At 33.1% G+C, this 236,462-nt stretch overlaps 21 protein-coding genes, 3 long non-coding RNA genes, 6 other non-coding genes and 2 pseudogenes across 37 annotated transcripts; 13 read left to right on the forward strand and 19 right to left on the reverse strand.

Moving 5' to 3' along the window:
• The first annotated feature begins 2,185 nt into the window (after positions 1 to 2,185).
• LOC129882165 (auxin-induced protein 15A-like) lies at positions 2,186 to 3,115 on the forward strand. The gene has a single exon (XM_055956343.1). The coding sequence runs from the start codon at positions 2,312 to 2,314 to the stop codon at positions 2,732 to 2,734; it is 423 nt and encodes a 140-aa protein (XP_055812318.1). The 5' UTR covers positions 2,186 to 2,311; the 3' UTR covers positions 2,735 to 3,115.
• A 967-nt stretch (positions 3,116 to 4,082) lies between these two features.
• Positions 4,083 to 7,748, reverse strand: LOC129882158 (uncharacterized). The gene is made up of 3 exons (XM_055956334.1): positions 6,883 to 7,748; positions 5,507 to 5,675; positions 4,083 to 4,646 (listed from the first exon to the last, which is right to left on the reverse strand). The coding sequence occupies exons 1-3, from the start codon at positions 7,681 to 7,683 to the stop codon at positions 4,204 to 4,206; spliced, it is 1,413 nt and encodes a 470-aa protein (XP_055812309.1). The 5' UTR covers positions 7,684 to 7,748; the 3' UTR covers positions 4,083 to 4,203.
• A 2,163-nt stretch (positions 7,749 to 9,911) lies between these two features.
• Positions 9,912 to 12,267, reverse strand: LOC129882159 (1-aminocyclopropane-1-carboxylate oxidase homolog 1-like; annotated as a pseudogene).
• On the forward strand, positions 10,604 to 19,896 carry LOC129882166 (uncharacterized). Its single transcript, XR_008765716.1, has 3 exons — positions 10,604 to 10,749; positions 11,415 to 11,490; positions 19,821 to 19,896. It is a non-coding gene; the product is annotated as an uncharacterized LOC129882166 (long non-coding RNA).
• Positions 15,178 to 16,772, reverse strand: LOC129882160 (1-aminocyclopropane-1-carboxylate oxidase homolog 1-like). The gene is made up of 3 exons (XM_055956336.1): positions 16,165 to 16,772; positions 15,696 to 16,017; positions 15,178 to 15,611 (listed from the first exon to the last, which is right to left on the reverse strand). The coding sequence occupies exons 1-3, from the start codon at positions 16,683 to 16,685 to the stop codon at positions 15,360 to 15,362; spliced, it is 1,095 nt and encodes a 364-aa protein (XP_055812311.1). The 5' UTR covers positions 16,686 to 16,772; the 3' UTR covers positions 15,178 to 15,359.
• On the reverse strand, positions 18,311 to 21,264 carry LOC129882161 (1-aminocyclopropane-1-carboxylate oxidase homolog 1-like). Its single transcript, XM_055956337.1, is given in 4 exon segments — positions 18,311 to 18,705; positions 19,839 to 20,160; positions 20,498 to 20,659; positions 20,661 to 21,264. Coding segments are annotated over 4 exon segments (1,089 nt in total). The 5' UTR covers positions 21,014 to 21,264; the 3' UTR covers positions 18,311 to 18,453.
• A 1,036-nt stretch (positions 21,265 to 22,300) lies between these two features.
• Positions 22,301 to 29,775, forward strand: LOC129882163 (uncharacterized). Of its 4 annotated transcripts, none has more exons than XM_055956340.1 (4): positions 22,301 to 22,456; positions 23,975 to 24,074; positions 25,730 to 25,833; positions 28,660 to 29,775. In XM_055956340.1, exon 4 carries the CDS (start codon positions 28,802 to 28,804, stop codon positions 29,384 to 29,386), a length of 585 nt encoding a protein of 194 aa, XP_055812315.1. In that variant the 5' UTR covers positions 22,301 to 22,456; positions 23,975 to 24,074; positions 25,730 to 25,833; positions 28,660 to 28,801; the 3' UTR covers positions 29,387 to 29,775. The 4 variants fall into 4 exon arrangements, with proteins under 4 accessions (XP_055812315.1, XP_055812316.1, XP_055812314.1 ...); XM_055956341.1 differs by having other exon boundaries at positions 25,733 to 25,833; XM_055956339.1 differs by lacking the exon at positions 25,730 to 25,833.
• Positions 29,776 to 31,289: 1,514 nt separating this feature from the next.
• Positions 31,290 to 39,296, forward strand: LOC129882153 (kinesin-like protein KIN-5C). The gene is made up of 23 exons (XM_055956330.1): positions 31,290 to 31,631; positions 31,752 to 31,881; positions 32,308 to 32,466; positions 32,554 to 32,903; positions 32,984 to 33,122; positions 33,280 to 33,377; positions 33,459 to 33,615; positions 34,309 to 34,378; positions 34,481 to 34,557; positions 34,799 to 34,852; positions 34,947 to 35,027; positions 35,109 to 35,220; positions 35,295 to 35,381; positions 35,458 to 35,633; positions 35,780 to 35,941; positions 36,057 to 36,164; positions 36,313 to 36,471; positions 36,544 to 36,627; positions 36,714 to 36,919; positions 37,121 to 37,222; positions 37,622 to 37,731; positions 38,141 to 38,292; positions 38,863 to 39,296. Exons 1-23 carry the CDS (start codon positions 31,582 to 31,584, stop codon positions 39,061 to 39,063), a joined length of 3,024 nt encoding a protein of 1,007 aa, XP_055812305.1. The 5' UTR covers positions 31,290 to 31,581; the 3' UTR covers positions 39,064 to 39,296.
• Positions 39,297 to 53,535: 14,239 nt separating this feature from the next.
• Positions 53,536 to 56,175, forward strand: LOC129882156 (pentatricopeptide repeat-containing protein At2g33760-like). Its single transcript, XM_055956332.1, has one exon. The coding sequence runs from the start codon at positions 53,735 to 53,737 to the stop codon at positions 55,592 to 55,594; it is 1,860 nt and encodes a 619-aa protein (XP_055812307.1). The 5' UTR covers positions 53,536 to 53,734; the 3' UTR covers positions 55,595 to 56,175.
• Positions 56,176 to 64,324: 8,149 nt separating this feature from the next.
• Positions 64,325 to 68,899, forward strand: LOC129881442 (beta-fructofuranosidase, insoluble isoenzyme 1-like). Of its 2 annotated transcripts, none has more exons than XM_055955649.1 (5): positions 64,325 to 64,538; positions 65,712 to 66,733; positions 66,935 to 67,179; positions 67,399 to 67,495; positions 68,429 to 68,899. In XM_055955649.1, exons 1-5 carry the CDS (start codon positions 64,337 to 64,339, stop codon positions 68,606 to 68,608), a joined length of 1,746 nt encoding a protein of 581 aa, XP_055811624.1. In that variant the 5' UTR covers positions 64,325 to 64,336; the 3' UTR covers positions 68,609 to 68,899. The 2 variants fall into 2 exon arrangements, with proteins under 2 accessions (XP_055811624.1, XP_055811623.1); XM_055955648.1 differs by lacking the exon at positions 64,325 to 64,538 and adding an exon at positions 65,433 to 65,621.
• An 805-nt stretch (positions 68,900 to 69,704) lies between these two features.
• Positions 69,705 to 72,833, forward strand: LOC129882167 (beta-fructofuranosidase, insoluble isoenzyme 1-like). The gene is made up of 6 exons (XM_055956344.1): positions 69,705 to 69,965; positions 70,640 to 70,648; positions 70,749 to 71,764; positions 71,853 to 72,097; positions 72,223 to 72,319; positions 72,464 to 72,833. Exons 1-6 carry the CDS (start codon positions 69,779 to 69,781, stop codon positions 72,644 to 72,646), a joined length of 1,737 nt encoding a protein of 578 aa, XP_055812319.1. The 5' UTR covers positions 69,705 to 69,778; the 3' UTR covers positions 72,647 to 72,833.
• Positions 72,834 to 73,766: 933 nt separating this feature from the next.
• LOC129882168 (uncharacterized) lies at positions 73,767 to 77,318 on the reverse strand. Of its 2 annotated transcripts, none has more exons than XR_008765717.1 (2): positions 77,060 to 77,318; positions 73,767 to 74,647 (listed from the first exon to the last, which is right to left on the reverse strand). It is a non-coding gene; the product is annotated as an uncharacterized LOC129882168 (long non-coding RNA). The 2 variants fall into 2 exon arrangements; XR_008765718.1 differs by having other exon boundaries at positions 76,978 to 77,318.
• Positions 74,822 to 74,916, reverse strand: LOC129883789 (small nucleolar RNA Z266). The gene has a single exon (XR_008765938.1). It is a non-coding gene; the product is annotated as a small nucleolar RNA Z266 (small nucleolar RNA).
• LOC129883792 (small nucleolar RNA Z266) lies at positions 75,299 to 75,394 on the reverse strand. The gene has a single exon (XR_008765941.1). It is a non-coding gene; the product is annotated as a small nucleolar RNA Z266 (small nucleolar RNA).
• On the reverse strand, positions 75,633 to 75,729 carry LOC129883790 (small nucleolar RNA Z266). Its single transcript, XR_008765939.1, has one exon. It is a non-coding gene; the product is annotated as a small nucleolar RNA Z266 (small nucleolar RNA).
• On the reverse strand, positions 76,016 to 76,112 carry LOC129883791 (small nucleolar RNA Z266). Its single transcript, XR_008765940.1, has one exon. It is a non-coding gene; the product is annotated as a small nucleolar RNA Z266 (small nucleolar RNA).
• On the reverse strand, positions 76,395 to 76,495 carry LOC129883793 (small nucleolar RNA Z266). Its single transcript, XR_008765942.1, has one exon. It is a non-coding gene; the product is annotated as a small nucleolar RNA Z266 (small nucleolar RNA).
• Positions 77,319 to 78,286: 968 nt separating the features above from the next.
• LOC129882169 (40S ribosomal protein S14-2-like) lies at positions 78,287 to 80,870 on the reverse strand. Its single transcript, XM_055956346.1, has 6 exons — positions 80,761 to 80,870; positions 80,511 to 80,630; positions 80,371 to 80,416; positions 79,912 to 79,997; positions 78,770 to 78,899; positions 78,287 to 78,621 (listed from the first exon to the last, which is right to left on the reverse strand). Exons 1-6 carry the CDS (start codon positions 80,761 to 80,763, stop codon positions 78,554 to 78,556), a joined length of 453 nt encoding a protein of 150 aa, XP_055812321.1. The 5' UTR covers positions 80,764 to 80,870; the 3' UTR covers positions 78,287 to 78,553.
• Positions 80,871 to 82,879: 2,009 nt separating this feature from the next.
• TRNAL-UAG (transfer RNA leucine (anticodon UAG)) lies at positions 82,880 to 82,959 on the reverse strand. The gene has a single exon. It is a non-coding gene; the product is annotated as a tRNA-Leu (tRNA).
• A 229-nt stretch (positions 82,960 to 83,188) lies between these two features.
• On the reverse strand, positions 83,189 to 88,410 carry LOC129882170 (protein ORANGE-LIKE, chloroplastic). Its single transcript, XM_055956347.1, has 8 exons — positions 88,101 to 88,410; positions 85,907 to 86,024; positions 85,680 to 85,796; positions 85,054 to 85,140; positions 84,830 to 84,906; positions 84,501 to 84,628; positions 84,213 to 84,346; positions 83,189 to 83,394 (listed from the first exon to the last, which is right to left on the reverse strand). The coding sequence occupies exons 1-8, from the start codon at positions 88,298 to 88,300 to the stop codon at positions 83,317 to 83,319; spliced, it is 939 nt and encodes a 312-aa protein (XP_055812322.1). The 5' UTR covers positions 88,301 to 88,410; the 3' UTR covers positions 83,189 to 83,316.
• Positions 88,411 to 90,275: 1,865 nt separating this feature from the next.
• Positions 90,276 to 92,793, reverse strand: LOC129882171 (uncharacterized). The gene is made up of 3 exons (XM_055956348.1): positions 92,351 to 92,793; positions 90,950 to 91,003; positions 90,276 to 90,623 (listed from the first exon to the last, which is right to left on the reverse strand). The coding sequence occupies exons 1-3, from the start codon at positions 92,654 to 92,656 to the stop codon at positions 90,390 to 90,392; spliced, it is 594 nt and encodes a 197-aa protein (XP_055812323.1). The 5' UTR covers positions 92,657 to 92,793; the 3' UTR covers positions 90,276 to 90,389.
• Positions 92,794 to 93,321: 528 nt separating this feature from the next.
• LOC129882172 (sorting nexin 1) lies at positions 93,322 to 101,531 on the reverse strand. Its single transcript, XM_055956349.1, has 11 exons — positions 101,406 to 101,531; positions 101,161 to 101,298; positions 99,334 to 99,469; positions 98,816 to 98,949; positions 97,675 to 97,749; positions 97,186 to 97,345; positions 95,978 to 96,111; positions 95,829 to 95,897; positions 95,050 to 95,129; positions 93,957 to 94,017; positions 93,322 to 93,868 (listed from the first exon to the last, which is right to left on the reverse strand). Exons 1-11 carry the CDS (start codon positions 101,415 to 101,417, stop codon positions 93,662 to 93,664), a joined length of 1,206 nt encoding a protein of 401 aa, XP_055812324.1. The 5' UTR covers positions 101,418 to 101,531; the 3' UTR covers positions 93,322 to 93,661.
• Positions 101,532 to 113,057: 11,526 nt separating this feature from the next.
• Positions 113,058 to 114,169, forward strand: LOC129881443 (protein S40-7-like). The gene has a single exon (XM_055955650.1). The coding sequence runs from the start codon at positions 113,074 to 113,076 to the stop codon at positions 113,803 to 113,805; it is 732 nt and encodes a 243-aa protein (XP_055811625.1). The 5' UTR covers positions 113,058 to 113,073; the 3' UTR covers positions 113,806 to 114,169.
• Positions 114,170 to 115,825: 1,656 nt separating this feature from the next.
• Positions 115,826 to 117,522, forward strand: LOC129881445 (uncharacterized). Its single transcript, XR_008765579.1, has 3 exons — positions 115,826 to 116,053; positions 116,180 to 116,221; positions 117,434 to 117,522. It is a non-coding gene; the product is annotated as an uncharacterized LOC129881445 (long non-coding RNA).
• On the reverse strand, positions 116,238 to 119,719 carry LOC129881444 (beta-fructofuranosidase, insoluble isoenzyme 1-like; annotated as a pseudogene).
• A 12,089-nt stretch (positions 119,720 to 131,808) lies between these two features.
• LOC129882173 (short-chain dehydrogenase TIC 32, chloroplastic) lies at positions 131,809 to 142,051 on the forward strand. Its single transcript, XM_055956350.1, has 9 exons — positions 131,809 to 132,182; positions 133,182 to 133,248; positions 134,414 to 134,442; positions 134,523 to 134,731; positions 135,254 to 135,372; positions 136,239 to 136,334; positions 136,419 to 136,494; positions 137,491 to 137,644; positions 141,701 to 142,051. The coding sequence occupies exons 1-9, from the start codon at positions 131,979 to 131,981 to the stop codon at positions 141,848 to 141,850; spliced, it is 1,104 nt and encodes a 367-aa protein (XP_055812325.1). The 5' UTR covers positions 131,809 to 131,978; the 3' UTR covers positions 141,851 to 142,051.
• A 12,768-nt stretch (positions 142,052 to 154,819) lies between these two features.
• Positions 154,820 to 159,463, forward strand: LOC129881447 (NAC domain-containing protein 90-like). The gene is made up of 3 exons (XM_055955652.1): positions 154,820 to 155,030; positions 156,350 to 156,651; positions 159,042 to 159,463. Exons 1-3 carry the CDS (start codon positions 154,856 to 154,858, stop codon positions 159,330 to 159,332), a joined length of 768 nt encoding a protein of 255 aa, XP_055811627.1. The 5' UTR covers positions 154,820 to 154,855; the 3' UTR covers positions 159,333 to 159,463.
• Positions 159,464 to 167,956: 8,493 nt separating this feature from the next.
• LOC129882174 (vacuolar protein sorting-associated protein 55 homolog) lies at positions 167,957 to 172,508 on the reverse strand. The gene is made up of 5 exons (XM_055956351.1): positions 170,723 to 172,508; positions 170,596 to 170,647; positions 170,248 to 170,287; positions 170,059 to 170,143; positions 167,957 to 168,470 (listed from the first exon to the last, which is right to left on the reverse strand). Exons 2-5 carry the CDS (start codon positions 170,626 to 170,628, stop codon positions 168,287 to 168,289), a joined length of 342 nt encoding a protein of 113 aa, XP_055812326.1. The 5' UTR covers positions 170,629 to 170,647; positions 170,723 to 172,508; the 3' UTR covers positions 167,957 to 168,286.
• Positions 172,509 to 177,742: 5,234 nt separating this feature from the next.
• Positions 177,743 to 194,225, forward strand: LOC129882175 (probable UDP-N-acetylglucosamine--peptide N-acetylglucosaminyltransferase SPINDLY). 2 transcript variants are annotated; one of them, XM_055956353.1, is made up of 18 exons: positions 177,743 to 177,933; positions 179,438 to 179,876; positions 184,104 to 184,265; positions 184,361 to 184,536; positions 184,654 to 184,729; positions 185,427 to 185,555; positions 186,169 to 186,288; positions 186,376 to 186,444; positions 186,528 to 186,609; positions 187,162 to 187,256; positions 187,691 to 187,755; positions 190,212 to 190,410; positions 190,729 to 190,923; positions 191,850 to 191,944; positions 192,023 to 192,158; positions 192,303 to 192,520; positions 193,056 to 193,183; positions 193,395 to 194,225. In XM_055956353.1, exons 2-18 carry the CDS (start codon positions 179,466 to 179,468, stop codon positions 193,823 to 193,825), a joined length of 2,787 nt encoding a protein of 928 aa, XP_055812328.1. In that variant the 5' UTR covers positions 177,743 to 177,933; positions 179,438 to 179,465; the 3' UTR covers positions 193,826 to 194,225. The 2 variants fall into 2 exon arrangements, with proteins under 2 accessions (XP_055812328.1, XP_055812329.1); XM_055956354.1 differs by having other exon boundaries at positions 179,456 to 179,876.
• A 13,313-nt stretch (positions 194,226 to 207,538) lies between these two features.
• LOC129882176 (peptidyl-prolyl cis-trans isomerase CYP18-2) lies at positions 207,539 to 218,514 on the reverse strand. 2 transcript variants are annotated; one of them, XR_008765719.1, is made up of 7 exons: positions 218,352 to 218,514; positions 218,171 to 218,266; positions 217,941 to 218,002; positions 209,108 to 209,241; positions 208,327 to 208,411; positions 208,012 to 208,110; positions 207,539 to 207,641 (listed from the first exon to the last, which is right to left on the reverse strand). XR_008765719.1 is itself a non-coding variant. In XM_055956355.1 (6 exons), exons 1-6 carry the CDS (start codon positions 218,421 to 218,423, stop codon positions 208,065 to 208,067), a joined length of 495 nt encoding a protein of 164 aa, XP_055812330.1. In that variant the 5' UTR covers positions 218,424 to 218,514; the 3' UTR covers positions 207,878 to 208,064. The 2 variants fall into 2 exon arrangements, 1 of the variants encoding a protein (XP_055812330.1); XM_055956355.1 differs by lacking the exon at positions 207,539 to 207,641 and having other exon boundaries at positions 207,878 to 208,110.
• A 2,630-nt stretch (positions 218,515 to 221,144) lies between these two features.
• Positions 221,145 to 222,494, reverse strand: LOC129881448 (casparian strip membrane protein 1-like). Its single transcript, XM_055955653.1, has 3 exons — positions 222,107 to 222,494; positions 221,762 to 221,885; positions 221,145 to 221,532 (listed from the first exon to the last, which is right to left on the reverse strand). The coding sequence occupies exons 1-3, from the start codon at positions 222,406 to 222,408 to the stop codon at positions 221,317 to 221,319; spliced, it is 642 nt and encodes a 213-aa protein (XP_055811628.1). The 5' UTR covers positions 222,409 to 222,494; the 3' UTR covers positions 221,145 to 221,316.
• A 5,848-nt stretch (positions 222,495 to 228,342) lies between these two features.
• LOC129882177 (endoglucanase 8-like) lies at positions 228,343 to 233,330 on the forward strand. The gene is made up of 7 exons (XM_055956356.1): positions 228,343 to 228,584; positions 228,680 to 229,087; positions 230,372 to 230,464; positions 230,587 to 230,748; positions 232,041 to 232,152; positions 232,280 to 232,443; positions 232,816 to 233,330. Exons 1-7 carry the CDS (start codon positions 228,381 to 228,383, stop codon positions 233,140 to 233,142), a joined length of 1,470 nt encoding a protein of 489 aa, XP_055812331.1. The 5' UTR covers positions 228,343 to 228,380; the 3' UTR covers positions 233,143 to 233,330.
• Positions 233,331 to 236,462: the final 3,132 nt, after the last annotated feature.

Genomic DNA, 236,462 nt, shown 5'->3' on the forward strand with positions numbered 1-236,462 from the left:
ATAGACCTGAATAAGTCAAGTGCGCTCCGAAATGAATGCCAAACAGGAAAAAAGAACAAGTATGAAACTTGGTTTGTTATGACGAATATAATTATTTAGATATTTCATTTCTTCTTTCATAACAAACGCAAAAACAATTGAAGAATAATGAGATGATTAGGATTCCTCCATTTTTAACTAGAGATCTGAATTACGTTTTATCATCTTTCTTATCAAGTTTTTCAGTCAAATGAATTCAGATTAATCAGGTAGATAAACTTCATCATATCATATGGTTAAATTGATTGTGATCCCTCTGTTATTAAATTAAGATATTTACTTAGGAGTTGAATTTTATGAAGGAGATAACTTTATTGGAAGCTTCTAATATTTTTTTTCTGATTTTATTTTTTCTCCTTTGAATAAGGCACACATTTTAGTGCTGAAATTTTATTAAAGTTATAATATGTTAGGCAAAAATAATTTTCTTTTTCTAATCATGAAATCTTCCAGAGTTTGACTCGTAAGGTTTGAAACATTACAAAAATATCAAGAATTAAAGACGGAAAATTTCTATTGCTGAACAATATTTTTTTTTTCATTAGGCCTATTTAATGACGAAGTAGCAATGAATTATAAAAATAATAATTATATGAGCTATAGGTTATTTAGTGATTAATTAACAATGAATTTCGCAATTAGTTCTTATATTTCTCTTCTTCTTTTTTTCTAGTGAACTCAATGGATAATCGGTCCATTTTTTGATCTTTTTTTCACTTAAATATTAGATTTCGAAGCCGTCGTGTGTGTTTAACATATATATTATGTGTTGCACTTTTGTCACTAGGTCGAAATCCTCGCTAAATCATCTATTTCCCTATAACTTTTGGGGCAAAATTTTATGTTATGTTAAAAAGTATTATATGATGGGATAAATATGATTCTTTCACTCTTAACTATAGATCTCGAATTCAAAGCCTCACGTTAGGACTTAGGAAGAACTTCTCTTTAATTTGGCCTTAGGCGGCGTGACATATATTTATTTAATCGAAACTTAATTCTGTATCAGATACTTAATAAAATTTTTAAATAAAAGGTATGTCCATTTGTGGATGCAAATATTCCCTTTATTTCAACCATTTATTTTTGACATTTGGCAAGTATTGCCGTCCTTGTTTGCTTATTTCCCCAAAATTCTCTTTGTTTTTTCTTCTATTTTACACAAGTTGTGTGTATCCACTCTTCAACTCTCTTCATTCTTTTTTTATTTTATTTAAAGAAAAATTTGGTAGTTTTGACTAATTTTTAATCACATAAAGTGATAAATATTCCAAGTGTTTATTAATTATTACAATATATACTTTGTAATACTTTATTATTTTTTTAGTTTTATGGGCACCCACCATTTTCAGCCGTCCAATATATTAAAGGGTTGGTGATTAGTCAATTTTTCTAGTTGATTTAGAGTTAATTAAGTTAAAATTTATTCTTAAGTATTCAATTATGCAATGGTTAAAATTATTTTTGTTTGTTATAAAGGAATCTATTGGTTGTAACTAATCCAAAATTCCATTTTAAGTAATAATGGATTATTGGCTAAAATATAGCATGAGCTGTTGCTATTCTATTTAAAGTAAGTGAACTTTTTTTCTTCTTTTTAAAATTTAAAATTGTTTGTAAATATTATTTGATAGAACCAACTCTAGATCCCTACCATCCATTTACCTAATTAATCAAGGTATAATAATTTTTTTTAAAATGATATATATATATATACACACACTAGAAGGATAGAAAAAAAAATAATACTTACTTTCAGAGTTTTTCAAATAATGTAATACGCATATCTTACATGACATGTAATTTCGCTTTACTTTGTAACTTTTTAGGTTAATGACATGATCCGATCGAATTTCTATCAAAAATCCTAAATTTTCAATGGAAACATATGTCGAGAATTTTTATTTTTTAATAGTGTCGGGATGTGATAAAAAATTAAATACGAACGCATAAAATTTAGATCTGGAATCCGCATAAGGTACTCTAGGTCTTCTTTGATTATATAGGCTATAAGTTTGATATGCACTTATTGCTATTATTGATAAGTCAAAAGTGCATAGAGACAACATTTAAGGACAAATAAATTAAACCACTACAATCGTATAGCCGCTCTTCCAATTTTTTAAAAGTCAAAAGCTGGCCCTCTTTGAGAAATTCTCCACACTACAAAAACCAATTGCCACCCACTCTTTTCCATTGCAAAAATATTCAAGAAATTAACTTCTTTCTGTTTAGCTCTCTCTTTTCTCTACATTTTTCTTGTACACAAAAAATGCTAGGCAAGAAGTTTGGTTCAATGAAGAAATTAGTCAAGAAGGCTAAGGTTATTAGATCACCTAGTGCTAACTCTATTCATCATAATCAATCACAACATCTTGAATATTTGCTTGTTAAGGATCATGATTATGATGATGATCAAGGGGCTAGTCCAACAAGTGCTAAATCATCAAAAAAGATGGGGACATTTGCAGTGTATGTAGGGGAAGAAAGAGAACGATTCGCAGTGCCAACGAGCTATCTTTCACATCCATTGTTCAAGATTTTGTTGGAGAAGACATATAATGAGTTTGGTTTTGAGCAAACAAATGGACTTGTGGTGCCATGTAGTGTTGCTGCATTTCAAGAAGTGGTCAATGCTGTGGAGTGTTGCAATGGGAAGTTTGATTTTGGTGGCTTGGTAGAGGAATTTCTTTAATTAGGTTGATATTTTTCAGGGTTGTGTCTGGCCATGATACAAAAGAATCAGATTAGTAAGGACGAATAATGTTACTTTTATACCACTTTCTAGTGCGATGATAAATACTACAACAACTAAGTACAACATTTCAGTCCTGAACAAGTTGAAACCAACTACTTTTCTAGTTAGAGTGAAAAATAGCATTTGGTGAAATAGATTCAAAATCATATATTGAGGAGGTAATTTACATTTTAAGTCTTAGTTTCATTTGTACCAAAGAGCTAGTGTAAATTAAGACACCTTTAATATCCTAGGTAAGCTTCCTTTTTCTTTTCCCATGAGGAGAAAGCAATTGAGAGAAGTAATCTTGTTATTTATATTTCTCTTTAATTAGTGTCAACTAGCTAAATTGTAAATTTTATGTGACAAGAATTGTAAGAGAAATGTAGTTGTGAATTATTTACTCTTTGCCCTTTCAATTACATTAAGACCATTTGAGGATGTTCATCTTAATATAACAATAACTATACCTCAATCATAAACTCAACCAATTTGAACTCGGTCCCAAAATCGGATAAAAAAAAAGAGTTGTGGTAGGCTGTTAGTCAACGTAAAATTAACCAAGGATGCTACATCTTTTATCATTTTAATCCTTCTCTTCACTTTGTTTTTTCTTGTCATTTCACTAAGTCCTTAATTGTCAGTGTATGTAGTAGTCATAGTTATCAAGTCAAAAGGGTTTCTAAATATTCAAAATGGATAATTGGTAGTTTGATTATCATCAAGAGGTGCATGCATGTTATACAATTATTTAATTTTGACTTGGTCAAAAATTAGATACTCAACATTTGTGGTAACCACATTAACCAAAATAAATAAATAAGTATATGTTAGTTGGAGTTGGCAGGATTTTAGTAGTTAGGTGATAAAGTAGAGTCATGAATGACTCATGGAATGTTTTTAATTTTTTTTTTTAATCTTATGTACATATTTTTAAAGATACATTGAATATACTAATAGCTCACCAGAAAAAAAAATTCTTAAGAATATAACTTCTTATTGATCTACCCCACCCCCTGCCCCTAACCCCGCCCTATAGCACTTGTGCTTGTACTCCTTATTGAACTTTTTATGTATAGAAGATTACCAATTGTATTTTAAAAAAAGTTTATGTTATGTGCACCGTCAGTGTACACATTTAAGTTCACCTATTATAAATCTTTAAAGCAAATCTGATATGCTAATGGAGAATAGAAGAGTGACCTGTTAAATTGACATGATGGTGTAAAGATTTCGTTACATCGTCGATGGCCCACATATTTCAACTTGGAGTAGATAAACTCAGCATTTTGAAACAAGCAGAAAAAGAACAAGAATTTGAAACTTTGATGTCAAAAACAAACTGTTTTTCAGGAAACATATTGCATTTTCATTGAACATGATCAGTGGGAAAACATAATGCATCAAAACAAGTCTCCTGTAATTTGCTACCAGTCAATAAGGATTCTTTTCATTTCACCAATGAGCTCCTGCATTTGTTCCCTAGTATGCAAGGGGAAGGGATAAACACATGCACAATCCAACTGTCCGTCCCTAATTGTGTCGAATATGGCAATAGAAGGGCCTACCCCGTGCACGGATGCACACCCGATGAAGTCTTCTAATCCGATTTCTTGATGCACCGTGCTGGAGGTATCGATCACAGGGTCTTCAAACACGGAGATGAGAGAAGTCCTTAGTGAAGAGGATGGAGTTAAGCCAGGATTATCAATGGCCCTGCACATGAGGAAATTCAGGTCTCCCATGTCTGTGAAATGCTTATTGTTGTTCTTGGCGTTGATAAAAGACGTGTAACTTCTCTTTGCTAGCTCCCATAAATCATCTCCTCCCTTAACGTCATGCGTGTTGAGGATTGCAGAATGATAAAAGCCTGAATGATTTAGGTCACCATTTTAATATGCTCTGTTCAGTAAACATCCTTAGGATGCAATAATAGAAATGACCAAAAGGACAAAAGCTGACAGTTTGTGAAATCTAGATCAGCAGGAACATCTTGCCTGAACCAGCTCAAAATGGGAATTTCCGATCAGTTTTGAGTTTAGAAGTCGGAGTTTAAGACTCGGGAAAGGCTGATGGGATACAACAATAGAAATGAAAAGAAAAAGGTGAACATTAGTGAGAGTTTCATCAAATATAAGAACAACCACATGGTATTGAAGTATGGTGTGCTTGCCCAAGAAGTAAGTTAAAAGGGCTAATATGATGTTTCCAACAGACTTAAGGGTAAATAGATGATGTGCAATGAACTAATAAGTCCCATATAGCAAACTTTGTTATTTACTTAAAAAGAGAAATTTGCTGCATACCAATTGACTTCCGATTGAGTATAGGTATGAGTTTATAGATTGACGGGCTCTCCTTCTCCTACTTAATAGTCTATAGCAATTAGTATCAGAGCATATTGACCAATGCTTGATCCCACAAATTGAAGTGGTGGCCTGAGAGTGTCATATGTGATGGTCTGGACTTTGAAACAGGTGCCCGCCATGATTAATTGATAGCATGCCAGGAGTAGTCACCTAGACCAAGGAGGGGTGGCTAACCATGAGCAACTGGTAGGACATTGGGAGGGGTACCATCTGTGACTAACTTGGGTCCAAAAAGAAAGGATAAAGATCGGATGCCAGTAGTGACCAACCGGGTCAGATGGATATCAAGAGTGGTGGCCTAGATGCAGGAGATGTAAACACCCGATATGAGTAAGTTTATACCATGAATGCATTGACGAACCTGGAAAATCAGGGCTAAGCACTGGATCAAGAATTGAGCGGCAGTTAATAAGGGTTGCAATTGCATATTTCTCCCATTGATTCTCATTTAGGCCTTTTGAGGAATGAGCTGCAATTAATCCAGCAGCAGCCAACAGCCCACACAGCTTTATACCTCTTGTTTTGCAGCCCTGCCAAAATTCAGATTTTGTTACTATCTCTTAATGTTCTAAATTCCAAACAATGTACATTTAATTAGGTATTCATAACATGTTACTCGAACTCTTCAAAAATGTTACCACGTGCATGTTGGATCTTCCAAAAGTAGTGTATTTTTGGAGGATTTGACACTGACGAGCAACATTTTTGGAGTGTTGCTCCCACTTATCATAGACAGTACATACAACAAGCTTCTAAATAATGTGATTTTGCACTGTCGACGCATAAAATTTAAACCATTAATCAAGCTAAAAACCTGATCTCAATTGAGCAACGGTTTACAACCAATGAGCCGAATTGGATATTTTGAATTAACACAATATTAGTTTATATCATTCTCGATGGACAAAGTTATTTGGTACTTATGTTGGTGGAAGGTATTGAGGTGTCCACTGGTTGATTCGAACACCACAGTTTTTTTTTATAAAAAAGTTTAGGTTATTCCATTACTCACAAATTGGCCAATTCATATTTTAAATGTGATAAAAGTTGTACATCATGTGAGGAGAATAGTACACTGCATTCAATTCGGGCCACAGATTCTCAACCAACATAACAAGAAAATTGGACCAAGCAAGTTTTGTAGAGTAGCTTTGCCCAACTTCTAAAGAAAATGAAAAAAAAAATGTCAACCTAACTTGGCAATTTAAAAATGACATTCAAAATCTCTGTCGTATCACGGTGATGATCAAGTCAGTTTGTGAACACTATCTCTATCGTATACCTGCTATTTGCCATCTATATAGATATCAGATAACTTTGCCGATCAAAACTCAGACACATGAGAAGAAATTTGAATCATCTAATGTATTTTGTCTCCACTTAAATTTGAACCATAATCTCTCTTTTTTCTTTATATTTTCAAAATAACACTAAAGATATTATAATTAATTTATGATTAAGTGAGAAAAATATATATTTTCAAAATAATACTAAGGAAATTATAATTATTTATGAATATACGTCACCTAAAAAGTTGAAAATAAAGAGCCCGTGAGAAAAAAAAAAGAGTCGTTAAACGAACTAAAAAAAGACATTAAGTCAAACAAATTGAAACCAGAAAATATGTGATTTCTTCTCATCTAACAAAGCCTCGAGGTAGACAGAATCACCGAGTAACATAAAATTAGTCCAGATATACGCAAGCTACCACTATTATGAAAAAAGTGAAGTATTTACCTCAAGAATGCGATTAGTATCTTCTTTATTCAACTGCAATTTCACAACTTGTGATCCTCTTGTTGATTCACTATCCATAAAGTTCAAATTAGAAAATCTCAATGAATTCAATCCATACCCCACCATATCAATCCCACGCGCCCAAAATGGCTTACTCGCTTTTCCAGCTGGAATATACTCTTCAATCTCCAAACCAACCTCCATCTTTTTCAATAATTCCAATTCTGTCCCTTCTCCATCTTCCTTCTCACTACTCACCAGCTCCAGTAACTTCCTCAGCAACGCTAACGACGACGCCCGATCACACGCCGATGTATGAATCCTTAACGCTACCACCGATTTCTCGTTTTCTAATCGATAAATGCTCGCGAAGAAAATATCCGTGTCGGAATCCGATGAGGTGTTAAGCCATGAGTTCCGGTTGATTTCGTGTTCGAGGATGAGATGAAAATCGGAGACGGAGTTGAGATCGGAGGTTTTGAGGCGTCGGAGAATCTGAGCCGTTGACGAGAGATCGAACGGTTGGATTTGAAGATGAGAAGTGGAGGGAATGATGTAGGCGTAAGAGTTTGTAGTTGATTCGTAATGGAGTTGAGCTTTGAGGATAGGATTGGAATTTTGAAGTTTGTGGAGGGCATTTTGGAGAAGTAAAATGTCTGGTGATTTTGATAAGAGGAGAGCTAAGACTGTTATTCCGGTACCAATCGGAACCGCCTTGCACCAGCTGTGCTCAGTGCTTCCGGCCGACCGGGTTTTTAACTCAGACGGAGGAGCTGCGGCGGTGCTTCCTAGCTCAGCCATGATTGAGTGATTAGCTAAAAATATGATTTTGGTAATGGACAAATGGGAGTGAAAGGTACTATAAAGTGGACAAACAAAGCTTAGCCACTCTTATTTTTCATGATTTACAGATTAAATTATCACAAAATTATAATATTTAGATTAATTTATCCATACGAAAGATGAAATGTAATAATTTCAAATTTGCTAAGGTATTCAAGATAAAATTTATATTATATTTGATTAAAAAATATAAATTTATTTTATCATTTAAATATAATATTAAAATTTTATTATAAATTTAATCTTAAAATATCTTACTGTACTAAACGACAAAATATAAGAAAGAAAGGTTGACAAATGAAGAAATTGCAAGTGTTAAAATATGATTGTCTTAAATTACTAAGTGAATTTGTTAATTTATTTTAATATTTTTTTAAAATAAAATTATTTTTAGCATCCTGAGTAGGAAGCAACATAATATATTTGAGCGGTCTTAATAGCAAGTTATAAGATATTGAATATTTTTCTTCTCATAAAACTGAAATTTTGTTTATTGAATACTTAATTTTGAATAAACTTAGTTATCGAGTCATTTCTTGAAAAATATCTTTCTTGCTTAATTTATTTTATACAATATTGTAGAATAGTAGGACGAATATCTATTCTGATAAATTTTTCATGTTTCCTTAATTCATTAATTTTTAAATAATAAATAAAAAAGAAGAGAATTTTGTGTTTTGATTTCTAATTGTGATTTTCTTGATAATTGCGGTGTCTAAGTTAGTATATATGCATATCGACTAATTTTATGAAATACTCAAAAGATAATAGAATTATTTTATTAAAATAAAATTCTTTGGTACCTCATAATTCATATACAAATATATTAAGTAATTTTGTCTACCAATAATTAAACAGATGAAAATATATTAGAATTTTACAAGATTGCTCGGATTGATATATGAAAACCAAATCTTGTAAAATTGAATATCTACTATTTAGGGTTAACTGGGAAAATAGTCATTTTGATTAATAATAGAATTTGTAAATAGGGGTTAAAGACAAATTTATTAATCGAGTTTTTTTTTTTGGTTGAACCAACAAAGTAGAATCGAGTACAAAGATGCAGATTACGCTAAACTTGAGACTGACTATTGATTTGAGTGAGAGTCATTATGAAGGTGCTCTAGCTTTAAAGTGATTTGTTTCCGGGAAGAGGTATTGAAAGCTACCCGGGTATGGAGTGGCTTGGGTTGGTACCGGCCTTCACTACAATAAAAGAGATATTTAATGGTAATAATAAAATTTCTTTTAGAGATAATATTTATTGCCGCAAAAATATTTAGTGACAATTAACTTAATGTTATTGTATTCAGAGTCGCTAAAGATTTTAGCGGCAATTATATAGAATACCGATTATAGATACTCATATTTATTATTAACGCTAAATATAATATAGCGGTAAATTATATTATTGCCACTAAATCATTTCTTAATTTGTTGTAGTGCTTGGTCAAGTTGGGGGCTTGTTGTCCTGGGATTTTCATCGAGCTGAGGTAGGAAGGACCAATGTCTCTCTGATTTCGATTTAGCCATGTATCATGGTCTTGTTCGTTCGTTTACCAAGAGAGAATTTCACCCATACATTTACCAATTTATTCTGTTTTTCTCATAACTTAGTTGATACTATTTTTTTCATTTTGAATTGTTTGTGTTTGATGACTTTTCATTGATAATAATATTCTATACCCCTTTTTCCCCAAATATTGTGAATGGACTTTGGAATCTCCCACCTGAATAGCTAGTTTTTGGGGTGTGGTTCTCTTCTAATGGTATCCAATTATCAATGGTATCAGAGCGACCCACTACCCTTCGTGCCTTGAATAGTGACACCAGCATTGCAGTATTGGCTCGGGGATAGAAATGGTCTAGCACATAGCTATCGAGGATGACAATTGCAGAGGGTGGTGGTTTGTTATGATTCTATTGCAATGTATTGGACTTGAGTCCTACATTGTTTAACGGCGAGCCAATGTGGGCTTATATTGCCTTGGACTCTTCCACCTGAATAACTAACTTTTGGGGTGTGGTTCTCCTAGATTTTACCATAAATATATTAAGAAGATGCTTTGGTATCATGAGAAATATTATTTGCAAAAGCTTTGGACTATTCTATGACTTGTAAATTTTATTGAGTTCTCTAATTCAGACAAATAAATCAAGTTCTTCTAAGCATAATCATGAAAATTACTTGTTTTATTGATTTTTACTGAATAAAAATACATAATTTGACATATATAGTTGTACAAACAACCTTATTTGATACAATATCTGTCATTTCCTTCCAACACACACCTTACCTGTTACATTCGCTCGCGCCAATAATTGCTGAACTATTTCATCTAAAGTCTAAAATGCAACACAGTGGAAGTGCCATCCAGTCCTTTGTTACTGAAATAAGTTGTGAACTCCTTAATCGTCGTTTCCCTGTACTTTGGAGGATTGTGTTCCGATATCAGCTCCTTGATAGGTCCATACAACCTTTGTGTGGGCGCGAAATTTGTCATGAAGAAGCATGCCAACGATACCCTTGGACCAACCTTATTTGCCAGTACTCTATGAGTCAAAAATATCATAATTAGTAATAAGACGACAAGTATGTTTCAGATCCAGGTAAGGGAAATGTAACACTACTTGCCTGTAGAAGATCTCCTATATTGACCACGAGAGCTCCGGGAATAGGGGGAACATCTACCCAATGGTGCTCATGTAGGACTTGGAGACCGCCTATATTGTCTTGGAGAATCAGCATGCTTACTGGTGCCTAGAGTAAGTTCGGGTTGTGGGCATGCTGGATAATATTGGCCTAAAGAAAGAAGCCTCTCTGAAAAACCCATATCCTTGAGGTAGTTTGGTTCGAGGCCAATAGCCTCGGACACTAGTTCAAACAGAGTCTCACCTAATTTCATCACTTGGTTTGTGTACTCAAGGAGAATATCCCTATCACAAATGCACAATAAGCAATAGACAATAGTCATTTGTCTGAATTATTTTGCTGCTAGAGAAAAATGTTGTTATAGAGAGGTATGATGTATATTAAAATTTATGATGTGCGTATATTTGACCATATTACCTGCAGACAGAAGGGAATTGTTCGGGATTTGGAGGTATAGGAGCTATGGTGGCACGAAAAGTGTCCCTCCAGTTGGTTCCTGGTGATCTAAACAGATCAAAATTGCTGTTAAATGTAAACTCTTTTGTCAAGTCTCGCGTATACCATTATTTCTTCACCTCAGTATCTTGCTCAAAGAACCTGGTAACACCGTCTTTCATTTTCTCCAGAACATGAGTAGGAATCCCATGATTGATCACTTGAAAGAAACCCCAAGTCTCGGATGCATGACCAACTTCCTGGACTATCTTCTTTTGTTTGATCGGATCTTCCTTGATGCCATCAAGATCAATTATTGGAAACTTGATGAATTTCTTCTTGTGAATTCTTGAATCTTCAATCTTTATTGGTTGTACAAACATTCTTGGTACTTTGGTGATACCTGCATCAACTAGTCCCTTAACACCGGCTTTCGTCTTATCAAAGGCTTGTAGTTCAGCCATTCTGTCATTCTTTGCTTCATTTGTGTTGATGACTCCCATTTTTCTTATGCTTTTGTCTAAATCTAATTTAGAGGTATTGAATACCTTGTAAAAGTTAAAGATATATATATAATGTTGAGTTGTTAGCCTTACAGGTTGTGAGCTGTACGGGCAAGGAGGTAGAAACTGATTTTCGGCTAACGCTTCTACTCCTATTGCTTTCCACATCAGGTATGTTTTCTGTATAGTCTCTCTATAAGATTATGATGTACGTTAAGTTTAATATTTACACGTGACATTATAGCCTGAAACTTGAATCAATAATCTTCGTAAGATAATATTATATATATGGTTGTGCTATTTTCTGTCGATTTTCGAACATATATGTTAGTAAGAGGCGGATCTAGGGCTTCTTCGACTTCTTATTCATATTTGAGATACTCCCAACCTCCACCAGCAAGCAGCACCGGATTTGTCAATGGAATCATGAAGATTTGTTGTCTAACCTTCTTCATTCGAAGATCAGTTCTGAGTTTAAAAATAAAGCTTCTGCTAGTTTATACTAATACTAAAGCCCGTAGGGTACATATTTTATGTTGAAGAGCCATGTGATATGAATGGGTATAATAATAATTTCAGTCTGTAGCTTTGTCCAATTATGAAGCTTCAATGCAATTATGCAGATACTTGGACAGCTTGTTTTTTATTTAATTAAGTTTAGGCCAAACTTTAGTGTTTAAAATAAGCCAAATCCATCGGAGACCCCTTAAAGTTGACATCAACTTTCACTTAGACATCTAAACAAGGAGATGTTCATTTTAGACACCTAATGTAAAGGTCGAATGTGTCATCTTGACACTTTTTTAACAGTCACCAAAATATATTAAGTGTGTGTAATACACTAGTCTGACGTGTCAAAAGCAGCAAATTAAATAAAGACACATGGCATAAAAAATAATTATCAAATAATATCTTTTGAATAGAAAAAAATGATCAATAATTTAATGACACGTGGTATTTTTTTTATCCAAAAAAAAATAATTAACAATTATTAACCCCCCACCCACCCCGCTGTCATCTTTCCAACCCCACCCACCCCAACCCCACCCTAACGCCAACCCCTCCTCCACCCCGCCGTCATCTTCTCCAACCCACCCACCCCAACCCCAACCCCAACCCCACCCAACGCGATACATACATCCAAGTTAATAAAAAAAAAATAAGAACAAACAAGTTCAATAAAAATTTATCTCTGTATAAATCTTTTTGATTTTGATTAATTCAACAGATAGAAATTATGTCTGCTTCTGATTTTGTGAGGTGTGTTTGCATTTTCCATACTTTTTCAATTTTGTGAACTTTCATATGGAAATTTCATAGGCTCCGAGTAGTTCTCATAATCCCTATGATGAATTCTCACCTGAAACTATGGATGAAAAAAGCAAAAGATTTTTCCAAGTAATTTCAATCGATTATCGGTCACATAAGAAGAGTATATATTTAGTATATTATATAAAAAAGCAGCTACACAGAGAAAAAGAAAGGGAAAAAAAGAAAAAAAAAGAATGAGATTTTTTAGGGGCACTTGCTAGTCTTCTTCTACCGCTAATAATGGAGGTGAAAGGGGACTGTTAAAATGAAGAAGAAGAAGAACAACAAAAAAAAATGTTTTTTAAAGAAAAACAGCTTCTACGCGCCTCAGAGAGGTGGAAAACACGCGAGTTGCCAACTGTCAAAAAAGTGTCAAGATGACACATTCGACCCTTACATTAGGTGTCTAAAATGAACATCTCATGGTTTAGGTGTTTAAATGAAAGTTGGTGCCAACTTTAGGGGGCCATCGATGGGTTTGACCTTTAAAATATTTACATGCATAAAATGTTATGATATTTATATTGTGTGTGCAATTACGTTCATATAGTTTGTTAGGCCTATGAAGGTGTTAATCTTAATCATTAAGTGCGTTTGTTTTTTCTTATTTTACGACCACTTAATGGATCTGAATAAACTTGAATGATTAAGATCTATAACTAAGTAATATTATTAAGATTTCTATTTAAAAATTTCTACAAAGATGACAGTTCACTGCTACTTCATCTACTTTCAACCACCACCACAACCACTATTTCAGTCACAACTACCATCACCGTCAATGACCACCATCTACTGTCCACAAGCACCATCCCCAATTCAACTACAAGCACCATTATCGATAATAATCAAAATCAATCGTCATCACCATTAGCCATCATTTACAATCATCACCACCAACCCTTATTACATCCACTAATTACCATCGATAATTATCATCATTAGTCAACATTATATATCGCTAAATGCCATCATCATTCATCACTACCATTAGTTATTAATATCATTGCTTCACTAATTATCAGCCGTCATCACCACCAACCACGGTTAATCACTATTGCAACCACTATATCATAAGATGCTACCTACAACCACCACCATTAGTCAATACTATCCCAAATTGACATACACAATCACCATCGTTAGTCATTACCATCATCAATTGTCATATAAATTTTAATATATTTTATTGATAATATACTAGATTAATTTATCATTTTTTAAATAAAGACAAATTTTATACATTCAGATATTGAGAAAACAAATAATTTTAACTATTTAGTATTCAAATATTAAAGTAATATCTTAATATTCAGATGTGTATTTAGATTCAAAAATATGATAAGTAAAGCAAATAAAATATCAGGTACTACTAAAATCGATAAGATAGTAAGAGAGTAACAATAACATTACTAAAAATGGAACTAGAGAACGCTTGACCTACTAACCTTCTACTATAATCCTCGATCTATATGTCTTCCTATAGAGGGACACACCCTCGATAAGCTGCAAGTGAGCCATGTCCTACTTAATCTCCTCTCTCCAAAACTTCTTCGGTCTACCTCTACATCTCCGTACATCCACTATAGCCAACCCCTGACTCCTCCTTACTGAGCATCTATGCATCTTGCTTCACATGTCTAAAACATCTCCTCCTCACTCATCTTATTCACCACAGAGGCCACACCTACCTTGTTTACGATAGCTTCATTCCTTATCTCATCCCTCCTAGTAGTCCCACACATCCATCTCAACTTCCTCATTTCCGCAACTCTCATCTTCTAGACATGCACTCTGTCCATACTACATAGCTTCTGACCATCACTTTATAAAGCTTACCTTTAAGGCTTAGTAGAACATTCTTATTACACAAGACACTGGATACGAGCTTTCAGCCACCTCACTCTAATACGATGTTTAACATCATCATCAATCTCCCCATTTTCTTGAATTATTGAACAAATATACTTAAAATTTCCTTTCTTGGGGATGATTTATGTTTCAATCCTTACATCAACATCTGCCACATAAGTTACATCACTGAACTTACACTCCAAATATTTTGTCTTAGTCCTACTCAACCTAAACCCTTTAGACTCCAGAATCTGTCTCCAAACCTCCAACCTATTATTAACTTTGTCGCGTATCTCATTAATCAACACTATGTCATATGCAAATATGATACACCATGAAACCTCTCATTACACCTCTCATTGGATATGCCGCGTCATTGCATCCAAGGCAAATAGAAACAGGCTAAGATCCGATCTCTGGTGACAACCCTATTACGACTGGAAAGTGATTCGAGTCTCCTTCCACTGTCCTTACTCAGGTCTCTGCTCCATCATACATATCCTCAATTACTCTAATGTAAGCTACATATGTACACCTTTAATTAATCTCCTAACACCTCCAAAGAACCCTCTAAGGACATTGTCGTAAGTTTCATCTAGGTCAATGAAAATCATATGTAAATCCCTCTTCCTCAATCCTCCTCAATCCTCTCCTTGTGAGTAATGAATATACTTATTCAAGAAGTGCATCTAATTATTATCATGAAAATCACTTAATCTGAGTAGAATTTATTGATGGTTACATAATGAGCATAGATAGTTTGACATATATAGTTGTACAAACCTTATTTGATAAAATATCTATCATATCCACAACTACTCCAACACACACCTTACCTATTATACTTGCGCCAGTAATTGCTTGAACTATTTAGTCTAAAGTCTAAAATGCAACAGAGTGGAAGTGCCATCCAGCCCTTTGTTATTGAAATAAGTTGTGAACTCCTTAATCGTCGTTTCCCTGTACTTTGGAGGATTGTGTTCCGATATCAGCTCCTTGATAGGTCCATACAACCTTTGTGTTGGCACAAAATTTGTCATGAAGAAGCATGCCAATGATACCCTTGGACCAACCTTATTTGCCAGTACTCTATGATCAACACTTTTGAACTTGTCATTTGATATAAGCTGAAAAATTTGAGTCAAAATATCACAAGTGATAAGATTCCTTTTTTTTATGATACATGTATGCTTAAATGTAACACTACTTGCCTGTAGAATATCTCCTATATTGACCACGAGAGCTCCGGGAGTAGGGGGAACATCTACCCAATGGTTCTGATGTAGGACTTGGAGACCACCTATGTTGTCTTGGAGAAGCACGGTGAGGAAGTCATTGTCAGCATGCTTACCGGTGCCTAGAGTAAGTTCGGGTTGTGGGCATGCTGGATAATAATGGCCTAATGCCATAAGCCCCTCCGCACAACCCATATCCTTTAAGTGGTTTGGTTCGAGGCCAATAGCCTCAGACAGTAGTTCAAATAAAGTGTCACCTAATTTCATCACTTGGTTTGTGTACTCAAGGAGAACATCTCTATAAGCAAATAAAAACATAACACAATATTCAAACCTCTCTATAACGACGTCGTTTGTTTGAATATTTTTTGGATTCTATTGAAAAGTATTGGTATAGAAACATATAATAAAACATTACATGAAAAATCTGTTCCAAATTAAATACCTGCAGACAGAAGGTAATTCTTCAGGATTTTGAGGTATAGGAGCTGTGGTGGCAGTAAAGGTGTCCCTCCAGTTGGTTACTGGTGCTCCAAACAGATCAAAATTGCTGTTAAATGTGAACACTTTTGTCAAGTCTCGCGTATACCACTGCTTCTTCACCTCAGTATCTTGCTCAAAGAACCTGATAACCCCGTCTTTCATTTCCTCCAGAACATGAGTAGGAATCCCATGATTGATCACTTGAAAGAATCCCCAAGTCTCGGATGCTTGACTGACTTCCTGGACTACCTTCTTTCGCTTGATCGGATCTTCCTCGATGCCATCAAGATCAATTATTGGAAACTTGAATTTTCTGTTGCTGTGAATTCTTGAATCTTCAATCTGTGATGGTTGAACAAAAATTCTTGGTACTTTGGTGATACCTGCATCCACTAGTCCCTTAACACCGGCTTTCGTCTCATCAAAGGCTTGTAGTTCGGCCTTTCTGTCATACTTTGTTTCATTTGCGTTGATCTCCTCCATTTTTCTTATTCTTTTGGAACAATCAGACTATTAGCTTTAGTAAAAGTTAAGATATATCCAAATATTAGTCAAAATCCAAGAGAGAGATTAATCAACAAATAATGTAACTAAGAATTGACAGTTGTAATTAAGTCGAAACATTTTTTGTTCAGCTTCAAGACAAATTTGTCATCATCAAAATTTCATTATTTTGTTATGTATCAGCCAGCAAAGAAGACCAGTTCAAAGTTCTGATCCATAAAGCAATGGAGGAAGAGGAAACACATCATCGGCATTACTGGTGCTAATTTAAACTCTTATATCAACCATGCATATCTTCAAAATAAAGAAAATTTGATCTGCCTTACATATACAATATCTATCATCTCAATACAGAAGTTCCATCCAGCCCAGTTTATGTGACAAACTTTTCTTTTTAGTCCATCCCAAAAAGAATGTCATCTTTCTATAATTAGAAACAATTTAACTTCAAAATTCTCATTTTACCTTAATGAAATGATTTATAACTATACGATCAAGGAGTGTTTTAGGCTACAAACTTCAAAAGTGTTTTCTTTTTTCTTAAACTTTATACCAAGTCAAACGATGCCACATAAATTAGGATGTAAGGAGTATAATATAACATAACGTATATTATATAATACTCCTTTCAAAGTTCTGGTCCGTAAAGCAATGGAGGAAGAGGAAACACATCATCGGTAGTACTGGTACTAATCTAAACTCTTACATCAAGAGCCTTTGATCTGTCTTGGTGTTGAATTTCATTTTTTTCTTCCTCTCTAAGCACGGAATTATAATCTACCTTTGATTCTTATTCCTGAACAGATAAGATTGCTTTACTGTAGAGAGTTGAGTTTTGTTACAGAATATTATAAGTAAGGCAAGAAAATATATTTACAATGAACCCGTTTGTATTGACTTTAAGTTGGTCAAAACCAACTTAAAGCCCCTTTTTAGCTTTTGGACGTGTTTGGCTAATGCTAACTTTAAGCCCAAACTGAAAAGTTAGGATTTCTAACTTTTTTTTCCTAGTGCTTAAAGTCATTTTGTTTGACCATGGAAATTACTTTTATATCCCTTATATTTTAACTAAATTCCCAAACTACCCTTTTTATTCTTTTAACCCTAAAATTCAAACACTTATTTTCAACATAAGCACTTTTATCCAAACACTCAACTGCTTATTTATAAAAATAACTTTCACCGCTTCAAAGTTCTAAAAACACTTCATACCTAAAAGTTACTTTTTTTAAGCCCATCCAAACGGGCTCAATATGCAATAATATTCTGTAACACTCCCCTCAAGCTGGAGCATATATATTGATCATGCCTAGCTTGTTACATAGATAATTAACTCGAGCTCCATTCGGCGCTTTTGTGAACAAATTAGCTAGTTGCTCTCCGGTCTTCACATGGCCAGTGGAAATGTATCACCAGTATCTCTTCTCCTCGAGTAAACTTGAACTATATTTTCATTCTTACGTAGTTACTGTTGTTGTTGTCATTGTAAAGCCTAGGATTGAGCCACAATCAACAGTAGTAGTTTCCCTTTTGCCTTCAACTTTGAAAAGAAGGCTGATGAATGATTTTTTCGAGTAGGAGGAAATCCAAAATAACCAAGAAAGTAACTTGAAGATTACAATGCATAAATAGTGATTATCTACATGTATTACAATATAAATACTTATTCACTTTGAATAAGCAGCATGAAAAGACAAATGAAAATATAGTTCATTCATCCATCTGTTTCGTTCTCATTTACGACAATTTAAACTCTAAAATGTTGTAGAGCAGAAGTCCCATCAAGTCCCTTTGCAGTAAAATAAGCAGCATATTCCTGAATTGTTGTTTCTCTGTATTTTGAGGGATTTTCATCTGACAACAACTCCTTAATAGGACCATAAAGTCTAGAAGATGCTAGGAAAAATGTGGAGAAGAAGCATGCTACCGATATCCTTGGACCAACACGATTTGCCAGTACGCGATGTTCAACGCTTTTAAACTTGTCATTTGATATTAGCTGTAACATTTTGATGACAAACAACATTAGTAATGCTCTTTTGTGAATTAACAAGGTAATCAGTATGTATGCTTCAAGTTAAAGTTTCTCTTCCATGGCTAATGAAATGAACCAAGGACAAAAGTTTGGCTAATATTGAAGAAGCTCATAAGCATGATTAACTCAAAGATTATCTTCTAATTTTTTACTAGTTGTGCCAAAAACCATTCCGCCAAACCCAAATGTTTCTATGCATGAACAACCTTCAAGTGTAGTAATATTAGATAATTCGAATAAATCGTTGTACTGTTGTTTAGAGGAACTGATGCTTGCATCAGGATATGATACCTACATTACACCCTCTTAAAGTGTGGCTCTTCCCCGAACCCTGTGTAAACGTAGGATGTTTTATGCACCAGACTGCCCTTTCTTACCGTAGTTATCTCGCTGGACAAGTTGTCAACAGTGACAGACCTAGCCATTTGCTGTTGGTTCATTTTAACATATTGTTTTTGACTTGAATCATACGTGTGTATGTGTGTGTAGAATTAAAGATGATGCATATTATGAAATAGTGACTTCCTATGAGTCCACCACAACAACAACATGCTCAGTGAAATCCCACAAGTAGGGGTTTGGGGAGGGTAAAGTGTAGTAGAGGTAGAGAGACTGTTTTCGAAAGACCCTCGGCTCGAGTGCAGTAAATCCAAGTACAAAGAAGAAGAAAACAGTGTGGAAAACATAGCAACTAACACAAGGAACCAATAAAATAGTGCGATAATCGAAACACAGTAAACAACTGACGATGCGAGATATCAAAAGTAAAAACTACAATAATACCAGGTGATAACAGGTACAAAAAGGCAAAGACTATATGAAAAGGCTAGTAATACAACAACCCCTAACTACCTGCTAACCTTCTACCCTTATCCGCGACCTCCAAACCTTCCTATCTAAGGTCGTGTCCTCGGTAAGCTGAAGATATGATGAGGCCCCTAATGGTCTTGGGGGCTCACCTACTATAGCTGAAAGCCTGAGAGGGATTCGCCGGCTCAAAGTGTAGCCAAAGAGCTACTCACTTTCATTATTCAACTTGCATCAATTTTAATGATCACTACTACTCTTTTTCAATGCAGATTGGATAGAAGACTTACCTGCAGAAGATCTGCAATATTTACAACAAGAGCACCAGGGGTAGGAGGGACATCAACCCAATGATTTTCATGAAGAACTTGCAATCCCCCTATATGGTCTTGAAGAAGTACAGTAAAGAATCCATCATCAGCATGTTTACTAGCACCTAAAGTAAGTTCTGGTTCTGGACAAGCTGGATAATAGTGACATACAACTGATAGTCCTTTATCACAATCCATGTCATTCAGATAGTTTCTATTGAGCCCAAGTGCTTCTGCCAATAGTTCAGACAGACATCTCCCAAGTTTCTTCACTTCCTCAGAGTATTTAACAATGATGTCCCTTTACCCCATCATAAAGAAAAAGACAAAAAAGCATCAGTGGCGGAATCAGGAATTCTAGCACGGGGATTCAAGAAATGATAGTGTGTCATAACTTATATCAGCAGGAGCAAGGCCAATTAGTTAAACACCCTTGATCGAAAAATTATGCTATGTACATATAAGTCATTTTATTTTGTACATATATAAAATCTTGAACACTCTTAACATAATTTCTAGCTTAGCTACTGGTCTTATATAGAGGGGATTCAACGAGTTTCATACATATCAGTATAATTTTTCAACGAAGAGGATTCAATCGAACCCCATTTAGACCATGTATCATACAAATGACATACCTACAGATTGGAGGTAGTTCTTCAGGACTAGGAGGATTAGGAGCCATAATGCAGAAAAAAGTATCCCTCCAATTAGTTGCTGGTGCACTATACAAATCAAAATTACTGTTATAAACTACTCTTTTAGTAAACTCTCGTGTATACCATTGTTTCTTGATCTCTATCTTGTTCGTGAAAACTACAAACACCTCGTATCATTTTTTCCAAGACATCACATGGAATGCCATGATTGATGAGTTGGAAGAAACCCCATGTCTCTGATGCATCACGGACTTTCTCCATGATTTTTTTCCGATTGATTTGATCCTGACTATCAACGCCTTGGAGGTCTATGACTGGAAATATGAACTGTCCTGTAGTGGAATTTGAGTGTTTTGTTGTTGTATCTGGAGGTGAAATGAATATCTGAGGGACTTTACTGACTCCTGCATCAACAAGTCCTTTGACACCAGATTTTGTGTCATCAAAGGCTTTTAATTCACTTTTTCTATCATATTTTGATTCATTTGTATCCATTTTCTTGATTCTCTTGTTCTTCTATATAGTAATTATATCAAGATTTTGAGACTCCCAATCAGCTTGTGCACCTCGATTTATGTCGTCGGGTAGATACAATCTCCTACCAGCACGGACACCAAGTATCTTTGTCTACTAGGCTTAGACCGATGTAAAGATATCACTTAGTGTATTTGATTTTTGATGGGATTTAAACTTGAAACTTTATGATTTTCAATCTATTTTGTTGACTACTAAATCAAAAGATTTTGAGATTTTATTTTAATTATAATGATACAAGATTCCAAATTTGCAGCCATAACTATGTGTGATCCATTTCTGACTGTAGAAAATGCCATAAACAAACAATAAATCCAATCAATGCAAGCTGTGACTTTTGGACCACTCATTGTACATCCAGAATTTTAGGTCAAGTGCAATAAAAATACAAATTGATCAAGTGCAATGAAAATACAAATTGACTTTATTGATAGACAAAAATGACATCAAACTAAATTTAAATTCTTATAATTTATGAAAGTGGTTTATGCTATCAATATGAAGTCATAATACAAATTAGAACAAAAATATTCAATGTAGCAGATATATATTCTGTCCAAAATTGTCCTCCTTAAAGTGGAACTTGAAACCCTGGGATAATGGCTATTTATTAAAGACATAGGCGAAAATGGTCAGTTCATGCTATTTCTACGAATAGCCTTGGAATTGGGCGCTTTTGAACTTTTGACTCCTATTGTTCCATTGATAAAATATTAAGTTTAACAAGTTGTGACTTTTAATATTGAAGATTTATGTCTTGGATCATACCTTTTCAATGTTTGATTATCAAAAATGTTACGCGACCTATATATTTTTGAAAGGCTAAAATATCAACCACTTCGAACTGTTTTTTTGCTATTGGTAGGGCTGTACAGGGCAAACCGATAAACCGCACCAAATCGACAAACCGAACCAAACCGAAAAAAAAACCCGACTAGTGGTTTGGTTTGATTTGGTTTGGTGTTCGGAAAAAAACCCGACCATTATAGGGTTGGTTTGGTTTTAACTAAAAAAAGTCAAACCGAACCCAAACCGACCTGAGTATAGATATATTATTTTTAAATTATATTATACATAAAAATATTTATTAAAATATAATTTATAAATATTATTTTTAAGTTTCTTTCATAATTTCTGTCTAGATTTGGACTTGAGCCCAACTAATTAATATGTAAAACAGGCCCAAAAAAAAAGGTGAAGCCCCAAAATATTTTCAAAAGACCAAAAGGTCCAAAAACCAAAACAATCAGATAAGTCATAAGAGAGGAGAGGCTCCTCTTTCACAAATCAGAACCCTAGCTTCCTTTCCATTTTTCTTTCCTCTCTCAACAATTTTCGCCGCCGACCCTCTCTTGCTTTCCTCTCAAGAGATCTTGTTGTCTCTTTTATGAATGTAGCCTGTAGGTATATATCTCTTCATCTTTTGTCTGCTAAGTTCTTTTGGTTCTTCGTTTAATCGGTCGAATTTATTTCCTTTTTTGTGCATCTTCTGTATGTTTTCATATTTGAGCGAACTGAATTTGGAGGATTTTTGGTTCTTTGGAGGCGCTTATTTATTGGGGCCTAAAGCCACTGCTGATTGGAAGCTAGGGTTTTAGATCGTTCAGTCTCAAATCTCAGAAGCAAAAATGTTTTATGGAATGTTCATGCATAAGCCTCTTTTTTTCAGTTTATCTCGATGAATGGAAGAGGAGCAAATACTTCTTGCTTGTCCTTTCATTACCATATATGTCCGTGCTTTGAAATTTGTTGACATATATTTGGAGAATGGTCCCTTGTTGTTTGAGATGAAACTCACAGTTACTGTGGTGTTGTTATTGCTAAGTTGTTTGCAATCTGGCATGATGAAACCTGCAGCATTCCTTATATACGTTACACAACATTTTTTATATCAACATTGTAAATTGTATTGCAGCATGATATTGGTTTATAGCCACTCATTGTGTCAGCGTGTGTGCTCTTTGGGATAAAAATAATGATTGTTGAGTTCACTCCCTTCACCATTTTCCCTGTTCTAAAGAATTCTAGTACCCCTGCCACTAGGTCAGTGTTAATCGTGTCCCAAGCATCCTTAAAGAACTGGCTATTATACCTATCTGGACCTAGTGCCTTATTCCCTTCAATATTCCACAGTGCTTGTTTCACCTCGTGTATAGTAAATTCCTGGACTAATATTTTTCTATTCTCTACATTTACCAATATTCCCATGTTGATAATGTGACTATTTACAGGTGTTCTTCCTTTTGTTTTTCTCCAAGCAGGCTTGTATAATACTTGGTAAAATTTGTTTCTATTCGCTGCATGTCAGTTTGTTGCTGGCCTGATGTATCTTTGATCAAAAAAATCCAATTGAAATTCCTCCGGGCCCTCATCACACTATGAAAAAACTTCGTGTGTAAATCTCCATCCCTCAGCCATTTAGTTTTGCATTTTTGTCTTAAAAACACTTCACTTGTTTTCTTTTTTTGATAGTCTTCTGCTAGCACTTTCTCAGCCTCGACCAGCATAGTATTATGAGGATCTACCTGAATTTGATTTTGACATTAAATAAGTAAATCCCATGCTTTCTGTGTTTGGACTTCCACATCGCTACAGGTTGCGTTGTTTAACACTCTGTCTGCACCCATTTTTTTATTGTTCCATGTGTAGAATGCCCCTAAATACTTCAAGTCCTTCATCCCACAAGTTTTCTTACACACTTTGAAATCTCTTATTTCAGTCATTTTTACTTTACTGCCAATCCTTTCAGTGGTGTGAAACATACAGTTAAAGTCTTCTATAATTGCCCATGTTTCATTCAGCTCAAGTATGATGTGTTGCCTTATTATCTGTTGTAATATCTTAGAAATAGTTCCATTCATCTATGTTAGTTGTATCTTAAACATCTATTACAAATTATAACCTTTTTTTTGTTATATACAGAAATTGTCTTTCTCGATGGAAGGTACAACTTCTGGAACTAAATCAGTAGTGATTGACAACCACCATCCGATTGTGCCAACAGAATCTCAACAACAAGAAGGTAAGAACATTCCTCATCTACGCACTCCTAAAAAGCAAAAAAGAACCACTCCTCAAGAACCTTCTAAATCTGGGAATAGTGGTAGAGAGACTTCCGAGATTTGGGATCACTTTTCCAAGTTTAAAGCTAAAGGAGGTAAAATTAGGGCAAAATGCAATTACTGTCCAAAAACATTTACTGCCGAAAGCAAGAATGGGACTACTACATTATGGTCACATCTAACAGTTAAATGTAACAAATCTCCCTTTAGAGTCGTTGATAAGAGAAACAATGTTAAAACCTATTAAAGAAGGGTGGACAGAAGGTCTTTTGAATTCTAATAAAAGGGTAGTGTATAATGTGGATGAAATTAGAAGGGCCATTGCTGAATTTGTAATTATTGATGAGCAGCCATTTAGAGTTGTAGAGGGAGAAGGCTTTAGGAAATTAATGACTAAAGCCTTACCAAATTTTGAACTACCTTCTCGTGTTACTGTTGCAAGACATTGCTTGAGGATTTATCAAGAAGAAAAAAATAAGCTTAAATATCTTATCAAGGACCAACGTATTTGCCTTACTAGTGACACGTGGACATCACTCCAAAATTTGAGTTATATGGTTGTCACTGCACATTGGATTGATGACCAATGGAATTTACAAAAGAAAATTCTGAATTTTTTTACGACACTAGATCACAAAGGCGAGACTATTGCTAAGGGAATTGAGGAATGCTTATTGGGTTGGGGCATTGATAACTTGTTTACAGTAACCTTAGACAATGCGACTGCTAATGATGCTCCCATTAAGCATTTGAAGGTGCTAATGGATGATTGGAATGGGGTAATACTTGGAAATGAATTTTTACATGTTAGGTGTAGTGCTCACATATTGAACTTGATTGTAAAAGAAGGGTTAGATGAACAAATTGAACCCATTTCTCGTGTAAGGAATGCGGTAAAATATGTTAGATCTTCTCCTTCAAGATTTGCTTCTTTTAAGTCATTTGTTGAAAAAACTAAGATAGATACTCATGGTCTTGTGAGTCTTGATGTTGAAACTAGATGGAACTCGACATATACAATGTTAGATACAGCTTTAAAATTTGATTAAATGAGTTCATTGGATTTGTTATTGTTATTGTTGTTAGATACAATGTTAGACATGACCCCACTTGTGGAACTTCATTGGATTTGTTATTGTTATTGTTGTTGTAAAATATCAACCACTTTAAACTGTTTAAATAATGCAAAATTGAAAAGCTTAGCTTAATAATTGTAACAATAAATTTTAGATGTTGAATAGTTACAAAATTGACAACAAATTCAAAAAATAATGATGATTCCAATATCTCCTACTTTTGTGTGTAGCAAGTAGTAATTGCACCGTATAGCCAATTTTATCCTGCTATTTATGTTGTATATAGTTATTTAAAATTATTTAAAAATTAATAACCCACAAGTTATGCTCCTCACTCTTAAAAACACTTATATTCCTCTAGATACAAATTTAATTATTAAGGGCAAAAATTAAATGCTAGCCAATCGAAAGGACAAAAATTAAAAATTATCCCGTTTTGGTCAAAAGTGCAACTTTGTCAATGAGTCCAATGCCCAATTGAATGGATATATAACTTTTAGGCCCAATTTGTGGGCCTAAACCGATTCTTATTTTTCTAGCAGCCCTAAATTACAAATTTCCCCCGTCTTCTTCCGCCAGTCGACACCGCACTCCGCCGGAATCTCTCACGGCGGCGATCTCTTTCTCCGGAGGATTTTAAGTTGTAAGTCTCTTCAACATCTCTTGCCTTCTCTGATTTGATCTCCTCAGTGTTCATGAACCATAAACCCTACTCTTTTTTTTTTGATATGGTAAAATGTGACTTTTGAATTGGATCTATGTTCTGCTTGAAAAGCCTCAGGTTCAAATTTTTTTTGCTCTGTTTGAATATTTACGTAGCTGTGCTTCGGCTACCTATAGAAATGATGTTTTAAAATCGAAGGAAAATATCATAAGTTTGGCCTATTCAACTGTTAGATAGACTCCTTTTTTTAATTGAAACACTCTTTTTTAACTCATAAGGTAGGGTAGATTAGTTTTGATGATTCACAGTAGCATGATTTTGCAACCATTGAGGTCTAGCCTTATGTTATGGTGATTTTCTGACTTAGTGAGTCTAGTAGGTATCGGTTGAAGACCTCAAGTTCCGTTCAGGTAATCTATGCAACATATACGATTCTAACATAGTGAGTATAGTAGGTATCGATTGAAGGACTCAAGTCCTGTTCAGGTCTCTGTGGTGATGTTCTAACATAGTGAGTATAGTAGGTATCGATTGAAGGACTCAAGTCCTGTTCGGGTCTCTGTGGTGATGTTCTAACATAGTGATTGTAGTAGGAATCTGTTGAAGGCCTAGTCTTGTTTTAGGTCTCTATGCAACTTGTATGATGGCGATCTTCTAACTCAGTGAGCGTAGTAGGTCTTGTTTTTTAATCGGTTGTTGGTTCATAAATATAGTATTTTTACTCCTGCCTTTTAACCCCTCTCCCCAAGGAAAAGAACAGAAAAATTGTTGCTTACAGTGTTTGACACTGGCACTTTTTTATTGGAATTTGACTCTATAGGTAGGTATCGGCGGGGCTTGCGTAATGTAGTTGTAGTTAAGGCTGAAGTATGTTACTCTACTTTGGAGTATTAATAATATGTTACAAATTTAGAGTTAAGGCTGAAATCACAATCCTGCAGCTAGGTTGATCTTTCCAGTCAATTTAATGTCCGAGCTTTTAAACCTTGTTGTGGAGTAAGAATAAGAGTTTCATTGGTTGGGCACACATATTGACAAAAGAAAGAAACTTTATGACTGGTTTCTTAGAAATGTAAATTCAAATAGAGGATAAATGTGATTCATATACCGACCCAACTAGTTTGGCGTTGAGGCACAGATGCGTTTGTTGTTCTTAGGATTGTGCTGAAAAGTGACATAAAAAAAGATTATTAGCTATTTGCCTTTGCTTTTCAGGTTGCTAATGCTTCCATTGGAAAAACAAAATTAGGGGTGGGCATAAAACCCGAGAAAATATTCAAACCGAAAATTTTGGTTTTCGGTTTCGTTTGATCGTTTCTTGGACGAATTGCGGATTAATATTTTTTAGTTCAGTGTCCTGTTTAATGCTTCAACCGAAAATCAAAGTTTTTTAATATGGGGTTCTGGGATCTTCTCACCTTTTAATTTCTGTAGACTAAATTCTTACCCAGCCCAAAAGTCTTATAAACCCATTTTTCAAAACCAGCCCATATATTACACTGATACAGACATACAGAACACTATCTAGGTCAAGGGTTCCAAATTAAAATTTTCATTTGGGAGAGAGAGAGAGAGAGACCGAGTCGCCATTACTGTCATCTGCCGCTGCTCGTTCGTCTTCATAGTTTCCAATCTCTATCTCTGATTTTCTTGGTTGTATGTGCGTGTAAGTTCTTCCATGTATAAGTAGTTCTTAGGTTTTATAAGTGTTCGTATTTTAGAGTATAAAATTTTGATTCCAAGTCTGTAGACGCTCATCTTTTACATTATAAGGCATGCTATCATTTGCATTTGCTGGATTATTCAGTAATTGGTAAATGCAACAGAGATGTAAATAAGTCATCCCCAGGTTTATATATCTTAGGCTCTAAAGTCTTAGCTACAGCTATGCTCAGCTCTCTGAAAATCATTTCCTTGGTGAAAAGGCAGAGATGTTAGCAGTTAGCACTTTTTTTTTGATAAGGTGTTGGCAATTATATTCCTATTTGCAGTCAGTGTGAGAGCAGCTAATGATAGTTCTGTGTTTCCCTTGATAGGTGAACGAACAGTTCTCCAGTTTCAAGCAATGAAAATATACACTTCTCAACCTTCTTAAGGATATTGTCTAAGCAGAATGTCCTACTTCAGACCTCAGAAGAACTAATTGGATATTAGCTTTATAATTTTAACAGTCAAACATTCATAAAATTAAATTTAGAAACATATTTTTCAGTAGAAAAAACCCAATTTAAAAGTCCAATATGGAAGGCCCAAACAACCTTACTGAATTAGCAAAAACCGAACTAAAAAAACAAAGACTGAACAAACTGAACCGATGCCCACTCCTAGTAAAAAGGACGTAAAAGTTTAATTTGAAAGAAGTTCTCTGAGATGCATTCTTTTGGACCTCTATAGCTAAGAGGAGATTGTCACTTTAGTTTTAGTCTTGGTCATTCTTTGTCGCAGTAGTTGTTATATGTACATCTTTCATAAATTGTTTTCTTGTAAATTAAAATGTTACATTTGCCTTTTTATTATTGAAGATGACAACTGACCTGTTATCCATCTTTGGTGCGTTTGTGTTAATCTAAATTCATATTTTCTCCCCGATTGTAGTAATATCACTGTAGACTTCATTTCAACTTTATAAATTTTAGGAACTTTTATTAGTGGCCCTTCATAAATTAAACCAATGAAAGTTTTAGTTTCTGAGCTATTAATGTGTCTCTGAGTGTTGATAGATAGGGTACATATGGGCATTGACTGGCTTTTACCATTTTTCGTTTCTATTAGATCAGCTGAATGTCTTTTTTTTTTCTTTTCCAGGTTCTAGTGTAAAATACAAGCTTTACCAAGTGGTTGAAGTCCAAATTAGCTGAGTTCTTGTGCATTAGCACAACACGCATATGAAATTCTGATCAAGCTAGCATCATCTGCAATTCATTGATTGGAAAGTGATATCTTAAGCATGAAGCTCATTGCACGGTTAAGACCCATCCAAACCTGTACAGCTCTTCTTGAAATTATAGGGCCTCTGCAGTCCCGTTCATTTCAACCTGATTTTGTTCCCAGAGATCCCAATGCCAAGCCCATAAGGTACAAATATCCTGCTGCCTATGATCCATATGGCCCTAGACCCCCACCATCAGACAAGATAGTTCAGCTTGCTGAACGTATTGCTGCTTTACCCCCAGAAGAACGTAGACAAATTGGTCCTTCATTGAGGGAGATACTAAGGCACCCTAATTTGAAACAAATTTCAGTAGAAGGCATGGATTTGGGTGCAATGGGAGGAGCAGGTGGTGGACCGGCAAAGGCTGAGGAGAAGAAGGCAGAGAAAACAGCATTTGACGTCAAGTTGGAGAAATATGATGCAGCTGCAAAAATCAAGGTGATCAAAGAGGTTCGATCCTTCACGAGTCTAGGTCTGAAGGAAGCCAAGGACCTGGTCGAAAAGGTTCCTGCTATACTTAAGCAAGGAGTAACCAAAGAGGAGGCTAATGAAATAATAGAAAAGATCAAAGCTGTTGGAGGAGTTGCGGTTATGGAGTAATAACTTCTGTTGGATTTAGCAGGTTCCCTTATCCTGCCATACTTCTTTTCATAAGGGAACATGCCAATTAACATAATTTCTGTTTGTTAGATTTTGTTTCTTGGATTAGGACAATTACGTTTTGTTTAGTAGGTTCTGTGGAATTAACTGGCTTTTAACAGCTTAAAACCATTACACCATATGGTCATGGTGATCATAAAATTTTGTATCTGATCTTGCTGCTAGACTGTCAAGAATTCGAAAATAAGTTCTCTCTTATATATATATATATATATATCTGATGACAGGTTACATCTTTCTTGGAATCAAGCAATGAAGTTGTGCCGTTTGCACTGTAAATTTAGAAATTTTGACTTTATAAATAGTGACTATATAAATGTGTTATAGTTTTTCACTTGGAATATGAAGACAATATTCAAAAGGTATATATTTTCATTGTAACATATATGGTCTGGTTAGATCAACGTCTGAAATGGAGCAACACAGAAGTGCCATCGAGCCCTTTTGCTCTTAACACAGGCATGTTGCAATGTTGTTTTCCTGTATTTTGAGGGATTGTCTTATGATAATAACTCCTTAATAGGACCATAAAATCTTGAGGATGCCAAGGTAAATGAAGAGAAGAAGCTTGCAATTGATTTTCTAGGACCAATTTTATTGGCCAGTTGGGATTGTCTTATATGAATCGTCATTGATCATAGATTTGAAAATTGCAAATAACTGTTGAACCGTTATTGTGTCACTAGACCCTTTAATCATAGGCTTAATCAACACGATACATAAATATATCTGTACAATAACCAAACGCCTTATAAATATTAGCATAGGCTGTATCCCATCTTATTTCGCCCAACTTGGGATTATTTTGCGGAGAAACTACCTATTGAGGAAGTTGATATAGATTGATTAGAGAGAGAACTAATTTAAATTTCAAACTTGTAATTAATTGCTAAGATTGTGGAGTGAAAATAGGAAGAATTTGGAGGAGTGGAAAAAGGAAGAGGAAAATTGTGGGTTTGGAGGAGAGAGAAACAATGTATCTAATGGTATTGAGTTTTGAATTAAAAGAAGGAATTTTTGAAATATTTTGAAATGATGGTTTTGTACCAGATTTCAAGTCAGATAGATATATAACTCATTCATATTTCAAGTCAGATACTAGATACATATACCTTTGATATCAAATATATTCTGAAATATAGATACATGGAGAGAGAGAGAGAGACGGACAAGAGAGGATAAAGGTGAGCGAGACAGTCAACATGTATCTTTTGATACTAGATACATTAATCTTTGATACCAGATATATTCTAAAATATAAATACATAGGGAAAGAGACGAGCGAGATAGGAGAGAGGTGTGCGGGAGAGTAATGTATCTAGATACATGCGAATCACTCTTGGATACAATGTATGTGGAACAAATTACACTTAATTTTTTCGCATGTATTCGAAATGCATGTATCTGGCGAGGTAAACGTGGTACAGAAGATAATTTCGAAAACTAAAGTGAAGACATGTAATTATACCCTAAACTAGTGAGATTTGTGTTGTTTGCTCTTATTTTATCCCATCTCCAAGACGGGATAAAATAATCCAAAACTTATAATTCTAGAATAATTTAATCCGAATACAAACAACCCAATATAAATTCACGCTCCGCGAAAAAACTTGTTAGTTATGAGAGGAAATAGAAGCAAAAGTACAAAATGACCCCTATTAATCCCATTAATTACTCTCTAATCACTAATGAATTGGGCTTAACAAAAGCCCATTTAATTGCTCGAAAAATTTGAAAAATTAGCAACAAATCTGAAATTCAGACAATCATAATTCATTTCAACCGTCCGATCAAATCCCCTGCAAAACCAACGGTCCGATCAATTCCCACACGCGCCTCTCTCAAATTTCAAAATTCTTCTTCATCTTCCTCCCGCTTCCATTTTCAGATCTTCCTCAAAACCCAAAACGGCTACTCTCTCTGTCTATCTCTTTCAGTCACTCAAAAACCCACAAAAAAACACTCACAAATACCCAAAACACACAGTCGATCGCACAAATATCATCACAGAGAGAGAAGAATAAGTTCGGTTCATCATTTATCTCTCAAACGCGCACAAACACTTTAAACACACAGTGTCTCAGTTAAGTACACCTAAGAGAAGCGTAGGTTCACCCTGTGTTCAGCGTTTGAAGATGTCGAATAAGGAGAAAGGTGTAAATGTTCAGGTTTTGCTTCGTTGCAGGTAACTTGTGATTTTTTTTTTTTGTGAAGTTTACGATTAGGGTTTTTTAATTTACGGAATTTCGAAATTGGGTTTTCGATTTTCTTGATTTTTTTTTTGGTTGATGGTGGTGATTTTTAGGCCGTTTAGTAACGATGAGCTGCGGAGTAATGCTCCACAGGTGGTGACTTGTAATGAGTTTCAGAGAGAAGTTGCTGTATCACAGAACATTGCTGGAAAACACATCGATAGGATTTTTACTTTCGATAAGGTAATGCTTCGATTGTTTGATTATTTAAATGTTTTTGTTGAGTTGGTTGTGTAAATGGACTAGAACTGGCTATTTTAGAAATTGAACATAAACTTCAAATTAGGAACTTAGTGTGGTTGCTCATGTGATTAAGCATTCTAGCCTTAGTGTGGTTGCTCATGTGATTAAGCATTTTAGCGTAGTTTGGAGCTAATATCTTGCTGTGGAGAAGGAAAGAAAGTTTAGTTTTTTGTTTCATTAAGGCATTTCAGTTAAAAAAAAGAGAGGATAATTTGTGTTTTCATAGTTGGGTATGGAAATTAATTTGATATTATTATGAAATGTCATGTCATTCACAGTGCTAAAATGTGGAAATGTGATACTTTTATGTAATTCAGAAAGTGTTATTCATATTATTGTTATGCTTGCTCTGTTGTTAAAGTACAGGTTTTTGGCCCCTCAGCACAACAAAGGGACCTCTATGATCAAGCAATTATCCCCATTGTCAATGAAGTCTTAGAGGGATTTAATTGTACAATTTTTGCTTATGGGCAAACTGGTACTGGGAAGACTTACACTATGGAAGGTGAATGCAAGAGGTCCAAGGTACTGATAGCAGGCTTTGAGCTTCTGTCCACTTGAAAAGCTTGCTTAGGCACATTGTTTCTTATTTTTGATTGTATGAAATTTCAGAGTGGGCCTAATGGAGAGCTGCCACAAGAAGCAGGTGTCATACCTAGAGCAGTGAAGCAAATTTTTGATACATTGGAGAGTCAAAATGCAGAGTACAGTGTGAAAGTTACTTTCTTAGAGTTGTATAATGAAGAAATCACTGACTTGTTAGCCCCTGACGATTTGTCTAAAGTCGCTTTAGAAGACAGACAGAAGAAACAATTGCCACTCATGGAAGATGGTAAAGGTGGAGTTCTAGTTAGAGGGCTTGAAGAGGAAATTGTGACAAGTGCCAATGAGATATTCACCTTACTTGAAAGGGGTTCATCAAAACGCCGGACCGCAGAAACCTTGCTCAATAAGCAATCAAGGTATATTCTTTTTGCTTATCTTGGTAATCATTATATTATCATTTGCGTACAAGATGACAGAGATAATGGTTTTGTTTCAGTCGGTCACATTCTCTTTTTTCCATAACAATACACATCAAGGAAGCAACCCCTGAAGGTGAAGAACTAATAAAATGTGGCAAGTTGAATTTAGTTGATTTGGCTGGTTCAGAGAATATTTCTCGCTCTGGGGCTAGGGAGGTAACACATTTACTGGTTCATCGATTAACTCATTGGAAATTCATTTCTTGAGCTCATTTAATCAATATACAATTGTTTTATTTTTCTTCTTTCTGTAAGGTACCTCACTCTTAGTTTTTCCTCTTTTTGTTAAATACTTCGCAATTTTAATTCTTAGGGTCGTGCAAGGGAAGCTGGAGAAATAAACAAAAGTCTACTCACACTTGGACGAGTGATTAATGCCCTAGTTGAGCATCTTGGGCATATTCCTTATAGGTATCTATGGTTTTTGGTTGTTCTTTATCCATTCTTGGATCTGTATGCTTATTATGCCATCTTTTATGATGCTAATTCCAGGGATAGCAAACTTACACGTTTGCTGCGTGATTCATTGGGAGGAAGAACCAAAACATGTATCATTGCTACAGTATCACCTGCTGTGCACTGTCTTGAGGAGACCCTGAGCACACTAGACTATGCCCACAGAGCAAAAAACATAAGGAATAAGCCTGAGGTAAATTCGGGAAAAAGCAAAATGGTTTCCTTGGCAGAATCACTTGTGCTGCTCTCTCACTCTTTCAATATACAAATTCTCTGTCTAATGTTCACTTCTCTTTGTATTCAAATATAACAGTTTTCCATTTTCTGTTTGTATGCAATCTATGATCGTTTTAGTGTTTTATACTGCAACATGTGAGCATCCCTCATATTGTTGTCTGGGCAAGTACTGAAGCTTGTATAAGTTTCAAAGTACCATACACCAGCGGTGGTTAGACTATATTCCTTTTGGAGTGGAGAGGCATTGAGTTTGGTTAATCAAGTTATTTAGTATGCTGCTCTACTAACAACAAAATGTTCCAGGTTTACTGCTATAACTGTACGGAGATTATTGTTAAGGCTGTTTGTCAGGAAGTGTTTATACCAGCCAGAAAGAGTTCAGAGACATCGGGGAGAATGAATAACTTAGCTGACATTTTTAAAAGAAAATTTGTTACTGGCAATGAATCTAGTCACTTTGGCTTCTTAGTTGAATTCTATTCGCTTAGACTTAATTTATCGACATTTGTTGTGTGTGCAATACTTGATGCATTATCTAATACACTCTGTTATCCAGATAACTTCATAAGATTACAATAAATTGAACTGTAATAATTGTTTTAGTTCTTCTTTGCTTCAATATCTTACTCCTTTTGATGTTAATCTGTAGGTGAATCAAAAAATGATGAAATCAACTCTCATCAAGGATTTGTATGGAGAAATTGAGCGGCTTAAAGGAGGTCATTGCTTTATAATTAGTCTGGGATATTTTGAAGGCTTCTTTCAACAAGTTCAGAGTAACATTTTACTGATTCCCCTTTGGTCCAACTGTTTTCTTCCAGAGGTGTATGCTGCTCGTGAGAAGAATGGTGTTTATATACCAAAAGAACGATATTATCAGGAAGAGAGCGAGAGAAAGGTTGGGCACTTTTGCTTTGTCCTTTTCTTTATTTCCTTCTTTTGGCTGTTCAAGGAATGAGTAGTAAACATATTTAGTCCATCTAGTATGCCCTCTATCGTCGAATCTTATCTTGATGAGATTCAAGGGTTCATCTGCTTATGCGGCTCTGTTTCCTTTATTTTCTATATTTTTCTTGACTGTATTAGAATTTATTGCAAGAGTTTTCTGACATAGAATCTTGTACCTTTTCTATTTTTAGGCAATGGCAGATCAAATTGAACAAATGGGAGTTAGTATAGAAAACCAACAGAAGGTCTGTACTTGATTGACACCCTCGTAGTTGAATAGTTCTTGTATATTCCACTTCTTATGTGAATAATAACTTTTGTTTTGGTCTGTGATATCAGCAACTCGAGGAGTTACAAAGTAGACATGATTGTCAGGTTCAACAGTGCTCAGATTTGACTTGTAAACTTGATGCAACACAGGTGAATTAGCTAGCAGCCTTTTACTCCTTCGTTGTGTTTTGCAACCTGTTTGGAAGTTCTTATGGTAGAGGGTTCTTGCAGAAACAATTGGACCAAACAAGCAAATTGCTAGCCAACACTGAAGAACAGTTGAGACAAAACCAATACACTCTCAAGGAGCGGGATTTTATCATCTCAGAACAAAAAAAAGCTGGTATAGTTATCTGACCATTCATTTTGAAGTGTGCTTTCCCATTCAGTATTAACTTGGAAATCTGATATTTTCAGAAAATGCCCTGGCTCACCAAGCATGTGTTTTACGGGCTGACTTGGAGAAATCAATTCAAGAGAATGCTTCCTTGTTTCAAAAAATTGGTAAGTAATTTTATCGCTTCTGCTGCATGATTTGTCAGGATTATTCACTTCTTCCTATCTGTTTTATTTTTTCCAGCTAGAGAGGATAAACTGAATACTGATAATCGGTCAGTGGTGGACAACTTTCAAACCGAGCTTGCTAAGCAACTTGGCTCTCTTTCCAGCACAGTGGCAACGTCAGTGTCTCGACAAAGTGAACACCTTCACCGCGTCGAGAAAATCTGTCATAATTTTCTTGAATCACATGACAAGGTGATTACTGGATTCCAATGGCTCTTCTCCTATTTCGCCTTCTGCCTTTCCCTTCTATTTGTTTGGCTTGTTCTGCTAGTGATTTCTGTGCTTCTTTGGTTCTCTGTAGTTGTTTTAAACCTTCAATATCATAACTTTTCTTGTAGGCTGCCTTAGACTTGACGAGTAAAATTAATTCTTCCAAGGCCTTGTACATATCTCACTTTGAGGCTATGCAAAATGTAGTGAAGCTGCATAAAGCCACTTCTAATGCTGCTCTGGAGGAAATTTCAACTTTGGCTTCTTCCACTTCAATTTCCACTAAAGAAGTATGACATGGCAGTTTTGCTTTCAGCTTCTGATGTTTTTGGATTTCTGTCCGTGTAAAATAATAGATGTGTTTGTGGTTTGAATACTTTTTCTTTATTCCTCTCCTTGTTGCAGTTTTTAGATGCAGAGTCTGTTGAAGCAAATTTAATTTTTGATGAACTTCAGAGCACTTTGTCAACCCACCAAGGAGAAATGGCACATTTTGCTAGAGAGCTTCGTCAGGTTTCTATATGAACTCTACTTGTAAATTTTGATTGATAATCAACACTTATTACATCAGTGATTTGGTTGTTAAAGTTCATTTTTGGATATTGTTCTGCATAATTCATCCTTTTCATGTTCATCATTGTTATTTTTTCCAATGGTGTAGAGATTTAATGACAGTACAGAGCATTTGACAAATATCTCTGAGATCATTCAAGGATTTTTTAACAAACTTTTAGACGAATCAAAAAGACTTGAAAGACATTCAACAACAGCTGATGAGATTCAAACAAAGTCTATTGCTGAATTTGAGAAGGCATATGAGGTATGCCTTTGAGACCTGATACAACAATGTTGTTGTTCCTCTAATTCTGATGTTTGTGTTTGTCTACTTCAGGAGCAATCAAGAGCAGATGCAGAAAAGCTTATTGCTGAGGTGACTTCCTTAGTCTCCAATCACATGCGTCGCCAAAAAGAACTGGTTTGTTTTCTACTCTAAGCTCTCCAATCATATGTGATATACATATGATCTTTCTTCTGTTTCCTTTCTCATAGTTTACCTGACAGGTTGGTGCAAGGCTTGGTGATCTTAGAGAAACTGTTTCTGGAAACAAGACATTCTTGGATGGTCACGTATCCTCTATAGAAGGTATTACAACAGATGCAAAAAGAAAATGGCAGGACTTCTATACACAAGCAGAAGGTGAGACCAGAGAAAATGCTGATTTCTCCGCTGCTAAACATTGCCGAATGGAGTTACTCATGCAGAAGTGGTAATTATCTGAATTTTCACCTTATATATGTGATTTTTAAAAATTCTGCCAAGTTGCAGTTGTTATTTGGTTAACTGAACTCTGATCTAAATTTGTTGTCCTTTTTCAATTAATAGTCGTTTCTCCTTTACTCTATTTCATTTTAAATGTTTTTGCTTCTACTTTATCTGTAAGCAATTGTGTGTGCGCTTTTCTATCCAGTGTAAGCACAACTGAAACAGCTCTGAAACGGTGGCAAAGTACACATGAATTGGTTAAAGACATGGGCAATCAACATGTTTCAACAATGCATTCAGTTGTCGGGTAAATTTTCAATTTTACTTGGTATTTTATTCTGCCTGAAGAACAAATAAGTAACACATTAGTTACTTTTAATAAATGAAAAATGTATATTACGTCCTGTTTTGTAAATGTATAAGAACTCATACTCCTTAGTCTGAAAAGTAAATTGCCTGAAGCCATACTAAACATTTTATTTCGTTTATTTATGACAAGAAAAAGAGAATGAATATTGGAGAAGCATTATCAAATTGAAGGTTCTTAATCTCTGCACATGAAATGTTCAATTTAATTCCAGAAGTCCACCAGGATATTTTTCCCGAGATGGAGAACACGAGCTTATTGCTTTCTCTTTGAAGAGAAACTTGAGCACTACATCCGACATCATTATGACATCCCTCTTTTTTTTTTTTTCTGTTACAGGAGCATATGCGATAGCAATGAGCAACATGTAACTGAATTTGATTCCACAAGGGAAGCTGCTGAAGAAGATGTGAAAAGGAATAGTGAAGATATCATTAAATCTATTGACGGTAAGTTTTTCAAATTTGTTTAGTATGTTCTGATTTTGGGTTCTGTGGCTTTTGAGGATTTTTTAACAGAATAAAGGGTAGGTGTGCAGTTCAATACTAAAGAAAATCTTCTATAGATAGGCAATAAGTTAGACATTTTGGAAGTAAAATGTGCTCATAGAAGCAAATTTTTTGTTACATGGTAAAAATGACGTAGTACACTTTATAGCAGATTATCTAATTTTGTCTGTCATGATTAGTTTCATATTTTGGTGGGGTGCTGCTGCCAATATGTATTTCAATTTTTGAAGTAGTTATTTTTGCAAAAAAAGTAGCTTATACAATGGTGTTTATTTTATGGTTGGTGTGCTGTGGTGATGACTTTTGGGTACTGTTTTGTAATGTTTCCTCTGGTTTCATTCTTGTTCAGGCTTATCAGGCGAAGAGAGAGGATCTATATCTGACATTTTGGGTACCGCCAGTGCACACTCGGAGACCCTTGATGAACTTAAGAAAGATCACAGCACACAGTCTACCTCCATTGAACAGAAGGCCCTTGAAACATTTCAGCAGAAGTTTATGGTATGCTGATCAAGAATCTTCACATTAAAATGTTCAGGATCTACCCTGGACATAATTAGCTTCTCTGAATTTCACTTTGTTACTGCCTTTTTTGCTGTTGGTTAGAAGATAAGACAATGCTGCCATATTCCATTTGCCGCATAACTAGTGCAATTCTGTTGGCCGTATCAGAAAAAATAACCTCACATAACTGATATATGTTTGGTTGACGTTATTAGATAATAGCAACATTAAGCTACGGGAGAACTTAGGTGTTATTTTATGCAAGATAGAAATGTGGAATAAGAATTACATGTATTAGCAATATGGAGATAAAGTATTTAAAGAGAAATGTCTTTAAAAGTAGATAATCCCTACATATCATTCCTTGCATTATTGTGAACTGTATGATGGATTGATTGCTACATTATTATTCACGTTACAATAATCCATTCATCATTAAAATATGAACCAAATGAAATGAAACTCTTTATCTTACTTTTGCTTTAGCTATTGGCAGTTTCTAGTTAATAAAAGACATTGTACTATATACTTGTGCTGAACTTTTATTACTTTTCTGATGATGCTCAGGATTATGAGCCAACTGGAACAACACCAATTAGGTCTGAGCCAGATGTACCCAGCAAGGGAACAATTGAGTCATTGCGAGCCATGCCAATGGAGACTCTACTAGAGGAATTTCGAGAGAACAATTCATTCGAGTCCTTCCAAGTAAAGGAACTAAAGCCATCACTTATACCACGATCTCCTCTCTCACTGATTAACAGTTAGTAGATTGGTCTCTTCGTTCCCTCGTGCATATGATCATTTAATCTGTATCGGTATTTTCCTTGTATACTGAGTGAATACTGCAAACTGCAGTATATATTGTAGGTTGATTGATTCAGTCTTGAAAAACAAATCCCACCTTGGGATTTAGAAAAATGGCTGTAAATGAGGAACTTTGGTGTATTTCTTTAGTAAAAGATGGTGCTCTATGTATTGTAAAAGTGCTATTCCTTGAAGAGTTGATATTTCATCTTGAAATACTTACAGTGTCGATCAATGGTGAAAACTAGATAGTAATTTTCATATTTTGTGACTATACTGACCTAAGGATGGTGAATCAACTCAACTAATCTATTCATGAAGTGCACATGTAGTGTGGGCACTTGGTGGCTTACATGGTCAAGCAGTGTTATGTTGCTAGTGTTTGAAAATATACGTTGATCATAACGTTCATTGTGTGCTTGTAGTACGTCTAGTAGTGGCATTTCTCGTCGTGAAGCTGTTGTCTATTGACATGGGACGGTGGTGTTGTGTGTGGTTCCTGTTATTCTACTGTGTTCAAACCAGTAAACCGGAAACAACGCCTCTAGGTCACTAGGTGTTGTGCGGCCGTTGTGGGCAATGTCCCTGCAGGAAACTCATGTGAAGTGTATTTAACATGAACAAGCTTCCTGTACAAATGTTAATATATCTAAATTTAGTGCAAAGTAAATTGATTCGTGTTTAAACATGTTATATATAACAAAAGCTCTAAGTTTTTTAACACAAAAATCAACATGTAATAATACATACAAAAACGATCAAATTCATGAATTCATGTTTCATGATTCCGAAACGTCAAAGTAAATGATGTTAGTCATGGCAAAAGTGATTAGTACTAGTCACCGGACCGGTTTTTAGGGACCACCCCAAATTTTAGGTCAATTGAAGTCCGTCAATCAATTTAAGATAATCAGCCTGCCTAATGTTAGCTCATGAATATTTTAGTGATATGATTTTCGACCAATTTTTTCCCCCAAACCTTTATGCGACCCTCCTTAAGTATCTGGGGGAATAATACATGTAGTCTCGACACGATTCACAACGTATTCATAGCATTTAGGGGTCGCACAAGCGGATTAAACGATTTTTTCATTTTTGTTGTGTGTTAGCCCATTAATATTTTGGTGATATGCCTTTCGAGCATTTTTTTTTTGAAAATGTTATGGGACCCTTCGTAAGCACCCGGGGGGAGCAAAACTTGTAACTTTGGTACGATCCACAGTGTATTCATAACATTTAGGGACCGCAAAAGCGGACTTAAAGATTTTCTCATTTTCATGTGTGTTGGCCCATTAATATTTTGGTAATATGGTTTCAGTCAATTTTATTTCGAAACATTTATGGTACCCTGCGTAAGTACCATTGGAGAAGTACATGTAGTCTCGACATGATCAACGACATATTCATATCATTTTGGGGCTACACAAGCAGAATTAATCGATTTTTTCATTTTTAGTGTGTATTAGTCCATTAATATTTTGGTGATATGAATTTCGATCAATCTTTTTTCAAAACCTTTATGAGACCCTTTGTAAGTAACCGAGGGAGCAGTATGTGTAGAATCGGGACAATTCACATTGTATTCATAGCATTTACAGTATGTAAAAACATAATTAAATGATTTTGTCATTTTTCGTGTGAGATAACCTATGAATATTTTGGTGATATGCCTTACGGGAATTTTTTTTCAAAACCTTTATTAGACCTTCCGTAAGTACTGAGGGAGCAATACATGCATCCTCGACACGATGCAGGACATATTCATAACATTTAGGAGCCGCACAAGCGGAATTAAGCTATTTTCTAATCTTTTGTTTGTGTTAGCTCATGAATATTTTGGTGATATGATTTTTGATCAATTTTTTTTGAAACATTTATGGAACCCTCAGAAAGTACCCAAGGGAGAAGTACGTGTAGCCTCAGTACGATCCACAACATATTCATATCATTTAGGGACCGCACAAATTGAATTAGATGATTTTCTCATTTTCCGTGTGTGTTAGCGGATGAATATTTTGATAATATGACTTTCAGTCAATTTATTTTTGAATCCTTTATGGGACTCTCTGTAAGTATTTGGGGGAAAAGTATGTTTAGTGGCGGCACGATCCATGACGTATTCATAACATTTAAGGGTCGCACAAGCGGAATTAGAAAATTTTCTCATTTTTCGTGTAAGTTAGCCTCTCAATATTTTGGTGATATAGTTTTCAATCCATTTTTTTCCAAAACTCTTATGGACCCTCTGTAAGTATCTAAGGGATTAGTATGTGTAGCCTCGACACGATTCATGACGTATTAATGGCATTTAGGGGCCGCACAAGCGAAATTATGCGATTTTCTCGTTTTTCGTGCGTGTTAGCCCATGAATATTTTGGTGATATGACTTTTAGTTATTTTTTTCTCAAAACTTTTAAGGAACCCTCCGTAAGTAGTCGAGGGAGACATATGCGTGCCTCGACACGATCCACGACATATTAATAGAATTTAGGGGCCGAACAAATAAAATTAGGCGATTTTCTCATTTTTCGTGTGTGCGCATGAATATTTTTATGATATGACCCTCGATCAATCCATGTAGCTTCGGTAAAATCCATGCATATTAGCATTTAGGGTACGCAAAAGCTTATTTAGGCTATTTTCTCGATTTCATGTGTGTTAGCCCATAAATATTTTAGTAATATAACTTTCGGTAAAAACATTTCTGAAACCATTATGGCATCCTCCGTAAGTATCCGAGGAGTAGTAGGTGCAACCTCTACCTGAGCCACGGTGTATTAATAGCAATTAGCCTTCTAACCATTATGGCATCCTCCGTAAGTATCCCATGTTGTGGGATTTCACTGGGTTGTTGTTGTTGTTGTTGTTGTTGTGTGTGTTAGCCCAAATTGTTTTTAATGATATGACTTTCGGTAAAAATATTTCCAAAACCTTTATGAAACCCTTCGTAAGTATTCAAAGAGAAATAGGTGTAGGCTCGCCACGATCCACGGCGTATCAATAGCTTTTAGGGGTCGCATAAGCGGAATTAGATGATTTTTTCATTTTTCATGTATGTTAGCCTATAAATATATTGGTGATATTACTTTTGGTCAATTTTTTTATGAAACCTTTATGGTACCCTCCATAAGTATCAGGGGAGAAATATGTGTAGCCTCGACACGATCCATGACGTATGCATAACATTTAAGGTCCGCACAAGTAAAATTAGGCGACATTTCTCATTTTTCGTGTGTGTTAGCCCATGAATATATTGGTGATATGACTTTCGGTCAATTTTTTTCAAAACCTTTATGGAACCCTTTTTAAGTACTCAACGAAGAAGTACGCGTAGATTCGAATAGATTCACGGTATATTCATAGCTTTTAGGAGCCACACAAGCATAATTAGGTGATTTTTAACTTTTTGTGTATTTTAGCTTATGAATATTTTGGTGATATAGATTTTGATCTATTTTTTCGGAACTTTATGAGACCCTCCATAAGTACCTAGAAATCAGTATGTGTAGCCTCGGCACTATCCACGGTGTATTCATAGCATTTAGGGAATGCACAAGCGGAATTGAGCGATTTTCTCTTTTTTTGATATATTAACCCACGAATATTTTGGTGATATAACATTGGTTAATTTGTTTTTGAAACCTTTATGAGACTCTCCCTAAGTATCTGGAGGAGAAGTATGTATAGCTTCGGCACGTATGATCCGCAGCGTATTTATAGCATTTAGATGTCGTACAAGCAAAATTAGAAAATTTTCTCATTTTTTGTGTATAATTAACCTATGAATATTTTGGTGATATAACTTTCAATCCATTTTTTTTTGAAATCTTTATGGGACCCTCCGTAAGTATACGAAGGAGCAGTATCTGTAGCCTTGACACGATCCACGGTGTATGTATAACATTTAGGGGCAGTACAAACAAAATTAAATAATTTTCTCATTTTACGTAGTGTTAGCAATTGAATATTATGGTGATATGCGCTTCGGTCAAGTTTTCCAATACCGTTATTAGTCCCTCCGTAGACACCCGTGGGTCAGTACGTGTGTGTCTTCGGTACAATATACACCATATTCATAGCATTAGAGGCCATACTAGTGAAATTAAACAATTTTCTCATTTTTTGTGTGTTAATCAATGAATATTTTTATGATATGACTTTGGTCAAATTTTTTAAAAATCTTTATGGGACCCTTCGTAAGTACTCGGTGGAGTAGTACGTGTAGCCTCAACACAATCCACAGAATATTCAAAGTATTTAGGAGCCGCACAAGAGGAATTAGGAGATTTTTTGTAGATTTTTGTGTGTGTTAGCTTATGAATATTTTGGTGATATGACTTTCGATTAATTTTTTTGGAAATCTTTATGGAACTCTCCGTACGTATTAGGAGGAACAGTATTTAAAGCCTCGGCATGATCTACAACATACCCTAGAATGTTGAGACCGCACAAGTGAAATTAGAAAATTTTCTCTTTATTCATGTGTGTTAGCTCATGAATATTTTGGTGATATAGTTTTCGGTTAATTTTTTTCTGAAACCTTTATGTGACCCTCCGTAAGTATCCGAGAGAGCAGTATGTGTAGTCTCATCATGATCCACGGCATATTCATATCATTTAGGAGCCACACAAGCAAAATTAGGCAGTTTTTTTTTATTTTTTGTGTGTGTCAGACCATGAATATTTTGATGATATGACTTTCGGTCAATGTTTTTCAAAAACATTTATAGGGCACACTCTAAGTACCCAAGGGAAGAGTACATTTAGCATCGATATGATGCACAATGTATTCATAACATGTCGGGGCCGCACAAGAGGAATTATGCCATTTTCTCATCTTTTGCATGTGTCAGACCATAAATATTTTGGTGATATAATTTTCGGACAATTTTTTTCCAAAATCTTTAAGGGACCTTTCATAAGTACCCGTCGAAGCAGTACGTTTAGCCTCAGGACGATCCACGACATATTAATAGCATTTAGGAGCCGCACAAGCTGAATTAGGTGATTTTTTCATTTTTCGTGTGTGTTAGCCATGAATATTTTTGTAATATGAATTTCCATTAATTTTTATCTGAATCCTTTATGTGACCCTCGTAAGTACTCTGAGGAGCAGTACGTTTATTCTCTGCACGATCCACGGAATATTTGAAGGATTTAGGGGCCACAAAAGCGGAATTAAGTGATTTTCTCATTTTTTGTGTGTTAACCCATTAATATTTTGGTGATATGACTTTCAATTAATTTTTTAAATAACTTTATTCGACCTACATAAGTACTCGGAGAAGCAGTAACTGTATCCTCGGCACGTCTGTCATATTCATAATATTTAGGTGATGCATAAGCGGAAATAGGCGATTTTTTCATTTTTTCATATGTGTTAGCCAATGAATATTTTGGTGATATAAATTTAAGTCAATTTTTCCAAAACCTTTATGAGATCCTTCATAAGTACCCAGAGTGAATACTTCTAAACTCGGCACGTCCACGACATATTCACGATATTTAAAGGCCGCACAAGCAGAATTAGGTATTTTTTTTATTTTTCGTGTGTGTTAGCTCATTAATATTTTGGTGATATGACTTTTGATTAATTTTTTTCTGAAACATTTATGGAACACTCAATAAGTAACTGGGGGGGGAGTACGTGTAGACTCAACACAATCCACGATATGTTAGCTTATGAATATTTTGGTGATATGACTTTCGATCAATTATTTTCTAAAACCTTTATAAAAATCATAGTAAGTACTCGGGAGAGCAGTATGTGTAGCCTCGACATGATTCACAACTTATTCATAGCATTTAGAGGACGCACAACCGGAATAGGAAATTTTCTAATTTTTCGTGCGTGTTAGCCGATAGATATTTTGATGATATGACTTTCGGTCAATTTTTTCGAAATCTTTATAGAAATTTCCGTAAGTTTAAGGGGAGCAATAAGTGTAGTAAGTGTAGTATCTGCATGATCAACGACATGTTATTGCATTAAGCGGTCACACAAACGAATTTACACTATTTTCTCATTTTTTGTGAGTTAGCCCATTCATATTTTGGTGATATAACTCTCAGTCATTTTTTTTTCTAAAATCATTATAGGACCCTACATAAGTACTCGGAGGAACAGTAAGTGTATCATCAGCACGTCTATGGCATATTCATATCATTTAAGGGCCGCATAAGTGGAATTAGACGATTTTTCTCATTTTTTGTGTGTGTTAGCAAATGAGTATTTTGGTGATATGACTTTTGAATAATTTTTTTCGAAACTTTTATTGGACCCTTCGTAAGTATCCAGAAGAGCATTACGTGTAGCATCGACATAATTCATAGCGTATTTATAGCAGTTAGGAGCCACACAAGCAAAATTATGATTTTTTTTTCATTTTTTATGTGTTACCTAATTAATATTTTAGTGATATGACTTTTAATCAAATTATTTTTGAAATCTTTATGGGACCCTCTGTCAGTATCCGAGGGAGCAGTATTGTACGACCCCAAAATTTAAGAAGTTGGAACAAGGAAAAATTCCAAGGAAAAGGGGTTGTTTATGATATTACGAATGGACCTACGAGTCGTAGGAGTGAGTCGTAGGGTGAATGGTTAGGTTGGAAAATTGTTAAGTTTGAAAGAAAGTTTACGAGTCAGTGTACGACTCGTATAAAGTCTTACAACTTGTAGAAGGGAGTCGTAGGTCAATAGTCTGATTCCTGCAAAATACAAGCCTCGATACTTTTGAAATGACTCAACAGGACGAGTCATAAGATTGTTTACGATTCATAAAGAGGACTCGTATGATGAGTCTTGTGTTCGAATAAGTGAAGGTAGAGGTTGACGAGTTATTTGTACGACTCGTAAGAGAGTCGACGATTTTTAAGGATGAGTCGTAGAAGCCAAAGGTGATTCCAATAGCTATTGTTTCATGTGCTTGGGTTTGAAAATTTGGGTCTACGATCCGTAGAGGAAATGACGACTCATTGAGGGCCATTTGTAAGGTCGTTCTAGGTGATTCTTAAGTGTGCATAGATGTTAAGTTCAATTCTTAAGTGTGTGAATAGATTTGGAGATGCTTTAAGGTCACAAGAATCCTCTATGATGAGTCTTGAGTTTGAATAAGCGAAGGTAGATATTGATGAGTCATTTGTACAACTCGTAAGAGAATCGACGACTTTTAAGGATGAGTCGTAGAAGCCAAAGGTGATTCCAATAGCTATTGTTTCATGTGCTTGGGTTTGAAAAATTGGGTCTACGATCCTTAGAGGAAATGACAACTCGTTGAGGGCCATCTGTAAGGTCGTTCTGGGTGATTCTTAAGTGTGCATAGATGTTAAGTTCAATTCTTAAGTGTGTGAATAGATTTGGAGATTCTTTAAGGTCATAAGAATCCTCTAGCACAAAGTTGAGTTGAAAGCTTCCTTACTGATTGAGTTTCGGCAAAATTTTTTACTTGGGTCAAATTCAAACGATCATATCTTCTAGAATATAGAGAATTAGGTGGCCGTGACCTATCAAATTAAACGTCTTTCAGTCTTCTTTCCAACTCCACCAAGCTTACCTCATTTAAAGTTCAGAATAAAAAGTTATGACTATTTTATTATAGGATGCCAATTCATAAAGAGATTAGGACCAACTCTATGACCCGTAGAGTCTTCTACGAGTCATAGAAGTTAAATTCTCAAAAATATCTTGCACGACTTCTAGGTCTATTTAGTCCTTTTCCAAGACTTTTAAGCCTATCCTAAGTTGTTGTTGGGTGTTTTGAAGGAATATATCATTCCTCTAACTAGTTTTGCCCTCATAATATCATCTCAAGACTCTTTCTCCTACAAGACTCCATTGAAGGATCAACTAGGGTTTGTAATTCTTCTATTAATTTTTAAGCTTCAATCAAGAAATCCATCCAACGTATGTGGGGATTGATTCATGGGTTCCTTTCACCCATGGAGTCCCAACGTTTTCTCAAGGTTTTCTTCAAAAAATCTATTGTCTATTAACCCTAGTTTTGATGAATTGCATTGGGTTATTTCAATTTCATTTTTAGATGTTCTTTATGATCGTTATCAACATGTTTCTATTTGAATTTCATGATTTCAAGTTGAATTATGAATGTCCATGCATAAAGTTACTTTCAATTATGATTATGACATTCAATGAGGATTTACATGAGTTTTGATTATGAGTTCAATGATTTCAAAAGACAGCTTTTATAAACGAAGTTGAGATTATGATTTAATGATAAAAGTTATAATGATGGTCAATTATGATATAAGAAAGTTATTATTGCCTGATAAGTACAATTTTCACACAATCATGTTTAAGATGGTGATAAGGATAATTCGCACCGAAGCTTATGGATTCCTATGAATCACTAAAGTTAAGAAACTACTCTAATGATTATTTTCATGATGAAGTTAATGATGATACTTCTATGTTTTTAATGAATTCAGTTGGGATATTGACTAAGCACCGAGAGGACTTATAGGAGGGGTTCGGTCCGATAATGTAGTTAGTTATCCAAAAAAATTCTAGTAGCAACCTAAAGTCCTAAACTATGTTGCCGACGTAGGTTGCCTTCATGGCTTAGCTAGTGGATCCACATATAGCTATTGAGTTAAAGTTGTTTCTCATAGAGTCTACAATGGCAAGAAGCCTATCTCTTCTCGATGTGGGAGTTGCATCGAATTCTATGTTATAGCTCGTATGGTCTTAAAATGTCGGTTAAAGGTCTTATGCTACACAAGTTGAATGCTAAGATATAAGATTTAATATGAAGTTTTATGATGCATTGACCATAATTATTTTTTATATGTTTTAAATGCTTTTAACTTTTACTCATGTTTATTATGTTGGTCATGCATCTTATGTCATATTGCTCACATTCCTTTTACATGTTGATGTATACCTCACATATTTAGTACCTTCTATGTACTAACACATATTTTGCCTACATTGTCTTATAATGTAGGGACGGACGACACTCACGATCATCCTATTCGTGTCTAAAGTTACTTTAGTTTCCAAGAGTTAGCGAGTCCTCATTCATCGAGGACATGACTTTTCTTTTTACTTGACTTGTTGTCTTATGATTCGGGTGAGCTAGAAGCTTGTCCTAAGCCACCATCAAGGTCTAGATTAGAGGCATGTTTAGATGTTTTAAATTGATATAAGTCTATTTTTGGATATTGGGATTGATTTACTTTCCTCGACTTTTATGATTGAGTTGACCCTTTCGCTTATCGTATTATGTTCTTTACCTTATGTATGTTTAATGATATGTCAAGAGGCTTGGTTGGTGTCCTTCGGGGTTTCGATCGTCGTGTTATAACTAGATCCTAGGTCGGATCGTGACAAGTATGTGTAGCCTTGGAACGATTCATGGCGAATTAATGACATTTAGGATCGCACAAGAAAAATTAAGCGATTTAATGTAAAAAAATTGAAACCTTTATGAGACCCTCTATATGTACCCAGGGAAGGAGTACGTGTAGAGTCAGCACGATTCACGGCGCATTGCATTTTGGGTCCGCACAAAAGTAATTAAGAAATTTTAAAAATTTTCGTGTGTGTTAGCTCATGAATATTTTGGTGATATCACTTTCGGTTAATTTTTTTTTCAAAACCTTTATGAGACCATCCATAAGTATCCGGGAAGTAGTACGTGTAGCCTCGACATTATTCACGACGTATTTATTGCATTTTAGGGGTGCATAAACATAATTAGAAAATTTTCTCATTTTTCGTGTGTTAATGCCTATGAATATTATAGTGTTATGACTTTCGTTCATTTTTTTTCGAAACTTTTATGTTACCTTATGTAAGTATTTGAGGGAGCAGTATGTGTAGACTCGGCATGATCCACGATGTATTAATGACATTTAAGGGCCGCACAAATGAAATTATGCAATTTTTTTATTTTTTGTATGTTAGCCCATAAATATTTTGGTGATATGACTTTCCGTCAATTTTTTTTTAAAATCTTTATTGGACCCTGTAAGTATCCAGAGAAGCAGTACGTGTATCCTGGACACGATCAACCACATATTCATTGCATTTAAGGGCTGCACAAGATGAATTAGGTGATTTTTCATTTTTCGTGTGTTTTAGCTCATGAATATTTTAGTGATAGACCAAAGTTTTTTAGAAAATCTTTATGGGATCCTTCGTAAATATTCGAGGGATCAGCATGTTTAGCTTTGACATGATCCACAACGTATTCATATTATTTAGTGGTTGCACAAGCAAAATTCGTCGATTTTCTCATTTTTCGCATGTGTTAGCCCATGAATATTTTGATGACATTACTTTCGATCAATTTTTTTTGAAACTTTTGTTTGATCCTCAGTAACTATCCGGGGGAGAATTACGTGTAGACTCGCAAATATAACGGCATATTCATAGCATTAAGGGGCCACAAAAGCGAAATTAGGCGATTTTCTCATTTTTCGTGTGTCTTAGCTAATGAATATTTTGGTGATATTGTTTTCGGTTAATTTTTTATGAAATCTTTATGGAACCCTCCAAAATTATCCGAAGGAGCAGTATGTGTAGCCTCGGTATGATCCACATCATATTTATAGCATTTAGGAGTCGTACAATCTGAATTAGGGGATTTTCTCATTTTTCTTGTATGGTAACCCATGAATATTTTGGTAATATAATTTTCGGTCTATTTTTTTTCCAAAAAATTTAAAGGACCCTCCATAAGTACTTGGTGAGCAGAATGTGTAGCTGCGGCATAATACATGGTGTATTCATAGTATTTTGGGGCCACACAAGCGTAATTAGGTGATCTTCTCATTTTTCGTGTGTGTTAGCCCATAAAAATTTTGGTGATATAAATTTCGGTTAATATTTTTTAAAATATTTATATGACCCTTTGTAAGTACACGGGGGAGAAGTACATGTAGTCTCAGCAGGACCCACAGCATATTCATAGCATTTAGAGGCTGCACAAATGGAATTAGGCGATCTTCTCAATTTTCGTGCGTGTTATCCTATTAATATTTAACTGATATGACTTTCGGTCAATGTTTTTTTGAAATCTTTATGGAGACCTCTGTAAGTACCCGAGGGATCAGTATATCTAGCCTCGGCATGATCCATGACGTATTTATAGCAATTAGGTTTCACACAAGCAAAAATAGACAATTTTTTCATTTTTCGTGTGTGTTAGCCCATTAATATTTTGGTAATATTATTTGCGGTCAAATTTTGTCAAAATCTTTGTGGGACCCTCCGTAAGTACCCGAGGAAGAAGTGCGTGTAGCCTCACCACGATCCACATCATATTCATAGCATTTAGGGGTCGTACAAGCGGAATTAAGCAATTTTCTTATTTTTCGCATGTGTTAACCATGAATATTTTTGTCATATGACTTTTGATCATATTTTTTGAAACCTTCATGTGACCTTTCATAAGTTTTGGGGGAGCAGTACGTGTAGTTTCGGCACAATCCGCGGCATATTCATAGTATTTAAAGAAACCTTTATGTAGTTTAGCCCATAAATATTTTGGGGATACAAGTTTTGGTCAATTTTTTTCCAAAATCTTTATGGGATCCTCCTAAAGTACCCGGTGGAATAGTACGTGCAGTGGAGGAGCCAAAATTTTCGTCAAGGATGTTCATACTTTTGGACAGGTAAACAAATAAACTGATATTTTGAACGAAGCTAAAAAAAATTAAACAAAACACCTAAGTCTAAACTTGAATCCAAGCCACTAAGGCAACTTTGAACAACCTTAACCATTTAGGTATCTTTCTTTACTATGTTAAGGGTGTTCAACAAGTAGTATATATTCAAAAATATCGATAGTTAACATATATACTCGCAAAAAATTTCGACAAAATTTTTTCATCTGACCACCCTTGCTAAGGTGTAGCTCCGCCCCTGAGTATGTGTTGGCTCGACACAATCAACGACATATTTATATCATAGATATACACTTATTATATACGACTATTATAATACCCCATAAGTCAAAGGTTGGAAACAAGGAGAAAAGTCTCAAAATTTTGAACCTATTCAGGTGAACGAGTCCCTCTACGGCTCGTAGAGTTGAGTCGTAGAGTGACCCTTCGAGCAAAGTTGAAGTTTCCCTCAGGAGAGGTTCTACGGCTTGTCGGGATGAGTCATCCTCAATATGACGGGTCGTAGAAAGTCCTCTTAAACCAAGTTCAGAGGCCAAGTTTCAAAAATCCCTTAGGGCCAAGTCTGCGAACTTGCAGGACGGTGTCGTAGAAATAAGGGCGGGTCGTAAAGACCACCCGTCACAAAACTTCAAAGACTAGTATATTTGCAGGTTTTCAGCCTGCAGGACGAGCTTTAAGAATGGACCATTTTTGAGATAACGGGTCGTAAACATTGGTTGTTCACAAACTTTAGAGACCATGTTCTCAAGCCCCTTTCTCAGACCTGCCGGACGAGTCGTTTAGAAGAGTCGTTATCTCAAAGACGACTAGTATAAAGGGGTCCGTAGGGTCAACTTTCAGATTTTAATGAAGGGCAATTATGTCTTTTTCAAAGTTTGGTTCAATGAACCTAGACACTTTTATGGCCAAGTTCAAAGTCTATAAATACTCTATTCTTCAAAATCCTCTCCTATTCAATTCATTCTCTCAAAATTCCCAAGGAAAGAACTCAAAAGGTCTCTCAAGATTTCTCTCCAAATTCAAGCTAGGTTTTCCATATTTCTTCAAGGTTTCTTCTCAATTCTAAGTGATTTCAAGCAAAGTATGTGGGGATTAATTCATGGGCCTTTTTCACCCATGAAGCCCCAAGGTTTTCTCAAAGTTTCTTTCAATTTCAATTGATTATGAATCCTAGTTTTGATAAATTGCATTGGGCTGATTGGATTTCATTTTTAAATGTTATCAATTATCTTTATATGCATGTTCTTATATGAATTGCATGATTTCAAGTTGAATTATAGATGCCCATGAATAAAGCTATGATTATGAAGTAAAGATGATTTTATGAGTTAATAATGAGTTAAATGATATATAAAAATAGTTTTCAATGAGTTACAGTTAAGATTATGATTTTAAAGTTAAAGATTGAGATAATGATCAGAGTTAAGATCATTAGATGTTTTGAGATGGTGATAAGGACAATTCTCACCGAAGTTATAGATTCTTATTAATCACCAAGTTAGATGAGCTATTCCTAAATGTTTTGAAGATGGATTGCTAGGCAATTACTATCTTTCCCTACTATGTTATGATCATGTTTTATGAGTTTTCATTGGGATATTGACTAAGCACCGAGATGACTTCTAGGTGGGGTTCGGTCGGATAACGCAGTTGGTTATCCAAGGGAATCATAGTAGCAACCTAAAGTCTCAAACTACGTTGCCTACGCAGGTTGCCTTCACGGCCTACCTAGTGGATCCACATAGCCTAGTTGAGTTGAGTTGAGTTATCTTCGAGTATGCCCTGACAAGGTAGCCTCAGTTGTTTCGATACAAGATTCATCGACCTATCTCAATGCAGGAGTCATTGGATTCCATAAAGTAGCTCGCATAATTTAGTTGTCGGTTAAAAGTCTTATCCCACACAAGTTCAAGTTCAAGTTAAGCTATGAGATGTCAAGTTATGAGTTGAAAGTTGAAGTTTTTTGATATGCATTGACCAAGAGTTTCTTATATTTTAAATTGCTTTTAAGCTATATTCATGTTCATTATGATTGATCATGCATCCTATGGCATATTGATATGTTCTTTTACTTGTTCATGCATACCTCACATACTTAGTACATTCAAACGTACTAATGCATATTTTGCCTACATTGTCTCATAATGTAGGGCCGGACGACATTCACGACTACCCCGCTCGTGGCTAGAATTTTTAGATTTTCAAGGAGTTGGTGAGTCCTCATTCTACCGAGGACAAGACTTTGATTCATGTTACTATTGTTAGACATTTCTTCTATTGTTAGGGTGAGCTAGGAGCTTGTCCTAAGCCCTCGTCAAAGGTTAAACTAGAGGCAAGTTTATACGTTGTATGGTGTAGTCCCTTTGGACATCTATTGTGTCGATTTCCCTAAGTCTCATTCCCTACTTATGATTACTTCCGATTATATTATTTTTTACCTTATGTATGCTAAGATGGCTTATGGTTGAGGTCCTTTGCATGCCGATCGTCGTGTTACGACTAGGCCCTAGGTCGGGTCGTGACAACTATACACATATTATACATAAAGAATGTGATTGAAATGAAGAAAAAAATCATGCCAGGAGAATTTATGTGTAATTTAGCAAAACAATATGAATTTTCGTAGATATAATCTTATAATACATATGAAAAATATCAAATTCATGAATTCGTGTTTCATGAGCCCGAAATGCCAAAATAATCGACTTTAGTTGTTACGAAGCGATGAGTATTAGTCACAAAAAATGATCAAATTCATGAATTCAAATTTCATGATCACAATACACCAAATTTCAAGTCAATCAAAGTTTGTCAATCAAATTCACGAAATCAACATGTACTACGTAGACAAAAAAAAAATAACCAAATTCATGAATTCGCAAGCAATGAGTACTTTCAAGCCACACAGAGTCCATCAACCAAATTCAACTCCATATATGAACTAAAATTTCAAGAAACATTAACCACCATTGCCAAATTCAATGTTCAAATCCAAAACCCCAAAGATTTTTCCTTCCAAATATGCAATACTTTGTTATTCTTCATCCCCATCCAACACTCATCATCATCAATTACTTATTGAACAAACACCAATTTCACAATTTTGTCATTATTTAGATCCAAGATTCTATCTTTCTCAACTTATAAAGTGTAAAAATCTTCATCAAGTAAAACAAGTTCATGCTCAAATAACAACTAATGGGTTTCTTGAAAAAAATCAAATTGTTTCTAACAAACTCTTATACATATATTGTATGCATAAGTCTTTAGATGATTCTTATGCTTTGTTTTGTGGGTTTAGTGAGAAAAATGCTGTTTCTTGGAGTGTTATGGTTGGTGGGTATGCTAAAGCTGGTGACTTTATGAACTGTTTAAGGACTTTTAAGGAGTATTTAAGATCTGAGGTTAAACCAGATAGTTATACTTTGCCTTTTGTGATAAAAGTTTGTAGAGATACAATGGATCTACAAATGGGTAGATTGATTCATAATGTTGTTTACAAATGTGGGTTGCTGTTAGATGATTTTGTTGTTGCAGCACTTATTGATATGTATTCAAAATGTAAGGTAATTGGGGATGCAAAGGAGCTGTTTGATAGAATGCCTAAGAGGGATGTTGTGACTTGGACTGTTATGATTGGGGCGTGTACGGAGTGTGGGGATCCAAATGAGGCTTTAGTTTTGTTTGATCAAATGAGAGAGGAAGGAGTTGTCCCGGATAAAGTCGTTGTGGTAAATGTTGTTAATGCTTGTGCAAAGATAGGGGCAATGCATAAGGCTAAGGTAGTACATGAATATATAGTGAAGAACAAGTTTTCGTTCGATGTTATCTTGGGGACAGCGATGGTTGACATGTATGCTAAATGTGGATCGGTTGATGTTGCAAGGGAAGTGTTTGATGGTTTGAGGGAAAAGAACGTTATAACTTGGAGTGCGATGATAGCAGCTTATGGTTATCATGGCCAAGGAATCAAAGCTGTTGATATGTTCCCTACGATGTTAAGGAAGGGGATATTGCCTAACAAGATCACATTTGTTTCTCTTTTATATGCTTGTAGTCATAGTGGGCTGGTTGAAGAAGGTAAACGACTTTTCAATTCTATGCAGAAAGAGTACGGAGTGAAGCCTGATATCAAACATTTTACTTGTATGGTAGACCTCTTGGGCCGTGCTGGGAAAATTGACGAGTCATTAAAGTTAATAGAGGATATGGCTGATGAAAAAGATGAAGGGCTTTGGGGGGCTTTACTTGGAGCATGTAGAATTCATGGCCATGTAGAGCTTGCCGAAATGGCAGCAAAATCCTTGATTGAATTGCAACCCGATAACGCAGGGCACTATGTCTTGCTATCAAATATATATGCTAAAGCAGGTAAATGGCAGGACATGGCCAAGATCAGGGAATTAATGAGCCATCAGAAATTGAAGAAAATCCCCGGTTGGACATGGATTGAAGTTGATAACAAGATTCACCGATTCAGTGTTGGAGACCACACCCATCCTCGATCGAAAGAGATCTACGAGAAGTTAAAATATCTTATCGAGGAACTAGAGATTTCTGGTTATGTTCCGGATGCAAACTTTGTGTTGCATGATGTTGATGAGGAACTTAAGCTTGGAAACCTATTCTCTCATAGTGAAAAGTTGGCTATTTCATTTGGCCTCATAAGCACACCTGAACAATCCATTATTAGAATTATGAAGAACCTTAGAGTATGTGGAGACTGCCACACATTCTGTAAGTTTGTTTCTCAGGTTACAAGTAGGGTGATCGTTGTCCGTGATGCAAATCGATTTCACCACTTTAAAGAAGGTGCCTGTTCTTGCAAAGATTACTGGTGATTGGCTTTGTTCCAGTCTTATGAGGTGAATGATATGTTGTAATGCTGCTGGGTGTGTGTCAAATAGTGCATTTTTTGGAGGATCCAACGCGGGTGCAACAATATTTTTGGAGAGTCCGAGCAACATAGGATGAGAGAGGGATAAAGAAAGTGGACAAAACAGACTCACATTTCTCATCAAATGTATGCGTGAAAAGAATCATATTGAAAACACTCCTAACCCAACCCCTTCGTTCGTAGATCCTTTGTATTATAAGTGATCTGAGCCTGCCTGCAACGAGCCTCCCAACAAGACAAGTGGAGTTGGTGAGCCGTATGATGGACAACTCTATCCTGCGGTTCAGAGAAGACTCCATTGTTAGTTAGTACCCTCTTGGTTTTGGGTGGACATTTTTCACTCTATTTTATTAGATACACTTAAAGAAAATAATATTTTTTTTATATACCAAAGACTTTGATCTATATGAACCATGGATCGTGATGAGTCGTTATTACTAGCATATGGTCTCTGGGAAAAGTATGTGCTGGATCATTGTTAAACTAAATCTAAGCAGTAATTAATGTCATTGCTCATTGAAATATATGGCCTATTATTTTTACACTGCCTTCTACAACCTTAATTATATCGCCTACATTTTCAGAAAATCAGTTAAAATCTTGATTTTCTATTTCGTGATATTGAAACGTTGAGAAAAGAGATGTTATTAATGAAAATGCAATGAATATTGGTACACAGTTCTTGGCGCTCGGCCTGGCCAAGTTTGGTGTCTAACAATGTCAATTGACTAATTCCAAGAAAACTCAACGAACAAACACACACAAAAAATGCTTAAAATTTTGAATTCCTACTTTGTGACACCAAAACGCTGGAAAAAGCAATGTCATTAATGAAAATGCAACAGGTACTGGTCACCAGGCCCACATGAAAAAGCAGTGGATTAGCACACATGAAAAATGTTTAAAATTTTATTTTGTGACACTGAAATGCTGAAAAAAAGAGACGCCTTTAATTAAATGCAATGAGTACTGGTCATCGGGCTCGTGAGGCCTGGCCCGACCAAGTTAAAGGGCCAACAGAGTCGATCGACTAATTTTCGGCAAATCGGTGCACTAACCCACACAAAAAATGCTTAAAATCTTGAATTTTTATTTTGTAACACTGAAACGGAGAAAAAAAAGTTGTCATCTCCACAAAAAATATTTATAATCTTGAATTTATATTTTGTAACACTAAACGGAGAAAAAAGAATTGTCATTAATGAAAATGCAATGAGTATTGTTCAATAGGCCTGTGAACAAACACAAAAAAAGATCTATAAGTGCTACATGAGGAACAAATTAAACACCAATGCCACAATTTTCTCATTATTTAGATCCAAGATTCTATATATCTTTCTGAACTTATTAAGTGTAAAAATCTTTATTAAGTAAAACAAGTCCATGCTCAAATACTAACTAATGGGTTGTTTGAAGATCAAATTGTTGCACAGAAACTTTTAGACATATATTGTAACATGTATGCATAAGTCTTTAGATGATTCTTATGCTTTGTTTCGTGAAATCCATTTCAGTGGAGCATATAATGTTGATGGCCCGAGGTAGAGCACTCAATGGACTGAAGATTCTGTGGCTGTGATTTGAGTCCTAGTTAGCTCTTACTTAGAATCCTCCCTTCAACTCAAATCTCAATGTCTAAATTTTGGATTCATCACTGTCTATAGACATGATGAGTCATTGAAACTTAATTTTAACAGTATCGTACCATTAAAACATGATGAATTTCTCCAAAGTCTTGAATTATACATTCAAAAAAAATGTATATTGTACAAGAGGCTAAGGAATATTTTACTTTATGGGACACCAAGTGAAAGCTGCAAAAGTAACACTTAATTAGTAGTTCACTTCATACATTGTGCCTTCTTGTTATAATAACCAATTTTTGTGCCCACTATATGAATAAGAGAAACATCTTTTCATTTCAAAGACAAGGCCTTGTCCAATTTTGGCAAAAGAACAACTTGCTTACCCACACTAAATGAATCTTAAGCCTAACTTAATTATAAAAGCTAACTACTAGGTAAGTGTAACTCAAAATCATATAGGCAGACCAAATTACCCGCTTACAATTAATGTGTGACTCTTGAATTTGGTTAAAGAAGTTAAAGTTGCTCCACGTGTGTATTTGATTTTTTTTTTAAAAGTCAAAATTTTAAACTACGAATTAAAAAGTGCTTGGTAACATTCAGTCATATTCCTTTGTTAAACTATCATTAAATAACTTTCGAGAATATCAAAATTATTCAAACCCCTTTTCATTATTCAAATTAGAGTCAAACTTGTTGTTTAATCATTAAATCCAAGAATAAATGTACACATGGTTATAAATATATAAATATGCAATGTTGTTAAATACTAAATTGTTACATCAACATCCACTTATTCTACCCTACATTTTATAATAAGACTCAAAAACAATATATATAAGAAGGAAAGAGTATAAAAAATTTTTATGGTTAAAAATTGAACAATATATTAATTTGATTTTAATAAATTAAAAAATTAATTAAATTGATTTAATTTTAATTTTAATTAAAAATTGATTTAAATCGAACAGTGAACACCTCTCGTTGTTATTATTACATCAATATTCACTCTTTCTCCACCACACTTTAGAATAAGACTTCAAAACAAATGCAAACTCCACTTTCCATTTATGGAGCTATGAATATAAAAATGTGCACTCTAGATTTTCTAATTGACATCCACAAAATTAAAAAAAAAAAAGCATGCCCTTAAACCTAATGCTTAAATCTGAAAATGATGGGGCTACTTCTAGAGTAAAAGGTGAAAAGAATAAATTTATTTATTTATTATATATTAATTTGCATGAACCATGAGAAATAGATTGCACATAAAAAAGTTCCTTGCTTTTCAAGTAAAAAGAAGGAAAAGAAAATAATAACTAAAAAGAATTGGAAGTCTTTTTACTTTCGTTTGGATCATGACGTTCGACGTTACTCTTAAAATTGTAGAAGCAATGCTGCAAAGAAGAAGAAAAATTATTGCTAATATAGTTCCATAAGAATTAAAAATTAAAACACTTGTTCGAGCCTCCAAAATGGAGAAACTTCTCGTAGAGAGCGTTTTCCTATTTTTGAGCCTTACTTGATGCAAATAAGATTAGTTTGGCCAGTAAGTTTTGCATACCAGATAATTACACACAAGAAAATGATTATTTTTATTCAAGATTATGATTTATGATTATTACATCAGGTTAACATGGGAAATAAAATTTTATTTATTTAATTTTTATAAAAATTAGGTATTTATGGTTAAGGGAAACCAACATAAAAGTTTTGATATAGAAGTTGCAACAATTTTGAAGGTGCAACAATTTTGGAGGTGCACATGTTTGCCAATTTTCCAATACCAAATGCATATCTTACACTTGGTTCTTTTTGAGGTATCACCAAATTATGCTAGGATTGTACTTGACTCTTCCAAAGAAGTTATAGCATATTGTGAAAACATGTCATCAAGTTAGATAAACCTTAGTGGAAGTGCATGTAGGAAGCTTGTCAACAATTTTTCTTTGTGATTTAGTAATACTTAAGATAGGGGCGGATTCAAAATCTGAAAATTATTATAGGTTTGAGTTTGAAATTCTTTCATTCATTTGATTTATAGGGCTCAAAGTATATATGTATTATTTGTATTTATTTAATAAATTATTGAATATAGGAAAAAGGGTTAAAAATGCCCTTAAACTATTGAAATGAACAAAAATGTCATCCGTTTATAATTTGATTTAAAAATGTCCTTATCATCAATACTTTGGTCCAAAAATGTCTTATTGTTATTTAATGAGTAAAAATTGCCCCTATTATTATAAAATGAGTCCAAAATGTCCTTTTCTGAATAAATATATTATTTTAAAAAAAAAATCTTGTTTCTTATAAAAATATTTTTTTTGACTCATTTCTACCTATTCTTGATTTACTATAACAACTATACGGGCTAGCCACTTTTTGGGACGATTTTGAAAATATCTGATATTTGAAAATTCTTTGAAGAGTAGCCACTTTTGGTGCAACAGCACCATCATAGTGTCATATATTTGAACTTAAACAAGTGAAAAATCTAGCATATTGCCATGATTTCTGATGAATACAAAAAATTGAATATTTTTCAAATCATTTTGAATTTTAAGCTATTTTTCAATTATAAGTCAAAAAATGGGTATTTTTTGGATTTTACCTTCATGCTCCAAAGATCCAGGTTTTTTTGAGAGAATGTTAGAATCTCACGTTGGTTTAAGGAATAAATAGTTTTCTCCTTATATTATGCTGTGTAATATACCCGACGAGTTAGCTTTTCAGTTCAATTAATTAGTATCTAAGTGTTGTATTTCTTTAAATAAAGAAGAAAAATGTCAAAATTGTGGGCATTTGATTGGTGGAAGTCAAAATATGGTGGCATAAATGTGTTCATAAGCACCAATCATGCCTCTAATTGCCTATAAATAAGCATCTCCACCATGAACACAACATCACCAAAAATTCAATTCTTTGTATAATAGAGGAGAGGTTTAGAGATTATTCTCTTGAAAATCTCCTTGGGAATAGTATTTTAGTTAATGGGGTGTGTAAGAGAAATATTGTGTATAATATGGTTGTAATAATTTTTCATATAGTAAATATTTTTTTGGATAGTTCGTGGTTTTTTCCGCATTGGGTTTCCACGTTAAATTTTATGTTGTTATTATTCTTTTTAAATTTCTCTGTTATTATTTTTTACTTGAGGTGATCCGGAAGGGACGGAAATTAGTCAGTGTTTTTTCCCAACAAGTGGCATCAGAGCCTTAGGTGTGGAATAATTTTTTTGAAATTTTAGTATGCTCTGTGGTTGCAGCTTTGTCTGAGCTTCCACATTAGAAAAAATTTCTGAATTAAAATTATTGTTTTCAAGCAGAAGTTCCGTCTTGGTGGAGTAGCAAGTGGAGTTTGATTCCGGTGGAGTTTTCTATTCTGGTGGAGTTGCTTTGGGGTACTTATATATTTGATAATAGAAGAAATAAGTATAATCTAAAGAGGTTCTGACTAAGGAAAGACTTGGTATTTAAGTGTATTCGTTGTGATCCACCTCACTTTCTTGAAAAGTAATTTAGTGGGTACTTTTTTTTACTGTTATTGTCCATTTATTAGTACTGTTAAGCATGTTGGTTAGAGAATGAGTTTTGGAGCTTGTTGCGTGAGAAAATAAAGTCAAACCTGATGAAAAATTATCCGCAAGTGTTGTCAAAATCTGGTATGCATTAGTTAAGAGATGAAGAAGTTTCAGCAGTGGTTCTCGAACTATGGCGGTTGTGATTTATGACATGTATGATTGCGGTGGGGATGTAATTTTGGGACTTTTGTGGTTCTCTGTTAACGCAAGGAGGGATCAAAAGAGGTGGTCAAAGATTCAAGTATGGTCAAATGGTAAAAATAAAATTGAGGATTTGACTAGTGAAATTTTGGAATCTTTGTGGACTGAAATTTTGATTAATAGCTAGTAAACTCGGACAAGGTAGGATTGTAAGGAGCAATTCGACAAAGGCTCCGACAGTACACTGGGATAGGTATCCTTATGACATGTTGTAATTCTCCAAGGTTTGTCATGATAGAGGATGGTATAATTCTAGCGTGTCCATATTTGCACATGGGCATTGATTGATAGGTGATGCCAAGATGTACGGTAGAAAGGATGTTGATGTCTAATGGACTCTCAGGAAATCAACAAGAGGATTGCACCATAAGTTATTAGCATGTTTTTTTGATATGAGGCAAAACTGAAATTCTTGAAATTGAAAAATGATTTCAAGTGAAAAATCTTGGATTGGTGATATTCAATCTAAGTGGAGGTACTCTTTATGGTGGGGGTATGATAATTTTTGATAGTAGAGTTATGACTGTCGGTAGTAGACAATGTGAAGGTTGCAGTTGCGCATGGTTGGCCAAGTTTTGAGTCAGGTGGAGAACTGATTCTGTTATGTGTAGATGGACAACTGCAAAAGCTAACGAGTTATATTTTTCTTCTTTTTCAAAGGTGGATATTTGTTGTATTTGTTTGAATAAAACAGAAAAATGTCAAAATTGTGGGCAATTGGTTGGTGGAAGTTAAGAAAGAAAGTTAATTGTTTTCACACATTTTGTCAAATATGGTGGCATAAATGTGTTCATAAGCACCAACCATGCCTCTACATTGCCTATAAATAGACATCTCCACCATGAACACAACATCACCAAAAATTCAATTCTTTGTATACTAGAGGAGAGGTTTAGAGATTATTCTCTTGAAGATCTCTTTGGGAATAGTATTTTAGGAATTGGGGTGTGTGAGAGAAATATTATGTATTATATGGTTGTAAAAAATTTTCATATAGTAAATATTTTTTTGGGTGATCCGTAGTTCTTTCCGCATTGGATTTCCACGTTAAATCTTGTGTTATTATTCTCTTTAAATTTCTCTGTTATTATTTTATGTTTGAAGGTGGTCCGAAAGGGGCGGAAATTAATCGGTGCTTTTCCCAAACACTAAGGTCATTTTTTGCATAATTTTTATACATTTTTCTAAATGCAATTCACAAGAATTTACACATATTTTGGCAATGGAATCCACTAAAAACTCAAAGGTGGAAAAGCAATTTGAAGAAAAAAAAGTAGTAGTACTTGTGCAGCCAGCTATTAAGTAACTGCAAATATTCCAAGACATATTTATGCAAATGGAAAGAAAAAAGATAATTTTTTTGCCAAATTCATCAATAAATTTTCCACAAATTAGTATATACTTAAGTAAATGTGATGTGTAATGCACTTGTTCTTGTTATGCATACTCAGCACCTATTCATCTATCCATTTTTGTTACATTTTCAATAATTACTGTGGTCCTATCCAATTTTATTTTGAGACTCAATCATCATGATTACACATTATTTAAGGTTCGAGTTACACTAGAAGACAGATGAGAATACTATTGATCCTCCTTATAAAGCGTGGCTAGAAAAAAAAATACATATTATTTGAATAAAAGAAATTCAAAGGTAATGATTACTCTTGTCTATTGTGTGAGGTGTCATTAATCTAGTCTAAAATCCATTAAAATTTGGTTGATTGATTGTTTATCCAATGGATTTCCGATAGATTTCGTCCGTCGAAATTTGGTTAGTCAGTAATGTTTCTAACAGATTTTTGATTGATTTCGTCATAAAGGAAATTCCCATTTTATTTAGTTGTGTTTTTTTCTTCCAAAGGAAATCTCCATATTTTTTATATCTTGTGTTAAGAGTTTTGAGTTGAATGTTCTTGCGTGGTATATTAAACCAAACTTTGGTTAGTTTATTTTTACAATCTCTACAATTTAAATTTTAATTATAGGTTTTAGATTTGAGGACATCGATTTCAAGTGTTAGTCAGTCCAATCGAGTTTAAAAGTACATAGCTAATCGAGAACATATCCATATCACATTTGAAAAACGTAAATTTTCTATGTGCGTTCTTGTTGGAATACCGACAAAAAAATGGAATTTCTGATGAAAAATTCGTCAAAAATATTTCGACGAGCCAATTTTATTCCATCGGAAATTTACATATTTTTTTTTAGTATTGAATTTATTCATCGAAAAGGATGAATTCCACACGATATTTATTTCATTGTGCTTAACTAGTTTCATGTTTAAAATTCTACATTATATTTGTTTTCATCATATGTTCCATCCACTCACAAACATCCTCAACAATTGTCTCATTTATTTGGTGAATTTGGAGGGGAATAGAATATATGGTCTTTTCAATTATATGTTATATACTTTGTGAACAAAACAAAACATTTTGTTTTTGTTATGCAATGATAAACACTCTTCATCTCCAGACTCTAATTTTAAGATTGTGAATTCGATTTTGGAGTCACCTATAAAAAGGTGAGTTTTTAGAAAGTGGTAAAAAACTTAATATGTGGTGTATAACCAAAAATTCTTCTCAAAGACGGAATCGTGATTTTAAATTTATGAATTCTGAATTTCAAAAAAAAAATAGTTTACTGAATTTGATAAATTATTTTTATTACAAATATACTCACATTTATTCTAAAGTTACTGAATCCTGCAAAATCCGTGCTTATATAATTATATAGTTGCTACTATAATTGGTAACATTAGGCAAATTTTTATAGTTAGGTGTAGGTTGGTATTAGGTTTCATTTTCTCGATCTTTCACATTGCCTAACTTGTATTTTTATTTTAATGTTTTATAACGAGTACATAAAATTACACACACACGTTAGGTTTCATTTTCTAGATTCGATAAAAAATTACACGATATACATAAAATTAAAATTATATTTTATGTATATATAATAAATATTGAATTTTATCAATTTAATTTATATATATATATATATATATATATATATATATATTTTAATCATTTAATGAAAATTTTAATTCCGCTAAATGCTAATGACTAAGCTCTGGGAAGAAAGAGAAGGCTCGAAAAAAACGGCTATACAATTGAAGTTTATCTAAAATATATATATATATATATATATTTACATCCATTTTAATTAAAGAAAATATATAAATCAACCGTTTTTTAATTTCTATCCACTCATCATAGTTGGTTTTCTCTATAAATAATCCAACATTCTTTCTTTTCTTCTTCATTATTTTTAAGTATCTTTCTCCAAATCACACACACACAAAAAAAAAATGAAATTCTTATTTATGAAAAGCTATTCTCTTTGGGCTTTGGAAATTTATTTATTTTGCTTTTCTATAATTTTATCAAACATTTATGGGGTGTTTGCTTCTCATAAGGTTTTTTTGGACTTGCAATCTTCAAGTGCTGTTAGTGTCAAGAATGTTCATAGAACTGGTTTTCATTTTCAACCTCCTAAGCATTGGATCAATGGTATGTTCATCTTTACTTTTGTAGCATACGTAAAATTTCAGGCGAACAGTTTTGGTTTACTGTAACAATTCTGACTTAAGTGTGAGTTTGAATATACGAATTTGCATGTAAACATATATATATTGTCAAAAGTCTTGTGTACAAATATGTGTCATGTATTTATTGATTTGGTGTAAATATGAGTACAGATAAATTTAATTGATGGTGCAATTTTATTAAGATAATTAATTCATCATAGAGGAGAAAAAACTTGAGAAAAAACGAGTATTTTAATAGTTTTAATGAGAAGTTCAAATGTTGCTGTTTCTTTTGTTATATTTTGAAAAATAATTTTTGTTTTACTGATCATTTTTGTTACAATAGGTTAGTTTTGTTTTATTCAGTATTCCGTATTCGTTTTAAAATCCAATTAATTTGAAGTCATAGTAAAATATTCTACTTTAATTCCTAAAATTAGATTAATTATTATGGCAAGACAACTACAAGGATAATATTTTGGATAAAAATATGCAAAAGAGAAAAAGAAACATGAAATATATGAAAAAGCTCTTTTGACCTAAGATTTTGTCCATAGAATTAATTAAGGTGAAAATCAATTTGTTGGAGGCACCCTTTTTATTCCCCATGGCATTTTCTTCTCCCATATACTTTTTCTCCTAAATTATTATTATTATTATTATAAAATTACATGTATCATTCTACATAATGATATATATGTTTTTATAGTAACAATAAATGTCATAACATGTTTCTGACCACAATTTCAAACACTTCTTTTTCTTTATTTTTTTAAATTACATATTAAATCAAACTACACCGCAAAAATTAAAATGATTCATTAATTTGCAGAGAAGACTAATTAGTTATTTTTGTATTTCCTACATATCTGTGTTCTCACCTTTCATTTGTTAATTGCTAGTATTTGATTATTATTTGTTTGCTAGTATTGGATTATTTCTCAGTTATTAATTAATTATGGAATGCATTCAACTGTCTTCACTAATCATTTCTTTTTTAAAATTCTTTTGTTCTTATATGGTCTCACTCCATGGATGCCTTTCAAATATACAATAGACCCTAATGGTAAGTTATATATTCTTCTTTTTATTCTGTTTTCTTAAATACTATATATATTTTTATATATTATTGAGTTTCATGTTTTTCTTTCAACAGCACCAATGTATTACAATGGAGTGTATCATCTTTTCTATCAATACAATCCAAAAGGATCAGTATGGGGCAACATTGTTTGGGCGCATTCAGTTTCAAAAGACTTGATAAATTGGATTCATTTAGAGCCTGCAATTTATCCATCCAAAACATTTGACAAATATGGTGCTTGGTCTGGATCAGCAACTATTCTACCTAATAGAAAGCCTGTTATCTTATACACCGGAGTAGTAGATTCCCATGACACCCAAGTTCAAAACTATGCTATCCCGGCCAACTTGTCTGATCCATATCTTCGTAAATGGATCAAACCCAATAATAACCCCTTGATTGTTCCTGACAATAGCATCAACAAAACCAAATTTCGTGATCCAACAACAGCTTGGATGGGTGAAGATGGGCTTTGGAGAATTGTGATAGGAAGTTTAAGAAAACACAGGGGGTTGGCATTATTGTACAGAAGTAGAGACTTCATGAAATGGGTCAAGGCTCAACACCCACTTCACTCATCACCTCATACTGGAAATTGGGAATGTCCTGATTTTTTTCCTGTATCATTGAAAAATACTAATGGTTTAGATGCATCGTATCGCGGCAAAAATGTTAAATATGTCCTTAAAAATAGCCTTGATGTAACTAGGTTTGAGTACTACACAATTGGCATGTATGACACCAAAAAAGACAGGTACATTCCGAATAACAATTCTATTGATGGTTGGAAGGGATTGAGGCTTGACTATGGGAATTTCTACGCATCTAAATCTTTTTACGACCCTAGCAAGAATCGAAGAATCGTGTGGGGTTGGACTAATGAATCAGATGTTTTACCTGATGATGAAATCAAGAAAGGATGGGCTGGAATTCAAGCTATTCCACGCAAAATATGGCTCGATCCAAGTGGTAAACAATTGGTTCAATGGCCTATTGAAGAATTAGAAATCTTAAGAAAGCAAAAGGTCCAATTGAACAACAAGAAGTTGAGCAAGGGAGAAAAGTTTGAAGTTAGAGGAATCTCATCATCACAGGTTTTAACTTTTTATGGTTAAACTAAAGTACTTTGAATATTCCAACTAAAACAATCCCAATTTTTATACTTTAATTTAAAATTATAATTAGTATGCAATGTATAATCAATATATAATGATTACTAGTTTATAATTTGCGTATGATTAGTCTGTAAATAATTATAGACTTGTTATATATTGGTGATAATTATAGATTTGCAGGCTGATATTGAAGTGTCATTCGCTTTTTCAAATTTAAACAAGGCTGAGCAATTTGATCCTAAATGGGCCGACCTTTATGCCCAAGATGTTTGTGCCATAAAGGATTCAACTATCCAAGGTGGGCTTGGACCATTTGGGCTTGCGACATTAGCTTCTAAAAACTTGGAAGAATACACACCTGTTTTCTTCCGAGTGTTTAAGGCTCAAAAATATTATAAGATTCTCATGTGCTCAGATGCTAGAAGGTTTGTTTTTTCAATCCAATTATTTATAATGATCAAAGTTTACATATAGCATGTTTAGACCTATTGAGCATGAATAATATAATATAGGAGGACAATATTGAGTAAATCAAGAATTATGATGATCTGACTTTGATATCATATACAGATATCTACTTATCAATCATCCATTAGTGTCATTGAAAAACTCTAACCTTATTTACTTTCTTTGTTAATGGGCAGATCTACCATGAGACATAATGAAGCAATGTACAAGCCATCATTTGCTGGATATGTAGATGTTGATTTAGTAGACAAGAAGTTATCTCTTAGATGTTTGGTAAGTTTGCTTTCATCATTTTTTTTTAATTTATAATTTGTTTGATCAAACTTTTAAGATACGGGTATTTTAAAAAGAATTTTTCAAAGAATTTTTTTTTTTTGAAAAGTAACGATTTGTATTTGACTAATCAATTGAAAAATACTTTTATTAATATTAGAGCATCAATTTATATTTGGTCAAGCTTTCAAATAATGCTTATGGGGAGAAGCTACTTTTTGTAAACTACTTAAAATTGTTGGAAAAATAATTTTAATTAGTATCTCAAAAAGAATAAGAATTATATTTTAATTAAGCTAATTTATTCAGCCTTTATGAGAATTATTGGCCATTGATATCCCTTCCTTAAATGGCATTGTTTGACCATTTTTCCTTTTCCAAATTGCTAACGGTAACTATTAATATGGTCATTATTCTTCATGATTAGCAATTACTCTCCTTTATTCCCATTATTAATTTCCTTGCTTTAACCGTTGGAGCAATCAATCATTCTTGTGAGGTGAATCCTTTTTTCCTATATATATTCACATGATATTTTCATAGAAAATATAGAAAAGAAATATGTTCCTTCCTATTGTTTAAGTTGCTGGGTTTTCTATCAATCTAAACTCTTTGTTAGATTCTGGCTCCTAGTTTTAATACTAGAAGAGCTTGTTGAATTCTTGGGGATACAACATCTTAACTGTGAAATATCCTTAAGGACAGTGCCATAGACATGCCTCAAGCTACGAGATTTGCGTGATTTTCAATAATTTTACAACAAAAATCACTTGTAGTTTCCTATAAACTTTAGACAAACACCTTTTAACTCTTTAAATTAAGAATTTTTTGACTTTCCACCAGCTTTGTCAACATGCTATAAATATGTTCAACTCTCTCTATCTCCTCTTGAATTCTTTTTACTAACTCTTTTTTACCATCAATATGTTTTAGATTGATAACTCAGTAGTGGAGAGTTTTGGTGCTGGTGGAAAAACATGCATAACATCAAGGGTCTATCCAACATTAGCAATCCATGATAATGCACATTTATTTGTCTTCAACAATGGTACAGAGACGATCACAATTGAGACTTTGAATGCTTGGAGCATGGATACACCTAAGATGCAATAAACATTTTCAAGAAATGAATTATGTCTACAATTATATGTGTCCTCAATATGTCCAAAAAGACAAAAGTTGTATCAAATTTAATAGTAGATGATGTCCACAAGAATCCTCCATAATTGTCTCTCATTTGTTCTGGTGAATTTAGAAGGCAAAGAGTATATATATGGACTTATCTTTTACCATATATATACTAAGAAATTTGTTAGCTTTCCTTTTTGTTGGTTACAAAATCAAATGTGTGGTCTTATGTAGAACTAATATTTGGTAATATTAGGCAAGTTGTTATGTGACTTATTTTATTAAAATAATTAAGAAGAAGTTTAAAGAGAAGAGTACAAGTAAGCGGAAGGCTAAATTTTACCTTACTAATCCTATTGAGGCACCAAATCCCTATTAACAAGCATGTAAAATATGAGAAGAAGAAAGAACTAAATAAGTTATAATAATTCTATAATTTATAATATACTTTATGATAATATTACAGATAAGAATATATATTACTTAATTAATGACAAACTATAAAAGCAAAGAAGGAAATGGCGTGATCAGCCTCAAAAAAAAAAATCACAAATGAATAACTTAAATACAATAGATGGCCTAAATAGAGTAGCCTGTCTGTTGGAATCTATCCAAAAATACTTGATAATTGATTTTTAGTTTTTAGAGAAGCACCATATTGTTACTTATTATTCTTTGGAGATTTTTTCCCCTAAAGATATCGTATATATATTTGAACAAATTTACCCCTTTATTGTATTTATGTAAATTGGAAAATCCCCAAGCTTTGCATTATTTTTTGAATTCTTTTTTTTTTAACAATATTAAAGAAAGGAAATAGAAAATTAAATGGCAAAAGACCTGTTCTCATGGAAGGAAACAATAACCAACAAAGTATCCAAATTAATCGCAAAAACTTTCGATAAATATTATCCAAACCAATAAAAAAAAATATCCTATCCATTTAATTAATTTTTTTTTAAAAAAATAATCCTAAATCAACTCTCCATCTTTCAATCAAAAACAAACTCTACCCTTTTTTTTCACTATAAATACTCTGCATATTTTCAGTTTTTTCTTCATTCCCCAAGTTTCTTTCTCCCTATCAAAAATTATTTAAATTAAATATTTACTATCTGTCAAAGCCCAATTATTGAAGATTAAAAAAATATAACTATGGAGTATTCATCTCGTTGGGCTTTGCCAATTATCTTAGTTTGTTTTTTTGTAGTTTTATTATCCAATAATGTTGTGTTTGCTTCCCACAAAGTTTTTATTCATTTGCAATCTAAAAGTGCCGTAAATGTTCAAACTGTTCATAAACCTGGTTACCATTTTAGACCAGAAAAACATTGGATCAATGGTATGTATACACGTTTTTTTGCGTGTTATGTTCTTTATATATGTTTCAATTTTATTCTGAATTTTATGGAACGTGTTATGTTTAGTCTAGATTTGATACTAGTAATCCACCATATGTTGTGTTACGCTGTTTATATCTAGATATTCTATTCTTTATATATGTGTCAATTTTTTTTTGAATTCTATAGAATGTATTATGTTTAGTCTAGATTTGATACTAATAATCCATCATATGTTATGTTAAGTTGTAGATGCATGTGATACAACGTACTATGTTTAGTCTAGATTTGTCGCTAATAATCCATTATTCATAGTGTTAAGTTGTCTATATTACCTTCCATCGATGGTTCTATTGCTTATGTATGTGTCAATTTTTTTGAATTTTGTCAGCCATGTTGCGGCTAGTGTAGATTCTCACTAATAATCCTATCATTCGTTGTGTTAAGTTGTCTAAATGTAACAAGTATTTATCATTCGAAATTTCGAATAACTTTCTTTTTTCTAGATTGATGTGTTATTAATCATGTTTACTATGTTAATATTTCTATAGATGCATGACATGTATTAATACGATTTTCTTCTTTTTGTCGTTTCTCATATTTTTTTAACCTATCAATTATCTTACTAATCATTTCTTGTCCTTTTTTTTATGGACTCCCTCGATGCCTTCAATAGATCCCAATGGTGAGTCAAATATTATTATTTTTAACTTGTTTTATTTTTATTACATAATGCCATAAAATAATTTTGCTAATTATGTTATTGTTTTTCATATTTTAAACAGCACCAATGTATTACAATGGAGTCTATCATCTATTCTACCAATACAATCCAAACGGGTCTGTATGGGGCAACATTGTTTGGGCTCATTCAGTCTCAAAGGACTTGATCAATTGGATCGATTTAGAGCCCGCAATTTACCCATCCAAGCCATTTGACCAATTTGGTACATGGTCTGGATCAGCAACTATTCTACCTGGTAACAAGCCCATTATCTTGTACACTGGAATAGTAGATGCCAACAAAACTCAAGTCCAAAATTACGCCGTTCCAGCCAATTTATCTGATCCGTATCTCCGTGAATGGATCAAGCCCGACAATAACCCATTAATCGTACCTGATGTTAGCATCAACAAGACCCAATTCCGTGACCCAACAACAGCTTGGATGGGCAAAGATGGACATTGGAGAATTGTGATGGGAAGTTTGAGAAAAAAGAGGGGATTAGCCATAATGTACAGAAGCAAAGATTTCATGAAATGGGTTAAGGCTAAACACCCACTTCACTCAACTAATGGTACTGGAAATTGGGAATGTCCTGATTTTTTCCCTGTTTCATTGCAAGGAACTAATGGGCTAGATCAATATGGTGAAGAGCATAAGTATGTGCTTAAAAATAGTATGGATCTTACTCGATTCGAGTACTATACTATTGGTAAGTATGATACTAAAAAGGATAGGTACATTCCAGATGTTGGTTCGGTCGATACTTGGAAGGGATTGAGATTAGACTATGGAAATTTCTATGCATCAAAGTCATTCTATGACCCAAGCAAGAACCGAAGGGTTATTTGGGGATGGGCTAATGAATCAGATATATTCCCTGAGGATGATAACGCGAAAGGATGGGCTGGAATTCAGTTGATCCCACGTAAAGTATGGCTCGACCCAAGTGGTAAACAATTGGTTCAATGGCCTGTTGAAGAATTGGACTCCCTAAGAACCCAAAAGGTCCAATTGAGCAACAAGAAGTTGAACAATGGAGAAAAGGTTGAAGTTACAGGAATCACACCCGCACAGGTATAGACTTATTATTATTGTTATTGTTATTATTATCGTTTAATGCCTAGATACGAATTAAGGATTTAAACTTTACAAAAAATGACAGGCTGATGTAGAAGTGACATTCTCTTTCTCAAGTTTGGATAAGGCAGAGCCATTTGATCCTAGTTGGGCTGATCTTTACGCACAAGATGTTTGCTCCCTCAAGGGTGCAGATGTTCAAGGAGGGCTTGGGCCATTTGGTCTTGCTACATTGGCTACTGAAAACTTAGAAGAAAACACACCTGTTTTTTTCCGAGTTTTCAAAGCACAACAAAATTATAAAGTTCTCTTGTGCTCTGATGCTAAAAGGTACATATAAAATTTGGCATGTTGGTAATGTTTTCGATTGATTTTCATATATTAGTAGTGTATTTTTCTCTTTATTAACACCTTTTTAGATCACTTGAGAAATTGACAAACCTTTTGTTTTATAGGTCAACTCTTAAGTACAATGAAACAATGTACAAAGTTTCATTTGCTGGATATGTGGATGTTGATTTGACGGACAAGAAATTGTCACTCAGAAGCTTGGTAACTTTTCTTTTATCCTTAATTAGATATTTCAGATTCCAAATTGAATATTGAATTCTGAATGAAAAATCGAAAAAGATAAACATTTCAATTCTATTTATAGAAACTCTTTTGTTAATTTTTTTTTTGTTTTTTTTTTTGTAGATTGATAATTCAGTTATTGAAAGTTTCGGTGCTGGTGGAAAGACATGCATAACATCAAGAGTTTATCCAACATTGGCAATTGATGACAAGGCACATTTATTTGCCTTCAATAATGGAACTGAGCCAATAACAATTGAGACTTTGGATGCATGGAGTATGAGCAAAGCTAAGATACAATATTGAAAAAAGACTTAGGAGAAGGGAGATGGAAAAGGGGGAAATATGAGATTTTGATGGACATAAGAGTTTATTGTTTTGATATTTCAACTCTATTTTTGTCTGTCAAATTAGATATCCCTTGAGTCAAAAAAAATGTATATATCTATCCTCTATTTTCAATTTATGAGAATAATACTATGTTTTTGCTTTCAAAATAGTTGTTCTTTATCCTTTTGTTCTATCGCACACTTATCTTATTGTTATATCGTTAGATATGTAGAATTGAGGTAAATATTTACTATGGAAACTTGGACATTATAGAGAATGAGAAGAGCTTTTTATATTCGCTAAAGAAGTACATAAAGAGATGTGAGAATATATATAAATATATATCAAAGAAATGGTAAAAAAATGTTATATCGGTAGATTTTCTTGAGACTATAACATCTCTTATCTATCGAAAGAAGGAAAGATTTTATAGACATTTATTACTATCTTCATTTTAATTTGTTTGTCTTATTTTGACTTCAAATGAAGTTTAAGAAAGTAAAAAATACTTTTGAATCTTGTGTAATTGAACTAAATATATGTCAAATGTATTAAAATGTTCTTTAATCTCGTGATCTTAAACACGTCATTTGGAAAATTGAAATTAAATAGTTATAAAAAAAAGACATTCTTTTTTAAACATATTAAAAAATAGATAAACAAATTCAAATAAAAAAATATTAATTAATGTGATACGCACGTGTAAAGCACGTACACTTGATTAGTTTACCATAAATGACTATAGTTTATATCATATGTTCGTTGTATTATAGTATTATTATTTTTTATTTTTTAATTTATACAATAGTACATTCTTCAATGTATGCAATAAATAAGGTAAAAATTTAGGACTATAACTAACATACCTTTATTCACTCCCAAAAACTCTCAATTTCCTATTATTAAATTAATAACTATTAATTACCTATTAAATACATTATTCATAGCCAAAAAGATATCATTGTGTACATTATTTATATAAGTACCTCATTTTTTCAATTGAACTTAAATTTCCTTGGAAAACTTTTACTCCTTATTATACTTGGATACTCATTATAACAAAATAAATCATGATTTTAATACTTAAGTATTCACATTTCTTTTGTTTGGATACAATGAGAAATTTTAAATATCAACAAAATACAATATAAAAACAATTCGTAATAAAAGGTGAGAAGGTAATGTAAATCTCTTAGCACCAGAGGAAGTATGAACAAAGAAAAAGTGTGCTGATTTGATCAATCGATTAATAATGACCTAAATACTATCAACACCTTTGAAAGTATAAGACAACCCCACAATGAAGTTCATGGTGATAAAATAAGCATACAATGCTTCAATCCATTTTAGTTGTCGTATTTACTAAAAATAAATTATCCAAGATATCATCCAAATTCTCTCCATAGTATATACCAGCAGTCAAATCTCTTAACACCATTGAATCATCGTGGTCGTGAAAGAATCATTCTAACGATAAATTGTTACGAGTCATACTTGGTATTCAGGTCCACCTGCTTAGGTGACCAGGACTTGAACTGTAGAGTACTCGAAATGTTTCACGAAACATTAGAAGAAGAACAATGGGCAAACACCTACAAAACATGGTTAAAAATGAATGATTTAAGTTTTGTGAATTTGAACAGCATCCCCAATTTGAGTTCTAGAAAACAAATTAATCCAAAAATGGAAAGAAAAAAAAAGGGAAACAAAAACTTGGAAGAAGTAGGTAAGTCAGAATACATTAGCATAAATATTGGAGCTCACAGAATCATTTGCTGACTCTTGCATATTGTATTTTCCTCCTCCTTACCATTGAAAAGCAAGAAATAAATATCACAAAGAATCGAACAAAAAAAAAGAAACTTTGTGAAGAATGGACACAAAAATCTGATACCAACTTCTAATGTATGTTGCTCAGACAGACTAAACATGTTGCCTCAGCTGTGTATCGAACCCTCCAAACATCCAACACGCAACCTACATATATTTTTATGAGTCCAGCAACATAAGAAACTAACTTTGTGAACAAAAAAACAAGAAGACTTAACCAAGCTAGCAATACACTTTCAATAGCTTCTCACAACAAAGAGATACACAGAAGTTGAACTATGAAGGAAGCAAGATGATGGGGAAACAAAGGTTCTTAGATTGAGTTGGCAAGTCAGAATATCAATAAGCCTCAGAAGTTTTAGCTCATTGGGAATACACCCCTGGCACATCTAATAGACTCATCATTCTTGCCATATAGCAATTGAGTTACAATAGTATAAATGAACAATACAAAAGTAGAGAACCAACACCACCACAATCCCTTCACAAAGAGAAGGTTAAGGTAAAAACAAATACAAATTCTGAATACTCAAGGGTCAAAGTGAAAGGTCAGAATATCAATAAGCGGTTAGTGTAAATATTCAACAGGGAGTTCTCCCTTCACACAATAGATATTCATCATTCCTATATGCTAAAAATGTCAAAAGAACAACTAATTTAATATATTTGAAAATATTTTAACATGAACATTTCATTTTAACCTTTGTGACAAATTTTCACAACCACAAGAATCCATAATTAAGACCACATTTTTAAAAATACTTTCATTTATTCTTAAAGGAAATCAAAAGTACTACAAAAAGGCAGTCAGAATATCAATATGCCTCGATGATTGAGCTCATAGAGGAATCCACCACTCGCACATCTAATTGTTTTTCATCATTCTTGCCATAACAAACAATAAATTAAATAATAGAAATAGAAAGATAATGTACACACCACATCAGCAAAAGCCATTCAGATTCTATTTGGCACTATAATCTCATGCTATAAAGATAGAAGCATGACCCCAAAAATAGGCACAATAATCACATAAGATGACACCTTTATCATTTCAAAACAATTTAACTTCATATCTGAGAACAAAGTCAAAGGACTTCTTTCTTTCCTAAATGAAATAATAAGTACTTAACTAAGGCAAGTCAGAATATCAATATGCCTCGATGATTGAGCTCATAGAGGAATTCACCCCTCGCACATCTAATTGTTTCCAATCATTCTTGCCATAACAAACAAAGTACTTGATACAAAACACTTGCTTGTAATATAATGTACACATCAGCTAAACAAGAGCTATTCAAAGTGTATTTGGTTCTGCAATGCCAAAAGATGGTACATTTCTTAATTCCAGAACAATTCAACTAGCACATTCCATTTTAACCTTGTGACCAACATTTAAAAACACACAAATGATTTAAGCTAATTTGAGACCACAATCTTCAAACTTTACATTACTTTATTAATCTTCACAACTAATCAAACTAAAAGTCCCAAGTTAAACTGGAAAGTAATTCATAAAAGCAAGTCAGAATATCAATATGCCTCGATGTTTGAGCTCACAGAGGAATTCACCCCTCGCACATCTAATTGTTTCCAATCATTCTTGCCATAACAAACAAAGTACTTAATACAAAACACTTGCTTGTAATATAATGTACACATCACCTCAACAAGAGCTATTCAAAGAGTATTTGTTTCTACAATGCCAAAAGATGGTACATTTCTTAATTCCAAACCAATTCTTCTAAAACATTCAATTTTAATGATAGCAACAAACATTTCCAAACACACAAATGATATTAGTTAAGACCACAAACATCAAAAGTTCACCTTCCCTTATTAATCTTCACACCTATCAAACTAGAATTCCTCAATCAAAATGAAAAGTACTACACAAAGGCAAGTCAAAATATCATCAATATGCCTCAATGATTGAGCTCATAGAGGAATTCACCTCTCACACATCTAATTTTGTTTATATCATTCTTGCCATAACAAAGAAGTAAGTTTACTAAAATAAAAAAATTACACTATAATGTACACCCCACCTCAACTAGAGTCATTCAAAGTATCTTTGGTTCTATAATCCCAAATGAGAAACACTGAACCAAAAAAAGGGATATGACTCATACAATTAAGTAAGGCAAAAGGAGACTCACTAAAGGAAAACCCTAAAGAAAATCTCCAGTATATAACAAACCCTTTGTACGTACAATTGTACATACAGAAGACTGTATATATACAGTTACTATAGCGCAGCTATGACTCAAAACGCTTCCATGGAGCATAATGGAAGGCGATCTTAAGGGCTGCGCAAAATAAATCAAATTAATACATACATCATTAACATATATTCCTAAAGTACAATGCTAAGTACCTCTAATCAATAGACACCCAATTACATTTTGGACAATACAAGCAACATATCTATTTCGCATACTAAAAAAATCAAATCTTTTAGAGAAATCTATACATACCCAATTGCATTTTAGACAATCCAACCAACATAAAAAGCAAATTAACCACAATTCATATCAAAGTTTCGTTTTTTTAATTTACCAGTCATGATAATCAACTGTTACAGGAAAAACTCAGCTGACTAAGTTGAGAATGGAAAATAATTATAGGGTAATTTATAACTTCCACTGTAGCAAACTAAAATTGCATAAGAGGCTATAGTTATAAACCCATTAAAACTATGATTACTGAAAAATGAAATTGAAAGGGAAGAAAACATAATGACAATAAGAAATTCATTCAGAAAAATGCAGCAGCAATAGAGAAGAAAGCTCATTTTGATTGGGCTACAATGGGGTGGCTGATCCCCAAAAGTTTGTTGAAATGGAAAATAGAGATTTATAGACTAAGGAATTAGGGTTTTAGCAGAGAACTAATGGGCCTCAAAATTGTGTATTTCTAAGGCCTAACTACTGGAGAATGAAGTTCGTTGGGCCGGATAGATATGTATAGGCCCAAATTAAAGATTCATTTCTTGGAAAAACCAAACTATTTAGGGGTCGTTTGGTACATTGGATAAAGATAATCACAAGATAAAATATAAAGTTAGCTTTATTCCATGATTGATTTAATAAAGTAGGAAAAATTACACGGATAATCAAATATATAATAGTTAATTAGCTAACATAGCTATAGTTTGAATTAATTATGGTTTGCGGCAAACATCTAACTGTAATTACAGTTTGAGTTTTGTATAATTCACGCGATTATACAGTTGAGTTTTTGTATAATTCACGCAATTTATACAAACTCTGCGTGCGGATCGAATTGTATAGCAAAATATACAAACACTACAAATTGTATAGTGAATTATACAAACATATACAAACGTTGCTATAACTCTAGCTACAATTTGTAATTAGCAAACTATAGCTATAAATCATAATTAAGATATTTTTGAGTAGCTATATGTGAAAATTCCCCTTTAAAGTATTTGATAACCCTTGGATTTTTAAGTTAATTCTACGAGTTTGAAGTTGAGCTCTATCAAAGCCTATTAAACCCCAGCTCTATCACGTCTGAAATTGATTCTGAGGCGGATAATTTTTAAGAACATATAAATTTCAACTATTCTTTAAACAGTGTCCTAAAAAAGGTTATTTATGTACTTCAAACTGTTAAGTAGAACCATAATTTATTCCATAAACCAAAGTAATCTTTCAATTAGTGATTAAGTTATATACATGATATCACTAATACGATTACAGTTGCTTTTAGAAGAATCATGAGCATTTTAATGTTGAGAGCAGTTATTTGGGCTCGAAGCACTTGATGAAATAAAGCTTTATCATAACCAACAGATTTTGTAAGATAACCAAAAGAGTATAAATTTATCCAACAATCAGCCTACATAAACCAAATTCAAGAGAACTTCACTATCTCAGAAAAGCTGGCCAACTCAAAATGGTGGTGGTTCGAAACCAAAAGTGCTCAACTACAAAGTGTTCAGAAATCAAATGTAAATAGATACTGAAAGGTGCATCCTCGACAACAATATTCTCCAACTTGCAGCATGCTGCAGAAAAGAAACAGTCTTCACAGCCTCCTTCCCCTTCTACCACCCTTTCTGCGGGTACTATCGGTGGGAATTGGAGTAACATCCTCTGCAAAATTTATAGTAAGAATTACTTGCAAGTGATGACATAAAAATGATGCAACAAAATATATGTAGCATAGTACATCATAATACGATATTTATACAGCAGACAATTATCAGAGTAAAATAATAAAACATTATAACAAATATTGTACCTATACGTCCAATTTTCATGCCAGAACGAGCCAAAGCCCTAAGAGCAGACTGAGCACCAGGACCAGGAGTCTTGGTCTTATTACCTCCTGTAGCCCGAAGCTTAATGTGAAGAGCATTAATTCCAAGTTCCTGTAAATAAAAAATTAATGAATAACATTTTAAAAGATTGGCAAGAGATGACAAGAAAGAGTGAGTAGGGACAATAGACCAAATGGATAAAGATGGAAGGATCCGAGATCTTCAGTCTTAAATTAACTTAGTGTTGCTATATTTGGACTCCAAATAAATGGCATAGCATGGAACCCATTTACAATACTACTGACCACCATTCAAAAGCCTTAAAGCTTAAATAGAATCTGAAGTACACATATTTTCCATAGTTCAAGCATCGCCAACCATTACATAATTATTAGTGGTAGAAGTGTCGGAAAATTGAATGGTGCACATCACATCACTTCAGAATGGAATATTCTACAACAAAGCGTGATAGATTCAAACCACTGACAAAATCTACAGGGCAACAATAATGTTTGATGGGACAATATTTATTCCTATCAATTACATACACAAATTTGATATCATTAAGCAAAATTTAGATGCATCAGGCACAAGGTGGACCCAAAAACAATCTTTCAGACCAACTTCATCCAAGTGAGAGACATTGCGAAGGCTCATCATGTACATTATAAGATATTTGAAATGTTGTCTGCAGAAAAAGGGCATTAGTAATGTCTTCACCTATAAGGGAGACATCAGAAGCTCCAAAAGGTCTTCAGGTTTTAAACTGCTAAATTTTTGTCTACCAAGAAAACACTCTGCACTTATAAAAGAGCTATCTAATTTGGCACCTATTTTACTGGTTAATGCAGGAAAAGGAACATCAATCCCTGCACCGACATGGAATGCAATATCCACAATAACTAAAATTACATCAATCATATTCAGTGAAATTAGTATAGTGAGTCTCTATAATCATATGTCCTTATTTCTCAAATAAAAGCTAATATTCAATCTCTGTAAATCAGCCAGTACCATCTAGGCAAAAGTCCACCTGAACTAGACAACTTCATATCTGATGGGTTTAACTAACAGTTAAGTAGAATTAAAGAAACAGTACTTAATCAAAAAAAGAATACACTACCTTGCATCGCTGTGACACATCCTGAGCTGCAAGCATAGCAGCATATGGAGAAGACTCATCTCTGTCAGCCTTCACCTTCATTCCACCTGCAAACATAATGTACAATAAATTGAGATGAAAACCGTCTCCATATTAATATTACATCAACAACTAAGACTAAACTCCATACTTGATAGGGTTCTATAAGAAACCTCAATACCCATTTTCCTCCACGTAGAACCATTTCATTCTAATTCCTTGACACTAGATATACTCTACATTTTCTACCACTAACATTCACCTATACCGAAAAAATATAAATATGTCTAGCAAATAGGGAAAATAACAAGAGGATACTTGATCCCGAAAAAAACTCATCTACATCTATACATATATAACCAACGTTCATTTCAAAAGCAACACCGCTAAATCATATCGCTACGAGTTAATCATCAACTAAAATGTCACACTAAGGCATACCAGTAATGCGAACCATAGTTTCTCTTCCAGACAAATCAGTAACATGCTGCATTCAACAAATAAACTAACATTCAGCAAAACATTCAAATCACAAAGCTTATTCTACATTTCTACATCCAATTTCGATAACTATAACTCACAATGAATGTATCATTGAACGATGCAAAAATGTGTGCAACACCGAACACCAATTCACCTTCCCTCGTTGCTGGTCCAAGTGTAACAGTCTCTTCCTTTGGCTCCCTGGTCTTTCTCCTCGACTACAAACAAACAATTTCATCAACATACAAATATTCAACGCGAATTTTCGAATCAAGTTAAATATAATCAACATAAACAGCAAATAACTTCGAATCTTCAGTAATAAAATGGAAATTTCAGCAACAGTACCATGGTTTGGGCTGAGTTTGGTAACGAGAAATTTCAGAGATACTCAGCAACTTGCAGAAACCCTAGTTTGCAGTGGAAGCTAAACAAAAGGCTGCCGCTGTTTATATATATTAGGGTTTGGAGATGAGCTTTTTTCTTATAATATCAGTAATTGCCCCTATTGTTTTTATTTTAACTATGAGTGGCCCCTCTAGTTTGGGTGAAGTTTATTTCTGCCCTTCTCATTGTTTTGTAATTTTGTTGTTAAGTTTTATCCTCCGTTGTATTGTCTGATTATTTTTACTCAACTAGACAAATATACCCCTTGTTCAATGGTTTTCTCTAATCAGTCACAATTACCAAATTTCAATTCAAATTATCCTTTATAAATGGATCCTTAATTAAATTTGATGTGCGACCCACCAAATTAAAATCAAATCAAGTTTTGATCATTTTCTCTCTCTAATTTGGATTAAAAAAAATCTCGCATCATACTAAGAGCCCGTTTGGATGGGCTTAAAAAAAGTAATTTTTATGTATGAAGTATTTTTAGAACTTTGAAGTGCTGAAAGTTATTTTTATAAATAAGCAGTTGAGTGTTCGGATAAAAGTGCTTAAATGAGAAAAATGATGTGAATTTTAGGGTTAAAAGAATAAAAAGGATAGTTTGGAATTTAGTTAAAATATAAGGGATATAAAAGTAATTTTTATGGTCAAAGAAAATGACTTCAAGCGCTTAGAAAAAAAAAGTTAGGAATCCTAACTTTTCATTTTTGACTGACTTTAAGAACTTTATGACTTAAAATTAGCATTAGGCAAACACGTCCAAAAGCTAATGACATGTATCTTTACGTACATTATTGTTGTTGTTATTAGTATAACTAATGAATATATTTCTAATAAATGTTGAACCCGCTTTAATTTTTTGTGAGTTTTTTCTCGATAATATTAATAATTCGGTCTAGTTCGGGTGAAGTTTATTCCTACCAACCCCTCTTATTAATTTTTTAATGTGTTTATCCTCTGTTATACTATTTGATTATTTTTACTCTTGTTGCTAATAAACTCAACAAATATACTTCTTGGTCATCGGTTTCCTCCCATCGGATTTCAATTGAAATTACTCATTTCAAATGGATCCTTAATTAAACTTGATGTGTGACCCATCAAGTTAAAATCAAATTAGGTTTTGGTCGTTTTCTCTCTTTAACTCGGATAAAAACTTTTCCGCATCCAATGCTTACATGATATTAATGAGTACATAACACGTGACTTTACGTACATTGTTATTATTATAATTAATTAATGTACTTCTCTTTTTAATGCTTATATGATATTAATGAGTACATAACACGTGACTTTACGTACATTGTTATTATTATAATTCATTAATGTACTTCTCTTTTTGTCATTGTAAATGTCAAGGACGGGTAAGATTTATTGTGGATATTTGTCTTGGTTTTGTTACTACCTAAAAAGAAACTAAATTTGTTATGTGATTTCCTAAATATACTTTCTCTATTCTAATTTATGTGACGTAGTTTAAATTAACATAGAATGTAAGAATAAACAAAGACTTTGGGTTTTAAATATGTCAGATTACTATTTTTGAAGTTATAAATTTTTTAAAATTTGTAACGTTAAACCTATCATAATATGTGTATGACTATAAAAATTGAGAAAAATTGAAAATGTAATGTTAATTATTCTCAAATATAGAAATATGTCATTAATTTGTCAAATCCTTGCTGAACATATATAACAAAAGGGGATGGACATTTTTTATCCTCTTTTCCTCTCATCCTCCCTCGTTTCTGGTTCATAAAAGGATTGTGGTTGTTTTGAGACAACTTTTGCTTCCTCTTGCTTTTTTTTCTTCCTAAAATAACTATAGCGTTCGGACAAATTTATGTACATCTTAATTAATTTTGTAAAGTACTTGCTATTTCTTATCTATATAAATATCGAATTATTTTGTCTATCAAAACTTAGATGGAAAAGAAATCACTAACATATTTGTTTACTCTTGTTATGGCAAGTCTAGTGTTTAAACATTTAAACAAGAAAAGTTATAGTATGCTGTATAGGGGGGGAAAAATAAGATTAGAATTTAAGTTTTTTAAAATGAAACTAAAAATAATGACAGCTGTGGGATTTGAACCCACGCCCTTTCGGACCAGAGCCTAAATCTGGCGCCTTAGACCACTCGGCCAAACTGTCATATATTTAAATCTGTACAAAATTTATTACTAATTATTGTAAAGTTATCCTCACTAAATGAATTGGACACTCCTGAGTCCTAGTCTCTTCACGAGTTTCAACTAAACATATTGTTTTCAATATCATAATTCTTCAAATCCAACAATTACTCATAAAAAGATCGGCATGAGTTTAATCAGATTAAACGTAGAATTATTAGTTACTCATAAAAGGATGAGAAGTTATCATCTTCATAACCAAAGGTCTGGGGCCTTTAATAAGGATATTTTATATGTCACTATGCTTATAACAAAGGAAAATGACCAATTGTTTTTTTGTCTGAATATATATGTAAATGTTACAAAATGAGAATTTGTTCTAATCAAATGGATCTATACGAAGGTCATGTTCACTTGCCATCACCATCCCAGTGCACAAACATGTAGGGCACATTACCTATACAAAAATCATAATATGGAAAAAATAAATTCATTAGCATATATGTACGATAACGCAAGCCGAAAACTCGAAATACGCGATGAGAGATGCATGAGCACATTATCAGTTGTGTCAACTTCTCTAGTGCATGAAAGAGGAACTCGTTTCGTAGATAGCAAGGATATGAAGAAGGGGTTCTATGAAGATTGTTGTTTCCAGGAACATTTGGAACAGTTCGTTTTGGAACAGAAGAGCCGTTTTCAAGTAGTGTTAGTAGTGTTCGATTGATTAAGTATTAATCAATATTGAGGTTTTAATACCAACTAGCAAGGAAAGGCCTCGTTTTGGTCCTGCATTTTGACAGAATTCATTAACGTGGATGAATATGACTGTTTTATTCTTTGATCACAAAATTTTGTGATGCTCGAATATGTGATGTATTGTGGCAGATTCTTCAGACACATTATTGTTTTATCTTGGAGAGTAAGCTGGATGATATGAAGCATCAAGTTTGTGATATAACAGAAGAGATTTAATGAAGGTTGTTGAGGTTGTTATTCCAACTAGTGAGAAAAGGAAAGGCCTTGTTTTGGTCCTGTATTATGACGGAATTCATTGATGTGGATGAATATGAAGGTCTTATTCTTCGGTCACAAAATTTGGCGATGCTTGAATATGTGACCGATTCTTCCAGTCACATTTTTTTTTGGTAGTATATATAAACTGGATGATATGACGGGAAAGTTTATGATGTAACCGAATAGTTAGTACTTTCAGATTTGTAAGCTAAGATGACTATCAGCTGCATGAAGTAAGGAGATGATCATATTTCATACCTTTCCTGTCCCGGAACAATTTGCACATCTTCTAAGAGATGGTACACGCAATGATTGATAAGAACCATTCACTGAAATCGGTTCAGTAGAAAGGCATTTACCGCTTGCTGAACAGCGTGCACATGCCAAGTACCCTACCAAATGACAATGAAATGAGATTATGGTCACGTTTGAAGATTAATCTAGTACCATGAACTCAAATAATAAAAAAAGATACCGACTATTAGCCAAGAGTTCAATAGCGTAGACATTATGAGATGATATGTAACAAGTTTCATATGGACATACCACTTCCATGGCAATATTTGCACATCTTCTTCTCTTGTTGGACTGCATTGTTAGCTTCTATTAGCATGAGGGCTGAGATGACTCCCACTGCCCCACCTGAAAAGGACGCCACTATGGGGTCGACCTGGCTGAGAAGAAGAGAAAAAGAAGTTGATTCCCAAAGTCACAACAACATAAGTGGTCTTTTGTTATCATTTAGTGATGCTCCTTTTCTTGGAAGGTAAAGATCAATGCAGTAAACAACTTTGTAAAATTCAATGATGTTTCTAAGGAACAATTCAGCAACCTTTTCTATACCTGAAATGTAGTTTAGGTTTCAGTCTACGTACCTAAATTGCATAGGCAAATGCATGTTCCGTATGAAATCTTCGTATGAGGTGCCTCCTAAACCTAATTTCAGCTCAAGCTGCAATGTCAAAGAGTTTCAGTAGTCCAAAGGCTTCATAACTCAAGAATAAGTAAATAAATAATGTCATAGTTCCGTTATGCATAATTCAGAACCAGAACAAGGATAAGGAAAAGTGCAAGGAAAGAATTGAGTTAATGAGCTTACTATCGGGGCAAGTAATCCACCAAAGACCATAATCCCAGCTATAAATGAAAAGCTTGTTAGATAAAGCTGCTTCAGTGTCTTTGGAGTCTGATACAAACAAAAAATGCACTGAGTTACCGCTAAAGGAGTAAACTTGAAGTAACAAGCTAAAGGATAAGTGTCACAAAATGCCGATTGACAAACAAAACCGAATATGTCGGTTTCATATATATATATATATATATATATATATATAAGTCAGTTAGACAAGCTTCCAGATATCTCAACTCAAAAGTGTTGCAGCGGTGACAAAGCTTGTCAAGCTTTACATCTATTTGTTCTCAATGCTAAGCTCGCTAAAAAAATACGTCTCCTTCCAAAGTAAGAAAGGCTGCTAATCATAACAAACATTTGACTGTGAACGCAGTTATTATTGTACATTAACTTGAGGTCGGTGTAAGAACTCATACTCTTTGAATCCTCGATCCGCCTTTGTAATTGTCAAGTAGTGTACTTTGACAAACCATAACATCTATGGATAACTATACCGAAACAGACAAATATTTTTAACAGGATGTATATAACCTCCAAAACTAATTGAATCCGTAGTATACTTCAGTTGTTTACTAGAGGAGTCGGCAAATTACCATGTTAGGAAGAAACGGTATAGTTGATGGGATATCTGGCATCTCATTTTCATCTTCACCAGTCTCACCTCTAGTGTTAGAATTCTTTAACCTTTGTTGTATTCTTAGTCTACGTACCTGAAAATTCATCCAAAATTTAAGAAGCTATTTGACGGTACAACCTTTAGGAAATTATAAGTTATTCCTTCCAGCTTTATTCTAGTACAATTGAACTTGAGAAAACTCACTTCTTCCATGAGGAGGAAGATTTTATTGCGCCTGCTCCTTATGTTATCTTGGATTTCTTGAAACTGCATCTGACCAAAATCTTGAACGGTCTCCGGTCCTTCAATGATGCAGAAATTACTATAACAAACATGGACCAACATTAGTTAACTTCAAAAGTGCAAGCCTATAGATTATGAGTCGAAAAACTACATGAGTCATATATATACATTCCGCTCTATTCAGGTCCAACATCCAAATTAGTCTTCACTATTTCGAGAATTCATCATCATAGTTAGAAACTAATCTTTCCTGGTCTTCAACCCTCCTCCTTTACCCCAACTTGAGACGACTATGCTTTACGGAATTCACATACACCCGAGTTATGAGTCCAAAAACATCATTCTCTAAAAACATATGTAGCAAAATACTTCATATTGATCTTTTTCGCTCACCTATAACCATCAGATCTTCAAGCAGAACCATGAAAAAGTAAAAGATACTAAAGTTACAAACTTCTTTTTCGATAAGGTAAAATTTTATTAATGAAGGTACATAATAGCACAATTAAAAGCAGACAGCCCCTAAAAGATCTTCAAAATACATAAAAGTTAGAAACTTTTTTTAACATATATACAGTTCCAATATCAAATCTTCAGCCATACACATGAACAAATCAAACTTTTTAAACAAGGATTATTCTACATTAATCGAACAACACAAATTTCAAATTTCTAAAGCCAAAGCCTCCAAGAGAGAAGACCAAAGAATTCATCTTTACAAAACTCAACAAACTAAATATTACCCACTATCTCACACCAAGCATAATCATCAAGCAACAATCAGCATCAAATACCACCACCAACAACATACCTAGTGAAATCTCACAAAGTGGGGTCTGAGAGGCCCGGGAAGGTAGAGTGTACGCTGGTACGCAGTCCTTACGACTACCTCTCCAAGGTAGAGAGGTTGTTTCTGAAAGACCCTCGACTCAAGCAATCAAAGCAGTAACAAAAGGAAAAAAAGGTAGTGGGGAGAAACATGACAACTAATAGCAACACCAAAATACCAAATTAAAATAAAGGGGAAAAAATTGGAGAATCAACAAGAAATTTGATAACCCAAAGAATTTTCCTTCACCAAACTCAACAAGCTAAAAATTACCCAATATCTCACACCAAGTGTACTCGTTAAGGGAAAATCACCACCAAAAATACCAAACTCAAATAAAGGGGTAGAGAGGTTGTTTCTGAAAGACCCTCGACTCAAGCAATCAAAGCAGTAACAAAAGGAAAAAAAGGTAGTGGGGAGAAACATGACAACTAATAGCAACACCAAAATACCAAATTAAAATAAAGGGGAAAAAATTGGAGAATCAACAAGAAATTTGATAACCCAAAGAATTTTCCTTCACCAAACTCAACAAGCTAAAAATTACCCAATATCTCACACCAAGTGTACTCGTTAAGGGAAAATCACCACCAAAAATACCAAACTCAAATAAAGGGAAAAAATTGGAGAGTCAACAAAAATTTTGGAAACCAAAACCTTTGGATTATTATCTCCAGACAATTGGACAAAATTGTCAGGAGATAGAACCTAAACAAGAGTGTGTGAAAACAAAAAGAACACGTAAAGTTGAAATTCTAGCTCCAACTTTCAGAAAAGGTAAAAAGAAACTAAATCTCCAATAAGAACCAAAAAGGATGTTAATCAGATGCTAAAGTTACAAACTTTATCAACATAACTACAGTTCCAATATCAATATGTCATGCATATACATGGTAATATTAAACTGTCAAATGAGGATTATTCTACCTAAAAATCCAACAGACAAAATTTCCAATTTCTAAAGCTTAGAGACCAAAAAATTCCCCTTTACCAAACTCAACAACAACATACCCAATGTAATCCCACAAAGTGGTGGTCTAGGGAGCATAGATTGTACCCAGACCTTACCCCTACCTCATAGGTAGAAAGGTTGTTCTAAAGTTACAAACTTTGTCAACATATATCAATATTTCATCCATATACATGGTAATATTAAACTGTCAAATGAGGATTATTCTACCTTAAAATCCAACAGACAAAATTTCCAATTTCTAAAGCTTAGGAAACCAAAAAATTCAACTTTACTTAACTCAACAAACTAGAAATTACCAAGAGCAAATCAGCACCAAAATACTAAATTCAAAATAATGGAGAATCAAACCCAACCTTGGATTATCATCTCCAGATGATTCAGAGCCATCTTTAGAAGTAGAAGAACAGACAAGCTGAGTTCTTGATGTGTATTTCAAGAAAGATTGGTTCTTTGGAGTTGAACTCAAAGAGGAGCTAAAGAAAACATGGGTCTTTGAGAAATCAAGCTTTGTAGTTTGTATTAATGGATGAAAGCAAAAAAAGATAGAACCCATCTTCACCCTTTTGAGAAACAAAATTAAAGGATAGTAAATGGAGCAAAAAGAAAAGAATAGAACAAGGTTTTTTTTTTTTTTTGGAGGATTATAGTTAGAACCAAAGTTTTTATAAGAGACAAACTTGTTTACGGTTCTATGATGAGATTGTTAACAATTACTTAAAAATTTTAAATTTGAGTTTTGAATATAAAGAAAACCTTATTGAGAAAGTTACTTTCAAATAAACTCTACAATACACAATTCAAATTTAATAGAAACTCTAATATTGACTTTAAATATTGAGCAAAAAACAAAAATTATATAAGAGGATGATGCAAAAGTTAAAAATGCTCACCTAAGCCAACTTGTTTTAAATAGTTTATTTCATTTTGGAACCAACCGTAAATACATCCAAAACTTCTACCCAATTCCAAAACCTTCCCCGCTTTGATACGAAATAAGATGAGATATCATAAACTAATTATGATATAAATTTAATCGTGAATTTATATTTTATTCTATTATTTTATCTTATTTTTTAAGTGGAATAAATTAATTCAAAAATTATAATTTTAAAATAATTTAATTTGTGTATCAAGAGACCTCATAAGTATGATACATTTTATTTTTATACAACTTTTAAGAATTTGAAGTCATTAAGTTTTGAGCTAAAACAAAAAAGTGAAATTCATGTAATTGATGCTATTTGAGATTGAGGTATTACTTCATGTTTATCTTAGCATACCTTTTAATTTTTAATATAATGTATAAATAAACATAAACTAATGAAAGATTATTATATCCTAATTAACTACCAAATTTGTAAGAGATTGAATTTAACTTCTACATGTTATCATGGTTTGTATAAAATATTATAATATCAAATTATCTAAAAGATAATTATAATTAGTTGTTTATAATGTGATAATAATAATTTTAAAACAAGATAGATAATATATTATAAATTACAGTACATATTCTTTACGTAATCAATAATATATAATATGCCATTCCATAATCTAAGCCACATATTTCAAATTAGTGTTCAATTTGCACTTCTAATAAGAGTTGGGTCAAAAAAAATTGGTCATTGAAAATAATCTTTGGTATATATGACATTGTTTTTTTTTTGCATTTTTGGTGATTCTAAAATTTTGGTATTGCATCTTATTTTTTTACTTCCTCCGTTTTAATTTATTTATTCTATTTTTTTCTTTTTTGGTTGGGTTTGAAAAAAATATTTATTTCTTTGTTAGTAACTCTTTAATTTTATTTTTTTCACATGACATGTTTAAAACTAAAAAATTAAAAGATATTTTGACACATTTAACATATTTTAAATTTAATATCACAAGAGTCAAAAAATTTCTTTTACTTTCTTAAATTCTGTGTCAAATCAAAATGAAACAAACAAATTGAAACCGAGGGAGTACAACTTTAACAACGTCTAGGAATTTGAAGTCATTGAACTTTGATATGGTTTTTTCTCTATTAAACTATTTTTTTAATAATCCAGTCATGTTCAATAGCTCGCAAATTATAAGGAAATGTAAATCGTACTAGACTAGCTTGGTCCGACAAGCTCTACTGAGAAGACATTGACAGGAGAATCCATCTCTTGTATCCCTTATAGTATACAAATGTTGCACCAATTCAATAATTAAATTAGCACTTTAGTGATTTGTTATATTATCATTAGTATAATATTAACAAATAGAGCTTATTCAATAAAATGTGCCAACTACATGATTACAATTTTTAGCCAAAATGCAAATTTGAAGAGTTTTGCATAGAAATAGTCTCCATTCTCATGTGGGGGGCCTCAATGTGAGAACCGGACATCTGGTGAGAAACTAGAAGAAAAGAAAAAAAAAAGAACCACAAGAGGTTTCGAGTTCGAATCTTAGGTATGAAAAAATTCTGGCGCGCGCACTTCTTCCCTCTTATGCCGCGAATTTAGATTCTTCAACTTGAAGCTTATAAGTATGTATGCTTTACACTCGTGATGAAGTTTCATTGAATTTGAAGATGTGAAATGTTTTTTATACACATAAAAGAGTGTTGAAAGAAAGAACTTTTGTCAATAGACAAAAAGTGTTACCAACTTTCAAACACTAGCTATCTCAACAGACTTCTGAAGGGCCCCTAATAGGCTTCTCATGATTCTTGGCTCCCCTGGGGGTGCCTTATCTTTCGAGGGTCCATTTCGTATGGCTCGAAATATTGGAGGTGAAGTCTCAGTAGCAGGGAAGACCATACAGTCTATATATGCAAGAACTTCAGTTTGAGCATCGTCAACTGCAATAAAACAAACTCTGGCTCCGCGAGGTATTTTATCAACCTGTATACAAAAAGTTTTAAGTAGTAAGTCTCATCTTGATGAACATTATACAAACAAACACGAACAATTCGAGTATTTAGTCTGTGAATGTATGCATTAAGTTGAAAGACAGGAAAAAGTAAGCAGAATCTGCCTATTTTTTTGTTATAAGGACAATTGATATTTACTTCTTTATATTTTGACTCACGATTGATTGGTTATAATGTTCACGAGGTTGTACATAATCCGATGTTCAGTGATATGACTTTCCTGCTGACTGAATTGCTTGAATGGATTTTTAGTTAATTTGACAGCATATCGAGGTTAGAAATGAGGACGAAAATTACCTTTAGAGGCACGGGTAGTGGCAGCATAGCTCCTTGACAAAGGCTGTTAGCCCACTGCAAGTCACAAAACAAAACACCCTTAACATTAACATACTAAGGTTGTTAACAATAAATGACAAAAATTATGCCTCAATCCCAAGCAAGTTGGATTCTGCTATATGAAACCTCATTATTCCAGTTTATTGACAAAGATACTAGTAGAAAATGTTAAGGATCAGTGCTTAAAACGACGTCTTTCCTTTCTATGTGAACACTTATACAGAAAATTTGCATGTTAAATGAGGCACCAAGAATAAACAAAGAGTCCAAGCATGAACAAATGTCATCTGCAAATCCTCCATCTTTCTGTTCTTGGTCTCGAGGTGATGATACAGAAATGAGATTCTGTTAGAGAGTGCATGTATAAGGAGTAAACTAGTCCTTCTATTATAAAGTTTGCTGCTAAATGAATCGAAATGTGACTAAAGCATCTCTCATTCGGATATTCTAGCTTCATATGAAGCTATAGCCTGTGTTGAAGATTCTTTATGGATCCTCATCCAGTGAGTCTCTGAAAAACTAGAGGATACTCCCTAGTTCCTATCTCATAAGCAGAGTTCCAATTTTGGGAGATTTAGCTACAACAACATACCCAGCGTAGTTCTGCAAGTGGAGTCTGGGTAGGGGTGGTGTATACGCAGCCTTAGCTAATGTCTCTAAATTAAATCTCTATGCCTAAGGAGGCAAATTGTTTTTGCATTAATCTTTCTCTTGAACCCCTTTGAAAGTCTTTGGGTTCACCATCTGATATCCGGAACCCACTCCTCTATTAATTCAGATTTAGGGCTCCCTATCTAGGTTTGACTATATTCTCAAGGCTCAAACCCGAGAACTCTAGTTAAAGATAGAAGAACCTTTACCAATAACCATTCCACAACACCTCTTGGTGGTTGTTGAGGTTTTCTTAAAAAACAAATAAATACAACAAAAGTTCACTTTTCTTTATTTATGGTTTCAAGGCCACTAGGGATTCAAGAACTAGCATACTCTTCTTACCACTTATAATTAACTGAATTTAAAATACTAATTGCAATCAAATGACTTTTGTAGGTTCTTATTCCTTCTTATCTGTTACTATCTATTGTCTCTTGTAATTCGTTTATCGTATTATTTCGTTGTAGTTTCTTCACTCATGTTGCTTTCTTGAGTTGATGATCTATTGAAAACAATTTCTCTACTTCCCAAGGTAGAAGTAACGTCTGCGTACACACTATCTCTCTAGATTCCACTTGTGGGACGAGACTGAGTATGTTATTGTTGTTGTTTATGAAATCAAATGACTTTTATACAAATAAAAGTAAAAGACATTTCAACATGAAAATAACTACTATCTAGAAACAAATTGACAATCAAAAGTTTTACCTGAAAAAGTAGAGTTTCAAATCTTGCAAGATCAATATCTAGAGGCAATTTCATTGTTCCAAGAGAAACCCCATCTTCATAATCTTGATCTTTAGGTGAAATGCTTCCATCCCCACCACTTGCTTTCACCACAACATGAGTCAAATTCTGGTAACTTGAAAACTCACTGAGGTTAAAGAACCTTTTGTTAATGTTGTTGTTCTTGTTGGTGATGAACATAGTTGAAGGAGGAATAGACCTAGGACAAATTTGCACTTGTGAATTATGTGTTTTGTGAAAAAATTGTCTGGTTGTTAAGGAAGACATGGCTACTTGTCTTCCTTTTTTTTCAATTTGTTGTTTTAGTTTTGATTATCTGTTTGCTGTTAGAAGTCGTTATTTTGTGAACATGTTGATGAGATAGGATAAGGCCTTTTAGCAAATCAGTGGTGGACAGTCTAACCTCCATCTCTAGCACTAGATGTTTTATACACTTTTTCCAGACTTAGAAATTTTTTACTGTGATCTGACTCTTCCTCGGACCCGGATGTTGCAATAGCTTAGTACACCATACCGGGTCATTAATCTATATTGTGAAAAATTCTTAACAGTGATTTGACCCTTCTTCAGACCTTATACATAGTAAAAGTTTAGTGCACAAATCTCTTATTGACCAGTCAATGACAATGTCGTGTCAACATTGGTCCGATCCTTCCTCACCCTACACACACGATGATGCCTCATCATCAGTCTGTATTTGAGTTTAAATAATATTAAATTTTATATACAATCAAATTAAATCGACCTCAACAACATATTACTCTAGCTACCTGATTGTACTAGTCTCGTAGCCATCTCTTTAGCATCCCACCATTCCTTCTTGTTAAGACAAAAAATCTAACTCATTATAAGGTAGAAGTGGGGAATCATAGTTATACATTTTCTAAAAAATGATATACCAGAAATGCATCAATGCTGTTGCAAACAAAAGCTTAGCTAATAGTGTGCAGAAACACAGCACACCATGTAAATTCGGATCATCTAAAAGGATGAGGAAGATAATTAAAAAAAATTTAAGGATTAAACAAGTTTATTCAGCATTTGGAACTTTGCCTGTCAGATGAAAAAATAAATTACTTTTAAGCTTTTTTCATTTTTCTCTTTGCCGCTGTACAAGATACACAAGTATCTAACTAAAAATTCATACAACCACCAAGCTGCAGCAACGAAACCAATTCTCGAATTTGCAAACTGAATGCAACAATTTCCATGTATGCTCTCACGTCGAGAGCATATTGAGCTGAAGTCCGTCTTCATTTTGTTGTAAAACTATTATGAAGAGTGAGCTTCAAGCTTGGGAAGAAGACTTCGCCATGCATCTGCTATACCATTAGATAGCCGTGCCTGTCCCTTGGCAAATTCATGGAAAGCAAGTCCCATATCCGATGTCTTCTGTTCTTGAAATCGGACAATCTCTTCGTTCATAAGCCTCACTATCGTATCAAATCTTCTTGAAGCTTCTTCCCCTTCAGCCTTTAGCTGTATTCCAGAGAAAGACAATGTCAGTAACCACCTGGGCAGTTCCAAGACTAGCCAACTGAAAAAGAACAAGTTAAACCACACTGACCATTTCATATTCGCGCTCAGCCTCAGCCAACTTCTCTGATCGTGTCAGCCTGTATTTATTTCTGCAATAAAAAGGCAAGAGACGAATTTTATTTCAGAACAGAGACTCTGAGATGCTCCATGTAATGACTAAAGAAGATTAGTAATAGGATTGCATTTTCCCGGTCTTACATATAGTAACAAACACATGTTTCGACTCTTTACTTTGCAGATTTACAGGATAGGAAAGATACAACAGACGTCATTGTTTATAATGGTAACTTTTCACCCACGAGATGCATATTCCATATGCAAGAACGACGTCAGCTATTTTTTAAGACAAAAGGAGGACGTTATATTAAATAGTTACAGTTCGACACCTGATGCTAAAAGGCCTTTCGTTGATGTCCCATCTATCCACGTTTGTATACAAAACATATACTGTTTGTCATCCTAATAGTATGCAACAGCATATACCACTGGCAGAGTAAAAGTACCTATATGACTATTGCTCACAAAAGAAATAGGAGAGAGGCTGGGTCGGGAGGAGGGGTGGAAATAAGAGGGGGACCCATGTAAACCTATGTATATCAAGGACCCAACATGATGGCTAATAAACCCAATCATAAAATTGAGCTCAATGTAGGTGAAATCCACAATTAAGTTGTGTTTATATACAACATGCAGGACAATGATAAACTAATTAAATGCACTAAATTTCATACTGCCAAATTTGAAAGATTTAGTAGCCGATTTAAAAAAATTGCAACTTCTCCGGTAGAACAAGACCTCGAAAATAATTACATCAACATCAAACCACGTCTCATACTAAACATGCCTGGGTGATAGGGTAGCAGATTAGACCATACTAATGGAAAAACAGAATGAAGCCTTGTTTATCAGATTTAAGATATCATAGTGCATACTTAACCCTCCCCACGCCCCTGGAATGAAGAAGGGTCATAGACCAGGTCAGTTTATAAATGAGACATAGTTGAAGGAAAAGTTTGCATCAATTCAACGGAACAACCACCAAATGCAAATTAAGATCAGATTCAGGAAACCACCAAAAGAAACAAAACAGGAGAAAGAGCAGTATAGGTGTTGAGACATACAAATCTATTTCCTTAAACTTAATTGTCTCGGCCAGTTCACACTGCTTCTTGAACGCGGTTGCTCTCTCCACTATCGTAGCCTGTTCAAAGTTAGCACAGCTATTAGTGTAGGACAGCAACAGAACATTAGGTCACTCTTAGCAAATGCTACAGTTGTTTATCTTTGAGGATGCAGTATTTGTCAATTGTGCACTTAAATCCTGAAGCAAGGCTCAAGGCAGGCTCAGCGCTTCACATTGTTTAAGTTGAACCTTATTGCCTTAAAAGTCATGCTTGAGTCCTGAAGCGAAGCTCAAACCAGGGTTGGAAAATGATATATTATTGTTACCCAAATGTTACATATAGATATACTAACGATCAAAAACAGAAAATTAGAAATTTTGTATGAAAAATATATGATCTTAGATCTTAAGAAGAAACTTAAAATTGCACCATTGCATATTAATTAGAAAATTGAGATGGCATCTGAACGTGGTTGATATGGATTTACTTCAAATAATGCACATGACAACAATTATTGCAATTTCTCTACCCATATAATTACCCGTTGTATTTATAGTTATTTTTCCAGCGTGTGTATGTAACTTCATCATGTGCTTATAGTTAACTTCATCATGTGCCTTTCTTCACTAATGCACCCACATTTTTTCCTTTTAGCCTTTGATGACACTGAACTGAAAAACTCCTTCCATTTGTTGAGTAAATAACACCTTTTCTTTCCTTTTCTTTTTTTGATTGGTAAATAACACCTTTTCTTACAAGCAAAGTTGACTGCTCACCTTAATAGATTGCACAGCTCGAACATAATCCTTCAAAGGTTCTTCGAAGTTCATTAAAAGGTGGTGGGCCTGAATGACAGAGTACTGTCTGTTATCATTACCTAACTTTCAATAAGAGAAGACCATTGATTATTCTTTGTTGAAAATACCTCTTTCTGCAGCTTAATTGATATTATCTCTGACTTTGCCCCTAGTTCTGAAAATGCTTTTCCAAGGGCATCGTCATCACAAGTACCAAGAAGCTTGACTGCCTTTCCAAATTCTGAGAGAGACTCGCCCAACTCTGAGTTAACAAGAAAAACCATAAGTCAGCTGCTTAGAATGACTGTCATATACATAAGGAGGGGAAAGGAAATTAAAGCACACACAATATGTTAAAAAAACAAACACATGATGAGATAAGAAAAGTCATATGCCATCTTCGGATTGAACACTGAGCAAAGAGAAGGAGATCAAAAGAAATGTCAAATATGGAGACGGCCCTTGACCAAACAGTTCACATTTGAAATTCCTCATATTGCATCTGGGTTATACTGTCTCAGTCCGAAGTTTTACACTGAGTAATATCTTCTCTGCATCCTCATTATATGCCCAATCACAGATCTGAAAAAAATGTGCCTGTCTCCCCTGAAATTGAATTTTCTTACGGCCAGTATGGCCATAAGCAAAAGGAAAAAACATTGAGCCATGCCCGTTGTTCCCTTTCTTTTCTTCATGATAGGGAAATAGGAGAGGCTTTTCATTAGTTCATTTCGAGTTTCTCTCGTACATATTCTTAATAATGGCTTAATCATTATTATCTAATTTAGGTCCCCCACTCTCTTCCCTGACAGAATTACAGATGGATCTTAGCTTCACACAATAACACTTCTACTTTAATCTTCTCCAATCCATTATTTGGATTTACAAATGTGAACTTCCCCATTAAAGAGAAAAAAATTGATGATGAACCGAAGGTCGTGAGTTCGAGCCCTGTGGGGACCAATGTCTTGGTTGACCTTGTTTTCTTTCAGAAAAATTGATGATGAACTCATTTCACTATTACCCGGGCAAAAAAATGAGGATCAAACTACTGATATGAATTTTAACATTAGTTAACAAATTAGCCCACTTGGCTAAGGGACAAAGGTATGGGATCACTCCTCCCAGAAGCATAGTTATAGGCAAGGAAGGGGGTGCGAGCAAGGTAGAGAGAAGGCAATGGCACCTGAATCACCATGTCTCTCACTGTTTGAGAATGGGATAGATATCTCCGTAAGAGAGTGAAATAGAAAGTTCTGCAATGCTGCATTAAATATCTGAAGTGCAAATACACTTGCGCGAAGTACTCAATGCCTTTAAACTAGATTTTTCCTACCTCTGTGCCTCTTGACAAGACGATATGCATGCTTTTGAGCCTCAGCTAAATGGTCCTCAAGCTCAAAGATGTAGCTCTTCATCTTCTCATATTCTGGGGTTGATTCTTCAACTGGCTTTTCCTTTCCAAGAACGACATCACTCACTTTAGACTGGACATCCTGCCATTTACGACTTACTGTTAGTTTTAGAATAATCCTGTGGACAAGCCACTGTAATATTCCTCACTCAGTGGCGTTAGCTAAATGTGGTTTGAAGTCCATTAATATACCTAAAAGTTCAAGAAAAGAAACACACTATATGCACCACAGGCCCACATTAAATTATGAACAATTACATAACAGTAAATCACATCAATAGAGATGTTATCAAAGAAGAAGCATAGAAGGGGGAATTTATCTCAATAAGTGTGATCAAATTTTTAAATGTGTGGAATTGGAAGTATAATTATACGGAAATTGTAATACTATTCTATATAACTGTCAGATACCTTAAAGATTTGGATCAAATCTGCAGGCTTTTTCTTGAAAATACCAGTTTCCTGGAACCTTGCTCTGTCCATTGTCTGAAGAAAAGGCAACATACGTAAACCACTTTTAAGAAAAAGATGAAACTGAGCAAAATTAGGAAAAATATAAAGCTGATATGATAAATGCATGATACATAGTTCAACATATGTTTCATATCTCAAGTACAATGTCATGTTACCTCTTCCTACAGATTTTGAAATCTAAAGCATTTAATAATTGAAGTGTCCTCAAATACCAATCTGAAAGAAATCAATAAAAATAAGTTCTCCAATGTACGGAAGATCTGTTTTGGTTGGTGTAGTAAGGAAAGTTTAATCTCCATATAAAATCCAACATTATTTTTTTTGAAAATGGTAAGTAATAATTATATTAAATAAGAAATCTGGCACTCAGTGAAAATCCAACATTATTATATACAATTCTTTTATACAACCAAGAAATCCCTGAAAGCCAACTGGTGCAAGGTTCTAAACTCGGTGCTTATTTGTGCAATGTTCCGTTGCCACTTTTGTCCACCTCATAAATAATGCAAGCAGAAGCTCTGCAGGAACCTATGTAATTTTTTTTGCACGGAATAGAACGTGGAATAAGAATGCGGATATTAATAACACCGTATATGAATTAAAAACACTGAAATCACAAAACTAACCTTATAAAAGTAAACAAACTTTTATTTTGCTTAAAAAGTAAATACATTTTAAACTAACTTGTAGTATATCATACCAATCCTCCAGCAAGAGATAATCTCTGATCATAATCCCTGATTTACTAATCTTTGCATTACTAATCCTTGCTTAACTTGTCTCTAAACCGAATGACCCCTAAATTCTTCAAAGATAGTGCTCAATTAGTTAATAGAAATAAAGAGTTGGGGGCAATTACAGTAGTTGTTCCCTACAATTGTGTGTGTTCAAGGTTAAGTAACACAAATTAAAGAGACCACAAAACCAGTACAAGATAAAGATGAGAGAAGTTCAATGATATGTCTTACTAACAATCAGAATCACAGACACCAGACAAACAAGTATACCTCCACAAAAGCTTAAGATAACATATGAACTCAAACTAAATATTCCAACCAAGTGAATTAACATTCATTACCTGCTCATCAGCCTGCAAGAAGATTCGCAAATCATCACTTTGCCGAAGTTCATGATGTGAAGCTATTCTGTTTACAAACACATCCAGAGCTTGGCGCCTCATTTCAATAAATTCTGCACTAAATCTGAACTTTTCTGCAAGAAGGTAGATAATAATAATCTCAAAATGCTTTCTGAAAAGAAGATCATTTTATTGGTGCAAAAGCTAGTGGCTCCCCTTCATAGATTTCAATACTTAATCTTCATAACCAATACTTCTCCCAAAAAAAATGGGATTGATGCCCCCAAACACAGACATCCTTACACATGTTTGACACGGTTAAATATGTCAATCTCTAACAACTTCCACCTACATGACTCCCAATTCTGGTCCCTCTCCTATAGTCATTACCAATAGCAACGATAAATCAACATATTTACGGATTGAACATATTGGACACCTATTGGTTTTAGCATCGCTTAGAGTTAGAGAAAAGTCAAAGAGATAACCAGTACATGCGGAAGAAGTGTAGCAAGTACCTACTGTGCTCTTCTCTGGAAGTGGCGGAATAAAAATACCCTTGTATTTCTCAAAAAGACGATCGTGTAACCATACAAAATCACTATAACGTCGAATCACAATCTTTTCGTTCCCTTGGTACTCTGGCAAATTTGTCTGTCTTACAAAAAAATGGTGAATAAGAACTCGAGAAGAATCAAGAGAAGTATATACTATATTCTGCTGATAGAAAGCATATGAATGCTTGTTCCAGGTACAGGATAGAAGAGAAAAAAACAACCACAACAAGAAGCAGAAGAAGCAGAATATTATTTTGAATCTTAAGACCAGTAAAATAACTTCCATTTGATGCAGGGATTGGGATGCATGGGCTCTGGACCCAAAAAGAGCCTTTGGACATTGGTCGCAAACGTTCTTAAGTAGTTGTTTCATTGCTGTTTCAGCCTATTAGAAAAATGGACTTTCGCCTAACACAACCTCAAAAAGCTAACTCATGAAGTAAGGATTGTTCAGGACTATAGCCTATACCCTCAATCAATCTTGGACTCTAACACAAACTAAGTTCACATTTCAGGCCTCAAGTTCCAAACTAAAACCACCCCAACTAAATGTCAAAAAACTTTTCCTTACAACATGACCAAGAGACCAACATATTAAATATGTTGTGTGTATAAAGCATACTTCTAAAGGAAAAGATCTTTAGAATTGAACGAGAGAAACGAAAGTAGAAATACTCTAGATGGTAAAAGTTTCTATAAAGGACTTTTTCCTAAGAACATTAAAGAAGGTTTCAGCGCAAAAAGAGCAAGTGACTTTAAAATTTTTGTTAATGCAAATGATGATGTGATTGTAGCGGGCATAAAGTGAAAAAAACAGAAGTATAACTCAAAATATAAATAAGCAGTTCGCACTTCACACTATTCAATATAGTCTTACAGAAGATGTCCTAACTCTGCATGAATGAGTTCGTTTACATTGCCGATCCCAATCATAGATAAAGAGGGAGGACTGAGGTAGGTTAATCCGTTAATAACTAGCGCACAACTAGCAATCTATGATGAGTTCTCACAACAAAAACAAGTTGATGTTGATCATTGAACTAAGATGAGCTTAAATTGCACGACCCACACTGTAAGGATTCATAGATTGATTTGTAGTTGATGTATCAGAATTTAGATCAGAGGCCTTGATTTCAAGTCTCACCATCTCCATCAAAAAAAGAATTCAAAACTTCCTTTGCAGTTAGATGTATAAGACAACCCTTGCTTTAAAGACATTCACGGAACTCATAGCAGGATTAAACAATGAAATGCAAGTAGAATCAAGATATAAACAGGAAATAACTAAGGCACAGATCTATCCATGTGTAACGTTCGACCCTCCAATTTCCTAGCGTCTCTTCAACACGCCACCCTAATATCTAGTTTCTCTTTCTATGATGATATACTTTGAACTACAAAATTTATATCACCATGAGAACAAACTGTCTAATGTCAATCGTATCAAATCAATACGTTTTTCTCCTCAAAGTCATGTAAATTATGTCAAGCTCAAGGTTGCATCTTTCATACATCCAACGAGATGTCCTTTCATTTGTTTACTCAGATACTATCTAGTCAGAATATTATTCTTAGCCTTATCAGGTGTTTTGGATCGAACTTAACGCAATTAGCTACTTTAATGCACGGGAAACCCCAACGCGAGATCCAAATAGGGGTTTCTTAGAAAATATGAATTTAATGTTGCCCTAATCCAGCAGCTCCAGCATAATACTACCACTAACTATACAATTACACATGTATAAACATAAATAGTAAATGAAAAAGAGAAGGCAATGAATAAAAGACCTGGGTGATGACTTTGTATGATATATAAGCTTGAACTCCATTACCCATTTTAGCTGGATCCGTAACTGATACTGATAGAAACGGTGCTTGTGAAGATGGAGATCTAGGGCTCTGTAACGAACCTGATCCACTTCGTTGCTGCACCATTTTACAAAATTCAAAATCAAACAACACAAATATTCATCCTTCGAATTTCAAAAAATAGACAAGTAAGATTCTGTGATTATGGCGGAAAACACAATTACCATGGTGTTCATTGCTGTTCGGTGATTTGATTCAACAGGAGAACGGTTGCGATGGATTGCTGGGTTTTGTTCAAAGGTCTACTGCTAACTCGTGACTTTGGGCTTTTAATGGAGGAGTCGTGTAGTGCACACATGTGAAACATGCGAGATCTACTACATTAGGGGGTAGTTTGGTAGGTTTTTTTGGCGGATCCCACCGATGGCCTAAAGTTGGCATCAATTTTCACTTAGACATTTCAATTAAGTTTTGTTCATTTTAGACACCTTAAGTAAGGTTTCGATGTGTCATTTTGACACTTTTTTTACAATCACTCAAATATCTAAAGTGTGTGTAATACACTTGCTGATGATATGTCAAAGTGACCAATTAAATGATGACACGTGGCATATATATCAAAAATAATTTTAAAATAATGACTTTTGAGTAGAAAAAAATGGTCATTAACTTGATGACATATGTCATTTTTTACCCAAATAATAATTAAAAAAAAATAAGAAATTCATCTTCTAAAAAAAAAGTGATTTTCGAAAAGAAAAAAAAACACCCCCACCTAGTTGTCTTCTTTACCCACCCCACCCAGTCGTTGTCGTCTTCTCCACCTCCACCCACCCCAACCCCAACTCCTTCCCCACCCATATTGTCTTATCAAGAAACACTATCAAAATAAACTATTTTGAAAAATTTATTTTACAAAGATATAATTGTTTTACTTTACTTTTAAAAAATCAATTACTAATTAACAATAGAAGGAAAACAAGAACTAGATCTAGACAATGACAATGAGATTACAAAATCAAGGTCCAAAGTTATGGAGGAAAACATCGAGAAAATGGAGAAGAAGAAGAAAAAGAAAAAAAAAAGAAAAAGTGGTCTTCACGCGCTCAAAATGGGTGCAGCACACGCAATATGTCAAGTCAGCACAAAGTGTCAAAATGACACATCGGAACCTTACTTGAGGTGTCTAAAATGAACAAAGTTTAGTTGAGGTGTCTAAGTAAAAGTTGGTGCCAACTTTAGGGGGTTACCGATGGATTCCGCCTTTTTTTTTTGTAATAATGTATAAGCACCACACTCAATTATAATTAAAATTTCAGCGACACATTTAACTAGATCTTATTATTCCTGAACTGTTTTAAAATGTAATAAATACACCATAAAAGCTGACGTGGCACAAAGAGTGTGCACACTAGCACAGAGAGTGTGCACACTAGCACAAAGGTGCATGAAAATGCAAAAAAAATGAGTTCGGAGGTAATAGGACCCTAATCGTTTGGTAGTTTTTTTCATATTTTCTCATTCTTCAATTTCTATTAATATCTGTCGTCTTTGTATTTCGATTATTACATTAGTTTATTTGACTGTAGTTGTTGTTTCTTGTTCTAAAGGATTTTTATAGTATTTGTCATGAATTATTCACTTTCGTTGTTACTTTTCGATCTATTTAGATATGTCTTCTCTTTAAGCTGAAGGTCGATCGCAAATAGTTTTTCTGCCTTTCAAGACAAGAGTAAGTTCTATATACACTTTACCCTCCTCGAATCCTACTTATTGGTCTATTCGTTTTTATATATCGCATTAGTTTGGTTCATCAATTTTCGATATTTAAATAAATTTAATAACCAAACTAATTAAGATATTTTTTATCGGGTTTTGTTCCTTAACTATTCAATTTTTTATTAATCAATAAGAAAATGCTCATAAAATAGTTATATGATTTCTCCAACATCTTGATGCGACAAGACAATAATGTAACTTTATGGAATGCTCATAAAATAGAAAATAGTAATAACTAACATAAAAAGAGCTATACAAGTACAACACAAATAAAAGAACCAGTAATGTGAATTGAAGACTAAAGGGTAAAATAGTAACCAAAAAGATATTGATATTAATATTTAATATTAAATAATTATTTAGTATTTATCGAACCAATAACCCGGTAATTTTATTTTATAAAATCATTAAAAATTCATTAACCCACTAGCAATAACCTAATAACATTTTTTTTCGATTTTTGCACACCTCTAATTTCACTTATGAAATTATTGTTGTTATTGTTGTTTGGTTGTTGACGGAGAATTAAGTTATGTTGAATTATTTTATTTCGAGCTTGGTTTTGAGTATTAATTAGTTACTCGAATTATTGAGTGATTGTTACATATTATTTCATAATATATCATGTTGTATTGTATTGTATTTTGTCGCACTATAATATTTTGCTGAATAAAACGTTTGAATAGATTATATCGTTAAAGTTAATATGAAAATGTAGGATAAAGTATACATTATGTTTATTAGATAGTAAGTAAATACAAAATGAGAATTAAGCGTAAGGTAACGATGTGATCACACCAAATATCGTTACATAATATGAGATTTTTCGTTATCATCCAACAATGAATTTAACGATATGGTACAATAAATTTAAATAAAAATTAAAACAAACATTATATTCAAACAAACAATATTCTCAAACTAACAACACAATAAGTAACAACCATCCAAACAAGCTACAAATGACTCGTTCATGTAATTAAAAATGACATAATTATTTTACCTTTTTTTCATTTCATATTATATGAAAAGGCGGATCTAGAATTTTGAATTTATGGTACCACACTGTTTTGAACAGTAACCACCTATGGCAAAAACTCCAGCTTAGAGCAATATAATACTTAATATTTATTAGCAAATTTGCATACAAAATTTAGACTTCTTCTTTTAAGATTTTACTTACAAGAGGTCTATGGTTAAATACAGCCCACTCTAGGGCTCAAACTTGCATCTCTATAGTAGTAAACCTAAGCTTTAACCACTGACACCATAAGACTCATTATTTCTATGAGTGCCACGTTTGATAGCTATACTTTGTATATAGATAGATAGATAGATTTTCAATTGAGACCATATGATAGAGTGGCATAGCACCCCCTCCGATCAACATAGATCCGCCCCTGATTATATAGTAATTTTAATTTGAACATATTTCTTTAGAAATTCACTCATTGTTACAGAGTAAACGACATTGTTGATAAATTACTTTTCATTAAGCAATATCTATTTAATATAGAAAACTCACTTATTATCTAAGGATAAGTTTGAACGTAAGCCAATTGGTGTTTCCTTAATTATGTAAAAAGAATATGTATTGCTCTATATCAAATTTAGCATTGTTGTAAAATGAGACTAAATTAACAATTTAATAATGAAAGAGAGAGTAAATAGGAGAACAGAAGAAGAAGCAAAGCAGAAAAATTGCAGTGTATCTATATTTTTGTTCTTCACGATCATCTATTGCCAATTCATGGCAATATATATATAGAAGATTAGTGTTAGTAAATGATTAGTGGGCTGCCCACTTTTAGTGGGCCCCACTTTAATATAATATGTGGTGGACATTCCACTTATATGTGGACACTCCACTTAACACTCCCCCTTGGATGTCCACGTGTAATGTGTTTACATAAAAACACTTTACAAGAAATAATATATTAAGTTATTCTGATGTTGTGTCTACATATCTGATAATACGCTTTGATTGCTGCCTCATTAAAAACCTTACCAGGAAAATCCAATGGGACAAAACCTTGGTGAAGGAAAAAAGAGTGCAGCGCGTATTTACTCCCCCTGATGAAAGCTTCATTTGATATTTTGGAGACGGCGCATTCCAACCTTATGCCTTAGCTTCTCAAAAGTTGATGTTGGTAATGCCTTTGTGAATAAATCTGCAAGATTATCACTTGAACGAACTTGTTGTACATCAATTTCACCATTCTTCTGAAGATCATGTGTGAAGAATAATTTTGGTGAAATGTGTTTCGTTCTGTCTTCTTTTATGAAGCCACCTTTCAATTGAGATATACACTCGGCATTGTCTTCGAATATAATTGTGGGTATTTTAACATTATTTTCTAGACCACATCTTTCTTTGATGAACTGTATCATCGATCTCAACCACACACATTCTCTACTTGCTTCATGAATTGCTATTATTTCAGCATGATTTGAAGAAGTAGCAACAATGGACTGTTTTGTAGATCGCCATGATATAGCAGTCCCTCCGTGTGTAAACAGATAACCTGTCTGAGATCGAGCTTTATGTGGGTCTGATAAATAACCTGCATCTGCATAACCAATAAGGTCTGCGCAACCTTTGTTAGTTTAAAACAAACCCATATCAATAGTACCCTTCAGGTATCGCAAAATATGTTTGATACCGTTCCAATGCCTTCGCGTTGGGGATGAACTATACCTTGCTAGCAAATTGACAGAAAATATTATATCAGGCCTAGTTGCGTTAGCAAGGTACATAAGTGCGCCAATAGCACTGAGATATGGTACTTCAGGACCAAGAATTTCTTCATCCTCTTCTGGAGGTCGAAACTGATCCTTTTTCACTTCAAGTGATCGAACAACCATTGGAGTACTTAATGGATGTACTTTGTCCATGTAAAATCTTTTTAAGATTTTCTTAGTGTAGGCAGATTGATGGACAAAAACTCTGTCTGCTAAATGTTCAATTTGCAGACCTAGACAAAGTTTTGTCTTTCCAAGGTCTTTCATTTCAAATTCTTTCTTTAGATATTCAATTGCCTTTTGGACCTCTTCAGGGGTTCCAATGAGATTTATGTCATCAACATAAACAGCGAGTATAACAAACTCTGATTCCGTTTTCTTAATAAAAACACATGGACAAATAACATCATTAATATAACCTTCATTTATTAAGTACTCACTTAGGCGATTATATCACATGCGCCCTGATTGTTTCAGACCATATAATGATCTTTGGAGTTTTATTGAGTATACTTCCCGAGACTTTTTACATGCTTCAGGCAATTTTAATCCTTCTGGGATTTTCATGTAAATTTCATTATCAAGTGAACCATAAAGGTAAGCTGTAACTACATCCATTAGGTATATTTCAAGTTTTTATGTACAGCTAAACTGATGAGATATCGAAATGTTATTCCATCCATAACCGGTGAATATGTTTCTTCATAGTTGACTCCGGGTCTTTGAGAGAATCTTTGTGCAACGAGGCGTGCCTTATATCTTACAATTTCATTTCTCTTATTTCGTTTTCTAACAAAAACCCATTTATAACCAACTGGTTTTACACCTTCAGGGGTTTGGACTACAGGTCCAAAAACCTCACGTTTAGCAAGTGAGTCTAATTCTGATTGAATTGCCTTTTGCCATTCTGGCCAATCACATCTACGTCGACAATCTTCGACGGATTTAGGTTCAAGACTTTCACTATCTTGCATGAGGTTAATTGCAACATTATGTGCAAAAACATTATCCACCGTAATTTTTGATCGATCTAAATTTATCTCATCACCGGTAGAACTTATTGAAAGTTCTTCATTCACTCGAGTCTCGGGTTCACTGATTTCTTCAGGAATATCAGGATTACTCAAACCTTGACCTTCTTCAGGAAGTTCGTGTGTAGTATTATCTTTATTATTTCTTACGCTTCTTTTTCTAGGATTTTTATCCTTTGAACCCAACGGTCTACCACGCTTCTGGCGTGTTTGGGATTCAGAAGCTATGATACTTGTAGATGATCCTTTTGGGACATCAATTCGGATAGGTACATTCACTGCAGGGATATGTGACTTAGTTATCCGTTTCAAATCAGTAAATGCATCTGGCATTTGATTTACTATTTTCTGTAAGTGGATGATCTTCTGGACCTCCTGCTCACATGTACGGGTGCGTGGATCAAAATGTGATAGTGATAAAACTTTCCACGCAATTTCTTTTTCTTTTTCTTTTTCAGGTTCCTTTTTCTTTCCTCCTAATGGCGGGAAAATTGTTTCATCAAATCGACAATCTGCAAATCGAGCAGTGAATAAATCTCCAGTCAACGGTTTAAGGTATCGAATTATGGAGGGTGAGTCAAACCCAACATATATGCCCAACCTTCGTTGAGGGCCCATTTTTATACGTTGTGGTGGTGCTACAGGCACGTATACCGCACAACCAAAAATTCTTAAATGGGCTATATTTGGTTCATGACCAAATACTAATTGTGACGGAGAGTATTTATTATAATGTGTCGGTCTGAGACGTACAAGTGCTGCTGCATGTAAGATAGCATGACCCCAAACTGTAATAGGCAATTTTGTTTTCATTAGTAGAGGTCTTGCTATTAATTGTAGGCGCTTTATAAATGACTCTGCAAGGCCATTTTGAGTATGAACATGAGCAACAGGATGTTCAATTTTTATCCCAATTGATAAGCAATAATCATTAAATGCTTGGGATGTAAATTCTCCAGCATTATCAAGGCGAATGGCCTTAATTGGATAATCTGGGAATTGCGCCCTTAATCTTATTATTTGTGCTAACAACTTTGCAAACGCTAGGTTGCGAGATGATAATAAGCACACATGAGACCATCTAGATGATGCATCTATTAGGACCATAAAATATCTAAACAATCCACTAGGTGGATGAATAGGTCCACATATATCTCCATGTATACGCTCTAAAAAGCCAGGAGATTCGATGCCAACCTTCAGGGTCGATGGTCTGGCAATTAATTTGCCTTGATAACAAGCAACACATGAAAATTCATCATTTGTAAGAATCTTCTGGTTCTTTAACAGATGTCCAGTTGAATTTTCAAGAATTCGTCTCATCATTATTGATCCAGGATGACCTATTCGATCATGCCATAGTACAAATATATTTGGATCAGTAAACTTCTGGTTTACGATCATATTTGCTTCAATTGCACTAATTTTTGCATAATATAGGCCAGATGACAGAGTTGGTAATTTTTCCAAAATATATTTCTGGCCTGAGACACTCTTGGTTATACCAAGATATTCAATATTCATTTCATTTAATGTCTCAACATGATATCCATTTCTGCGGATATCTTTAAAACTTAATAAGTTTCTTGGAGATTTAGAAGAAAATAATGCATCTTCTATAACAATTTTTGTCCCTTTAGGCAGAATTATAGTAGCTCTTCCGGAGCCTTCAATCATTTTGGAATTGCCAGATATCGTAGTAACATTAGCTTTTCTTCTAAGCAAGTTGGAAAAATATTTCTCGTCTTTAAAAATAGCATGAGTTGTTCCACTATCAATTACACAAATATCTTCTTGATTGATCATTGATCCAAACAAGATTTGAGGCATTTCCATATTTTATTCACAAAGAAAGAAAGTAAATATTATAATTAATACATAATTTATTATACAAAATTTTATTTTATTACATGGATCTAGAAAAATACAAACATAATATTTAATACATACAACAACAAAGAGAATTATTTAAATATTATCGGGCTTATCAACATTCATATTTACTTCTGGAAAATTAAAGAAATCAGCTACATCCAGATGCATGGGCTCAATATTGTCCCCAGAGATAAAATTTGTCTCTGGATTATTTTCCGCCCTCTTTAACGATGCCTGATATAGCTGAACCAAGCGTTTTGATGACCGGCAAATCCGCGACCAGTGCCCTACATCTCCACATCTATGACATATTGTTTCTGAATTATTCTTCGGTAAAGCTTTTGGCTTTTTACCCTGCCTTTTATATTGCTGGTTATTTCTCGGTGCCAGCCGAGCATCATGATTAAAATTTCTTCTTTGACTACGATCACGACCACGACCACGACTGGGGCCATGGCCTCTTTCTCGTTGGTTAGAATTTGCCTGATTCACTTCAGGGAGTGGCAAAGAACCAACTGGCCGACTATCATGATTTTTCATTAATAGTTCATTATGTCTTTCAGCAATAAGAAGGTGAGAAAGTAATTCAGAATATTTTTTAAAGACTTTTTCGCGATATTGCTGCTGCAGGAGCATATTCGCGGGTGGAAATGTGGAGTATGTTTTTTCAAGTTTATCTTATTCCGTGATTTCATTTCCGCATAAAGTTAACTGAGCTATAATTCTAAATAAAGCAGAATTATATTCAGTTATATTTTTAAAGTCCATCAGTCTCAAATTTAACCAGTCATAACATGCTTGTGGAAGCATGACCAACTTCAGGTGGTCATACCTTTCTTTTAAATTTTTCCACAATTTCAAGGGATCTTTTAATGTAAGATATTGTAATTTAAGACCCTCGTCAAGATGGTGGCGGAGGAAAATCATAGCTTTTGCACGGTTTTGACTAGATGCCGTGTTATCATCTTTGATGGTGTCTGCCAGACCCACCAATTCAAGATGAATTTCGGCATCTAGTGCCCATGAGGAGTAATCTTTTCCAGAGATATCCAAAGCAACAAATTCAATTTTTGAAATATTTGCCATTATATGAAAAGAAAATTAAATAAAATTCTTACCACTTTTTGTTACCTTCAAAAACAAATAGTCGGAGCCTCGTGCTGATAACGTGTTGTAAAATGAGACTAAATTAACAATTTAATAATGAAAGAGAGAGTAAATAGGAGAACAGAAGAAGAAGCAAAGCAGAGAAATTGCAGTGTATCTATATTTTTGTTCTTCACGATCATCTATTGCCAATTCATGGCAATATATATATAGAAGATTAGTGTTAGTAAATGATTAGTGGGCTGCCCACTTTTAGTGGGCCCCACTTTAATATAATATGTGGTGGACATTCCACTTATATGTGGACACTCCACTTAACAAGCATACCAAATATGATACTTGATAATCATGTTACAAGTCTACAATATGAGATAAGTAAAATCATAGTTAATTTATGTAAGTATTTATTTCAAAATAAGATGAAACGGTTATATAAAAATTAATAATATATGTAACGAAATCAAACATTTTTACCATACACTGTGAAGAAATATTAATAGATGATATGTATGAATTAATTTCGAATGCAAGGAAATCAAACATTCAAATAAATAATTCATGGACAACAAAAACCCACATGTTATGATGACTTGTCGATGGATGAAAGAAAAAAAAGAAATAATTCATGCATTACAATTATTATATAATTAGATTCTGTAAAATTGATTTATACATTATTTATATATGCATAATTTTAATCAACAAACAAATAATCTCTAGTCATAATATTATATTTTATTAAAATAAATTTATGGACCACATTCAAATCATAGGTTTCAGATTCGAGTTTTGGGTATGAAAACAAATTCTATTGAGACCCTCCCCCAACAAATGAGCCCTGCAATATGTGATCAAATTTAATTAGGGCTCAAATGTAGACTCCAAACATCAGGTAGGAATTTTATTTTTAAAAAATGTGGCTTCGCAATGTCTTACCCTTCTAATTCAATATTGCATTATTCACTAATCTCTTTTCTTATTGTGGTCGATTTAAAATCTATATTCATAATAAATATAGATTTAGCAAGTGTAATAGTGAGGAGGTGACTTGCTAAATTTAACATTGATGAGATAAGTAATAGATAATTTTTTTACAAAAATGAAATTGAAAAAAGTCGAAGCATCATTCTTAACATCAACAAAGAAAACAATTAAATTAAACTTTGTTTAAAAAAACAAAAAAAAACAATTAAACTAAACGCTGTTTTTAAAAAAAATCTAAAAGCTTCAAATTTTTTGTTGATATTAAAACATAGACAAAAGAAGAACATTCTAAATATAATATCAAACTTACCCCTCTTATTTTAATTCCCCCGTAATAGTTATTTTAAAGTATTCATCAAGAAAAATTAATTATAATATAATTAAATTATCTCTTTTAATATTTTACTTCTCTGAAAAGATTTTTTTTTAATATGCTTTAGAAACTACCCTATACAATATCCATCACCAACATACTTATTTGTTCATGTTATGATCGCACAATGCAATTTGATTAGATTAAAATTATATAATACATAAATATGTCCATTAATTTGATCTTAATTGTTATTCATGTCCTTAAATTTTGGATATGCACAAATAAATATTTGAAATTATATAAAATTAAACAGGTAAACACATGTTCTACCTAACATATACAAATTAGTTTGAGTATATCCATGCACATTGTCGCATATGACGCTATATTTATACACATTTAATAAATATTTTAAGATAAATTCAAAATTTATTGAATCCTTCTAACTATCAGTTGCTAGATTAGCGTCTAGACGTTCCTCACTCACTTTTATTGACAAAAGAAGAGATGTAAAGGTTGAACATCCATCGTTATCATGATGATACGGTTAAGTGTTTGTTTAATTCAATATCGGACTGATCGAACATATCATCAGAACTCTAGCGTCGCCCCTATTAATAAACCCCTGATAAAGATTAGGAGCTAAAATAGATTTTTAGTAGCATGGTTAAGAGCCTGTTTGGATGGGCTTATAAGTTGGTCAAACGTCCTTTTAGCTTATTGTGGTGTTTGTCTACCAACTTAAAATGTTAAATTTAATCCATAAAGTTCTTAAAGTCACCTAAAAATGAAAAGTTGGAAATTCTAACTTTTTTTGAAGGGCTTAAAGCCATTTTCTTTGACCATGAAAAATATTTTTATATCCCTTATATTTTATTTTAATTTCTAAAGTACTCTCTTTAGCCCTAAAATTCACATTTGCCAAACACATCAATAATTTATTTTCAGCATAAGCACTTTTATCCAAACACTCAACTGTTTATTTATAAAAATAATTTTCAGCACTTAAAAATTTTAAAAACACTTCATACATAATTTATTTTTTTAAGCTCATCCAAACAGGCTCTGACTAATAAACATTATTCTTGTTCCGGATAGAATGTTCTTCTTAAATCTAGTGGACCCCATACTTGAAAACCAGCAAAAAGAAATAAATGAAATCAGATTATGCCTCCTTAATGGGGGTTCTGTGTTGAATTTCTTTCCCAATATAAATCTTCGGAAAAAGAAGGCACCTCTAAAAATTATCAGCATTAATTAAAAAATATTTTGAAAATTTGTGATAAAAAATTATTTGAATATTAATTCTTTTTCATCCCAGAATAGTTATCACGTTTAATTTATTAAGAGTTAATTTAACTAATTTTTATAGTTAAATTAAATTAGAATAATTTTACAAAATTACACAAAAATAAATATAAAGTTGTAATTCTTCTCATATCAGCATGATCAAATAAATTATTAAATATTAGTTAAAATTTATATAATTTGACTCTCAACATGACAAATATTTTTAAAATATCAAATTTAAAATTTAAATTTTTTAGTATATATCACTTTATTTATACTCATCTCATACGCTTATATATAATTTGAACTCAATCAATTAATCTATATCGTCTTTTTACTATTGGGGAAGACTCGGCATTTAAACTTTACTTGGGATGATTTCCTTATAATATGCAATTGAAATAAGTAACAATGTCAAAGTTGATATATCGTAATTCTCAACTCATTTCGTTAGTCATTAAACAATTTAATTCTCCTTTATTTCAAATGATAAAATTTTATATAAAGAAATACTACACATTATGCATTTATTATTGGTATTAATTTAGTTGAAAGTAATAAATCAAACTTTATAAAAGTGGGACCTTCTGTTCATAATCTCTGTTTATTTCATGTTATTATTATTACGTCATCTCCATTAAATATCATCCATTGATTATTCAAGTAGGTCCCACGTGAGTAATCTCAGCCGTTCAAATTATTTTAAAGCCCCTGTGCTTTTTATAAATTGAGATCTTCATTCATCTGCAAAACTGAAGTGGAGTGACGATGGACCAAAACGGCGTCGTTAGCTTTCGCCACCGACGATCGCCGTCCTCCGATCGATTTCTCGGCGTATTCTCTCCGCCACAGAATGATAGTGCTATCGGCGATGTAGATGTATCCATCGCTGACGATGAGCTGAACGAAGACGAAGTTTTCTGGACAGGAGACTTCACCGAACCTCAGCATCGCTCTACTTCCCCTTCTTCAAATATTCGCCGGAAAGCTTTCCGTCAACCGGAGAAATTCGGTATTCTCGCTGCATTGCATGAGGATCACTGGAAACTTAACCGTCCCGTTGTTTATCGGAAACCTTCGATTACTTCCTCACCTACTGGTAAAAAACTGTTTCATTCACCGCCGATTTCACCTTCGCCTTCAGCAGCGATGACTTTTGCGCGAGCGTTTCCTACGATTCCCAAGCCTCCATTGGATAGAGAACATAGCTATAACCGTAACTATTCACAGACTATGCCGGTGAGGAAGTTCCAACACTCGGTGCCAGTGAACGTGCCGATGATGCCGAAGAAGGCGCCCAGAAGTGGCCTTGCTGACGTGGAAATCGATGATGAGGGCGATGATGAGATGCTTCCCCCGCATGAGATCGTAGCCAGAGGATCAGCTAGATCACCTAAAACCACGTTTTCGGTGCTTGAAGGCGTGGGAAGAACACTCAAAGGGAGAGATCTTCGTCGAGTTCGCAATGCTGTTTTCCGCCAAACAGGTTTTCTAGATTGAAATGATCACGAACAGTTCAGTTAATTTTGATACATCTCAGTGAATTATACATATTGTTAATGAATCTGGACTGAGGTTTTCGTTCATGGAGTCCATCATTAGGTAATATTATACAATGGAGATAGTCCTATATGTTTTTTCATCCGTTTCTTCAGTTTATGGATGTTTACCGTATTAATGGGAGTTGAAAATATTATTCTAGGAAATTTTGGTGTACATTTGGCAATGGAGATCAAGAGAATTTAAATGGAAAATAGTTTTGTTAGATTGTTATATGATTGTGATTGGAAGAACTTCATTACTTGTGAATTGTGATCAAATCTATCTCTTATAGCTTTAAAGTAGGCTTCTGTTTACTGTCTTATGTTTGCTGTAATTCGGTTTACAAATTGCTATATGCTATGTAGATTCTCCTGTACTTGTTAACTGTATTGGAATTCTAATATGCAGCTTGGTTTAAAGATGTAATTACCATTAGATAGATGATTTGTGATTTTGTTCATGTTTCATGATTTTGGCGGGTGAAAAAACATCAATTGGTCCAAGTGATATATAATTTTGTCATAATACATAGGGGTATTCACTTCAATTGTGATTCATCATTTGAAATTATATATAATTGAAGGATTGAGAACCAAGAGTTAATTGAATGGTGGGAATGAATGGAATAGTCCATGTTTGGATGAAATAATGGTATGGGTAACTTGGAATTTATTTGATGATGAATGAGTTGGGTTACCCTGGTGTAGGTAGCTTAAATGGTCAAATTAAGGGTAAGATGGCCTTACCGCAAGGAAAGAAAATTGAGTTCGGCGATAGGTTGACCAAATTAAAGTATCTATGATATTGGTCAAGTGATTAATACCTAGATTGGTAATGCTTGATCCTAAATTTTAGAAGAATGCAGACGGTTGGCTTGCGAGCTTTGCATTTGGGGTAATTTCTCTCGGCACTCTTTGTCAACCAGTTTGCTATGCCCAAAGCACGCAGTTTGTATATTCACGGACAGATAGCCTCCAGCCTTTCATGTAGAGACTTGCATTAAAGACTGATGCCATTATCATGTTCCTTCAACTGCAGTGAGTTTTGATAGTTCATCTTAAAATCCACCTTAGTTAAGCGCGTCCAGTAGTGAGCCTTCTTCAGGTAGTTGCCTTCCTAGTTGAAGTGTGTTTATCTCCATCAGTCACATGGTGCCATGTATAGTTTACATCTTATGCATTTCACTGGGTAGTTGCAAATTATTTGATTTGATCATATATTTACATTCTCATGGTACGACAGTATGCATAATTAGAGACTTTTCAAATTGGCCGAGTGGTTACTGCAGTGAAGATTCTGTGGCTCCTCCGAGTGGTTTTAATCACCATTTTCTTATCTGGCAGTTTCCCTGTCTAGTTGAATTGTCTATCAATCATATAGTTCTTTACTTTGTCAGTAATTTGATACATTTCAACTGCTACACTAGTTAATTAATAGATTAAACCACTAGATGACTTATGTGCCTGCTGTCTTAAGTTATACCAACTTGCAAGCCATCTTTGACTCTAAAGAGTTATTCCTGGTTTTTAATTCTTGAAAGAGTTGTCTTCAATGATTGGATCTAGTGCTTATCTCTCGATGTTAGCTAATCTTCTCTATTTTCAGTCCCAACATTGGAAAGAAATGTTAGGGTGTGTGGGATACCATAAGAACCTAGCACCTTATTGCAGTTGGAGATTTCATGTTCCTCTATTGTCCGTTGATTGCTGTTTTTCTTGATATTAAAAAATTTAATTTGGACGACTACTTCAAGTTTGTATAATTTGTTCACATATGAGGGGAATCCTGCTATATCTGTGAAATCTTTTGTGGTGACAAGGCCGTGTACCTTGTACAAGTGGAGCCTTGTTGCATAGGGTCTTTATTTTGTTGGTGCCTTTATCTCCTCATTTCATTTCATGAGGCAATCGGATCCTAGTGTTACCGAAAATTTGAAGTGACAATGGCAATATCTTCACGTTTTTTTATGTAAGTTTGCCTTCTGATTGTTGTGACCATTCAGTAAATTTATGGGATATATCCAATGTGGTATTTGTGGAGACAGAGTATTATCTGCTCCTATAGTTTATTCGCAATGATAAAACAAGAAAACTAATATCTCTGATCAGGCCGAATTCAGTATCTTTTATCAGGCCAAGGGAGAAGGAGATATAAAAGAGTCATGGGTTTTTGATGCTTTGCAACTTGGATGATGCAAAAAAGTTAGGTAATTTTTTTTTCATTGCATTAATAGTAGTCGAATAGTTGAAATACGAGCAAGTAAAAGTTATTTGTTACTTGGATACTTGCCTGGAGATTACAAACAATTTGAACAGCTATGTTTTAATGATAGGTTCTATAGGAACCAGTAGATCCCAATACATCAAATGCCAAGGTAAGTGTTTCCTTGTTCTGGGATCCTTTATCTTTGTTTTATTTTAAATCATTGGGTTTAGACATTACTTCGGTGCTTTTGAATCCTTTCAAAATGGCAGCAACATACCCTTTTTTGCGATTTCTATGAAAGAAAGAGCTCTCTCTCTTTCTACTTGTTTTTGGCTAAGTTTATTTTAGCTGTATCCATGCTCCAGGCATCTAGGGTCTCAATTGTGATTGTCTCTGTGCCATTATTGAAGGCCAATAAATGTGCTTTGTCATGAATTGCTAACATTGGATAAACCCTTGATGTTATGCATACTTTGCCGCCAACACCAAAACTTTCCATTACTGAGTTATCAATCTGTAAACATATAAATGGTGGAATTTTTTAAAAAAAAATCCATATAGAATAGGATATATGTAGAGAACCCATTAACTAGAAGATAATGAAAGGAAACTTACCGAACTCTTAAGAGACAATTTTTTCCCACTAAACCTACATCTACATATCCAGCAAATGATGATTTGCACTTTGGATTATAGTGTTGAAAGCTTGACCTGCCAATTAAGAAGGAGAATTATGAGGTTAGCTTATTCCTATATATTTAAGCTATGTTGACGTTTATATTCCTTTAGGCCAAGCTTTAGGAAAGTAAAAAGTCTTATTTAGATAGTTGAGACATTTGACCCAACTTTTAGGAAATTGCTACTCTGATGTTTGACAAGTCTTTTTCAAAATGGTTAGTCTAACACAAATAACTTCTCTTCAAAAAATTACTTTTCGAAAAGCATGTTAAATGAGAAAATTTTAAAAGGTTAGTCAAACAAACTAATATTAGGTACGTTGACTAATTACATTTGGTTAAAAATGTAGTTTTGGAGAAAACAAACCTCGTGTCATTAGAGCACATAAGAACTTTGTACTTTTCTTGAGCCTTGAATACTCTGAAGAAAACAGATGTGTATTCTTCCAAGTTTTGAGAAGCCAATGTTGCAAGTCCAAATGGCCCAAGCCCACCTCGAACAGTTGAACCCTTGATGACACAAACATCTTGTGCATAAAGATTAGCCTAGTTAGGATCAAATGTCTCTGCCTTGTCCAAACTAGAGAAGGAAAATGTCACTTCAGATGCTGTGATTCCTTTTATTTCAATCTTCTCTCCTTTGTCCATTTTTTTGTTGCTCAATCGCACATTTTGCTTTCTTAAACTTTTTAATTCTTGAACAGGCCATTGATCTAATTGTTTGCCACTGGCATCAAGCCATACTTTGCGAGGTATAGCTTGAATTCTAGCCCATCCTTTTCTGTTCTCGAAAAAAGGTAAACTATCGCCTTCATATGACCAACCCCACACAACTCTTCTGTTCTTACTAGGGTCATAGAACAACTTAGAGGCATAGAACATTCCATAGTCAAGTCTCAATTCCTTCGAACCATCAGTCAAATTGACATCCGGAATATACCTATCCTCTCTTGTATCATATGTACCAATTGTATACTGGTCAGAATAAGTAAGAGGGAGGCTATACTTGAGAACATGTTTAATATTTTTCCCTTTGTGTGATGATGAAGTGTCTAAGCCATTAGTACTCTGCAATGCAACAGGAAAAAAAATCTGGGCATTTAAAACTTCCCGCAGCAATAGTAGATGAATAAAGTGGGTATTTAGCTTTGATCCAATTGATGAAATTCTTGCTTCTATACAATATTGTCAGTCCCTTTTGTTTTCTTACACTTCCTACCACTATTCTCCAATGCCCATCTTGGCCCATCCAAGCTGTTGAAGGATCACGAAATTGGACTTTGTTGATACTGGTGTCTGGAACAATTAATGAATTGTTATCAGGCTTGACCCACACACGAAGATATGGATCGGATAAGTTGGCTGGGACTGCGTAGTTTTGGACTTGAGTCATGTATACATCTGCTACACCTCTATATAAGGGGGATGACAAATAGTTACTTTTAACGTCGATAATCAAACACTAACCATCATTTTAAAGGCTATTAATATTTATAATACTTAGTTTTTGAATATCTAAATTTTAATTATTTTTTATACCTGTATATAAGATAATGGGCTTGTTACCGGGTCGAATAGTTGCAGATCCAGACCAAGCATTATACCTGTCAAATTTTTCAGATGGATAAATTGCGGGCTCCAATGGGGTCCAGTTGATTAAGTCCATTGAGATTGAATGGGCCCAAATAATTCTGCCAGATGACGATCCATTTGGATTATACTGTTAGAATAGATGATAAATTCCACTATAATACATTGGTCCTGTTAAAAAAAAAAAAAAAAAAACTTCAATAATATAATTAAATCTTAGTAATTGTGTAAAAATGAATGAAAATAATAATAATAATTAAATTTCTGACTCACCATTGGGGTCTATTTTGTATGTTTGAAAGCGTCGAGAGAATCCATAAAAAAAAAACGATTAGCAGATGAACGATTGAATGCAATTATCACATATTCATAACTTAATATTGAAGTACTTATATATATATTAAATAATTCTCATTATTTTAATTTATTTGTCATATTTTTTAAGCCCGTTTCAAAAAGCATATTTCTTTTAAAAGTCTTCATTATTTTTTAAAATTTTATGTCAAATTAAAATAAGACAAACAAGTTAAAAGCCAAACTTATTGTCTAAATGTTGTCCTTTTTAATTAATGAGATTATGATAAATATACAGCCCTTTATATATACGTATAAAAACTAATATATTTATTCATGCAGAGCTAGAAACAAATTAACTTTTTTTTGCTGTGTCGTGTGTGCAAGTTTCGTGAATTCACACGCAATCAAATTTTTTTTAACAATATTTTATTATAATAACTTTGTTTAATATTTTAAATTTTTTGATGAGATGATCAAATAGGTGAACTATAATATTAAGTACATGTATCTGGACGAATCAAAACTTTTATATTAAATTTTTTATTAAATACATATAAAAGCTATGAATTTAATCATTCAAAATGTATATACTTCAAATATACCGCACATGTACCAACATCTCTATACATATACATAAGGTATGTATATGCATATATATATATATATATACACACACACAAAAGAGGGATGGGGTGGATAATGTTGACGGAGCCAAAAATTTTACTAAGGGAAGTATATATACAAAAAAAACTTACATACCATTCATCCAATTCATTGGTGGTTGAAAATGATAACCACTTTTGTAATTGGTGGTAAAGTTGTTGCCATGTGATCAGGAGGTCACGGGTTCAAGCCTTGGAAACAGCCTCTGGCAGAAATGCAAGGTAAGACTGCGTACAATAGACCCTTGTGGTCGGACATTTCCCCAAACCCTGCGCATAGCGAGAGTTTTAGTGCACCAAACTGTCCTTTTTAGTAGCAGCTACTGAATATTCATAACATGTAAGTAATTCTTCATAGGAACCAAACACACCATAGTTGGATAATGATAAAACTACAAGCAATAAAACTAATAAGAAAGATTTTTTTCTAAATAGCTCCATTAATTTTGCTCTACTGTGTGTGGGTATTTATATATCAAAAGTCGTAGTTTTATTAAAAAGGTACTTTAATTTCGCCATCCTAATTTATATGATGGTATTTGTCATCTGGCACAAAGTTTATAAAATAAAAGTTGAACTAAATTTGAACGTGTCAAGATAAATTAAGGTAATAAATAAGCGAGTTATTTGTCCGTTCTTTTATAATTTTTTTAGTACGTGCTTAGTATTTGTTATCATTATTATAGCTATATATAAATATAAAAAAAAATAGAAAGTTTCATCACGAATTTTTATTTAGCTAACGATAAAAAATTCCTAATAAAATAAAAAATATTATTATTTCTTAATTTTTTCCGAATTGAAGTAAGGTTACTATTAGGGGAGAAAATATATATTTTTAAAAATAAAAATATATATTTATATGAAAAAAGATATATTTGATTTACTAAATAATAATAGAGGTATTTTTTTAACTAAATCATTAACAACATGATTATTAGGTTTGCATTTCAATGTGGAGGTTTATTAATTTGATGTAGGGTTGGCAAAATTAGATATAAATTTTATGGGACATTTAAGCACCTTACCTGAATGTTGTTATTTAAGTTGCATTTCATTTTTTAAAATTATTTAATTGGTACTCACTTTTAATAAGATAAATCTCCTCCTTCGATAATATCATCATTGCAGCGTCGTCGTTATATTTATCTAAGTCGAATCATATAATATAAAAAAAATCATTTATAATCACATTTTAATCTAAATCCAGATGCTCAAACAATGCTATTCAAATTTGGTAAAAAAAAAAAACAAATATAGAAAATCAGCCTACTTCATTAAAATTTACACAAAAAATGAAGCTCTTTTTTTCTCATTCTTTTAATTGATTTATTGAATTTCGGTAATAAAATAAATGACTTCCCTAAAAATAGATATTCATCACATGAAAAAATAACTTGTCCGAACCATTCAAATTTGGGTAGATTATAAATCCGCTCATTTATTAACTCAATTCATTTTGATCCGTCCGATTTAATTCATTTGAAATCGGACTGATATTATCTCTAATCGACCATGAGAAAACTTGTCATTTTTTTAATGTGGTATTTTTGTTATATTTTTTCATAATTAAGATTTTTTTTTTTACTAGATACTTGATTAAATTTGACTTATTTTTATACTTTCATTGAGCCGGGGTCTTACGGAAACAACCGTCCTACCTTAGTAAGAGTAAGGTCTGCGTACACTCTACCCTCCCCAGACTCCACATTGTGGGATTTCACTGGATTGTTGTTATTGTTGTATACTTAATTAAATCATTAAAAAAAAGAAATTTTAGTAGAAATTAAATGTGTAGGATTATAACCATTTCTTAATTAATTTTAATACAAATAATTTTTAAACGAATCAATAATCCTATCTATTTATTAGCACAACTTAATCCACATAAATTTAGGTCAACTCACTCATTCCAATTAGTGACACCACCAAAAAGAGCATCTACAAAAGAATTTGGCTCAACAACAAGACTTTCTTCCGTTTGGCCATAAGAATTTATCACTTTTTTTAGAAAATTATTTTACTTTATTCTAAACAACATTTAATCAAGAAAATTTTTAAAAAAACTTGAAGTTGGATTTTGAAATTTGGAAAACACCCAAAGCCTTATTTTCAGTTTATTTTTTTTTCATTTTTTAATTTATTTTATGTTCAAAAAAATCCTAAATTATTTATTTTCATAAATAACCTCATTTAATTATATTTTATGTTCAAATAATATTTTTTTTTTTAAAAAAATACATTTATATTCTAAATATTACCGAAAAATTATGATCAACTCCAATTCATTTTTAACTTTAAAAATTTCAAATAAAGTGAATTTCTTTATATACTCTTTTTTTCATTGTTTAAAATTTTTAAAAATATAAAAGGAGGATAGAGAGGAATTTAATTGATGAAGGGATAGAAGATTCTGGTTTTATGAAGTAATTTAATGAGTAGAGAGTAGGGAGACGGAGAAATTAAGGAGATGATTGAATATAATGATTTTATGAAGTAATTAATGAGTAGTAGAGATTAGGGAAACAGAGAAATTAGAGTGAAAAATAAATATCGTGAATCTAGAATTTTTAGAATAAGATGATTAAATTCATTAAGAGGCGAATTTAAAATTTGAAAGCTTCGAATAATGTGTGCTGCTCTGAACAATAGCATATAATATTTACATAGGAAAAGTACACCTAGAGCCCGTTTGGATTGGCTTTAAGTTGGTCAAAATCAACTTAAAGCTCCTTTTCAGCTTTTGAACGTGTTTGCCTAATGCTAACTTTAAGCCAGAAAGTTCTTAAAGTCAGTCAAAAATGAAAAGTTGGGATTCCTAACTTTTTTTTTCCTAAGTGTTTAAAGTCATTTTCTTTGACCATGGAAATTACTTTTATATCCCTTATATTTTAACTAAATTCCCAAACTACCATTTTTATTCTTTTAACCCTAAAATTCACATAATTTTCCTCATTTAAGCATTTTTATCCAAACACTCAACTGCTTATTTATAAAAATAACTTTCAGCACTTTAAAGTTCTAAAAGCATTTCATACATAAAAGTTACTTTTTTTAATCTCATCCAAATGGGCTCCTAATATTTAGGAAAAAATACTTAATTATACTCATTTATTTATCATATTTTTCATTACTCCCGTCCATTTCAAAAAAAAAAATCAAAAATTCATTCTTTTCATCAGTATACATTAATTCAATAATTCGGATACATTAATTATGATTCATAAATTATCTTTATGCTCAATGTATTATGTTTTAAATGTTACCTGCTGATACATAAAATTAACCCTAATTAATGTATCCGAATTATTGAACTAATATATCAAAATTACCATATTTTTAACGGATTTATGTAAATTAAAATTAAAAAAGAATGAAAAAAAAATAAGGTAATTTGCCCTTTACTGGTTCCTAAAAAATCTATTTATTAGAAAGCTTTTACATAAGATTTAAACTTGTATACACAATTTCAAGAAAATACACAGAGAAATGCTTGCAATGTGTATGGCCAAACGAATCCAATATCTTATGTTGTTATTTTTGGATGGGCATAATGCATAAATATGTTTTTTAATTTGGTCTCAACTGATCTCAACTGAAGTTCTCCGGACTTCAATTTAGGATGTGCATAAATAAATAATTAAACTCAATTAAAATTAAACAAGTAAACACAATATCCTACACGTCATGTCGCATGAGATACATTCGTTCCACCTGACAATAGAATTTTATTACATTATATAGTATATACTTATTTAATTTTATACAAATTTAAGTATGTTATAATCGTTCAAATATCTGTATTTTCGAATTCAAGAATTGTTACTGGTACATAAAAAAATAGTTTGCTTTTCTATTTGTTTGATAAAATGTCTCAATGAAGTGACGTGATGTTTTTTCTTGGTATTGTTGATTTGATCCAAGACGATGTTGTACTTGTTGAATTATTAATCCAATGTTAAATTTTCAAAAAACAAATAAACAAAGTCATGATAACTTGTTGAAAATGAAGTCATTAAAATAAATATAAAAAGTTCGTTTTTTCTCTTTTTATTTTAGTTATATTTGACTTCAATCTGTTTGATAAAATATCTCAATAAAGCACTTATTTAGGTGACATTTACATTGATTTTCTGTTCAATTTTGTTTAGCTCCAATACTTTAATTTAATTTTTGCTTGCTAAATTGTTGTTTTTGGTTATTATTAACTGACAAGTAAGTAGTCCAATTTTAAGAGTGCACATTCAGACAAGTAATAGTTTAGGAAAAATTTCTATACAGTTATTACAATACAATGAAACAAGAGGAAAAGCTCAAATATACCATGAACTTTGAAAAAAATTCATTTATATCATCTGTTAAAAGTTCGACTCACCTATGCTCGTAGATATTCCATCCACTTGGGTAAAATTCAACAACTCCCTTACAGTAGCAACATCGGGCAGCAACATCGTGAAATTGATATAAGCGTATCTAAGGAATGCCTGTCATGATTGATCCTGCAAGCCCTAATAGACGACCGCTTGTGCAACTTGATTGAACACGTCATACAGTTGTCCTTTATTTACTGACGTATCCAGATCCTCAACGTATTGAGAATAGTGACCAACACTGCCTCACATTCCCACGTGCAGAGACGGTGGTGGCGTCACTCCAATCATTGTTATTGTGGCTGTCGAAGTTTGCATCGCCGCTGATTGAGGAAGCACCACCATCAATACTAATTATTATTTCTGATTAATAATCGAAGAAAAAATAAATAAATATAGAGAAGATCGACGCAGAGTAAATAGAGTCTGCTAAATTGTTAATCTAATGTTAAATTTATTTTTTTTTAAAAAATAACATTAAAAATGGTTGAAATGGATGTTAATTGTTAGGTCTATTATTGATCTTTAAGTTTCCAACATATTTAAGTATTAGTGGACATGAAAATGGATTTGGCCAAAATGAAATGAAAATTTAAGCTAAAGATATTTATTACTTGCATCTCAAGAAGCATGCTTTAGCTCATCAATAGATAGTGTCTCAACTAAACCCCCTAACCCGATATCTATTTCTCAAATTTGTCTTTAAAATAAATATTTAAAAAGGTTCCAATCAAGAAAATTCAAAATTCTAAAAAGGTTAGTTAAGTGATCAAACACACTCAATTAACAAATTTCTTTTTTATGTTAGATGGCTTCAAATTATTTTTTATTTATTTTGATATAAACCTTCAATACACGTAAAGTTTTACCATTTGTGGTGATACTAGTGGGACAAATTCGAGATCAATTTTTAGCAAAGGATAAAATTATTTTTTTTTATATAATTTAGAGATAATTTTGATGTTTTTTCTGATTATTTTAAATATATATAACATAAATAAAAAAATATCTTTAATTTTTCACCCTTCGTCGATCCTTGTGTTTGTTGCGCCACCTTATTCATAAAAGCAACTATAATATGGGTATTCTGTATTGAATGTCATTTTTCAAGTAGTGAATTTGATGTAATTTTCCAAGTGGGCCTCACTTGTAAGTGGGCAACTTGCTCACTTGGTATTTGCTTTTATTAATTATGCCTATATATATATGGGCAAGATTGTTATGAAATTTGAATTCAACACAGATATAGAAATAAATATATGAAAAATAATATTCTCTAAATCTCTATCTATTAATCTTTCTTTTAGTGTTTCTCCCTCTTATAAATTGCTAAGTTAATTTATTTCACAACATGTTATCAGCACGAGTCTCTGTCGCTTTAAACTATATTTTTAAAAAGGTAATAAAAGGGGTAAGAATTTTATTTTCTTAACATGTCTAATATTTCAAAACTTGAATTTGTTGCTCTTGATATTTCTGGAAAAGGCTATTCATCATGGACACTTGATGTCGAAATTCATCTAGAATCGATGGGTCTGGCAGCCACCATCAAAGATGACAATACGGTATCTAATCAAGATTGTGCCAAAGCCATGATATTTCTCCGTCACCATCTTGACGAGGGGTTAAAATTACAATATCTAACATTAAAAGACCCCCTTAAATTATGAAAAAATTTAAAAGAAAGATATGACCACCTGAAGTTGGTCATGTTTCCACAATTACGTCATGATTAGCTAAACTTGAGATTAATGAATTTCAAAAATATAACTGAATATAATTCTGCCTTGTTTAAAATTATAGCTCAGTTAAATTTATACGAATACGAAATAACTAAGCAAGATAAACTCGAAAAAACATACTCCACATTTCCACTCGTGAATATGCTCCTGTAGCAGCAATATCACGAAAAAGGTTTTAAAAATATTCTGAATTACTATCTCACCTTCTTATTACTGAATGTCACAATGAACTATTAATAAAAAATCATGATAGTCTGTCCGTAGATTCTTTGCCACTCTTTGAAGTGAATCAGACAAATTATAACCAATGCAAAAAAGGTCATGGCCCCAATCGTGGTTGTGGTCATGGTCGAATAAGAAATTATAATCATAATGCTTGGCTGGCACCGAGAAATGATCAGCAATATAAAAGATAGAGTAAAAGGCCAGAAGCTTTACCGAAGAAAAATTCAGAAAGTGTATATCATAGATGTGGAGGTATGGGGCATTGGTCACGGACTTGCCGGTCATCAAAACGCTTGATTCAGCTATATCAGGCGTCCTTGAAAAGAACAGAAAATAATCTAGAGACAAATTTTATCTCTGAAGATAATATTGAGCCTATGCATCTGGATGTAACTAATTTCTTTAATTTTTCAGAAGAAAATATGAATATTGAAAAGACTAATAATATTTAAATTATTTTTTATTTTTTTTATTTTATCTATACTAAATATTTTGGTTTATATTTTTCTAGTCCATGTAAATAAATAAAATTTGTGTAATAAACTATGTATTAATTATAATATTTACTTTCTTTTCTTTTTGAAGAAAAATATGAACATGCCTCAAATTTTGTTTGGATCAATGATCAATCACGAGGATATTTATGTAATTGATAGTGGAACAACTCATGTTATTTTTAAAGAGGAGAAATATTTTTCAAACTTGTTTAGAAGGAAAGCAAATGTTACTACAATTTTTGGTAATTTAAAAATGATAAAAGGCTCCGGAATAGCTATTATAATTCTGCCTAAGGGGACAAAAATTGTTATAGAAGATGCACTATTCTCTTAAAAATACCCAAGAAACTTGTTAAGTTTTAAAGATATCCGCAAAAATGGATATCATGTTGAGACACTAAATGAAATGAATACTGAATATCTTGGTATAACCAAGAGTGTCTCAATCCAGAAATATGTTTTGGAAAAATTACCAATTTTGTCGTCTGGCCTATATTATGCAAAAATTAGTGCAATTGAAGCACATATGATCGTAAACCAGAAGTTTACTGATCTAAATACATTTGTGTTATGACATGATCGAATAGGTTATCCTGGATCAATAATGGTGAGACGAATACTTGAAAATTCAACTGGACATCCGTTAAAGAACCAGAAAATTCTTACGAATGATGAATTTTTATGTTCTGCTTGTTATCAAGGCAAAATAATTGCCAGACCATCGACCCTGAAGGTTGGCATAGAATATCCTAGCTTTTTAGAGCGTATACATGGAGATATATGTGGACTTATTCATCCACCTAGTGGATTATTTAGATATTTTATGGTTCTAATAGATGCATCATCTAGATGGTCTTATGTGGGCCTCTTATCATCCCGCAATTTGGCGTTTGCGAAGTTGTTAACACAAATAATAAGATTGAGAGCGCAATTTCCAGATTATCCAATTAAGGTCATTCGCCTTGATAATGTTGGAGAATTTACATCCCAAGCTTTTAATGATTATTTCTTATCAATTGGGATAAAAATTAATCATCCTATTGCTTATTATTATACTCAAAATGGCCTTGCAGAGTCATTTATAAAGCGCCTACAATTGATAGCAAGACCTCTACTAATGAAAATAAAATTGCCAATTACTATTTTGGGTCATGCTATCTTACATGCAGCAGCACTTGTACGTCTCCGACCGACACATTATAATAAATATTCTCCATCACAATTAGTATTTGGACATGAGCCAAATATAACCCATCTAAGAATTTTTGGTTGTGCGGTATACGTGCCTGTCGCACCACCACAACGTACAAAGATGGGCCCTCAAAGAAGGTTGGACATATATGTTGGGTTTGACTCACCCTCCATAATTCGATATCTTAAATCGTTGACTAGAGAATTATTCATTGCTCAATTTGCAGATTGTCAGTTTGATAAAATAACTTTTTCGCCATTAAGGGAAGAGAAAAAGGAACCCAAAAAAGAAATTGCGTGAAAAATTTCATCACTATCTCATTTTGATCCACATATCCGCACATGTGAGCAGGAGGTACAGAAGATCATCCACTTACAGAAAATAGCAAATTAAATGCCAGATGCATTTACTGATTTAAAGCGGATAACCAAGTCACATATCCCTGCAGTGAATGTGCCTATCTGGATTGATGTCCCAAAAATGATTATTTACTAGTATCACAACTTCTAAATCCCAAACACGCCTGAAGCGTGGTAGACCATTGAGTTCAAAGGATAAAAATCCTAGAAAAAGAAGCGTAAGGAATAATAAAGATGATACTATATAAGAACCTCCTAAAGAAGGTTAAGGTTTGAATAATCCTGATATTCCTGAAGAAATCAGTGAACCTGAGAATCAAGTGAATGAAGAACTTTCAATAAGTTCTACCGGTGATGAGATAAATTTAGACCGATCGAAAATTATGATAAGTAATGTTTTTGCATATAATATTGCAATTAACCTCATGCAAGATAGTGAAAGTCTTGAGCCTAAATCCATCGAAGAATGTCGACGTAGATGTGATTGGCTAGAATTGTAAAAGATAATTCAATCAGAATTAGATTCACTTGCTAAACGTGAGGTTTTTGGACCCGTAGTCCAAACCCCTAAAGGTGTAAAATCAGTTGGCTATAAATGGGTTTTTGTGCGAAAACGAAATGAGAGAAATGAAATTGTAAGATACAAGGCACGCCTTGTTGCACAAAAATTCTCTCAAAGACCCGGGGTCAAATATGAAGAAAACATATTCACTTAGTATGGATGGAATAATATTTCGATATCTCATCAGTCTAGTTGTAATAAAAATCTTGAAATACATCTAATGGATGTAGTTACAACTTACTTTTATGGTTCACTTGATAATGAAATTTACATGAAAATCTAGAAGGATTAAAATTGCCTGAAGCATGTAATAAGTCTCGGGAGATGTACTCAATAAAACTGCAAAGATCATTATATGGTCTAAAACAATCAAGGCGTATGTGGTATAATCGCCTTAGTGAGTACTTAATAAATGAAGGCTATATAAATGATATCATTTGTCCATGTGTTATAATTAAGAAAACGGAATCCAAGTTTATTATACTCGTCGTTTATGTTGATGACATAAATCTCATTGGAACCCCTGAAGAGGTTCAAAATGCGATTGAATATCTAAAGAAAGAATTTGAGATGAAAGACCTTGAAAAGACAAAATTTTGTCTAGGTCTGCAAATTGAACATTTAGCAGACGGGGTAATTGTCCATCAACCTGCCTACACTGAGAAAATTTTAAAACGATTTTACATGGACAAAACACATCCATTAAGTACTCCAATGGTTGTTCGTTCACTTAAAGTGGAAAAAGATCAATTTCAACCTCCAGAAGAGGATGAGGAACTTCTTAGTCTTGAAGTGCCATACATTAGTGCAATTGGTGCACTTATGTATCTTGCTAACGCAACTAGACCTGATATAACATGTTCTGTTAATTTGCTGACAAGGTATAGTTCATCCCCAACGTGAAGGCATTACAACGGTATCAAACATATTTTGCGATATCTAAAGGGTACTATTGATATGAGTTTATTTTATACTAACAAAGGTTGTGCAGATGCAGATTATTTATCAGACCCACATAAAGCTCGATCTCAGACAGACTATCTATTCACACACGGAGGAACTACTATATCATGACGATCTACAAAGCAGTCCATTATTGCTACTTCTTCAAATCATGCTGAAATAATAGTAATTCATGTAGCAAGTAGAGAATGTGTGTGGTTGAGATCGATGATACAGTTCATCAAATAAAGATGCGGCCTGAAAAATGATGTCAAAGTACCACAATTATATTTGAAGACATGCCGCGTGCATAGCTCAATTGAAAGGTGGCTTCATAAAAGGAGACAGAACGAAATATATTTCACCAAAATTATTCTTCATACATGATCTCCAGAAGAATGATGATATTGATGTACAACAAGTTCATTCAAGTGATAATCTTGTAGAATTGTTCACAAAGGCATTACCAACATCAACTTTTGAGAAGCTAAGATATAAGATTGGAATGCGTCGTCTCCAAAATATCAAATGAAGTTTTCATCAAGGGGAGTAAAATACGCGCTGTACTCTTTTTCCCTTAACCATAGTTTTGTCCCACTGAGTTTTCCTGGTAATGTTTTTAATGAGGCAGCACTCAAGGCGTATTACCAGATGTGTGTACTCTTTTTACTTCACTAGACTTTTTCCCACTGAATTTTTCCTAATAAAGTTTTAACGAGGCACAACATTTATAGATATTGAAAATAACTATATATATAGTTATTCTTTCGCTAATTTTTTTTCTTTATATAGACATCCAAATGGGAGTATTGTGTATATGATGTCATTTTTCAAATAGTGAATTTGATGTAATTTTCCAAGTGGGCCCCATTCGTAAGTGGGCAACTTGCCCACTTGGTATTTGCTCTTCTTAATTATGCCTATATATATAGGCAAGATTGTTATGAAATTTGAATTGAACACAGATATAGAAATACATATACGAAAAACAATATTCTCTAAATCTCTATCTATTAATCTTTCTTTTAATGTTTCTCCCTCTTATAAATTGCTAAGTTAATTTATTTCACAATAATGGAAACATAAAAAGTAAATTCAGTGGTTGTTTGTCATTTTATTAGCTATTAAACAAACACTATAGTGTAGTATAGTCTACACAAAAGGCAAATATATATCATTTTTTAAATTTTTTATCTTTTACTTTATTTTGTGTTTTCATTGGGCCATTGTTGGAGAGAAGATTAACTTTACAAACTCCAAAAACATAAATTTACGCTGTAAATCAAATACCTCTTGAGTTATCAAGTTCTCGTGATTTTTTATTTTTGTAAGAGGTCTTAGGTATATTTTTTTAATTATTATTTCATGGGTATATAACCAAATGCAAAAAAGGTTAAATTGCAAGTATTTTCGTATTTGTTATTTATAGTATAATATATTTAAATGAACTATAGTCTTTAACTCATATAGTAATAGTACTTTTTTTAATAAAAGATAATGTAAATAAATAAGATGTTAGACACGTATTTACAAAATGTTATCTTTGATATTATTGTAAAAATTGTATTTAGTAAATGTGAGATTTTTTAAAGTTTAATTTAAAGTTTTAAAATATTTTTACTGATGAAGAGTGGAAAGTCTTTCTTTCTTGTTAACAAAAGTTTTGATACTCTTTTATTTTTTTAGCAAATTTGAGATTTGAAATTATGATCCCAAATCGCATGTCCAAATATTGATTTGCAATCATGATTTTCATATCGTATGTCAAAACGCCTACTTCAAAAACTTTCTAAGAAGGGTTTTAGAAAAATCTTTGGTAGAGAGAACTTCTTCCGAATAGGACCTTACACGGCATGAATTTTAATTAGTCAGATTCAATTTGGATATCGAATGAAAAATTAAAAAATAAAAATAAAATACAATAGTACTTCATATTTTTTGGGACTCTAGAGTAGACTACTTATCGGTTGGTTCAGTTCGATTTTGACGTTTATCGGTTCGATTTATCGATTATTGATATGTAGATTAAGATATTGACTTATCAGTTATTCATTATTATCGATTTAACCGTTACATGGCGTGAATTTTAATTAGTCAGATTCAATTTGGATATCGAATGAAAAATTAAAAAATAAAAATAAAATACAATAGTACTTCATATTTTTTGGGACTCTAGAGTAGACTACTTATCGGTTGGTTCAGTTCGATTTTGACGTTTATCGGTTCGATTTATCGATTATTGATATGTAGATTAAGATATTGGCTTATCAGTTATTCATTATTATCGATTTAACCGTTAAGTTTTCACATGATTTTTTAATTGAAAATAACTTAAAAATAAGGTGATAAACTAAATAAATTATGCACATTAGTTGACAGATTGCATTTTGCTCAGAAGCAAGTACTATTACATTGTAGAATAGCCCAGAGTTCAAGATAGCCCTAAATAAAAGTATGAAATTAAATTTTAAATCAAAGACTTTATATATCAAATACTATAAATATAATTTACTATCAAATTATCAATTGACCCATTAAAAAAATTTTCTGAAATTATTAAAAATCAATAACATAACAATAAAAAAATATGAGAACGGTTACCAAAATCGCTAACCTAATAACCCATTATCCATGTACCATTAACTTTTTTTCGATTTTGTCCCTTGTTTTCGACTCCCTCGAAAAAAGAAGGGGTGTGGACATATTAGAAACTCTCAAGCTTCAGCTATGGCTATCTGATTGTCGTGCCCACAAAAATGCCAATTTGTACTTATCATTTCTTGCTTTTCTCTAAGAGATTTCAGTTGCAAAATGGGGTTAATGGAGGCTTTAATCTTTCTATGCAAAGGACAGTTCTGGAGAATGGCTGTTATTTGGACTCTCTCTCTCTTCTTATCTCACTTTCACCTCTTTTCCCAAACCCATTTCTCGCGTAAATCCAAATTATATGATCCTTCTTCATCTACATCATCATTTAATGCTGCTATCAGAAAGCCAATCTGCATAATTACAGGTGTAAGTGTATTCGTATTCGTATTGAATGGTAAATGATTTAGATTTCAATCAACATGCCCATCAACTTCAATTTTGTCTATGCAAATATATCTTTTAGGACATGAGGACATGACTCTAGATAGGATGGAGCGGAGGTTTCGTATTAGGGTAGAAAGTTAGTAGGAGTAGAGTCTTGTCTTGCCTTGTGAAGGTTGTTGCGTAGCACTAGTCATACCCATGTAGTTCTAGCTATATGTGGTTTATTGTGTTTCGATTATCACACTGTTTTGCTACTGTTATTGTTTTCTTCTTCCTGTACTTGAGTTTGATGGTAGTGATGAGGTCTGCTTAGTGGGATTTCACAACTAGAAAAATGCATTTTGATGCGAGATATCGATAAGGAAAGCTTTTTCTTTAATGAACTTTACGCAGCACGAATTCAATAATTATATTTTACTTTTGTTTATTTGATTCAAATTAGATTGATAACCATTGTCATTCACTTTGAACATGCTAAAATGACTAATTCCCTCATATAATATAATGTGAAAATTTTCAAAATTAACCCAAGAGTGTGGCCTAGTGGTTAATGAAGTGGTTGAGAGTCATGAGGTCTCAGGTTAGACAAAAACACTAGGTGATTCTTCCCATCTGTCCTAACCTTAATGGACAAAGTTACTTGTTACTTGGTACCTGTTGCTGGTGGGAGGTGACAAATATCCTGTGGAATTAGTAGAGGTGAGCGAAAGCTAGCCCGGGCACCACGGCCATAAAAAAGAATAATTATATCTTTTATGGGTATTGGGTTTTTAGTGAAAAAACTTTGTATTCTTGTTGGCTATCACCATGTTTGAGTCATAGATATCTTAATTTTTGCCTCCAAAACAAGTCTTTTTGGCTTTACCTATTTTTTCTACTTGAGAGCTATATGATATATGTGCTAATTGCTACAAGCTATTTATGCTTCACATTACCATCTGTTTCTTGTTCTTATTGGCGTTAATTTGCAATCATTTACAGGCCACATCTGGTTTGGGTGCTGCTGTTTCCTATGCCCTTGCTAAAGAAGGCTATTACGTTGTTCTTGGTGGGCTTCTTTCCTTGATATAATTAAAAAAATGAAATGTCGTTCTAATTTTATTTGTACTTGTTAAAAGAGAAAATGTGTGTATGGAGAAGCAGTCTCCATGAGAACTACACTGCAAACTTACAAATGTATTGATTTATGAATTCAAAGAGATTTTCTAGTTGAGATATATGTCAAGGGTGCAATGCAAAATTTGTTAAATCCAACCCTTTTGTTATCCCTAGTAGCTTACGTGGCATCAGTCCCACACAAATGGAGAGTGTCAAACATTATTCCTAGGTTGACGATTTTGTGTCGTTGGTGTGCCTTCTATCAAATTCTGTTAATTATGTCCAGTGACTTATGCTATAAGGGGGCACTTATGGATGTAATTGAGTTCATATTTAACTGCTGTCCTAATAATAGCTGATAAACTTCATTTTACATTCGAGTACTTTAAGGATTATAGCTCATAGACAGGAATCTTGAATCTTGAATGACTTAATGACCTGATTGACACTCTGACTATGAAACCAAATCTTATTTAGTCATGGCTTAATATTTTTATAAGATACTTTGTTTTATCTCTATTATGTGCAACCATTTTAGATAAGCATTGTTAAAATTGTCTCAACTAAAGCAACCCTTTTTGGATAAGCTTTCTAAAGGAACCCTCTTTAGATAATTGGATCTTCAAAGGGATTAAGCATTGTTAACATTTTCACAGATTCATTGTACAAGGAAATTGTCTCAACTATTTATGGCTTTTTGTTGATAAGCTGTTTGGCAAAGAAATTTGGGAAGAAAATTCTGGTTTCCAATGTGGGATATTGATGATGCCACTTTACAGTGGTGAGGTATTCACAAGTTAGTTCCCATTTTTCCTATATCATTTTGCTTTCTTGTTGTCTTAGATCAGGAATCTTCTTGTTTTTGATATTTAGTATCTTAAACTGCCATTCCATATAACAAATTGCTTTTCTGGTGATTTTAGTAAATTGTTATATGTAGTATTAGAAATTGATTCAGCAGAAGGCTACTTTTGTTCCAATTACATTTGCAACTTTTGTTTTTAACTTTTATTGTTCACGCAACTAAAGATTTTAACTGTCGGCAGTTTTTAGTGAAACCTCCACACCTATAAGTCAATGCTAGTATAGTTTAACTGATCCTCTAATACTTGCAGCTGGAAGGTCATTGCACTCATTGTCAAAGGTACTGTAATTGAGTCATTGACTTTTATAAATCTCATTCTGATTCCGCTTTAAGATATTTTCATTGTTCTTGTTTCACAGATTGTGTCTGAAATCGAAGAACAGATAGATGATGCTTGTGTAAAAGCTTTTCAGGTTGATTTGTCATCATACAAGTCAATCTTGAGCTTCAAACACTCCCTTCAACAGTGGCTTTTGGACTCAGATTTGCATTGCTCTGTCCAGCTCTTAATAAATAATGCTGGAATCCTTGGGACATCATACAGAATCACTACAGAACAATGTGATCAGTAAACCACCTAAATCTTTATATATTACTTTCTTCATTCTGGCTTATTATCCTTGCAATAGGTTGGCTTGAGCATTCTTCTCAAGCAAAACTGCAAACATATGCATTTCATCCTTTATTCTTGTGGAAAAACTCTTTCTACTAATCCTTGCACTAATGGAACAGAGCAAATATTACAGAGATATGAAACACAATATAGAAGAGAACTTTAATCGACACTATCTATCCCAGCTTCACTTATCAGATAAGCAGTGAGACCTTTAGTAGAATGTTCTTGTGGTTTAGATAATACTGCATTGGGATCTTCACCCTCCACTTGCATTCAATGCGTAACAAACTTCACATTTTCCCTTAATTTTGTTAGGATTCTGCATTGGTGAGTTGCATGGCAAACTTGGCACCTGTAGCACTGATAGGAGCTAATCTCTCTCTCTCCCGTTTTCTCTGGCTGCTATGAGGATTGCGATGATCCTGAGAAACATAAATTATGTGCTAATTGGACATTCTTATTTTTTTTCTGCAGGATGATGTCAACGAATTATATTGGTCCATTTTGTCTTACAAAACTGCTTTTGCCGCTTCTAGAACAGAGCCCTATCCCTTCTCGTGTTGTTAATGTTACATCATTCACTCATCGGAATGGTAGGTATAATTCATATACTGTCAGTACTATGTACACTCAATGTTTATCAGCATCAGAAAAGGTGTTGGCTTGTGTCAAAACTCAAAAGCACATATGTGAACTACTCTAGTGCATGTCATGTTGCTTCATATGTTCATCTGTGGTAATATCTTTGACAGTCTTCATTTTTTCCCTGTTCACTATATTCTTCAGTGTTAGGACTAGTGTGCTTCTGTCATTTTGAAGCTTTTTAGCTGATTAACAACTCAGTCTTAGAGATCCGGGGGCGAAGATTGCCTGAGATAATGAGCTAGAAAATTATAGATTCTTCATTGCTAAATGGACAGATGCCATTGGAACATACTTTGTGTTAATAAAGTCTCTGCTAAGAATGCTTCTTGTATCCTGTTCGTTTATGTTTTTTTTTTCCTGAAATATAGTAGAATATAAATTGATGAGGGTAATTTTGTTGATAAGAATTGAACCAGAGCTGCAATTTTTTTTTGGAATGCTCTTTTGGCTGTTATTGCTGAACAATATAGTAGAATGTAAATTGATGAGGGTAATTTTGTTGATAAGAATTGAACCAGAGCTGCAATTTTTTTTGGAATGCTCTTTTGGCTGTTATTGCTGAACAATATAGTAGAATGTAAATTGATGAGGGTAATTTTGTTGATAAGAATTGAACCAGAGCTGCAATTTTTTTTTGGAATGCTCTTTTGGCTGTTATTGCTGAACAATATAGTAGAATGTAAATTGATGAGGGTAATTTTGTTGATAAGAATTGAACCAGAGCTGCAATTTTTTTTTGGAATGCTCTTTTGGCTGTTATTGCTGAACATACTGATAAAATTGTAATTTGGCATTTTCTACTTTTGATCGATAGTGTCTAGCATGGAGGTCACCAGGGAAACAATATCTGGGCGGCATTTTTCAAAATTAAGTTCCTATCCATTTGCTCATTTATATGAGTACTCCAAATGTAAGTTGAATTTTCCAGATTAAAGTAACCATTGCTATCCTTGAACTCATTGACACCTAAAAACTCTGGCCATTTCTCTTGCAGTATGCCTTCTGCTCTTCACCTATGAGCTTCATCGGCAAGTTGGTCTAGTGGAGAAATCACACAGTGTCTCTGTCATGTACGTTCATGTTCTCCTATACAAACAAATGTTAGGTTCTCTATGTCACCTTGTAAGCCGTTATGCTTATCAATTTAATTCTATACCTTTCAAGAATGTGTTTGTATATTAAGGTAAAGCTCATCTTTTGTTGGTTTGAACAGGTTAATTCATACTTGTCCTGTCGTGCCATCTGTTTGTCTATATCCAGTTACCTAGAAACCAAATTGTAGGCTAATTCTTTTTTCATGATTATGCATATGCTTAAGTGTAAACTGAGCTTTTCTGGGTGTAACATGATAGTTACACCACAAAGAGAGAAGAACTATGATACCTTCTGAAGGGGATATTGATTTCAAGAGTAGTGTTCGCACACTATTTTTGCTTATCGTACTTCAAAGGCGCATATTTGTGTAAACCATGGGCACTGTGGACTGCCTCAGTTGTAGGATTGTGAAGCATCTAGTTAGTCTCTATGACTTTCTGTAATAGAATCATAGAAGTCATGTTGTGCTAATTTAGTTTTCGTTAATGAAATATGCATCCTCATGGCCATTGAGAAGATAACTGAGGTGTTTAGGCATGAAATTTAGGCAGATTCTGTGTCTAAATTGCAGTTGGTGGGTGGGTGGAAATTTAGAGCCTTCCTTTGTGACCTATGACATATTTGGAAAGTAATCGAGTCTGTGACGCCTGAATTGGTCATCTAAAGTAAAGTGGTTTTGGAGCAAAGAGTGTGTAAAAGAAAATTGCTCCACCATGTTAATCTACTTTCATCCTCAGTATTGCCTGCCTCAGTCAGAAACAACCATTTGATTTACGTTGAAAACTGCGAAACTATGAATGTTTGTTACTTTCAGCTTTTTACCTTCTAATATTTTTTTCTAACTTTTTATCTGTCTTACTTTCGTAAGCTAGATCATGTAATCCTAACTGATTGAGGATCTTGTTATATATGTCTTAAGTGGTGATTTTATTTGCCTGAACGCTTCTGTTTTGGTTTGTGGAATGATGAAGTGCTGCAGATCCTGGAGTGGTGAAAACCAACATTATGCGAGAAATTCCTTCATGCCTCTCATTGTTGGCTTTCTATGTTTTGAAACTTTTGGGGCTTTTGCAGTCTCCCGAAGAAGGAATTGGCTCTGTTCTAGATGCAGTACATGCGCCACCAGTGAGTCTGTCCTCCTTTCTTCTGTTTTGTGATATGTATCAATTGGCTCTCAATTTATTGGTTCATTTCTTTGATTTAATTTCCTGTTTGGTCAATGCCTTCAATTTTCTCGTAGAAGCTGAAGCACATAATCTTTGGAACTTGTTTCTCTGTGAATTAGGCTAAAGTACTCGTATAGTTGATGGATTCCTCTCATTTAGTATTTTTAATGAAGATTAATGCTCCTGTGCAGAAGTTCTGCTATTTCAACACAGAAAATGGGATTGACAAATCATGTGGATTGTGAAATATCTGATCAATAAAAAGTTAACGTAGACTACTTCTAAAAAAATAAAAATAAAATAAAGAGTTAGGTAGAGTTGCAGGAAAGTGGCATGTTGTCGTGTTGGAAGCATGCATCTGTTGAAGGGAGTGCTGCACGCTTACTTAGTAAAACCCTGTTCTGGATTAATTGATTTCCATAAACGTAACAGGTTTGTCTTCTTCATTTCATTCATAAAACCATAGATGATGCTGTCAAATATAGTAGGGACAGCCTTACACAGATCAGCAACTGTAGAGACAGTTGCTCAAAACTGTTGTCAAAAACCTGACGAGCTTAGTAGTTAACGCATAGTTAGGTAATTGCTCTTAAGTTCCTTAGTTTCACGTTTCTTAGTTTAACCATCCATGTCCACTTTCAGTCACCAAGTGGCTAGGGATACCGTCCACATCAACTTTCAATCATCAAGTAGATAGTGAATCTCATCATATCTAATGGATTAGCATATCACTTGTTGCGTCCAAATGTACACGCAAGTGTACGTGGTCACACAAGTAATATAGTGGCTCTTACGAGCCGGATTATCAAACCCAAAAGACTTATGATTAACTAAACAAACGCAATAAACAAATTAAGAAAATTAAATAACAAGGATCCGAATTCAACTTGGGTTTTTTATCAATGACTTGAGAAATTTCAGGGCTACGGCTTTAATACGAATTCATGCGAAGTATTTTCCATTTTAGAAGCTGAATGGTTATCAAGTTACTGACTTACGAGCTTTAGTAATACGGTTATGGTCTTTCGAACCTCTAACCATCTATCAAAATTGATAATCTAACTACATCGTTGAGCGGGGATCGATTAAAGCAAATATGGAGCATTATGCTCTCGTCTCGTTCCTTAATCAAGCAAGGAAACTAGGTTTATCCCTATCCTAGATACAAATCAACCTTAGTTTTCAACAAAGAATGATCTTGCTTCTTGTGTACCACATTCTATCTCTCAATTCCTCTCCCGAGTGCAAGAAAAGACAATATATGTATTCTAATGGTGATCAAGCATTAAAATAATAATATTAAGAACACAAGATTAACTTTTAATGATAACCAATCTTCATCCAAAGTTTCAATACTTAACAATCATTTGTAGCAGCAACCCTAGAAAGATAGAATTTAGCTACTCATAATTTGATTCTCAAAGCTTAAATCCCCAAAATACATTCAAGAATTAAAAGATGAAAAAGAGTAGAAAAGAACCCTAGAATGTTGTTGAAACTTCTCGCCTAAGTACAAGAATTAGAATAATTTAAAATATTACAAAACGTGTCTATTTATAGGAGAAGAACGCATCAAAATCGTCCCTTGCAGGTCCGTGGCACAGAGCCAACACGGACCTGCCTATTTCACTTTGGACAAAAAGCCGCGTCCAGGTCTGTGACACAGAGCTGTCGCGGACCTTGCTGCCAAGTCGAGGAAATTTTGCCTCCCAGCTCTGTGGCACGGAGCCAACGTGGACCTGGGCTTTGTGTTGCTCTGAGGTTTTTTTCGAGTTTCTTTTTCTTGTCTGTTCATTTCTTGGCCTCAACTTCACCTTCAAAACATTTCATCTCCATTTAGTTATCATTCCCACGCAATTTCACCCTACAAACACCTAATCACATTGGTTAGCACAATAACATAATCACAACTTAAAACAAGCACACACAACGGATTTTGTTCTCAAACTGTACTATAATATGGGTTTCACTTGGCTTTTAGGCATATGAATCTGCCTAAGATCATCACTACCATATGAATGAGTAAACTATCCAAGTTGGCTCCCAATCCCTGTGCAGCTAAGGGACTTCCTTTATTATTCTCTTTTCATAATTTTTGGGTAAGCTAAATAATTCTATCAATGTTGGGAAAGACTCCCGTATACGAGCAGTATACCAAAAAGTAGGGAACCTTTGTTCAAATATGGTTTGTTTATGAAAGACACGGGATCTCAATTGGTGAACCGAATAGAAATTAGATACAAGAGACTTTTCCTCAAATATACGAAGTCATAATATCAATCCGTCAAACTCTCTCCTATTTCTCTCCTTCCATACTAGCCTACATTAGGACTTTAAGGGGAAACCTCCCACGCCCTTGATCTTCTCTTCCTTCTTTTAGATGTCCCACTTTTGCAATGTCTCTGTTACTATACCGTGCATCACTGAATGTATGTTGAAACAGTTCAGAACCATCCTCCTCAGATCCAACACCACCCTACCCCTGAACATTTCCACGTAAACTACTAACTGACATAAGTAACCCTTATCTTCCTCAGATTCTCCATTGTCTATGTCAATCTTTTAAAAACCAAGCAAAAAACAATTACCTCTTCTTGTCAATGACTCAAGACATTCGTTTTTGAGTTGTGAATTTATTCCAATGATGAATATATTTAGTTTCAAGAATTCATGTTAAGAATCAAATTTTTATATAATAAGAAGGTAAAATAGCCCTCTCTTAACTCACCTTAGTGGTTTGGGTTGAATGGAGCTCAGTTCTCCCCTACATAATGTGTGTCCTAGCTATTCGGAAAGTGTTTTAGGGTAAAATTCGGGAAACACCCATATTAGTTCTTTATTGATAATGGGTTGCATTAGCGATGCTATATAGATCATGTTATATTCTCGACACTATAGGGCGATCACTCCAGAAGTATAGCAATCTCGTTGAGTTTTATCAGCACGTTACACAGTACACTACTGCTTCATCTAAGTCCTTTCCCCCTCTGTGCACAGTGTAGCGAGCAACTCATGCTATAGCAATCAAGTTCAATTCCTTGATCGCTCTAGCAATCACGTAGCCCTATGGTACTGTCCAGGGGCAGATTTATAGCCCAATTTATGGTGCACATGAACCATGATTTCTCGGTCAAACTAGATATTTTATGCACATATTTCTAGAATTGATCTAATATTATCTGCCAACACCCATGCTCCTAAAAAGGCTAAATAGTGCACTTGGTTTAATGCTGAGTTATTTACCTAGAGGAACATGGATCAATTCCCACTTAGTACTTTCTTTTTTTCCTCTATTTTTAGTGGTGTACCCAAAAAATAAAAATTATAGAGTCCTACTCTGCTACTGTCCATTTGGCTTTTCCCCCCGAGCCTGGCCACTACACGCATGCTATAGGGTGCTTATATTATTTTGCCTAATTCTGTATGTACTGACCAATTGCAACCAACATCATCTTTCACAAGTCCATAGCCTATAGCTTCCCCTTATAATCAATGTCCAACACACACCTAAGTCCTATCAAACTTGAAATGAATATATGTTCTCATTCCATATAATACATAAGCCACGGATGCAAGTACATTCACAAGACAGGGTATTACAATTGTTCTAAAATGTGCAGTTTACTCTTATCAGTTGCATATTGTCTACGAGATAAATACAACTGAAACACATCAATATCGTCCTTTTTACATGTTACCCCTATGAGACTTCATTACCCATTGTGTAATGACATATTTATGCCTTCTCTCTTCAGCCAATGTTCATACTAAATTGCCTCTTTCTCTTCATCTTTTCACTGAATCTATCCTCAGATTTTAAGATCTTGATTTCACCATACATCACAGAAGGGGGTGCTTATCGAAACGTCTTATAATTGCTATTCTCATTTAGCTGCTTTATGTATTCAGTTATTGGAACATTTGTGCTATTGCTGCTACTTCTATTTCATCTTGAATTGTGATTAAATGTTCTGGCTATTATCTGGGGTTCCTCATGCTGTGATGACTGTACCAGGAAACCTCGGGAGTATACTTCTTCGGAGGAAATGGTAGTACTCTAAGATCTTCTCGGCTTTCTTATGACTCCAAACTCGCAAAGGATCTCTGGGATGCTTCATCTCAAATTTTCCTTGAGCATCAGCTTGCTTCCCAGGATACAACTTGACCAGAGACATTAAACCTGGTAACTTTCCTCCAAGTATGTATGAAGCATGAACTTGATTTTTGATATAAGAAATTTTAAATTTCTTTTCTATACATTTTGGAAGAGGTTCAAGTTAGTATCTTGATGTTTTAATTGAGTACCTTTGTAAGTCCTGTTTATGTTACTGCTATTAAAGTAAGGCAAGTATTCAGCCATTATTAATTTTTAGTATTCTTTCCCAATATTCTTCATTTTTTAAACTCTATGTACAACAAACTCTTAACTACCTTAACTTGGTTTAAACTTGTAATGTACTTTGTCATGGTAAGAATAATTAGGGGTGTCAGATAGAGGGGTTGGGCTTGAACATGATCGAGTCAAAATATATTGAGTTAATAAATAGACGGATACTATCCGCTCAAAAGTTATTTGGACTGAAACAGGTTTGGTGAAGACGTGCTCAACATTGGGTCATAGCCCAATATGTCAACTCATACAAAGTTTAATCTCTTTTTTTTTTGTTTTCTTATAATTGGTTTAATTACTAAACAAAACTAATAAACTTATTTTAATCATGACTAAATATAACATTTCAATAATAATAATAAAAATAATAAATTATAAATCTTTTGATAAGTTTTCTCATGGGTCAGTTTGGGTTTTCTATTTAATTTGAATCGGTTCAACTTTTAGACGTCTTGAATCTGAGAAGCTAAAAATGGACTAGTTAATAAATGGGCGGGTTCATTGGTGGGATGGGTGAGTCATGTTCCCATTGGACTAGTTTCGCGGCTTTCGCCACCTTTAGCTAAGATGCCACTTAGCCTTTTAAACTTTGGTCAAGTGAGCTTCCTTTTCTCCTTTTCAAGCTATTGTTAGTAGTAATGAAGAAAATCTTCGGGTCGTTTGGTAGCTAGTTTGGAGGTAAGGTACACATGTATTTAATTTTGTATGAGTAATATCACACTTGATAGCTGATTAAGAGGTAGGTTATTCATGTATAAAATTAATAGGGTGTTTGGTTTGCAATTTAGAAACTTGCATAACTAATACATGTTATAAGTTATGACAGAATTTGAATTATTTTATGCAGAATAGAAGGTGGAATAACTAGTACATGAATAACTAAACTCCGTATAAAATAATACATAAATTCTCCTATAACTAATCTTTATAATACTAATAGCTACGTAATTCTAACCAACTACCAAATGACCTACTTCAAAACACAACACTTATATCCCTTTGGTCACACTCCAATCCCACTTGATAATGAGATATACACATAATTTACTCTTGAGAGGTTGCACAATAATCTGTCCTATGATAAGTTTATTCTTCTTGAAGATTTTCATGTTCAATATAAATTGCAAAACTTGAGAGTGAAAGCTATCCCTCTCATGACACTTTAGCGAGAGATAGTATCATTCAGAGACGGCACTAAGATTTTGAATTTATGAGTTTTGAATTCTAGACAAGCTAAGACAGTTTATTAGGTATTCGATAAATTATTTATACATATTACGTGAAATTTTTAACATAAATATGCGGTTTGTGTAAAAGCTATTGAGTTCCACCGAACATGTCAGCATTGTTTGGAGACTTTGGGGGGGTGTTCGAGCAGAGTCTTTTATAACTCAAAAATTGTAATGGAGTGATACATATTCCTCCATTCATAATTAGAGGTTTTGAATTTGAACCTCTAAAAATGAATATCAAACATCGAATGAAAAGCACCGATTGGGGAGGGGTTAAAAATGATGTTTTTGTTTGCTAGCAGTCAAATATGTGAACTAGACAGAGATTTATAAGAAGGACTTTTCTGTGGAGACTTCAAGGTCCAGACTCCAGATGTTAACTAGGACAAAAAGTTGAAAAAAATATATTGTTTCTTATGATAATGGAGGGGACAAGGTTATATGATTTTTTTTCCTACAATGTTTTTTTATGATAATTGAAGAGTGGAAATCACGCTCAGATTTGTGGCCACAAAATGGAGGGAAAAAAATAATATTACAACGATAACTATGTCTTAGTCCAAAACAAGTTAAGAGTTCGGTTGCGTGAATCTTTACTAGTTATTATTTTCTATTTAAATTCATCTCACACCAACACTATACGATTACGAGCCAAGCACAAGGAGTTTTTTTTCAATAGTGGATGGGGTTGAGATTTGGGATGCAAAATTTCAAATTGAAGTTAAAGTTTTGTTTAAAATTTCATAAATAAACACTGATTTCAAATTAAAACTTCAAATTCAAGCTCCAGATTGTGTGGCGAAATGCCTAGTAAATTGTACATTTTTCACTTTGATTTGGCGTAAATATCGAAAGTGGATAAACATAAATGAAAAAGATTTAGGTTATATAGACTGGTGTACTTATTGATTTTGAATCATTATTAATTTTGTTATAATAACATGTTTTTTTGTAAAGAGTCGCATATAATTGTTATATCAGTAAATCTGATTAATGAGTCCGATAGAGAATTAATGGGAGATGCTTAGTTATAATTTTGAATTCGTCATTATATGTTTGCTCTTGTTTTTGATGTTGAAACGGTCCATAAAAATCCCATATTTTTATTATGATTCATTACTATCCTTACAATTACTACAAAGGACTAATCTACCTAAAGCACGAAAATGACTAATGTCTTATCATATAAGACGAAAACGATGTTTTTAACCATTCAAATTTTTATCTTATTTCGTGTTCAGCATCTATCCCGCTTCATTGCCATCCCTATCGAGACGTGACAACGAGTGGTAGTATGCAGGAAGTTGCATCGCACTTTTCTTAAGCCAGCTGTTTATGCAGCCTTCACCAAAAAAAACAAACACATATACAATTAATTTGTGGAAAATTAGGAAGAATATACCATTAAGACTACTCTCAATATTTTGTTCTCTAATTTGACGCTCATAGAAAATTTTAGGTTACTTCTCATGAATTTCCTTATCCAATGAGATGAAAAAGTAGAAGAAAGAGAAAAGCACCAATAAAAAGAAAACAACGAGGACATAATGACATTCCAGTTCACGAATATTTTGAAAAAGATTATCATCAAAGAGATTATTTGTGTTAGGATTTATCCATCATTATCTACCTTATTTGGATTCTACATCATAATCAATATGTTTAACTTCAAAAAGATTTTCTCGTTAGAACACAGATCTTTTCCATAAAGTTTTGAACATTTACAAGTTGAAGATTCTTAAGTTTTGAACATTTACAAGTTGAAGATTCTTTCTTTTACATTATACATAAAAACATCGACAATGTAGTCATCAAAGAGTCATATTTAGGGGTAGTTTTAAAATATTTTTTATATTAATATTATTATATGTAAGTTAATTGCTCAAATCATATCAAATATTATGTTTTTTTAGCTTTTGTCTTAATTACCGTCGCCATTAGATTACGCATGACGTCCTGATTATTTCGATCCTAACTGTTTGATATATATGGGGGATGAGATAGATAAAGTTATTCATGAATTGATATATCTCATGATATTAGTTATCCCATCATATTATATGAAATAATTCATCATATTATTATAGTACAAATTATGAAATAAAATAATGTTGGGACTAACTAATAATTCAAAAATCAATAAATAATTTCATAATTTAAATTAATAATTTATAAATAATATAAAAAATAATTTTATTATTGCTTCGAGACTTCCCCTCTGAACAAGATAGAAGGATGATGATGTACAATAATTCATGAGAAGCAAAGGCAGATACAAAAAGTTATTAAAGGCCCCCCTTTGTGATAGGCTAACATGTGTACACATAAATCTTGAGGTGATTCGTACGAATAGAATTATTTCGCATCGTTATTTAATTTTTGACTTCGTAAAATAAGACAAGTTTGATGCGACGAGTTTAACTCAGAAGATAAATTTTTTATTTTCACTGATAAGGAATTTCAAATTTGATAGATTGAGACCTCTAACATGGAAGTTTCAAGCCCAAACGAGCCACCAAAAGGGTAATCAATTGGCTTAATTTTGGTAGGATGTATTAGAATAAAAATAATGCATGTATTAACTTTGTGTATTATTACTATTTTATCTGGTATTTTTTTTCAATCTAAATAGAATTAATATAAACAATATTACTTATATACATTCTATTTATTAATTATGATATTAGTAATGCAAGATTTTTTAATACATAAATTAGCTTGATTAAAAACACAATTGCTTCTTCAAAAAAAATCACATTTTTTTCTATCATCTTCATGAAGGATATTTTTATATATAAAAAATAATTTCAATATTTCAACATTATTAATACATTTTTTAAATATTATTCTTATATATTCTATCAAAACTGATTCCTAAATAATTTATGTACTAGAGATTCGAGTGCTCGTAAGTTTCAAGGAAATGAATTAAAAAGACATGATTTGAACCAATCACATCAATCACCTAAACTCATTAATTAGATAGGGTATAATAGAACATCGAAAATGAATTCATAAAGTTTGATTGAATGTATAATTTGAATTTTTAAGTTATATTTTTTTGCTCATAAATATAAGTTTTGTGAAAATTATTAAAATTATTCCAACTCTTTAAATAATTTTACCAAATAAATAAAACTTCATAACAAAAGTATAATATACTATTACAAAGTTATATTCTAAAAAAAAATACAACATATATTAATCGAACTTTAGTTCAATAAAAAAGTAAAACATAAATTGTACTGTATTACTTTTTGCTTTGAGTCATTTGTTGTTCAATATTACTAGTAAATATATCATAATTTTCATATCTCGTGAATATATCTTCACTCCTTTGGTATTCTCACAAAAAAATATGTAAGTATAAAATGACGTTTTTTTTTTTACAAAATATAATCTTGTGGGTCAATTTTTGTGTTAAAAAAAATGTGAAATCATGATATGAAATTTCCAAATCAAGCTTTTTGGAGAATTTAGGATTTCATCTCATGATTTAGAATTATAAAATGAAATCACATGTCCAAACGCTAATTTCATCTCATAATTTTAAATTACGAGATGAAATCGTATACTAAATTCAAAATTCATCTTTAATTTGTCAAGTGATACATGTGATAGGGTTGAGATAACAAACGTAAAAGTTAATGATCCATTCATTTATTAATTCAAACTGTGTGAATTCTCCCAATCAGTCCATTTTAAATTTTTTATTTGATATATCATATATTAGCCATAATTAAAAATAAAATAAATTAAGTAACAAAGAAATTAAACCTTGGTAAAAATTGAGCATTTTGATCCAACTTGTTTCAACACAAATAAGCTTTAGACTGGTTTTAACTCTCTCATTTTGACTAGCCTAAATTCAGTACAATCCATCCATTGAAAAGTGATATTTATGCTCAAGTTATTGAACATCTACACTATTAATTAATATGTTGAGAATTCGAATTATATACTGTAAAATAGATGAGAACACTATATTTTAGGGGTGAAATAATAGTAACATTATTCTTTATTCACTCCCCCTAACACACATAAAAATAAAATTTAAAAATAAAAGGGAAACTTACATAGATATGCTATATTAAGAAAAATATGATCATCTATAGTAATAATATTTTATTTTCATTGGACACTTATAATACAATTTATAATATCAATTTAATATATATTACAGAAAATAATTTATAAAATATATATAATACAAGTTTAATCATGGATAATATATTAATCACAAACTTTAATACACTTATAATACATTGTGTCAATTTTTTTTTACCAAATAAGAATAATATATTTTAAAACACTTATAATACATTTATATTGCATGTTTAATTCACTTTTAGTACGTAATAGATTTATCATAATATTGCTATATATTAATATAAATGATAATAAATAAAAAAATATTACTAAAATCAATAATTATTTATTAAAAAATATTCATCCAAATAATTTTACCACATGGCCCAATACATGAAAACTCTATAATGGAAGGAACCCAAATGAGGTCTATGGCCCAGCATCACAACTATAACTCCTAATTTTACAAATAGTCATTTTTAAATATAAAGTTTCACATATTAAACTCAAAACTTTATTTTTATAGTCTATCAAATTATCGAGAGAATATTTTTACAGTAGCATAGGTAGAATTTGCTAAAATGGTATCAATATTTGAAACATAACCAATATATTAATATCATATTATAAAACACAATTCATTTATAATATTATAATTTGCCTTCACAAGTTCTTTTGAGAAATATATTTATAATTGCCTAAAATATTAATTAGTTATTGGAGTTGAAATAATTCATGATTATCTATTGCAATCGCAAATTAAACATAGTGTTGACCAACTAGTTTATTTGAACTTTATTTTATTCTATTTTCTACAACTTCTATCTTAATTAATTGACAAATGACTAATTAATTCCAATGGTAGAAAATGGAATAGAATAAAGTTCAACTAAATCAGTTGGTCAACACTATATTTAATTTGGGAATTTCAACAAGTCATCCGACCATAATTAAACCAGGCCTCCAAAAAAATATAAAATCATGTTTTTATGGGAATTTTTGAAAAATCGACGGACAGACACTAGTGTGTACGAAAGACATTTTTATATATATAACCAATATATTTTTTGTGTTTCGTTGATGTGAAATTTTTTATCCTAAGTTGGAGTGTCACATACATCTCCTTTATGGACTCAACGTCCTTGCTGAGGTTTATACCACCGTATGAGATTTGCCCTACCTTATTTGAATTTTTCTAAATTCAGTTGAACTCTTCTATACATCGACAAGGCCGACACAAGAGTGACTCTGATACCATCTGTAACGGCCCAACCCACTAGTGATATTGTCCGCTCTAGACCTAGAGCTACACAGCTTTAAAATGCATTACTAGTGTGTAAGGCCTACTTACTTATATATCTAACATCTCTCTTATATATATTTTGTCGATGTGAGACTTCTTATCTTAAGTTGGGTGTTACATAGATCTCCTCTTATGGACTCAGCGTCCTTAATGAGGTTTACTCCACTGTATGAGATTTGTCCCGTCTTATTAGACTTTGCCTAAACTCAGTTGAATTCTTCTCCACATCGACAAAGCTGACACAAGAGTGACTCTGATATCATTTATAACGGCCCAACCCACTAGTGATATTGTTCGCTAGTCACGAATCGGTTTGGTTCGGTTATTAGTCAAAATCAAAACCAAACCAATTTAATCGGTTTTAAAATTATTAAAACCAAACCAAATCAATTAAAATATACATTCATCGGTTTGGTTTGATTTGGTTATTCGGTTATTAACCATACACAAAAATAAAAATAAAAAAGATTCATTCAAAAGAAAAGAAAAGATAATAATAATTCATTCATAAAAAATAAATTGTCTTCGTGCCATTGTGGATATTATAATTCTTATACTAGAAATTTAATTATGTTTAACTTCCTGCTTATATTGTTAGCTAATTCAATATACTAAACAACATAAACTTACTGAATAATGCATAAGCTAATGATATAGTTGTATAAATAAAAGACGTATTAAACCTTACTATTTTAAATTAGTGTGCTGTATGTTTTGCATAAAAAGATATTCATAAAAAATAATATATTATTATGTATATACAATTATAAAAAAATATGTATATAATTTGTCGGTTCGGTTCTATTATTTCTTCGATTTTTTTTAACAAAATTAAAATCAAAACCAAACTAAATATTATTGGTTTTTAAAAATGTAAAACCAAAACAAACCAAATAAAAAATCGGTTTATTTGATCGATTTGATTTGATTTTTCGATTTGGATCGATTTTTACCCAAATCGTGAACACTCCTATTGTTCGCTCTAAACCTAGACCCGCACGCCTTTAAAACATGTCACTAGTGTGTAAGGCTTGCTTACTTATATACCCAATATCTCTCTTATGTTTTGCCGACATGAAACTTCTTATCCTAAATTAGGGTGTAACAAAAATGACAATGTACAGTCGTCGATTTGATCATGTTCGTCGGTTTTGACACATTTTTTAATAGTGATATAACTAAGTGAAAAATATTGATCTAATATAGTATCAAAAAAAAGAAAATTAAGTTGACTATTAAGTGTGTTTTGAAGTAATAAAATAGCTAGAGAGACAAGATGTGGGACAAAGATTCCTACATTGATGTTAACTAATAACTAGGATTCCATGCATTTGACGCGGTTGTGTTGAAGGAATTAGGGTTTTTTTTTCATATAGAGTAAGTGTGAAAAGAAAAAGTAGTCAACAAAGAAATTTCTCAATACTTGACGTGCTTTTTCTTGGTTTTGAAGAACGACTAGAAATTATGAAGTTTTACTCGGATCTATAACAAAATATTATTATAATTTTGCCACAAAAAATAAAAAAGTTTGATCATACGTACAACTTCTTATTTAGATCGATAATAAAAATTGTGATATTATTAAGCGTATTCAGCACCGCCACCGTTTAGCTATAACCATCACCGCTAATCACTAAAATCATAAATTGTTACATATTATCATCGGTAATCACTATTTACCATCATTCATTAATTATTATTATACAATTACTAATATTGACCCCATCATATTTCACCAACTATCGATATCATCAGTTAGTACGTACTATCATCCATCATAATTTTCAGTTGTCGCCTCGTTAACCATTTAGATGAGATAACAATATTATAAATCTTTAATGCAACATCTTAATAGTTTGATTTAGGAATCCATTAGTCTTACTAAAGATAAACGGGTCCTTAAATTGACTTGAGTATATGGTAAATTCCTTTTTCCCGGTAAACTTAAAATTTGACTGAAAAAGTATATTTGCAAGCTTTTAGGAATCAACATTTTCTTTCTTAATTATGTTAAAATAAGAGTATAGTATTAACTTTCCAGCCATTGTTCATACATGAAACCCTAGGATTTGAATATAACTAAAACAATTATTTACATTTCTATGTAAAGAAATTCAATTTCAAAGTCTATCAAAATTCAGTCTAGGTTATAGTGAGTAAAATTATATATAGGAGATTGGAGTCAAGTTGGGGTGGAGTGGTAAGTACTCTTTCGTTCTTAATTAGAGGTATCAGATTCGAGCCCTGCTAGGTACAAAGTTATCTTATTAGGGAGCATTTTTACCCATAATATGAGACTTCGCAGCGTGAATCTAGATTTAGTTGGTCCCCAACATGGGTTTTTGACACCGATCGGAGATTGAAGAGTGATCATTTAGACATCTTTGAATCCTTTTTTCTATGAGAGGTTTCACCATAGCTGGTTATAATTAGTTAATTAGATGCAATGAAAACATAGGATGAAACAAAATCAATTCATTCAAAAATATTTTCTTTGATATGAACGGTAATATACAATCATATTATTTCATAACTATCATATTATATATTAGGAATGCAAGGATCACAAAGTATGACATCTTCGAAGATCAAATAATGTGTTAAAGGACTTGACTTAGTAATTAATGAAGTGATTATAAATTTTGGAGATCAATGTTCAGATCTCATTGGCTTATGGTGAAATATCTTATGGTCTATTGCCGTTAAAGGATATATATATATAATCAACTGTCCAATAGTCAATATAAATAGTGATTATCTTCTAGAATTTGGTTATTGTAAAGTGCTGAATACAAAAATTAGTATTGTACTATCTGTGGTGTAAAGACTTTTGTTAGTATAGATTTAGGAATTTTTTTTCCTTATCAAAGATGATTTGGGAATTATTTTTACTAATTAATGTTACTTATGTAGAATTTTGAAAACCAAAATAATTTTAGTCTAAGGAGCTGGACACTTTTGTAAAAGAAGTCAATATTCTACATTATTTAGGACTTTGAAATTGATTAAAGTCCATTTTGATAAATATTTGTTAATTTTAAGAGTTTTGTACTTAATAATATAATTAAAGTATATATAATAATTTGTTCTTTTTTTTATATACATTTATTATTAATTAACGTAATACGCAATTGCAAAGCACTTACACTTGATATATATATAAGAGATTGAAACCTGGTTGGGGTGGAGTGATGAGTAGTCTTTCGTTCTTAACTAGAGGTATCAGATTTGAGCCATGTTAGGTGCAAAGTTACCTTTATTAGGAAGCTTTTTTACCCTCAATATGAAACTTTCTATCATGAATCTAAATTTAATGTGTCCCCGCAGATTTCTGACACCGATTGAAGATTGGAGAATGATCATTTAGACTTCTTTGAATCTTTTTCCCTAGGAGATATTTCACCATAGTTGGTTATTAGTTAATTTGATGCATTGAAAACATAGGATGAAACAAAATCAACTCATTCAAAAATATTTTCTTTGATATAAACTGTAATTTACAATCATATTATTTCAAAACTATCATATTATATATTAGGAAGGTAAGGATCACAAAGTGTGACATCTTCGAAGAAATAATGTGCTCAAGGACATGACTTAATAATTAATGAAGTGGTTATAAATCTTATAAATCAACGTTCGGATCTTATTTGCTTATGGTAAACAAAATATAATGGACAAAATTATTCGATTCATATAATTATGGAAAATAGCAAGAAAGTGAGCTTATAGTCAAACTTAGCTATTTGTAGTACTTATCAACGTATAAAATTAAATTCTCAAAGGAAAAAAGGGTGAAAATAACAAAATCGTAGATTGTTTGACTTTTAAAAAAATAGCATACAAATAAATTGTTGACTTTAATCTTATTTTTTCCACGTTCTTGGTTAAATAAGTTAAAGAAATTAAATAAGATCGTGACTTTGATTATTAAAAAAAAAAGTTTTGAAAAAATGCTGGGATAATATATTCTTAACTTTTTATTATGCAAAAGATAATACTATTATTAATATTAATAACTAAACAAATACAAGTTGATTCTAGACATCATGTTCTTCCATGCATGGTAATATTATTATCCAATCTTGAACTAATACTATATATTTGTCCAATAAAAGTAATTCCTAATTTATCTTTTTTAATAGTATCATATATAAAGAATTATATGAGTAACTAGATACAGGGGTGAAGCTATCGTGTACTGATGGATGGCTGATTGATCAATGCCCTTCACTTGAAAATTATACAGTATATATATGTATATCGCTTTTTCAAAAACATACACATATATTATTAATTTTTTGTTGACCATAACGAGCTTGATTTTGCCTTTGAAAAAAAGGACGGAAGATCGTTGTCTTGGGCTGGAAAGTGATTGAGATCACAATTCTTTAGAACTTTAGTTCATAACAAGACTCGAAAACCTCCGAATGAATTCAAAATGGATCAAGTAGGACATTCATTTACAACGTGGATGGATAAACTAGGGGCGGATATCAATAAATTTTTCTGAGATTATGTTATAGTGTTGAAAAATTAGTTAAATGTATTAATAATTGTACATGAGAGCCTAATGGGGTTCCTTTTTACTAATTAAACTCATTTTTGTATTCCAAAAATATCTTTTCCGAAATCCATAAATTTAAAATCTTGAATTCACCTCTGAAATAAATAATTTTTCTCTATTATGTTTAATGATAGAAAATAGACCTCCCTTATGAAACTATACTAAATTTATAGTTGATTGGAAATATCAACAAGAGTTTATATTTACACACATACATGTGTGTAGAAGGGGGGGGGGTAGGAAACTAGTCTGCACTAATTTAAATTAGGGATAATTACGCCACATGACCATTCGACAAAAGTAATTACAAAAAAAATGGACATTCGTTGTATAGGTGTGTATAGTCAATGTATATTTCATGTATAGTCAAGCTATATTCAGTTTTTGAGCGTATCATAATATATATTCAGTGTATAACTCATGTATAATTAATCTATATTGTATAGTCAATGTATACTTTCTATGACTTTTGGCAAGCTAAATTGTATAATCACTGTATATTTCATATGATTTTGACTATTTTTTATGTAAATAAAGCATGACTATATTTGTTGTAAACTAATTAGTTTATTGTATATATTTGAAATTGTCCCTTCAAATTACTCATTCAGATCACTAACACCTTGTTTGGATGGTTGTTACCCGTTGTATTGTATTGTATTATTAGTTTAAATATAATGTTTGTTTGATTGTTACTTAAATTCTATTATATCGTATCGTTTAAATCCATCGTTAGGTAACGACGAAAAGACTCATTTTATGTGACAACTGATTTGGTGTGATCGTGTCGTTACCTTAATATTTTCTATTCATTTTGTCTTTATTTATTATTTAATAATTATATTTCATCTTTTATCCTACCTTTACATAGTAGCTCTATCATGTATCATACTTTTCTTGTAAGTTTATCATTCAAATCATAGATTTATGACATGATGTAACAATAAAAACGATACAATCTATCCAAACACTGTATTTATGAAATCCGGTATGATACAATACAATACGATATATTAGAAAACAATGCGTAACAACCATCCAAACAAAGTGTAAGTAAAATCTTGACTCACACATACAATAGTATTAGCGAAATTTCTGATTTCGCCGTTGGCTAGATTATAAAACATTCTTTTTCTAGAAATTATTTTACTTATTTTTCAAAAAAAAAAAATGTGCAAGTTTTTGAAGTAGAAATTACTTGACTAATTCCACACCCTTCTACAAAAATGAATGTACATTTATTCATTGCACAAAGTACAACTCATAACGAAGGAAAATGTATTAAGGTTTCCTCTTGTACGTTCACACGCCGTTGAAATTTCCAAGTCTTTTCACTCCTTTTAATATTCACTCGTTTCCTACCCCTACCCCCAAACACCCCCCTCCAAAAAAATTAATAATATTTTTTCTCACTTTTTTAACTCTATAAATACTGAGCTAGAACAAACCTTGACATGCACAAAATTAATAAGTGAGTGAGATTTTTTCAAGATTATTGAGTTAAGAAAACAATAGAGAGAAATATATATATATATATATATATATATATATATATACAAAAATATTATTATTATTTTTGTTGGAAAAAAATGGAGAATAATATATATGATAATAATGTATTACCACCAGGATATAGATTTTATCCAACAGAAGAAGAATTGGTGGAATTTTATTTGAGAAATAAGCTTGATGGAAAAAGAAATGACATTCAACGTCTTATACCAGTTGTTAATATTTATCATTACAATCCATCTGAACTCCCAGGTTTGCATGATTAAAAAATATATATATTTTTGGTAATTTAATTTATTTATTTTTCATGTTCTTGAAAACCTAGATATCATACAACATATATTAAATTTTCTTTTGTAATATTAAGTTCCTCTTATATTTATTTTTTTGTTGTAGAAGCCATCAATCGAGGTGAAAAAAAATTAGGAATTAATTAATTCCTTTTGTTACATGTCGAAAGAAAGTCTTAGCACTTAAAATTATGAATAAAATTTGATGATTCAAAATTTTTTGTTCATGATTTCATAATATTCTTGAAAATCGGAAAATATTTTTAAGTGAAATTTTTGTAAGCAATTCTTTTGAGAAATTATGACTTTAATTCTCTCTAAAATGAAAAACCATTCAAGTTTAAGTTACCCCTTTGTTCAATTTTTGTTATATGATGGTTTAATTATCATATCAAACAATTTATTTTATGTTAAAAAGATCAATTACTTGTTACTTAACCTTCATTTTATGTAACTTTTAAGTCTTCACTTCATTGATTTGATTCTTTCAATAGATATCAAGATTCAAATTGAAAATTTTAAAAAAGTCTAATAACTCAATTTAGATTTTAGAGTTTCAGCATGCAACAATATACATGAGCTAAATATTCTTCTTTTTTTTTTAAGATTTAAATTTTAACCTAATTTTTACAATGTTAGTGTTGGTAGAATGTTTTAAATTGGGTTTTTAGGTTACAATTGAAATATGTGATTATATCATTTAAAATTTAAGGTATTAGAGGAAACACATTTTTATTCATTTAATTTTATCTTCAACAATATAATTATTAGTCTCAAGCTATTAATAACACTATATGTAATTATATACTATGTTTCAGGTGGTTTGATAGTGTAAAAATTTTGTGAGTTTACTTCTTTATATATTTTGAATCATTCTTAACAAAAATCTTGAATCCGACGGTGCCTATAGTGTGAATCTTTTGATATTGCCAATTAATAGAATTATTTTGTATTTGTTATTTTACTCGAACCGAGGATCTATCGGAAATTACAATATCCCTACCTCCACAATATAAGGGTAAGGCGTACACATCACTCTTCTTAAATTCTACTTGTGCGATTATACTGGGTATAGTATTCTAGTACTAAATCATAGAATTGGTTTGTATTTGTTATGCTTTACTTGAGCCGAGGATCTATCGGAAACAATCCTCCTACCTCCACATTAGAGGGACAAGGTTTCGTACATACCTCCCTCGCTGACCTCACTTATAGGATTACACCAGATATGTTGTTGTCATAGTAGTTCATAGAATTCTTAAACTCTTTCTTTTCAACCAGATATGGCAGGTGAAGTCATTAGACATGACAATAAGCAATGGTTTTTCTTCATTCCAATTCAAGATAGGGAAGCAAAAGGAGGAAGACCTACTAGACTTACAACACATGGATTTTGGAAAGCTACTGGTACTCCTGGTTATGTATATTCATCAAACAATAATAGAATTATTGGAGGCAAAAGAACAATGGTTTTCTATAAAGGAAGAGCTCCAAATGGGGAGAAAACACAATGGAAGATGAATGAATATAAAGCTAGTCATGGAGAAGCTTCACTAACCAATAATCATGTCACAAATTTAAAGGTTAGTTTTGCAACCCTAAAAAAGTTAGGGTTTTTTAACTAGTTGTAGTACTTCTAGGTTTTTATCATGACTTTTTAACTTTAATACACCAATCGTGAAGGATTATGATGGGACGGATAAGATCGGTTCATCCTTAATTAAAGGTATCGAATTTGAGCGATATTGATAGAAAGAAATCATAGTAGGAATAAATCCTTTCCGACCCTTTGAAGAAACGTACCTTACACGACATAAATATAAATTAGTCAGAACATCAATATAGGTACTAGAAATCATGTGGAAAATCAAAAAAAATACTTAATATATTGTAAAAGAATTTTTATACGATCATGCCATTGAAAAAATATATAATAACACTATAATAATTGCTCATATATAATAAGCAAAACTAGTTATGTTGAGATACGAGTATTATTAATTTGAAAAATGTGTTTTCACTAACCGTTTAAATTTTAGATGAAATGAAAAAGACAGATCTAGAGTCCCAATATATTATTATTGACAGTGAACTCAGTTATTATTATTATTATTGTAATATTAACTAGATCATATCATTGTAAGAATCTATGATTTTAAATCTTGGATCTATCTCTAAATAATTACACACTTCAATATGATATTATGTAAAAATAACTATAGTTATTGTGATTTATTGTACTTTTTGATGTTACTATTTAATAATATATATTACTTTTTTTATCACAATTTATATGATACTGATAAAATATTTTATATTATTAATTATTGTAATTTATAATAGTACTTTTTAAATAATTTTCAAATATATAACAAAATAAAAATAAAAATAAAACAAATAAATTAAAACATAAAATATACTAAAATTTTAAAAATACTATTAAATAGAAGCAAGCATATCATCGAACAATTGCGTACTTCTAGCCGTGCTTCTGTATAACAGTAACAGTTATATTGTGATGAATAAAGGTAGTTCTGACATTAATCATTGCCTCGTGCAGATAATGTGACGATATTTGATTGGAAAGAAGCCTTTTGAAAAATTATAATTTAAAATATACATATTTATATAGCTATAAATTACCTTTTTAAGAATAAAATAGAGAGTTTTAATTAAATTATATTTTGTGTTACATTTTATTAATAAAAATAAAAATTAGCAAAGAACAAATTTTATAGCTAAATAATAAAATTCGTCGATAATTTTATTCAGCAACAAATTATTAAGAAAAATGTTATCCACGAGTAATTTAGCAATGAATACAAGTTCGTAGCTAATTTTAAATTTGTTTATAATTTTAAAAAAAAAAGATAATCAAACTAAAAATATTATTTTATTTTCAACACAACCTTTTCTCATTTACATGGGCATAATGTTTTTTTTCATAGCCAAAGAACGTGATTTTTTTGTTTTGGATAAATGATGGCAGTAAGATGGGTAGAGGCCGTTTGGATTGGCTTATAAGTTGTTTTCAGTTTTTTTTTTGAATATTTGACTAATCAACTTAAAGTCATTTTGTGCTTAAAATAAGCCTCAATAAATAGTTGATTTTATTTTAATGAACTTATTTTAAGCAGTTTATAAGTTGAAAACCGTTTATAAGTCAAAAAAAAATTGATTTGCACCTACTTTTTTTAAAAATAATTTTTAACTTATAAGATGCTTAAAAATAAGTCAATCAAAACAGGCTAGTAATCTAAGAATCTTTGTCTGCTCTGCTCTGATCTGATACTATAGTCAAGTGTGATCCTACCATCTAATAGTTTAAATTGTTAAAAAAATATAATTCATTCATTTACTTATATACTCAACGAGTACAATACATGGGACCCTAGGAAAATTATTTAGTGTTTGAATATATTGTCAACTTGTATAGAGAAAAAAAAAGAATTAGCTATGGATTATTTGTTTGTTTTTAACTATGTATCAGCTAGTGTTTGGCATATGCTTCTTCATGATTATCTTCTTTTGCTTTCCACTATTTCTTGATAATATATTGATATAGACAATACATTATATTAACTAATAAATTCACCGCACATAAAAAATATGGCTACACACATATTTTTCTAAGTTATTCTTGCTCATCTTTGATAATTTAAAATTGATATTATTTCTTGATTTACTTACAAAAGTTGTGTTTGTTTTGTGGTTTAAAGGGATAGTTTCGTTTCTGGGATAAGATGAGATATTTTATAATTAAATATATATATATATATATATAACTTATTTGGTATGCAGGATTAAATAAAATATCTCAATATTAATTTTGAAATAAAATTTATATTGCATTTAATTTATGTTATCGAGGCACATATATATATATATATATATATATATATATATATATATATATATATATATATATATATATATATATATAACTTATTAAACTCTTTTGATTTTTATGCAGTTGCAACATGAATTCAGCTTGTGCAGAGTTTACAAGGAATCAAAACGTGTTAGGGCATTTGATAGAAGGCCAGTTGGTTCTGGATTATTATTACCCCCTCATCAATCACTAATTAATTATGTTAATCGTGATCAGGCTGCACTATCAAATAATAATAATAATAATAATAATAATATTGAAACAAGTTCATTAGAAAGTTCATCATTAGGAGAACACATACAGTCAATGGGAAGTTTAAAAGATTTGTCTGAAACCCCATTATGGGATTTTGAGGAATGGAATTTTATTTAAAAATTACTATTATTTAGATGGGGTTAATTATGATTTTATATGTATAATGACTTGATGGATTTAATAGGGTTAAAATAACTCTAAAATATATCCATCAATTCTTAGAACTCAAGTTTAGAAATTAAATTATATTGTACTCTTTTGTAATATTGTACTCTTGGATATTTATTGAAAATAATAATTGGAGTATGTACTCCACGCTTTGAGTTTCTTAATTAAATTGTTCGATTTTTATGAACTTAAATTAAATCAGTCGAACTATTTTAAGAGTGCATCGTTTGAAGAGAGGAATGGTTGCAAAAATAGAGTATATGTTTTTCATGTTTATATCCACTTCTTCCCATCATCGTTGTCATGTGTTGGTGAAAATAATATTTGAAAAATAGAACAGATGTAACTATCTCGATACTCTTTTTAAAAAAATTTAATCAATTGCATCAAAATCTTCACTGATTCAATAATAATTCTTTTGACTAATCTCCTTTGAATACAATAGCTCGACAACATAATATAATTACTCAAACAAACATTAAATAAATTATTATATCAAAAGTTCCGTCTCTGCTAGGCAGCGTGTGAAATAGTCGAGAGCGGACTTTTTTGGATATATAATTCAAGTCGAGAATAGAGTTAAAGGAAAAGGAACATCTCCTTTCAACCTTTTCAAAACACTAACCTCATTTTCTCATAATTTATTCTACAATATTCTTCACACATCATCACAAGGTATATAAAAATGACTACTATTTATAATTGTTGAAATTTTCAATATTGGAAGATCACATGGGTTGGTAATTACTGTTTCTTAGTCCAACAATCCATCTAAGGTTTTTGATTTTTTATCTTTTCATAATTCATTGACGGAGAATCTTGGAGTAATCGATAAAATTGTTATCATGTGACTAGGAGGTTACGGGTTCAAGTCTTGAAAATAGCCTCTGGCAGAAATGCAAGGTAAGACTGCGTACAATAGACCCTTGTGGTCAGGCTCTTCCTCGAATCATGCGCATAATAGGAGTTTTAGTGCACCGAACTGTCCTTTTTATCTATTCATAATTCATAGGACCCAAGGCTGAATAATTCCAAATATAATAACACAATTATTTAGTCATGTATTTGTCATGTTTTTAGATTTTTTAAAAGCTTCTAACATCACTATATATAGTCATGTGTTTGTCAATGTTTGTGTGTCCCTCAATTAATTTCAACCTGTTAGCTATCTCTCGATTTTGATCATGCACATATATAAATAGATATTAAAAAAAGTGATAGAGTTAAGATTTTTTCTAAAGTATCTTAAAATATAAAAGAATAAACACACCAAAAATACAAAAAAAAAAGTCAATGTACATATTATATATATAGGAATAATTTTTTGCATAGCTATATGGTGTGGCGCCAATTGACACCTCTTGAAGGCATGTAATTTCATCATTATTATCAATATTTGAATGAATTAAAAAAAATCACCAAATATTTTTATCATGCTGACTTTGAAAAAAAGATCACTAAGTGATAATTAAATGCATATTATCAACCAAGTAAAATGGTTGTCCACTTAAAATGGTGGATAGTCCATTTACTTTTTAAGTGGGTAAATTGCCCACTAATATTTTCCTCCACTTGTAAATATGGCTATAAATATAGCCTTAAACTTCAATGTAAAAACACACAAAACATATAAAAGAAGAGAATTACTATTACTCTCTCTATATTACTACTCTCTCTATTAATACTTTCTATATTATTCTCTTGTTCTTTTTCCTTTATAAAATTGTCAAGTAAGTTAATTTATAACACGTTATCAGCACGAAGCTCTAATTTTTCAGAAAATTAACTTCTATATCAGGTATATCTACTAAAGAAATTTAATTTTTAAGTTATCTTTGTTACTTTCAAATTAATTTTCATCATGTCAAACTTGTCAAAATTGGAATTTGTGGCACTTGATATTTCTGGTAAAAATTATTTGTCATGGGTACTTGATGCTGAAATTCACCTTACCGCTGAGGGTCTTGGTGATGCTATAATTGAAGGAAATACAGCATCAAGTCAGGATAAAGCAAAGGCTATGATTTTCCTTCGTCATCATCTAGATGAAAGCCTAAAAATGAAATACTTGGCAGTGAAAGATCCACTTGAATTGTGGAAAGACTTAAAAGGGAGGTATGACCACCTCAGGGCAACGGTATTGCCAAGAGCTCGTTATGAGTGGATGCACTTACGGTTTCAAGATTTTAAAACCGTAATTGAGTATAATTCTGCTGTATTTAGAATAACTTCCCAATTAAAATTATGTGGGGAAAATATAAATGATGAGGACATGTTAGAAAAGACACTAACTACTTTTCATGTCTCTAATGTAATATTACAGCAGCAATACCGTGAAAAGGGTTTTAAAAAATACTCTGAATTGATATCATGTCTTCTGGTGGCTGAACAACATAATGCCCTTTTAATGAAAAATCATGAAACCCGTCCCACTGGAACTGCTCCGTTACCGGAGGCAAATATGGTAAAAGCACATGGCCAGTCTGAAAGAAGACATAATAAATATCAAGGTCACAATAATGTACGTGGGCGTGGCAATGGCAGAGGACGATATAATAATCGTCGTGGTGGTGGTCAACATAAAAGGGAGAACAATATCAGTTCTCAAAATGGCCCTTCAAAAAGTAACTGTCATCGTTGTGGCATGAAAGGCCACTGGAAAAATGAATGTCGAACGCCTGAGCATTTTGTAAGACTTTATCAAAATTCTTTTAAAAGAAAGGCAAATAGAGGTGGTGCCTCTTCTTCTAATGCTCGGATAGAGTCACACTTGGCGTTCGAAAATAATGTTGAGGCAAGGCCTTTGAATAATGATAATATTAAAACAAATCTGGCCTTAAGGGATGATGATTTTAATGACCTCAATGATATTACTCATTTGGAGGTTGAAGATTTTTTTAAGGATCTTAATTGATGTTTAATTTCATATTTTTCAATATGTTATCATGTACTTCGAATTATTGTGTTTTTACGTTTATGTATTTGAAGAAGAAAAAAAATAATAATCAAGGTCACATTTTTATGATAATTGTATATTGTTTATTACATTGTGCTATTTTACAATATTGTAATTAATTACTATTAGTGTGCTATTATTTAATCTTAATATCATATTGTTACTAAAAATAATATTCGCCTTATTTAATGTCATTATACTAATTGTTTATTCTTGTTAATGTTTTAGACATTAATAATATATAATGATTGTATTATTTTTATCAATAAACAAATTATCTATACATGATGAATAATATTATATTAATGTTTTATAATATTTTATATTTGTTTTTAATACTTGTGGAAAATATTTATTTAAGGTTAATAAGTATATAATTCCATAAACTAAATTATTGTAACATTCATCATAATTGAATCATATAATTTTTTAAATTCTAAATTACCATAATTTAACTTTAAAAAAAAAGGGACTTATGTTTTTCTAGCAAAATTGTTACTTATTTTATTTCTTACAATGCATTTTTATTTTATGAAGATAAATAAATTTATTAGTCTTCAATTGGATTCAAGATGAATAATGGAGATATGTGCATTTTGGATAGTGCCACAACTCATACGATATTAAAAGAAAAGAAATATTTTTGTCATTTGATTATGAAAAAGGCCTATGTCAATACAATATCTGGTAGTACAAAATTAATTGAAGGCTCTGGAAAAGCAGCCTTATTACTACCTGGAGGAACGATATTGGTAATTGATAATGCATTATATTGTAGTAAGTCTCAAAGAAACTTGTTAAGTTTCAAGGTTATTCGCCAAAATGACTATCATATTGAGACTGCAAATGAAGGAAAGGTTGAATACCTTTATATTACTACAATAAATATGGAGAAGAAAATTGTGCACGAAAAATTACCTGCACTTTCTTCTGGATTGTACCATACAAATATTGGTACTGTTGAATCACATGCCATTGTAAACAAAAGGTTTACTGATTCTAATGATTTTATCATTTGGCATGACCGGTTGGGCCATCCCGGTTATAATATGATGCGCAGAATTATTGAGAATTCACATGGACACACTTTGAAGAATCAGAAAATTCTTCAATCTAAGGAATTCTCTTGTGTTGCTTGTTTCCAAGGAAAACTGATTATCAAACCATCAGCAACTAAGGTTGGGATTGAATCCCCTGCGTTTCTGGAACGTATACAGGGTAATATATGTGGGCCAATTCACCCTTCATGTGGACCATTTAAATATTATATGGTCTTGATAGATGCATCTACAAGATGGTCACATGTGTGCTTATTATCAACTCGCAACATGGCTTTTGCGAGATTGTTAGCTCAAATTATAAGGTTAAGAGCACAATTTCCAGATTATGCAATAAAGACAATTCGTCTTGATAATGCTGGTGAATTCACATCTCAATCATTTAATGATTATTGTATGTCGATTGGAATAAAAATTGAGCATCCGGTCGCTCATGTGCATACTCAAAATGGTCTAGCAGAATCATTGATTAAACGCCTCCAATGGATAGCTAGACCATTGCTAATGAGGACAAAACTTCCTATTTCAGTATGGGGGCATGCTATTTTGCATGCAGCAGCACTTGTGCGCATAAGGCCAACAAATTATCATGAATTTTCCTCATTACAGTTGGCGTTTGGAAGGGAGCCAAATATATCCCATCTTAGAATATTTGGGTGTGCGGTATATGTCCCAATTGCTCCACCGCACCGCACAAAGATGGGTCCCCAAAGAAAATTGGGAATATATGTTGGGTATGAATCTCCTTCTATTATAAAATATCTGGAACCTATGACTGGAGATTTATTTACAGCAAGATTCGCTGATTGTCATTTTGATGAATCAGTATACCCAACATTAGGGGGAGAACATAAGCAGTTGAAAAATGAGATAGATTGGAATTCATTGTCACTATCTCATTTAGATCCTCGAACAAATCAATGTGAGCAAGAAGTTCAAAAGATGATTTATTTGCAGAATATTGCAAATCAACTGCCGGATGCATTTACTAACCTTCCACGGGTTACTAAATCGCATATCCCAGCTGCTAATGCTCAAGTTCGAGTTCATGTTCCGATAGGACAACTTATTCAGACAAATGAGTCTAGACCACGCTTAAAACGTGAAAGACCATTTGGTTCCAAAGATAAAAATCCTCGAAAAAGGAAAGGAATAAATGATCAAGATGATCATAATTTGGAGGCGAGTGCTCAAGAAGAGCCCAGAGACACAACAAATGGTGATACCACCGAGGAGGTCCAAGTACCTAAAAATAATGAGAATGAAGAAATCTCAATAAGTTATGTCTCTACAGGAAAACGGTGAAACCGAAATGATATTGTGGTCGATAATATTTTTGCTTATAATGTTGCCATTGAAATAATGCAACAAGATAAGGATCTTGAACCAAAATCTGTCGATGAATGCAGACAGAGAAATGATTGGCCAAGATGGAAGGATGCAATTCAAGCAGAGTTAAATTCACTTAAAAACGTGAAGTTTTCGGATCAATAGTTCGAACACCTGAAGATGTCAAGCCAGTAGGGCACAAATGGGTTTTTGTGCGTAAACGAAATGAAAAGGGTGAAGTCATAAGATATAAAGCACGACTTGTAGCCCAAGGTTTTTCGCAAAGACCTGACATTGACTATATGGAAACATATTCCCCTGTGGTGGATGCAATTACTTTCAGGTATCTAATGAATTTGGCAGTTCATGAAAAGCTTGAAATGCACTTAATGGACATGGTCACTGCCTATTTATATGGTTCATTGGACCACGACATTTTTATGAAAATTCCCGAAGGGTTCAAAGTGCCTGAAGCATACAAGGATTCTCGAGAAAATTGCTCAATAAAACTTCAAAAATCCTTGTACGGGTTGAAACAATCAGGGCGAATGTGGTACAATCGTCTTAGCGAATATTTGCTAAAAGAAGGATATAAAAATGATCCAATTTGCCCTTGTGTCTTTATGAGAAGGTCTGGATCTGAATTTGTCATAATAGCAGTATATGTTGATGATTTGAATATTATTGGAACTCCAGAAGAACTTTCAAAGGCAGTAAAATGTCTGAAAAGGGAGTTTGAAATGAAAGACCTTGGAAAGACAAAATTTTGTCTTGGTCTACAAATTGAACATTTTACAAATGGGATATTTGTCCATCAGTCAACATATACTGAAAATATTTTAAAGAGATTTTATATGGATAAAGCACACCCATTGAGTACTCCAATGGTTGTGAGATCTCTTGATATTAATACAGATCCGTTTCGGCCTTATGAAAATGATGAAGAACTTATTGGTGCTGAAATACCATACCTTAGTGCAATTGGTGCATTAATGTATCTTGCCAACAATTCTAGACCAGATATAGCTTTCTCAGTAAACTTGTTAGCAAGATTTAGTTCTTCACCAACACGCAGACACTGGAATGGAATTAAGCATATATTCAGATACCTTCGAGGTACCATTGATATGGGATTGTTTTACTCAAATGATTCCACGTCACAATTGATCGGTTATGCAGATGCGGGATATTTATCTGATCCCCATAAAGGTCGATCGCAAACAGGCTATTTATTTACATGTGGTGGTACAACTATATCATGGCGTTCAACAAAGCAAACTATGGTTGCCACTTCCTCAAATCATGCAGAGATAATAGCCATTCATGAAGCAAGTCGAGAATGTGTTTGGTTAAGATCAATAACTGAACACATTCAAGAAACATGTGGTCTTTCTTTGACAAAAGACGCCCAACAATATTGTATGAAGACAATGTTGCATGTATAGCTCAACTGAAGGGAGGATACATCAAAGGAGACAGAACAAAACATATTTCACCAAAATTCTTTTTCACTCATGATCTTCAAAAGAAGGGTGAAATAGATGTCCAACAAATTCGTTCAAGTGACAATTTGGCGGATATGTTCACCAAAGCATTGTCAACTTCAACCTTTGAGAAAATGAGATACAAAATTGGAATGCGTCGTCTTCGAGATATTAAGTGATATTTTCATCAGGGGGAGCAAAATACGCGCTGTACTCTTTTTTCCTTAGTCAAGGTTTTGTCCCACTGGGTTTTTCTGATAAGGTTTTTAATGAGGCAGCACTCAAGGCGTATTATCAGATATGTGTACTCTTTTTTCTTCATTAGGCTTTTTCCCACTAGGTTTTTCCTAATAAGGTTTTAACGAGGCACATTTCTCGTGGACATCCAAGGGGGAGTATTATCAACCAAGTAAAATGGTTGTCCACTTAAAATGGTGGATAGTCCATTTACTTTTTAAGTGGGTAAATTGCCCACTAATATTTTCCTCCACTTGTAAATATGGCTATAAATATAGCCTTAAACTTCAATGTAAAAACACACAAAACATATAAAAGAAGAGAATTAATATTACTCTCTCTATATTACTACTCTCTCTATTAATACTTTCTATATTATTCTCTTGTTCTTTTTCCTTTATAAAATTGTCAAGTAAGTTAATTTATAACAATGCAAGATAAACTAAAAGTAGAATTGTCTACTGTGTATCCACAAACATTTAATATAATAAAGAACACATGTTTATATTTTTTTTCAAATTCAATGCAAGATTATTTGTTTCTAGGGATAATAATCTTTGTGCATTCTACCAAATGCTGGAGAACTTTTATAAACAGACAAAACCCATATATTGACTAGAAAATTTTGTACAATTGACTAGAAAATTTTGTACAAGTCAACCAAAGGACAAGAAAAGAAATACTGAAAACCTTGGAAACTTTATTGATAATTTATCGCTAAATACGATGATTAACAATGAAGTTATTTAGCTACAAAATTTATTCGACGCTAGCTAATTTTTATTTTTTTTAATAGTGTCTCTAATGGTTTTGTGCTATTGTTTTGTAATGGATTCTCCTTCAAATTTTATTTTTTCTGTGTTAATAAAGCTCTTGATAGCATTATTATTTTTTTGAGTTGGTTTACCGAAAACAACCTCTTTAACTCACAAACGTAAAAATAAGGTGTATGTACATTATACTCTTTTCAGATCTCTTTTATGATATTATACTGAATATGTTATTGTTGTAGTTAATAAAACCTTTATAATCTCCGGAGATAGTTTTATTGAGAATTGTATGGCTAAACTTAATTATTATTATTTTTGGCTTGAGGTATTTTTACTTCTGGTTCTTTACGGGGTTGTTTGGGACGAAAGAAAATATTTTCTCGAAAAATAAGTAAGTTTGTTTCTTATTGTCTATCGTTTTATAAGTAAGCAAATATTAGAAATTTGGAATGTCATTTATAAAACTTTTTTTTCCTATTTTCACAAGAGAAATTATTTTCTTTCATTTTTTAGAAACTTATTTTTCAAAATATTTTAACCAGCCAAACATGAATAATATTTTCGTGATTTTTCCCCTTACCAAATACACCTTACATCTCATTTCTTCTTTTCTGAATTTCAACCATGTTTGGCTTCTTAAAGATTGAAATAATCCATGATTCAACTAAACTCCATGATTATCTCAAAATGCAACAAATAAAAAAAATCAACTAAAATAATTTTGAAAATGCACCAAATATAATTCAAGCAAGCACAAGTTCAAGAAGAAACATACACAGAATTGAATATTTATGATCTGTTAGCAACTTTCTATGCAAATAGAGTAGTAACTAAAAATATGATCTTTGTTCCATCAGCAAAAGGTTCAAACTTTGAGAAAATAACACTCACATCAAGAAATGTGACATTAGACAAAGCTATACACATTGGTAAATAAAATTTCTAGTTTCATTTCTAGCATTGGCTCCTTCCTTTTCAGCTACCTTTTGTTTGCATTTTCTTGTTTGTTAGAACTAGGCAACATAATTACAGTCAGAGGAACGTAAAGGGCAATGCCTCGATTTTTATATCACCACTCGTCATCAAGACTAGCACGATGAAAACACATGACTGTGCAGACAAATATGAAGAATGACACGAATTCGATGAACATTGCTCCTGTCTGGATAAGATCTGCATGTCTGAGAATAATGGGGATGGCTATGCTTCCCACAGCTGACGCCCCTGTTAAGAATTTAGCAGCATCCATCCAGCTGCAAAGATGAAAAACAAAAAAGGCCTAAAATGAGAAGGATTTGGTGAGAAGTACAGAACAAAAGATAGGAAGAAACAAGAAAGGAGGTCTTCATAAAGTAAAACATCAAATCATAGATACTCGAGACTTATAGCTCGTTTAACCCAACTTTCAAAAAATCTGCTATTTTGAAAAGCGTTCTTTGTCAGAAGTATATTTCGAAAAAGCACTTTAGAGAGAAACAATTCAGTTTGAAAAACACTTTCGCTAATATTAGAGCAGCAATTTGTGTTTGGCCAAGATTCCAAAAGTGCTTTGGGGAAAACACTACGTTTTCCAGCAACAGCCCCGGCTACTACTCAAAAAACACTCACTTTTTTCCTAAAGTCTTGGTCAAATACCAAAACTCTTAAATAAGTACTTTTGGCTTCATCTAGTGGCAGGTGGCAGATTTTTTTGCTAAAATAGCTTATACCTCTCCAACGACATCTTCCTAGAAAGGTCAAAGGTTTAATTCAACCAGACAAATGACAATTCCCTTCTATGAGGAGAAATGAAAAATGTAATGTTTTGGTTACTTAAAGTGCCCTTATCTTTGAATGAAAGGGCATTGTATAGGTTTTGGAGCTTGATGTAATTACCGTATTATGTCTTCGTCCATGTCCCCCTCAAATTATGCAAAAAGTTGCACGTGAATAGACATGGTAGGGGTCAAGCCTAATCCTCCACATCAAGGACCCGCGATCCTTGGTGATGGCTTAACTAAAAAAAAAGTACTTTTGGCTTATTAGAAGCTTGGACAAACAGGTTATTAGAGCATCATCAATAAAAGAAATACTTATATATACATAGTTTGTATTATGTAGTTTTTAATCATAAAACAAGTAACAGATGAACTCCAATATTCACATTCATGTTAGTGGGTGTAGCAAGGTCATCTTTTATCGGACCACATACTTCACACGTGCTCATTATCAGTATTCTGTACCACTAATCAGTTTCCCCGATATGCAATGTGTTTACCATATGAAAACTAATTATATTAATGCAGTAACACTAACATGACACAGTTTTGGCAGATAGACAATCTCCAAACAATGACGTGTCTGGCCAAAATTAGCAATCACCAAATCCTACATATAATATAAGCAGTCTTCTGCAGTAATTAATGGTTATGCACCCCAAGTAACTCAATATAGCACGTCTAGTACAACAATATTCATCTAATTAGAATGATATCACAAATATCCTTCAAGAAAGAGGCAAATTATTCTATGAATGAAGCATGTACGAGGATCAAATACGATGTCATATAAATCTCTCAGAGTTAAAAGTGAACATGATCTAGAACATGTATTTAAGAGATGGATGGAAAATAATAGAACAAACCATGACTGATGAAAAGAATTACAATGGGGTGAGCTAATGAAATATAGTACCCCCCCCCCCCCTTCCATTTAACTCCCCCTCCTCAACCCTTTATTCAACATCACAAAAGACAGTTTATCCTCAGTTTTCATAAGTAAAGAAAGAACTTCTTACAGCAGTATGTAAGAAAAATCATGAGAGATAGGAGATTCAATAAACTTCTGCACAAAGTATCTTACCCTCCGCCATCTCGACTTATTAGGAACTGTGTCGATCCACCACCAAAGAATAAGCATGGCATGGGAACCACAACATACATAAGAGCTGTCAAAACCAAGTAATCTTCTTAGTTAGCCAACATAACAGATTACTCTGCTTTAAAAAAACAGAAATAAGCCAACTATGTAGATCACATTTCTTTCACAAACCTGATAACATTGGCCACCAGTTGTTGTATAGAGCACAAGCCTACAAGAAACAATATTGAAGCAAAAGCATTACAATTAACTCTTTGGATAAGACCAAAGACACACTGGTTTTCTTTTAAAAAAGAGATTAGATGCACAAAAAGCAAACAGAATGATCCTCTTGTTTACACACAACACACACATAATATGGTAATGCGTTGTCGGTATACAAGGGATAATGAGAAAGTAGAGAACCTTAATTGAACTTGTTACTACTCAAGTAAAACACTACATTCATTGGTACTTGCAAAACCATTGGAAATACAGGGATACACACTCATCATGCAGGAAAACATTTGTAAGACCTACCAGGATCTGTAACAAGATGCTAGAAGAGAACATGAAGGCAAGCCCCGCAAGCCTGTATCAAACATTATATCAGAAAACAGTCTACCAGAAACACAGACCAAAGGCAAATATTAGTTGAATCACTTACACTTTATCCAAGAAGTGAAAACCAGCAATTGAACCATAAAGATGACACGGAGAACCAGAAAAAACCAAGTTAGTAATTGTATGATCATAATGAGATTCGACAATTTAAATTTAACCAGCTACATGGAAATAGAAATATGATCAAAATTAATTGATTTGATAATACCATCATTTGTAAATAGAAAACCCGAAGAGAAACATCAAGTAAATGAAGTAATGCCCCTCTCTATTCATCCTGGTCTATCCAGATAGACCCAATCTTACCTAGTAGCTTCATGGAACAGTCAATTGACTAGACCAATCAGTTCGAAAATTATCGGAGTTTTATTGATTAACAAGTTGGATTGCAATGAATTACAAATTGAGTATCACCGTTTCATTAGAAGTCAGAGTAAGAGGTAGTCATAGTCCATGATCCACAGCCACAGTTGGTCGTACTTACAAATGGCAGAAACAGTCACCACACACCAGAGGATGAAATATTAAACTACAATCCCCTTATCAGAAATTCTTAGTTTAATTTCAGAAGCGAATTGAAGACATACTTTGGATCATATCTCTAAGATGTGTTGCTTTCATAAAACCTGACACATTTTGCAAGTTCTCCAATCCTTCCATGTGTTTTGACACACAGCCTATAACTTATCTACTAAAGCAACACTAGAAAGTTGAACTGCACCATCGGTCAGCTTACCATCCGCAATCAGATGACCAAAATGAAAATGCCAGTTCATTCTACATCAGCTTTAATGATGTTTGGATCTATGTGAATTTTCTGCTGTTAAGTTTTTCTTGATAATATAATGCAACTTGCTCAAATTCTAGAGCAAACTGTTTTTTTGTAAATTCAAGAATCAAACTTTCATTTTTTAACTCAAGAATCGAGCTTGGGAGAAAAGGGAAATAATTAGACATATCATAAGCTCCACTGTACCCCAGAATTAAAGATTTGATAAGAACTCTATTGCCAGCTAAAAGCAAATATTAAATATGACAAATGTAAAACTTTTTTGAACCATAAGCCTAAATGTTAATCACAAGTATTTCAGCTGTAGTAAAATTATTACAGAACTCGAAAAACTAGAATTGGGTCATGGATGAATCAAGAATTCTATTGCCAGCCAAAAAAAAAAAACTGAAAAATATAAACTTTTTGAACCATAAGCCTAAGCTAGCGTTTGGCCATAAATTTCGGACCAAATTTTGAAAATTTATCTTCATATATCTATTTCTCCATGAAATTTAATCAGATTTTCAAGTTCCCAAATACATGCTCATACCAGTTTTTCTTTTGTGGTACTTCCACTCACAGAACTTCAATTTTTTTCCAAATAAAATGCATGTCTAAATACAACTTCAAGAACTCAAATTTTTCAAATTTCAAGTTTCAACTTCAAAATCTATGGCTAAACAGGAACTTAAATGTTCAATGAGAATTATTTCAGCTGTAGTAAAATTTTGAAATAATTCAAGAAACAAGAATTGGGTCATTTATATTCATCCAACAAAGAACCCCACCAACCATAATCTGATAATCAACTACCTCAAACCTCAAAACTTTTGAAACAAGCAGTAAATAATATAACTAAAAAAAAGAAAAATTAAACAAAAAAATTAAAAGGGGTTTATTGCTAATTCAAAACTGAAACTAGAATAGCAAAAAGATTGTACCTTCAATGGTCATCGCCATTTATGGTTAATTTTGAAGGGGCAAAATAGGAAGGAAAAAATTGTTTTTGATCGCTGATCCAAACTCTGATTCTTGAACTTGAAAAGATTGAAATAAAGCACTAAATTTGGGCTTTGTAAATTTAGATGTATTTTCTATAAGGACCCTGTAAATAGTATTTATATAGGAGATTTCCCCCCATACTTTATTGTTTTGTTGTTTTTTGCTTGAATGTTTGAAAAAAAAACTTTGAAGGACCCAAATGTAGTTTTTTTTATTTTGCCAACTCTCACCTTAATATATAGATAGATTTAAAATAGTACCCGTAGACACTGAAATTTTATGAGACTCTACGAGACGTGTTCGATTCCAGTTAGAATTTTTGGAGGCTAGTCTATCCAAAACCCTAACTTATGCCTATATAAAGATATTATATTTCCTTAAATAAACATCTCGAATATCTCATAAATTCTTGAGTATTCACAAAGAGATCATGAAGACACTATGTATTGTTTTTCTCAAAGAAATAATCTCGAAAATTCCACAAATTCATGAAATATTCATAAAGAGATCAAAATATGTCAAAGTCTTCTTGATAATTAAATATATTTTCAAGAAAATCCACAAATCATTTCTTAGAGATCAAGTTCAAATCATCCTAGCTAGTTCGAGAAATGCGCTACTAACGGCCTTCATACGATGGAGATCAAATTCAAATCATCTGAATTTGAGAAATACGTCACTAACAGTCCTCGAATCACGGAGAAATCTAGATAGAAGAATCAATGAAACAAACAAATTTGTACTCACACTATTTATCAATAAAATTATATGTTTCATATTTTATTGGTGATTACAATTTATTTTCTATCACTTTAAAAATTGTTGCAAGCAAATTGGCACGCTCAGTGGGACCAAATTTTCCCTTCATCTTTTCTCTCACAAGTTAAATCGGCAAATTTGAAGCCACAAAACCGCAAAGGTGAAAAAAATGAGTACTCCAAGCCTCGTCTTTGAGTTTCATCAAGTCTACACTCCCGACAAGTTTTGAAGCAGGGGACATTTGTAGACACTGAAATTTTATGGGACTCTACAAGACTATTCAATTTTAGTTAGGTTTCTTGGAGGCTAGTCTACCCTAAACTTTAGTTTATGCCTATATAAATGTATTATATTTCCTTAAAGAGGCATATCGAATGTCCCATAAATTCTTGGGTATTCACAAAGAGACCATGAAGACATCATATAATGTTTTCCTCGAAGAAGTAATCTTGAAAACTCCACAAATTCATGAAATATTCATAAAAATATCAAAATATGCCAAAGTTTTCTTGATAATCAAATATTTGAAGAAGATCCACAAATCCTTTCTTTGAGATCAGTTCAAATCATCTTAGCTAGTTCGAGCAATACGCCACTAATGGACCTCGAATTACGATGAAGATTAAATCCAAATCATTCTAGTTCCAGAAATACGCCGCTAATTGCCCTCAAATTACGATGGAGACCAAATTCAAATCATCTGAGTTCGAGAAATACGCTACTAACGACCCTCGAATCACGGAGAAATCTAGATAGAAGAATCAATAAAACAAATAAATTTGTACCACACTATTTATCAATAAAATTATGTTTCTTCATATTTTATTCGGTATTGCAATTTATTTTATATCACTTTAAAATTTCTTACAAATAAATTGGCTTGCTCAGTGGGACCAAACCTGCCTTTCATCTCTTCTCTCACAAGTCAAATCTGCAACTTTGAAGCCACAAAACCGCAAAGGTGAAAATAATGAATACTTCAAGCCTCGTCTTTGAGTTATCAAGTCTACACTCCCGACAAGCCTTGAAGCAAGGGATATTTCTAGAAACTGAAATTCTATGGGACTCTACAAGACGTGTTCGATTCCAGTTAGGATTTTTGGAGGCTAGTCTATCCTAAATACTAGCTTATGCCTATATAGATGTATTATATTTCCTTAAAGTGACATCTCGAATATCCCATAAATTCTTGAATATTCACAAAGAGATCACGAAGACATCATATATTGTTTTTCTCAAAGAAGTAATCTCAAAAATTCCACAAATTTATGAAATATTTTATAAAGAGATCAAAATATGTCAAAGTCTTCTTGATAATCAAATACTTTAAGAAGATCCACAAATCATTTCATAGAGATCAAGTTCAAATCATCCTAGCTAGTTCGAGAAATGCGCCACTAATGGCTCTCGAATTACGATGAAGATCAAATCTAAATCATCCTAATTCGAGAAATACGTCACTAACAACCCTCAAATTATGATGGAGATCAAATCCAAACCATTTGAGTTTGAGAAATAAGCCACTAGTGGTCCTCGAATCATGGAGAAATCTAGAGAAAAAAAAAATGAGGAAACAAACAAATTTGTACCCACGCTATTTATCAATAAAATAATATTTTTTTATATTTTATTCGTGATTATAATTTATTTTTTTATCACTTTTAATTTTGTTGCAAACAATACCTTAAATATCTTTTGATCAAATTTATTTTTGAAATTATCAAAAAGTGAGCACTTTTAGTCTCTATTATTTTTTACAAGTTCTAGAGGTTATTTCAATGAAAATTGCCAAGACGAATTTTTCTAGTTTTACCACAAAAGTCTTATTAAATTTCAAAAATTATTATGTCAAAAGTTAAATCAAACATTAAAATTAATCTGTTTGTAATTGATACATGTTCATTCGGAATATCACAAGAGCATACTTTATTGATGTTTGATTCAATAGTCATCATAAATACCTAATCAACAACAACATAATTAATGAAATCTCACAAGTGAAATGTGAAGATGGTAGAAAGTGTACGCAGGCCTTATCCCTATCTTTTGAAGGTAAAAGATTATTTTGGAAAGACCCTCAATTTGAGTGCAACAAATCAAAGAGTATGGCAATTGTTTCCACGAGTATAAATGAGTACGAAAAGCCACCGACTTAGAACTATGCCAAATTGGATCGAACAAACAACATAATAAAAGTCGAAATTAACCGAATTTAAAATACAATTCAAATCAACACGAAAAGAATTACTAAGTAGGCGTTTGGACATGCGATTATATCACGATATGAAATCATGAGATGAAATCAATATTTAGACACGAGATTTCACGCTGAATTCATCATGCTATGAAATCACGATATGAAATCATGAGATGAAATCAACATTTGGACATGAGATTTCACGCTGAATTCATCTCATGATTTCATATCATGGAATGAAATCCCAAATTATCTAAAATGCATGATTTGAAAATTTCAAATTATGATTTAGAATTTTTCAAATACAAAAATTGACCCACAAGTTTATATTTTTGTAAAAAAAAAACTCACATTTATATCTACAAACTATTTATTTCATATGTAAATAAAAGTTATTATTCATATCATTACTTTTTATACCAGTTATATCTCATATGATGATTATTCTCACCAACATAAGAATTATTATTACTTCAAATCAATTCCTTCTTTATCATTTACATTCACAAAATTCATTATTTTTGATAAAAATTATTTACCCATCTAAATTTATTTCTACTTCATTCAATTTTTTTTATTGAATTAAAGTTTGATCAATAAATATTGTATTTTTAAGAATAGTTTTGTGATAGTGTATATGATTTTATAAATTTTTACTTCTTTAGTAAGATTGTATAAAGAATTGAGACAATTTTAGTAGTTTTACAATTTATGAAGTTTTTATGTTCATGAGAAAATATACAACATAAAAAGTCTAAATTAAATATCCAATTTTTTTTTAACTTCGTCTCATAATTTCAAATCATGATTTCATATCGCATGACCAAACGGGCATATATACAAGTGGGTAAGGAAAGTAAGAAGAGAATTAGATGAGAAAAGAAGTAAACTCAATAAATATCAACCTTCATAAATGTCATTTGACTAATTTTATTTTATTGTAAAAAAAATATGATTATTGATATTTCGCGTGCTTTTAGCAAATTCCTACAAATAATTATCACAAGACAAATGTTCCTTCTAACCGCCCCAATTGATCTTTCATTTTTTTAACTTCTAATCCACCAAATGACTTTTATCTTAATTTGTCCCCAATGTGACAACTTAACCTACAACAATTTTACAAAAAAAAAAAGTTCCCTCAATTTTTAAAAAAGCATAATATATAAATATGTCTTTTAATCATGTAATGATTCACCACATTATCACGCCTCATAAGTGTCATGTAAGTGCTATATGACACAAAGTTGTTCATGTGGAAGGCTTACATAGGAATAATGTTAGTTCTCAGCAAAAGATTCTAGAGAAATGTGGAAACTTTCCATAATAGAACCTAGAATATCATAAATTTGCATGAAAAGTCTTTAGAATATTCTAGGCATGTAGATAGTTCTAGAGAAGGATTCTAAATATAAATATGTGAGTATTTGTATAATAATTATTATTTATATTTTAGCCCCTTAATGAATAGTATAAATAGAGGGGTATCCATTTATAAATTCATCAAGCAAAAATCAAAGCATTTTACAATACAATTCTTCCTACCAATCTTCTTATGTTTTCTCTTTCATTCTCTTAGTGTTTCCTAGAGTTTTAGGCTGACTTGACATAACAAGATCGTGAGCAAGTGGTGCAAGAACGTGAACAATTTTTCAAGTGCCGCACTTAGTAGAAAACTAAGGACGTGACATTCAGCTATCTATGCCCTTCAAAATAGACACACACATCCTATGGTACATTATACATATAGGACGTTATGTAGGAGGCAAAATTGACATGTATAATACCACCTAGGACCAACGTGTTTATTTATTTAATATTATACAAGTTTAATTATTCATTTGTGCACATTCTAAGTTAGAGAGTATAAATGTCAGTTGAGATCAAGTTAAAATACATGTTTATGTATTACGCCTTTAAATAAAAGGCTTAATTTGATTTGACACGGAGTTTAAAAAAATTAAAAAGAATTTTCAATCTTGTGATCCTAAATTAAAGTGATGTCAAATCTACCAACATGTCTTTTCAATCTTGTGATAATTCTTTTTGAAACAGACTAAGAAGGAAAATATGCCATTATTTTTTAAACGGAGGGAGTAATAATTAGTTCAAAAGCTAGAAAAAAAAAGGCCATATCTCAAATATCACAAAATATAGTATTAAAAAGGAATTAACTAAACTACATGGGGAGGATATGAAAAACATCCTAAAAATTATCAAAGCCAGCGGTCACGCGGCGAAAAAACAGTGGCAATATCGTAAATATGTGAATAGGTAGGCGTAATTATAAAGAACCCGTCTGTATATGTTGCCATTGTATGTAAGCCTTATAGAGGAAAACACCAGGGCTCCGGTGCTTTGGCAGACATCAAACCTCAGTGTCGGAAATAGGCCCTCTACCCCACCCACCCAGCCCACTTGGTGCACCCCACCACCCCACTTGCACAAACCTATCAAACAGAAATCAAAGAAGCTGTGTGGGAGTTATGGTGAAAGCATCACAGCAGTGAAATTGATTGAATAGGTGGGGATTTTAAAGATTTTGCCCTAATTTTTCTTGAGTTTTATTTGGGTTAATCATGATCAGTTTATGTTTTTGTGTAGTGGGTCATGTTTAGTTTTAGTGATGAATTGATTTTTATGAAAAAATTGTTTTTTTTTTAGTTTTTAGGAGTTTAACTGATTTGGGGTTTTGGCAAAGTTTGAGTTTTTTTGATTTAGGGTAAATTGTATTTGTTGTGTAGTAATGTACTATTTCATTTATGGTTAAAGTTAGGGTAAACTAGTTAGTATCATAGAAGTAGTAGAATGGAAGTCTTTGTTATTCATTTGAATGTTGAATGAAGCCTTTGCTTTATGCTTCTTTTAATGTTTTTTTTTTGTTAACTTCGTCCGCTTCAATTTGTTTGTCTTGCTTGCATTTTAGCTTGTTTAAAAAAGAAAGAATGATACTTTCCCTTTATGAAAACTCTTTAATTCTAACTTTTCACATTGCATGTTTAAGACCACAAGATTGAAGGACATTTTGATACATTCTATGTATCTTTAATTTAAGCTAGCATTTGGCCCCAAATTCCCAAGTATTCTTGGCAAGTTATTTGAGTCAAGTTTTGGAGAAATTTCACCATGCGTTTGACTACAAGTTTTCTCAAGAATATTTGACTGTTTTAAAAAATATTATTTTGTACCCGTAAGTTTTGAAAATCATTAAAAATACCCATAAGTTTGTATTATCACTTTATAATGATTATAACATAATTGATAACAATCAACAACAACAAAATAACAATATGTGCAAGAGCAATATATTAATCACATTAAAGACAAAATTGTTTTTTTACTCAATCTTGTCACTCAAACTATTCTTTTCCGGAGAATGTAGATAGAGGTGTTATTTAATGGTGTTGGTTGTCCATGTTAATGGAATAAGTTGGTAGATAAATATTAGTTGAAATTAATAAATGATGGGTGTTTTTATAAAACATAAAAGTTTGGGGTAATTTTTTAAATTTTAATTTTTTTTCAAATATTAGAACTTGGCCCAAATACTAATTTTTTGTGGAACTTGGGATGTTTACCAAATATATTTGCTAAGTAATGACAAGTTATATGGCCAAACACTACTTCCCAAAAAATATTTGGGGCCAAACGGCACCTAAGAACCACAAGATTTGAAAATCTTCTTTACTTTCTTAAACTTTAGGCCAATTCAAAACCAGGCAAGCAAATTGAAATAGAGCAAGTAGTTAAGAGTTTAAGTTTTATTTATTTTAATCTGTTCGTAATGATACATGTTCGTTTAGAACATCATGAGTGTGTAATTTATCGATGTTTAATTCAATAATCACCATGAACACCTAATTGTGCTCAAATTGTAGTAATTTTTATTTATGGCTAGATGTCGTGAAGGAGTCAATGTGAACTAGATGTTAAACCTTACTTGGGGAGTGTTACAGCTTAACATGACTTTTTCTTGTTTCTTTTTTTCCTTGGTTGTTTATTAAAAGAAACTATTTTTGATTTGACAGGTTGAGGTGATTCTGCAGGTTTAGGTAGATGGCGTGGACGGAAAAAGATGTTGAGAATGGAAAAGAAAGTGATTCACTTGGTAACAATGGTTTCCTGAAGGGAGGGCAATCTTCTTCTGGTTCGAAAGGTTCTCCTGGTAGAATAAGTCATGTAAACAAGATTTTTGAAGACAAGGATGCGATCACTTATGCAAATATTCTTCGCTCTAGGAACAAGTTTGTTGATGCACTTGCTATCTATGAGAGTGTGTTGCAGAAGGATAGTGAGTGTATTGAGTCTCTGATTGGCAAAGGTATTTGCCTGCAGATGCAAAACATGGGGCGGCTTGCTTTCGAAAGTTTTTCTGAAGCTATCAAAGTGGACCCACAAAATGCATGTGCCCTCACCCATTGCGGAATTTTGTACAAAGATGAGGGTCGTCTGGTTGAGGCTGCTGAGGTATATGCATGAAGTTATTTTTACTTGTATTTCGCAATATTGATCCGATCACATTTAGTGGTATTCCACATAATAATGATCTCATTGGATATGTCAATCGTGAGAGGTGCTTAGAAAGGACATGGTGCAGTTGCGGTTTACCGAGAACATGACCTTAGATAAGAAGGTGAGAAATATGCGAATTAGGTAGAAAGTTAGTAGGTAGGAGTGCGTCCATACTATTAGGTTGGAGTGCATTGTCTTGTTGCTCTTACTAGTAGTCATAGTACTACACTTGTAGTTTCTTGTTCTTCGATTTATGTTGATATTTGTTGTTTCGTGTAGTTTGATTATAGTATTATTTTGTTGTAGTAGTGTTCTGCTACTATCTGTTGTTTTTGTTACTATCTATTGTCTCTTGCATTTCCATTATGTCTTTTTTCTATATTGTTTTTGTCTTGAGTCGAGGGTCTATCGGAAATAACCTCTCTTACACTCTACCCTCCCTAGATTTGAGGGACTACGCTGGGTATGTTGTTGTTGTACATTGAATATGTTATGGATATAGTGGAGCTTCTGGTGTTAATAAATCATGATTCTTTGTTTTGATAGGTTTGACTGAAACAAACTGCAAGCTTGATAATCTCATATATATATATATATATATATATATATATATATATATATATTTTGATAAAGTAAGATGTTTTATTCACAAAAGAGCATCAAATTGACGAGTAGTTACAAGGAGAGGAAAAAGCATTAACAAAAGAACTAATGAATCCCTTTTCACTGTCAATCTAAGACAAGGAAACTAACGAATCCAACAACTGATCAGTGCTAATTACAGTAGTCATATTAGTCCAGCAAAAAAGATGAAAGCACTTTGTTTTGAGGGACTAATTTGGAGTTGAGATTCCATCAAAACACCTCCTATTCCTTTTGTTCCATATGGACCGGAAGATAACAGCAGGGATCATCCTCCAAATCCTTTTGATAGCTCGATCAACTCTCCACAAGCTCTGGTTCAAGTGTGCCTCTTTTATGGTCTGTGGCATGACACATTTTAAACCAAAGATACAGTAGAACATGCTCCAAAGATCTATGGCTACTGTGCAGTGCAATAACAAATGGTTTACAGTTTCCATCTTTTCCAAACATAGATAGCACATGTTTACTAACTGGAAATCTTTCTGGTTGAGATTGTCTCGAGTCACACATGCTTCATTTAGGGTAGTCCAAATAACTTTTTTTTTTTGAAGATTAAAACAAATAACATTAGGAGGAAACTGTCTTCCATATCAATTTCCAAGGCCAGTTATCAACTGCCTGGCTATGAGTACCAAGCTGTCTGTAGCATTCTTTCACTGTGAATGTTCCCTTGCTTCCCCAACGCATAATATCTGTTTTGTTCTCGTCAATGTTGCACTCTTCCACTTCTGCTAGAAATTCCATCAAGCTGTGCATTTCCCAATCATTAACTTCTCTTCTAAGTAGAATAACTCAGTTGTTTCCATTTCTGTTTTGTGCTATGGTGGAGTTTTTATCCACAACAATCTGATGCATAGAAGGGAATTTCTCCATAAGTATTGTGCCATTGAGCCATTTGTCCTTCCAAAATCAGTAGGTGCTCCATTTCCAGGTCTAAAGTAGATGTTTTGGAAGAATTCAGTTCCCAAATTGGTAATGAGTTTCCCGGGATTAACATATCTACACTTATTGCAAAACTGATAATCTCATCTTATATTACTTATTTAAAGTTTCCAGCGAGTAATTCAATTTGGAGTTTACGAAATTCTCTATTGAGTATAAAGTAGTTCTGTAGAAGGTTTGAAGAGCTTACATCTTCTATGAATGATAGCATGAGGCTCTTATCAGCTTTTAATAGATGACTTTATATGTAATCTGGGAAATGCTCTTCTTGTATTCCTTTTCTTTCTTTATGTGAAAACCCTATACACCTCTAATTTATGTCCAAGCTATCCGCTTGATAATGCTTATAATTTAAGCACACCCCAGAACGGAAATTTATGCACATCCCATGAACACCAATTTACGTGAAGTTGAATTTAGTTGTTAATCTCTTATTATATACTTATCGAGTCACATTCTTATATGCAACTAATGCTGCACTTTTGTAATTGTGCTACCTACTCCGTACCAGTATTAATGAAATTTATTACATTATCAAAAGAGATTGAGTCACGTATATTTAAATTTGAAGTTCTAAAATTGGTGGACCTACTGTCAGGAAAGAGGTCACATGTAATGCAATATGGGCTCCATGTGTGCCAAAAAAGATGTGCTTTTTTCACGTGGCTAACTACTAGAGGGGTGATTTTTACAGCAGAAAATCTTAGAAAGCAGAAGGTTATCTTTGTCAGTTGGTGTTACATGTGTAAGGAAGCGGGTGAGGACGTGGTTCTTCTTGCTTTAATGTGGGTTGTTTGGAGAGAGATAGGAGAGCTTTTGAAGGAGTAGAGCCGAGTTTCTATTTGTTGAGGAGTAGCCTCTGATCCCATTTTCTTTTGGTGTGAACATAGGACAGTAGAATCTTGGAGTACTTTTGTAAATATTGTTTCACTACAATCCATGTACTGGTTTGCTCATTATGAAATATTTCAAAAATAATGGTTACAGTAGAAAGTGAAAAGTTGATTAAAGTGAATTTTGGTTTATATTTTTAGGTTACGCTTTCCTAGGTGGCAATTTTAGGAAGATAAGATTTGCAGAAGTTGTGTACATCTAATTTTTTCACACATCTGATAGTACGTCTACACAAAGATACCTTTATCTATAACGTAGTCTAATTCTTTTGTACAACAACAACATGCCCGGTGTAGTCCCATATAGTGGGGTCTGGGGAAGGTAGAGTGTACGGCTGTACGCAGAACTTACCCATACCTTAGAGGTAGAGAAGCTGATTCCGATAGACCCTCGGCTCAAGAAAAACAGTCCGAAGTAGTCCCGAAGTCTTAATTCTTTTGTAGATTCTTTAATTTTGCATTGTATCCTGCTCTCTGACACAAGAGACCTATATAAGCTTTGAAGTAACTAGTAATGACTTTTAGAACTTATTAAGTAATACACTTGCCAAGGAGCCAATGCTCGGTCATTTTTTGAAGGCAGAAATGATTAGAAGCACGCGGGAAGAGATCTAAATTTAGAGAAAAATTATGGTATCAATGATAGTAGAGGAATGTTTACCTTTCTAGCAGCAAATGAGTTGAAATATTATTTATATCTAGTGCAAAGTTTCAGATCTCCAATGAGCTAGGCTGATAAATATCAAGCTAAAAGCTAAGTAGAAATAGTTGAATACAGAAATGGACTTCTGTTTTTGGTAGACTGGAGGCTTAAAGGCCTAGAAGATAGAAATGCACCAAGGCAATTTCAAAAAGGAAGAAGATAGAAATAAACCAAGGATGGCATGGTAAGTAAGAAGGAGGAGAGATGGAAGATTGTCCCAGCTTGTATTTGGTGGTCAGTTTGGTCTGAGGAATTAGAGGTGTTTTGAAGGAGTACAGAGCAGCTTACAGAATCTTAAGATGAATTGCTTAGGCATATTTTATTTTTGGTGTGAGCAAAAATTATTAGCTCAAACAGAAGACATTTTTGATGTTTTAGACTTTTTGTAAGGATAAATTGAACCACAAGATGTAAGTTGTAATAGTTTTGTAGTGGAACTACACTTTTTGGTGTAGTATACCTGTGGATATATAGAATTAATGTTACCTTTCTCAAAAAAAGAAATACACCAAGGAGTATTGCATTTTCATTCTTATGGTGCTAATGTGGCTGGATTTTGAAGTCTGCCTTGATGGAAGAGCTAGACAAAATTTTCTCTAGAAATTTTAAATTGACCTCTTATATGATCGTTTTAACAAGTGTATTTTTTTTGATACCGAGAAATCTGTTTGGAGCCTCTCAAATTTCTCAACCTTTGCCAAGTGAGCTGATCCCTGGGGGCGTCGTTTTGACAAGGTTATTGCTAACTAAAAGATTTAGGAAGTGATCAGGATTAAATTTTGATGGACTTCTGTTTAAGCAAATGATCTAGCTTCATTAGTTTATTGCAAAAGTAATGTGTGCATTACATGAGCTGCTTTAAATTATTCTGGTGTTCTTTTTCCTTTTAATTTTTTTCGTGATGAAGTAATCACTGTTCGAAGCTATTTCTTCTTTCAGTTATAGTTCACTTAATTATAATTTTCATTTAATCTTTCTGTTGAATTTAAATTAATGCAGTCCTATGAAAAAGCACTTAAAGCTGACCCCTCATATAAACCAGCAGCAGAATGCCTTGCAATTGTATTGACTGATATTGGAACCAGCCTGAAGCTTGCTGGCAACACTCAGGAGGGAATTCAAAAATACTATGAAGCTATCAAAATTGATTCACATTATGCGGTAATTATTTCCATTTTCCAGTGACCTTTTTTACTTTAATTACCATGGATTTATCACGGAAGCCCAAACGTTAACATGTTGTGTTGTATTTGCAGCCTGCTTATTATAACCTTGGCGTTGTATATTCAGAAATGATGCAATATGACATGGCCCTTAATTGCTACGAGAAGGCTGCACTAGAGCGGCCCATGTATGCTGAAGCTTATTGCAATATGGGCGTTATATACAAAAATCGTGGGGATTTGGAGTCTGCAATTGCCTGTTATGAGAGGTTGCTACAGTGTTAAATTCAGTTTATTTGATTGAAGTTTTTCTTTTGTGTGAGGTGGCTATATATGATTTGGCAGTCTCCATCTGAATATTGTTATTTCTCATTATGCTTATTCAGGTGTTTAGCTGTGTCCCCAAATTTTGAGATCGCAAAGAATAACATGGCAATTGCTCTGACTGATTTAGGCACAAAGGTAAATTAGTGTGTGAACAGTGCTAACTTCATTAAGTGGCATTCAAATCCTTCAAAAGTATTGATTTTATACTAATTTAGCAGTTATTAATTAGTATTGGTATACCGGCTTCCTGTACTGTTAATTTGACTGTCCATATTGCAATTTCATAGTGAAGAGCATGGTAACCACAGGCTTGCGTAGAAGCATTTCACATTCACTTTCTGTCTTATAGCTATCTTTTGCTTCTTGTTGAACATTAAAAAAGATACTGCTTGCTATCAAGACTGAAATGTTATTTAAGCAGCATAAGAAGTTTCCAATTGACAACTCCCCACCCCAACCCAAAAAAAGGGGAGGTTACCTTGAGTACATACAGACATTGGTGTTAAAGAATGAAAAAGTCCTACATCGGTGATTAAAGAGATGGGTGGTTTCCTTATAAGCTTGGGCAATCCTCCTCCCTTTGAGCTAGCTTTTGGGGTATGAGTTAGGCCCAAGACTTATTTTTAAAATTATCACGTTTTCAAGGAAACAAATATGAAGACATATGCTTGTTCTTATCTTTTATTAGCAGTTTTAAGTTTTAACAAATTAGAACTTTTCCTTCATCATTATAATAAAGCAAGCTAGAGCTTTTCTGGTTTCTTCTTAGATCACTTCTTCTAGAACTTCCAAAATCTCTTCATGCTTATGAATTCTTGGTTTTTCTATTCAGGTTAAATTGGAAGGAGACATCAACCAAGGTGTGGCATATTACAAGAAAGCTCTTTGCTATAACTGGCACTATGCTGATGCAATGTATAATCTGGGTGTTGCCTATGGTGAAATGCTGAAATTTGACATGGTAATTTTGTGCTCAATGCCCTCCACTTATCTCTAAATGACAACATAGAATAATATGTGCTCTTGCAGTTTACATAAGGGCTGTAGCATAATGCAGTAATAGGATTCTTGAGTTATCAGCTGTGAGGTTGTCGATTAGGTTTGTGGGGTATTTAGTTCAACATTGAAGAGCCACATTTTTTCAGGGATTGTGTTTATTTCGGCAGCCCGCAATGGCTGAGGTTCATACTTTGTCCCAATTTATGTGGCACACTTTTCTTTTTAGTCTGTCCCAAAAAGAATGACCATTTTTTATATTTAGAATCGTTTAACTTTAGAATGCCCATTTTCCCCGTTATGAGATGATTTATAGCCACAAATGTCTATGGCTTGTTTTAGATCATTAGTTTCAAAAGTCTCTTAAACTCTATGCCCAGTCAAACAAGGCCACTAAAATGGGACAGAGCGAGTATATACATGCATAGTGCCTCAAATGTTTCGTTTTCAGTACCTTTCGAATATCTACACTCTTTTCCCCCTCGTTCCACTCTTGTTAGTCATTTCTTCTCATGGATGAGAAACTTATTCTTGTTGCTTCCATTGTGAAGGTGTTGATGATTTATTTTCACATGCAGGCTATTGTGTTTTATGAACTTGCTTTCCACTTTAATCCTCACTGTGCTGAAGCATGCAACAATTTGGGAGTGATATACAAGGATAGGGACAACCTTGATAAAGCAGTGGAATGTTATCAGGCAATTAATTATCTTGCGTGTTTTTTTTTATTTGGGTTGGCCGAGGAGATTTATATTTTATTCAAATTGTGATTGCATGTTTCACAGATGGCTTTGTCAATCAAACCAAACTTTTCTCAGTCATTAAACAATCTCGGAGTAGTTTACACTGTTCAGGTGAACATTGATTGATATCTACTAGTGTCTGTGTAGCATTATTATGTCCTGTCGTGATTAGCATCTTTCTTGATTGCTCTCAGGGTAAAATGGATGCTGCTGCTAGCATGATTGAGAAAGCTATCATTGCAAACCCAACATATGCAGAGGCATATAATAATTTAGGTCCTTATTTCCACCTCTCTTTTATGTGTGTAAACTTAAGGTCTGCTCTTGTTTCTCTATGCATCTCGTGTCTATCTCTTTCTCATCCCAGTTTCTGTATATTGTTTGCTCCGCTTAGCCCCTCTCAGAAAAAGAAAGAGAAAAAGAAGAAATTTAACTATCTCGGTTGTGCTTTAGGTTGTTATGATGCTACTTTCTATAGAACATTATTTCAGAGATTTATAATGTAACTGCTTGAAACGTATAGGAAGCTTTCTCCTCGTAAGGCTCGAGAAAATGATTGATTCGAGGTTGTTGTCCCTGTATTTTATGGAATTTTCTGTTTCCACTTTTCTGATGTTATCATCCACAAATTTCTCACTAAGCCATCCAATTTTATTTTCCAAAGTGTTAGAGCCATCTTTTAGGTCATTTATGCTTTGTCACATTTGTCAAAGTAGTCCATTTGGTTATGGAAAGTGATTAACCTTGAAGATGGATATTTTAAATCCTTGAAGAAGTATTACTCCTTAGGTTAATGGGATAATCAACTATTTGTTGGGAATTGTACAGGAGTTCTTTACAGGGATGCAGGCAATATATCTCTGGCCATTGAAGCATATGAGCAGTGCCTCAAGATAGATCCTGATTCCCGAAATGCAGGCCAGGTATGCCTATTCTCTCATGGTTTTCGAAGTATCCCGACTCTCGACTTTTTCTGCAAGACCCTTCTTTTGATATCAATACTTGTCTTCAAAATAATTGTAACAGTAGATGAATTTGATTGTTAGATGCTCTACCTTTGATGGATGTTTAGCATTGGCTGCTTATCCTATTTCTTTTTTCTCAAAATAAAAAATAAAAAATAATTGTCAGATAGGATAAACTGTCATATTTCAAGTCCTTTAAGACAAAAATGAGAAGTTGGAATGCAATATATTTGAAAGTGAGACAATGTGTTGATAATCTCTCGGCTTATTATGCATATGACAGGGGAATTTCTTACTCGAACAAATTGAGATGGCAATTTTTGAGTCTTTGTTTAGAAGTTTTTGGATTTGCTATATCTCGTCTCATGTATCTTTATTTTTGTGTTCTGCAGAATCGGTTACTTGCCATGAACTACATTAATGAAGGAACTGATGACAAGTTATATGAGGCTCACAGGTTTTATTTACTTCTTTCTTGTGGGATCTACTGTATAATATATGATGCTGCAAATGCTACCCAAGCATGGGAGAAAAAGGATAATTAACAAGTCGGGGAAAAGGATAAAGAAAGAATGTGTGCATGCTGAAAGAGTAAGGAAGAATTTGAACAATCTTCTTTGCTCAGAAGATAGCCAATAGGCATAGTGCTGAATAACAATAGCCATATGCGATTCTTATTAAAGAAAATGCCAATAGCATTATACGAGTAACAACTATATTTCGACTTTTTAAGGACATGACAGACATATGAGTTTCCTATGATTGTGCATTAAAAAGAATTAGTATATATGTGTATATAATGTATGTGGTCAATCATGTTTGCTGTATTATCTTGATATTTATGTGGGATATGTACGATATGGTGCCTAACATGGACATGGAAACCTTTATTGTAGTCTGCTTCACAGAATCACAGGTATCAACCTCCCCCCTTCGCGACACTATGTAACTACGGTTCTTGTGCCCATAGAAACCTCTTTTTAATCCATTTTCATGAGATCAATCAGAAGTTCCATTAGGTAGGAGTGAGTTAAACCACATCAATCTCATCTTTCCAGTTTCTCGTAAGTCCTTCGAGCATCATTCTCTTCCAATACAGTGGGTAAGCCAGTGCTAACAATAGAATTCTAGTCTTATGTTATATGGACTCTCCATTTCACCCACTAGTTCAAATGTCAATATAATATGATTCTAATATAGGTAGGAGTAGCTTGTAATTTTTCTCTCCTTCCTGGTGCAGTTTAGTGGCCACTAGTGTGCGCCCTTCGCCGGAATGGCATAGGGACGGTCGAGAAAGACCTAGCTAGACATATCGGACCCTAAGCTTATGAAGAATGGCAAACAATCAGTACCTACCATTGGATTGGAAACACCGATTGAGCAAGCTTCCTCGGGTGAGCCTAATGACCCATGGTAAGAGTGGGAGTAAGGCTACCCCCCTTCGGGAATCCAGGGAGTTATGACGCAGCTATAGAATGTTAAGCCGGTAACTACGGAACCAGATTCGCTAGTTGTGGATGGAACAGTGAATGGGTCAGAGAAGACTATTGTGTTAATGGCAATTGGTGAGGTCGGGACTGTGATCTACGAAGACATTCCACTAAACCGTATCCCCCAAATGTTGGGGGTTGAGTCGACAAGTGAACAGTGACATCTGGGTTGTAACCCAGACCCCAATGGAGGAGGGCAAACTGAGGCTGGCACTAATGGTGGTAGAACACCCTATTCACTGGGAACAAGCTTGCAGAGAAGTTTGAGTCTCAAGTCACAAAATGGTGTGGAGGTGGTCTAGCTTTCAAAAACCAGAAATGGACAAGGAAAGTGAGCAATGGAGGCAAGCTATCATCGTATATGTCATTGTCATATCACCTACAACGATCTATTATCAGAATGATGGCTATGTTATAGCCAAATTTACCAGCATTGAGAACCGGAATGAGGTGATCTATTCTGGTCCTCAACTCTTAAATAATAGACCCCTTGTTAATAAACCTTGGACAACTGAGTTTGATTTTTCAGAAGAGGTGCTCAAGATAATTCCCTTATGGGTCATGCTTCCAAACTTGCCTCTGCACCGTTGGGGAGTATGGACTCTTTGAGCAGAATCAGTAGTGGTTTGGGCACCCACACTATTGGGGCCTCCCTTCTATCCTTATCTACTTAAATACCAAGCTTTGTTCGCATGACACAGTGCTCAAACCTGTGACCTAAGTCACAAGTTCCTCAACCTTTGCCACTTGAACTAAGCCCTAGGGGTTTGACAACTTTTGTTTCAATGGTGACGCAAACTAACCTTACTGATGACCTAGTAGATATCTTCCTGTCTACCTGGCAAAAAGGTGATTGAAATAGAGGAAAAAACAGTAACTGGAGAAGGCTCAATGATCTCAACATTTTAAGGTTGAATTTTCCAAGTTCTACGATTAAGCTCACCTGCCTTAAAGTTTCTCCTTAGCTCTGCTAATGTTAGCATTACCCCGTGACCTTTCAAGGGAAATGAGATAACAAATTTCCTCCAGCAAGTGTTTAGAGCCTTAAATGTTTCTGGATTAGTCAGGAAGTGAGAGTTTTCTGGTAGAAGTGGGCCATCGTGTACCAACTTTTACAAAATTTAGAAGATTACGAATAAGAAGGTTTTCTTTGAGTTTTTCTACTACTTGATATGTCATGTACCTAAACATGAAACTGTATTATTCCTATATTTTTCTTTTCGTCACTTGCTGCTTGGATGGTTAGGACTCCCCCAAAATCCCATATATGACCTTATTAAAGATAATGGAAAAAAGTTGCAGGTGGCCCTTGTCATTACGATTAGTAATATACATGTATCTGTAGTTGGCTGTATGTTTGGTTTTGCATTATTCTGTTTCTGGATCTGTTGGTGCCTATCCTGACTAAGTTGCATGAATGCAGAGATTGGGGTCGACGTTTTATGAAACTATATCCACAGTACACTTCATGGGACAACTCAAAAGTCCCCGAAAGGCCACTTGTGATTGGATATGTCTCGCCTGATTATTTTACTCACTCTGTTTCCTACTTCATCGAAGCACCACTTGCCCATCACGACTACACAAACTACAAGGTGGTGGTTTATTCAGCAGTTGTAAAGGTATTCTTTTCAATCCCTGATCATTCATTTGTCTTGTTTTACGACAGCTCTTAGTTTGCTGTTTGGATTATATCATTAAGACATTCTTTGGGCAACAACAACAACATACCCAGTGGAATCCCACTAAGTGGGGTCTAGGGAGGGTAGAGTGTACACAGACCTTATCACTACCTCGAGGAGGTAGAGACCTCAAGGAGGTAGAGAGGCTGTAAGACCCTCGGCACAAGTGCCTCAAACCCAAGTAACTAAGACATTCTTTGGGCAAAATCACTAAATCACTAAGACATCTCTTATATAGTTCTTTGTTTGGAATTGCAGGCAGATGCAAAAACAAACAGGTTTAGGGACAAAGTCTTGAAAAAGGGTGGTGTCTGGAGGGATATCTATGGGATTGATGAGAAAAAGGTATCCAGCATGATCAGAGAAGATAAAGTTGATATCATGGTTGAACTTACAGGCCACACTGCAAATAATAAACTGGGAACCATGGCTTGCCGACCTGCGCCTGTACAGGTATTCTTTATCTTATGTCCTAAACTTGGTTGGTCCCGATTTCGATAATGCTGCTCTGACTGAGGCCCAACTGCATCACATGAAATATGTCTAGCTTTTAAGGGAAAGATCTGGTCTTTCATTTTTTTTTGATATATACTTTTAACGGGAAATGGTTAAGCTGGACTCGCATAAAATGAGAAACTGGAATTCAGTGGTGCTTCTGTTTTCCTTTATTAGGCTTATTAATAATCCCAAGGGAGTATCTACTCTCATTGTTGACTTTTATGTTTCCAAGAGCTTGACCAATAAGAGATAGACGTGTAGCATGTTGTTGCTGTTTCCAAGTTTATATTTCTAAAGAAGGTTTGGAGATTGGTGTGCATAAATAAATGCAGAGTCCTGAGTGTGTATGTATTCGATCTCATTCCGAATTATGTTGGAGTGACTTTCGGTCATGCTAGCCTAGTAATTTCGTATGATTCAAATTGTGGATCTTATTGAGTATGAAGGAAAAATACGTACTTCATATTCTTTGATCATACGACAATTTTGTTCCAAGATACATGGATAACAATGGTACTAGGAGAATCGCATGGGTGGTTGAAATTGTTATAAAACGGCTGTCCAGCAATTGCCAGTCAACTCAAAATTTTCATTTGAAATTGGTAAGTTAATTAGTTCATAAAGACATCTGAAGCCAAAGGTGAATCTTTTCCTAATAGTTCATTCTTCTGTAATTTTGGTTTTATGCTAATTCAATAACTTTTATTGAACGTCATATGGAAAATTTCCCACTCCAATATTTCTCTGGAAGCATGCTTATGCTTTTAATTATCAAAGCTTCCCTGCTATAAACGAAGTCTTTAACTAATCTATACTTGCTATGGCGGAACTTCTGAGCTGTTATTGAGCTGTCTCATGATTCTATACGTTTCTCCTTCTAGGTGACTTGGATTGGATACCCTAACACAACTGGTCTGCCCACTATTGATTATAGAATTACTGATGCTATGGCTGACCCTCCTAACGCAAAACAAAAGTAAGTGGGAGAAAGGTTTTTTCATGTTGACCTTACCAAATTGGATCTTGTGGCTAATCCTTTCAATTTTATTGGCAGACACGTGGAAGAGTTAGTCCGATTGCCGAATAGCTTTCTTTGTTATACACCCTCTCCTGAAGCTGGGCCAGTGTGTCCAGCACCTGCTTTATCCAATGGCTTCGTTACATTTGGTAGCTTCAACAATCTTGCCAAGGTATTAATCCGGAAACAAGTGTCCTTGAGAAGCGTGTGGTGGAATTGTTTCGTGCCTTTTAAAGTGCAACTGTATTCATTCATTCATTGATAGGATTCTGTGGTTCTTTCTCCTTTTCTTCTTGCTGAGTTGCTTTCAATACAGATAACACCTAAAGTTCTGCAAGTTTGGGCAAGAATTCTTTGCGCAGTTCCACATTCTCGGCTAATTGTTAAGTGCAAGCCTTTCTGTTGCAATAGTGTGAGGCAGAGATTTCTTTCTATTCTAGAGCAGTTGGGATTGGAGCCACAGAGAGTTGATCTTTTGCCATTAATTCTTCTAAATCATGATCATATGCAAGCGTATTCCCTCATGGACATTAGGTAATGCCTTTGCTTTTGTGGCCTTCTTATATTCAGCAATCTGTGTAAGCTTTTGATTTCATTTATAAATTGTTCACAAGGCTGTCTTTTTAGTTCCACTTCCAAATTTATATGGGTGTCGAGCTTCACTTTGATGATACCCAAAGAATACAATGCTATTACTATCTCCATCTCTCTTTCTTCCTAGAATATATTTTTAAGGGGGTTGGGCACCCTTAGTGTGCATATGCTCTTCTCATCTTACTCATAGGTTGTGATTTATCAATTTGCTTCTGTAAATTGTGCAACTTTCTATATTTTTCAATGTCATGCTGTTTCAAGTGATCATTGCAATGAAATTCTAAATTAAAGGTTACGTGTTCATTAGTGTTTTCTTCACTGAACTCAACTATTTCTTTGCGTTGTTAACTACAAACATACAAATTTGCTGCACGACTGTCAACGGTAAGTCACAACATATCATGGTAGCTGCAGAAACATTTTGTATATGATAGATCTATGTTCCTTAAGAAACTAAATAGACCTCCTTTTGTAGCTTGGATACTTTTCCTTATGCTGGAACAACCACCACATGTGAATCACTATACATGGGAGTTCCTTGTGTCACTATGGGAGGTTCCGTACACGCTCACAATGTTGGTGTGAGTCTTCTTAAGACAGTCGGTAAGTATGTTTTTCTATTGATCTTACTCTTACTATATCCCTGCATATTATGAACTCTTGTGCTTGCATTTGCCAATTGATGAAAGTATAGTTTCACAAACGGGATGAAAAATCTCAGAAGAAAAGGTTGACCCTGAGAAATAGGTTCAGGGGGAAAATCATAAGTTTGTTCTAACACATTGTACAATTGTTGGGCAATTTTGCAATTTAGGGTTAGAAAACCTTGTGGCGAGGAATGAAGATGAGTACGTTGAGTCAGCTATACAGTTGGCTTCAGATATTACATCTCTATCAAACTTGAGAATGACTCTTCGAGAACTGATGTCAAAATCACCACTTTGTGACGGGGCAAAGTTCACCCGAAATATCGAGTCAATATATAGGAGTATGTGGCGCAGGTACTGTGATGGAGATGTGCCATCTTTGAGGCATATGGAATTATTACAGCAGCAGCAGACACAAATTGAGTCAGTGGTTCCAGAAGAGTCACCTGTGAATTCATCGGAAAGAACCATCATTTCTGCTCCTACAAACGGATCAATTAAAGAGAATGGATTCACTACAATTAAAGAGAATGGATCCACTAGTGAAGAAAATGGGGTGCAGTTGAATCAAAATAGCAATCATGGTAACCTGAGTTAAGAGTTGTTTGCTCGGTGATTCTGTCCATTAAGAAGTGGGGAATGATTGGTAATAGAAGCCAAGATTCAAGGACAAGTCTTCGATAGCGTGTCTAAAATGAGACCAAGCCTCTTGTATCATATAATTTATGGGGCAGTTATGCGCTAAATTGAACGGCTGACTTGGTTAATGTCTGCAATTGTCTCTGTTGCAGTGTGCAGGCATAATTCTTTTTGCGGAAAAGAATGTTGGAAGGGCTAGTGAAATTATTATTTGTTCCAAAAATAGGATTGTAGTGTATGAGGATGTGGGTTGTATTAGTTCTCCCTCTCTCTTTGCCTGAGTTACAGGTTGGAGTTTTTCTCTGTAAGAGTACAGCAGATTTGGATACTCTTATTAAAAATGGAATGACTTTTGTCTTCTTTTTTTTTTGTTCAACTTTTAAGAATGTTTATCTTCCAAAGGGATTGGAGGAGTCAATGGAAAAATTCTTGATAACTTTTTCTGTCAACTCATTTATCAGGTTACTTCATCAGTTGTATTGTAGATTAAACAGAATCTTGTACACACAAGAAAAGATCAATTTAAGGAATTTGAATCATGGCGAACATGGTGAGTATCAGACAATTTTTGAAGGACCCCAAATTAGAACTTTTTCAACAAAATTTAGGAAAATCAGCATGTACTATGAAAACAATCAAACTCATTATTTCAGGTTTTCATGATCTCGAAATGTCAAAATAAACCACTTTAGTCATGGTCACCATGTTGAGCATGGTCACTAATTTGCTTTCTTGACGGGCACACCAAATTGATTTACTTGTCTATATATTGTTCCATTCGATTGTTTAGGTCTCGACTTCACTTCGGTGGTTAGGCCGTCATGCCCTTAAAGTCTATATGTGATAGATAGACTCCTGGAATAAGAAGAGAAATGGTTCATTCCACAATTAAAAAGCCTTTTTTTACGAGGTACAAATAGAAATTCCTCTTTATTTGATTTGTTACAAAATCGACCATAGATCAATTCACTTTTTATTTGGAAGTGTCGAATACATCTCAATTTTGAGCTTCATGTTACTTTTTCCAAGTGACATGTCAGGTCCAGAGCATCCCAATTGGATTGATTGGGATGACAGTTTCTCCTTCCGAGTCTTTAAAATCAGAATTTCGATCGAATCACACATCGCAATATACTAGAGTTCGTTAATCAAATTCAAGAAAATTAACATGTACTAATATGCACGCAAACAATTCGGATGGTCTTTATGTGTGGTTCCAAAAAATTGGGAATAGCAAAATTTGGTCACTTGTATTCCTAAAAATCCAGAGACTAATAGACAGAAAAAATTTAAAAAATATTGAATTCTTGTGTGTGATCCCTAAATGTTAAAAAAAATGGCATGAATTATGTATAAGCTATATGGGTGTTGTTGACAAAGTCATTACGGATGATCCTACAAAATTTTGGGCAAAAAGATTTGGTGAAAAAATTTAAGGACCAATACACGAAAAATTGAGAAAAAATCTGAATTCTTGTTTCATGACCTAAAAGCAAAAAGAAAGTGGTGTGGATCCAGTAAGCCTATAGATATCATTCATTAGGTCATTACAAATGGTCTCAAAAAAATTGGGGTAAAAGAATATTCGGGTAGTCAAAATCACAAAAAATCATTGACTAACACACATAAAACAGAAAAAGTTTCAAATTCTTATTTCGTGGAACCAAAAATGAAACAAAGAGTGGTGTGAATCCTATAGAAACTATGGGTATCGTTCACTAGCTCATTACGAATGGTTCGAAAATTTGGAGAAAAAAAAATGACCAGTCATGTTTCTAAAAATTCATGGATTAATACACACGAAAAACTGAAAAATTTGGCTAATTTCTATTGACTAGTCCTTAAATGCTAAAAACATGCCATTGATCGTACCACGACTACATGTATTGTTCTCCAAGTCATTACGAAAGGTCCCGTAAAAGTTTTGCAAAAAAAAAAATTGACCGAAAGCCATATCACCAAACTATTCATGGTCAAACACACGAAAAATAGAGAAAATCGCTTAATTCCTATTGAGTGACCCAAAGAAACTAAAAATATGCCGCGGATTGTGCCAAGACTACACGTGCTATTCCCCTAGGTCATTATAGAAGTTCTCATAAAAGTTGTGCGAAAAAATTGATCGAAAATCATATCACCAAAATATTCATGGGCTAACAAATAAGAAAAATAAAGAAAATCGCCTAACCTATTGATTGACCCCTAAATGCTAGAAATATACCGTGAATCGTGTCAAGGCTACACGTACCATTCCAACAGGTCATTATAGAGGATCCCATAAATATTTTGCAAAAAAATTAACCGAAGACCATATCACCAAATTCATGGGACACATACAAAAAGCTGAGAAAATCGTCAAATTCATGTTGAGTGACCTAAAATGCTAAAAATATGCCGCGGATCGTGCCGATGCAACACATACTGTTCCCCAGGTCTTTATAAAGGGTCCCGTAAAGGTTTTGTAAAACAATTAACTGAAAGCCACATCACCAAAATATTAATGGACCAACACATATGAAAAATTAAGAAAATCGTCTGATTCCTATTGAGTGACCCCTAAATGCTAAAAAATATCATGGATCGTGGATCGTGCCAAGGCTATGCGCAATATTCCCCCAGGTCACTACGGAGGGGTCCGTAAAAGTTTTGCAAAACAACTGAACATCAGCCATATAGCAAAAATTGAGAAAATTGTCTAATTCTTGTTAGTTGGCCCTTAAATGATAAAAATAAGTTGTTAATCGTGCTGAGAATACATATACTGTTCTCCCGGATCATTATGGAGGGCCTCGTAAGGATTTTGAATTTTTTTTGATTAAAACACATATCACAAAAATATTCATGGCTAGCACATATAGACAACTGAGAAAATCGTCTAATTACTGTTGAATGACCCAATAATGCTAAAAATATGTTGTGCATCGTAACAAAATTACTCGTACTATTCCCCTAAGAAATTATGAAGGGTCCCATAAAGGTTTTATAAAAAAATGACCAAAAATTATATTATCAAAATATTTATGGGCCAACACACACGAAAAACTAAGAAAATCGCTCAATAATTGTTAGGTGGCCTCTAAATACTGAAAATATATTGCGTATCGTGCCGAGGCTACACATACTCTTCCCTCAGGTCATTATAGAGGGTCCCGTAAATATTTTGCAAAAAAATTAACCGAAACTCATTATGGGCTAACACACACGAAAAATTGAGAAAATTGCCTAATTTCTATTGAATGAATCCTAAATGCTAAAAATATTCCGTGGATCCTATCGAGGCTACATGTACTGTTCCCCAAGGACATTATGGAGGGTACTATAAAGGTTTTATAAAAAAATGGTTGAAAGTGACCCTTAAATGCTAACACAGGAATAACTGAGAAAATCACCTAATTTTTGTTAAGTGACCCCCTAAATGCTAAACATATACTGTAAATCTTGCCAAAGTTATATGTACTGTTTCCACAGGTCATTACGAAGGATCCTGTAAAGGTTTTGCAATTTTTCTTATCGAAAGCAACTTCGTTAAAATATTCACGAGATAACACATACGAAAAATTGAGAAAATCATTTAATTCTTGTTAAGTGACCTCTAAATGCTAAAAATATGCAGCGAATTGTGGTGAGGCTACACATATTGTTCCTCCAAGTCATTTAGAAGGTTACCGTAAAGGTTTTTCAAAAACATTGACTGAAAGACAACACTAAAATATTTATGGGCTAACACATACGAAAAATTGAGAAAATACCCTAATTCCTTTTGAGTGGTCCCCAAGTGCTAAAAATATCCCGCAGATCATGCCGAGGCTCATGTATTGTTTCGTAGGTCATTACGGAGGGTCCCATAAAGGTTTTGCAAGAAAAACAATCGAAAATCAAATCATTAAAATTTTCATCGGATAAAACATATGAAAAATTACGAAAATCTCATAATTCTGATGAGTAGCTCCTAAATGCTTAAAATAGTCATAGATCATGTCGAAACCACTATTATTGTACCCCAAGGTCATTAATGATCCCCGAGTACATACGAGGGCCTCATAAAGGTTTCAAAAAAAATTGACACCAAAAATCATATAGCAAAAATATTTGTGGGCTAAAATAGACGTAGAATGAGAAAATCACCTGATTTCGCTCGTGCAGTATCTAAATGCTATGAATGTGTCGTGGATCATTCAGAGACTAACATAATGATCCCTCGAGTACTTATGGGACCCTCTGTAATTACCCGAGGGATCAATATGTGTATCTTCGTTATGATCCATCCACAGTGCATTCATTGCATTTAAGAGCCGCACAAACAAAATTAAGTGATTTTTCTCATTTTTCGTGTGTGTTAGCCCATAAATATTTTGGTAAATTGGCTTTCGATCAAATTTTTCTTTGAAGGTTCAGTACGTGTAGCCTCGACACAATCCACGATGCATTCATAGCATTTAAAGGCATCGCAAGCAAAATTAAACGAGTTTCTCATTTTCGTGTATGTGCATTAATATTTTGGTGAACTGGATTCCTGTCAATTTATTTTGGAAACCTATATGGGACCCCCCATAAGTACTCGGGTGATCAATATGTGTAGCCTCAACACGATCCATGATGCATTCATAACATATAGGGACTGCACAAACAGAATTAGATAATTTCTCATTTTTCGTATGTTAGCCCATGAATATTGTGAACTAGCTTCCAGTCAAATTTTTTCTGCAATCTATATGGGACCCTATGTAAATAGTCGGGGGATTAGTACGTGTAGCCTCGGCAAGATCCATAATGCAATCATAGCATTTAGGGGCCGCATAAACGGAATTAGGTGATTTTCTCATTTTTCGTGTGTATTAGCTCATGAATATTTTGGTGAACTGGCTTCCAGTCAGTTTTTTTCCAGAACCTATATGGGACCCTCTGTAAATACCCAAGGGATAAGTACGTGTAGCTTCAATACGATCCACGGTGCATTCATAGTATTTAAGGACTGCATATGCAAAATTAGGCAATTTTCTTATTTTTTTGTGTGTGTCAGCCCATTAATATTTTGGTGAACTAGCTAACCGATTAATATTTTTCTCGAACCTATATGAAAACCTCTGTAAGTATCCAGGGGATAAGTATGTGTAATCTCGACATAATACATAGTGCATTCATGGCATTTAGGGACCGTACAAGCGGAATTACGCAACTTTTTCAGTTTTCATGTGTTAAGTTCATTAATATTTTAGTGAACTCGCTTCCAAACAATTATTTTCAGAACCTATATAGGACCCTTCGTAAGTACCTTGGGGATTAATACATGTAGCCTTGACTTGATCCACGGTGCATTTATAGGATTTTGGGGCCACATAAGCGGATTTAGACATTTTCTCATTTTTCATTGGTGTTAGCACATGAATGTTTTGGTAAACTGGCTTTCGATAAAATTTTTATCAGAACTTATAGCGGACCCTCCGTAATTACCTAGGGGATTATTACGTGTAGCCTTGGCACAATCCACGGTACATTCATAAGATTTAGGGTTGTCACAAGTGGAATTAGGCAATTTTCTCATTTTTCGTGTGTGTTACTCCATTATATTTTGGTAAACTAGCTTCCGGTTAATTTTGTTTGGAACCTATATGGGACCTTATGTAAGTACCCTGGGGATCATTACGTACAGTCTCAGCATGATCCACGGCCCATTCATAGCATTTAGGGGCCTTACAAGTGGAATTAGGTAATTGTTTTTATTTTTCATGTGTTTTAGTCCATGAATATTTTGGTGAACTAGCTTTCGTTCAATTTTTTCCGCAACTTATATGGAACCCTTTGTAAGTACACGAGGGATCATTACATGTAGCATCGGCATGAGTCACGATGAATTCATAGCATTTAGAAGACGCACAAGCGGAATTAGACGATATTCTTATTTTCCATGTGCTAGCCCATAAATATTTTGCTGAATTGGTTTTCGGTCAAATTTTTTCTGAAACCTATATGGGACCGTCCGTAAGTACCCGGGAGATTAGTACGTTTATCCTCGACATGATCTACAACACACTCATAGCATTTAGGGGTCGTACAAGTGGAATTAAGTGATTTTCTCATTTTTTCAGTGTGTGTAGCACATAATTATTATTGTGAACTTACTTTCGATCAAATTTTTTGAAATGTATATAAGACCTTTTGTAAATATCTGGGGGATCATTATGTGTAGCATAGGCACGATCCATGATGCATTCATAGCATTTAGGGGCCGCAAAAGCAGAATTAAGTGATTTTCTCATTTTTTGTGTGTGTTAACCATAAATATTTTGGTGAACTGGCTTCTGGTCAATTTTTTCCGCAACCTATATGGGATCCTCCGTAAGTACCCGGAGGATCATTACATATAGCCTCGACACGATCCACGGTGCATTCATAATATTTAAAGATCGCACAAGCGAAATTACGCGATTGTTTCGCATTTTTCATGTGTATTAGCCCATGAATATTTTGGTGAACTGGATTACAGTGATTTTTTTTGAAACCGATATGGGATCCTCCATAAGTACCCGATTGATAAGTACATATAGCTTCGACACTATCAACGTCGCATTCATAAAATTTAGGAGCCGAACAAGCGGAATTATACAATTTTCTTATTTTTCATTTATGTTAGCTAGTGAATATTTTAGTGTGCTGACTTTCGATCAAAAAAAATTTAAAACCTATATGGGACCCTTCATAAGTACCATGGGGATCAGTATGTGTAGCCTCGACATTATCCATAGCTCATCTATTGCATTTAGGGGGCCGCACAAGTGGAATTAGGTGATTTTTTTATTTTTCATGTATGTTAGCTTATAAATATTTTGATGAACTAACTCCCAGTCAATTTTTTCAAAAGTTATGTGGGACTCTCCATAAATACCAAGGGGATCAGTACGTTTAGCTTTGGAACGATCTACGGCGCATTCATAGCATTTAGTATACCACAAAAGCAGAATTAAAAGATTTTCTCATTTTTCGTGTGTTTTAGGCCATTAATATTTTGGTGTACTGTCTTTCGATTAATTTTTTTTCGAACCTAAATGGGACCCTCTATAAGTACCCGAGATACCAGTACGTGTAGTCTTAGCATGATCTACGCTGCATTGATAGCATTTAGGGATCGCGCAACCGAAATTATGTTATTTTCTCATTTTTCGTGTGTGTTAGCCTATTAATATTTTGGTGAACTAACTTTCGATCAAACTTTTTTTGGAACCTATATGGGACCTTCCATAAATACTCGGGGGATCAGTACGTGTAACGTCTACACGATCCATGATGCATTTATAGCATTTAGGGAAAGCATAAGCAGAATTGAACGATTTGCTTATTTTTTGTGTGTGTTAGCCTATTAATATTTTGGTGAACTGACTTCTGGTCAAAATAATTTAGAAAGCTAAATGGGACCCGTAGTAAGTACCCGAGAGAATAGGCTTCTGGTCAATTTATTTAAGAAACCTATATGTGACCCTCGATAAATATTAGCCTCAGCACGATCCACGTGCATTCATAGCAATTAGGGGCCGCATAAGTGAAATAAGCTAATTTTCTCATTTTTCGTGCGTGTTAGCCCATAAATATTTTGATGAACTTGCTTCTTATCAATTTTTCTCCTAATCCAATATGGGATCCTCCATAAGTATCCGAAGGTTCAGTACGTTGAGCTTCAGCACGATTCATGATGCATTCATAGACTTTAGGTGCCGCATAAGCGAAATTAGGCTACTTTCTCATTTTTCGTGTATGTTAGCCCATGAATATTTTGGTAAACTGTCTTCCTATCAAAAAAATTTGAAACTTATATGGGACTATCAATAAGTACCCTGGAAACACTACGTGTAGTCTCAGCACGATCCACAGTACATTCATAGCATTTAGGGGCCGCACAAACAGAATTATGCAACTTTGTTATTTTCCGTGTGTGTTAGCCCATTATTGTTTGTGTGAACCGGCTTCCGATCAATTTTTTCTCGATACGATCCACGACGTATTTACTGCTTTTAGGGGCCGCATTAGTTAAATAGGCAATTTTTTTCATTTTTTTCATTTGTTAGCCCGTGAATATTTTTGTGAATATGCTTACGGTTAAGTTTTTTCCAAAACCTATATGGGACCCTCTTTAAGTAACTAGGGGATTAGTACGTGTAGTCTCGTCATGATTTACGATGCATTCATAGCAGTTAGGATCGCACAAACGAAATTAGGCGATTTTCTTATTTTTCATGTGTGTTAGCCCATTAATATTTTGGTGAACTTGCTTGTGGTTAATTTTTTTCCCCAAAACAATATGGGACCCTCCGTAATTACCCTGGGGATTAATTCGTGTAGCCTCGACACGATACACGATGCATTCATTGCATTTAGGAGCCGCACAAGCATAATTAGGCGATTTTCTCATTTTTCGTGTATGTTAGCCAATGAATATTTTGGTGATCTGGCTTACTCTAATTTTTTTTCCAAAACCTATATGTGACCATCCTTAATTACTCGATGGATAAGTACGTGTAGCTTCGACACGATCCACGACGATTCACAATATTTAGGAGCCAACCAAGCCGAATTATACAATTTTCTTATTTTTTGAGTACGTTAGCCTATAAATATTTTGGTGAACTGACTTTCAGTCAAAAAATTTCTGAAACTTATATGGGACCCTCCATAAGTACCCTAGGCATCAGTACGTGTATCCTATGCACAATTTACGAGGCATTCATAGCATTTAGGGCCGTAAAAGCGTAATTAGGAAATTTTCTTATTTTTCATGTGTGTTAGCCAATGAATATTTTGGTAACTGTCTTCCGATTAATTTTTTTCGAAAGCTATGTGGGACCCACTGTAAATACCTAGGGGATCAATACATGTAGCCTAAGCACGATCCCGACGCATTCATAGTATTTAGGGGTCATACAAGCAAAATTAGATAATTTTCTCATTTTTTGTGTTAGCCCATTAATATTTTGGTGAAATGACTTTGGTCAATCTTTTTTTGGAACCTATATAGGACCCTCCGTATGTATCCGGGGGATTAGTACGCGTTGCCTCGGCATAATCCACAGCACATTCATACTATTTAAGAGGCGCATAAATGGAATCAAACGAATTTTTTATTTGTCGTGTTTGTTAGCGCATTAATATTTTGTCGAACTGACTGGCGATTAAGTTTTTCCACAACCTATATGCCTTTCTGTAACTACCCACGGGATCAGTATGTGTAGCCTCGACACGATCCACAACGCATTTATAGCACTTAGGGGCCGCATGAGCTAAATTAGGTAATTTTCTAATTTTTCGTGTGTTTTAACTCACTTTTGGTCAATTATTTTCCTCATCCTATATGGTCACTCCGCAAGTATCCGAAGGACCATTATGTGTAGTGTCAACACGGTGCATTCATTGATTTAAGGGGTCGCACAAGCGAAATTAGGTGATTTTCTCATTTTTCTTGTGTGTTAACGCATGAATATTTTGGTGAATTGACATCTGGTCAAATTTTTTCTAGAACTTATATTGGACTCTGCGTAAGTATCCTGAGCGATCAGTACGTGTAGATTCGACACGATCCATGGCTCATTCATAATATTTAGGGGCCGCACAAGCGGAATTAAGCGACTTTCTCATTTTTCGTGTGTGTTTACTAATGAATATTTTGGTAAAATAATTTCTTGTCAATTTTTTTGAAACATATATGGGACCCACTGTAAGTACCCGGGTGATAAGTATGTGTGGCCACGGTACGATCCACAGTACATTCATAGCATTTAAGGGACACATAAGCGAAATTAGGCAATTTCTTCATTTTTCGTGTGTGTTAGCCCATTAATATTTTGATTAACTGGCTTTCGATCAATTTTTTCGCAAACTATATGTGACCCTTCGTAAATACCTGGGAGATTAATACGTGTAGTCTCGACATGATTTACGATGCATTAATATTATTTAGGGGCCGTACAAGTGGAATAGATAGTTTTCTCATTTTTCGTGTATGTTAGCCCATAAATATTTTGGTGAACTAACTTTCGATCAATTTTTCTCCGCAACCTATATGGGACCCTTCATATGTACCCTGGGGATCATTACGTGTTTCCTCGGCACGATCCACAATGAATTCATAGCATTTAGGCGCACAAGCGAAATTAGGCAATTTTTTCATTTTTGATGCGTGTTAGCCCATGAATATTTAAGTGAACTGACATTGAGTCAATTTTTTTTATAGAATATACATGGAACCCTTCATATGTACATAGGGGATCACTTCCTGTAGCTCGGAATGGTTTACGGCGCATTCATAGCATTTAGGGCTGCGCAAGTGGAATTAGGCGATTTTCTTATTTTTCGTGTATGTTAGCCCATTAATATTTTGGTCAACTGACTTTTAGTCAAACTTTTTTTGAAACATATATGGGACCCTTTGTAAGTACTCGGCGATCAGTACGTGTAGCCTCGGCATGATCTACGACCTATTTGTAGCATTTAGGGATCGCACAAGCGGAGTTAGGCAATTTTCTCATTTTTCGCGTGTGTTAGCCATAAATATTTTCTTAAATTAGCTTTCGATCAAATTTTTTTGAAACCTATATGGGACCCTCTATAAGTACTAGGGCATCAGTACGTGTATTCTCGGTATTATCCACGGTGCATTCATAGAATCTTGGAAGCGCACAAGCAAAATTAAGCAATTTTCTCATTTATGTGAACTAGCTTTCGAACAATTTTTTTTTGAAATCTATATGGGACCCTCTTTAATTACCCGAAGGATCAGTACGTGTAGCCTTGGCACGATTCACGACGTATTCATAGAATTTAGGGGTCGCACAAGCGGAATTAGATTTTTTTTTCATTTTCGTGTTTGTTAGCCTATAAATCTTTTGGTGGCTTTCGGTGAAACTTTTTTCAGAACCTATATGCGACCCTCTGTAATTACCCAGCGGATCACTACGTGTACCTCTCCACGATCTACGGCATATTCATAGCATTTAGGGGAAACGGAGGCGGGTTTAGATAATTTTCTCATTTTTCGTGTGTGTTAGCTTATAAATACTTTGTGACATCGCTTTTGGATAATTATTTTTTTGAAACCTATATAGGACTCTCTCTAAGTATCCAGGGGATCAGTACGTGTAGCTCTGGCACGATTCACGACGTATTCATAACATTTAGGTGTCGTACAAGCGAAATTAGGCTATTTTCTCATTTTTCGTGTGTGTTAGCCCATGAATATTCTGGTGAACTGACTTTCGATCAAAGTTTTTTCGGAACTTATATGGGACCCTTCGTAAGTACCCGAGGAATTAGTATATGTAGCCTTTGCACGATCTATGGCGCATTCATAACATTTAGGGGCAATATAAGCGGAATTAGACGATTTACTCATTTGTCTTGTGTGTTAGTCATGAATATTTTGGTGAACTGACTTCTAGTAAAAAAAATTTGAAAACTAAATAGGACCCTCCGTAAGTTCCCGAGGGATCAGTACGTGCAGTCTCTGAACGATCTACAGTGCATTCATAGCATTTAGGGTTACATAAGCAGATATAGGTTATTTTCTCATTTTTGTGTGAGTTAGCAATGAGTATTTTGGTGAATTGATTTCAGTTTAATTTTTTTTGAAACCTAAATGGGGCCCTCTCTAATTACCTTGATGATCAGTACGTGTATCTTCTACATTATTCACGGTGCATTAGTAGTATTTAGAGGCCACACAAGTGAAATTAGACGATTTTCTCATTTTTCATATGTATTAGCTCATGAATATTTTGGTGAATTGGCTTCTGGTCAAAAAAAATTCGAAACCTATATGAGACCCTCTGTAACTACCTAGGGGATCAACACGTGTAGCCTCGACACAATCACGGTGCATTCATAGCATTTAGAAGTCGCACAAGCGGAATTAGATAATTTTATTATTTTTCATGTGTGTTAGCCCATGAATATTTTGGTGAACCGACTTTGGTCATATTTTTTCTGAAACCTATATGGGACCCTTTGTAAGTACCTAGGGGATCAACACGTGTAGCCTCGACACAATCACGGTGCATTCATAGCATTTAGAAGTCGCACAAGCGGAATTAGCCGATTTTCTTATTCTTCATTTGTGTTAGCCATGAATATTTTGATGAACTGGCTTTCAGTTAATATTTTTACGAAACCTATACAAGACCCTTTGTAAGTACCCGAAAAATCAATACGTGTAGCCTCGGGGCAGCACTAGCGGAATTAGACGATTTTCTCATTTTTCGTATGTGTTAGCCCATGAATATTTTGATGAACTGGCTTCTAGTCGATATTTTCCGAAAAATAAATGGACTTACACACACAAAATGTCGAGATAATTCTGTATTCTTATTTTGAGACCTATAAACTCCAAAAAAGCAATGTATCCCTTCAAATTTCAGAGCAAATGAAGTTTAACGATGATTATTTGGAAAATTCATGTCCTAATTCACTGTGAAAGCTTTGATAATCAAAGATTTACCATTCTAGGAGACCTTGAGTCGTGATGAAGTCAAGATCATTTGGGATGAACCATCCAAATTTCAAAGCAAATCGAGTTCAACGACAATCTTTCAAAAAAAAATTGTTGATACACACCAAAAACTTTGATAATTCGCTGTTTAGAATCCTGAAACTTGAAAAAAATAATCAGCCATGGCGAAGTAGAGGACGTTTGAGATGGACCCTCCGAATTTTAGAGCCAACAGAGTTTGACGACAAATTTTCAAAACACATCTTCTAATACATGCTAAAAGTCCGATAATCATAATTTTGTATTTCTACACCCCAAAACATGAGAAACATAACTACACAAGTCAAGGCAAAACCTAGATCATTTGGGATGTACCCTCCAAATTTGATCAAGAGCAGAGCTAGCATGAAATCAGAAAGTTCGACAGAAAATTATACTATTTATACATGATTAAAATTATTTTTTATGTATATATAATAGGTGTCGAACCCCTTTCAACTAGTTCATGTGTTTACTTCTTCAGATTTTGAACCTCCTATGTGAAAATTCTGGCTTCGCCACTGAGTTTGATGACGAGTTTTTGAAAAATCTATGTGCGCACACACTGAAAACTCCGATAATCATGATTTCGTGTTTCAAAACCTCAAAGCACAAACAAAATAAAAACTGCGTCAATCATGGCAAAGCCGGGCTATTTGGGATGGACCCTTCAAATTTCAAGACAAATGGAGACCGACAATAGTTTCTCAAAAAAATTCATATGTTATACACTGAAAGCTTTGATAATCTTCAAGAAGAATAAGCTTAGAAAAGAAATGAAGAAGATAGTCAGAAAACAAAAAGGAAACACACCTTTGAAAGCTGATCTTGACAGCACGAGAAGATCAACAATGGAGGATATTTATCAACCAAAGGAGGAGGAGGAGGAGAAATCCACTGTTGGGAGTCACAAGGGGAAACATTTTCAGAGAGGTGGAAGGGTTAAGGGAAAAAAGAAGCACCTTTGGGAATATCCGATTTTTGTTGTTTTTGTTGTGGACTTGTTTGGAAGTCCACTGATTTGATGAAATAATAAAGGACCTCGAGTTGAAATTTGATAATCATGAATTCATGTTTCAAGATCCCGAAACACACACATTATAAAAAAAAAAAAAAAACTTCAGTCATGGCAAGGTCTAAAATGTCTAAGCATTAAGCATTACATGTGTTTAGGACGCACAGTCGTATGTTTGGGGCATAAAGCCTCACAAAATTAAGCCCCACAAAAGAACCTCGGGGCGATTTGCAGGTCTCCTTCCCCGAGCAAGCCCTGAACGAGTCCCAAAAAAGCCTTTTAAAACAAAGTGTTTACATGCACCATTCAATCGAAAAGAAGGAGAAAACATCAGAAATAAAAGAACTTTAAACATTGATTGATTTGCATTTTGCAACACCTTAACTATGTTACCTACCCCTAAACTACTTCTGGATTTGAATGGATAGTTAACAAAAGTGTTCTTGATATCAAAAGAGAGTTGAAAAGTGCCAATGACACAAAATAGTAAATTAGTATCATTTTGGTTTTACTAGCACAAAATTAGTATCCACATCCCCACATATAGACCTAGATCAGTTTTACACTTAAAAAGCAGAAGATATAATGGATCTTAGTTGTGATGACAAAAATTAAAACACTATACCATCCCATGGATGTCTAGCTCATACAACAATTGTTTTTTGAAGATGCAGAACATCAATCTTTGACAGTAGTCCTCAATATCCTCACATCATGGATTGGTCTGCATAGGTGTCAAATGGAACAAGAATTAGAGCTTTCATACTCAATAGTACGATTAAAGATGGGACTAATAAACGTTAAATGCACAAATGAGTTTTTCCTGCATTCAAACATACACAGAGAAGGACAAGTTTACCAGAACATTTTTTGCAAAGCTGTAGCATGACATTTGTTCTCATTCTAATGTAAACACAAATGTTACAGGGAAGCACAATACCTGTCAGTATTATCAGTCTGTACACTGCCAAGTCTCTTGACAATTTCCATTCCCCGACAAACTCTTCCAAAAATAGTATGTTTCCCTAAAGTCACATGACCAAAAAATCATCAGCTAACATTGCGCTTAAACAGTACATCATAAGAACAAACTACAAACAAAGAAGAGATCACAACTGTTACTAGCCATGTTTATGCTAATTGCGGATTATAGGGACACATCAACAGAGCTGGGGCAAGAGTATTAGATTCAGCATAACCAAGGTCTTAAGAATATTTTCTATCACTGTAAAAATGAGAGTGCCATCACAAGAATTGATCTTGGAATCATGTACCTAATATTTTAAGGCAGTCTTGATATGGTAGCTCATAAATTTTAAGACATAATCTAGGAAAGGAGAAAAGATTTCTTCCTCCAGCTTGCTTTGGTATGAATTCATCATCCTCAGTAGAAACCAAAAGAGATCGACAAGCATCTCATCATGGAAGAGATCGACAAGCATCTCATCATGGAAGAGTATCCTCACATACATGGATGACAGTCATCCATGCACTTAGCTCAGACATGTTGACATGGGGATTCATCTGAATTTTGAAACACCTTTTTCTCACCATTTAAATAGTTCCTTATCTAGCTTCATGTTCAATTAAAAGTTATAGTTCTACTGTTTGATATACAGGAACCAAAAATAAATTAGCACATGCACTACAGCCAGCTGATTCAACAACAAAAAGCCTATTCATACAAATTGATAGAAAACAACCTAGATATGTGTACTTACCATCAAGTGACTGTGCAGGTGCCAAGGTGATGAAGAATTGACTTCCATTTGTATTTGGTCCAGCATTAGCCATGGATATGATACCTGCTCCTGTATGCTTTAGCTGTGGGTTTATCTCGTCGTCAAACTTCTGGCTGCAAGGTTAACTAAAGAAGTCACTCAAAGGCCAAGTATGCAAAAAGACGATCTTGTTCTTCACAATGTCAGACAGACAAGTTTAAGTATGACTATAAATGATAATTAATAACAGTAATTGACACTACTATTAGATGCCCCAATTAACTCTTCACCATTAGTCCTTTGTAAATGATGTATCTTCTTCAAAGGCGCTGAAGATAACAAACTAGATGCAGAACGGCAACAGCTTAAGCATGTGGTAAAATATGTTACGGCTATTTGCAGAAACCTTGAACAGATAACTAGCCCTATAATTTACATTTATTTGACAATAGAAACGGTTTTATTATACATTTAACAGATGTATGTCAGCAGCAAAATAACTATGTATTTGGCATGCTACTTCAGCGCAAACTCTAGTCACGTGAGATCACCCATTCAGTTCATTTTGTTTCTCCTTTTTAAAATTTTAAGAAACTTAGAAAATTATATAACTACTTTTCACAATTGACAATTCATATGTAGAAACATTGATTTATAAAATAAATAAAGATACTCCAGGTTGTTAGTGCAACTGCCGGAATAATAACACTTTAAGGGGTCATTTGGTAGGATGCATTAAAAAATAATGCATGCATTAACTTTGTGTATTACTAATACCTTGTTTAAAACACATTTTTAACCTATATATAACTATTGGAAGCATTAGTTATACACTATGGCAGAGGCGGATCTAGTAAGGCTGGTGAGGGTGCCACGGCACCCGCAAGCTTCGATCGAAATCTTATGTATATATAGGTATATATAGATAAGATATAGATAAATAATATAACTGCCACCCGGAGAAATAAAAGACACCAGGGTGCCAGTGGCGAAGGACGACACTTTCCTCCCTCCAGATGCGAGATCGAACCTTGCTGACAGCATTATTTTTAAATTTTAACTTGCTGCATCAAATAGACAGCAACTCTCTGCTGGCAAGGTTTAAAACCTTATTTTCTCTTTCTTTTTCTTTCTAATTTCAGTAATTAATTTCAATTAACATTTACTATTGACTTATTTAATTTATTAATCTGACTTTTTTTTATTTCTTACGAGTTATTCATTTAACTTAAAGACACAAGTTCCCTTCTCTATTATTAGATTTTAAAAAAAAACATTGTTCTTGATATAAAAGCTATCACCTTATTATTGTTCATCTTTTGTCAATTGATTTCTCTCTAAAGGGGTTCGAAAAACAAAAATGTAGTGCTTGAGATTTGAACTTCAAACCTCAAGGTAAATTTTGAATTTCCCCTCAACTACTAAGTCAACCTCTAATCTTATGATCAAAAGGTTCAAATATCTATCTATCTATCTATATATATATATAAGAAAATTTAAAAAAATATCTTATATATGCTGTGTAACTTTTTGCCAAGGGTTTTCGGGTGAACCCCCTCGGTACCCTCTTATCCGCCCCACCCCTGGCACCCGGAAAGTCCAAATCATGGATCCGCCTCTGCACTCGTGGGTCGTTTGGTAGGGTGTATAAAAATAATGTTAAATAGAGTTTGTTAGTAAAGCTTGCATTAGTAATGTTGTATTAGTAATGCCTGCATTAAATATGAGAGTTTGTTTCTTATTTATAGTTTGGTTTGGTGTATTAAAATTAGCATGCATTGTTAATTTAAAGATAGTTATTTATAAAGATACCCTCCACAAATATGGTGGAAAAGATGTAAAAAAAAACATTGAGGGCAATTGTGTCTTTAACCATGCTAATGCATGCATTAAAACCCCTTGCATTACTAATTTCATTGATTTCCATGTATTAGTAGTACACACCTCAATACACAGAGTGTATAACTAATGTTTATACATAAATTTAAAAAGTGTACCAAACATGGTACTAATAATACACAAAGCTAATGCATGCATTATTTTGCTAATGCATTCTACCAAACAACCCCTCAATTTGATATTATGTTGTGTATAGCTAATACATGGCATGGTATTAGCGATGCAAGGAGTTTTAATGGATGCATTAGCATGATTAAAGACACAATTGTCTCGCAAAACCTTTTCCAAGTCCTTTCCACCATTTTTGTGGAGGACATTTTTGTAAACAAATAAGTTTTTTTTGGAAATTATACTATGAATATTATTTTTAATACACCAAACCAAACAATGCATGAGAATAATCTCAGCATAACTGATGTTGAGTTGTTAACATGACTAAATACCAGCATTACTAATACACATCCTATTCAACAATATTCTTATACATCCTACCAAACAATCCCTAAGAGAAAGAAGCTATGGCTTAGTGGTATTATCCTTTGCAAGAAGTGACTTCATGGTTAAGGAAAATTCCATTAGAACAAAACCTTGATCAAGGAAAAGAGAGCACTAACATGTAATCTAATCCCATTGATGAAACATCAATTGTTTCGGAGATGACACATATTGCAATTATGTACTTAGTGGCTTATCAAATGTTGAAGTTGTCAATGCCTCGGAGAACAACTATCACTTATTGCATTATCACTTAAACGAATTTGTTGAACAACTATTCACCGTTTCTTTTGAATTTAATGAGTGAAATTGTTTTGGTGAAATATGTTTTGTTCAGTTATTTCGGCATGATTTGAAGAATTAATTACCATGTTTGATTTGTAAAATGCCATGATTGGTTGTGCCACCATATGTGAATAAATAGCCTATCAGAGATCAAGTTTCATGTGGATCGAACAAAAAATCTTCCTATGTGTAACCAATTAGTGGTGAATTGGATTGATTAATAAGATAAATTCATATCCCCTTCGTTCCTCTAAGATATTTAAACATGGTGCTTAAAAAATTCTAGTGAATTTCTAGAGAACTAAAACTTGCTAATGAATTTCAAGGCAAAGCTATATTTGATCGAGTTTTAATCCTCTTCCCTTCTATATTTTATCATTCATCTAAAGAACAATTGTACACTCACATTAAGGAATGCTCAGCAACCAAGTAAAAGAAGCCAATGTACTTTAAATAACCCTGGCTATTATAGGCATTATATATCTTGATTTTTTGATGGGCTTATTTCCAAATAATTCAAATGAAGCATCGCATAAAGTGCAATGTTTGGGAAATTTGATTACAAATCCAAGCATAATCTATCAATACATTATAGTTCTACTTTCTATCAACACTTGATTATTTTTTTTTGAAATTGGTAACGTTTCTATCAACGCATGAATTGTCCTTTATCATTCACCAATCATTTCTTTCTGTAATCCTCGACACATGGTGGTTCAAGATATTCGTCTTAGTGCACTATTTCGACAACCTCACAGGCAAAAACGTAGTCAACATCTTTCTGATCCCATCTTTTTCTTACAGATACAACTATTTGAGATCTCTTCATTTTCATCTAGATGAACATATCATAACGAGGTTCAATGAATTATTATATCTTGGGCCTCTCGACGCACGCCTACCTTCACATTATGTTTATCTTGATAAGTAACTCTAATCCTTTTTTGAAATTTTTTAACTTTGGAATTGATTGGTCTACCATGATTTAGGCGTATTAAAGTGTGGCTTGAATTTATTTGCACTAACAACTTGTCCTATCGAAACATCAACTCGGATTGAAACACTTGCATATAAATATAAGATCTATAGTCTATTTGGCCAAACTACCAAAATCAACTTATTTTGAAAAGTATTTTATACTAGAAATGCTAATCGAAAAAAATACTTGTAAAGTATCAGCTTATGTGAATGTTTGGCTAATAAACTTTAAAAGCACATTTACAAATATTAGAGAGAATTTGTGCTTGCCCAAGGTTTCAGAAAGTGCTTCCGAGCAAAGCTTCTTTTTTCCTCTTCTGAGAAAAATTCTGGCTACTATTCAAACACTTATTTTTTCTAAAAAACTTGATCAAACACCTCAACTTTCTAAAATAAACAATTTTTTCATAAAAATAAGCATTTTTGACTTCTCTAGAAATGGGCCATATTAGTAATTCAGGTAGGGTGCGGAAGCATTAGGTAGTTGATTAGGGAATAAGTTATCTTTCTATTTCACATTGATTTTGTTTGAATATTGTACACCCATGATAGGATGATCCATAACTTACCAAGTTCACGAATAATTGGAGTTATAAATCCATTTGTAACTCTCTTAATAAGAGAGAAGAGTTATGGATTTTTTAATAAAGTGAAAGTTAATGATAGCATAAAATAACATTATTCTTCTATTAAAAGGAATCACTTGAAGTCATTACAATCTTCAAATGTGAAAAATTTACAAGATTCCACAACTGATCTTGGTGAATTATGATGGAGGACAAAAGAAGAGTGAGCAGTAGTAAATTTTGATAAAAAGACTAAGTAGCTCCATTACAATCTTCAAACAAAAGTCAAGGATTCAAAAAGGTATTTGGGGAGTCATATAGTCTTATATGAAACAAATAAGCCCAACTATACAGCTGCATAAGACATCTAGCTTATAATTAGTAGATGTTAAGTCTCGCACATTGGTGAGGGATGGGTCCTTTGATCTTCTTATATGGACTTGGGCAACTCTTCCCTTACAAGCTAGCTTTTGAGGTTGTGTTAGGCCCAGTGTTGTCAAAGGCGCGCTTAAGCCCTAAAGCGAGGCTCAAAACGGGTTGAGCTCTTTGCCTTGCTTTTTGTGCGCTTCAGTGTGGTAATCAAGGTTCTAAGGCAAACTTTTCCTTGCCAATGAGCCTCTTTTTTTCCAATTTCTTGGTCATATATTTGTCATTCATGTTTATAATTATTGGTCTTGGACTAAACATATATATTTGTATTTTTTCTCCCTTTGCGCCTTTTTTCATTAAACTCACTTTATTTTTGCTCTGCACTTAAAGCCCCAATGGACCTTAGAGCTTTTTTGTGCTTTTCGCCTTTAATAACACTGGTTAGGCCCAAGTTCCATATCATGCGGTAAGTAATTGATATCCCATCAAAGCACTTTTTATTCCTCTCATTCCATATATTCCAAAAAATGACAATTGGTATCATCTTCCAAATTATCTTGATGAGGCTATAAACTTTCCAATTGATCCAACTTTGAAAGGCAATCCTTCATATTTTGTGGCATCATCCATCAGGTCCCAAAAGATGATATGAACATGCACCATAGATTTGATGTCACTGCATTATAGAAAAAAGTGATTGTGAGATTTTGAAGCCCTCAAGCACATCTATTTGCATTTAGGTTATTTTGTATCAAACATGTTCCATGTTGGGTAGTCTAACTGAAGCAACTTATCTTGGGGGGTAATTTGATTTTCCAAATTGTATTCTGTAGACCTAGCATTTTGTAGACAACTTTTACCGAAAATTCCTTCTTATTTGTACTCCCTATTGGAAGTGACCTGGGACTAGGAAATTGATGGTGACATTGTGAATTGCGGCAAGCAGACTGGCGATCACCTGTAACTCCCAATCTTGTAAGTTTCTTCTCAAGACTATGTTCCACGAATTCCATTCCCTATTCTAATGAACTGTTGAGTGTAATTCACTGGCTATCTGAAAAATGTCGAGTAGTTGGACATTAGAGGAGAATTCCCAAGCTAATTGTCCTTCTAAAATCTGATTCTTTGTCCACTGCCTACTACAAGATAATGAAACTGTGAGAACTCTTCCCATATCTTGCATATATTTTTCCAAAATTCAACACCATATGGATCTCTTGAAATCTTTGATCTCAAGTGATTCAGGTACCATGTTTGTCGATTATGACTTTCTTCCATAAACTTTGACGTTAAGTCTTTGATGCCTAGACCCCCTATCTTCTTTGGCAATATGACTTTGTCCCACTTGAATAGGTGAAACTTGTGTTCACTATTGTTTCTTTCCCATGGGAATTCCACCTAATTATGTCAAGTTGTTTCAAGACCTTGATTGCAACGGGATGGAGAGACAAACTATAAGTTGGGATGTTGTACAGCACACTGTTGATCAAAGCTAGTATACATCCCATGGATAGATAGTGCATCAAATTTCAAAGCCATGAAGCTAGTCTCTTTTCAAATTTCTCAGTGAGCCCACTCCAAATGCATTCTGCTTTGTACTTAGTTCCAAGTGGAACACCCAAATAAGTAGTTAGGAGTGTTTGAATGATACACCCCAAAATGACTGATAGTTCTTCTAGATTTTGCACCTCATTACTAGGGTAGATTGCACTTTTGAGCATGTTTATGTGGAGACCTGAAATAGCTTCAAAAGTCAATAGAGTTAGGCTTAAATAGAGGACCCGATTTCTGTCAGCCCCGCAGAAAATCAGTGTCATATGCCTATAGGCTATAGCATATGGGAAATATTGATTGCCCTGTCCCTCCTTCCATCAAATCCATTTATCCACTACATCTCTGTAGCTTTATCTAGCATTTTGCTAAGCCCCTTCAATACTAGTATGAACAGGAAAGGAGAAAGAGGGTCTCCTGGCTTAGTCTAGGACCTCATTAGCTATTAGAGAAGCATTTGTAATTAGCCTCCCTTGAATGAAGCCATTCTGTTGACCAACTTCCCTACCACTTTCTTCGATCTTTCTGCTATGACCTTGCAACAACCTTGTTAGTGTTGCCAATCAGCTTAGCTTCATTGCTCCTTTCTTCTTGGGAATAAGTGCTATGAATGATGCATTGCAAGACTTTACCATCCAATAAAGTTGATGGTAGTGATGCATAGCTGCTAGCAAGTCTGACTTGATGAAATCCCAAGATTTCTAATAAAATATCATGGCATACCCATCGGCCATCAGGCCCAGGGGCACTTTATGTTGTGGATGTTAAGACTTCTTCTCCTTCAAAAATAGCTTCCATATCGTTGCTTTACTCTTCAGTGATGGAGGCTATTCCTTCAAAACTTCTTGATGGTTTCCATGGTTCTATTTCAGTGTACTTATTCTACAAATACTCCAAAGTCTTTTTTTTCACCACCTCCTCATCTTTTATGATCTCATTCCCCACCAAGAGTCTATCCATACGATTCTATCTTTTGTTTGAATTGGCAATCTTCTGAAAATAAGTGGTATTTCAGCCCCTTTCCCTTGGCCATAAGCACCAAACTTTTGCCTCCATGATGTCTCCTCTAGCTACTTGCTGGATTTTAGGTTTCAAAATAGGCATCAACTCTGCCTCATTGGTGCTCAGTTTCCTTCCGACACTGGTCTTCTCTACTATCAATGGGTCATTTAATGCCTTTGATTTTCTGCTCTCCAATTTTACGAATTCATCCTTGTTCCAAATGGTGATATCCTTCTTCAGACTTTTTAATTTTTGTAAGCCCATTAAAATTGTAGCCCTGCCACCAGATCTTTAATTTATCAACGAAGTTGTCTGCCTCTAACCAAATGTTCTCAAACTAAAATTAGGAGGGTGAAGGACTAGTCCCCGCTTTTCATCAATATAGGTTTGTGGGCTGTAATCACCTTTAGCAAAGCAATTTGCCTCACTGCTCTAAAAGTCACTCCATTCTGGTGAAATACAAACATATCTATTCTTGACACTTGTTGAGAGTTTTCATCTCAGAGAATTGTGTTGCCTGTAATGGCAAGTCAACCAACCCAACTACCCAAGGTCTTGTATTGTGTCTGAAAATGACTCCATTGCTCTTGATCTCCCGGAGCAATGCAATCTTTCACTTTCAAACCTACACACAGGCTTTTAGGGCACTATTCCCATGGTCATTTGGTGGACAATTTGGACCGAAAGATACAATAGAATTTTCAAAGGTAAACCTAGCAACATACATTGCCTTAAACACAAATGTATTTTTTCCCTAGCTTTATGATGAAGCATGACATTTATAAATGATGTAGATACCATGTAGATTAGAACAGAGCTTTGTACACTTTTGTTAAATTTTAAAACATCATCTTAGTGTTTTGGTCTTAAACATGTCATGTGCAAATCTAGAATTAAAGAGTTCTCAAAAAATGAAAGAGTCATACTTTTAGAAACGAACTAAAAAGAAAAGTAAGACAAACAAAATTGAAATTGAGCGAGTAGTAGAAAGTACAAATGAAACAAGAGAGGTAGGGTAAAGCCATTAAAGATAAACTTGCATTACTTCTTAGCGTCTTTTAAATAGAGCAAAGAGAAGCTCCTATTTTTTAGGAGACAAATGTTTGATCCCTAAAACTAACTAGGAGCCCGTTTGGATTGGCTTTAAGTTGGTCAAAACCAACTTAAAGCTCTTTTTTAGCTTTTGGACGTGTTTGTCTAATGCTGACTTTAAGCCATAAAGTTCTTAAAGTCAGTCAAAAATGAAAAGTTAGAATTCCTAACTTTTTTTTTCCAAAGTGCTTAAAGTCATTTTCTTTGACCATGGAAATTACTTTTATATCCCTTATATTATAACTAAATTCTCAAACTATCTTTTTTTATTCTTTTAACCCTAAAATTCACATCATAAGCACTTTTATCCAAACACTCAACTGCTTATTTATAAAAATAACTTTCAGCACTTCAAAGTTCTAAAAGCACTTCGTACATAAAAGTTACTTTTTTTAAGCCCATCCAAACGGGCTCTAGATTGGTTTCCACTTAACTTGCTCTCCAACAAGCTCTAGCTATATTATCTATTTCTCCAACAAGAATTAAATTAATTATAATGTGGTACTTCGCCTGCCTTCTTCTATATCACATAGGATATCAAATGCAATTTGAAGTACATACATACACATATAATACTATTTACAACATCTACATACCCATAGATAGATTCTCCGCCTCTTCCTGTACCAGTTGGATCTCCACCTTGCACAATAAAATCCTATACCCAAATGGAAAAAAAAACACGAAAATGATAAAACAATACCAAAAAAAGATCCAAAAGCACAACAATCTAATGGCTCAGGTACGAGTGATAAAGGATAACTAATCCCGGGATAACTTGTTTCCCAACCAAATGAGCCCTAAAAATGATGAGGAAAAAAAAAACCTTAATGATTCTGTGAAACTTGACATTATCATAGTAGCCTCTTCGAGCAAGCTCTATGAAATTCCGGCAAGTTCTTGGAGCTTGCTTGTAATACATCTAAGCAAATTAAAATTTTCAACTTTATCATCATTATGCAAAAACCCCACTTCAAAATTAACAAAAAGGAGAATAATAAGAGTACCTCAAGTGTAAGAGAACCCATGGAAGTTTCGAGAGTGACCTCCGGTGGCCCTCCTTCTGCACTCGGCCACATCTCTGCTACACAAATAGAGGGGTTTTAGAGCTCTGTGTTCAGTGAACAAATTTTCAAATTATGGTAAGGCAGGTGAAACCCTTGCTTTAGCCCAAAATATATGAAGTAATAATACTATTGTATTAGTAATATATAATTTATATTTATATAATATAAATATAAATATTTTGAAATTTTGTAATCTTTTAAATTAAATTTGATAGAGGCGGGATTGAGTGAGTTAATAAAATAAATTTTAAAAATCTTTTGTTAAATTAAATAATATATTTATCTTCTCATTAATTCTATTTCTTCTTTTATTATAAAAAAAGAAATCATTTTTTTCTCACAAATTTACTTTTTTTTAATTTCAATTCAGTTTCTTTTAATTAGTTATCCATTTTTGTCACATTTGATTGATCCATACAAGTTTTTTTGTGTTTTATTTTTCTAATTGAGAAGTTTCAAAGGCAAGTTGTAATCATTTAAAATTAATTAAAAAATAAATTTATAAAATGATTCGGATTATATTAAATTCAAGATATATTATTGCAAATAAATATTATGGATTAATATAATTGAATTAATTATTTATATTCAATAAATATGGATTTAATTAAAATCCAATTTTATTGGGCTACTCCTTTGATTTGGGCTACAAAGATGAGCCCACTTAGCTAAGTCCAATATCATCTCATCCTAGAGGCCCATCTTGGCACCATGTGTCAAGTTACGTGTCATGCCAAGTCAAACAAATAAACCAATAGCATCATGTCATGTGTCAAAATGACAGGCCCTATTCGCTAAAGCCCATTATACCATGTCACTTAAATCTGATTGGCCGAAGGGAAATCGTTCTTATCACAATTTCTCTATTCTACAACTATAAATAGGGGTCCTCATAATTCAGAAAAGACTTCTAACAAGAAGTCAGAGAGATCTCGTGGATCAAACGCCGCAGATTTCTCTACAAGCAACAAGTTCAAGAATTCAAGATCAAGTTCAAGAACAACTCAAGATCAAGACCACCAGATTCAAGAACAAACCCAAAAGCCCTTGAATTCAAGTACAAGTCAAGATCAAGTTCAACAACAAGTGAAGATCAAGATCGTCAAATTCAAGAACAAGTGATGTTCAAGATCATCAAATCAACAAATCAAGATCAACCACAAGATTTAAGATCAAGCCAAAAGCCCTTGAATTAAAGTAACAAGTCAAGATCAAATCCATCAAGTTTAACCAAATTCAAGATCAAGCTCAAGAGCCCTTGAATTTATATTTGAAAAGACGAATCAGAGGATACATAGAGATTGTAACACTCATATTCAAAAATCAAATACTACGATTGTTGCGATATTTTTCGTTCTTGATTATTATTTTCTCGACGCGAATTTTATTGTCTACACAAGTGTCACAAGGTTCAAAACTCGATGAATATAGGCTTACTATTTTACTATTTTTACTTAATATATAGTATTTTTGTATAGGGTAGATTTTACTATCATGATGTATATTTAAGGTTTTTTTTTTGAATTATTTGATGGAACTTTTAAGGGTTTTTAAATATATTTTATTTTAGTCCATCGATTTTGTTGTGAACACTGCCCCATAAACGTGTTGTTCAACAACCTTATTCACATTTCGTAATTGAATGATAAATTCATTGTCTTAAATGTTATTATCATTATTGTCCTATCTTAAGCGGGATTTTATAAAATTTGATTGAAAATGACAAAAGTGAAAGTGATGCAAGCACCCCAGCCTAATAAAAATGTTCAAGAGTTTTTATTGAGTCGCTACTTTAGAAGCTTGGAAAGAGCTTTTAATGAAGGCTTGAGGCTCACAAATGTGTTTTTCTCACCCCACCCTCACCCCAAGGAAGTTCAAGTACACTGTACACATATTCAAGCTATTAGCTCTTTGATCACAAAAATGGAGCACTTGAAGGTCTTGGAAGGTAGACAATATGACATTTAAGATTTTGAAAGATAATTTGGATGGGAGAACAACGTATTTTTGTCTTATAAGTTAAAAGTCATAAGTTAGAAATTCTACATGGTAGTTTTGACTTATTTTATCTTTTTGGCTTAAAAACAAGTACTTAAAAGTTATTTTGACTTAAACACTTAAAATAAGTTAATCCAAACTGACTCTACAAATATTAAATAGGCATTTGGACATGAATCAAGCGATATTTGTAGTAGAAAAATAATATTTATGACTTGAAATTGTGTTTTGATGTGCATTTCACTTGAGAAATAATTAAAAATATTGTGAGTGGAAAACAAAACTTCACTTAAAAAGCTGGTCAGTAAACAAAAATCATTCTAATACATAATCAAACAATAATAGAGTGTTTTTCAAAAATCACAAATTGCATATCATGAGAATATGTGTAGTAATAGGTGTTTGCAACAAGTTACATAGACATCATAAAAAAATTAAAAATGGAATAGCATATTAACTTAGTTTATAATATAGGTGGAAACAAGTATAAGAATAAGGATTGGGGTGGAGTGATAAGTACGCCTTCATCATTAATCAGAGGTTTCAGGTTCGAGTCTCCTGGGTACGGAGTCATCTTTGTTAGAAAGCACTTTATGTGGGCGTGAATTCGAATTGAGTTGGGCTCCAATGTGGATACCGAACACCGGATGGAAAACCAAAAAGAAACAAGCATAAGAAAATTACAAATCAGAATATTAATTCTCACAATTCACTAATTGTAATGTTACATTTTTTACCTCTCCCTGTTTAGTGAAAAGTTACAAACACCAACACAACATTACAAACACACTCCCCCCTCATCCAAAATGAACATAATAAAAACATCATAGTAAATTAACACTTGAACAAAAGGACAATTACAAAATTAACAACAAAGAAATACAAATTACAATTTTTGGGGGGGTCATTAATGTCTCTTAAGAGCAATAGCAGACAAAACAATCAAGATAAGCAAAATCACAATTGTGATAAAAGCAGCCACCACAGCTCCACTAGTTGTTTGACAAAAATCACCAAATTGGTTACAAAATGCAAGCCAATTAGCATCTTCGTTACCATTGTGGGCTAAGTACACTATAGCTGCTGAAGCTCCTGCTGCTGATGTTGTCAATGTGACAATGGCCTAAAAAAATGTGCACAGCATTAATCAAAAATTGATGTTTATAATACATAGTTTTGATTTGTTACATTGATATTGTGTTAGTAGTTCTCATAACATTTGTGTGGTGGTAAAAATTTCATTTCTTATTAATAGAATATAGATGTACGCCATTTTATTTTTGAAATGAATTAATTAAAAGATAGAGTCGGATAAAGTAAAATCGAAGGAGTATTTTGATAGTAATTCTTACTGTGTCGAAAATAATGAGGAGGAGTCTTGGAGCAACGACATGAGAGCGTGCGATGCACACTATAGAGAATGGTATGGAGAGGACTAGGTAGGCAACCACTATTGACATGGCTATCACAAAGAACCTGCAAAATATATGTGCAACAAAATTAAACATTAGGATCTTGCCTATACATGCAAATATTTGCACAAATAGCCATTACATTAATAGAGTCATATATGATACTATATGTGTTATATATACACAAATTTAAGTTATGTACATCACTTTACATGAAGGATATTTACATGTTAGCCTCACTAAGATGTGGAAATTGTAATCATGAAAATAAGACAGGTTACTTACGTAAAAGTAGGAAGATCGTCATAGCCAGCTTCGAATTGAAAGAATTGAGTGAAGAAAGGAAGAGTTTCTCCAGCAGTTGCCATGCCAACAGCAGCACCAATAGAAGTAGCAACAGCTGCAATTCTCAAGATTAAATCAAAAATAGAAATGCCTCTCTTGTAATTACCAACTTTTTTATTTGCAACATTAGCACTTGATGAAATAGCATGAGATGGTGATCCCAAAAGTGGAGCTTTTCCTAATTTCCTTTCTAATTTGCTACTCTCTCCCATTTCAATCTTGGTTGACTCACTTTTATCCATTTTGATCAAAGAACTAAAACAAGGATTTCAATGAAATTAAACTTGTAGGGGTGTTTTTGTTTTCTTGATTGTTCAATGCCTATGATTTTGCTTGCTTGTGATGATAATTATTAAGTGGAATGGACCTTATATAGTGCTAAAATGAAAGTAAATTATTGGGAAAAAAATATCATTTTTAGGCTAATGGAGCTAGCAAGGAGGTTGGTTGTTTAATTCTTTTAAGTATACTATCTAGAATTTGATAGTGGAATCTTTAAAATCAATTCATTTTTTATTTTGGTGAGATTAATTTTATTTAGCTAAAAAGAGAAAGAAGAGTGGTTGTTCAATTCTATTAGAAAGGAGGGCGGTTGTGTAATTATACTAAGGAGGGGCGGAGCTAGTAAGGATCCAGGGGGTCATCTGAATCCCCTTCGACGAAAAGATATATTTTTATACATGGCTAAAATTATTTTTTAATATATATAGTAAATGTTGAACTATTTTCGTGTTCTTTGTGTGTTTACTTATTCATATTTTGAATCCCTTAATAAAAATTATGGCTTCACCAAGACTATTAACTATCTCGAATTTTGATAATGGAAATTTTAAAAAAAATATTTGCTTTTAAAAAAAATTTAGTTAAACACATTTTATTTTGTTTTAAAGGTGCAAAAGAGTGGTGGTTCAATTAGCTAGCATGGTAGTTTATTAGTTTGTAAAACAAAGCAAAAAAAGTGATCAATGGGGCAGCTAGAACAAGAATGATTGGTGGACCAAGTTAGAAATTAATTTAAAAAATCATATCATATTACCTAATCTTATTAGTATTATAGTCCTTTGACTACCATTTGTTGTTACAATTAATTAAACAGAACATATTTTTCAAACAATGTCAAGAATATTATTATTTTTTGCATGAATGAGTCAAGTCGAGATTAATTAAATTTATTCCCATGAGTTGACAACTAAACACCGAACTTTCCCCCTAATCCATTATGCAAATTAGTTGAAATCATTAGTTAAAACTAAAAATGCTTCTTAATTAACTAATGGAAGTTGGATCATTGAGATATTTGACCTTCATAAGTTCATCGATTCTATTTTTTAATTTCCTAACAAGACTTTTACTATAACCAAAAAAACTTCACTAGGTATCAGATTTTTACCATATAATATATCATGAATCTAGGTAACAGACTTTTAGCATATAACATATCAATGCATTATGTGTTACATTCTTATTTGAGTAAAATTCACAAATAACTAATTTCAATCGTGATAATTGAAAAATAGCTATTATCATAGAGTTTTGAATTCCACATGTGAAACTCGAGAACATCGCTTTGAAATTCAACTTGGAATTGAAAATTTTCAGATATTGACTATTTTTTAATCACATGACTAATAAGTGATCAGTGAGCACTAATTTTATTTCTCTTACCACTAAACTAAAATCTTAAAGCTTTTAAACCAAATGTTTGACGCATAATCTACACATCACGTATCGTTCTTTACCACTAGATCGAAGTCCTAGGGATTTTTAAAGGCCCCATTTATTTTTATTAAAATTAAGTTATCTTATTCTAAACGCACATCCGAATAATTAAGATGTTGTCTCTAGATCTGAAAACTAAATGATTAAGATTCTTTGTTTTTCAACGTTTGAATATGTATAATTTATTTATTTTTAAACACAATAAATATATAATTTCAATTATAAAATAATTAAAAATTAGAAAAAATATAAATTTATTAAAATATGAAATATTTATATTTGCTAATGACAGTAGTTATGGTTTTTAGTGGTATGTGATGTTGATATTTGATGCTGGTGGCTCAGTTGGTAGTGATTATGATGATGGAGTTGATCGATGTTAGTAGTTGATGGTGGCGACTGAAAAATGTGCGATGATAATTAATAATGGTATGATGAAGACGGTTGATAGTAGAAATTGACCGCAATAATGATAGTCGTATATAGGGGCAATGCCGGTTGCAATGACGACCTTGCCCCCTATTTCAGCCACCTCCTTCCTTCTCTCTCTTCGACTTACATTTTGGGTTTCAATAACTAATGTTTGATAAATTAAAAAAAAAAGATGAAAGGTAGGAAAATATAAGCATCCCGACTCCCAATTGTTTACTATATGTAATTAAGAAGCACAATTTAATATGTATATATACAACAATAACAATCCAGTGAAATTCCACAACGTGGGGTGTGGGGAGGATAAAGTGTACGCAGACCGACTCCTACCAAAGTAGAACGGCCGTTTTCGAAAGACCCTCGGCTCAATAAAAACATAAAAGCATAAATATACAATTTAATATGTATATATATATTGTATGAAAAGTAAATATAGTGTGTACGTAAAGTCTATTGATAAAAATATAAATATCAGGCACTGTTTATATATATACATATATTGTATAAAAGATACATATATGAAGTGTATAATAAATATATAATAGTAATAACAAATAAATATATTTTGACTATTAAATGTCAAACTACCTTATTAGACATATATCTATACCATATATACAAATTCTATTTATACTTTCAAATGATTACATATCTTATCACTGATCGAAAGTTTCATACCATATATTGAGGAATATACACCTAGATACATGCATTTTTTCTACTAGGTACACAAAAATAGGGAGAGAGGCGAGTGATATAGTCATGTATTCCAGATACATGCGAAATACACTAGATATATATATATATCTGTATGTATCTGGTGTGATTCGCATGTATCTAAGATACCAAATACATAGGAGAGTGGTGGGCAAGATGGGATGGAGGCGAGAGAGGCAGGCGAGATTAGTATCTAGAACAAATTACACCTAATTTTGATCCCATGTATCCTGAAATACATGTATTTGGACATATCTGAGTGCATCAAAATCTGGTAAGGTTTGTAATATTACAAACTAGAGTGTATCTAAGTAATTAGCTCCTAAACTAGTGGGATTTCTGTAAGTTTTCCATTGAATTTCTATGGCTAGCTCCATGTCAAATGTTTAGGCCCATAGTTCATTTGTATACTTAGCCCAAATTTAAATTGAAGCAAATTTTGAATTAGTTATACAAAAAAAAAAAAAAACTGAGTTGGGGCGTGAATTGCCTTTAGAATCTCCATTTGCGTTACACCTAAACTAGTCTCTAATGGTTTCCTCCATTGAACCACCTTACAATTAATCTGAGGAGTGAACTTTGATAGAAATTGAATCAATTGTGGTCATTGTTTGGGGGATTTGTTGAAGCTATGGGTATATAGTTCTTACATGTAGGTAGGTACACATTTTTGTTGATCTCATACATAACATGTGAATGTTACATAGAACCCCCATGAATAATCTTGTTCCTTCTATTCCAATTTTGCCTTGAGATTAGAAAATGGGCTGAACTCTGAAGCTCCTCAAAATGGCTTGTACAAGCAGGGGCGGAGACAGCATGATGTTAGAGGATTCATTCGAACCCTCTTTGGTGAAAAATTACACTATTTATTATGTGTAATTATATAGTAGATGTTGAACCCCCTTCGGCTTTTGTGTATTTACTTTTTTATATTTTGGACCCTCTTATTGAAAATTTTGGATCTGCCACTGTGCACAAGAACTACATTTAGAAAGAACGTTATTGCAGCGCCCCAGTCAGTCAGTGATATTTAGAGAGATATTCATGTTTAAAAAAACATAATATAAAAGAACAATATAAGAACATTACAAAATTTTGTCATTTAAATCAAGTTTTGTTATAAACAAATGTAAATAAGGAAGGTATTTGTAATTTCTCAAACCATAAAATTGTTATGCTTAAACTTGTATCATGATTATGATTAATTATGAGAATTCAAAAAATTATTCTCAAGGAGACCTTTAGTCAAATAAAGTTAGGTAAGGCATCGTAGGTCTATTGCATGTTGATGCTAATTAGAAGGATAATTCCCATAAATTTAGCCGCTCGAGACCCTAGACCCCTTCTTTCTATGTTTGTTTCTTGGTCTTAATCACTTGATAAATGTGTTGATAAAAACCACAACAAACCTTCTCCCAACATTCATTTTGGTGTCAAGCGTTCTATACGCCTATATTGATGCCCTTTTCCTAGGGCATAGTCTTCCCCTTTTTTTTTTTCGTCGTCCGGTGATCGAAGCTTGTGGGGTGATGTTTTCAATAAGATTTTCTTCATATTCATAATTCAAATTCAAAACCTCTAATTATAGGTAGAACAGTCTCACTAGTGCATCACAACCCCATGTTGATCTCCCTGGGCTTCTTTTCCTAATGTTTGTGTCACTCTCATTTTTTTTCTTCACTTTATTTAAAAATCAGGGGCTTGGCAATAACAATTTCAATTATAACTTGAAGTTGTATATGATATTTGAAAAAACACCTAAAATCATATTTTTTTTTATTTTTTTTTTGCCTTTCAGGCTTTCACGGTATATTTTTCTTTTCAAATTTCACCCTAAATTTTCATTTTATAAAAAATGATCCCTTTTTTATTTACTAAATATTATTTGTAAAAATTATGACCCAACAAAATTAAACTCTATCTTCAACTCAAACTTCAGAAAATTCAAATCAAGTGAAATAAATATTTAATAATAATGTATACTAACTTGTATATGAGATTTAATCTATGATAATATGTGACTATCATACTGTCTATAGATATATTACTTTTTTATCACAAATTTGATTATACATATGTTTCATATAAATTATTCGAATTATGTAATTTTTTTGGTTTTTAGAAATCAAGAAAAATAAACTATATTCATTTTAAATTAAATAAATAATATTTGTTTTTCATAAACAAACACCTACTTAATTATCGTATATATAAAAAAAGTATTCCTAACTCCAATTTAAAATAAGATAACCTTGTCCATATATGTACATATTTTGAAGCCAAAATTAAAGGAGTAATATAACAACGACCTTTAGAAAAATTAATTAATTTTATTGCTTTGCACCGCCACATGAATAAATAATACTCCTAAACCCATGCCTCACGCAAATGATAGCGAAAAATAAATTTTCCTCTGAATCAACGGCGAAAATTATTCAGTCAAAACAGTTGAGACTTAAGTGGGACCATTTCAGAAGTTCCACGTGTTCCCCATCAACTGACGGTGAGTCACCCCATTCATTTTTGTCACAATTCCACACCTTTTATTTTGGGTAAATTATGATGTTTCATATTTCACATGTTAATTAGATCAAAGATGATATCATGTGTAGTGATGGCCACACAACCACATTATAAGAAAGGTGATTCGGGATATCCTTTGTCTAAAAATTTTAGTATTAATTATTATAAATATAATTAAAATATAAAAAAAAAGGAGGCAAACACAATATTTAAGATGGATCAAAGGTAGGCACTAGAAACAAATTATTTTTTTTTGAAAAAAGGAATCGTGCAACTACAATATGAAGAGTATACGGATTTTCTAGAAGGTCGCTTAAATCTTTAGAACGCATTTTAAGTATAATTATTTAATTGTTGTAACAATTTTTTATGATTTATTAAAAATATTTAGACGCTATTAATATAATTGAGAATAAACTTTGCTCGTTAAATTCCACGCCGACAATAAGAGAGGAAAAGTTATAGCTTAGCGCACACAAATTATGATTAAATCTTCTTTCCCTTCCGTTAATCTCGCTCCTAGAAAAGCAAAAAAAAAAAGAAGCTAAAAAGCAAAATTCTAACCCAAACCCCACACCTAACCCGGTCCAACAAAAACAAATAAAACCCGGTTTAGAAAAAAACGGTCAAAATTCAACTCATCGGTTTCTCAACCCCATCCAATAACATTCCAAAACGTGTCATGATCTAAGTGGTGTAACCCCAGGAATCCAATGACAAAACTATTTTTTTTCTCACTTCTATAAAATGGTCTCATAATCCTCTTTTTACTACTTGTGAGTTAGCTAAGTGTGTGTGTTTTGAGTGAGCAACAAAAAATATGGCGCCAAAATTTAGCTCTCTCATTTTCCTCTTCCTTCTACTTAATTCCTTCCGGCAATGTTTCGGAGATCGTCATGACTATCATGACGCTCTCCGAAAAAGCATTCTCTTTTTCGAAGGCCAACGCTCCGGAAAACTTCCACCTGATCAACGTATCAAGTGGCGTAGAGACTCCGCATTGCACGATGGTGCCTCCGCCGGAGTAAGTTATAATCAATTTAACATTGCTACTTCCTTCGTTTCACTATACTAAAAATCATTAGTTCCTAATTGACCATTCATCTCGAAAATTTACAGGTAGATTTGACAGGAGGTTACTACGATGCGGGAGACAACGTGAAGTTCGTGTTTCCAATGGCATTTACAACGACATTGTTGTCATGGAGCATAATAGATTTCAAAAGGAACATTGGAAGTGAGCTAGGAAACGCCGTGAAAGCGGTGAAATGGGGAACGGATTTTCTGTTAAAAGCAACGGCTAAAGAAGGTGTGATATATGTGCAAGTTGGTGATGCATTTTCCGATCACAGTTGTTGGGAAAGACCAGAAGATATGGATACTTTAAGAACTGTTTATAAAATCGATCAGAATCATCCCGGTTCCGACGTTGCTGGTGAGATCGCTGCTGCATTAGCCGCTGCTTCAATTGTTTTCCGATCAATCGACGGTTCTTACTCTAAGCTGCTGCTTGATCGTGCCATTGAGGTAAAGGGGGCAATCTGTTTTAGTACTTTTTTAAAAAAACTTTTACTTGACTTGTTTGTTAATAAAGGAATCAAATGTTTATATTTTTTTTTCTTTTCACTTTACTTTTGGAATACCACATAGTATTTCTTTAATCAATTTATTTGGTCCACTTTTATTTTTAGTCTGTTTTAAAACAAAATTATTTTTATTGTAAATTTTGTATATATTTTTTAAATATTTTGAATTGTCTATTATTATGACTTATAATAATTTTTTATGTATTTTATTTCAAATAATTTGAAGATTCCATGATCAAATTTTTGATCAAATTTAATTGTTTGACTCACAAAAAATAAAAAATGTTATTGAGATAGAAGAAGTAATAAATTTCTATATCTAATAAGTTTATTATTAATAAAATGTTTTAGCCACATATGACTTTTTATCATAAATTTCAATAGTAATTATTTTTTAAATAACATATCAAATCAAATTACATTACATTAATTAAGATAGAAGGAATATTAGCGGTTAAAATGAAAGACATGCAAAAGGTTAATATAGTCATTTTGGACTTAAATAATTTATAGTTGCATGCGCACCATATCTTAGGTACATTAGTATATATCTTATTTTTACCTAATTTTTGAAAAATAAAATGAAATTGGTCCCATATTATTGGGTGAAATTAGCAAGTATATAGTTAATGAAAGTGTGCAATATTAATATAATTTAGAAAATCCAGGATAGGCCCATCAATGGTTTGATACTTTGATTCATTCTGTAAAGTTTAAAAAGTGAAATGCTTTGGGCAGTGTTGTGTTAGCGTCTTTTTCTGTATGTTGAACTGGCATTAAATAAGTTTGTTGACTCCTTCCAAGGATTTGGCACTTGAAGCAAACCAACTCCCTAGCTACCAGCAGTAGCTAGTGTGAACAAAAGTCTATGTATTATTTTTTTTAATATGCTAAACGATCCTAAGTCACTAGCTAGTGTGTACATATACATAACTTGTGTGTTAACCAAAGTCTTTTTTTGCATGTGAAGTGTTAACCAAAGTCTTTTTTTGCATGTGAACAAACTCTTGCTATAGGGATTATGATTTATGAAGATTGATTACACATTTGTTAGTATTTGAATTTGATGTGTATATTTATGAATAGTCACAAAAATAGTTTGTCGAACTAATTATGTAAAGTTCAAAAATGTCACTATCAACTAGCAGAAACAGCTTTAAAAAAAATAAAATAAAATAAAAAAGAATATGACCGTTGTATTAAAACGGTCTCTTGGTGTTTGTAGGTTTTTGATTTTGCCAATAGACATAGAGGTGCATACAGCTCCAGCTTGCACTCTGCTGTTTGCCCCTTTTACTGCGACTTCGATGGTTATCAGGTAACTTTCATAACATAATACGTAAACGTGTACTTAAATTTGGCCTTGAACAAGTAGTTATATATGTCCTACTTGACATATTACACGTTTGTCGAAATTAGTAATGTTGAAAAAATGTACAGGATGAATTGCTTTGGGGTGCAGCATGGCTACATAAAGCAACAAGGAGAAGGCAATATAGAGAGTACATAGTGAAAAATGAGGTTATTTTAAGAGCTGGGGATACAGTTAATGAATTTGGTTGGGACAATAAACATGCTGGAATTAATGTCCTCATTTCCAAGGTTAGTAATTTAATTATGGATAAGGAGACATTATAGTACTTAATTAATTGCATTCCCTTTGTTTTTCTTTTCTAATACATAATTAATAATCTGTCCTTGTCTCATTTATGACTTAGATATATTCTTGTGATATCTATTCTTGACTTGTTCTGTCTGCCAATCACATGCTGTAAGATAAATTCAGTTATCCATAGCAAGATGTCCATTTGGTGGGGCCTCTTGTTTGAAAACCAATTAATTAAAATGTTAATTAAAAAACGTTAATCAAATGATTGACTAAAAAAAAAATGAGAACTACTCATCACTCCTGTCGAATTCTCTCAAACACCTACTTTTTGAAGAATCAAACATGTATTCATTGATATTTTTAAACATTTCGAATAATATAGGTCATCACAAATTTCCTCGATGCATTAACACTTATCATCATCAATTGTGTGTAATTATTCCACATGATAGAGTTTAGGTTATTAAGGGCTCCATGTGTGCGTGGTGTCCAAACTTAACTTATTTGCACCAATATATATACACACGCTTAAAATCCATAAAATGAAAAAAAAAAAGAAGGTGAAAGCTATATATAGAAATGCTCCATGTGAAGTGTATACAAAAAAAAGATATAAAATTAAAATGAGACAAAAAAGAGAATAGTGTCTTTCAAGTAAAGGGTAAGAGAAGTGACTTTACTAGTGGTAAGCATGTGCAAAAGGGCAGATTCTTATCTATACATATACATGTTATACATACAGAGAAAAACAGACAGAGTTGAGTTATGATACAAGTGGCCCTCTTGATAAATGTGTGATTATGACTTACCATATTGTGATAGTAAAGATTTTCTCCTTCACTCATTTAGTACTTCTCCGTCTGGTCTCAATTTATATAATATAATATTTATATAACTATAAATTATTTTATTAAGAATTAACACATTTTTATATTTATTAATAATTTTTACCATTAATGAAATATTTATAGTCATACAAATATTTATAACTTATTTTAGATCATAAACTTTAAAAAATTGTCTTTTTTAAAAACTCTATCAAATGAAAATAATCACATAAATTGAAACGGGGGGAGAGTTCTAAATATAATTAGTTAAGAATAAAGCGAATAGTATAAATTAAGATAGATGAAAAAATATTTTAACTAAGTTTTTTCTCCACACCATCAATACTCTGACAAGTTACATTGGTGCTTAGATTCTTCTTATCTCATGGAATATACTAATCTCAACTAGTTGGAATATGAAGTTCAACATTTCAATTTTTTATTTTTTATTTTGACAGGAAGTGTTGATGGGAAAAGCACCAGATCTAAAATCCTTTCAAGTAAATGCAGATGCCTTCATTTGCTCAATATTACCTGGAATTTCTCATCCCCAAGTCCAATATTCTCCAGGTAATTAATTAATATTGCACTTTTAAGATTATTTAATTCATGATAAATTAACCATTTTTTTTGAATGAAACAAATTATCTAATATTATTGAATGTTTGTCATTTTGTTGTTGTTGTTGTGTGTGAAGGTGGACTCATTGTCAAACCTGGGGTTTGTAACATGCAGCATGTGACATCATTGTCCTTCTTACTCTTAGCTTACTCTAATTATCTCAGTCATGCCAATCATGTTGTGCCATGTGGTTCCATGTCAGCCACCCCTGCTCTCCTCAAACACATTGCCAAACGTCAGGTTGGTGTGTGTATATATATAGATATAATAAGTACTTCCCTTGTCCCAATTTATTTGATTTTGTTAATACGTGAAGTCTTTTCATTGTTTCAAAATTACGCTTAAAAAAATTAATCTCGTGTATATGGTATATTAGGACTCTTATATTTGTAATCTAGATATTGTATTAGGACCCTAAGGACTGTCGAGTGTCTTGACCAGTTTGAAGGATCTTTTTGGGGGTTGTTTGATTAAGTAAAGGAAACTAAAAGGAATTCATAACGGTCTCAATCTTTTTTTTTTCTATTTTTCTCAATATTAATAGTGTCATGAAATATGTATTACTTTCACAAAGAGGAAATAATTTAATTAAAGTGGTGATGAATTTTGCAGGTGGATTATATTCTTGGTGATAATCCTCAAAGAATGTCATACATGGTAGGTTATGGTCCACATTATCCATTAAGAATTCACCACAGAGGCAGCTCATTACCATCAGTGGCCAGCCACTCAAGTCGTATTGGTTGTAAAGAAGGATCTCGCTATTTCTTTTCTCCAAATCCAAACCCAAATCGTTTGATTGGCGCTGTTGTTGGTGGCCCAAATCTTACCGATACCTTCCCAGACGCAAGGTCATTTTTTCAGGAATCTGAACCAACAACATATGTTAATGCGCCATTAGTGGGCCTTTTGGCTTACTTTTCAGCCCATTCTAATTGATTAATGGATTCCACATAACATGTGTTGTAAAGAGAGAATGTAGTGGTGTGCAAAGGCCACCCTCTCTATTATTGTTCTTCTTCTTGTCATCAAATGAAACAATGTACTAGGACTATATATGTATTATTATGCCAATTGCCAACTTATATATATATATTAATTAATACAAAAAAGAATGTTTTCTTCATGTGCCTACAAACATCTCTTGTCCACTTGTGTAAGAATAATGAAGATAAATCTTAGCGGAAATCGTTGATTTTGCTATTAAAATAATCGCCTTAAATCTATTTTCAATCTCTTGAATTTCATAAATTAGATGTTCTAATGTTAGTGTGTGTTTTTATTAGCCAAAGGAGATTGTTTTTCTTCTTTACACCATTTTTCTCTTCTAATGGAAAAGATCTATATAAGAGAGGATCCTCAGAAAAAATTGTCAATAGAAAAATTTCTCACGTTTCAGTTTTTTTTTTTGTGTGTGATAGCTTTCTTTAGAAAGCTAAATAACTTCCTAGGTAATCTTCTTTGGGATTATCTCTTTCAAACGGATTGAATCAGGTTAGTCCATATGGTGATCCATGACACAAATCAAAATCCAACAATTAGATTGTCCAGGGGCGTAGCCACATATAGTCTAGGGTGGCTATCCTCTCTCTTCTTTTGCGTGCGGCCCGTGATGTTTTGATCCTTTCTTTACATATATATATAGAGAAAATTATACGAAGTATATAACTCAAAAGTTATTTTTTCATACATATATATCAAATCTTGAATACTCTCTTAACGAAATTTCTGACTATGCCACTGAATTTGTCTTGGATTATCAGATCATTAGATAGAGCTAGCTGATAACGTTGATGCAGAATATCCTTAGATATTCACTTCTCTAGCCTTATTTTTTTAAAAAAATTACAACAAGAAGACTTGATTTTATATATTACTCTTCCTTATACAATATCCCCTATATGTATGAATAAATCACCATGAAAACAATTATTTTTTTCTCTTTTCCTCTTTTTCTTTTGTGTTTTTCTGTTCACTCTATTCGACCTAAATATCATCAATCCTCTAAAAAGAAGGAGCTTAATTATGAGACAAAACATTTCACTCAAATTCTTGACCATTTCAACTATAATTCACAAAGTTATCATACTTTCCACAAAGATATCTTTTGAATGATGAACATTGGGGTGGTACCAAGATCAATGCTCCTATATTTGTATATACTGGAGGTGAAGCAAATATTGAATTTATAATTCAAAACATCGGTTTCATGTTTGATTTAGCACCCCATTTCTCTTAGTCTTCATTGACGTACGCGCATATATATATGTTAGATTTTCTTTACGTTGAAATTGAGACGAAATAAATATAACCAAGTTATTTTTCCACCTAATTAACTTTTTGTAAGCTACAAGATTAATATGGATAGTGATAATAAGAAAAGAAAATTAGGGAAGCAAAATTAATATAATGTTAATAAGTGTGTGATTACAATAAATTTTTAAAATATTACTAGTCAGTTTCTTTGAAAAGTTGTAGTCATAAAATTGTTTCATCTTGAATGTCAATTTTGTTCTGCATAATATAAGATCATTAGAGGGGAAAGTGGCACTTTGATTACTAGTTATAAGGTTGTATCTACCATTTGTAAGACCTTAATGGGATAAGTAATCATTTCTTACAACCTCAAGGGTCTAAGATGAAAATGAAGTCAAATCTTTATAAAATGCTAATTGCTAATTTTGATACTTTCCTGTAATATATTTATCGAAAAATGATCACATTTGCTTCTGTATTATTTATATTTGTCGTATATTATATCTTTTTAACAAAAATATATCTTTACAGTCCTATTTTTAATTTATATTTATCTTTCCCCCCTTAACACTTAACACTAGCTATATTTACTCCTCACCTCTTTACCACTTGTTTTATTATGAGGCTGAAAAGGCAAAGACAAAGTATTGTACTTCTTTTGTTCATTTTTACTTATCTAATTTCTATCGAATTTTGTACATTTTATTAAAAAATAAAAATTTATTATAATATCAATATTAATTGTTGTATAATGTTTGATGGACTTAAGAAATAATTTAAAATGAATAATTAATGCTAACAGTACAATAAAAAAAATTATATTTTTCTTAATATGCTAAAATAAACGTATTATTTTGAAAAAATGGATATCTATATTTAATATTAGAAAAAATCACAGAAACCAAAACTTACATTGTGATAAGACGATGATTTTGATGTGAACTTTCTTGATAATAACGACATTTTGCTCTGAAGTTTTATATTAGGGCTCCACCTCAATTCAAGCCTAAATTTCCTAGTCAAACAATTAAGGCAACAAGAAAAACTTTAGCCCCTCCTCGTCCCCCACCCCCAACAACTTTTTCCTATACAATAATCATTTGAAAGTCGATTAGAATTATTCAGATATTAATAATATATAAATTATTAATAAAAAAAAATTATATATTTTTAAGTAAGTTTTACGTAATTAATTCTTGCATAAAATAACTTACATCGTAATCAACTACTAAACGTGATATTAATTATGCATAATTTAATATTTGCGTAATTCATTTTTAAATTAACTATCAAACGATCCCTAAAAAATCAAGATGGAGTTAAACTTTTGTAGATATTGATCGTGTAAAGTCATTTAATGAAGTTACATATAACATACATGTGAAATTTGTTATCTGTAAAATAGGATAAATAGCATGTTGCACTAATTAATATGATCATAATATTAAACTTTCATGACTACAATGGATGCATATAAATTAAATCCAAAATTATATACTACTATTGAGAGATTCCTTTTTCCTCTTTGGACCTTATATATAATATTCTTTCCGTCTGTGATATATTTAGTTTGATTGTACAGACAAATCTCAATAAATGTATATGATAAGATCCAAAAAAAAAATTTATTTATTGAGATTATTAATTTATCAATAAATGCATAAATAAATATTTATTATTTTAGAGAGTATTTTACAGTATGTGTCATAAGAAAGAAAACAAATATTTGAATTAAGAATTTCAAAAGTTTAAATCTAGAAAACTAAAAAGTATAGTCTTTGCATATTTATTATTTAAATCTAGAAAAGCTAAACGAATTTAGTGAAGTTTAATGTTTCTAATTGTATTCATGCATATAGAATATAAATAGATGTAATCTAGTAATTATTACTTTATATTTTTTCTAGGCCTTTAATACTTTATTTTTAATGCATTTAGCGAGAATATTACTTTAATATAACTGACCTAAGTCGGGATCGGAAAAAAATATTATTTAGCGAGAT

This window comes from Solanum dulcamara, chromosome 3, assembly GCF_947179165.1.
Source record: "Solanum dulcamara chromosome 3, daSolDulc1.2, whole genome shotgun sequence".
NCBI lineage: Eukaryota > Viridiplantae > Streptophyta > Magnoliopsida > Solanales > Solanaceae > Solanum > Solanum dulcamara.

Bases quoted from the DNA above. Each gene is read 5' to 3' on its own strand.
- LOC129882172 (XM_055956349.1), bottom strand. The intron at 97,750-98,815 runs GTAATGAATGTT...CCTTTTCTTCAG, and splicing joins TCTTGCAGGCTGATGAGCAG to ACAATGGACAGAGCAAGGTT. The intron at 94,018-95,049 runs GTATGTCTCAAC...TTTTTATTGCAG, and splicing joins AAGTTTAAGGAAATAGATTT to AAATAAATACAGGCTGACAC.
- LOC129882167 (XM_055956344.1), top strand. From the start codon at position 69,779: ATGGAGTATTCATCTCGTTGGGCTTTGCCAATTATCTTAGTTTGTTTT. The intron at 72,098-72,222 runs GTACATATAAAA...TTTGTTTTATAG, and splicing joins TTGTGCTCTGATGCTAAAAG to GTCAACTCTTAAGTACAATG. The intron at 72,320-72,463 runs GTAACTTTTCTT...TTTTTTTTGTAG, and splicing joins AATTGTCACTCAGAAGCTTG to ATTGATAATTCAGTTATTGA.
- LOC129882163 (XM_055956340.1), top strand. From the start codon at position 28,802: ATGAAGCTCATTGCACGGTTAAGACCCATCCAAACCTGTACAGCTCTT.
- LOC129882165 (XM_055956343.1), top strand. From the start codon at position 2,312: ATGCTAGGCAAGAAGTTTGGTTCAATGAAGAAATTAGTCAAGAAGGCT.
- LOC129882153 (XM_055956330.1), top strand. From the start codon at position 31,582: ATGTCGAATAAGGAGAAAGGTGTAAATGTTCAGGTTTTGCTTCGTTGC. The intron at 33,378-33,458 runs GTATCTATGGTT...TGCTAATTCCAG, and splicing joins CTTGGGCATATTCCTTATAG to GGATAGCAAACTTACACGTT. The intron at 35,028-35,108 runs GTGAATTAGCTA...GGGTTCTTGCAG, and splicing joins GTAAACTTGATGCAACACAG to AAACAATTGGACCAAACAAG.
- LOC129881443 (XM_055955650.1), top strand. From the start codon at position 113,074: ATGGACCAAAACGGCGTCGTTAGCTTTCGCCACCGACGATCGCCGTCC.
- LOC129882160 (XM_055956336.1), bottom strand. From the start codon at position 16,685: ATGGAGGAGATCAACGCAAATGAAACAAAGTATGACAGAAAGGCCGAA. The intron at 16,018-16,164 runs GTATTTAATTTG...ATTTGCTTATAG, and splicing joins GAATTACCTTCTGTCTGCAG to AGATGTTCTCCTTGAGTACA. The intron at 15,612-15,695 runs GCAAGTAGTGTT...CAAATTTTTCAG, and splicing joins ATATAGGAGATATTCTACAG to CTTATATCAAATGACAAGTT.
- LOC129882169 (XM_055956346.1), bottom strand. The intron at 80,417-80,510 runs GTGAGTTATAGT...TGTTGAATGCAG, and splicing joins CGTTCAATGATACATTCATT to CATGTTACTGATTTGTCTGG. The intron at 78,622-78,769 runs GTACAATATTTG...TAAATTTTGCAG, and splicing joins CATGAAAATTGGACGTATAG to AGGATGTTACTCCAATTCCC.
- LOC129882171 (XM_055956348.1), bottom strand. From the start codon at position 92,656: ATGTCTTCCTTAACAACCAGACAATTTTTTCACAAAACACATAATTCA. The intron at 91,004-92,350 runs GTAAAACTTTTG...TGTGACTTGCAG, and splicing joins TTGAAACTCTACTTTTTCAG to TGGGCTAACAGCCTTTGTCA. The intron at 90,624-90,949 runs GTAATTTTCGTC...TTTTGTATACAG, and splicing joins CACTACCCGTGCCTCTAAAG to GTTGATAAAATACCTCGCGG.
- LOC129882174 (XM_055956351.1), bottom strand. From the start codon at position 170,628: ATGTTCTCTTCTAGCATCTTGTTACAGATCCTG. The intron at 170,144-170,247 runs GTTTGTGAAAGA...TGGTTTTGACAG, and splicing joins CTGGTGGCCAATGTTATCAG to CTCTTATGTATGTTGTGGTT. The intron at 168,471-170,058 runs GTAAGATACTTT...TCATCTTTGCAG, and splicing joins ATAAGTCGAGATGGCGGAGG to CTGGATGGATGCTGCTAAAT.
- LOC129881442 (XM_055955649.1), top strand. From the start codon at position 64,337: ATGAAATTCTTATTTATGAAAAGCTATTCTCTTTGGGCTTTGGAAATT. The intron at 64,539-65,711 runs GTATGTTCATCT...TTCTTTCAACAG, and splicing joins TCCTAAGCATTGGATCAATG to CACCAATGTATTACAATGGA. The intron at 66,734-66,934 runs GTTTTAACTTTT...ATAGATTTGCAG, and splicing joins GAGGAATCTCATCATCACAG to GCTGATATTGAAGTGTCATT.
- LOC129882177 (XM_055956356.1), top strand. From the start codon at position 228,381: ATGGCGCCAAAATTTAGCTCTCTCATTTTCCTCTTCCTTCTACTTAAT. The intron at 228,585-228,679 runs GTAAGTTATAAT...GAAAATTTACAG, and splicing joins ACGATGGTGCCTCCGCCGGA to GTAGATTTGACAGGAGGTTA. The intron at 230,749-232,040 runs GTTAGTAATTTA...TTATTTTGACAG, and splicing joins TTAATGTCCTCATTTCCAAG to GAAGTGTTGATGGGAAAAGC.
- LOC129881448 (XM_055955653.1), bottom strand. From the start codon at position 222,408: ATGGATAAAAGTGAGTCAACCAAGATTGAAATGGGAGAGAGTAGCAAA. The intron at 221,886-222,106 runs GTAAGTAACCTG...TATATTTTGCAG, and splicing joins GACGATCTTCCTACTTTTAC to GTTCTTTGTGATAGCCATGT. The intron at 221,533-221,761 runs GTAAGAATTACT...ACATTTTTTTAG, and splicing joins TCCTCATTATTTTCGACACA to GCCATTGTCACATTGACAAC.
- LOC129881447 (XM_055955652.1), top strand. From the start codon at position 154,856: ATGGAGAATAATATATATGATAATAATGTATTACCACCAGGATATAGA. The intron at 155,031-156,349 runs GTTTGCATGATT...CTTTTCAACCAG, and splicing joins CAATCCATCTGAACTCCCAG to ATATGGCAGGTGAAGTCATT. The intron at 156,652-159,041 runs GTTAGTTTTGCA...ATTTTTATGCAG, and splicing joins ATCATGTCACAAATTTAAAG to TTGCAACATGAATTCAGCTT.
- LOC129882156 (XM_055956332.1), top strand. From the start codon at position 53,735: ATGTTCAAATCCAAAACCCCAAAGATTTTTCCTTCCAAATATGCAATA.
- LOC129882173 (XM_055956350.1), top strand. From the start codon at position 131,979: ATGGGGTTAATGGAGGCTTTAATCTTTCTATGCAAAGGACAGTTCTGG. The intron at 134,443-134,522 runs GTACTGTAATTG...CTTGTTTCACAG, and splicing joins CATTGCACTCATTGTCAAAG to ATTGTGTCTGAAATCGAAGA. The intron at 136,495-137,490 runs GTACGTTCATGT...GGAATGATGAAG, and splicing joins TCACACAGTGTCTCTGTCAT to TGCTGCAGATCCTGGAGTGG.
- LOC129882158 (XM_055956334.1), bottom strand. From the start codon at position 7,683: ATGGCTGAGCTAGGAAGCACCGCCGCAGCTCCTCCGTCTGAGTTAAAA. The intron at 5,676-6,882 runs GTAAATACTTCA...GAATTTTGGCAG, and splicing joins ATACTAATCGCATTCTTGAG to GGCTGCAAAACAAGAGGTAT. The intron at 4,647-5,506 runs GTTCGTCAATGC...TAAATCATTCAG, and splicing joins GCTTAGCCCTGATTTTCCAG to GCTTTTATCATTCTGCAATC.
- LOC129882176 (XM_055956355.1), bottom strand. From the start codon at position 218,423: ATGTGGCCGAGTGCAGAAGGAGGGCCACCGGAGGTCACTCTCGAAACT. The intron at 208,412-209,107 runs GTAAGTACACAT...ATGTGACTTTAG, and splicing joins ACCTGCACAGTCACTTGATG to GGAAACATACTATTTTTGGA. The intron at 208,111-208,326 runs GTATTGTGCTTC...ACACCTATGCAG, and splicing joins CAGACTGATAATACTGACAG to ACCAATCCATGATGTGAGGA.
- LOC129882170 (XM_055956347.1), bottom strand. From the start codon at position 88,300: ATGGGTTCTATCTTTTTTTGCTTTCATCCATTAATACAAACTACAAAG. The intron at 86,025-88,100 runs GTTGGGTTTGAT...TGTTTGTTATAG, and splicing joins TCTGGAGATGATAATCCAAG to TAATTTCTGCATCATTGAAG. The intron at 85,141-85,679 runs GTAATTTGCCGA...TGTTTGTATCAG, and splicing joins TACCGTTTCTTCCTAACATG to ACTCCAAAGACACTGAAGCA.
- LOC129882175 (XM_055956353.1), top strand. From the start codon at position 179,466: ATGGCGTGGACGGAAAAAGATGTTGAGAATGGAAAAGAAAGTGATTCA. The intron at 190,411-190,728 runs GTATTCTTTTCA...TTGGAATTGCAG, and splicing joins TTTATTCAGCAGTTGTAAAG to GCAGATGCAAAAACAAACAG. The intron at 190,924-191,849 runs GTATTCTTTATC...TTCTCCTTCTAG, and splicing joins GCCGACCTGCGCCTGTACAG to GTGACTTGGATTGGATACCC.